Source organism: Chroicocephalus ridibundus, chromosome Z, assembly GCF_963924245.1.
Source record: "Chroicocephalus ridibundus chromosome Z, bChrRid1.1, whole genome shotgun sequence".
Lineage (NCBI taxonomy): Eukaryota > Metazoa > Chordata > Aves > Charadriiformes > Laridae > Chroicocephalus > Chroicocephalus ridibundus.
The window spans coordinates 55,750,438-55,973,396 of record NC_086316.1 but is presented as its reverse complement, the minus strand read 5'-3'; the positions used below and the strand labels follow the sequence as shown (position 1 = coordinate 55,973,396).

General features: G+C 39.8%; 8 protein-coding genes and 1 long non-coding RNA gene across 25 annotated transcripts; 5 read left to right on the top strand and 4 right to left on the bottom strand.

Annotated features, from left to right (window-relative positions):
• Nucleotides 1-5,901: 5,901 nt before the first annotated feature.
• Nucleotides 5,902-10,061, bottom strand: LOC134508949 (relaxin-3-like). The gene is made up of 2 exons (XM_063321179.1): nucleotides 9,768-10,061; nucleotides 5,902-7,426 (listed from the first exon to the last, which is right to left on the bottom strand). Exons 1-2 carry the CDS (start codon nucleotides 10,003-10,005, stop codon nucleotides 7,059-7,061), a joined length of 606 nt encoding a protein of 201 aa, XP_063177249.1. The 5' UTR covers nucleotides 10,006-10,061; the 3' UTR covers nucleotides 5,902-7,058.
• A 2,223-nt stretch (nucleotides 10,062-12,284) lies between these two features.
• PLGRKT (plasminogen receptor with a C-terminal lysine) lies at nucleotides 12,285-45,559 on the bottom strand. Its single transcript, XM_063321180.1, has 4 exons — nucleotides 45,208-45,559; nucleotides 23,012-23,142; nucleotides 21,933-22,042; nucleotides 12,285-17,194 (listed from the first exon to the last, which is right to left on the bottom strand). The coding sequence occupies exons 1-4, from the start codon at nucleotides 45,286-45,288 to the stop codon at nucleotides 17,073-17,075; spliced, it is 444 nt and encodes a 147-aa protein (XP_063177250.1). The 5' UTR covers nucleotides 45,289-45,559; the 3' UTR covers nucleotides 12,285-17,072.
• Nucleotides 45,560-48,897: 3,338 nt separating this feature from the next.
• Nucleotides 48,898-105,220, bottom strand: LOC134508951 (uncharacterized). Of its 5 annotated transcripts, none has more exons than XR_010069187.1 (4): nucleotides 104,960-105,220; nucleotides 96,160-96,280; nucleotides 83,965-84,221; nucleotides 48,898-49,451 (listed from the first exon to the last, which is right to left on the bottom strand). It is a non-coding gene; the product is annotated as an uncharacterized LOC134508951 (long non-coding RNA). The 5 variants fall into 5 exon arrangements; XR_010069188.1 differs by lacking the exon at nucleotides 48,898-49,451 and adding an exon at nucleotides 60,880-61,808; XR_010069186.1 differs by lacking the exon at nucleotides 48,898-49,451 and adding an exon at nucleotides 70,833-71,056.
• LOC134508947 (programmed cell death 1 ligand 1-like) lies at nucleotides 49,670-67,882 on the top strand. 8 transcript variants are annotated; one of them, XM_063321178.1, is made up of 9 exons: nucleotides 49,670-55,825; nucleotides 56,902-56,951; nucleotides 59,018-59,086; nucleotides 59,750-60,103; nucleotides 60,590-60,871; nucleotides 62,171-62,281; nucleotides 64,789-64,839; nucleotides 65,809-65,874; nucleotides 66,865-67,882. In XM_063321178.1, exons 1-9 carry the CDS (start codon nucleotides 55,713-55,715, stop codon nucleotides 66,885-66,887), a joined length of 1,119 nt encoding a protein of 372 aa, XP_063177248.1. In that variant the 5' UTR covers nucleotides 49,670-55,712; the 3' UTR covers nucleotides 66,888-67,882. The 8 variants fall into 8 exon arrangements, with proteins under 8 accessions (XP_063177248.1, XP_063177243.1, XP_063177245.1 ...); XM_063321173.1 differs by having other exon boundaries at nucleotides 49,672-50,400; nucleotides 51,436-57,455; XM_063321175.1 differs by having other exon boundaries at nucleotides 49,672-54,801; nucleotides 55,720-57,455.
• LOC134508946 (programmed cell death 1 ligand 2-like) lies at nucleotides 72,129-87,068 on the top strand. Of its 2 annotated transcripts, XM_063321169.1 has the most exons (7): nucleotides 72,129-72,295; nucleotides 78,290-78,358; nucleotides 79,606-79,968; nucleotides 81,038-81,322; nucleotides 81,885-82,025; nucleotides 82,766-82,807; nucleotides 84,950-87,068. In XM_063321169.1, the coding sequence occupies exons 2-7, from the start codon at nucleotides 78,304-78,306 to the stop codon at nucleotides 85,030-85,032; spliced, it is 969 nt and encodes a 322-aa protein (XP_063177239.1). In that variant the 5' UTR covers nucleotides 72,129-72,295; nucleotides 78,290-78,303; the 3' UTR covers nucleotides 85,033-87,068. The 2 variants fall into 2 exon arrangements, with proteins under 2 accessions (XP_063177239.1, XP_063177240.1); XM_063321170.1 differs by lacking the exon at nucleotides 72,129-72,295 and having other exon boundaries at nucleotides 78,048-78,358.
• A 765-nt stretch (nucleotides 105,221-105,985) lies between the features above and the next one.
• On the top strand, nucleotides 105,986-157,302 carry RIC1 (RIC1 homolog, RAB6A GEF complex partner 1). Of its 5 annotated transcripts, none has more exons than XM_063321438.1 (26): nucleotides 105,986-106,130; nucleotides 117,917-118,024; nucleotides 122,589-122,665; nucleotides 133,880-133,987; nucleotides 135,106-135,248; nucleotides 135,490-135,623; nucleotides 136,583-136,674; nucleotides 137,743-137,831; nucleotides 138,852-138,996; nucleotides 139,504-139,552; nucleotides 140,709-140,861; nucleotides 141,203-141,406; nucleotides 142,770-142,808; nucleotides 143,404-143,514; nucleotides 144,111-144,200; nucleotides 144,668-144,828; nucleotides 145,814-145,952; nucleotides 147,837-147,953; nucleotides 148,874-149,602; nucleotides 149,921-150,079; nucleotides 150,189-150,322; nucleotides 151,352-151,638; nucleotides 152,436-152,630; nucleotides 154,513-154,702; nucleotides 154,843-155,031; nucleotides 155,409-157,302. In XM_063321438.1, the coding sequence occupies exons 1-26, from the start codon at nucleotides 105,990-105,992 to the stop codon at nucleotides 155,692-155,694; spliced, it is 4,269 nt and encodes a 1,422-aa protein (XP_063177508.1). In that variant the 5' UTR covers nucleotides 105,986-105,989; the 3' UTR covers nucleotides 155,695-157,302. The 5 variants fall into 5 exon arrangements, with proteins under 5 accessions (XP_063177508.1, XP_063177509.1, XP_063177510.1 ...); XM_063321439.1 differs by having other exon boundaries at nucleotides 135,487-135,623; nucleotides 136,586-136,674; XM_063321440.1 differs by having other exon boundaries at nucleotides 135,487-135,623; nucleotides 154,525-154,702.
• Nucleotides 157,303-161,723: 4,421 nt separating this feature from the next.
• Nucleotides 161,724-183,422, bottom strand: ERMP1 (endoplasmic reticulum metallopeptidase 1). Its single transcript, XM_063321443.1, has 15 exons — nucleotides 182,215-183,422; nucleotides 181,041-181,342; nucleotides 177,444-177,571; nucleotides 177,039-177,144; nucleotides 176,005-176,151; nucleotides 174,380-174,472; nucleotides 172,802-173,014; nucleotides 171,648-171,868; nucleotides 168,816-168,990; nucleotides 168,121-168,311; nucleotides 167,376-167,528; nucleotides 166,640-166,842; nucleotides 165,788-165,903; nucleotides 165,155-165,318; nucleotides 161,724-164,001 (listed from the first exon to the last, which is right to left on the bottom strand). Exons 1-15 carry the CDS (start codon nucleotides 182,526-182,528, stop codon nucleotides 163,837-163,839), a joined length of 2,691 nt encoding a protein of 896 aa, XP_063177513.1. The 5' UTR covers nucleotides 182,529-183,422; the 3' UTR covers nucleotides 161,724-163,836.
• A 12,573-nt stretch (nucleotides 183,423-195,995) lies between these two features.
• Nucleotides 195,996-203,828, top strand: LOC134509063 (monocarboxylate transporter 13-like). Its single transcript, XM_063321532.1, has 4 exons — nucleotides 195,996-196,197; nucleotides 199,686-199,829; nucleotides 200,956-201,762; nucleotides 203,602-203,828. The coding sequence occupies exons 1-4, from the start codon at nucleotides 195,996-195,998 to the stop codon at nucleotides 203,826-203,828; spliced, it is 1,380 nt and encodes a 459-aa protein (XP_063177602.1).
• Nucleotides 203,829-211,864: 8,036 nt separating this feature from the next.
• On the top strand, nucleotides 211,865-217,131 carry MLANA (melan-A). Its single transcript, XM_063321407.1, has 4 exons — nucleotides 211,865-211,949; nucleotides 214,498-214,594; nucleotides 216,019-216,120; nucleotides 217,063-217,131. Exons 1-4 carry the CDS (start codon nucleotides 211,882-211,884, stop codon nucleotides 217,129-217,131), a joined length of 336 nt encoding a protein of 111 aa, XP_063177477.1. The 5' UTR covers nucleotides 211,865-211,881.
• Nucleotides 217,132-222,959: the final 5,828 nt, after the last annotated feature.

Sequence of the window (222,959 nt, the reverse complement as noted above, 5' to 3'; positions counted from 1 at the left end):
CGATACATCAGGAAAATACTTCCTTCCACATCTAAGTCTTTATACTGATTGCCGTCTTGTATGTGACTCCTGGGTTCGTGTCCTTTCTGCAGCCAGTCCCGGCTGCTCTCCTGCAGGGGAAATCCCAGGGAAATGCAGGTTGGTGGGACCTCGGCAGGGCTCCTGCCCCATACCCTGCCCACAGCGGGCTCAGCTGTGGGGTCAGACCAGGCTCCTCCAGGCATTACCCAGACAAGGCTTGAAAACTGCCCCAGGCTGGAGGCAGCACCAACTCTCTGCATCCTGGCCCCACTGCGGCCGTCCCCATGGGCAAAAGGCTCCTTCTTACTTTGCGCCTGAGCCTCTGGTGTTCGGCTTTATCACCAGCGTCTCTCATCCTCTCGTCACGTACTGCTGGGAAAAGCTTGGCTCCTTGATGACCTCTTCATAGACAGCAGGGGGCCAATAACCTATTCAGGTCAACCAATTTAGTTTAGCTATAATCTAAGTTTATGGTTAAATTTAGGCTCAAAAAAAATAAAAAAGATATTATTGGATGCTGCAAGCCTGAAAGCCAGAATAGTTAAGCCAAGTTAGGAACACCAGTAAAAGTTCACTTACACACACTTCCATGCAAAAGGATTATGCTACAAGCAGCACGGGTGCTTTTTTTGAAGCCCAAGTTACTGTGATTTAACGAGGCTTGAATTTAGGTACACAGCTCTGACCATCGCTGCAGTCTATTTTTAATAGGCTCTCTCCTCATTGATAACGATTTTTAGCTTCCAATATGTCCTTTCTGTGTGGCCTGCGACCCTATGCAAGCTCAAAACCAGCGCACTGGCAAATTTTGAGATGGGTGCTTCTTCCTGAGTAAAGTTTTGGACAAGCTTGGACCCACACTAAGAGAAAAAGCTTGTGCGTGCTTGAAGGTGGATTGACAAAGCTGTAATTACTGAGGGTGTGACAAAAGGAGAGTGTGAGGGGGACAGCAGAAAAATTGGAAGGCCTGCTTCATCATATAAATTTTGGAAAGATTCCCAGGAATTGCAGGGTAGTCTAAAAATCCGGAAAAGGGACATGTGAACCTTGAAGGGTGAGGTTCCAATGAATAAAAAGTCCTCTCTGAGATGGGGGTATCTCTTTGAAGACACCTGCACTCTGCGTCTCTAAGAGGCACTGCAGACAAACAGCTGAGGGGACAGACAGACGGTTTGGTGCATCTACACCAGCGCCAGGCTGGAAGTCATCTAAGTTTCTAAAAGCAAAGCTGAGAATCCTTCTCTTACAGGCGGATGAGTCTGCAAAGTCAAACCAAGGTTAAAAGTTAAATAAAATTTAGACTCACATCTGACTGGTTGCTGGACAGCTGGAACGATGAAGAAGACTATGCCTTCTTCCATGACCTATTCACTTTCTGATTTAGATACATACACATGCACTCGTGTCTCTCTCTCATGCAGCACTCAATGAGAGCGGAAAAGACCCAAAAGACCTAGTGCTGAGAGACTTAGGATGAATGTTGGTAATGTAGGAAGTCTGACAAGGTGTAAAAAGTACCAGCCTTTCCTCTGAAGTGGAAGTGCAGCAATACTGCTGTAAACCTTAGGAGGTTCTTAAAAGTTACCCAGTTGTTCAGGTAACTCGGCCCACATTGTTCCTTGTATCAGAGCTGGAGGGATCTGCAGGGCGGATCTTCTCACCCCACATTGCAAGGTGTCTAGGTTGTTACCAGCCCGTTGTAGACACGTTGTAACACGTACCAACACGTTGTAGCCACATGTAACTGAAAGACTCCAAGACCTCACACTTCAGCAGGACAGGAATGTTGGCCTGCCTACTGAAGGCTCTGCCTCTCAGGAGCCCTGCACGGAGGGAACAAGACTGCTGGGATCAAGGTGGCACCGCACTGGGGCGCTCAGCCCAGTGTTGTGAGCTCAAATGAAAAAAGGGCAGGAGGAAAAAGCATATCGTCACACTGGGTTGCTGCATGGGAAACACCTCAGGAGATTCCATCTCTTGGCACAGGGGCTGAAAGATGCAAAACTACAGAGACAGAGAAGCACTTCAACAGTGGCCTTTGGCGCTGAGACTAGTTGCTGCTGAGCTCGATAACTTCTGCAGTGCCAGAAGCATATAGTCACACGTTGCTGACACAGGGAACAACTTCACGCTAGCACTCAATAAGCTACTGAAGAATGATACCAGGAGAGCTGACTCTGGCTTGGTGAGGCCGCACCTGGAGTACTGTGTCCAGTTCTGGGCTCCCCGGTTCAAGAGGGACAGGGAACTGCTGGAGAGGGTGCAGCAAAGGGCTACCAGGAGGATTAGGGGACTGGAGCACCTCTCTTATGAGGAAAGGCTGAGGGATTTGGGTCTCTTCAGTCTGCAAAAAAGACGGCTGAGCAGGGACCTTATCAACACTTCTAAATACTTCAAGGGTGGGTGTCAGGAGGATGGGGCCAGGCTCTTTTCAGTGGTGCCCAGCGGCAGGACAAGAGGCAATGGGCACAAACTTGACCATAGGAAGTTCCACCGAAACGTGAGGAGGAACTTCTTTACCCCGAGGGTGGCAAAGCACAGGAACAGGCTGCCCAGGGAGGCGGTGGAGTCTCCATCTCTGGAGACATTCAAAACCCACCTGGACGTGATCCTGTGCAACCTGCTGTAGGTGACCCTGCTCTGGTAGGGGGGTTGGACTAGATGATCTCCAGAGGTCCCTTCCAGCCCCTACCATTCTGTGATTCTGTGAAACCAGGGTAACCCAGTTCTGATGCAGAGGCAGAAAGTGTGATCTTAGTGCACTTCGTTTTCAGTTTGTTTGGACAAAACAGCTCCTGAAGAGGCACTTCTCAGCGCCAGAAGGGATGCAACACTTGCTGGCTGAGATGTCACAGGAACTGCAAGGACCTGAGTCTCAGGTCACACAGTGTAATCCAGAGAATTCAGAGGCACATCTTGCTGGGGCCTGTTTCGCGAGCCTGCTTGGAAGGGCAGCACCCAGAAGGTTTCAAAGCACCAAGGCTGGAAGCCAGGTTTTGGTTCTCATCTGAGTTTCTGTATGTGAGCGATAAGGCTGCCTCCCTCGGCTGTGTTAACAACGGCGTGCTCTTCAAGAGTCATACATCTGGCTTTACACACTTGAAGGTTAAAACATGAGAGTAGGCTGCAGCTGAGGAACTTTTAGCATTGCAAATCAAGCATAGGAAACTTCCAGGAAAAATGTAGCTAGCAGGGAGGTCAGGTGGAGGAAAAGAGGGTGATGCACCGCCGTGGTTTGGCCCCAGCTGGCAGCAAAGAACCACGTGGTCTTTCACTCACTGTCCCCACAGATGCGGTATTTGATACCAAGACCTGACCTCAAATGGGGTGGCACAAAGCAGTCAGAGTAACAGGCACATAACTGTTTGAGCTAAAATTCCAGGGAAAGGAGACAACAGCTTGGGTGTTTGTTCCCAAGAAACAGAAAAGCTGTGTGATGAAAAAAATTAATTTCACGTGTGATGGCAAGGTGACACAAATGAGGAAAGGACCCTTATTCAGCCACTCGCTGATACCAGTGAGTGACTGCAGGGTGGCAGATGGGACACAAATCTGTCCAGGTTCTCTTCTGCTGAGTAGGCAAGCAGCTTGCGATTTCTGTTGGGTCTCTGCTGCCTGCTGGGCAGGAAAGATAGCAGTCTCAGAAAGTCTTCCAAAAACTCTGAGTGCTGACTCTAGGCCTGTCCCTGGCTTTGCCAGAATTTAGAAATAAAGGTTAACTTTTTCCTAGCAGCAGAGGTAAAAGAAAAAAAAAAAAAAGAGGATAGTACATCTACTCCAGTAACTCAGAAATACAGTTTTTTTCCTGTATAGTTTTAAGAACTGGCAAATTAATCAACTGATGGAATAGGATGAGGCAGAGAAAGGAGCCGTGTCCTCTAGGTTGCTGGGGTTTGTCAGACGGTTGCAGGCAGCACTTTTAGCATTCTGCGTATGGTGAAACTTCCACCTTATCATCGCTGGAGGTACTTGGCTGTAGCCATATCACACCCTCCGCATTGCTTAATGCTTTACATGAAGAGCTCGCTCAGGTTTAAATAAGGCAATGGCAGGGAACAGAGATAGAAAACCTGTTGCACATGCTGCTGTGGATTCTTCCCATGTCTTTGAGCATGGTTCCAGGAGTTCACAGTCAGACGTGAATCAGACTACACACGCAGTGCAAAAAAAATCCCCAAACCACCCAGAATAATAAACCTTCGCAGACGCAAATAGCAGTGATAATATGGGAATGTGCTAATGTATCATTTTGTATTCACAAACTCAAAATTACTGTTCAGAAGATGGCTCACACATCTTAATAGATACCCCAGAAAATGTATGCTTCCAGGAGGTTAAGACTACATCAGTGGGACTGCAATTTCTGTAAGTAGCAAGTTACTAAAACAAGACTTTTCTCAATAGTTAACTGCTCTGTGAGTGACATGAGTGAAAAAAAGCTTTTTTCTCATGAAGCGTGTTTCTGAACAGTTGTGATGGTAAGCGCAGTACGTTGCATCGAGCAGCTGTGCTCATGTTTATGCTGCTGTCTACGTAGAGCCATACTGCCAGAGCAGCTTTCAGCAGGGACAATGTCCTCCCAGGCAGATATTTGGATCAATATGCCTACTCAGTAATTATTTCACATTTTGAGCTATCTGCTACAAAACCTGTTTGCTTCCCTCATGTAACTAGTCAGACACCTCATTTTACGTAAAAGGTTTGCTTCTGGTCTTAAAAAAAGGTGTGTTTGGACACTGAGTCATGTGAGCAGGAGCAGATTGCATCCTCTAGATCTGTTGCAATCGAGTGACACATAATTGTCACCTTTGGTTCCATTGCAAAGAAACCATTATAAAATATGGCCTACCCACACTGAAAACCTTAGTGGGCTTTGAAAATTCAATTTGCTTTAAAACAAAGAACACCTTTGCACACTCTGGTGCATACACTGAGTCAAATACTTCCTTACTCTAAAATACAGGTTGAATTTCAGTCTGTGCCATGTATTTGTGTCATGGATGACCTGCTAAAGCTGTTAACAGGCTATAACAAAGCCTATTAAGAAACCAGATGAAAACACAAATTTTAGCCTTTTTCTGCGTTACACATGCAGACGTATCTTGACTCATACCTCTGAAAAATGCCTGTTTATGTCAGATAAAGACCAATTTTTCTATTTATAATTCTGTCCCAGCGTGAAATAGTTCATCTTGAACACTAATTTCCACTTAAACTATTTATAGTTTTACCAATGTGTTACATCTGACAAGTTAAACTCCAGATTGTTCAGTTAAAGACTTCAGCTCACAAATTTAAGGTTTTAACTACAACTTTGTTTCACTCAGGATATCAGAAAGCCTGCTCACTATATATGCAAGCTGTGCACCTGGACAGACCGGTGCTACTGGAGCGAGCAAGCAAGCAGAATAAACACCATATTCGCCTTTCACAATATTTCTTATTGAAAGTTTTCTAAAAAAATCCAAACAATGCATACCAGCTAATTTTCAATTTCATGAAGGACAGCGTTTTCACATTTTCCCTTTTCTTAGCAATTCTACGTACCATTTACTCCCAAAGCCTACCATTCTCCTACAAAATCCTGATCTAAACTAGGAGTCTCCAAACCCAAAACTATTTGTGAGGTGAAGTTGCTGGAAGCTCAGCTATAGAAGTTTAGCCAGCCTGTTGCAAAGAAAACCATAGCAGAACCTTACAGAGCTTCCCTCACCCAGAGTGACAGAAAGCCACTACAACAACAGTGAAGGAGAAGATAACTCATTTCTTGCTAAACATTGTTGTTACAATGATGGAAGAGATGGGCTTTACAGCTGGAAGATAACAGCATTGATAGTGAATGCCCATTCTGCCCAGTCTCTACTGAATAAAATAGACATGGTTTAAAAGAATAAAAAGGATTGATATCTGCCTAATTCCTGGAATAACAATGATATTTTAGGAAAAGGGATAAAGAAGTGATGCAATAACTTCACTAAGCGGTAGTTCAATCAAAGGACACCTTTCAAAAGACAATGTGAAGAACAAAGCACCATCAGCCAAGGGAAACAACTGTGCAGTCTAAGCTCTAAGTATATTCTGAGTCAACTGCTGCTACAAAGCTAAATGAAGTTACCATAAAGGCCAATAACTTCATAAAGGTCAGAAAAAAACAAAACCCCCAAGCTATCAAAAACATAGCTAGAAATAAAAATTGTTACAGCTGAGAAAAACAGCCAGGAAGGCAAAAAGCTTAGAAACTACAAAGATTAAATTAGCTATTTACAAATACAGCAGCAATTAGCAACTTAGAAATACAGACAAAGTAGTGTAAACCAGCATACCATAAGAACACACAGGAAGATGTCTGAGTGTCTGTAGAATAAGTGATTTGAAGCAAACCCAATGCTCTCACTTAGCAGCAGTAGGGAAAAAAAAATGAGGAAGTAAGGTAAACAAGGAATAGTTAAAGTGTTAATATTTTACCCAGTAATAAGTCCACCCATGAATACGAAGACAAATTTAGGCTGCAAGTGTTGTATTGTGGTAAAGTTTTTAGAAAGACAATATCCATAAAACAATTCTGCAGTTATAAGGAAATGGAAAAAGTGTGTCCAAAATAATCAGCAAGCTGAGTCAGTGTTGAGTGGAGCTTTCTGTACGGCTTTGTACCATGAATCTCATTTCAAGAACATCGCTGGATGTTCTTCCCGTCAACAGAGAAAGAACAATTCAGTAACACTTAGTATAATTACACTTTAATGAAACATTGAAGTTCTTCCTAAAGTGTTACAAAGATATAATACATTTGTAATAGAAGTGTAAAGGCTCAAAATTAAAAGAAAAGACTTAGTAAAAAATATAGGCTAAAAGTTACTGCAGCAAAACAAAGTCATTACAGTTACACTTGTGCATTTTTTTTTTTTTAAAAGAAAACCAGTAGTACTGACTGGTACAGAGACAAAATAAAATACAGTTAAGTTTTCTTTCTCCATACAGTATTCAATCAAGTAGCACTGCAATGAACATTAATTTCATGCATGAGTTCAGAGAGAATTTTAAACTCTGCATATAGTACTTATTTCAGCTTTTGTACATCCCCATTTGCAACACATTCCTGCCAAACCCAGAGATTCCCGTTTTCTTCTGGGATACCTGGCCGAAAGATAACTGTTTGATCCCAGGGGGTTTGCAATTCCTGTTCCTCCCCTGTCCTTCTGAACAGCTTCCTCTACCTGGCGAACAAGTTCTTTGAAGTCATCCGCCACAGGTACATATTCATTATAGTCATTTAAACTATACAAGTCCTTGAACATCTCCCATCCAAGAAATGGGCTGCTTCTCTGCAGCTGCTCCACTTCAGGACCCAAAATTGATTGCAGCTTGAAGTTTCCCAGTAGGCTGTTACTTGCTGTTTGTGCAGAATCTGTTTAAAGAGAAGATTTTTTTTAAGTTCAGACTGTAGGAGTATCAAAAGCAGCACGTAGCTCTAAGCAGCAGCAATAAAAACCATTCAGTTAGTAATAAGCAAAGCACTGTTTTCTAGGAGGACTGTCAGTACTGCAGTGTCTCCACTCCGTGATTTACTTGTAACTTACTTTTAGGGGAATCTTTGTGTTTTAAAGGCTACACTCTCTGATAGACATGGAGAGTACACGGCTACAACCATGACTGAGGTGTAGACATCCTATCACAACTGCTGCAGTGTGCTACTGACACAGAAGTCTCAATATTTCTATAAAAACAAAAATTTGTTGTAAAGACACGTACCCAGAAACCACATAGAGTTATGCCATGTGGCTCATGAATTAGATAAGACGACTACTCTCCCATGCACCACCACACAAACTAGCATCATATGAAGATGAAATGTAGGGATGAAATACTGTATGTAAACTTCTTATACATTTTTCTATTGCTATTTTCAGTTGATGCTTTGCACTCATTTCTTTCATTTCTCAAGGCATAGCAGAGGCTTGCAGAATTTACTTAGAAACACACTTTGTCTCACTGACTGGAGTGTTCTCAAAAAAATCCAGCTCTACTTCCTTTCCCCTCAAACCGTTTCTCTTGGTTTTACTTCTGTAAGGGAAGTGGCGCTGCTTACTTCAGCTAATGTGAACAAAAACGGCTCCTTCAGTTCTCAAGTTAAAAAAAAAAAAAATCCCAATTAAGTGTTTGTCTTGTGGTCTTAATGCTGCTAATATGTTATTTTGTTTCAGAAAGCTGAAAGAACACAAGAACATCCAGTGAATGTTATATTTACTTTAGTATGGCTAATGAATGTAGAGAAGCTACTTTTCAGATAGAACAGCTGCCTGAATATGTACAAAAATAAAAGTGGTTGTAGCTACTTTACCAATTAGACAGTAACTGCTATTTAGTAGTCTTTTGGGGCAGTGAAGACTTAGTTACACAGCACAGTCTGGGGACCTCAGTGACTGATGCTCTCAGAAGCTACTGTTCATAAAAAGGAAACCAAAGTTTGCTGGGAAAGAACACAATCCCAGCAGAGGCTGTACACATGTCATTTGTTATAATTACAAAGGTAACTTAACTACTACTCAACATACTGGGAAAAAACAAACAAGAAAAAACTCCCAAGAAACCCAAAATACCGCTTCATTAACTGACTGAGGTCCAATGTTATTTCATTAACAGTATGTTTAAGGAGGAAAAAAAAGATGTTCTTCTATTGCACATTTTAGCCACAATTCCAACTTTTGTCCTTGTTAGAAAATGTGGGGTTTTTTTCCACTATTCAAACTATCAACATAAGCGAGAATCATTACTTAAAATTACTCTGCTACATTACTGTAGTTTGAGAACACAGCCAAAAAACCATCTGCTTACACTTTCCCAATACATTGAACTTGGAACCCACAGCAGTAAAATTCTGAGGAGTACTTTACCCCTTGACTGTTTCACCAAAGATGCCTAAAGCAGTTCTTGCTGTTTAAAGCATAACCTGAAGCACCAGAAAAGTCCCATCCATCCTCCAACGCGCCTACTCGTTTGCGCAGAGCAGCACAAGCGAGCGATAAAAACCCCAAAACCCCACACCCAATAACGCCCCTAGCACAGAGCCCAGACAGACGAGGAGCACAGCTTTAAAGCTCCTGGCAGAGAGGGAAAATTGAGCCGGGTCTTCCCAGCCGGCAGAGCCACCGAGTTTGGATGGGGAGCAAAGCCATAGCGAGAGGCATTCCCGACCGCTTCCGAGGGAGCATCACACCTCCCTGCATGGCCAGGAAGGGGGAAAAAAAAAAAAAAAAAAAAAAAAAAAAAAGAAAAAAGGTGTGATTTATTCTTCGTGAGTTTGTTGGGGTTTTTTTTGTTTTTTTTTTTTTTTTTTAAAAGAGTTCAGGGAGCCTCGGCCGCCGGCAGGGCTGCTCAGCCCTGTGCGGAGCAATGTCTCCGAGCACACCGAAAACTTTGCAGCTTGCCCCGGCGACAGCCGGGTCTTTTTCTCCGAACGCGCGGGCTTCCCTTCGGAAGTCAGGCGAGACGCCGACCCGCGCGGGGAACGAGAGGGGAAGACGGGGACGTCGACGCTCCCATCGCCGCTCGGGGCGGGAGGAACGAGCCCGTCCCCACTCCCTCACTTTTCCCCGCCATTTCTCTTCACGGGACCTCTCCCGAGCGAGGCGAGGCGCCCGGAGAGTCCCCTCCGCCCCCGGGGTCGGCTGGGCAGCGCCGCCGCCCCAGAGCCGCCCGCGACAGGGCAGCCCGCTCCGGCGCGCCTCGCCCGTCCCCCGGACACTCACCGGCCGCGGGCGCGGGCTCCATCGCCAGCAGGGAGAGCCGCTTCCAGCGGGACCCACCGCAGGTGAAGATGACGGCGCGGATGAACTCCCGGCCGCACAGCTTTACCCCGTACCCGTCCCCTTCGCCCGCGGGGAGCGCGGCCGCCACCGCCGCTCCCCGGCCGCCGGGCTGCCCCGGCGGGGCCGTCGCGCAGATCAGCGCCGCCGCGGCGCAGAGGAGTTGCAGCTTGGCCCCCATGGCACTGCCCGCCCCGGACTCGTCCCGGTCCCGTCCCTGTCCCCGCGGCGGACCCACCGTCCCCCCACCCGCCGGCACTCGCGGCCCTCGAACCCAAGCGCCACCGCCCCGCGTGCCGCGCGCGCTGCCGCCGCCTGCCCGCCCTCCCGCCTTTTATGCGCTGAGGGCGGCGCTGAGTCACCGCCCCGGCCCCGGCGTCCGGGCCGCCTCGGGCAGCGCTCCGTCGTCCCTCTGCCCCCTTGGCTGCCGCCGCCGCTCCTCACGCCGCGGTGAGGGTGCACCCCGCCTTCCGCCTCCCCTCAGGCCAGCCGCCGGCTCCCCGCCGACCCGCAGCCATGCGGCAGGCCCTCCGCCCGGCTCTCCCTCCCCGTCCCTGCTTTGCCAGCCTGTGGTCAAGTACCAGTTGCCGATGCCCCCTCGAGTGGCTCCTAAAATGTGGAAGACTTCTGCTGTTTTTTCCCTCGCAGGTCTAGAATCTGCGTACCTACTCCTGCATCCTAAAAATGTCGAGTGAAGCAAAAGGACAGGAGCAAGTGAAGCAAAATAAGAGCACTGCCACAGAACTACTTAAGCTGTGGACACTGGAGGTGGGATTTGAAAGCCTGAATTTCTCTCAGGTTCAAGTTTGTTGTTCTGGACGCCCACGTTCAGTGGCAGCCGCCAGCACCCAAGCGTCAGAGAGGCCTCAGCTCCGACATGCCTGCCCTGGGGATGCGGAGCTCCATGCTGGCGTGTTTCACCAGCAGCCTTCAGCTGGCTCTGGCCAACAAGGGTGGCATTCTTCACACTTACCAAGCGGAACTATGCACCCTGTGAAAATAAATTTTGCTTTTGGGGTTGGTTTGGTTGCTTTTTTGAGCACAATAGGACAAGAAGTGGCTGCTGTATCTTTTTATAAACAGTCCTACTGTGGAAAACCAAAAAATTTAATCTCTCTAAAAATACAATGAAGCTTTGTCTACAGATCCCTTTGCATGAGGCCTGTGCTTTCTATCCATTGGGTACTGTTAACGTATAAAGAAAAACCCTCAAAACTCAATCTAGGAGAACAGAAAGAAGACATGCATCCACAGCCTAGTGTACAAAGGTGAATGATTCATTTGTGTGGGCAGAGGAGATGCAGACTCCAATCACCTGTTCAAGGAAGGCTTGGGTGTTTTATGCTGACCGGGATCTAGAAGGAGGCCATGGAGGGCTAGAGTAATGGGCAACCTCCAAAGTTGTCTTTACGTGGACTTTCTTTTTGCTTCAGTCTTAAACGTTTTGGATAGCGGTCCCACTTCAACAGAAGACACTAACTATAACCCAGGCTGTTACTAGGATGCAATCCACAGAGAGGGAGGCTGCCAGTCCAAAATTCCTGAAGAACAAAACCTCAATCTCTTTCTCCGTCAGTTGAAGTCTTAACTGCTATTCTGTTACAGACAAGTTGTGCTGGGATAATCACAACTTCCATTTTTAAAGAGAGAAGCAGCTTGACCTTGTTGGTGTTGTGGACTTTTTCTGAAAATACCCATCACATCAGCTGAACTTACTCCTGGACTGTAAGTAGTATGCTAGGCAAGGGAATTGTTTTCAGTGACTGGAAAGCTGTAGTCATGTGCACAAGCATTACCAGGACTTTCAGGGCAACAAGGAAGGTGCCTCCCCAATACTGGACACAGTCTTTAAAAGCAACAAAATATTGGATATGTCTTTCTCAGAGTTTTTCACCAGGTAGTTTTGAGAGAGGTCCCCACATAGCAGGCTGATTCGTCAATCTACACAACAATTTGTGTCTCCCCACAATTGCATCACAATTCGTGACTCTCCACACGCTTTAGTTTCAAATTTAACTGGACCATCAGTTACTGTGGCACCACATCTAACTCTCCCTAAGCAAAGGCAGGCATTATGATGGCTACCTTTAGGGTTTTTTGTAAGAACCTCATTTTTTTCAACTGTCTGAAGTATGGCACCTCGGACTACAGGTGCTTAATACAAGAGCTCAAACTGGAAAACAAACAGTTCAAACCAGTTTTTCTGACCTCACCTGCTTCTTCATCAGGGCTACTGAACGTGAGAGACAATACTTTCTGTGCTTTCCGTCGTGCTTGTTGGTAGGTGATAGAGCACAAGTTGTCAAAGAGGCCTTGGAGAGAATGTCTTTTCAAGACATTCATAATTCCTCAGGGGAGCCCACACTGCAGCACTCTTCATCACTCTTCTTGTTGAAAAGCATAGGCTACGCATGCTGTCTTGCTAGGATTAAAGACTGCAGCAACAGGCAGCAAGTTAATGAGTTTTATTAAGGATCATATCTGAATGAGCTGGCAGTAGCTTGACATTGCTTAATGTTACTATGCTCAATGCAGTTTTACTAGTAGGGTGTACACTGAGTATTTTTCCTCCAGACATTTTAGCAGTATTGCCTTTTGACTACTTCTGCTGTGATATGAATGGTAGGTTATAAAGAAACCTACTATGTTAGTCATATAACTTTAAATCATACAGGACTTCATACAGAAAAGCCTAACTGTCAACGTCTTAGTAATCTGGCATGAATTTAAATCAGGTCAGAGGCAAGGTTTGTTTATCTGTTCATCATAGTTAGAAAAACTACTTCTATTCAAAACAATACATACAGAAGAAAATAAATAATTTAAGTACAATCAATCTGAAGTAACTATTCACCTTCTTACTGTTTGTATAATAAAGAAGAACAGACAACAGCAAAAGAAATAAAATTCCATTTGTGATCTGTAGGCTCTTGCAAAATAGGTATATCCAGTGTACTTGTCTCAATGCAAGTATTTTGTATTTTTTAGTTTCTGAAAATAAGGTAAAGATGATTGTACCGTTTCCCTCCCTTGCAATAAATTTTGGTTCTGTTGGCCAATAGCAATCAAAGTTTATAGAAGGCAGAGGAGGTTTAACGAAAACAGGTGGCTAAATAAAGACGACAGCTTTTAACATTACCTTGATAGCCTTGAATACCTTGAATGAAAGGCTTATTCACATGATAAATGTCAGACAATCTGCTCAGAAGATCAGAAGTAGGACGGAAATACACAGGCTTCATTAGTTTTTTTTCAGAGACTTCATTTCAAATTCATGCAATTCACTGCTGCAAGAACTACTTAGTCTTTGAAAGTTGCCCAAATGTGAATTTAAAATATTTCTTAAGTTTCCTTATTAGTAGACAGGGTTCTGCAAGAAATGTGGAATACCACTGCATGCATGTGATTGGTGAATAAGTACCACTGGTATCCAGCTACCTCACGTAGGGCTTCATCAGAAGATGATCATGAGTTTTAGAAAGCCAATAGTTAAAATAGTTAAAAAATGAAGAAATCCAAGCATTTTTATATTCTCAGCCTGAGAAGAGAAGGCTCCACGGAGACCTTATAATGTCCTTCCAGTACCTAAACGGGGCTACAGGAAGGATGGGGAGGGACTCTTCATCAAGGAGCGTAATGATAGGACACAGGGTGACGGCCTCAGACTGAAAGGGGGTAGATTTAGATTGGATATCAGGAAGAAATTCTTTACTGTGAGGGTGGTGAGGCACTGGAACAGGTTGCCCAGGGAAGCTGTCGATGCCTCATCCCTGGAAGTGTTCAAGACCAGACTGTATGGCGCTTTGAGCAGCCTGGTCTAGTGGAAGATGTCCCTGCCCAGGGCAGGGGGGTTGGAACTAGATGATCTTTAAGGTCCCTTCCAACCCAAACCATTCTATGATTCTATGATATAATTAATTCCAAGACTGATAAAGCAATTAAATAATAATGCAGAAACTATCTCGTTTGGGCATGTCCACATAAGTGGACCCTCCCCTTCTTCTTTTAAAAGCAGTGATATGGAGTCATAAAATAACTTCAAAACATTTAGGAAAGGGCTGTCAAGAATTAACTTTCCCTACCATGAAAAAGGTTAAGAAGAGCTAAATCATTCATCCAAGGAACAAAGGAAAAGGCCCAAACTGTCTGCCCTGCCCCCCCAAAGTAACTTCACTTGTTTCTCAACAATACTCATGTATCCTCTCAAAACCTGATTAACAAGAGAAGTGTGGGGCAGTCATGGCTCGCAATCTGCGTGCACTTCCTTGGATTCTAAAGACGACATATCCATAATGAGAACACAAAGAGTTTAATTTTGACATCCTAATCATGACTGACTTCTCACTTTCCCGGAAGAATCCTGTTCTGAGTGACACTGATTCAGGATGCATGACTATCAGACCTTATGACCAGAAAAAACCAACAGGATTAAGGTGGCAAGAATAGTGCCCTCAGGTCAGAACAAGCTCCCCCTGCAGTTATTCTCCTTCTCTTCCCCAGTGATTCATGAAAAACAAAGACAGTTACTGTAATATATTAAAGTAAGTCTTACAGCTGAAGCCAGCTGAGCGCCAATGACAGAAGAGAGCAGGATATTTTAGGTGTTTTATTTATTTATTTCTATGAGTACAACGGGTATGATGATTACGGGCAACTTGTGCTGTAAACATCTATTTCCCTGAAGTAGACCCTGTCAAAGGTAAGCTTTCCTGCTTTCTTTCATTGCTCTCAGAAGGAAATAATACAGTTCAACTGCTCTGTAGCTGCATATCTATGTGACAGATATGACCAGGCTTGGCACATGCAAGAATTTTGATTAACGCACTGGCAGTAGAGTAAATAATCCATAACAAAGAATGAGCGTCTTCAAAACAGAAGTATATATTTATCACAAAAAAAGCAAAGCCAATAGTAAAAAAATAAAGGCAGTAAAGGTGACTAACCCTTAACTTCTTGACAATCTTTGGCACATTCTATGTTGCCCATTTAAATAAATTTCTGGGTTTGGCATTAGACTGTCCTGCTTAGAGCCTGTCGCTTTTCCCTTATAAATTTGGTAATTTTCAACAATTACTTGGTGAAATTTACTCACTTTGTAACACTGAATCATACTTGCCCCGCTGTTGTCACTTTTTAGCGTGGGGTCTTTAGTGTGGATTAACATTATTGATCTAAGCTTAACCTTTGGGAGAAAAAAAAAATTCAAATCTAGCTAGGATGAAGCAATAAATTGCTATCCTATTATCTTCTAAAACTGCTGTTAGGGTCATTATTTTGCTTAGCCTGCTTGCTTGCTTTAACACCGCCTTTTGATCCAGCACCATAACCAGCAATCTATTGCAAACACACAGATATTCATTCCTAATTAACAGTGGACAGGATTAGGGTATTTCCTAATTTTCTAGGATTTGTAAGTAAAACTGCTCACTTGCCAAAATGGCTTTCATATTTTTAAAAGGTGGGTTAAAAGGCACAGGTGGAGACACACAAATGCCAAAACAAGCTGGTTTAATTGTTTTTCTTTCTCAGAAGAAAGAGGATGAATATATGACAGAGGTCAAAACATAAAAAGCTATTATAACTTCTTCAAAATTAAAGCAAGGTGGACTTCAGAACTTAGAGGAAAGGGAGCAGATGAATAACAGATGACCTGTTACTCAAAGCAAAACAGGTAAGCAGGGATATATATGTCCTAAGTGTAGTACATAATATAGCAGCAAGTGGTGAGGGATTCCGTTACAGGACAGGCAGAAAATATGAGGTGGTCTTGGGCTGCATTTTGTGAGCTCACAGAATATGGGTAGCACCATAGGCTGAGTTGAGGCACGCCTTCCAAGCCAATTAAAATCAATGCCTTAAATCCTAAACAGCCAAAGTGTAAACCAAGCTATTATAACCTATTTTATCACTCTGCACATTAAAATGCATACCATTTGACATCCGTTATAGATTGTATTCATCATTAACACACAATGACAGAACCAATTATAGAAGTGATTGAATGCGGAAGTGAATGCACTTTCAGAAATCAGTCTTACACAGCTATGGAAACTGTGCTATTAATTTATTCTACATTGAGAAGCTTTTGTTTTATTACATATTCACTTGTCTTACTGTAACAATATTCTGATTTTAGTCAAGTCGTCTTCAAAAACAGATTCAGGGCATTATCTCCAGCCAGAACTTAATTTTTAAATCAACAAATTGTCAATACAGACTTAGGCTTAATTCATTACTGGATGCTTTTTGAGCATTTGTTTTTCATTCTGCAATTAGGCTAATGCTAGAAGACTTTCCATCCAAAACACAAAATAATCTTGTTCTAAACAAGATTTCCAATACAGAAAGATGCATTTTTTTGCCAAGTGTAACATCAGAATACTAAAACATACTAAAATTATATTCTCAGTATATAACATGCAAGAGTAAAGGCATGCAAAAAATCCCTCAGTTTTTCAGTACTTGCAAGGCCCCTTGGATCTACCAATTACAAAAACATACATTAATAATTTTACTTGCTGTTAGCCTAAGTTAATATTCATCTTAGTAGTGAAACTCTGATTTCATGTAAACAAATTATCCTGAGTTTCAGAATGTCAAACAAGCATGAAAAAGATTCAGGAAATAGCTACATAATTTGTTTTCTCTTTTTGAGAAATTATCTCTGCTCATACTTTAATACAGTTTTTCTTAAGAGTAAAACACACAGTTAGCAAGTGACGTGTTTGCTTCTGAACCTACTTCTGATAAAAGCTGTTTATTCCAGAATTTGAAGCAGAGATGGTGAGTTTACTGCCTAAAGAACAGCAAATTAAAAGTGTCTTATTTTTCGAAGTTGACTGTCTATTCCTGCCTTCAAATTGAGCTGTGCATCCTTAAATATATTTGAAAATTATGACCATATTTATACAAATCTGTAACTACCAATTAACTTATTTTTGTTGATTATAGTAAGTTTGGTCAGTACCAGACATTTTTACTACAGGTGAAAGTTATTTTCAGACTCTAAATAAACAGTGTAAATTCAATATTTAATTCTAAACAAGAAAATATACTACAGCAACAATGGGTGTTGTCAAGAGATATACACAATATAAAAATCATTGCTTTAGAAAGTTTTGGTTTTTTTTATGAACTGTATTTCGATTTTATAAAAGCTCATATTTTTCTCAAAATTTTAATGATTCATTTATGTCTGAAACCACTATTAAAATCACATTTCAGATGTTAAGCTTTAATCCCATCTTCCTATTTTTCTATGAAGATCTTGCTCTGAGATCTTCTGATTTTCTCCAGCTCTTCATAAGTGAGTGGTCCTTTCGGCAATTCTAGCAAAGTGCTCTGTGTGTCCAAAATGTTCTCTGCTTCACCTTAAAAAATAAAAAAATTTGAATAAATTTCCTCCTCACCCTTACTGTGAGAAAGCAAAGAAAGTAAAAAAAAAAAAAAAAAAAAAAGAAACTGACTAAGCTATTCTTGTTTGGGCCACAGCAACAAAATACCAGGTCACAGTTATGTATTTTACAAACAAGCCAATGCCAATGTAGCATTAAAGTTGTCTAAAGTACTAGTGGGATACCTGCACGCAGAAGTGTTTGGTCCGAACTGAATATCTGCCTCAGACTGCATTTGTTTGAACGAACTTCAGCCATAACAATTAATTGTGCTGCTGTTGCCGTTTCTTAGCCCCTTTCTCCTAAAAACTACACTGATTTATAGTAATGTTTCATGTAGAGATTTACTACACACATGCTTTGAATTGGAGGCATGAGATACTGCAAGGACTTGGCATCACCGTGTACTTTTTACCAACCCCATACTGCGTTTGACCAATTAGGAATCTGACACGAGGGTAGATCAGACACAGACATAAAAGCATACGTAAGCTTCAACAAGTAAATTCCCTGTGCACAGTATTCTACACGCACTATATTTGGGCACAATTTTTCTTCTTGTCTCAGGCCTAGGCTAAAAGATGTCAGGCTACAGGCAGAAAGAGGGTAGCACAAGCCTTGAAGAAGCGTTGGTGAAAGCATATTGCTCACAAAAAGATTTGCTAAGACAGTTACCTAAACACGCAGTCTTAACAGCACAGCAGGGAAAAGCTGCAGGGTGCAGAATGGTCTGGGTAAGGCTGGAATGAAAACATCTAGGACAGAGAATCCAGAAAACAAAGATACAGACTGAACATCATACGTAAATTGTGGTGGTCTAATTGTGATATAAGAAAAGATGAAGATTAGGCAAAGAATGTGTTTGTTTTGGCTGATTCCATTTGGTACAGTGCCAACAATCTCATTTACCTATGCCTTAACTCCTAGCTTGATGATTGTTAAGGCAGGGATTTGAAGCTGTATTTACATGCCATAAACCTGACTGAATATTGTAATGTAGTCAAGATTGGGTCAATCTTTAAAACGAGTCCGAATGCTGAAATCTCCAACTGCAATTTTGGTAGTATTACAGTGCTTGGGATCTCCACACATCAGCAGTACCCATCAGGATGACACTGTTTATCACTCCCAGTAACTGGTAATAACACGTCAGTCAGTTGCATATAGCATCTGATTATGGAATATCAAGAGATCTTAGGTGACAGAGAGATGTTACAGACAGTCAACTCTCTATGCCTGTCACTCAGATGCACTAGAGCAGATTTCCCAGTCACCATCCTTCTCACATGTCTCAGGATACAAGCAGTGAGCTATGTAAATCTTGGAAAAGGTAGCCAGTTTGATTGCTTAGTGGACAAGTTTTGTGCAGTTGGAAGTTGTCTATATAATCCCTCCCCTCCTCTAATAATTTGTCTGAAAAACACCAGCAATATGTACCTGGACTAAGAGGAAAAGCAGAACAGCAAGGCCAAGAACACAGATAGCAGGTTCATGACTGATTCTTAGTGTCCTCAGTCATTCAGAAAAGATCGTGCACCTGAGGGCTGTTCTGTAACCCTGCCATCGCCAAAAGATTCAGTTCTATTCCATGGCTCTGGCACACTAACGGCTTTTCAGCAGCACAAGCAGAACTCAAAACAGGTATCTCCCCCTTTGTCCTCAGTTTTTGCTTTAATTAGCCCAACCTATAAAGCAGGAAAAAAATCCCTCCGATGTCTATGTGGGAGAATAAGCAAGTAATAAGAAAATATTTGGACAAGCGGGCTAGAGACAGAAGAAAAAATTAACTGTAAGCAAGATCAGAGACAAAATGCCTAGTGAAAGAGGAATAGAGAAACCTCCAGGGGTATAAACTGATTCCAAAGAATGAAGAACGGCAGATGCAAGGCTATTTGATCAAGTGCTTCAGATGCAAGGAAGATTATGCAGCATGGAAGTAATTGCAAATTAACTTAGGAGAGGGAATTGGCTATGAGGCTGAAGATAGGCATACCCTGGAGGGAAGAGAGCGGTTAAGAGGGAACAATAAAGGGAATGGTGTATACATTCATTATTACACTACAGAGACAAAGCATGGCATCCACCAACAGAATACATGGGCAAGCAGAGAAGTGATTAAGAAAGTAGTATGGAAGTGGTCACAGGGACCAGCTGAGTAGTAAGAACAAGTATTATGGCTGTGGGTCAATTGTGTCATAAAACCTTCTCTTCAAGCACTTAATTTTATTCTTAAAATAAAAATGAACTCCTGAATCTGATTTCCACATAATTACAAACCTCCTTCTTATTTCTAGCCCAGATTAATTCAGGCTAGTCCACTTCCTTTTATTCTAGTGCTGATATTAGTAATTAGTTTAATTTCCTTCTCTTATGTTCCTTTATCCTATCCTGTAAGTAAGATCTGTAGACCGAAATCTCTCACATCTTTTCACAAGGCTAAACAAACTAATGACTTTGTTTTCTCTCACAAGGCAGCTTGGCATCCCCTGACAATTTTAACTCTTCAGTAATTCTAGACTCCTTGTACAGAAGTGATCTAAATTATGCAAAATTTCCAAGGAAGGTATTACTGTTCTGCTGCATCATACCTTCCCATCTGTAACCTCCATTTGTACTAAGGTTGTGGAATATCCATTCCTGGAGATATTCAAAAGCCATCAGGACTTTTTTTCTGGGCAATTGGCTCTAGGTGATCCAGCTTGAGCAGAGTGATTGGATCAGACAACCTCCAGAGGTCCCATTCAACCATGCTGTGATACTAGGAAACCTCACTTGAGTTTTCTAGATTTCACTTGACTTTCATAATTTCATCACACTGGATTATACTCATTCTGTGATCACCTAATACATTCAGGTTTTTCTCTTTTTCTATCACTTACAGCTGGTGAGCTCTGATGGTAGGAATCCCTATTAGTCTCTAGCTTCCCTATCATTCTGTGATTCTCTGATTCTTGCTGACCTTCTTATGAAATTGAATCCTATTTTATTATCTCAGTTCTTCAGGTCATCAGTTCTTCTTGTACTACTGTTTATTTCATCTCTGTTGATGACACCAATCAAGTTTGTCATCCACAGATTTGATTAGTATAACCCACTTGTAATTTCAAATACAAAATAAAAGCAGATCCAGACCAAATCTTAAGGAATATTGCTAATAACCCTGCCAAAGCCTAGCCTTCCTCTTTAAGCACAAATCTGTGACACATTCTCTTCACTCCAGTGCTTACCTGTCTACTAATTTCCATGTCCTTCATGCTAACTTAAACTTCATGTGATACCACACTAAATGCTTTCATGAGTTTATAGTAGATCTACCACGTTTCTTTTGGAAAAGAGAAATGATAGTCCTGAAAAAGACAGCGTTAGCTTGGCATATTTCATTTTATCTTACTGTGCATTTTGCTCCATAGCTTCTTTTCTCCAAAACCTTTTCACAAATATTGCATACTGCTGAAGTTGCCCTAGTGGATCTGAAGTTACATACACAACTTTTCCTATTTGGAAAGCAATATGATACTACATTGCCCCTCTTCAACCTATACAGGACCACACGGTCGTGAGTAAACACATTACATACTCTTGCTATGGGGTGTGTATTATGATATACTCACTCTTCCAAAATTCTGGAATGAACATGAGGTCATTATTTTTTTTTAAATAAATTAACAAACCCTAAATTACAAGTGTTCCTTCTGCACTATATGTACTAATCTCCTTTTCAACACTTGGATTTCCAAGAGCTACTCAGTGTTTCTCCCTGTGCTCAGCTGCCTCTTCGTATTAAAATCCAAAGAAATGTATTTAGTGGGGTTTAGAAAATGTTCAGAGATATACATTACTGCATCACCTGAATATATTTGCACCTGTGTGCAGCAGGAAATATGTCAGAGTTTGCCTAATTTATCTATCATTATTTTCAATGAAGTACACAGAGTTAGGAAACCTACCTCTTAGTTCTGGAGGCTGATCTCTTGGCAGACCAAGAGCTGAAACAAATTTTTATTTTGTTTCAGTATGTTTGTGTCAGTAGCAGACAGGAAAATCAAGCTAGTTAACTAAGACGATTTGTGAAGGTAACAAGCCATAGACCAATGCCGTTTTCACTTTCAGTGAACACTCTCTTAGCATGTCTCCTTCACTAGGAATCAGAGCTAACATATAAACGTACCTCCATAATCCTCAACACCCATCACTTGATCAGATCTGCCACTGGCAACTACGAGGCAAGACACCACTTTCTGTGACTCACCTTTATTTTTCCGTCTTAGCAGGGCACACTGGCAAGATGATAATCTGACAATTTTGTTTGGTTATGAAAGTATAAGGGTATGATTCCTGTCTGTATCCCTTCATCTGCTCTTATGATCTCTACCGCTTGCCAAACAGCAGCATCAGAGTGGAATAAGGAAGCATATCACTAGATCTGTCATTTCTCACAAATATGCAGTGCTTACTTGAGGTGTATTTATAGCCTTGGAATTCACATTTTTTAAAACAAGAGAGGAGGAATTAACAGTCAGTCTTAACTGGAGGGAAAAGCCATAAAACTGGGGTGATTACTTTTGACTGGAGAAGTATCCGATTGTAACAGAGAAGAAAAGAAATGAATGAGTAAGATTTTGTCCAGAAAAAAGAGAAAATCTATTGCAAGTTTTCTCACAGCCGTATTAAGGTTGGGTTTATGTGTAAACCAGGCAGACTTATATACACATACCTTTTATTCTTTGCAACAGTGTCCCATAGCCCATATCATATTGATAGGCAAATATAAAGCTTAAGGGAACTATTGGCAGTAAAACTCCTGGGTTCTTCTTTTTTATTGCTCTGTTTAGGAAAAAAAAAAAAAAAAAGAAAAAAAAAGAAGGAAAAAATAAGATTATTTAGGACATTCAGCACACTCTTACTTTAGATTGACCTTGACCGTCTAGGACTTGTGTATCCTTCTACATTCTAATCAAAGAAGAGCAAGTCTTAATTTCTTCAGAAGCATTAATCTTCTGGTTGCCTTCTTGCTTAACTGTCAAACCAAGGGTATTAAAAAAATGCTTCAAGTGACTTTTGAGTATATCTAACAAAAATGGGATAATCTAACTCAGGTAGCATGCACGTGCACGTGCACATATCCATCCAGCTACATGCAACATGTAGCAATCAAAATATTATGTTCAGTTCCAAATGCATCTGAGTCCACAGAGAACACATAATGCATAAGATGCATTTAATCTATACTATGTACACAAACCCACAAATACTTCCTACACTCCCTGTAATCGTGCTATAGCACGAGAAAAACATGTTAACAAACAGAAGTCCTATAAGGCAAGTTTTTCCCTATGGAATACAGCTTTATTAGCCAGGGTTTTTTCCCCATTTGGGTGAGTTTCTTGATTCCAATTTTAAGTGAACAGATTTCAGAGTATGTCCACTTGTTCACTGACATATTGAAAAATCCAGATGGTGGAGGATTTTTTTCTCATTAATAGTTCATTAAAACACAATATAGACAAGAAAATAGAATGGCTTTTAAACAATCCCCCCTGTTCCACACACAGCTTTTATTTTACATGGAACTTTTTGTACCTCAGCTGTATCATTGTATTGTCAGTTCAGTACAGGCATAACCAAAACACGTCTGGAAGCAGACAGAAATCAGAGTCATTTTGTCATCTGATCAACCTTTGAGCAGTTACTGGATAAAAATAACTCTCTGTTATAATGCAAAAGGAAGATCCAGCATCATAGAAATACAAATGCAATATAGTAATATTTTCTGTTAGGAAATAGACTTCATACCCAGCTGTTAAACCTACAGCAGCAAGTCCAAAAAACGTCCCAAAATATTTGAGAAATTCCCGAGTCCAAGCAATCTGCATGGCTGTTTGTCTCTCTCTCATCTGGTTCTGCATCAGTAATTGCCTTTCCAGCTAAAAAAGGAAGAGAGGTTAAACAAAATTTAGTTATCCATTTATTTAAAAAACTAAGACAATTTCTCATTGGTCTAGAGAGGGGTCTAGAGCACAAGTCTTATGAGGAGCAACTGAGGGAACTGGGGTTGTTCAGCCTGGAGAAAAGGAGGTTGAAGAGCGACCTTATCACTCTCTACAACTACCTGAAAGGAGGATGTAGCCAGGTGGGGATCAGTCTCTTCTCCCAAGTAACATGCAACAAGATGAGAGGAAATGGCCTCAAATTGCACCAGGGGAAGTTTAGTTTGGATATTGGGAAAAATTTCTTCACTGAAAGGGCTATTAAGCATTGGAACAGGGTGTCCAGGGAAGTGGTGGAGTCACCATTTGTAGAGGTATTTAAAAGACGCATAGTGCTGAGGGACATGGTTTAGTAGTAACGTGGCAGTGTTATGTTAACACTTGGACTTGACTTAAGGGTCTTTTCCAACCAAAACATTTCTATTCTATAAATCCAAAACACTTACTGAAAAGGGTTTTTTTATTCTTTTATTTCAGTCATTTATACCTTTTGATTGAGATTGAATAATAACTCAGAATAGTTTATACCAAGAAAGCATTTAGGTCAGTTAGCAAATGCATTAATGCAGAATCTTTCTAATGCTACTTTCTCAAGGTCAAGAAAACCAAAATATTGGTGTTAGGTTTTGAGAGTTCCCCAAGTCTCAGCAGCACTGTGTAAATTAAGGTTCTCTGACCTTTGCATTTCCATGGTGTTCCAAAGGGTACCATCCAGCTACTTTACAATTTATTCTGCTTGGTTTTAATTTAGCTGATAGTATCTTTAGAGTCAATCTTGACACCTCTTTGTCTCTTCTTAGTGATGCATCATAAAGCTCTTAACTCTTGAAACACCATAGTTTATGAATACAGAAAACGCAATGTGAACATACCAGATCTTTTAAAGAAACTGGAATACATATCAAAAGCCCATGAGAAAACACTTCTGTAACTAAAATTAAAAACAATAATGCAAAAAGTACAATCTAGACAGTACATTCCCACATCAAAGTAGAACTTTCTATGGTACATAAGAATAAAAGAGAGAGTATTAGATTTATTATTTTTTAATTACATGCCCCATCTAAACATACTGGTACATTTCTATTAAATAAAGGTAAATTTAGTATTTCTTAAGAGTTCCTCCCTACTGTACAGAACACCCAAAAGAACAATGGTCTTTCCTGCTTAGGCTGATGCAAAAAATCAGAATTGTGACAAAAATAAGCAGTCTGAAACCTGAGTACACAAGTTAACAAACACAATAAGAAGTCATTGTCTTCTTGTTAATGCTTGTAACTCATTTTTTGGGAAAAAAAAGAGTACCTAGTCTGGCCTAGCTAACAGAGTTGCATAAAAAGTCCAACAAGGTACAGGAAACAGAAAACCAGCTGCCTAAAAAACTGTATTCTAGAAAAGAAAGAACAAAGAGAGAATTCAGAAAGTTCTCTTCCCATGCATCTATAAAAGTAATTAAATCTGTTCTTTTCTCCTGCTTTCTAATTCAAGAATAATTTAAAGGATATGTAATTACTTAAGGTTTCCACCCATTTATTCATCTCCATTACTATTGATTTAGCCTGAGCAGAACAATTTCTGTTAAATTGTTACTAATTATTTCTTCAGACTATGTTGATCTTGCTATCTTATTTACAAGCTCATTCAGTACCTAGATAGGTAGAATTAATTTTTTAGACAGCATAATAAAAAAAGGACAGATCTAATTACATATAATTGTACACAGTAGGAAAAACAACATTTACTGTAGTCTCACAATACTGTTTCATCTATTTCTCTTTCCTCAAGACTTACATTGCAATTGTTGTTCTCACAAAAAATATCAACAGGCTCTACCTTCCCAATATCCATAATTTTCAGATTGCTTTTTTTCAGAAGTAGTAATTATATAATGTCTGACAAACCACTTAATAAAATATCAAAATAATTAGATTTTATTTTGTCACCTATGAGACACTTGGAAATTCTAAAGTAAACAAGCACGCTGGCCCTTGATTAGGCTCATTGTGTTCCCCAATATCCTAAGCCTGGTAAATTGCTGAGGGTTGACGTGACAAGATAAAATAATGACATGTAATATCAATTTAATGATCTCTATTTTCCCCTTCAATTTGATTTTGTGTGTACATGTGTGAAAAGTATTAAGGGATGCTTTGTTTGCCTGTCAGCACAGATAAGGAACCTACGATTCCAAGATGCACAGTATTACCCTAAATGAGCTTCAATTTTAAGAAGTACATGGGGAGGAAGTGGGACAAGGATATGCTGATGAAATATAGGTCTTGCTAATAGGAAATGTAATGGAGAAGAAAAAAACACAGTTTAATATGCACAGGGCACAGAAAGAAGTAAGCACGGAATCAAAAGAAAGCTGTAAGTTTAAATAAAGGATCTAAATTCCAAGTTTAAACTAAAGGATCCTAACAACAAACAAACAAAACCAAAAAAACCCCACCCTCACAAGTTATACTTTGATAGCTCTTTAAAATCCAAGTACTGAAAGAAAAAGCTAATTATTAAGTCGCAGACACTAAGGTCAAACAAACACCTTTCTGTAGGAGCCTGTCATATCAAATTTCAGAAGCCCAAGGACACTCTCATGTGTATCTACAAGTAATTTATATAAGTAACTTAGTATAAATGAAACCAACTTGTTTTGTATATTATAAACAGCAGACACATAACATAATCAAACACATTTTCATATTATTTTCTAAACAGAAAGGTCTTTTTTTCACTTAAAAAACCCCCTAATCCTCAACTTTCTACGTGGTACCCAATCAAAAAATAAAGGGGGGAAAAACGCATAGAAAAATGCTCTTAATTCCCTCGCTTTGAGCAAACTTCTTCAATGTGGGTGTAAAATCTTACCTAGATGAAACATAATCCTGTATTTAAATTAATTTCTTAAAAGAAGATGTGCTGGAGGGAAGCTTTAGACTGATGAATCTCAGAGATGAGTATTTTATGTCTACATCACAAAATGCGACACAGCCAAGAAGAAAAGGTTTCAGAGGAATCTTAATGCACAGAAGGCAATAAAAAGTAGATCTAGTGACATTTAGCTAAATTAATAATTTAATTCTTGCTATTACTGAAGTTGCATGATGTTACAATGAACAGTTTACTACAGAAGATCTATTTTTTCCATAAACTTACAACGTAGGACCAAGAAAGCACTGAGATGTTTTTAGGGATGCTAAGTAATCTGCAGTACTGCTGCAGAGGTTTGGTTTTAAATCTATTTTTATTAGTTATAAGTTATACGGAGAAAATGTAATAACAATGCACAAACACCACTAAATGTGCTCCAAAATCTCTCTGAATTTATGCAATCTTATGTCAAACCCAGGAATACCTCTCTCCAACACCAGAAATGCCCTTTTTTCTGTCCTCCTTTATTCTGAAAAAATCTTCAATCTTGCTTTCCAAGATCAGTTTTGTCACTTGGCATAGTTTCATCTTGCCAAAACAAAAGACTATAGTGCTGTAGCTGTTGGACTGCAATGGCAATCTGCATAATGAAGGGATTTAGTCAAAGCATTCCAGGGAAATTCCACACTGACTTCACTGGGTTTCAAGCTTTCCTTAAGTAAAAGGAAAGGGAAAACTGAGCAACAACTGCGGCTAAAGTTGTCCCAGAACATACTGTTTCATTGCACAACTTAAACTTACTGGAATAATTGTAGAAAAAACAGCCTGGAGTATGCCTGAGCTCTTTTTAGAGAGCATCTTAGCCACTGCGCTGCTGAATGACGTGGGTCAATGCTGCCACCACATTCCACGCATGGGCTCCTGCAAGTTGTGCTCAGCACAGCAGGGAACACCCCGCTGGCAGCCTCTGAGCGAGCAGACAGAAAGCAGGGCACACACCTACCCCGTGTCACCACAGACCGCTTTAACATGGCCCGACCCGACATCTGAGCAGCTAAACAGGTTTATGAGCAATGTTTGACGCTAAAAGAGTATATGCTTTTAAACGAATTTTGCATACTCTAAATTGCAAAATTAAGCACCTACCTGGGCACTCAGGCAACTTCTATGTTCCTCAATCATTCAAAACTTAGAACAATTCAGGGGCAACGTCCTTGTGCTTACCCACTTAACATGCTGATCTGAACTGAGCATCTTGAGCTCTGACACTTTTGAATGACCAGGATAGCCTGATATGCTGACTTTACACTGAACAAGTATTGGCACATCATAAGGCGAAACTATTAAGATTACATTAACCTTAAGCAAGTCAGGATTTGAAAGCAGATCCCTGTAGGGAAGGATTCTGGAGTCCACCCCAAAAGATGACTCCAAATTAGATGAAAGACAGAAAACCAAATCATGTTTGACTGCAGTTCAAATCAATATCCCATTTTCAGCTGTTAATTTCTTAGTAATTGTGTCTTATTTTACTCCACATGTGTTCTATTGAAAATGCCAGCCACACTGGGGAAGTGAAGGGGTGGAGAAGACTTTTGTGTTTATTAACATGCAGATTTTATGACAAAGGCCAAGTCCTACACCCTTAGGACTTATTTTGCAATGATATTTAAGATGACTTCTTTTCCCATTATGGCAGATCAGAAGCAAGAATTAAGAACAGTAGGTATTAATTTTACTGCAAACCATAACTCCACACATAGAACTTTATAGGTGATAAGATAAAAAAATGTGTATTATTCAAACGTAGCAGAGGCATGCTGTAGCATATTTAGAATAATCTCACTGGCAGGAGAAGCTGATTATTGAGGAAGCAAGCCACGGGTGCACATCATACACACCAGCTGAACAACAATTCACCATCCAAGTGCCATGTCTTAGGGAATAAATTCTATTTCATTTTAAATTCAAAAGCCTCCCATCTATATAGACTTAAAAACTTCAATAGGGACTATTTACTTACAGTTTTTATGCAACCATAGTCATGTAAAGAGTCTCAGGATCAGATTAACCATGGGAGAAAGGCAGATGCTGTAATTTTCCCAGCCAAGTTGCTGTGCATGGCACAAGACAGCTGAAGTTGTAATGTTGATGCATGGGTACACATCCAAGCGTGCTTTTCTATTACTGTTAAGAAATCATATCCTACAACAATCAGACCATGTTTTAGAGATACCTATACAAGTACAGTTAATATCATAATAAAAAAAAAACCCTACATAAATTTCTGTGAGTTTAATTCCATAATTAACAGATTTTTCTTAAATGACAGTAGCAACTTCTTTACTGGTCATAAATACTGATCACCTAATTTTAAAATTTAAGTTTAGCAATTTCAAAATAAAATGGGTAATAGTAGCAAGTAACATTTTATATTTTATAACACTCTGAGGAGGACCTGATTAGAAATAACTTTCCTGTTTTTCTTTAAATACAGCTAGTAGTTTCTCAACACCGTGTGAGAAACTGTAAGGGCTGATTAGCATTTGAAGTCTGCCACATACCAGCTGTTATAGTAAAAGGAAATCAATCTGACAAAATGAAACATGACAGATGAAGAGAAGTGAGGCGGAGAGGGAAAAGGTCAGTCGCTGTGAAACTGATAATGCTAATAAACTAGTCAGTGGTAACCAACCTTATCATTTCTATTGATTATTCTTCAGACTGTCACAATGATGTCAAACCATAGAAAAGAGCATTTATACCATCATTTCATTGATTAAAATCCAGTGGGGGAAAATTCTCATCTGAAATAATTTAATCAACTTCGCCAACTTGCAAAAAAATAGAGTCCTCTCTGGATTACAAGCCACATCAGCACTGGTAGATAAATTGGAAATTTCTGATACTTTAGACTCTTAGCTTGTTTTCTCTCTTTCTTTCTGCCTTTCTGTTTCATGTTCAGATGCTGTAGGAAGGAACAGACGCTACTTTGGTTTTTGTATTAAGGTGACGCACAAAGCAAAACAAATGGGATGCAGGGTGGTGTACAAAGGCTCAACAGAAATGGCAAGCAGATTCAGTGCAAAATGCTTTCTCTTCACTGTCCATGTGTATTACATATGATTTCTTTGATGTATTTTATGCAGGTGAATATTTATCTGGAGAGAGGAAGATATAGTAACCACCCCTGGGTGAAGCCTCTGTTTGCACCCTGATGTATTTAATGGCTGTCCTGGCAGATAACGCTATTTTCATCAATCCCTCTAAAATATTGGGCAGGACAAACTCTTGGCTTGAGCGTCGTTGTGGCAGTAAGCCTATTTAGGGAACTGTATTTCATGTCACCATCATTAAGACATAATTATGCTGACAGCCTGGTAAACAGATATTCAGACAGAAAACGAATTAATCTACCTTAGAAGGAATTACCAGCCACACAAATATATACCATCTCTGCTTAAGTTCTGAAACTCACTGTCTAAATCTAAGAAAAGAGAAACATGGAGAAACTGTTGGAATAGCCTTACACTCATGCTAAAAGGACCTCCAGTTCTGTCACAGGCTAATCTCTTGCACACCTGCTATAGGCCATGGCTACTGTGCCTATAATAAAAGGTTATTTTCACTCACAGTTTTTCAATGATCAGAGACTCTGACAGCGTTCTTTAAACAACTAGTAACTTCTAACTTTTGAGTACTCAGAGGCACAATGAAAATAAGGCTTAATTTTTCAAAAATATGAGAGTCACAGATAGAAAAATCTGCAAATCACTTACCAAACACATATAAAAGTTGGTGTGCAGGTACTATAGCTAAGTAACTGCACAAACCCCTTGCAGTAGCAGTACACCTGGTATTTCATAAGCAGATGAAAGATTAAAGCCTTACGTGACTCGTCCTAGGTGTTGTCCTCTGCAATCAATGTGCAAAACCAGAAGTTGCCGCAACTGGTTGTTTAGCAAAAATAAATGGAAAACAGAATAGTGATACCTATGTTTACACCTCCATTGTAAGCCACCAGAGTGCAATACAGAGATGATAACTTGTAATAATTTCACAGTGTCTGCTTGGTTCTATGACCAGCATGCACACAGAAGTGTCAGGAAATGGGCCTCTAGATCAAACAGTTAAAATAAATCAGACTTAAATGTTTTATCCTGCAGCTTCAAAGCTTGTTTGCAAATATTTTTCACATCAAGTACACAGAGCAATTAAAATTATTGGCACTGCAAGAAACTACACTCCCTGAAAATTCAAATTTTAAAGCTTCCAAGTGTAAAGACACATTACAAAAAATTTATGAGCTAAGATCTACCATAAAAAGAAAGGTGACTAACAAAATTAGCCTAACGTCAGAAAGTAAACTGCACTAAAATAACCCCTTTGTATTCCTGTTGTTGTCAGTGAGTTACTGGAATTACATGCCTTGTAAAAAGAAAATAACATCAAAGGCACCTAAATCCATTTGACGTTTTAAGCTGTGCAATGGAGAGGCTCAATCCAATGGACTGTAGTATGAAAGTAAGATTTCTTGGCAATAACCTAGCATTTCCATGCTTCTGCCGTGTAGCCTTTGAGCAATGAGCATGCAACAGAGTCAAGAAGGGTGTCCTCCACCTGCATTTAATAATCTTATTTACAGAGCAAGCAAAATTTTAAGGTACTGTTATCAGTGTTTAGAATTCTCAGGAGTTTTTTTACAAGCTCTATAAAGACAAACCAAAGTTATTGGATAGTCAGTGATGTAAAAAACATGCATGCATGCTGTAGGAATAGTAAAATAGATTGAGCAGTATAAGAAAGAGAGTTAACATTACAATATCAAGTCATTTGATATTGTAAATGTCAGTAAATCTGGCTAATAAGTGAATAAGTAAGAATTATGCAATTCGTTATTTCCACCCCCCAGTAATGCCTCTAGGTACACTCCTGGTGTGCCTTATAAACCTGTTTTTTAAAAATGCAATAAGCACCGAGAGCATTGAATTGAAAATGATAACCAGAAGAAATGGCTGTAAAATGATACTGCAGCATGAAAGGGTGTTATAATACCAACAAAACCTGCAAATATGATGTTTCTTCCTATCCATTTCAGATTCTGACTTGCAAAATTAATGTGGCTCTCTTTACACCATTATGGTCATGGAATTAAAACAGGTATAAGATCTATTTACTTAGCCATTGTACCTCCTGGGCTCTTACAAGTTCTGCTCAATACAGGGCTCTCCTTCCCCGCCCCACGCACACTTTTTTTTTTAAAAACTTAGCATTCAAGAAATAGTATTTCATAGAAAAACAAGTAAATGTACAGATTTGACTGCAGTGGACTTAACAGCAGAAGACTACAGTGGTAGGTTTGCTCTACTAAGAAGGAAGGAACTACGGAAAATTCATAGTGTTGAAGTAGGCAGCTTCAGAAGGCATTTCTTCTTTGAAATCAGTTAAATCCCCCCAATAAACTAAGCCTACATGTGTAAGGGTTAGCTGCAGTACACCTCCAATCAAGAGAAAAGTTTTACCTAAGCAAGCTGCATTCACAATGATATGTAACAGTCACAGATATTCCCCAGCAAAAAGACTGGTAGAACTCGAGCAATCTGTCTGTTTTGCATTGTTTGCTGGTAGCTGGCGCTTGCATGTTGGAAATAGCTATTAAAACCTGCTCTTTGTAAACCATTATGTTTATTTCTTTACAGTGATCAGGCAGAGCGTACAATCTCCCAGATAATACCAACCAAACTGGCTTTTTCCCTGTGAGATCGATTGTTCTAATCTTTCTCAGCACAGATATCATTCATCTTGTTCTGTTCCATTTGATGCACAGAGACTAATAAGGATATAGAATTGTTACCAGAGAGCATTTATTTCCTGAATTAAGCCCAGATCACCTAAGGGGCAAGACAATTTTTCTAATGCTTTAAGACAAATGCATTACAGATGCCATAAGCGCTACCAGTATCTTGTCAATAGAAAACAAATCTAGTGATTTCCCACTCCAAAGGGAAAAGGATGGTAGTAGTCAGGAAAGGGAAAGCTTGCTTACATTTTACATCACACGGAAGAAAGGGAACAATTATTTTCATTGTAATAGAACTTAAAAAAAAATCATTTTGACTAATTCTCAGTGAAAACTTTAGAGAGGAAAAAGTTACGGACTTACAAAAACCTTGCAGAAAATTACTCAGTACCCTAAGACATTAGGAAAAATTAAACTTTTCAGGTATCATCATGGACGTGGCTGATCTTTTACCAACACAGATAAGTTGGCAAATCTGTAGATGGAAAGAATGTCATCACACAAAGTGTTATTAGGCACAGGAAGGACTCTAAAGAAAGCAGCCTATGCATGTGTCAGTTCTCTTTCTTTTTTAATGAATGAAAGTGATAAAGCATGAAAAGAAGTTTTATTGTTCAGAAACTCATTGGCATTTTAATATTAGCCATTCTTTTTCCTGCCAAGAGTCAAATCATAGCATGCGTATGCCTTTCAACAGCCACCTATCAACTGATAACTCATCAACAGTATGTTGACTGAGTAATGGGTTAATTGAATTTATTAAGAAAAATCCCAACAGAATGCCACACCACTACTTGCAAATATACTTCATCTTCAAATAAAACAGAGACCATCTCCCCCTGCCCTTACTCATACTTTCTTATACTCTCTTTTCCATTCCTACTTTTAGCTCATTACTGAAAAAGCATCCTAGGATAAGGGCAGGAACATGTAAAAGAGACAGGTCCCTACCAAGAACAAAATGATAGGCTTATTAGGTCAATTCATTTCACATGTCTAAGATAGAGTACTCTTAGTTTACTACATATTGAACAAACATTAATATTTTCCCATTTCAAAAGTTTTGTTTTCTTCTCCTCTGGTTTTCATTAACATTTTGAATTTCTATCTAAGTTGAATTACTAAAATGGTATGTGGCCTAATGTCTAGTTTGTCATAATTTCTGGCTCACGTTTTGAACCAGCAATGTGCCTTTGTGGCCAAGAAGGCCAATGGCATCCTGGGGTGCATCAAGAAGAGTATGGCCAGCAGGTGGAGGGAGGTCATCCTCCCCCTCTACTCTGCCTTGGTGAGGCCGCACCTGGAGTACTGTGTCCAGTTCGGGGCTCCCCGGTTCAAGAGGGACAGGGAACTGCTGGAGAGGGTGCAGCAAAGGGCTACCAGGAGGATTAGGGGACTGGAGCACCTCTCTTATGAGGAAAGGCTGAGGGATTTGGGTCTCTTCAGTCTGCAAAAAAGACGGCTGAGCAGGGACCTTATCAACACTTCTAAATACTTCAAGGGTGGGTGTCAGGAGGATGGGGCCAGGCTCTTTTCAGTGGTGCCCAGCGGCAGGACAAGAGGTCACGGGCACAAACTTGACCATAGGAAGTTCCACCGAAACATGAGGAGGAACTTCTTTACTTCGAGGGTGGCAGAGCACTGGAACAGGCTGCCCAGGGAGGCGGTGGAGTCTCCATCTCTGGAGACATTCAAAACTCACCTGGACACGATCCTGGGCAACCTGCTCTAAGACGACCCTGCTCTGGCAGGCGGGTGGGACCTGATGATCTCCAGAGGTCCCTTCCAGCCCCTACCATTCTGTGATAAGATAAAGCTCCTAGTGACCTAGTGATCTTGTAAGAGCATCTTTACATTCTTAACACATTTTTACTATAACTTAAATAAAAAATATGCATATAAAACCTTCCCCTCAAACACAAATTCTTTCCCAGTTAGGGCAGAGGAGATCACTGAGCTTCCTGATAAATAAGTCAGGTTTTCCTCATTTTTCCCTCATAAAATTCTCAGTATCTCCAGTACTAAAGGAAGTTCATCAAAGTGTTATGTATTAATGTATCCTAAGGACAGTAGAACCCATTATTCAATTCAAATATCACAAAAACAATAACTTAAGGAAGGTGTACATATTTGTATAAAAAACATTTAGTAACTACGCAGGTACAAATACTGCCTGTACTTTATCTATACTAAATGAGTAATCTCATTTTTCACTTGAACAAATGTTTAAAATGCTTCAGCTGTCTCTTTCACTATATACTGTTGCATACGTTACCACAGAAACTTCTATTTTGAAAAAGTAAGAACTTCAAAACCCTAGAAGGATAACTAGATTATCAGATACTTTGCAATAAAAAAAACAAACCAAACAAACCAACCAAACAAACAAAAAAACCCCACCACCATCACCACCAACAACAAAAAAACCAACCAACCAACCAAAAAAAACCCCAAACCAAACCAAAACCTTAACGCTCCTATTGAAAAGTTTAAATTTATTTCTTACCGGGCATATATAAATCTTACAATTGTTGTGTACGTTTTCAAAAAGCTATTGAGATGAAAACCAAACACCAGGAACAAACAGCTGTATAATTGAAGTAGCAACATCTTGTAATCTTTGCTAGATAAAAACCTCACTAGTAACATAACATTAAACATAACTCACACAAAAAATCAGTGTTAAGTCCTGAAAAACAGGTATTTTCTGTATTAAGAAAAATAAATAAATATCACATTTACTTATGTGTTTGAGCTGGTTAGAAATTATAAAGCTGGAAAAGAGATGTTGCTAAGGAAGAAACACTATTAAGTGCAAAATAAATTTTGAAGAAAGAATTGTTACATATTAGCCAGCCCTGGGTTAAGGGGACCTGCATTCTGTTCAGGTACTGCACCTTCTGTGTTTGCACAGTCACGAGGACACGGCGAGAAAGCACATTCACAGGTCCTTTAAAGTTAGCCTGAATGCAGGGAGCTGAAATAAACATTTGTTTATCCCAGCCAAGACCACCAGCGACAGATTTCACTGCCTTTCTTAGTAACTCGTATAATGACAGTTCAGGACTCAAAGACTCACAATATTTATCCCGATTCTTGCTTGCTTGCTTTTGCAACGGAAAAGACTCAGTATCTCTAGAAGGACGCATGAGAAAAATGAGTGGATTAAAAAACCACCACCATCACACACAAACTTAAAATTCATAACAGAAGTGTTTATAGCATGAGACAAATAACGATTTTGTCATCCTTTCCTCATAGGTTCTAATGCCTTTATTATTCTTACTACCATATTCTGAACTTTCCACAGCTTCTCAGCTCATTAAAAGAAGTATCAAAAGCTTTTTCCCATCAAAGTCATCAGTAGTGCAAATTGAGTAATTCAATTTGGTTGATTAAAATTGGAAAAAAGTTGGTTAATAAATCCACAATTATATTGGCTTTTTACAAGAATCTGTGCTGTTGATTCAACTTATATGTCAGCGTATAAAAATATATGTTTATTTATGCACAAGTATATAAAACCTAGGTCTTTTTTAAGCTCCTGAAGTCTAATCACCACTACCAGGTTAATCTATTTAACCTTTCCTTCTTGGATATAATGCTCTGGACTGGTTATTTATTCTATTACCTATTATACCATTGCCCATTATTTCAGGCATTTTCCAATTCATCAAGACAATCAGAATACTAAACTAATCCCTCAATCTAAAATTTTACACAAACAACATCTCACTGAATTATGGCCAGATTTTATTTTGAGAAACTGCTGAGTGTCTGGATATAAATTGAAATGTTCTGGTCCTTTTTTATCACTTATAATATGTCTGACTTTATTTTTTTACTATTATTATTACTTTAGTGCAGAAAAAAAATCCAATATAGTTTGGTCATAAAACATGGTCTGTTAAGAAGCTTGCTACGTGGTACTTCTATACTTTCATTTCAGATTTAAGAACAAATTGTTGAAGATGAAAACTTGTTCCTTGCCACTCAATGCAAACCTCTTAAGGCAATACAGCCCTGGCAGGAAAGTAATGCAATCATGCTCTATGTTCTGCCTCTAACCAAGTGCTGACAGTGTAGAGGAAAGAAAAAATATTATATTAAGCTGCATTTAGCTATGCTTTCACTGAGTTTTTGATATAATTTTTCCAAATACAAATGCTTTTGTCACACATCTTTTGTAAAGTCAAATTACAGTCTAATGAAATGCATGTTTACACTGAAATTAACGTTACAATGAAATAATGTTCCAAATCATCTTCTTAGGAGACCAAGACCTTAGAGCCATTTGCAAACATGGAAAACATTCAACAGCAGTTTCACTTCAAGCTGGATCACGAATGCACGTGCCATAGCTCATACATAGAGCGTAAAATGCATACATCTTTCTCCATACGCAAGAGCTGAAGAACAGATGAAAGCTCAGAATGCTGAGGAGTCATTTTCACAAGTAGAAATCTTGTGATTTATAATTTGAATTAATTAAGTTATTTCTATAGGTACAGACTCTGCAGAAGTCAAATATGTTTTTGGCATTTCTGTGCTGTGTCCAAAAGGGTGTTTCATTTACAGAGAAACCGCTATATTCTTTTTCATCTTTAAAAAGTCAGACTATGCATCATTGCACTGGAAGATGAGTTTCCCTAACGACGTTTTATACCATCTTACCAGCTATTCAACTTAACAATTTTTACTAATCAGGGGGAAAAAATGCCTTTTAAAAATTTCCCTTATTATTTTGCATCACTCCCAAAGCTTCAAAAGGAACTGTTAAAACAAAGAAGGAAAAAAACCCACCAAAACACAAACCTAAACAAAACCACCACCAAGCGGGGGCGGATGGGGCGTTGGGAAGACAGAAAGAGAGAAAGGAGCATAAATGTATCCAGTTAGGTACAGAACTGCAGAGGAGCTTCAATACCACTGACTGTCCCTCATCAGAATATGATAGTGTAGTCTTCCTGTGGCTCAAAACAAACCTATATGACATTGGGGATCCCAAAAGAGGGAAAAGATTTGAAAAAACAAGGAGAGGCTGGCACAGGTTTTCAGAAAAGAGGATGTAAGTGCACGGCACTGTTAAAATAGAAAAATCTGTCCCTTACTGTTCCAGCTTTATTTGATATTGGCATTTTTTTTTCACGAAGGAGTATGGAACCTTTCCCATGCCTACACAGGCAGCATACAGAGAGCAAGTCTATAAACTCCCAAAGACTAACTGCTATGAGAGCAGATCTATGGCTGTTTCCTGGCTATCCAATATTACCTGGGGAGAAGAATGCACTTTACAGTCTGACATAATAAAATAGGGAGAGAGAAGGGATGGCAGGAGAACAGGAATGAGACTATCCAGAGATTCATATGGCAGACAGGAGGTTATAATAAAACATTTTTATTACGGGTAAATACAAGATTTGTCAGAAGTATATTATTTTCCTAGCCTGTTTATTTTCTCAAAGGTTATGTGACTGCCATCAAAGATTAATTTGGAGGACTATCTCTGACTCCTGAATGCAATTATGCTTTCCCACAGAGAAGATTATCCTTTTGTCTGATAAGACATTCTCTTGCTGGGGAAAAAACCCCAAAATTCAACTGAACAAAACTCCAAATCACTCTGAACCGCTATCCCAAAACAAGAACAAAGTCTTTTAGCCACAGAAACAACAATATGCCCTGAGCACTAACTAGTCTCTTTTCTTTCCAGCTCTTTCAGTGATTTTTCTTTCCTCCTGTATTATTTTCTCCTAAAACCTAAATTTTTCAAGAATTCCAGTCCTCCAGGTCTTCTACTTTTATGAGTCTGATCTGTCCCTGAAGGTCTGGCAGAGCCAACCTGCTGTAACCTGAAAGCAAGACTTTTTAAACAAGATTTGCGTAAATAATGATTATAGCTTTTTACTGAAATTGCTCATTTTAACCAACTTATGTATATGCGACTGCTGAATATGCAGTATTAAGCAGCGTTGTGGAAACTTTACCTGTGAATACAGCAATGATTGTACAATTCTGTTTCAAGTAAATTACTCCCACAGACAACCAGATTTTTGTTTAGTTTTTGCAATCTGACATGCAGGGCACACTGAGGCTTTAATTCTGAATCCTCTTCCTTGCGATGTTACTTCTGTATCAGTATCACACATACCTAAAATCTATCTAACAACTGTCAGTTGGCAGTTGGACCAAGTCACGGCTTGTCTCAGCAGATTGCTGCTGTGCGTATGCAGCATGCACAGGAGTGCAGACATCAAGCTGTAACTCATCACAATTCTCAGCCTGGGAAGAAGCAGATGTGAGGAAATCCTGCCTCATAGGACCCACAAAATAAAGTGGGCCCACAGTCTGTGCCTGCTTCCATGGCGGTCAGAGCACCACAGAGTAACTCAGGTTGGACAGGACCTCAGCAGGTCCTGCTCAGAACAGGGTCAGCTATGTGATTAGACCAGGTTGCTCAGGGCTTTATCCAGTCGGGTCTTGAAAACCTTGAAGGATGGAGGCAGCTTCACTGCACCTCTGCTGAGTTGTCCTTGTGGGGGGAAAAGGTTTCTCCTTATATTCAGTCAGAACTGCTCCCCCCATCCTGTTTCAACACCCACTGTCTCTCACCCTCCTGCAATCCACCACTGTGAACACCCTGGCTCTGCTTTCTTGATAACCTCACAGTTGCTGGGAGTCTGCTGTTGGTCCTGCACCTCAGAAGGCGTGAATAAGGCTCTGACTAAGTCCAGGCTGCACAAGTCCAGCTTACTTGGCCTCCTCTCAAGAAGTGATCAAGCCCTGCTGCTAAACCTGCTCCTTTTCATCTACATTTTTCTTGCATGGGGGGAGAAGAAGGGGGGCAAAACCAGGATGCAGTATCTAAATGCTTTTAACAAAGCACTGAACAGAAGGCAACAGACATTTTCCTCAACCTACTGGCTGTACTACTGCTTATGAAGCCCTCCTTGTTGGTCCTTTTGACTCTCTGCTGCCAGGGCAAACTGCTGGCATATGCTCTGGTTGCTGTCTTCCAGTGTCCCCTCCATCTCTACAAAGTTGCTCCCCAGTTTTCATCCCCCAGCCTGTGCTGTTGCCAGGTACACTAGGACAAGTATGTCCTTAAACACATCAGCTTTCTTGAACTCCTTTATCCTCCAGAGCTGCCTCCTATGGCATCTCACCTACCAGTTCCCTGAATAAGGGAACAACTTCTTCCAATGTGCAGGGTCTGCACTATCACAGAATCATAGGGGTTGGAAGGGACCTTTCCCTTCCCAGATGATAGAAGATAATCTATCTAGTCCAACTCCCCTGCCAAAGCAGGCAGATTTTGAGTATCTCCAGACGACACTCCACCACCTCTCTGTGCAGCCTGTTCCAGTGCTCTGTCGCCCTCAAACTAAAGAATTTTTCCTCACGTTGAGATGGAATTTCCCGTGTTCTATCTTGTGCCTGTTGCCCCTTGTCCCCCTGTGTCCTACCTTGTCCTGCACTATGCTATGTGCCTTCCTCAGTACCCTCAGGACCCTGATCTCGCCACCACAACCAAGACTGCCTTTGGTATTACATCCCCAAGTCAGTTCTTCCCTATTTGTGAGTAACAAATCCAGCTGTGCATGAGCCCTGGATGGCCCATCCAGTACCTACCTGTATCAGTTATCCCTCACATTTTCCAGAAATGTACTCAATTGCTTATGTCCTGCTTTATGGCCCTTCCAGGAGATGTTAGGGAGACTGAAGTCTCCTGAGAACCAGAGTCAGTAAACCAGAGGCTTTCTTAAGTTGTTTAAAGTACATGAAGTACTTCGTCACCCTGATCGGTGGTCTGCAGCACACTCCCACCACTGTCATGTTTTGTGGCCTCTCCTCTTACATGAACCCACAAGCTACTCCTTCACATCATGAGCAGCTCTTCTCCTTGACTTCCCTACCTGTCTTTCCTGAAGAGCTTGTATCTGTCCATTACTTCCAGTTGCATAAGCTGTCCTACCACATCTCAGTTATTACCACGATGTTGCAGTGTTGGGACCAGAAACAGCTCTTGTTCTTCCTGCTTGTTTCTCAGGCTGTGTATGTGTGTACTTGTGCATGTACAGGCCTCCCTTCTCCAGAGCCATCAACTCTGCGGGAACTCCAGCACATTATCAATTATAAGAGTTTCTGCAAGGAACAGGTATGTTCTAGGTTTATTTACTTAACATCTGCTGTGACAGCAAAATACTCCCATTGTGCTGCTATACTAGGAACAATTTTTTTAGGATGGGATAATATGATTTTTTGTTTCATTTGGAGAAAACGCAGGGGTTTTTCATTTTCTGAGTTTTTTTTTGTTTTTTTGGGTTGTCTTTTTTAACAGAATAAAAATGCTCTGTGATGATTTAGAGAATTCCTTGTGCTCTAAATTATTGGAAAAATAGGTTCATTGTTTAGAACCTGATCACTATCACATTTAGCAATTCAACAAAGTAGGAATTAATCTTTTCCACATGGCCTAAACTCCAGCTACATAATTCTTGCTTTTTCAGTTGACCTGCCCTCATTTACTTCACTTCACCAGGCAGTCTGCTATACAACAGATTTTTCTCTTCCATTCTCTGATCAAAATCAGTGTTTCTCTTTCTCTTCATTGTTTTTTATCTAGTTTTCCCACAGCAGTAACTATGTGAAAACTTCAATAGCTAGACAGCACGAAGAGAGTGCTTAATCCCTTAGGTACGATTATTATACATAAAGATATCACAAACAAATCAGTCAGACACTGTCTTCCCATTTTGGTAATCTCATATTAGAAAAAAAAAAAAAAAAAAGAAGAGTGATATAACAAAACTGTAAACTAGTCATCAATTCAGATCCAATTATTAATGATTTGCAAGCTAATAATACGAAAGAGTAAAAAGGCTAGTCATTGAAGGACTCGGTATACCACCAATGTTTTGTGGAGTTTCAATGAAAAATTTATTCTCATTAAGTAAGAAAACACTTTATACATTGAGATATAATTGAAAACAGTTACCAAAGATTTCAAATGCTACAAGGACTTAAATTTTTTAATTTCACAGACTAGAAACCACTGTTTACCATCCACTATTATTCTCACACACAGCAAGATATCTTCATGTCATTTAACTCTGATAATACCACAGGAAAAATAACCCAAAAAACCCTTATAAAACAAAATCTCAGCCTCCTCCTCTGAAGAGTTACCTTTTGTGTAGTTCACTGGCTACTTACAGACAGACAGACTATATACAGGAAACCTCTGAATTGACTTGGCTTCCCCTGCGTAGAGTTTCCCAAGCAACGCAAGGAAAAGCAACTTTTTAGAGCCAAAAGTGGTATTACTGCTATAGAAATAACACAGAGCATAAACTAAAATCTAACCAGGGAGAGGCCAGGGGGTGGTGGTGGGGTAGTGGAGGAGGGCAAGGAGGGAGTGGCATGGTACTGAGTTGATGGGGTTCCATTCAAAACAAAAAAGCATTTTTGATTCCTCTATATGCATGAGAAAGCCTGGCAAAAATTTCACAGGAGAATTTAGGCTTTTTTATGTCTATACCCTAAAGTAAAAGTCTTTCAATTAGAATGTCTTTTACACATCAGCACAGAAATATTCTTCTGTAGTGCAAAGTTAATTTAGTAAGCTTTGCTGTATGTAGTCCTAGAATCGAATTCACTAAGAAATTAAATTTAAAATTTTAATCTGTACCATGCCATGACCTTCTACCATGATTTTGCTTCTTATCACTCTAAATAACACTAGATATGGAGTATACAAGGTTGTTTTAATGTTTTTTTAATTATTTCAAGACAATGTACTTGTAATTATGCACTAATGCTTAAGCCTGTCTTAGCCCTATAAAGTCTTTAGCGAGCTTCAAAGTATGTGAATTTAGCCAGTTTCATAAAATAAAGTGTTCTGATCCATACTGAAGAATGAACTATCAGCCACAAATATTGCTGCATTCTTAGTTGCCATTTTCAAAATGTGTATCTTTTTCCAGGTTGCCTTGTACATCTGAAAATGGCTTTCTTAGTAAACAGTTACTGAAATAGCTTTTTCAAGGTATACATTTGGGTTATTGAAGAAAAAGGCAAAGAATAGAAGTCTAACCAGAACAGAAAGTACAGAACATAGCACTTCAACAGATAATATACATTAAATTCATGCTTTTAATTGTGTTAAGAGCACCCACATAGCTCATGAAAATAAATACTATGCTATAAATGCTCTGAAACCTCCTCTTACCCATTCAGCCACGCTAAAAACACTTAGCAAGGCCATATGCTAGGCTTTGAGCTGTAGATCTGGTACACTGCTTGGAAAGAATTTTGCAAGTTACACTTTAAGAAGCACTCATGATAAAAACGAAGCCTCAACAAACTTTTACCATAAACAGTCTCCACTTGATACAGACTGGTATTTCATTCTGGATCCAGACCAAGACAATACAAACAACCGGCAAGTCCTTCAATATCAAGGCAAACTGATGGTTGAGGTTTTACTATTCTTCCAAAGAGCATTAAGATACAATTTACAAGGCCACAATCCTTTCTTTTCAGAGTTATCCCAAGAAGAGTATAAAAAAATAAAATAAAATGCACACAACTTTACAACATCTTTTAACATTCTCTTATTCTGAAGTAGTCGAGCTGGTTTGGGTGTCATCACGCATCAGACCAACTGTAAAAGTGACTGATCTTTAGCATGCACCAAGCCTTGGGATTTGGAGGGGTCTTTATCAACTTCTGTCCTGTTACTCGTCTTCCTATTTTTGCAACAGTCTCCTTCCAACCTACAATCCTCCACAGAGGATAAGTCAATGACTGAACAGCTTTGTATCTTCTCTATACAGAGGAGAACATACACATGGGGGTTTTGCCCCTTTTTTTAAAAAAAAAAAAAAAAAGTGTTCTGTCATGGAAACTGATAGCACAAAAATCCTGTTCCAAACAATTTACAGCAACTTTATGACTCCTCCTCACCTACAAGGAAGAGGAGAAGCCTCCACAGCTTCTGACTGTGACACCAACACCTGCTGTGTTTTGCTCCAGGTCAACCCAAAGACTTACTAGTTCATTTCTGAGCATTGTCACACCATCATTGCCAGTAGGGAGGCATTCCAGGAGAAACGATTTTGATGACTTCTTGATCCACACCAATTGGCCTGGAGTAATAACAGTACTCTATTCCCTCAACATTGTAATCATGGGGCACTCCAAAGTACATTCAGAAATTATGCAAAGCTACAAGAGGTTTCAATCCCACGTGTTGTTTTGGGATAGATTTACGTTTAAAACAAATGAGTATTTTTTAATCTGTCATAGCAAATACATCATATTGCTTGAAGTGGAAACTTCATATTAACATATTAATAAATATGATGGTTTTCAGAGCGACATGGGAGAACTGACAGCATCCAAATCCTAGTATTTTACCATAAGACAATATCTAATGCTTTTAGTTAAGCTATTTCATTCTGGTCCTAGTATGGCCTAATTTCTCCAGGTTATTTATCGTTACAATTTCTGTCTAAAAGCAAATAAATCAGGCTATACTATTTTCCACAAATAGCCTGAAAGTAGTTTGTCTAACACTAGACTCCAGACACATGGCAGGTTTTACTCACATACGGAAATGCCTACTGGCAGTCTTTTTCTCTTCCCTACACTCTCCCCAAGCTCAGAGCAGAGCCATTTTCTTCCATCCCCTTAAGACACAAAATTTAGTCCTCCCCTTGTCCCCACTGTATGTTTCGCACCTGACATAACCGCGTACTTTATGCATTTTTAAAAGATGCAGGTATTCTAACACAGCTGGTATGTCTGCAAACATAGCACAAATCAGATACGATCAGGCATTTGTAGTGTTAGAAAGAAATCTACTATGTTGACTATTACTATCGTCAAAAAGAAGAAATACAACAAAGGGAGGGTTCCTAAAGAGCAACTTGCATGAATTTTGTAGGCAATCTTGAAAGGGCTTTTTTGTAACTGTCCTCAAAGAAGTTTATTTTTATGTTAGCCTGAGCATTTGGGCTAGAACTAGAGTTGTTAGGTGTCTGGGGTCAAGAGGCCAAAGACCACTTGCCATTCAAAACCTGCAGCGCCCTGCAAATGCTAGGCAGAATTCAAGCTGTTTCCTCAACTCTTTCATTCTGCACAGCAGAGAAGCAGATCATGAAGGAAGCCTCCACTTTAATTTCATCATCATTCTCCCAAACTGAAAATGTTCCTACCGTTTGGATTTCCAAAAACTTTTGGGGTGGGAGGAACCCCTTTGTATATGGAAAAAAATAAATATAAGTTGTACACAAAACTTGTGAGAAACATATAACCCAGCACAGAGAGAAAATTATGTTTACAAACCTTCCAAAACGTTGATTTTCTTTAAACGGTTAAGAACTATCCGGTATTTTATTATATCATCTTTCCTATGCTATCTTTCTCCCTCCCAGCCACGCTTCCAGGGCCGCCTCGAGTTCAGTTTACATGTGACTCTACAAAACGTACTATCTGCAGCTGCTTTGAAAACTAGAATGTGCCATCTACTGGCAACCTAATAAATTGGAAGTTCATCCATCACTACTTCAAACATTGTAAATTTACCTGTATTCAATTTAAACACAAAACTAAAGGGACAAACTCTAGCTAAGTTCTTCCGATTGCACTCTAGCATTTAGTATGTAAACAAGTTACAGATCATAAGGTACCTAACAAGGAATTAGAAAGCTATAACTAGTGCTACAGGGTAAGTTCTGTTCAGCACAACTTTCTGAACCTTAGTCCAACTTGTTTTCCTTCTTTTTCTCTGCTGCAATTTTATTATTTTATGAGAGGGAATACACAATACCCTATGTCCTATTTAGTCTGACGTTTCTAGGATAATGAGCAGCTGTGTAGTGGCTTCCTAGAAATGTGGAGTAACCGCAGTTACCTGACTGAACCTAAGGAAAGAGCTGTTTGAAAGATTTGGTATAGTGAAAGAGTTGAAACATATTTAACTCATATTTTAAGAGAACGGTATCCAGGTTTTAGTCACCGTGCTGTGATTGACTTTAACAGGCTGCTTAACACCGGAGGAGCCCAGCTGTGATTCAGGGGACTGTTTTAGGTAAGTTTTCAAAACTGTATTTTCAGGGTCCGGCTCCCATAAGGACAGTTTCCGCCCCTCCGAGCTGTAAACACGGCACGCCCAGGGCGCCGTTAGACGCAGCCGAGGGGCGCTTTACGCACGGGAGCCTGCGGCGGCCGGCGCGGGGCGGGCGAACGCAGCCCCTGGGACCCTGGGGGCAGGGCAAACCTCGGCGGGCCCAGCTCGGGCCGCCTTCCTCCACAACACGCGTTACCTGAAGCCGCGAGTTCATCGCCATAAACTCCTGCTGAGCCCTCAGGCTGTCGTTCATGGACTTGGAGAGGACGAACCCCATCGTGCCCCGGAGTGCAAAAGAGACGAGGCGGCTCAGGTGGCAAACGCGGGCGGCTCTTCTGAGCCTGGCCCGCCCCGCCCCCGGGGCGGGGGCGGCGGGTAGGCCGCGGGGGTAGCGCGGGGCGCGGCTCGTACCGCCCCGCAGGGGACCGGCAGCCTCCGCGGGCCCTCGGCGCCCGCCTCGCCTACGGGGACCGCCCCGTGGCGCTGGCGGGGCCTAACCCTGTCCCGCTCCGGGCCCGGCACCGCCTCCTCTCACCTCCAGGAAGGGCGCCGGTGGGCCGCGGGCAGAGGGCAACAGGCCGCGGCAGGGCCCCGCCCGCGCTGCCCGCGATTGGCGGGCGCCGGCGGAGCCGGGAGGGGTTCCAGGGGCCGGCGGCGGGCTGGCTGGCCGGGCCCAGCGCCTCACGGCCTGTCGTTCCGCCGCCTGCTGAGGCGCCCGGCGGGACCCGGTGCGGCCCCCGGCGCTCCCGGAGGGAGAGCGGCGGCCGGGCCGGCGTTTGGAACGGCTGCGGGGGAGCGGACCGGCAGCGCGGGTGACTGCCGGGGCCGCTGGCTTCTGCGGTAACCAGCTTACGCTCGGCCTTTCCTTACTGTCTTGTCAAGCCGATTTCGAGTAAACGCCCTAAATCCTCCAGCAGCCTGGAAAAAACGCGGTTCCGTTCGAGCGCAGCTGGTACGGGGTGTGTTTTTAGCCGAGGGACATCGCGGTTGTGGGTGAAATATCGTCAGAGGTTTCGGGCAACGGCACAACTAACCGTGTGAGGAAGCGATGGGTCTCACCCTGGCTCTTGCAGCTCGGGTGGGTATTAAAAATGTGCTGGAGGGAAAGCGCCAGCCCCGCGGTGGACAGCGTGTCATTTTCCTGCTCTTTATTTTATCTTTTATTTACTTATGTATTTATTTGTCTATAGAACCTGTCCCGAGAAGCTTCCAGGAACTCATCTCTGTGTTAAACATGCACACGGGCCCCTGGCAGGTTCTCAGCTCTGGCATGATGCAACCAGGTAACTAAGTATCAGTTGGTGAGGAAGGGAATGAAATGGCTTCGACACTTAGGCTTCCTGTCTTACTCCGCCTTTCATCTTGTGTCAGAATGTTTTCATGGCATCATCATCCATAATTAAAGGCTGACTTTGAAATCCAAAGAAATTAAATTTTCATTATTTAAAAAAGTGTTGAGACAAAGTTTGTGCTCGGTCAGTTGGCTGTTTAAGCAGTGATAGAAATTTTGGATAGGATTCCCAGGATTCTTCTGGCACTATTAATGAGTATCTCATTAAAGTTTCCAACAGGAGTCCATGAGAATATACAGCACCTCAAACACCACCTCATAGTGAAATGTGACATCTCACCTTACAATGAGAATTAATCATCCTTTTTCCAGAAAGAGTCTTCTAGTTCAAGATTTGGGTGTCGTGAGTGTCAAACACCTACACCTGCTAATGTCCTCACCAGCCAGTGACTCTTGTTGTTAGTATTAATTCATGTTCTAAATGCAAACATTTTTGCAAAGCTTATTTTTCTGAAAAAAGTGACTGAGAAGACAGCTATCTTCCCATATTTTCTACTTCCCCTTTTGTTAACAGCACAGCAAAAATACTAGAAAAGGAAAAAACTTTTTTTTTTTCTGTTGTGGAAAATTGCTTGACATTTTTACGTAAAGTCTTTCCAAGAACTTGATTTTTTTTGTGATATTTTGAAAATGCCTGTGACTTTTAAAAGTATTTAATCTTTGACCACGCATAGTTTTAGTACATAAGGAGATACAAACTTTTAAAAACGTGATGGTAGGATGTATTTTCAGCTCCAGAGGTTTGACAGACTAGTCCATGTCAAACTTTGACTGCCAATTTACAGTGTAGAGTGGATTTAACAGCTTATAGATGTAAGCACTTGCAAGGATGAAGGCATCTGGCCCGAGATTCTGCATACACCTTTAAAAGTGAAGTTTTTGGCCACAGTTAATGGTTTTACTGAAGGTATTATATTGCTTCCTGAATAAAAATCCCTGCATAAATCTTGGCCTATCTAAAATAACTAGCTGCCAATCACAGAAAAGGAACATTTGAAAAGCCCTGTTGTGGCAAACAGCTCTGGGGTTTAATATGTGCATAAGATTGTATATAGAATCAAAATGCTCTCTGTCATAAAGATACAGTGAATGATGACAGCAACAGCCAACGGAAGGGGAAACAGGAAAGTTGACTCACAAAATGACAATCCTGTGCAGAGAACCAGAGGATGTGTTGGACTAATTCTACTTAATTCTAATTGCCTGCAATCCAAAAAGGCAGTAACGTTTTGTGGAAGGATACATGGAAGTCTGTTAGATACATGAATGACATGGTGGTTCTGTGAAATGTTATGAAAAATGGAGGTTAGCATAATCATGTGAAGGAACTGAAAAAATAAATCAATAGTGGCATACTGAGAAGGAGGGAGAGAGAAATGCTGTAAGAAAGGATCAGAGAGTGAGAAGGCAGAGGAGGACATAAAAAATTAGAACTAATAGATGAAATTATGTGCTGCTGATAATAGACTTGTCCATCCATGAGCAGAAGAATCCATCCTCCAAGTGTGTCGGAGTGGTGGCTTGTGTGATGAACATGAAGCTGGCACCCAGCTCCCTGGGGTCTTGCCTGCTTCTGGAGGAGATCCAGGGAAAAGATTCCTGCTATACTTTATCTTCGCGCAAGATGGCAGTACTGCACTGGCAGCCACTGACAGGTCTTTAATTAGGCTTCATTAGAGAAAATTGTGTTTGATGGGTCTCTCACTGCTGAATTTGAGAGAATGTAATTTTTCCTCAAAGCAGGTTACCAAAGATACCATCCACCCATCTGCAGGCAAGCAGACTGTTTCGGTCTGTCCAAATTTCTTCTTTTCTTGAGCAGGAAAGTATTTCAGAGTGCAGCAGACTTCTGTATTGCAGACGTCTGGTTTCTTTGGAGGGGTTAACGTGATGGGGCACCGTATTTCAATAATCATAGAATCTTCATGCTTGGAAAGGACCTTTGAGATCATCGAGTCCAACCATACACACACAACCCCCTACAATCTCTGTCACTAGAGCATGCCCTGAAAGCAACAATACAAGAATAGAGAACAGGAGGAGAAACTGTGGGTGATTGCTAAGGAAATGGGGATAGTTTCTGAAGAAAAGATTAAGGATTTAAGAAGTAGCAGAGAGAATGCAGGCTGGTTTCGCATAGGGCATAAAGAGCCGCTGTGGTTCATGTGTGTGGAGAGGAGGCAGGTTTGAGCTACACCAGACTGCAGGCACTGGGGAGGAGCCCATCTGCGACAGGGGTGGCAGCTCTTGCCTCTCCTTGCTGATAGCTGCTTGCTGCTCCAGACATGAGCTGAACAGTAGGATTTCACTCATAACTGTGAATGTTCTTGGCACCAGAGAGGGCACATTGCCTGCCCTATGCCAGTTCCCAAACTCCCAGCCACGTTGCCGCTCTTCATTTGAGTGCCGGTCACAGGAAATCAGAAACACCTCTGAAGAGCCACAGTGAAATGCAGAATCTCTGATGCCTGTCTTACCCCTCCATCAGTGGCTTGCTACCACTGTGCTTCAGATACATCATGAAAAACAAGAGCTGCGTTAAGCGGTGCTGCCAAGTCTCCTTCGGTGCAGTGCCTTATGCATGATGTGCTGGCACACCATTGTCTGGGAACCATTGTCCTGTGGAGTACAGCAGTATAAAGTGACATGACTATCCAGTCAGTCATGTCTGCTTTGTTCCTGTCATCTTTTCTCAAAGGTTTAAATGATAAGATGTATTCTCTCCACAAATAGTTGGTCCAAAAATAATTAAATCTTAGAAATTTTGTTTGTGGTACTCATCTGAAAAAAATTAAGTAACGTAAAAATGGAAATAACTGTAACTTGTGCCAATGCAGATGTTTATTGGATTAATTAAATGTGATTTTTATGTTACAAGAAGGAAAAAGGAACATAGAAGAATAACCAGAATAAATCTTTGGAAGCAAGCAAGCGTTCTTTCTCTTATCTTTATATGTAGTGCAGTTTGATGAATCAGTTTGAATTTTACCATACTGTGTGTAAATTTATCAATGGGTGTAAAACTGTTCATTATCTGCTTCAGTTTGATGATCCAGAATAAGAAGGAAGCAAATCATGCTAGGGATACCCTGCAGAAAGAAGGTTACATCTTTATCCGTCTGCCTGATTGATTCCATCCAACTGGAAAGATTGTCTACAAAATTAAACTCAAAAATACATCGACATTCTCCAAAATGGAACAGCAAATGCTTATTTAATACCTTATAACTTTAAAGATGCTGGATCAAAATAATTAAATAGTTTGGAAAAGATAAATCAATAAAGATATAAAATAAATAGATAAAAGAAAAAAATCAATGCCCTAAATTCATGGTGTTTAGCAAACCCATTTCCTGGTTTTGCCACTGTGTATCTGTTTGAGTAAGCTGCCTGTACTGACTGTAAACACAAGTGACCGGAAGACTTTTTTTAACCTCACGATAATTCTTTAACTTGTGACAATTGCTTAATTTTGTTTGGGAGTGAGTGTTCAGCAAAAACCCCAAATTTCTGCTGTCTTATGTTAAAGACAAAAAATGATTACATCCTTGAAGATTTTGGGGTTTTGTTTTCCTCTTACTATTCGACTTTTGAAAAAAGGAAGTGTGTGAATATATGTAGATAGGTGAACTTTGAAAATCCAAGCACGTACACAGAACGAGTATAAACTTTTAGCTTTGACACAGCATTTTTTGTTAGTAGTAAGGGAAGTCCCAATGTTATCTAATCCTCTTAGTTAACCAAAGCATTTATTGGCTTAGTGAAGTTGCTCTTAAACTGGAAGCTTCCTCTTCATTCTGGGAATGTTTTTGTCATTTGTTCTTACTGGAAGGGGATTTGTTTCAGCCTGTGACTTCAAAGTGAAGAAGCGACTAAAGAGATATGCTGCTGCTTAATAATTCCCAGGGATAATGATTGCTCAACTCACATTTGCTCATTCTGGTTTTCTCTTTGGAAAAGGATTCATACAGCACAAGTGCTGTAAATGCTAACCAGGCAGTACCCCCTCCCGCGATCTGATTCTCCTCTTCCTTTCTGGTGAGATTTGATGTAGTGTTTACTAGAAAGCATTTTCTTCACTATAAAAAAACCTGAAGAATAGTGTTTAACGTTTCATTTTTTTTTGTTTGTACTGCCCTTCTCATGTTGCCACATTTTCTCAGTCTAACAGGGCCCTTCAGTATCTGATCATGCCTGATACCGTTAGAGAGGTTCCCTAACTCTTCTGGATTGTCTGTGCAGAGTTTGTAGACGTTGCTGTCCTCTCTGCTACGGTACGTGCAGAGGTCACAGGCACTGTTGCGGGTATCACAGTGGGCTCTGGTTACTCTCTACAGCAGCCCCTGTGGATGTTAGAAGAAATTCCAGAGAACCAGATGTGCTCTGAGGCATGGTTTGGTCTGGATCAGTTGGCTACACCTTTTAGCCCTTCTGGTGATGAAGGCAGCTTTGTAAAGCTGGGTGTTAACTTCAGTCACTGATCTTGGGTTTCACCTGCAGTCTTTAGAGCCACAAAATAGTTTTACGCGTGTAGCACTGCGTATTAAATACCAAATGTGACCAATACACAAACTACATATGCTAGGTATGCTACAATACACTGTAACTACTACAGCTAATCCTTGCAGTCCCAGGGAACTGCTGTTACCCTGTAGGCCTGTGTTACTCTATCTCCATTCCTAACAGTAGGCCATAAGCTTTGTACTGAGTCTGCCAGGCCTCAGGGATGAGGTTGGCCAGGCCTGCTCTGTCTAAACTTTTCTTGGCCTGCCTGCACCTCGGTGTTATTTGGCTTGTCTCTGGCAGCAATTTTGCTGACTGATCAGTTTTCTATAGCTAATTTGTTTTATTTTGGTTATCTTTGCATGGTACCACCATGATTTTATGACTGGCATAATGGTGTAATGCAGACAAATGCAGGCTTGGTATAATAGCAAAAGATTCTTAGTTTTATATATAAGCTCTGCTTCCTGCTTGTCCATAAAAAATACTTTAAGTGTACCTGTCATTAAGATTAGTCTAACCTGTATTCTTCCTTCAGCATGCTGAAGGTAAATGCACCTTTTTTTACAGTTCCATGAAGATGTGTGTTTGAAAACAGGGGAGACGTGCAGCAAACCCAAATATGGCTATCCTCAGGAAGGATGCAGTTGTACTGTGCATGAGATGCTCTTTGTTCCCAGTATGGAAAATGTTTCCATATTTTGTTTCCAAATTCCATTTCCATTTACAGGTGTAAATTTGGCGGTAAATTTGTAGGTCAGTGCGTAAATGCTGTTCAGAGCATACACCAGAATACAGTAAAGCATTCCAGCTGTTGTGTTCCAAATCCAGCTCTTTTTGTCTTTGTGTTTTGAAAGGTATCCAGCACGCAGAGGACAGTAACACAGGGCATGGCGCTGTGATTCTGGCTGAAAGGAACAGTTCCGCATGTCAGGGGAACTGGGCAGATCTGGCAGCCCAAGAGAGGTGAGGCTGCCTCAGCCCCATGTCCACAGGTCCAACCAGCGTGAGCTGAGCGTGTATTCCCGGTATGGACATGCACACAGAACTCACATATACACCCCATTGCATACATACATACACACACGGCCAGCCACACGGGTAGAATCATAGAATCGTCTAGGTTGGAAGGAACCTTTAAGACCATCAAGTCCAGCCATTAACCTATCACTGCCAAAACCACCACTAAACCATGTCCCTAAGCACCTACCCGTCTTTTACATGCCTCCAGGGATAGTGACTCAGCTGCTTCCTTGGAATGACACAGACCCACGGACCACCCACAGGAACAGCATCAACAGCTTCATCCTGTTCCTCTCTCTGACAGAGTTCTGCTGGCGGGAATATGTATACATATGTACAGGGTGGATTCCTCCCGTAGCTGTGCTCATTCAGTCTGCCCTCTGGCTGACCCTGGATCCCAGTCTCCCAGTCTAGCATCTAGGCACATGAGCCAGGAGGCGTGCAGCCCTTCTCCAGTTACTGCTACTGACATAAACCCCAGTCCCCCCCGCACGCCTCCACCCAGGGCTGGCCAGGACTCCCGTGATCCCACAGCACCGAGCCCCAAGGTCTCTCCCTTAGAGACATACACACCCCAACGCCTCTAAGCGGGTCTGTCCCATAGAGAGTCCCCAGACGCCGTGGTCTCTCCAGCAGCTGCCTAGGACTCCCTTGGTCCCCCTGATAGGGTCCCAGCTCCTCCTGTGATCTTTCCTTCAAAGACCCCCACCCCCTGCCTCCCTGGGCATTGCGCATATGCACTGGCTCATCCGGCTGGGTCTTTTCTCACACACTCACACACCCTCTTGCTCTGGCTCCCAGGGAACATCGGCCTTTGATCCCCTGTCTCATCCCAGGGACTGGCATTTGGTGTCACTCACATCTCCCCAGCTGCCGGCACCCAGGCACCGGGGCCCTCTGCCCCATGGTCCCAGTCTAGCTGCTGGCACTCAGACCTGCGCCTGCTCCAGCTGCTGCTGCCACAGATGTGGGGGCAGCTACGGCCGAGGTCTTGGTGCAGGTGCTGGCACTGAAGTCCACTCCGGTGTCTAATTGCTGCATCATGGACATGAGTCCTCTGATCCATGGTATGACTCCAGTTGCTGGCACTCAGACCCCCATATACGTACATTCCCCCCGCCATCACCCCCCGAATAAAGAGTCCCACACGCGTGAAAAGAGTCAGAAAGCAATTTAACGAGAGGACAGACTGCACTAACTGGGCACAGGGCATGGCCAGACAAGTGCATCAACTAGCAACTGTTTTTTATATGCAAGCAGTCCTTTTTATTCCCTTATGCCTCTGTTGTCTCACACTTGTTCCTTCCAAAGTCACTTAGATCTATCCCTTTTCCCACCTTTGGTTCCTCCCTTAAGCATCTCATAGCAAGCCCTGTGCAATGCCACAGTGCTCTTCCCCTGCATCCCGTAATGTGTCCCACAGCACACCACCAGCTCCCTCAGTCTGAAAGGTGCTGTGGTGCTGGCTCATCCTGCTGGGCTTCAGACCTGGAGCTGAGGCTGTCCTGGGAGGGGCCCAGGCAGGCTGTCCCTTCCTCTGAGTCTCTTATTTGGCTTCCCACCCGCCCTGGGGCCTCTGTGCTCCTCTGTGCTTGCTGGGGTGGGTCTCTGATGGGCTGGTAACTCCTGTGATGTGCCTGGGAGCAGTAGGGTGTTATTTGGGTTCCCCACCTGCCATTGCCTCTCTGTGGGGGTGTGGAGGAGCTTTTATCGGAGAACCTGATGTTCCACATCCTCCTTTCTGAGAGGCTCACATTATATAATTTCGGAAGATTTGGACCCAAGTCAGTGAATGAAACCCATCTTTGTCAAGCACCTCCCCAGCAATGTGCCAAAAAACTGGATAGCTTCCACGTAGGCTTCTCAACCACCTGCTGGTTTATGGCCCATAGAAATGTTAACTACGTATTACAGACGGCAGTACCTGATAATTCCGGCATAGAGAGCACAAGGGTGTGGCTGTCCTTGCCCTCCTTCAGTACACGTCTGTGCCACGTACATGGTGCCACGGGTTACAGCTTTGAATTTGTTCTATATGCCACTCTGTAAACGTACTCGCTAGTAAACTGTTATCACAATGGCTCCTCGGTTCTGTGGTAGATTAATGTCCTGATTAATATTCTCATTTTGGGGTTTCTTTCTTTTGGGGAAGTTGCGGCAGAGATCTTGTTAGGGTTATGTTTCACAACATAACAAACATTTTCACAGCAAAGAAACCGTGTGCCACACTGTGTTATCAAATTGTATTGTCAGGTTATTGAACTGGAGTTCTATCCCTCTGCAAGATCTTTAAGTGGCAGAGAACAGAGTTATTTAAGTAAAGTCGGACTGCCTCTTTCTCTCTGGAGAAGCAGCAAATAGCTCCTGGATTTCACAGACATCCCGGATGCTGCGTAGTCATCCAAAAATCCAGCCCTTTGACATCAGTCTTCCTCCACCTCAACAGGTGTCACCAGGCAAGCCATCCGTTTGGGGAGCGAAGGACGTGATTTCACGATGACACAGCGGCGGTGCCCGCTTTCGGTTTTGTTTCCCGAGAGCCTGTGGCTTTCAGGAATGGACGAGTCTCCCGGGAGGGCTCCCCGGGGCTGGGGCGCTGAGCAGCGCGGGGCTGTCAGCCGGGCGACGGGGCTTTTCGGGACGCCTTTCCGCGGAGAAGCGCCGACCGGAGGGTTTCCCGGGGCGGCCTCCGACCACCGAGGCGCAGCGGGGGCGGCCGGCTAAGGCCTGGGCCGGGGTCTAACGCAGCGGGGCCGACCCGTGAGGGAGGGCCGGGCCGGGCCGGGCCGGGCCGGGCAGGGCTGGGCTGGGCTGGGCTGGGCTGAGCCCCGCTCCGCGCCGCGCCGCAGAGCCACAGCCGCCGGGGGCGGCCGCCGGGGGAGGCGTCCCGCAGCGCCCCGAGGGCCCGCGGAGGTAAGGGGGGAGCCGGGCCGGGGGTCGGCCGGGAGGGTCTCTGCCTGCCCGGGCGGGAGCGGGTGTTTGTCCGCCCCCCCGCCCCACCTCCGGCACCTCCGGCTGGCCCCGGAGCTCAGCCCGGCCGGGGGCTGCCGGCAGCGGGTGTCCCGGGGTGGATCCGCAGGGACCCCCGTCCTGCCCTGCCGCGACCCTGGCTTCCCGGGGGCTTTCTCCCTAAAGGCTATGGCGGTCACAGGCTTTGCTTAGGAGTACCCAGTGACAGGCAAGACAGATATTTGGGAAATCTGGGAAACCTGTTGCAGAACAGAGGTCAAACAAGCAAACGAACAAACAGCAACAGCGGTATATAACCGTGCTGTTAAACGTGTGTGTGTATACATATATATATATGTATATATACACACACACATGTATATATACATATTAAAAAAAAACCCCACCAAACCAAAGCAAAACCCCAAACCAAAAAAACTTGTTCTGGTCTTTTGTTTGCTACTAAATACTCAAATGGGAAAAGCAACCCTGCGACCTCAAGGCAAGCAACGGGAAAGAGGAAACTAAATTTCTGACATTGAAAGCTAGCGACATCAATGGCTTCTGTGGTCTCACAGTATTTTACAAATTTGTTTCCGTTTCTTTTGGTTGCACCTTTTTTTTTTTTTTTCCTTTTTCTATGAGAAAATGTCATTAAACCTGTTTTTAAGCACAGAAGAAATCAGTGGAAATTAACCTCCATCGGTCTCACCTATTGCGGAAATCCACCCCCTCAACCTCCTAAGGTAGTTTCAGGTTGTCAGAACGCAAATGTTACATTCAGCTATTTCATATACCACTGTCTCCACGTTCCTCCCACACATCAAGTAAAAAGGTTAACTCTTACCAGTTTTCTGTATTATGTTTTTGCTTCCATGACAGATACTGTGAGTGGGCTGTCAAGTGGAACGAAGAAAATACTTCCTGAAAACTTTGAAGGGGTCATTTCACAGCAGTTTAACTCTTCTGAGAATCTCAACCCTTTTTTGAGATATGCAAAGACAACATAAGTGTGTGAACTTACACTGAAACATACGTTTAAAATTGTATTTTGTGCTGTTGACCAAGTTATCCCACTACGGTCTGCAAGTTAACGTGAGTACGTCCTTTGGCTTCTAATACTTGGGTTTGGGCTTGGGTTTTTTTCTGTACTGACTGACTTCTACAATCAAGAAAAAGAAAAAGACAGCGCTCTTCGTTTTTTGCTAAGCTAATGCATTGGCTTGACAACTCTTCTTGCACTACACAGTGGCAAGGCACGGGGCCTTCATTGTGTTCAAATCTTAAACAGACAATATCTGTTCTTACCAGCAACAGGTAGGCAATGCTCTTCCCATTATTCCTACTTACAACCTTTGCAGACATGAGTAAGTTGTGTAGCATTTTCCAGTCATTGTTATCAGCTGTTTGGCACCACTTGGGATTAGTACAGTAAGGACCCCCAGTTTGTGTAGACGGATGACTTCTTGCTATTGGTACTCCAAGGACTTGCTCACATACAGCTTTGATCAGATGACACGTTTCTCAAAATGCCTGTGGCATTTTATGTACTCATTTTCCCAACATTTCTGTCTCTGGTTACAGTGAACCACTATTAGCAATAGAGAATTTTCCCTAGTGGGGAATTTTCAAATAGTGGGGAAGTTTCCTGAAGAAGTAGGTGGAGTTACATCAACATTTAAGTTCTGTCACAAGAAGTCTTTGGGCAAATAGTTCTGCTTTTCCTGTCTTCTTCATTTGATTGGGAGGGAAACATAAAGCAGCAATACTGAAGAGCATTTTGCACAGCGAATATCTTTTTGCTTTTATAAAACTGTGTTTGCCATAGATGTCAGAAGCCAGCAGGAGGAGAGAAGAAGCATTGTGATAGGTTCTGTGAGAAAAATTGTAAGAAGATTGCAGCTTTGGTAAAAAACTTCAACTGGCATCCAGCTGCTTCAACCAACCCAGCCAGAGGTTCCTTCTGCTCAAGGTGAAACTGGATAAGGGTCTGTCATGGTTATTGCAGCAGGTTTTTGCATGTGCTTCTGGATTTGATGTGCACCTACTTTTTTTTCTCTCTGAAAGTGAAAAATTGAGTACAGCAGCAGACTTTCTCAGTCTTGAGGAATTTTGTAAGTAATAGTCATACTTCTTTTGTGTGTAGTAAGGCTTGTTTTCTTCTACAGTGGGAGAAAACATGCAAATTAAAGGTCAGCAATTGCAGGATACAACCGTGGGTCTTGGAACCATAAAAGCTTACTTCTTGTCATCCGTCTTCCAGGAGTTAATCCAAACACCTCTCCTGGAGTTCATACCAACATTGACGTTTCCTGACAAAAAAGTGGGTATGGGTTGCATGCATGGGTAGGGATATCTTTCTGTGGCTGTAGTATATGTGCTATTATTTGTTCTGAGCAGTCTCTCAGCTACTTTAGCAAAAAAAAGTAGAAAGTGTTTTGTGGCTGAGTGTGCTACAAGTCAGCATCTCGCTCTTCTGCAGGCTTGCCTCTAGAGTAAGCCTGGTCAGAGCAGCCTGGTGAGATCGGTGTGCCTCTGCCTTGTTTGAGAAGCTTTGCTCTGGAGCTCAGTTGGTGCGCTGGACTGTTTGTCACTCAGGCAGTGGCATCGTGATGGAGGTACTCTCGTGCGCGCACATCACTCTTAGGTACACACAGGATTAGGCAGCGGTTTGTGAGTTATTTTTAGAGCATCATGAATTGGGTACCTAACCACATTAAGAAGCTTGGGATTTATTTACCAATGAAACAGATCTTTCACCCTGGGGATCGGACTTGTATTTTCCTGTCCCTGTTGGCAATACATCCTTTTGTAATTCCTCGTGTCTGCCTAACAATGTATTAGATTGACTCTCTTTCTCAGCTCCATCTGTGTTGCCTTCTGCAGACCCGCTATTGGGTTTCCAGCAGCAATCTGAGGGAAAAAGGAGCTTGAATCAAATTCTTATGAGGAGTCTAATTCCGTTAAGCCACAACACTGAAAAGGCACATGTATCTTAAGATTCAGGGCAAAATTGTTATTTTATTATCATCGTAAATTTGGCAATCAGAGAAAGAAAGACAAAACATCTTACCAAAAATGGTAAGAGTTGCAGTCCAGATAGGATTTCATCAGTTAGGAAGAGTGACGGGTAGTACAGTTGCCTAATTTCTTATGCAAACACTGGAGTTACCACTAGAAAGCAACTGAAGGCAATCTTTCTTTATTTTTGTGGCTGTTTGGGTATCCAAAAGGAAGACTTCATATAGATATCCAAAATGAAGACTTCATGTAGATAAAATTCTACAGTTCTCTGTACTCAAGAAAGACTTCCATTACAGTGAATTTGAATTTTTCTTGAGAGGAATTTGAAAAATTATGGCAATGCTTGGTACGACTATTGCTCTGACTTAATTGCACATTTAGTAAGTGCAGTGGGTGTGTGATGATTAAGTGTATGAATTGACATTAATGAGTGTTTTATAATGTTAAAGTGTTGTGTAGGAGTATAAAAGCTTTGTCAATAAAGAGGGGAAAAACTTCTGTCAGATAATTGAAATAATTTACATGTTCAGAGGTAACGCAGCAGTAATTCAAGAAACAGATTTTGTTTGTAGGCTGACTGGTTTTGTCACTGTTTTACAAAGGCGCTATTGTGTAAATACTCATTAAGTGATTAATTACGGCACAAATTCCGTTCACATTATATGTAACTTCATGAGCCCCATGTTAAGTACTGTGAGACCAGGTGTTACAAAGCAGGGTATGTGCACAGTGTGTTAAAGTAAGGCACACAGGTGGGGAAGAACTGAGTTCTATTTCTTCCACTGGACGCCTACAGAAAACTCCTCCCTTCTTCTCCAGGCAGGAGCAACACTCCCTGCTACAATTTAGGGGAACAGTTGGGTATTGGGGAGTATTTATTTACTAATTGACAGACATATAAAGCATATATTTTGCTGTAACCAAGGACAAGTATTTAAAGCAAATACAATTAGATGTTCTTCCCGCATCCGTGCAGGAAGCTTTCTGCACGATCATCCAAGGTAGTTAATGGTGCAGTTTTGTTACGTTTTCGTCTATAGTGGAATTTGGTGCCTTCTGTCCAGTTCTTTGTGTGGAATGACTACAAAATGTATTTCACAGTGCAAGTTAGAAAATGAGCAGATAGTTATATTTGTCTATTATTTTATCTTTTTAGGTTCTATCTACATCATGGAAAAGTCTTTGCTTTTGTATACATTTTTATTCTACTGGCATTTCCTAAATGGTAAGAAGCTGAGTTGTAAGAAGCGGTAGAACTGTTTGTTTCCTTTCAACGTATAAGCACAGAAATGTTAATTCCTGTTTTCATTCAGTGCTAGCGTTTGGGGTTTTTTCCCTTAGTGCTTTAAATAAAAAGGTCTTAGCTTTCACACTAAACTAGATACGCGTGCTTTGATGTGGGGCCAGGTTAAAATCCCTGTCAGTGTTTCAGCACAGACACCGTTTCAGACAAGGTACCATTTGTATTGTGCAAAAAGTTTCACTGGGGCTGTCAAACCTGGGAATTGTCATGTATTCTTTAACATTGTCTGCAAAAACTGTTGACATTTTTATAAACAGAACTTCCCCATCCAAGGCACTAACAATTGCCTGTTACCATGGCAGTGTTCTGAAAGCAGCAGCTGAGGGGCCGTGCACACACATTCGCCTATTTTTAGGACAGCGTCACACTGCGTATGTGCACAAAGCAGGTGTCTGCAGGTTTAAATAGCCCAGTTTGTCCCAAACTTGGGCAAGTGCATGCAAAAATGTTTAACTTTTCTGAACAGGGCAGATAGATAGATACTTTTGGTCCTTAAACATCCCATGTATATGGTAAGACATGACTTCGAAGATTAGGCTTATAATTGGAATTATATTATATTTTCTTCCAAATTTTGTTTTTCAGCTTTGTTCACAGTTGAAGCTCCCCGGACACTCTACACTGTGGAACACGGGAACAACGTGACCATGGAATGCACATTTCCAGTGAATGGGAAATTAAAGTTTAGAGATTTAAGTGTCAGCTGGGAAAAGAAAGATGAGTTAAAGAAGCAGGTTTATGTGCTTCTCAAAGGAAAGGAAGACTTCAAAAGCCAGCACAGTGACTTTAGGGGAAGAATAAAATTGTTGAAAGAGAATCTGAACTTGGGACAGTCTCTCCTTCAGATCACTGATGTGAAGCTCAGAGATGCAGGGTTTTACCGCTGCCTTATTGGCTATGGGGGAGCCGACTACAAGACGATCAATCTGAAAGTTAAGGGTGAGTGTGCTACTGCAGGAGGTTCAGTGCTATCTGATACTGTTAAAAGATTTCAGAGAAGCCCCTGTAGCGAGCTATGTCTGGGCTAGCATTTAAAGAAACCTCTCCACAGACAGGAGCCACCTCATGGACCTTGCATGGCTGTATAACTTTATGTTTCTGTCTAGGTTGAATCCATGTTCTGTCCTTTATTTCCCATAATGACATATGAGAAATGGTGTTGCAAAACCATTTAGACAGGACAAAGACCAGAAAGCTAACGCAGTTTTCTAAGTAGCGTGAAAATTGTAATAAATCGTGTACCTCCAGTTACTATGGAGAGACACCATAGCAATATTTATTTTCCCTGTCGAGAGCATGTTTTACAAAATCCAAGCTGATGTACAGAAACTTGACACAGGGGTTGGGGATAAAGAAAAGGTGTCTTGCTAATATATACTCTTCTTCTAGCTTCCTATTAGTGATAATTTTCTTCCGTTTGTTTAGCTCCTTATAGAACTATAACCCAAGGAGTGGTGAGCATAGGAGACAACAATTGGAAGTTGACGTGTCAGTCAGAAGGATACCCACAAGCTGAAGTGATATGGCAAAACAGAGAATATGAAGATTTGACTGATAAGGCAAACACAAGTTATGAAACTGGAAGTGACCAGCTATATCGTGTGACAAGTACCCTTACAATCAAAAGCAGGACTGATGAGGTTTTCTACTGTACATTCTGGAATAAAGAGCTGCAAGAAAATACATCTGCCATTTTACGCATAGCAGGTAACATTTCTACATTTCACTTATGGTAACACACTTCAAGGTACTATGTCATTTTGTTCCAGTTGAATCAGCCACGATTTGTTTCTCTTTCCTATCTAATTTTGAAAAGGCTAAAAAGAAATACCTGCGCGGTTAAGTTTCGCTATTAGCGTGTGCTTCCACCATACTAACTTGTTCATCACGCATGTGTGGACAGAATTCAAGGATAGTAATTTTGCATGACCTACAGTTAAGTGAAAATTGAGTCTGAGGGTTAAAAAAAGTTCCATTACCCGAAAAGCGTATAGCTCGGAGCCTAGGAAGGAAAACCTCCCATATAAATTAGACACACCTTCCAAGAATGTTCTGTTTTGCTGATGATAACTGTCAAATAAATTTGAAGAATATGGTCTTCTCCTACCACTACAGCCTTTGCTTTGAGCATATTTAAATTTAACAAATGATACACAGATTGTTTTTCTCATAAAGTCTGGACTGAAGGAAGATGCGTGAATGGCGAAACTAATACAATTTCTCATTGGACCTTTTAACTGGGCACCACCTCTACGCCTTTTGCTTTTGGTTACTCTCTTAATTTCTGGGTTGCACTGAGATATGTTTGCACAAGCTTTCAACCAGACTGGGGACCTGATCCAACTCGAAAATAATATTTCTGTTTATCAGGCAGTTACTTGGTCAGGTCATTCCCCTGGTCCTGTTCACCATGCAGTTTTAAAAATGCCTCTGCTGGCACACTTTCTGGGACTGACAGGGGGTGGAAACAGGCAGCTGGGAGTGAGACAGCCAAGTCATCCTTTCAACGAGTGGTGACCGGGCAAGTTTGGTTTTAACGAGAAGTGCCTCTGGGATTCAAGGAGGTCACTCACCCTTTGCATTCAGAGCTTTTCCAGATGAAAGGGACTCTCTTCTCTTTCTCAATCAGCTCCTTCCTGTAGTCCTGACGGGAAAGGAATCTAGATGTCACACTTTGTACCCTGGTGACAAGCAGGATTTGTGACTGGAATCAAAGGCACTATCGCATGGAATGCAGGAAGCAAAGATAAATATGAATGAAATATGAATCATAGAATCGCCTAGGTTGGAAGGGACCTGTATGTTCTATCTTTTTTTTCCCCCCTTTATTGGGATAATGAGATACGGTAAAGAGCACCATCAGCACCTGACCTTAGGCAAAATCTAAAATGCTGTTATCATGTCTGAACTGCTGATAGCAGAAATAACACGATGCAAATGAAAGGAAAAGGGAGAAGCTTAAGCAATTATGTAATGTCTTTCCCCACCCACTTGTTTTTCTCGAAGATTCAGCTGATGGTGTTCTGTGGACTGAGAGCAGACGCTTTGTTGGAGCAATTCTCATTGTGACTGCTTTGTTTGGATCTGTGCTTCTATGTACGCTCTGCATAAAAAAAGGTATTCAAATTATTTATTTCAGTGTATCATCTCAGTTACGATCAGTCTGTTCTGTTAATTCATCCTCACAGAGGTGGAATGAGATAATAAAAGTCTGCCTTAGACCTTTCATCCTGAAACCACTAAATTTTTTGCCCCATTGTTTATTTCTTTTTCTTTCTCCAACTTAGTTAAATACTATCAAGTTAGCAGAATGGAACAGGTTGTCAGCTCCCCACAAACCAGTTACCAAGCATCTCTATTAATTTTTCTTATAGGTAGTGATGTAGAGCAGTAAGATTAGTGTCGAGTCTATTCAAACATCAAAGCATAGCTTATGCACCCACTGCAAATTCAACTGTCCTATTCTGTGTCCTCCCTTTTGATTGGGAACCAGAATGTTAGGAGCAGACAGGACACAAGAGGGTTTTTAGAGTTTTTTTTCCTGCATTTGCTGAAAAATTTCACTGAACTGTGACAGCATGTTTTTTTAAGTGATCTAATTGTTATGAATTCTACGTGTATTTTTATTCTGGTTAAAACACCATAAGAACGGTGGATTACATATGAAATGATATGGTTTTGAGTCTGAAAGACTCCCCTGTGGCTTCATACCACTTGATTAATTTCCTTTTTAAGTTTTGAGCTTTTTCAGTTCACTTCAATGACTTGAACTGGACATTTTCAGCATCACATTATGCTGAAGAGCTAAAGCGTTGGTGGTAATTTGTTTTCACTTGCTAACCAAAGAAAAAACTTAGAGAAATTTTTAGGTTATCTAAGGATGAAAAGAATACAGTTTGCCCTCAAATTAAAGCAAAAATGTTTGAAATGTGTTGCTTAACTTGAAATAAGTACTGTTACTTTTTTTTCTTTGGTTGGTTGGTTGTATTTTTTTTTTCCTTGTAGAGAAGGTAAGTGTGTTTGAGGATTCTATATTCAGAAATTCTATATTCAGGATTCTATATTTTCTCTCTCTCTCTCTCTCTCTCATATATATTCTCTATTCAGAATCTATATAGAGGTTCTATATTCTATATTCACTCTTCATTTTAACAGATGCAATAAAGTCATGTAGATCTCAGAACATCCATAGGAGTCATTAGAAAATGTTGAAAGGAAAAGTGTTTTTGCTGAACATTCTAGTTTTGGCCAGAAGCCTTCCTCTGTATAACAAATTTGTGTGGTTTTTTAGCTGAAGCATAGTTACTTCTTGTTTTCCAAATAACTTTTTGAGTTTTTGGGGGGTCAAGTTGTCTGCAGAGAAAAAGTACAGGAGGCATTGAAGCTGATACAGCTTTATCATATTATACTGGTATGACTCTGTAAATTATTACCAGAAATGCTCCCAAAACCTGAACATGATAGTGGACTAAATGCACCTGTCAAAATTCTTGCATTTGATAGGAGGTGTAAATGTGTGTACCTAACATGAAACTCATCCGGAACTAATGCAAAGGCTAGTTGTACTGTCTTTCCAAGTGGTATCTCAAAAGCTTCCACGCTAAGAGAGATGTACTTTCGGAGGGGGTATAGCAGAACTGTTGGTTTTCCTGTCTCCCAGCTCTCTTTTCCTCAGTGAAAACCAGAAACAGCCCTAATTTCTGCCTGGAAATTACATCTATAAGCAAATTCTATACTGAGCATTCATGTTCAAGTTCCACAAAATAAATACAAGATAGAACTAAATGTGGATTTTCAGTGTTTTGGTCACAAATGCATCTCCTGGATTACAGGAGCTTAACAGGCTTGCAGGTGATGCTAGCAGACTGCAGAAGGCAGGGTTAGGGTAGATAACGCTGCATGTGTGAGAATATACTTGTCCTAAGAACGTGATAGGAATAGGAGCAGAACATGAAAGTGGAAGAAGGGACAGCAAACTCCTTGACTTCTCAAAAGATTCCCTTCTGGGGATTTCAGTGAAGGTCAGAAGTTTCCTGGGTTGCTTGAGTAATATTTATTGTTTGTGTTTATACATGATAATGTATATACATGTCACAATGTATGTGATTTTCATGATTATGTTATTTATATGTGTGTGAGTGTAATAAACTACAAGTTGATTCAGAAGCTAAAGTAGTAGCAACAAGTTTTTCCTTCACAACAGAAGCTGCCCTACGTGACCAGACAAGTGATTCTTTCAGAATGGAACCTTTCTGGAATATGGGCTTTTTTCCCCTCAAAAAGCATCAAGAAGGTGATCCCCTTCTTGTTCCCTGTTGCCCAATATATTCAAATTCTAGGTGAAAATATACAATGGAAAACCATTTGAACAAGTATTTTTCAGTGATATTAGTGTATAGTATCGATGGAGTTCTGACTTAGAAGTGAGGAAAGGAAATTGGAAAGGAAACTGACAGACTGGGAGCACTGAAGAATATATTTTAAAGTCTTTGAAGAAATGGAGTGTTTTGAGAACCAATGATTACACTGTGCTAAGTGTGCCTTTACCACCACTGTGCTTAAGCACCCATTAGATCTCAAGTATTTTGTTTTCTTTTTGATTTTTCTCTCTTGTTTTCTTTCAGCTAGAGCAAATAAGAACAACAGAACACCTGTGGCTAGTTCATCAATAGCAAGTACGTACATACGGCATAAATCTAGCTCTGTGTGATTCTTGTGGAAATAATTGCTCGAGAGTTTACTTTGTAACGGTGACAAGAAAATGCAGATTTACATCCAACTTTCGTTTTGCTTTCTACTTTTCACTTATGCAACAACTATAAATTACAATCAAAGAGTAATTTTTCATTACTGTGTCACCTTCTTGAAAGGAAAACATGGAAGAAAAAGCATACTTGTTCCAGGAGCACGTCCAGAAAAGAACAGAGTGGTGTGCTGTGTTTTGGAAAGTCTGTGATAGGATGGGACATGCTCCCTGGAACACCTGCCTCAGGGTGGCCTCACACGGTGGCGTGAGGCTCTGTGCTGCAATTTGAGCCATGCTGGCATGATCCTGTGTTTTCCCTGATACGATAGTGTGCATTTGAGGGTCTTTGTCACAACATTGAGGACAGACGGTTTGGCCCTGTTGAGAGAAACACGGGAAGAAGCTTTAATGTCCCTAACAGTTTCTGTTTCCTCCTGTTGAGATAGTTGATGCTGTTTGCTATGAGCAAATCTCAGTGAATGGCCGGTACCACCATGACAGTCAGAAATGGAGGAAAGAGTGGAGAGAGTTAATATTTACTGTGTGAGAGAAGAGATTAAAATCCTTTAGTCATGATGGCTCATGGCTGGGTTTATTTTGGTTTTGTGTTTTTGTTTTTTAATTTGTTGTGGGGTTTTCTTTGGACACCACTTCAAATTAAACTGCTGCCTGAAAGTTAGTTCATACCGGCAGTTGGGGTTTTTCCTATGAAAACCTCTCTTGAGAATAATTACCCCAAATGGACAAAACATTTGGTTTTAATCTCTTCTCCTGATCTGCATTTAAGTCACGTTGTTCCTGGATGGCCTGAGATAGCAGCTTTTAGCAAAGATTTATCACTATATGAAAAGTTTAAGCTATGCTGATTGTTATCTGTATGTATGTCGTTTTTTTAAAGAGTTGTCAAAAGATAAGGATACACATGACTGCAGAGATGCTGCTTTTGAAGACGAAGAGCTGAAATGTAAGTATAAATGATAAAGGGAATAATAGTAGCAAATTGCACACAGCATCAATCATTTGTGGTCATCGGAGCCTTGATTCACGGCTGGTTTATTTAGTCCCTTGTTTCAACAGACAGAGCCTTCAAGAGAAGTGGAGCCTCCCGTTCTCTGTCTTACAAACTCACCATCATAACTCATTGTGTACTGGAAGTTATATCAAATAATTAATCTGGTTTTAAACATGAAAATAAAAGCCATGCTAAGGAAAATGGGATGTGGAGATACATAACAACCCAAATTAGTATTTTGCTTAGCTCACACTTCTGCTACAGAAAGAGTTGTGCAAGCACACCTGAAGGAGTGGGATGGCAATAGGTAGAGAGACCTTAACCCATCAGGGCCACTCAAGCAACTCTCAAGCCGTGAGATTCTGTCTCAGCAAAGCAAGAAAATAAATGACCGAATCTCTGTAGACTCTGAAACATACTGTGGTATGGAACAGGAGGGTGAATTTTTTCTTTCATGTTCTCGCTGACTTCTGAAGCACTACATTAATTACATCCCGAATCCCTCCCTGCTACACTTTACTGGTATAAACATAAACAAAGGTAAGCCTGCTGGTCTTGCAGGTATAGATCTCCCAGTTAAAAAGTCAGGGCCTGGGGATACGCTGCTAGGGATGCCAACAGATAGAGCACTGAATGTATCTGAAAGACTTTAAAAGAAGATTTTAAAAGAATGGGGGACCTAAGCCACAGCAATTTCACCGTACTTGCTAAAGAGCACTTCCCACCTGTGTGTTTGAACTACCGCTTTATTTCCTCCCATGACGATCTTCTTTTTCCATTTGACCTTTTAATTAATTTCATTTCAGATCTTTAATTTTGACAATGAAGGAAATTTTTTGGGTACCTCCAAACTCTAGGAAAGAGTCCCAAAGCCATTAAATGTTCTGTGACATCATCATTTCGTAATTTGATATTTTTTTCATATAATTCTTTCTTTTACAGATATGCAAATTGAGAAGACCTAGAGAAAGCACGGGAAGCTTTTTTTCCTCTGCGGTGAAGTTTTGACAGCTCAGATGTTCTGTGTTCTGTCTGTTAAGGGGGATATTAAGTTTTTGTTTTTGTTGTGTGATGGCAATCTTCTTCCATATCACGTTAAGTCAGGAAAAACTGCAATGAAGTTAATAGAATTATTATTCCATAAAAAGTCCTTGGATTCAGGCTTCTGTACATGTGACTAGGTTTGGAGGTATTTATTTAAATATCCAGGTTTCTGCTTTCTCAAGTTCATGCACTTTCAAAGACACATTTCATTAAAAATATCTTTAAGGTTGAGCACTTTAGGTCTATGACCGTCATGAATTTCATGGCCAGTTCTTGAATAGACCATCTTCTGGCTTTTTTTTTTTTTACCACTTGAGCTCTTGGTTCCCTGTAGAGATTTTGTATTCCAGCTTTTGGAGGATTTTTTCAATACTTTGATCCTCATAAAAGATAAAGGTGCAACAAGACGGGATGCCATACAGACAGGGCGTTTTCTGTCCTTAGTGTAGATCTTAAAATACAAGATACTCACAGCTAACCCTGAAAAAGCTGCTGTAACCCTCTTGGCAACTATGGCTTGGAAATTATTAGATAACACTGAACTTCTTGATCTCTTTCTCTGAAATGTGTTTTGGGGATTTAATTTCCTCGTGATATAGCTGGCACTACTTGGTTACTGCTCATTACTCTTCAGATTTGCCATTTGGGGATAAGACAACTCTTCAGACATTCAGGAAGAACCGCTCTTCATTTGGACTTCCTTTTTGTTCATCGTGGGCGTAGAAGGAGAACCTTCTCACTTCTAGCACATGAAGTACATGCTCTTGTGATTCCTTAAGAAATGCTGAGGGAACATTCCATTTCTTAAGCTATTGCTGTGTTATATTTTGCTAGTTGCATAGCTTTTTGGGGGGGTCACACACAGGTGGAAAATATTTATTACAAGGCTATTCACAGTTATATTTTTTTAATAAAATATGTTTTGTTTTTCGTGTGTTTTTTCCGTGTCTCTCTGACTTGTCAATAAGTAGTGTTAGCACTGCTTGTGTTTTTTCTGGGAAATTCAGGTGTCTAAGATTTGGGTACAGAACAGTGTCTATGCCCATGTTATCCCTCTAATGGCTCCCACAAAGAAGAGACAGAGGAGATCTGGAATCTCACTGGACTGAGAGTTTGGTTTTCTTTCAGTTTAAAACAAACGAGTCTGTTGTGCAGTCCTAAGGATGTGAATGCAGCCCTCATCCAAAGGCTTCGATCTAGCTAATGTAAAGTTGTGTTTAATACATCTCAGAAAGCTACCCTATATACTAGGACAGAGAAATGTGTTTCATAACCATAACTGAGACCTCAGTCTCAGTCTACCTCTGAGGTCGGTAGACCTCAGTTAAGTAAAATAGTTACTGTAAAGTGATTTCCCTAATTCACTGTAGAGCTTACATATTCTGATACTGATTTTTGACATTTGATTCTTCAAGGACTCTCTGTGAACTTGAACATCTCCTCCTGCTTCCCAACATGCTTTCTGAGGCCACAGTCTGGGCATCACTGAAGGTGATGACCAGTTTTTAATCATTCCCGCAGTGCAAGAATGGCTTTGGAAATATTAGGGCCATTTGTAGAAAAAGCACTGACTCTCCTCAACACTCAAGTGGAGTTTCATATCACCACATAAATCATTCCCCTTCCAGACAACCTCTTCATTTTCTACTTCCTCTTTGAGACTGCAACAGCTGTTTGCATATTAAAGTAAAAAGTCTACTCCTTTTAGTTCTTATCAGCCTTTGCACGACAGTGCTGTTAGTGCATGCTTAGTATCACAAAACTGAAGTCGATGTCTTTATCGAGCTCCACCAGACAGCAGGAACTGTTACATTTATCTTTTCCCAGCAGGAGAAAAGGTAAGTTACTGTTGACAGTGCTGTATATCAGATGAATAATGAAGATAATGAAGATAATGAAATGAGGTGTTATAAATATATTTTTAAATTCTGTAGCTGAACCCTGCCATCCAAAATGCCAGTGCTTGAATTCCTGAGTGGTTGATAGGAAGCTTGAAATTTTGCTACTTCATTAGACAAACAGGATGTGTGGTGGATAACAGATGATGTGAAAAGACCTGTCCTTACTAAATAACCTCTACTTTGTATTTCTCTGACATCCAAATCAGAACTTGTCTAATCTAATTTTAGAAATTTTACAAATTAGGCTTTTAGGATAAGCTAAGTCTCTCTGCTTCCTTTTTATGGATACAGGGAGACAGGCCCACATGCTTATTCTCCAATGCCATGAGTTGTCTTGGCACAGTTACTTTCCACTTGTGACAGAAGGAGAATAAGCACCTAAATGAAGAGATGACACATTTAGGTCATGAGAACAAGGTGAGAGGAAATCCTGCCTATCCCAACACAAAAAATGTACTTAAATACCATATTTGTAATAATCTTGTTTCCTTCAGTTAGCGATTTTTGCATCCTACTTTGGTGTTTTTGGATATCTGGAAAATGAAATCAGCAAGAAGCTAGAGCAGACTCAGCTTCAGTAAGCTGCATTTTGCTTCCTAATGGCCAAGCATTGTTAGATGCCTAGAAGTGCTCAGAAAAGCCTGGTTCATGTGCACAAACTAAATTGGCTTATTAGTATTTGAGTTCAGGACTCATTCTTTTGAAAAATATTTTGTGATGTGACATTTAATTTTGTAGAATATGAATGCTATTACTAATAACAATTACATTAAAGAATAACTAGTAGTAAGAAAAATAGAATCATTGATATTGACCTGCAGGGCTTTTCATGGAGCTGCATGAAGGATGTGTGTCCCTTTTCCCTTTTGGCCAAAAAAGTAACTCAAATGTCCTTGAGTGATATGTACCAATGGTGCATCATTCAAGTGTGGGCTAACCAGCAAAATGGCAGAGATGTTAACAGTGGAACTTCTGCTTTTGCAGATGTTACCAATGGGACTTCTGCTTTTGCAGCATCTTCTCCCCAGTTCCACGTCTCCCTCTCCATATTTCTCTGGTCCTGCAGTTGAGGTGATTGTCCCAGCAGTGTCCCTGCCAGGTACTGCTGGGCTCATGAGATGCCCAAGGCAGGTCTCTGATTCTTGGGCAATTGCACTGAGCTTTCTGTCTCCCTGTCCCAACACAGGAACGCATGAAGGAAACCAATTGTAGCCAGAGCTGGCTCAGAATGAGTAGAAGGTGATGATGGTGACTGTGAAGTAACTTTGGGGTACCTTTTCTGTCAGGTGGGAAGAGAAAAAGAAACACTTTTCTTTTCCTTCCAAAAGAAGTCTTAATACCTGCAGGGAAACTAGACATGTAGATGCCGGGGAGTTAGAGATTCCTCAAGAAACTGGCAAGGAAGTTGTGGATAGGGTAGGCAAGCAGAGGGCTAATCAGACGAGAAGGAACATAGCAATCAACAAAACAAGGCTTCCTCGAGGACTTTATGCAGGTAGAGAGTCTCCCTTGGTAGGACACTGGTATTCTGCAAAGGCATTTGCTGGAAATCACCATGGCTCCAGCTGGGACACCCATGTTTTACAGTCTGTCTGGCAGAGGGTTATCTCCTGCCTTTCCCACCTCAAAATGCCTATGGGTTCTACATGACTTGCACATCATTCATACTTTCCTGCCTTTTTCCTTATTCACCATTAATAAATCCTTTAAAAGATGTTATTAATTGCAAGGTGCGTTTGCAAAAATACTTCTCCCAAAATAGGGTATTTGTCTTAGAGTGGAAGGCCACAAAGGAAACAAGGCCTTTGAGAGTTGGTGGCAGGTGGAGGGTAAAGATGGAGTTACGAGAAATAGTAGGCATAAGCATCATTCAGGAAGAAGTGCCTTAGGAAGAGTCAATTCCCCCACTCTCACATACTTGCAAAAAGAACACAGACATCAGTTTGCTGTCATCTTTTCCCCTTTGCTTTTACTTAAAGTGTTAGAACGTCAGGCAAACTTGACTTTAATTTTAATTCGTAGCTCAAGCTCAACTCTGGCCCTGTGGACTTTTCTGTCTCCTTCAAGTGTAAAATCATCCAAGCCATTGACTTCTTCCAGTTGCCCAAGAGCTCAGTGGAGTTTTTCTGGAAAAAGGTCAGGCTACCCAGCAATTACTTTATGTGATAGGGCTACGCAGGATAAGTTTACTGAAAAACAAACAAACAAACAAACAAACAAACAGTAGTTGTTTTGTTGAGATGGATTGGTCTGCTCCAGACAGCAGGAGACATGATTTCACAATCTGAGTCAGACTGGAACAATGAGGCCAGACATCATCATACATTGTCCCAAACCAGCCAGGATTCACGGGACCAAAGCCACAGCCATTATTGTGTGGAGCTACAGCACAATTCTCCCAAGTGATGAGGCATTAACGGGAGACAAAAGAGTATGTATGTCCCACCTGTAGCACTAATTCATCCAAGAAACCTGGTAAGAGACCACTGTGCCCTCTTTTATGTCTCCCACCCATTATGTCGTCATAAATTAAAAGATAGAGTGATAAACTGCAGTATGTAAGTAAATAGTACCTAGTAACAGTAAAACGCACAGACACATCCATTGATAAAGTTTTTTAAGAAAACAGAATACTTTATGTTGGAAAGGAGCTCTGGCAGTCACCAAGTCCAACCTTCCACTCAAAGCAGGGCCAACTTAAATCCAATTGTCCAAGCTTTGTCCTCTCAACTTTGCTATATTTGCAGGATGGAGACTCACAACTTTGCTGGGCAACAGTATTTGACTACCCTCATTTTGATTTTTCTTTTTTTTTTTTTTTTTGCTAATAATATGGATATAGATGAAAATGATCAGGAAATGTATTCTGCAAATGTGTTCTGCAAATGTTAGGTAATCTCTTGAGGACTTATTGTAAAATTAATATAATGAAAATTAAGAAAAAGTAACTTGATAGTTTGGTGAATGCAGAACAGTTCTAGTAGATGCAAGTTCAGATGCCAAGGCTCTATACTGCTCTAAACAGCTATAATATAAATTCAGCAAAAAATTATGAGTGTAATTAAAAGCAGAATTTGAGCATATGAATTGTACAGAATGCTTTGAATAAATTTGTTTGAATGCATGTTCTCAGCAAGACAGAGTGCTGAACTCAGAGTACATTCATCATGAAACACCAAAATGAAACTGGAACTGCTCACAAATTCATAAGAAACTTGGTGGTTTCCTTTTAACACAGTCACTTGTTTTGTGACATAAAGCCTGAAGATCAGCCTATAAGCTGTGCTATTGGTGCATGTTTTAAACCGATCACGAGAGGTGGATAGTTGCTGCTATCATGCCAATAGGATAGAGCTACTTTGTAAAACTTGGAAAATCTTAGCTGTTATATGAACCTGATTCTTCCAATGACTGCATAAAGATCTGATGTGAGTATAATTGCTGCTAAAATGCAAATCAATATTTACTGTATTTCTGACTGAGGGATTGCAGATTTTTTTTCTTACATTCTTAAGATTTGCTTAAATTAGGTTTATTTTCAAATGATTTGTAGGGAGTGGACTCTGATTTTGAACCAGGGGTTGTATAAGTCCCAGATCCTAAAACACAGGTCCATATAAATTCAAATCCTGGGGAATGAAGAGTTTCAGAAGCTGAACCTGTCTCGCAACTCTATCTTCTGTCATAGGTGAAGGCAGAAGAGTGGTGATAGTGAGACTCTTCAGCTTATGCATTTGGCTGCTGCTGTTTGTAAATCTTTTATTCTGAATTTCAGGGAAGAGTTTTAAGGAGAAAAAAATAAATATGTATATATTTGTATCTGTATGTTCCTGCTTTCTTTTCGTTGTTATTAAGCCCCTGCCTGCAGATGGTAGGTTGTTTTGCTTGTACAGCAAATCTGGGGACTTTCACCTTCTGCATTCCCAGGAGGAGCACAGGCTAGAAGTGGGGAATTTCTTGTGCTTCTCTGAAAAGTGTTTCTTTCTGTTGAAGTTGGAGATATGCAGAGTATTGCACCAAAATGTTACCCTGTATTGTTCAGTGCCACTGCTACGACCTGAAAAGGCGTGTGTTCTGTAGAATACATAGCTGCATTTTAAATGTAGTTAACGACATTCTCTGTAACAAAATTTAAACGCAATCTTATCCTAACATCTATGGGAAAAAAATACTTATTTGAGATTGTATTAGAATTATTGTTTTTAACGTTGAACAAAAAAAGTGACAGTGAAAAAGATACAACAGGTGACAGTTAAACAAGGCAGGGAAAGTGAAAATTCACAGCGAGGGTGCGCAAAGAAGGAAGTGAGAAATGGTATCTCTTCACCTGAAAGCCGAAGTGAGACGGAGAGCAGACTGAAAGAATGCAAATAGGCTGTCACAGGTGATGTGAACATCAGATATAAAACAATGGACCCAAAAGTAGATTGACCACATAGTGAGGTGGACAACAAGGCGCTGCAGTGAGGGTGCAACAGCAGAGAAGGGGTGTGTGGGTGTGGGGTGGGTTGGAGAGACTGAGAGCTGAAGACTACGTCCACAAGACATACTGAGGCAGGCCTGAGAAACGGACTTTGAACAAATGTTAATATGCATTGCTAGTTTTTTTTACAAAATCCCTGAAATGGCAACAAAATACCTTCTTTGTGACGGTGAATTATAGAACAGATGTAGTTTGTATGAGGATCTAGTGCTCCTCTTTTTGTTGTTTGTTTTCTGACCTAGGATTTTAAACTTTTTTTTAAAAAAAAAAACCTGGATCCTTCACTGAAGGGAAAATCAGTTTAGTCATTTCATGAGGAGGCTGAAGATTCTATTTTTTTGCACACGTGAGAGTGTTGGAAGGAAGCTTTTGAAACCGCAAGACGCAGAGAAGACAAAGGAGTTTCAGTAACAGAGAAAGACAAAGAAAGCAGTGGCTGGGACCCCTCAATCTTTTGCAGTGTACATATGTGTATGAGAACTTTGTAAGAATGCCTGTGTTACACCTGCTAAAACTGAGCATGATCTCATCGTAAGTGCTGTCAGTGTGCTAACTTGGTCTGAAGGGAAATAAAATACAAACAAGGGTCTGTATGCCATACCTACTTAACTTTAAAAGGACTAACTACTCTTTCCTTAGTCCTTTAATCCTTTAATATTTATGGCTGAAGTCTGAGTGATTATTGTAACCTTCTATGTATGTTTGAGATCTGCTTTAAACCTGGAGAAAAGACGATGTTCTTGGAAGCTTGTTTAGATTTTTCCAACAGTTCTGATTATTCTAGTGGAAGATATGCCCTTGGTCTATGAAACTTTCCTTGTTTACTGCTGCTAAGTGTCATTATTTAAATGCTAAATGTGTTTACTATTCTTAATCATCCATTCACTGGAATACAAACATTTTAATAGCTGAAATGGTGTTTCCAGGAAAGGGTTATGCATGATTTGTTAGACTATAAGGTCCCTGAATCAGTGACTGTGCCTCTGGTTGTGTTGGTTTAGTGGACAGCATAAAGAAGATTCATGCTGCACAGGATCCTTTGTTCTTCTTGTGTTGGCAGCAATCAGAGAATCAGAGAATGGTTTGGGTTGGAAGGGACCCTTTAAGGTCACCTAGTGCAACAACCCTGCAATGAGCAGGGACAATTACAGCAAGACTACTAAACAAAGGTGGTGCCAGAGGGTCTTGTACTAAGGTCTTACACTAAGACGCCCCTTTTATCTAAGAAAAGCATTACTATCTTCCAGATACATGGATGAAAGGAATAGAATTTAATTCACGGTTCACGTTATTCAGATGTGGGTTTCAGTCTGTGATTTCCATGTTCCTTTGCTTACAAAGCTTCTTGCAAACTCTTCAATATTGTCAGCATTGTGGGAGCTGTCACTAAGTGAGGTCAAATCAGTCCTAGAATCAGAACAGACTGCTGCCATCCTCCCTCATCAACTCACTGTGATTCACAACCTGAGTGTTCCCTGAAAATAAGATCCAGCAGGCATAACAATAAACACGTGCCAAAGAGATCTACTCAAAGCACAGCTACTTAAAAGAACTATCCCAGCTTTTGCTCAAGAGCTCCATGGTTTAAGCACACACCAGAGTTTGACGTTGCCCTTTTTCCACCACTGTTACCTCCGGAGACCATCTTTATAACATACAGCTCTGTTAGGACAAGCACCTCTTCAGGTCTGTCTGTAGAATTGAATTAAGTCTATGCTTTATGTTGAAAATTGAATAATATGTTGAAAACAATATTATGGCCTGGAGCATACAGCTTATGCTGTATGCCAATGGGAATGCCAAGTCTAAATTTTCTGAGGGAACAAGAAACATCTTTCTCACTCCTTACCAGGAAAATTTTGGTGAACCACTTGAAATTTTATGTGAACTGCTGCATTTTGTTGGTCAAAAAATACTTTTTTTTTTGAGATGAGCGTTACAATCCCTGTCGGCATGTGAGCTGGAGACAGGACTAAAGTCATAGACATGATCAACTGAATCAAAAGTAGGAAAACTATACACAGTGTAATTTTGACATTTGGTGGAACTTTAGCAATTTATTATCATTTCCCTCTAGATTTCTCTCAGCATTCACTAAGAAAACTTATCAGAATACGCTCCTTTGAGCCAAAGAGAGTCAAGTATGGGTTTCAATTTAGTACTTACAGTAAAATATAAAAGCTGTATAAAAAGTGAAGATTATATTCCCCCCTTTTCCCATTCATATTGTAATGCCTTTGTTTTCATTGTTCCGATTCAACTTTTTAGTCTTGGGCCCTACATCCTCATTGGAACTATTACAACTCATAAAAAGCCACAACGGTTTTTACACGTCTGATGCTATGAACCCTCATCACCTCAACCCTCAAAGGTTTATTTAGCTTCATTTTCGTAATCACACAGCACTGTGTGAAAACTTGCTTTTTCTTCTGCAGGTTGGTCTGGGAAACCAACTTACTGACAGGATCCGAATTGCTGTTGAAATGTCATACAACTTCCTCATGTTCTCAGATGTGGATTTCAATTCCTGACTTTGCTTCCAGAACCACTAACTGCTGAGTTTTATGGTTCCTTTCTTATATCCCTACGAAGTTGTAACAGACAGATGAAGAATATGCTTTAGAAATGGCCTTTTGCTTAAAGGAAAAAAAAGACAGTGCTGTGACAAAGTTGTTGGGATTGTTGTGTACACGGGCTACTGCACAGCAGGGCATGGCATATGTTTTACAAAAGACAGGGAGAAAATTAGGGCTATTCTGTAACAGCATGAGTGGTTGGTACTGCAAGCTCAGAAGAAATCACCTTGCAGATGCTCATGCAGGCCTTCTTTATGGAAATATGTCAGGATGCCTGGCAGAGCCAGATGATTAGGTTGCGTGGGTAGACTGCACCGAGGTTGCGCGACGGGCTGATGTCCACTAGTGCGAGCACGGAAATAATTTCTAATGCAGTTTCTAATACAGATCCTTGCTGATAGTTCCTTGACCCTTCTAATACAGACCCTTACTGATCTCCACAAGCATTCCATGAGCCTGCTTTCAGTACCACAAGTAAAAATGTTTCCCTGTTTGGTTCTTCTACCTATTTATGGTATATGTCGTGTTCTTCTCACACTAATCCATCTGGTCAGGCAAGATTTGCTCTTACTTGATATTTAATAATTATGATTGTTTTATGCTGCGGATTTGATTATGTATCCCCTTATTTTTGTTCTATCCTTTTACTCTCAGTAATATGTATATTATAAAAAGCCCCTTCCCCTACGTTATGCCAGATACATACTCTGCATTCTCAATGTATCCCGAGCTGTAAAAACAGAGCAGATGACCCCAAATGTCCCACATGAGGCTAATCCAGGAATCTAAATATCTGTAGGAAATACTGTTAAATTCCTCATTCAGTTCTTCCCTGTATGTCCACCTGTTTCTAGGTAGGCTGTGTGGAGAAGTGAGTATAGCAGGAGACTGAGGACAGTAAATTTCTTTATAGTATTAACTGTGACACATTGTGGTGGCTACGTAATGAGTGAAATTTAACCTGCCTGTCAGGGCAACATTTGTTTCTGCTTGCAAGAAATGGAGATATCGATGCTGATGTTGTTTATTAGCTCATTTCTCATACAGCTAAAATACTTACCCATTTATCACACATTAAGTAGTGGCATTTCAGTCCGTCCTCTGATAAAGGTAATTAGCTTTCATTTACATGTAATAAGTCTGCTTACTGTAGTTTGCATATCCACCTTTATGGTAACATAAAAGTCACCTTCAGCGGTGACATCAAAAGATTAAGGTCTAAATTTTTAGGAAAAGTCCTCTAATTTTGGCTGCTAACTTTGATAAAGCTTGAGCCTGACTTTCTGAGGTACTGAGACCTCAAAGGTGGAAGCAATCAGAAAAATGCAGCACCTAAGAAAATCACAGCCAAAATGTTTCAGGCTGAGGCACAAATGAATGAGGAAGTAAAATTAAAAGCCTTCTCCAGTAAGTCTAGCTCTGGGGAAGTCTAAAATTGTTCCTTCTTTTCTTTACTTCCTTATGTTTATTTCTGGATCTCCTCTAATCTTTCAGATTATACTGTATGTTAGCATGCCTTATTCAAAGTAATTCTTTCTTCTGATCTGTTATCTCATTAGTTTTTTTACGACTGTTGTCCCTGGGTTGTGGAGTTTTTTTGCTTTTTAGGTAGGCTGATCTGTATACAGAAGCACAAACAACAGTTCTCTTGTTACTAGAACAGGAAAATACTCACTCTAAAACAACTTTCTGCTTTTGCATTATTTCAGGGCTGTTGGTTTACTGTCAGCAATACAAGGTACTTTGTACATGGCAGGCATGGCCACCTGCAAAGGGAAAGAATTAGCAGCAGACTTGAAACCTAATCCATTCTGAAGCAGACTTTAATTTACCTACCCCAAGATTTCCAATACCTCACATGGAGCTCCCGGTATCTGCTGGTCCTGAGGTTAAAGAACTCACACAATAAGTACCCTCAAAAAAGTATACAAAGCAGAGTTGAAACAAAATCAGGGTTAGTGATCTTGTAAACGACATAGGTGTTAGTGCAGGCAGTTACAAAGTCTGCTTGTGCACGTCTATGAAGCTCTCACAGTTTCAGTGTGAAGCTGTTGAAAAGCGCTGCTCTGTCAGACTATTTAAGACTCCCTGCAAGGTACGGATCCTGAAAGCCTCACGGACGAAGTTGTGGCAATATTTTCTTTCCCTTCATTGACATAGGTCAGTGGTTCATATTCTGTGTGTGTGCATGGATCGTTTGAATCAGGATTTTCCTTATTTCTAGTGGTAGTCTAGTGTTTGTTTTTATTTTTGATGATTTTTAGCTGTGATAGGCTTTTAAGGCTAGTATGGCTCTAATCCATCTCAGCAGAAGACAGTTGTTGCAAGTGATGCAATCTGATGCAATCCTACTTTTGTTTCAGATCCACCTGAGAAAATGTTCCAGATCCTCACAATGCTGTTGGTGGAAACACAGCTCTATGTGGTTTCAGGTGAGAGAGAAACTGCCTTTCAATTCCACCAGCAGAACCAATGCAGAGACCGCTACGCCCTCAGCACATGGGCTTCAGCATCTCCAGCGACACTTGGATGAATAGCCAGTGATGTCTTGAGGCTCTGCTTTACAGAACGCACTGTGTACTAATTGAGTGCAGGACAGATGTCCATTGCTTTCCACAACTGGGCTTCTTTAAAGCATGCTGTATGGACAGGCATAGCTGTGAGAGGGAGGATGACCAAACCCACCTAAGGCAACTGTAAATTAAACAACCTCAGTGTGAGGCCGAGTGAGGTAAAACCACGTGTATTTATTCCCCTGTCGGTGCCTGTAGCGGGAGCAGCTTGGCTGAAGCCCAAAAGGGGCTTGGCACGTCTTCATATTATTTTTACCCTCACTACAGTTGTATTAAAGTGAATAAACAAACATTGCTAAGAGGAATTGAAGCTTTCCCTCTAAGTTTTTCACAAACAGTTGCATGAACTTCTCTTTTGAATGTTACTATCAATATTTCCAAGTGCTTTTGAAATAAGTCTACCAATACAGGGTACATCCAATATAGAAAGTAGTAACAAGGTATATTGAATGATGTATCATAAATAACTCTCCTTTATCAGTACACTTTAAAATGGTAAAATATTCATAAAAATATGAATTTCAGATTTTCTGAGTGGCTAAGAAGATTATTTTTATATACTTTCTGTAATACTGTTGCATATATCTGAGAAGACACATAGCATCAAATGATACTCACATGGCCCCAGGCTTATGGAACTCTAATTGCTACATAGCAATTCTTCCAAGTTACACATGCTTATCCAGTTTCACAGGAGTTACACTGGATTTTCTCTTTGTAAAGGATAATGAAATTAGGTATACTACTTTCAAAATTAACTGTTTCCTTACTAGAATCCTAGGACATATAAGATACAATCATAGTTTCACAGAAGTTCTCCCTGTGTAATCACTTACTCAGCCTTAAGTTATTTCTAAAATGTGAAAATTGCTCATTTTGTCCTTGTCTTTCAGACTTTGTAATCAATACAGAACATAGATGATTTGCTATAAATACTACTGACATGGTAAAAATATTAGTCTGAACAGGGACAAAAAAAGGCTTAAAACTTTTAGTCAAACCAGTAACCATATGCTTGACTACATGACACCTTTTTGCCCAAGTTTAAAGAAAATCAGAACATATTTGAATAGAACAAACGAAACTGTTTTCTTTTCCTGCTCTAGCTTTGTTTACAGTTGAAGTTCCTCAACAGCTGTATGTTGTGGAGTATGGGAGCAACGTGACCATGGAATGCAGATTCCCCGTGAACGGCTCATTAAACCTAGGGCTCCTGACTGTTGTTTGGGAGCAAAAAAAGCAGGGCCAGCCGAAATCAAAAGAGGTGTACACACTCCACAATGGGAAGGCGTTTGCTCCATCCCAACATCACGATTACATAGGAAGAGCAGCACTTCTGCACAGCGAACTGAAATTTGGACGAGCTATCCTTCAGATCACCGGCGTGAAGATCATAGATGCAGGATCATACCTTTGTGTCATTGACTACCAGGGCGTGGACTACAAGTACATTACTTTGGAAGTAAAAGGTTAGTGGCTGAATTGAATGGAAGTATATAGTCATCGAGAGGCCCCTACTAAATTCCTACAGGTTTGTAGAAATGGATTAATTTGGAGGAATTTGTTGCTAATTCTCTCACCAAAAGCCTGTGCTCAGGCCCCAGGGGAACCGAAGCAGTTGTCTTAGTGCTGGCTAGTCTTTAGTTCAATGGTCAGCTGAGCTTCTCTAGGAGCAGCTCGTGCCCTAGAGGAGGAGTGACTGCCTCCTCGTTCATCCCTCCTCCTTCTTCCCGCACCCTCTTCTCCAGTCCCCCTACACCCTGCCTCTAATTTGACACCCGGCCCTGTTAGGCCGCCTCTGGCCATTCCCAGAAGTCTCTCAGAGGGGCCTTAATTTACTTACGAGCCCTGCTGCAGCTACCCAAGTGGCTGGGAATTCCCCAAGTGACTGCAGCTCCCAGAGCACGGACGTGTGATTTTCAGTTTGTCAAAGCCAAATGGACATTAGTAATAAAGGCGCATGTTACTGGATAGCACGATAGACCAGTCCTTTGAAAAGACTCTGGTGTTTCCCACTAACTGCTGTATGTCTGTGTGATACAAGGCAGCATTCATTTCCCACCCAGGCATTTAAATAACAAGCTTTGCCATGCGCAAAAACGCATACAGCCATTTTTAAGACCCACATTGCTTCCTCTGAACTATCTTCAGAGAAATTCTAAGTTCATTTTGTTCTAATAAGATGAAAATACCGCACTTGTCTGCAAGCTATGGTAAAACAAACATTAAAACCAGCCTTTAAATGGCATATTCAAAAAGTGAAAATAGAGTCCCAAGAGATTTCACTCGTTTCCTCTGTATTGATAAATTATAAATTGTCAACTGCTGCCCTGTATAAAGTAGTCATCTAAGCTCTGTGACTGTAGGCATGAGAAGGATTGAATAACAAATATTGAATTGTTCTACAAAACATCCTTCATCATTTCAAATAAGTACCACAGATACCACCATAGAAAAAATAAAGGGAAGGGGGTGAAGTGAAGTGGGAAAATTACTATTGTTGCATAAAGTAATTTCACTCTACTACTTCTTATGCAGCACCTTACAGGAGGATAAACACTCAAGTAACGAGAAAACCAGGTGAAGACAAGTTTGTTTTTATGTGCCAGTCAGAAGGCTTTCCTCTGGCAGAGGTTTTCTGGCAAAATGAGAAGAAGTTCAATCTCAGCGGATCTGCAAATACCACCTATACGCTGACTGCAGATGGCCTCTACAATGTCACCAGCATCCTGACGTTCAAACCAAATATGAGTGAGAACTACAGCTGTGTGTTCTGGAATAAAGACCTGAATGGAGAAACTTCAGCTCACATTTCCACTTCAGGTTCGTATCACCTTGAACTTGTATGAGACAGAGAGTGTTTGAACATAAATCGTGTCCTATGAGCCAACACTGGAATTTGGTTCTAGAAGAGAGTGTAATATTGATGCTCTGGAAAAAAAAACAAGTCAGTATTATTTACGTCTTTGAAGCCTCAGCTAGCTCACAGTCCAACAAGCCAGCCTGTCATTTTTCAGTATATTTTAATTTTAGGGTAGCTCCCATTATTTGATAGCCAGGACAGAGGGAATTCTTTAATCTGCATGGGTGTCTTCCCTGACCTAGACTCCTAATTAATTGTTCTTCAAATATGATACAGATGAACTGCAGTAGTGCTCACTCAAGTGCCATAGAAATAAGAGATTTGATTCATTTATTGTAAAGCTTCTTATAGTAATATTGCAGAAAAAAGTATTCATAAAATGAGTGTAAAACACTACGTTGATAAATTTTAAGAATCTTTTGCTCAGCCAGAGCAAGACTTTGGAAAATCAGAACTGATAACTTCATAAATGATGCCTGTTTTGTAAATTATAAATTTACTTCCTTTTCATGTTTTTGACAGCTTTAATAAGTACACAGTATAGCGGACAAAAATCCCTGATCTTATTTATCGTCCCCATGTGTGTGATGGTAGCTGTCCTTTCCTCTGCACTAATATACTTTCAAAAGAGAAAATCATGCAAGAATGGGCAACCCAAAAAAGGTACATTTTACTTCAGACAGTGGATCTTTTAACTTATTTTTTATTTTCCCTGTGAATGGTCTTTTGGAAATTTTAGTAAGTCTAGGCATGCTTGTGTGAATTTGGTCCTATTTAATTTCTAGATGCGCCCTGTTCTAAAATGAATCTTGGATCATTTGAGTTAGGTTCTATTTTCCTCGCCTTGCTACTTACCTGAGACAAGGTATACAGGAAGATATTTTTTAATCTGACCAGCTACTATTCTGTAAAGAACATAAACAAGCTTTGGCTTGGGTAAGATGGGCTGTAAAAACATAGTCTGAATGGTGGTTTTATTCATGGCTACAAAGACATTGTAGCTACAGCATATGATACAGAACTTTTATTTTTGACATTAAGGCTGTATAGCTGAAACAGTATGCTGTACAGAACTACTATGAATAGTGTTTCTTCCCTTGTTTGCAGGTGCAACAGTGGAAAAGTAATAAAGCAAACAAGCTATTATTCTAGTCTTTTCTTGAATATGAATAGACTCCAATAAACTCAGACAAACGTACTTACTGTCGTGAAATGAAAGTCTTGCTGTTATGGACTTCAGAATTTGGTTAAAAATTTGTAGAGAAGTTTATGTATTTGGTATGAGTTAATAATAAACCTAAAAGTGCTTAAAGCTCAGATTAATCTAAAAGTTTGTTGAATTGTATTTTTTCTTTCAAGTCTAGAAATGTTTAAGCTAAATTTTTATGTATCTACTTTAACAGACAGGAAAAGAAAACTGAAGCCTAACCTGAAAGATGAGAAGAGTAAGTCATAGGGTTTTTTATATTTGTGCTTAAGGCTTTTTCTTCTTACAGCTAAAACCTTTATAAATCTGTAGATGGTAATTTAAATAATGTTACATCATAATAGAGGCTACTTTTGCATTTAAATACAACTTTTCTTCAGTTTTCTGAAAATGCAGTATCTAAGGTTATGACTTTCTCACAGGCGATGTAAAAATTTATAAATGTTTGCTCCCTTTCGCTGAGGTACAGATAGCTTGCATAGATAGCTCGGTATATACCTCTGTATACTCAGTGCAGTTCTAGTAGCCTCAGCTGAGTAGGGTACACACAGAAAGCTGGTTGTTTTGTAAGGCATCAAGACTTTTGTGGTAACAGTCTGTTATACTTCTGACTTAGGCCACAGGTCTTAACAACAAATAATGATACCTCTTTTATCTGGAATATTAGATCATCTGCTGAGCCACTTCTCATCTTATGAGTATGTGACTTTCCTAGAAATCTAGGAATTTTTACACTGGAGAGGGAAGGTAATGCCTAAGAAAGTATCAGGATGCATATAACTGTCCTGTACTAAAATTGAACTGAAAAAAGAAACCACCGTAGAAAACTAAAAAGCAATATGATATGCAAGATCTTAAAATACCTACTTATATAAATCAGCTTTGTTACGTACAAATAAGTCTGAAAGGTTAACATATTGTCAGGAGGAAGGCTGCGGCCAATGTTAGGAACAGCGGTATTGGGTTCAGCTGTCCAAGCAGCTCCTGACACAGCCTACTGAGGCCAGACCTGAGGCTGCCTAATGTGTTCCAGGAATATGAATGATTCTCTCCCAAGGAGCAAAATCGGAGCAAAACTGCAATGCAGCTGACCAAGCAGCCTGAAGAAACTATATGTAGCAGTTTCTGGACACGTAGGGAGTTTGGGCTTTTCCGAGGACACAATTTACCTGAGAAGCCACCCGTGTTTCTCACCGCTAAAAAAAAATACACAAAGAAGTCACCACCTTGAAAAATGACTTCTGTAGGTGAAATGAAAACTAGGGATTGGATGGAGGGGGTATGAATTCACTGATTCTCATATAACCTCAGCTTGCATCTTAACCATATCTGTCCAATCCACTGCCATCAGTAGATATTACAGTCAAAATGACACTTTCAAAAAAACACTCTCACCTTTCAGAAATTGGCACTTGCTGGAGTCAAAGGCCCTTTCTTACTTTTCACATGATGGTGTGAAACTTCAGTGGAATTATGCCCTGTGCAAATGAACAAAAGCTCGATGCAAGCGTCAATCTGGGGGACAGCGTTGGTGCGTGTCCAGGCGTAATCCCAGTGCAGGTTGTCTGAGCACAGCATGTCTTCCCATGGCTTTTTGTATTACTGTTGTAGAATTTTCCACTTTGTAGGCCCCAGCCTCCTCTGTGCACTTACTGAAATGAAGAAATTGAAGGAGAGGTTACTGCTTTCTGTGGTTTTGTTTTACTTCTTCATTTTAATGACCGAAAATCTTTATGCAACATGCAGTAAGTCATATGACAAACATTTATATTTCTCAGCATCACATATTTTTAAAAAACACTGGAAAGAACCTTTTTTCCATGATGAGTAGGTAGTTGAAACATAAAAGCCACAGATACTTTACCAGAGAGCCTTGGAAATGACCCACATGGCCCTGGTTACAGGAACAAGGATTGTTCGTGTTATCATTTTAACTTACAGCTCAAGCTGTATCAGCACTGAAGATGTAGGACATTTGACCTCATCACTGAAGTCCCAGTTCTGCAAACTTTTATTCAGATGCACAGATTTTACTGACAAGCATTCCCGTGGATGCTATCTAACCAGATTTCAGTTTTGTTATTTCATTTATATGTCTGATAGTCAGTGATAGCTTTGACATAATAGAAAATACAGAATTTGGACCACAGGTAAAACAGAGAAAGAAATTTCTTCCCTTTGAAAAGATTGCAACACGATGTCTTTGTAATTAATGGCAGCTTTAAGGAGCCATTGTAACTTCAGCATGGCCCAGAAAAGCTTGCATACAATGAAGACAGAGATTTCACTCTTTACCATTCAGTTGTTAAAATCAGGATATTTATTTGCTTAAATTATTGCCGCTTTAAAAAATAATGCTATTCCATTTTCTTTCTTTAAGGAGACGATTTTAACTCTCAAACTGAGGCTTTATACTTGTCAACTATCACGGCTTCGAGAGACAGCGGGAGTGTGGGTCTGTAAAAACTCTTCTTCTCACATGCCATAATTTGCACTTTTTGTATCTGTTTTTGGGGACTTCAAAGTAAAGTTACAGCACTTTAGCTTTGGGACGAACAATGAACTCATGGGGATTTATTGGCACTGCAGCAATGGAAAGATATGCCTCTTCAGAGACTATATCTTGAAGTTACTGAGAATTATGCTGTCATGAAATGTGGTTTACCATTGTGAAGAGGTTATCTGAGTGCCTTTTATACACTTCACTTTTGGACTTACTGTTGCTCAAGGAATTTTTGTTTAGGAATGCCTTTATTAACTGTTCCAGTCTCAGGAATGGTGCTTGGATTCAAACATCTTGTGGGAATTTGAATAAAAGCTATACACGCTATCTTAAGCCTGAACAGTCGACTTTCAGGTGGAGACATCATTACATGCCTGTCTCTCATTTCCAAACTTTCCAAAACATTAAACTGGAAATTACCACCAGTACCCACCAGCACCCACCAGCATGGCAATATACGGAAGATATTTCATATCACAAAAGCAATAAAAGGTTGAAGTTAAATCAAAGGACAGACAAAAAAAATACCTACACCAACAGTAAATCAACATTATGTCACAGAAGAGAATTTTAATGCACAGCCTGTGTAAAACCCCGTCAATAAGTCAAGTAAAAAACGTGAACTGTGATGCTATGCTACATGTCAGTAAGAAGTTTTACATTTGAAATGATTACTCAACAGAATTTTCTTTAGGAGGAATTTGGAAGCAAAAGTGAAAATGAAGCTCAGCCAGATTCTCCACTGATTATTTTTAGACAGTAATTTTAACTTTTCTCGGAGGAAAATATGAGTTTTCCATGCCAGGCACTTACCTGTTTTACTTCCTATTACTGGAATGCCTAAAAATGCCTCATTCAACTGCGAATACACCATGTGCTGGGCACAGCTTCTACAGTGCCAGGTTTGAAAAAACATCCAACAGGAAACAATTCTGCATCTTGGATAATCATCAGATACTGAAGCAAGGGCACAGGGTAGGATTTGTCATATTATTTTCAAAGAGCACTGGCTCTGGTGAGCTGCGTTTTCTCCTAAGACAGACCTAACAAGGTTGAATAAAGGTGTTCACATGGGAATTACTTTTGTCATTATCTCATTCTTGGAAGAGTGCTATCTGTTCCACAAAAAATATCATATCAGTAATGTTACGGTTTTCTTCATAGCACTTGCTCTGGATTAGATGGGAGCTGCTTCTCCAGTGTCACGTTGCAGCTATTTACTCCAACACAAAGTGGACCTACAGTGCTGCCATGAGACCAGAGAGACCCTCACCCTCTTCTGTTTCACCAGATGTCTAATTTTAAATAGCAGGGCTGCTGCTGATTTTACTTGTGGAAGAGAAAAAAACAATCTCTGTCATCACCTCTACTTTAATATCTATGTATTGTACCTTTAAATACTCATTTGTAGCCATTGGATTCAGCTGAGACAAATCCACACCAGGCTTGCTATGTCCTCGCTGACATGGCAGATCAGGTAGATGTTGGAGAATCAGAGGCAGCTTCTTGAAGCATTGCTTAGCTTCAGAAGCAATAGCAGCTTGGGAACTGCCCTGGCTTGCACCATCTAGCAATACTTAAGGGTCAGTGCATAAGGTCAAGCCATTTTCTCCCTGTGCCAGATTTGTATTCTGCTGGGAACCATGAGGCCCTTCTGTCAGCTGCGGTGAAAAATCTAACCCACTGTGTTCCTGGAAGGACTTCATTTTGCATTTTTCTATTTCCTTTTTCCTCATAAGCACAAAATGGAGGTAATTAAAACTGAATTTATGTGCATGAACATAAACAGTACCTCACACCCTTTGAAATTAGATTATGCTGATTATCGTTGTTCCTTACTGAAATGGAAGTCACCCTGACATTATCTTATGCTGCTGAGTAAATGTTGGCTTGGCGTGGGCAGGGAAGAACAGGTGTGGGCAGCGCTTCCTATCCATTTAGCAGGCATAGCAAACACTACCCTGCTTTCCCTCTTAATGGTCTGTACATTGAAAGGTTTCACCTGGCATCTCTAGTGAGAGGCAGCTCAGCTTTGCACAACAATCCTTTGCTCTATCCACTCCATTACATATGAGAGGAGCGATAATACTATTTACTGTAATAACCATAAGAATACCTGGAAATGTATCTTGGTTTACGAGTCTCTATTTTTACCAGCTCTGACTGGATACTTATGAACTGCAATAAAAATGAATCAAGATGATTGCCACATCTTAGTATGTGAAAGCTAGCTTGTCAGCAGCTTGACCAGTCTGTATGTGTCTATGAATTCACGCATGAGTTATTTTTTACTGTAAACCATTGAGCATATGATATGTGTGTGATACGATGAGTCTCTGTTCTTTCTGCTTCAGCTACTGCTTACACGCTGTTATCTTGAAACAGCTGAAGTAAGAGTTTTCAGATCCAGAGAAACTGCCTGCAAAATGTTTGAAGGGCTTGGGTTTGGGTGTTTTTTGGATAGTTTTGAAGTTTACAGTGAGCTGGTATTATTAGACCATAATATGTTAGATATTTTTAGATGTAATATAAAGATTAGTTTGTAGGGATTGATTTTAAAACTTACTTGTACTCTGAACTGGCATTTTAGAGTGGCATAGTGGATACCTTGCATAGGAAGCTTCTGTTATCTTTTATGATATTTACCTCTTCTATTAATGTCCTTACATTTGTCCCAACTAGGAGAATGTCATGAGCAATAGTATGTTAGTATACTGTGTAAAGGTATGGATTCAGTTAAAGCTGGTGGAATGTTTGTATGAAAAGATAAGCAAAGAATCTACCCACTGGTTTATAGTCATAAAAAGCATAGTTCCCTGAATTTTAATGATGACCATTTTTCACAAGCCAGAAAAAAAAAAAAAAGGCTTTAAGTAGTGAATTCTTCTTGTCTGGCTAAGGAACACTACTTTTGCAATCCTCTGGCCTGCTTTACTATGAGTGAGATATTTGCCATTTTAGCACAGGGATGACTGGCAAATTGTTTGATTAGTGTTCCTGCTCGTTCCTCACCTCTGCTATTTACGGTAGATTTTAAGGGCCTGCAGTAGGTTCACCTGGGCCTTTCCACCACAGCAACATTTTCAGTATCTGTGAGCTGCAGCTTGCTCTGTGATTAGGAGCACAGAGGAGAGTAAGATTAGCTCTGTTTTGTACCACATTTTCATACCGGCAACAGCCTAAACCCACTCCATTTCCTTGATTTCCATTGGCACAGACATGGTGGAAAGCAACAGTTAACATCAAGAATGTTGTTAGTATCTTTGGGAAAAGATTGAAATGGAAAAAGGATTTCTAGTGGCCAGTTCTTATGAGACCTACATCTGCATGCCAGAAAACTAGCAGATAATTCTGACCATGGCTTTACTGTGAGCAGATGGAAATGCCTTTTAGAGGTTTGGATTGCCAATGAACAAAACCCTATGTCTTTCTTAAGAAATGATGCAGTCATCTTTTCTTACAGAATTTCTTCCTTCACCTGACAGAAACATGCTGCTTGCCACCAAAACCAGTAACTTCCTACTTCACAAAATAGCAAAGGAGAAAGGTTTTACAAACCATCTCTATACTGTAAAGAATCACTGTTACTGGAACAGATCTAACTTCAAAGTTGGCTTTACTTTCTGTGGGGTTGGGGGTCAACTAAGTGATCTCCAGAAGTCCCTTCTAACCAAAAGTGACTGCTGACTGTAAATTTTTGTTCATTTAGCTTCCATATCCTGTAATTATCTGATTTTTATTATACTCTGATAAAAGTGTGGCCTGAAAGTATAGCCCCAGATCAATGACTGTCATCCGGTTTGACAAGACATCCTATTTTTCCTCAGCATGTTGTCAAGTGTGCTCTGCAATACTATTTTATAGCCAGCGCACTATAATATTTCACTCAACTGCAATATGCAGCCATATGGTAAAAAGTAGCTGACACAGGTAAGTGCACCATGCAAACATTGTTAAAAGCCGACTTGAAAGAAACATTAATCAATTTCAGATGTATTTGCTTTTGGTTTTGATGTTTACTGCCCATTTTCTGCAGCTGAGGTTTGTTTACTCACAAGCCTCTTTCCTTAATGGGCTTTTCCGAGTGAGAAGTGAAACGTCTTTCATGTAAAGTCTGTGTTAGAAACCACATTACATAAGGAAATAAAACAAACCATATGCAGTAGAAATTTGAAGGGTGGGTTTAAGTGCATTCGTTATACACACGTGTTTTTCAAGCAGTGGGGCAAGATGATTACATGAATCTCAGCTGCCCAAGGCAGGGTTTTCTGTGGTGAGGTGGGGAATCTATCTAGTCAGAAATTTAGAGTTCTAATTGCAATGGAAATATTATTCGCAATAAGATTGTTGTACTACTGGATGACTGCATATGTGTATGAGATCCACCTTTTGTCAGGTAAGATGATGAACATACTTTTCCAGATCTAAAACAGACAATTGTCAATCTTAATAATGCTCCAGCTTGGCAACAGTTATACCTAAATGCTAAGCTGACAAACTGAAATAACTCTTTCCACCTTGTATTCATGGAGCAGGAAAGTAAAGCCTGGCAGAACAAAGAGGTCAGGTATTGGTGAAGAGACATATAAACCGGAGAATGTCACTGAGAAAGGAGAAGCTTTTGGTGGGAAAGGGGAACAGAAGAAGGCCAACAATTTTTCTTTTTAAAAGGGACTCAGAATTTTTGTGAGAATAGTAAAGTCAGATGAAGCACTGTAAGCTCAAAGAATTTCCTGGTTCTTACAAGAAGCCATGAACTGTTGAGGAATGCTTCTGTAAATCCCCAAAATATTGTGACCCTACTCCACAGAGCTGTCTCAGCCTGGTGAGAAAACTGAGGCAGCAAGAAAGCTGCAAATTTATTGAGCAAAAGCAACATATGCAAAGTCTTTGATTTTCTGTATGTTTGCCATGAACATATCTCATGGTCCTAAAGAGTTGTGAAGTAAAAGGTAAACCACAGAATGCAGACCTTTCTGAGATATTGCAGAAGATGTCAGCGGTAGAGCCTGCTTCTGGACTAGTTAAATGCTCAAAGCCAGGAGTAGAATCTTACTCAGCAAATTTAGAGATGGAGAATCTGGTGAATTCCCAGCTAAGAAGCTTACTTACAAGAAATCTAGAGTCAAATTTCGCAGAACTGGATGAAGATTAGTATATGCTGTGAATGGGAACTATTTCCACTTTCCCATACATTCTGCTGTTGAACAGATTTGCAGTTTAACTTCAGAAAAGACTGCTGGGCCAGTTGTTTTAATTGCCCCTATGTCACATTTATGAAGGATTGTTCAGATTCTTTATAACAAGCCTCAAACTTCACCTCCACCAAGTTGTTCAGCTTTCCAAAACTAAAAATGTGTATGACAATTGCTGCAAGACAACAGAAGATCAGAGCCCCAGTCGCCTCTAGTGGGAGGAAGTTGGTTGGGTTATGTATTCCCAGGATTTCCACAATACTGAGTTATACAATTGTACCCCACATTGGAGAGAGGAAGGTGGAAAAAGCCCAAGGGTGTGAAAAATTTTCTTGCATCAGTGAAGACAGTCTTGGACAAGACGTACTCCAGAACACATTTCAAGGCATGTGCCAACTTTGCTCAGTTAGCCATTGCTGACCTTGCCCCATGTCTGATACTTCAGACAAGGGCACCATTATTTTGGAAGCCAAACTGTGCACTGGGATAACTTAATGTTCCTGGTGCTTCCAGGTGAGTGGCTACAGTCTGAAATATGGAGATTTAGGTGAGCATCTTGCCTGACGGGCAAACTGCTAATGGGCAGAAGCTGAAAGGTTCTTGACTCAAATAGGGAATGCTATGAAGACTTGTAGGAAGTGATTAGCAAAATTAACTAGCAGATGGTCTCACAGTCCCATGTAGCGAAGGCCAAGGATTTTCTCAAGTCAAAGGTCACCAACCTACACATCTTCTCTGTGATGAGTCTTGATATAAATCATGCATCCTTTGTTGATCTGCATATTTTCAGTTTCGTTCTTTAATTGATTTGCCTCAGATACCCTGTCAGTTATGGCAGCACAACTGCATGTAAAACTTAGCTCCAGTTCTGTGCTATATATATGACTTACTCCTTGACATGTTATTTCAAAAAAAGATCACAACTGAGATAATTAAGTTTCTTGTTTCCATCCTGCATAGTTGTCCTTTTTGTCATTGCCCTTTGTAGTACTCAAGTACTCCTTGGATTTTCCCTGCCTGGTTGAGAGGGAAGACAGAATTGCAGTTAAGAAAGATATCTCATTTAGGTTATTGAAGGAATAGTCCACCAGGATGGAAAGGAGCTGTTTAAAAGTCAACAGTGGCATAGAAACAAAGGTATAAAGTGGCTCTGTGCTAAATGCAGTGTAACAATTAAACTTCTTCAGCATTTTATAGTAGGGAAGCTCAGAAGATGCTTTTCAGTGAAAATGGTAGAGCAAAACCCAAACTTGTTTACAGCTAGCGCTCAGTAAGTTTATGGAAGGGATTGTATGGCTTGGGTCTTGTGACATTGGTGTCCTGGACATGGTAATCATGAGACCTTCTGTGCTCCTGTCTTAAAGATCACACAAAGCCTTTTTACCACAGGCTGAGGTCTATACGTGTGAGGACAGCAGCGTTCCTACAGTTATAACTTTCGAGGCATTGTTTCCCTCACAGTAAGTGTTGCCTGTATTAATTTTCCTTCCTAACCCTCTTTAATAAACAAAAGTAACAAGCTGCAGTTATCCACTACTGAGTTCCTACTCAGAGACTCTGACTGCTTAGGCCTATGAACAAAAAAAATGTCTGTTTTAATAAAAAAGTTTTGCCCTTGGTGTCTGGCCAGACACTTGTTCAAATCTGGGTTTTTCCCAGGAGAAAAAGAACATGTGCACTGCTTTGATATGTATTGAAACCTTACTTGTCATGGGAAACGGCCCTCATCTTGCAGTGTCATAAAGTATACGCTCCAGTAAAGGGACCTGCTGCTGGTTTAGAAACCAGTTAGGTGCAGCCAGCCAGGCTTGGAAAGAGGGCAATCGACAGCACAGATGGGCCCACGGTCCAGCCAGGAAAAGCAGTAAGTCAGGATTGCGGGGGACAGGCTGGGCATAGACCTACCTGCAGCTCAGCTCAGGCAAGGCTTGGGTGCCTGGGCACGAGCCTAAAGGGGGCTCCTGGGCCCATGGGCAGAGGGTGCACCGGCGGGGGTCATCGATGAGGCTGTCCAGGACAGCTAAAGCCTACTGTTAGACGTAGCCCCCTAGTAATGAGGAGTCCATTGCCTTCTGTAATACATCCCATGTTCATTATTACTAGTTTTAATAGCAATCATCTTTTTACAAGAGTAGGACATCTCCTGTGACTCCATTCTTAGAGCAGCCAATTCTGCAGTAACTATGCTCCTTCTGCTTTAACTGTCATATTTAACTACATGTTGCTATTTTTAAATGCAATAGGGAAGTACTGATGCATAGAGCTATTATATTCATACTCAAATATAACTGTTAACAAAAACTAAAAGTCAATTAATTTCCAGTTGCTCTTCATTGCACAGCAGCACTATTTTTTCCTTAGAAAAGCAGGAACAGCCCGAGTTCCAAGTGGAGATTTGGAAAAGTCTGAGCAGAAATATGGCCAACTTGATCCCTGTACCTGCTCCAATGGACTTTTTTCCCTGATAATATGAAAGTAACAAAGAAACAAAAGTTGTTCCAGTTTCTCTATAGTTAAGCTCCGCTGAGCTGACCACAATGCTGCTAACAGATCTTATCTCAAATTAGGCAGATTGGTTACATGCTTTAGTGACCTATTCACTTCTCTCTTTTTCAAAGCAAACTTGGTTAACTTTAACAAGATGCCACCTCAGGGCAGCTTCCCACATCTACATGGCATGACTTTGCAACTTTGCTACTTCTCACAAGGCAGCAGACCAGAAGATGGGTGGGGCTGATAACACAATACCAAGTGGTAGAGACCTTCCTTGCACTAGTTCCACCTTTACTGAACAGCCATGCTCAGCCAAGGCCTTTTAACTTAAAGAGAGCATTACACAAGGTATCATGGCATGGATCCAAGTGATCTTCAGTTGAATAAATCATCAGCTCAAGTACTACAGAAAGACCTAATAGCAGAGTAATGGAGAATTACAAAAAAGATCCCATAATAAGATCCCATCACATGTAGAAAAAAACATGGCAAAATGCAAGAACAAAGCAAGTACTATTAAAAAAAGACAAAGCCAGATGGTAGCTATGATACTTCCTCCCCTGCAAAACAGGGAAAAGGCAGCAGCATGTTTTACTAAGCAGCCCTGAGGATGTGAAAACAAAATAGTTTCATAGCTGAGCAAATTCTGTTGCTGTTCAGTTATTTAACCGCTGCCCTGGCTGTTGGGCACATAACCCTGGAATACTGTGTCTCAAACAGTAACAGGATTTTGCTGGTGTTTCTAATCAGGAATTTGTTAGCAAATTACTAAAGGTTTCTTTGTGTGCCAGACTAACGGCTTTCGGTCCTATTTTCTGTCTGATTCCTCTCCTCTTCCCCTGCCCTCCTCTGCATATTTCATATTTCAAATTTCCTTGAGCAGACACAGAAAAAGCAAAAATAAAATGACCACACATTTGTTAACATTTTTACCTATATTACTAACACCAACTGAGTCAGAGTACAACTCTCTGGCTGATGTCTCCAGTAATCCGTTTCTGCTGGTGAGTCTCTAAAGGCTTTATTCTACAAATATAGAGATTTGAATATTTTATGCTATTAGACTAAGGTGCCATTTCAAGTCAAACTCTATGAATACAATCAGCAAGCTGTCTGATGCCTAAGCACTGTCCAAGGATGCTGTGGGTGTGTGACGGCTGTTTTGAATGCCATGAGAACAACTGCACAAGTTGCTTCTCGTAGGAAACATTGAGGGAAAACAATAACATCGCTGCAAGATCTGGTTTTTGTTCTTTTTTAAAAAATTGTTTGCTGTACACTAGCAACATGTGTGAATTTTGTAACAGAGAGACTCGTAATCTGTCTCTGGTGTTCTTAGAGTTTTAATGACACCTAGCCCTTGTCAAGCAGGCATAAAAGTGGTACCTTCCATTGCTATTGGTATGAGAGAGGCTTGTATTTTGCCTGTCATTCACATGTTGAAACACCAGATTGCTAAGTGGTTCCACCTGTTTCGTCAATAATGAAATTATAATGTCCTGATTCTGGTGCAAAATCCTGTATTTCTGCACCTCTTCTATTCTTCTACTGGTAGAAGTTCAGTTTTCAGCTCCTTAATTCAGATTTTCACATCGCATTTGGAAGCTTCTCATCAGACCTTTCAGCCGCATCTGTAATGTAGCACAGGACTCTGCCTGTAACATGGGCATTTTTTTTTTGCTATCTCAGCAAAAGGCATATTATTTTGAAATCCAGTTCATAGTGGGAGTAGGAAGGAAGAAAGGATGAAATGTCAATATTAAAAGGATTGTCATAAAACTTGGAGAAGAGGATCACAAGACCAAGAATGTCACATGACACAAGACAGCATGTGCTCATGAACAAGTGCTTTTTTTAAATCTTGTTTTTTCTCCAAATTTTGCTGAGCAATGGCGTATCTTTTTTTCCCATATATAGATAGAGCTACATCCTGCGGGGCACCAAGGTCTTGCAAGTCCCTTTATGTTCAATGTAAGCTGCAAAAACTGAACAGTTTCAAGGACTGGATCTATATACCTAATTTTTCTACTGACTGCAGTTATGCATGTTATGCTTGTTTACAAGCCTTGCAAGCTTGTAATTTTTTCCAGCTGAAAAAGCAAAGGTTGCAGGAACAGTTTTGCCTGTGTGCCTTCCCATAAGCTCTCAGGTATCTATCAGAGGAATTAAATAGCAAACAAAATTTTGCAAATCCATCTATAAAAAATTAATTTGTAATTGGCTAGTCACTAAGGTTCCCTTTTTCATTTCAGTAGAGATTAACTAGAATTCTATCTATTTGTACATGGTTTTTCGATAAAATGGACACTCTGTCAAAGAACACAAACACGGCATTTTGAAATGTGTTGCCTGAGTAAAAGTTGAAGGAGGATCACGGGATACTGTGGATGAAGCATGAGAGTTTTGCCTCGTTTAATGTTGGGGACTGCTCATGAACTATGTACGATGCATCCCAAACAGAGAACACAGAAATGACAGGGATTTTGATTCTGGGCGTTATGGTTTTTATCCTTTATGTAAACTTCTTCAAGCTCTTCAAGGAACAATACATACTGGCTGATCCATTACTTTCAGAAAAAATCATAAAATGGGAAGAAAACATGTCTGCAACATAAAAGCCTGCTCAAGAAGTGGACCCACTGACTTCCTCCTCCTGTTTATTCAGTGCCTATCCAAAGGCAAGCTTCATTGGATACTCTCTAAGTCTTAGACTGGAGGGGCCAGTGAACACCAGATCCTTATTCATACCGTCGAGTTTGATAGATTTTGCAATGTTTCCTCCTCATCTCTTCCTTCCATGATTCCCATGTAAACACAAACCACATTCACATAAGCATGGAGATGCAGGTGGCCTCATCCAGGTCCTCCTCCCTGGCTGATCAGTCCCGAAGGTCAATAGTGAAACACTCACTCACACATCTTACACATACATCCACATTTGCAGTCCTTTTCAGGTCATGTACAATAATTTTCCACATCCTGTTCACTGAACTTAGCCCTGGGTCAGATCCTAGCCACGAGCCTGCAGTCCTGAGGCCTTTTTGATCATTCTTGTTGCCCTTGGTACGCCTTTTTGATGTGAAAGGGTGAGAACAGCCAACAGTGTTCAAGTGACAAGACCACCTTGAATTATGCACTGATAAAATAACCTTCTCATTTCTATCAGTAAAGTACTATTGAGTTGGCATTTGTTAGGGCAAAACGTCAATGATTTTAAAAGTGTTTAAGAGTTGATACTGTAGCCCTGGTTTAGGAGTACATTAAAAACATGCTAATTTTCAATGTGTGAATAAAAACCTCTCATCTTTACAGTAAGTCACACTGAAAGTACTAAAGTGTTTAACGTATTTAACTACCACTGCAGCAAATGGGAGTCACAGAGGCACTTAAAGCACATACTTGCTAAACTGGAGTCTTCTGACTAAACACCTTGCTGCATCTGTCCTCACTCAGGCACGTGCATTTTCAGTCACAGAGATTACTTCAACATATTCGGGTCTGTCCAGCAATTTTCACTGGCCTACATAAGCAAAACAGAAAAATAACTCTTAATATGGAAGTATAGTATTCTTAATACAACGTAGTAATTATTCTTAATTAGACTGTAAACACGCCAGTCACTCTGAGACCTGTGTTTCCCAGGACTGTTTAAGAACAATTGGTGCTGTTTCATCATATGATTCCAAAACAAGAGTAATAGAAACATTTCTGCCTGAGCATGCCCTTATTTTGCATTCATTGTCACGTGTTTACTATAAGTATTAAGCCAAGTCATAAAGCAGTATCTGAGCTGGAAAAATGGCATCCAAGGATATATAACTTGCTTAACAAAACAAGTAAGCATTGATGTGCAGAACTGTATTTTGTTCTGCCAGTATTCCAACCAGTTTGCTTCCCACTCAATAGTTTTGTGGGTATGGTCTACAAAAGCTGAAACGCTTCTCTCTTTTTTTAACTAAGATTGTATCACTGAAACAAATGCTTTGATTACATTTAGGAAAATGTCTATTTAACTCTATCAAGGAACAGCTAAAAGGTTGTCATGGTTCAGTGACTGAAAAAATGTGACTACTGGGGTGTAGCCTAAAAGCAGAAGTTCATAAAGCACTTCCCCTTCTAATCTAATTTACATCTCCAGAAGAACAAGCTCTATAGCTCCACACAGTGTTTATTTACGAATGTCAAATCTCTAAGCAGGTGACAGGATAGTTAGTTAGAGATTTTTCTAAATGTGGATAAAGTCAACTAACTCTCTATAATTTTTCTAATGCATTCTTCTTTAATGTGTTTATTTTTCTGATAGGTTATTTAGTATTTGTGAGGTCCATCTAAGAATATAACTGACAGTATTCACACTTTTTGTGTGCGTGTATATTACCAGCTAGTCCTGATGTTGCATCTTTTGCCCCTTCAGATCTTCAGCTGAAGTACATGCTTCTGCTTGACAAAAAACTTGAAATCTGTCTCCTTAACTAATTTACATACATAACAATTTGGTGAGGCTCATATTATTAGCAAGATTTTAGCAACAGAGGCTTAGGTGACTTCCTAGAGACCACACAGGTGTCCCTGCATGGTCTCAGACCAGAAGTCAGAACTCTTTGGATACTATTGTCCTCACTGCTCTGAGACTCCTGACTGGAAAACATATTTTGGCTTGATGTGCACGGAATAGGCATGAAGAGCAATTTACCCATAAATACAGAAAAGAAGAGGCTCTGCTTTATGCTGATGATAATTCTTGCATTGAATGGGTTACCGTTACCATTTAATCAATGATGATTTGGGATGAGCAATCAGTTTTCATGTAATTTATCAAGAGAGAAATGATTTCCCAGTTTTGTCCTGCAACTGGAAGATATTCTAAGTCTGCAACAGATCACCAACAAACAGGAAAAAACATCATGAGTTCAAACACCATTTATTTTACATTGCACGTGAACAGGAAAGAGTTAAAAAATATGATGCCTTCTCTGACAGTGACAATTTCAGTTGTACTTGCAGCTGCATTTTAGGGATATTGGGACAGCTCTACCTCAGTATCGACTTGGCTGAGTCTGACACAAGGGCCTTACAAAAAAGCTGATTTATTTTCATTGTAGTCACCGATCACAAAGAAGTAAAAACTGAATTGATCGCCTGTTTCTTTCAGACACAACCACGTCAGTATAGACAGGGATGAGCTCCTAAGGGGAAGAGAGATGGGAACTGGAATTCCTGTCGTTCAGGATGCTGCATGGCTGTAACACACAAACTGAGAGTAAACCGGGCTCTTGAAACAAGTGGTTCGCGTAACATTTTGTGCATGTTTACTTACAGCACTCTGTGTTTGTTTCCAAGCAGCTTGGGAATAAAATTCCAAAGTTCAGATGATGAACTGCTAGCAAAATATTTAAAAAGAACTAGCTCAACCAGTATAAATACGTAATCAAAATAAAGTGGATTTGCTACAGCTGTCTTTGCTTACCAAATACAAGCCTGCAGAGGGCAGTGACAATGCTATAGGCACTTTAATACAGTGTCAGAGGTTATTTAATATGCATCTCAGTCAAATGCCTACAATGAAGAGACACAGAAGACAAAATTAAGGTAAATATTAACTAATCACATACAAGAAAATCCCTCTATTGTATTTTTTTCTTTTTTCATTTTATTTTTTTACTTTGTCCCTTGTATCTGCTCAAGAAAATACTTGCAAATGTGTTTTGCATCTTGACACCTGTAAGTCATGATTCTACTTCTTGGATAGAGGCAGTGTCCCATGCTGCAGATGATGTCCAACAGCCTACCAGATCAGACTCCCGCCTCCAACATGTATGTTCTTTACTGTTCAAGGCATGATCTATTACAGATAACACTGTATCCATAACACAAGTTTATGGGTAACTTGTATCAATATAATATGTAGACCAATATAATTCAAGTGCACTTTTGTGAGTTTCAGATGATACAATGCAGCAAATGTTCACAAAATTCCAGAAGCACCTAGTAAAGTCAATGATTTAAATGTATAAAATACAACAAGTCTAGGTCATCCTACCTACCAAAGCTTCCATATCCAAGAACTATCTCTCTAACCATTTTGCCCACGATTCCGTAATGTATATGTATATTACATGTAATGTATAGTAACCGTACTGTGCACCCCGTACTTCAGATAGAGTGTGCTACCTGGTAAAAACTTGCAGCCGTCACCCCAAAAAACCTTAATTCATTTCTTTCCACACATGGCAGTTTGCATGGTGCTTTGGTCAGTTTGTTCATGATGTTGGTGCTTTCCTTAAGAGGCTGCATTGAATGCCCCAGAATCTAAAAGAATAAACGTACTTCCTAAAGCCAAGACTTTAAAAATTATCTGTGATTCTGGATGTTCTGGCTTCCTTGTATCAAATATCAAACGTCTTCAATGAATGCAATTCTCTAGACATATTCAGGAACCACAATGGCTTTTGGCAAAGCAACTGTGCGGACAAAGCAAATACTTCAGTGGTAGGCTGCTCTTGAAACTAAGAGCATATTCATCAGTCACTGAAACCCAGATAATAAAGTCTGAAAGAAGATAATGTATTTCTAAGGATATTTTTACTGAGGAGGAATTTTTTTTAAAAATAATGTCCTACTGAATTTATAGCACTTATGAAACCAAGTCCTCTGGATTCTTTCTATAAGGATTTTGTTCCAAAGAACCCAAATCTTCCACAAATGTTGTGGTAGCAATGTTAAATCTGACAGCCCATGATTTTGGCACATATATTTATTGACACTGACAATAATTAATCCATTAAGTAATAAGAGTTGCTTTCAGAGCTTTCAAATATTTTTCTACCTTTACCTTCATGTGTGGTTTTATATATCATGTATCACTGTTAATGTATGGGTAAGAGCTCTGCTTTGATTTCCCTTTCTATTTTGTCGGAGACGAGTAAACATAAAGTATTTTGGGCCCAAATTTATTTGATTCCATAACTACAACTTTATTGCAATATTTATATCCACTCCAAAATTCACTAGCAAATTTACTAACTTACTTGCAAATTTTAGGTTTGGGTTCTTGAATGCTTGAGGAAAGCTACTTCTGCCAGCTACTAGCGATTTTGTGACCATTTGTGAATAATTGAGTACTGGGAAAAACAGGTGGAGGGTATCCAATTAATTTTATAACTTGCACTTCCTTTGCTCAGAATTACCTTTTTACTCTATTTAACCTTAGCTTAGGGTATAAAAATAAAAAAATAATTTGACTTAAAGTGAGTAGAACTATAATGATTAATCCAAAAGAACTGTACTGGTCTATTCCAGAATGATTGTTTTGTATGGTAAAATGATGGAGTCTAGCTATTGTAAATGAGCATTGTCCCAGTATTTCAGGTCATATACCATATATAAGCACAGATTGCTGAATTTGATTTTGCAGTAACAATAGAATATACTGTTCTTCCCCTTCTTTCTAACAGTCTCTTCACAGGAATACTCCTGACTTGTTTGTTTCATAACCAATTTTAAGATGACAAGATGACTGAATAAAGATATTTTGATATACACAACACAGATGCTCATGCATTGTCACACACCTTCTATGGTTTATATGATGTAATACCTGCATTTTAAAGCAGCCTGGCAAAAACTTCATGCCATTGACTATGACCATGCGTCACTAAAAGTCCTTCTGTAAGTTTTTTTGCCTTTGAGCTATGTTGCTGGCAGTAATAATAGTCAGGGGAAGGGTCTTTTTTAAAAATAACTGTTCATGCAACAGCTGCAGACATAAGATTAGGTGAGAGCTAGCTGCATAATCTAAATGACAATACATGGCAATAGCTGCAAAGCAATGCCAGGAGTCTAACAGTGGCAACTGTGCGAAATACCTACCCTTCTGGATCTACTTTTGCCACCAGCAGTGTCCCCTCCTTCCTCTCACGAGCCTGCTAGTATCGAGACTTAAGGATCTAGGCTTGTATATTTTAATGTGCATGGATGCTCCCACAGATCTGCAGGAGCTCTTCGTTTTCAGGACACAGCTATCTCAAGAGTGCAGTTTCTAAAACAATAGGACTGTCACTGAGTAGGCAGCTGCAAGCAAGTCTTATCTTCAACTAGGTGAACTTGATGACAACTGACAACCGGACCTTTGTGCATAAAAGGCTTTCACAACTCTGTCGAGCTTTGTTATCATAGTCTCACTGCTATATCCTGTAATTGTGCCTTGGTAGCCACTGCCAGATCTGTTCAAGAAATTCCGTGAGCTTAGTCCCCTCTGTGCATTTCATTTCCACACAACTTTTGCGTCCCAGGGTATTAGGAGTTACACTCCCATACCACAACACTGAAAAATGTGCTTGTGTTTTTGTACCCAAGTACAAACAGCCTACGTTTGTCTATTAAAAGTCCGTTATTACCAAATTGCCAATCTAGGCATCTAAATATGTTCTTGATACAGACCACAGAATTGTACCAAAAGTGACATAGTTTAGATCATATTCATATCACTGATTTGAGGATTTTGATAGTCACATTTTTAACGAAACACTGCACCACCATTATTTCTCATTTCAATTGTGTGCCTCGTGTCTCTCCACAGAGAAAGTAACAATAGCAACCATACAAACATTGCAAAGACTTCAGTCTCTTTACTTTTTGCACAATGTACAGTTACAAAAAAAACCCTACAGTGTAGTTGCTATTAACAGCAATAGTCGTTTCCTTCATGAATGCTGCTCTCAGCATACAACCTCGCATTGTTCCACAGGAACAAGAAGAGCTGGAAGCATGTTTGCCTCTTCTGCGTTCACGTGTGTTAGGATGCTGTAGCACTAACTAAAGAAGCTACAAGAAGTATGAAAGACATGCAGGTCCCTTACTTATTGTTTCATGGACTTTCTTTGAGAAATTTCTCTGTACTTTCATCAAGTAAGGTGCACTTGGCAAAATGTAATTAATCCAGAAGAAGGATCATTATAAAAGTCATACCTATTCTTCAAGATGTATTTTGTATCATTCATTTCCTAATATGAGGAATAGAAGGGGAGTTAGTAAGTGAGATGCTGCTACACTCCTGAATATTATTTCCATTTCCTAGTTTAGAATTCTAGCTATCAAAAAAGCAGGCCAAAAAGAGTTCAGAGAAGAGACTATAGCAAGAAGGGTGCTTGTAGTGATTGGCACTGATTGGCATCTATCTGACAGCAGGGAATTTGATGACAACACATTTTCCAGTTGCATACTTAAAAGTCTAGGGTATGAAATATCTTGTTATTCTGCTCCTTTACGATAATTTTTTTCAAGTTATATTACAGTTTTGTCTGAATTCCAATATATACATCCTTGTAATTCACTTCTCTTCCTGTGTTTGTGTTCAGACAGAAATATTTCAGCTGGAACGTGGTATTTCGTATGGTAACAACAACAATTTATTATCAGAAAGATGCTAGGAGAGAGCAGGCCTTAGGTGAGGGGACAGACCACGTTCTTTGAAGGGAACTGGGTAATCAGCATGCAGTGAGACCTGTTTCAAGACAGCTCAGCCAGAGAAACTCCTCTAGCAAGTAGTGCTGGGCGACTGGTTCAGTAAACTTCCCTGGTTATTTCTACTGGTAGATATTTCTTTCCAACACAGGCACTGCCTTTGGAATAGTGTGGACATCTACCTTTAGTTCTCTTCCATCTCCTTGTATTTTCTAATTACAAGAGGAGACTAACAAGCCCCATTCACTACATCTAAAGCTATAGCTTTAGTTTCTACTCTTCATCCTTCACACTACATGCTCCTGTGCTCTTAACTCTCACAGGAGTTTGCAGTCCTAAGGTATGTGGGTCAGGCGAAGAGTGAAATCAGGACCCTGAATTTTGGGAAAGCAAACTTCCAGCTCTGCAAGGAGTTAGTCAATGGGAAACTGCCCTCAGGGACAAGGCAGCAGAACAGAGCTGGCAGATCTTTAAGGACACTTTCAATAAAGGGCAAGAGCTCTTGATCCCCAGGTGTAAGAAATCGGGAGAGGAAGGCAAGAGAGACCATCATGGATGAGTCAAGACCTGCTGGTCAAACTAAAGGGCAAGAAGGAAATGCACAGGCAGCGGAAGCAGGGACAGGTATCCTGGGAAGAGTACAGGCACCTGCCCCGTTGTGTACGGATGGGCTCAGGAAGGCCAAAGTGTAACTGGAGCTGAACTTGGCAAGGGATACAATGAATAATAAGAAGGGCCTCTACAGGTGTGTCAGCCGGAAAAGGAAGGTCAAAGAAAGAGTACCCCCCCTAATAAGCAAGACTGGCAAACTGGTAAAAATGGACAAGAAGTCTGAGGTACACAAAAACATTTTTGCCTCAGTCTTCACTGGCAACCTCTCTTCCCACACCCCTCGAGTTGATGGACCAGAAGATGGGGACTGGGGGAGCAAAGTCCCCCGCACTGTAAGAGAAGATCAGGTTCCAGACCACCTGAGGAACCTGAACATAAATAAGCTTATGGAACCTGACAAGATGCATCCAAGTCCTGAGGAAACTAGCTGACGCATTTGCCAAGCCACTCTCCATGATATTTGAAAAGTCATGGCAGTCAGATGAGGACCTCGGCGACTGGAAAAAGGGAAACATCACACTCATTTTTAAAAAGGGTAGACAGGAGGACCCTGGGAACTACCGACCTGTCAGCCTCACCTCTGTGCCTGGGAAGATTATGGACCAGATATTCCTAGAAGCCATGCTAAGGCACATGGATGACAGGGAGGTGATTTGAGACAGCCAGCATGGCTTCAATAAGGACAAGTCTTGCTTGACCAACCTAGTGGCCTTCTATGATGGAGTGACTACATCAGTGGACAAGAGAAGAGCTATGGATATCATCTATCTGGACTTCTCTAAGGCCTTTGACACGGTCCCCACAATATCCTTCTCTCTAAACTGGAGAGATATGGATTTGATGGGTGGACTGTTCAGTGGATGAGGAGTTGGCTGGATGGCCGCATCCAGAGGGTAGTGCTCAATGGCTCGCTGTCTAGATGGAGACCAGTGACAAGCGGTGTCCCTCAGGAGTCCATATTGGGACCAGTACTGTTCAGTATCTTCATCAATTAAATTGCACGATTGAGAGCACTCTCAGTAACTTTGCAGATGACACCAAGCTGAGCAGTGAGGCTGACACTCCTGAGGGATGGGATGCCACCCAGAGGGACCTGGACAGGCTCGAGAAGTGGGCCCATGTGAACCACATGAGCTTCAACAAGGCCCACTGCAGTGTTCTGCACCTGGGTCAGGGCAACCTCCCCGTACCAATGCAGGCTGGGGGATGAAGGGATTGAGAGCAGCCCTGCTGAGAAGGACTTGGGGGTACTGCTGGACATGAGCCAACAGCACAGCCCAGAAAGCCAACTGTACCCTGGGCTACATCAAAAGAAGTGCATCCAGCAGGTTGAGGGGGGTGATTCTCCCCCTCTACTCTGCTCGTGTTGAGACCCCACCTGGAGTACTGCGTCCAGCTCTGGAGTCCTCAGCACAGGAAAGACATAGACCTGTTGGGAGTTAGTCCAGAGGAGGGCCACAAAAATAATCATATAGATGGAACACCTCTCCTATGAGGAAAGCCTGAGAGTTGGAGTTGTTCGGTGTAGAGAAGGCTCCAGGAAGACCTTATTGCAACCTTTCAGTACTTAAAGGGGGCCTATAGGAAAGATGGGAACAGCGTTTTTAGCAGGGCCTGTTGTGATAAGGGGTAATGTCTTTATACTAAAAGAGGGAAGATTTAAACTACATATAAGGAAGAAATTTTTTACAATGAAGGTGGTGAAATACTGGAACAGGTTGCCCATGAAGTGGTAGATGCATCATCCCTGGAAACATTCAACGTCAGGTTGGACTGGGCTCTGTGCAACATGATCTAGTTGAAGGTGTCCCTGCTCACTGGAGGGGAGGCTGGACTAGATGACTTTGATTCAAAGTCCCCTCCAACCCAAACTATTCCATGATTAATACGTGAATAAAAGCACCTGGGCAGCCTTGGAAAGAAGATTAAGGCACAGGCCTTGGCTGAGATATAACCCAGCAGGAAAAAAAAAAGACTTTTTTTTTTTTTTCAGATGAATCAGATTCTTGATGCAACTCATCACTTGGGAGAAATGTTTGTGCCAGCACCTGGCAGAAGCTTGACACCAAACCCATGACGATGCACACACAGTGCATGAGCAACTGTTCCCTGCACCTGCGCTCACCTTGTCTGCAAAACACAGCCTTAATGGCAATGTCCATGCTGGTGACTCACAGGTCTTCCTCAGCCAGACTTGTCTTCGTCGCCTACAGCGGCCCACCGTGGCATCCCTCCGCCACTTCATCAACCTCTTCGTGTCCTAAGCCGCAGGCGGGGTGCCAGAGGGACCTACTTTGTGCAAAGGCTCCGACACCACCAAACCCCGACGCAGGCCGGGCCCTCGCGGCGCTCTGAGTCCCCAGCAGCCCAACCGGCGCCCTTGCGCGCCTGCGCAGACCCCCCACCCCCCCCCGCGCATGCTTCGCCCCGAACCTTGACACGGAGGTTCTCGGGGCGGGAACCTCGGACGCCTCTGACGTCACTTCCACGAGGCCCCCGCCGCCCTGGCCAATAGGCGCCTCCGTGCCTGGCCCCGCCCCGCCCCCGCCCCGCCCCGCCCTCCGCCGCGGGGCTCAGACGCCGTCGAGGGCGGGGAGGAGGGAGATGGCGGCGGCGGCCTCGGTGGCGACGACGAGGACGGCGGTGGTGGCAGCAGCAGAGACACGGAGAGCGGGCGGGCGAGGCACCCGCAGGAGACAGGAGCCGCTGCTGCAGCAGGAGCAGCTCCCGTGGGCCCGGTCGGAGCAGTGACCGGCCACCTCCCCCGCCGCCGCCTCCTCCTCCTTCAGGCCGCGGCCCGCTTTGGCTCTCTCCCCTCCCGGGACTCGCTTCCTCCGCTCCTGCCCTCGGTGTCTCCGGCGCTCCCCGCGTTCCTCCCCCCTACACGAGAGCAGCAGCGGCGGTTGGGGGCGACGGGCCCCATCGGCGGGGAGACCTGGGCCGCCCCGCTGAGTCGAGGGGTCCCGTCGCTTTGCTGGTGATTATGCGTGGTTGGCTCCGGGCCGGTGGTCAGAGCCCGTCGTGTGGAAGCCGTCGAGCGGACAGCGAGCCCTCCTGCGTCTCCCCTTCGGCTGATGTCCCCGCCGTGCCCCCTCATAGGCTAGAGTAAGCTGGGAGCCCCGCGTCTCTCCCCGGGGAGAGGGAAATCTACAGCCATGTATTTCCTCAGCGGCTGGCCCAAGAGGCTGTTGTGTCCCCTGGAGTCCCTGGAGCAACCTCTTCACATCCAGACGGATCCCCAGAGAGCTTTCTTCGCAGTGTTATCCCCATCTCAGCTAAGCATCTGGTACTGCAGAGTGAGTATCCATGCCCATCTGCCCGCAGACTTTGCTCTCCCAGCTGAAAAGCCCTCTCATATGTAAAATGTGTGGGTTTTTTTCTTTTTTGTTCCTGTCAGGAAGGGTTGAAAAATTTGGGACTAAAGCCTGCAAAATACATCGTTATTTAAGTGAATCTGAGCATTTAAGCACGGTGTTTACTGATAGCAATGTAGCATTAAGAAAATATGTAAGATCAACCTACTTGGAGTTAACACCTGTTATTCCTGAAAATGAGACTTCTGACCAACTTTTTTTTTTTCACTTTGACTTTAAGTAGCACATAAGCTTAATATAAGGCATATTTGTAGCAATGCCTTTTTTGCAAGCATGCTACATGTCTTCTGCCTTCATATGTTCTCTGTTTTATGTAAAAGAATGTATGAATCTAAGAGATATGGAATATGTTTTTGAAACACAGACAGACTATAACATTCTGTGTAATGATATAACACAGAAGTTCACAAACTTTTCTTATGAAAACGAAAAGTTTTGCAGCCCTAAACAGAAGAATTGTCATGGGTTTTGAATGGAAGTTGCTGCTCTAGCAATATCCAGTTTGAGACTACGTGAATAATTGTCATTAAATGCCTTCCTTTTAATTCACTTTGAATTAGTGTGGCAACAAAAATGCTGTTTGTCAGTTTGATTTGATGCACTTAATGAGACATTGGTATTGACTTTAAATTTTGATGATGGATCCTTTTAAATACTGCCTAGATTAGATCCTAAATCTGTCTATAAATACCTCGATCTCCAGGTAATTTATAGAGTTCATCTCGGATTACAGGAGAAAACCAACAATCCAGTTTTAGAAAGCTATTGCTGAAAGGTATCAAATGGCAGTCATAGCCTTAAAATCTTGTTTTAAGTTATGCTGAGATTTCATCACTTTAGCTTGTGTTATGCTCTGTGTGTGGTATTCATTAGTTCCTGGGTGGAGTGCTGATACTGTTTTTTAACCTATGCAAGTATCGAATTAGGGCATATCTGCCCGGTAACTACGCTGTGTGAATATCATCGTGTGGCCTCTGTTTTCTTATGTTTGTGGCACATAGCTTTGATAAAGTGTATGGTCTTCTGGCATTTGCCAGTTGTTAAACCTATAGTTGTAGTCTATCAACAGAGCACAACTGATCTTATTTTCCAGGAAGATACATTAAAAAAGAACAGGCTTGTAGAGTGCTTCTCAAGATGTGCCATTGTCTAGAATGTAGTTTACTTTATATATGTTCCTGAGGACAACATTAATTAACTTACGTGCTTGGACTTGTTTTGAAATGTTGTATAACTGGCTACAGACAGAGCACTGAAAGAATTCACTCGATGCAGAAAAGTTGAGCAAACTTACAGGTCATTAAAAATTATTAAATACATTTTAATTCAGTATGTAATGGCTGCTTTTGAGGAGGGTGCTGACTTTGCCAGGCTTGATCACTGACTGATCTTAGACTAAAAAGTATGTTACAATCTCACCACCTCTGTGGACATCCAGCTGTTAGCAAAATCCTGTAAGACAAAGGTTTCTGTTAAGGGCATTTTTTAAGAGAATTTCTTGCATTATTTTTATGCACATGGGTGGGGATTTTTTGTTTGTTTTGTTGGATTTTGGGTTTGGTTGGTTTGTTTTTGAAGGTGATGCTTAAAATCATGTGTTGGATTTTTGTAAAACAAAGTAAAGTTATTGCACTCTATCAAATGTTTTAATTTGTCAGAAGTACCTTTTTTGGAGCAAGGCTAAGTTCTGGTCAGGTTGAACTAATTCAATTTCTTGAAGTAGAAAAGCCTTCAGCCTTATGTTCTTGTTATGACTTATTACTGTCTCAACTATATATGAAATGTTTCATGTAAGAATGAGGTGATGAGGCTGGTGAAGTTCTGTTTTGAATTTTTCAGGAACAGTGAGCCCTTTGAAGTAGTTTCAGACGTGTGAATTTACATTCAGTATACATATTCTTTCAAGTGAGGTGGTAATGTTTAAAGCTTCTTTTCACCTACCATGTGCTAAGAACTAATGGAACTAAGGAAAGTTTATCCCAAAGTGTGTATTGTTTTCTGGTTTGGAAACAGTGTAGGTATTAAGATTAGAAACTGGGGTAAATGGTGTGGGTAAAAACAGATGGAATTCTGTTAGTGGTTTTGGGCCAAAAAGTCGGTGACTATTTTACGTGTTATTTTGTAGGGAAAGATTGGATTGTGGATAGAAAGACCCCTGATCAGTGGTGAACGTTTTTGCTTATGCACCAGTATTGGTGAAAGATTTTTGATCTCGCACCCCTGATATGTGTACATTTATTTATTTATGAACTACATGCCTGTGCTACCGTGCTAGTATGCGCATTATCAAGCATACACAACATAGAAATTAAAAAATAGAATAAAGTATTTCAATTGGATGGGACCTACAACAATCACCTTGTCCAAATGCCTCTTAAACACTGACAGGCTAGGGGCATTGACAGCTTCTCTAGGAGGCTTGCTACAGTGTTTGAAAAGGAGAAAAAACTAGAATACAGTTAGCTGAAATAAACACATTTTTAAATTTTTACTTTATTTATTAACGGTACAAAACATATTTTCTTCTTGCACTCCAATGGATTGTACTAAATGTATCCCACTGAAGACTGCTGTTTCAAGTATTTTTCTTAAATCAGAAGTTGTTTGTGGCCTAGGAGCTTCAAAAGATTCCTTGACACTAAGAGCCAGTGAAACTGTTTTCACCGACAGCATTAGGAAGTTTATCAATGTTTTTATTCTGGAAATGTTATGTACTTGGATGCTTGAAATGAGAAACTTTCTAAAATGCTAAAATGAGGTAAATGCTGTTTAATAGATTGACTTGGGAAGTAAAGGTGAGGTTTCATGAGGCAGATGTGCAGTCCTAAGTGTTGTGATCATTCCTGCTTGCACCTGTGTTTTAGTGGCCCTTCTGGTGGACTAGTGGTGGCTTTTACGGGGCTGTTGAGCTTGCTGAACAAAGAGATGCCTGGGTTTTTTTCAGCTCATGAAGGGATCAAAGGAGCATTGTAGTTGGCTCGTTGAAAGTATTACTCCTTTAACAGTAGTGGCTTTTAATTTTAAAATGGTTTGGTTATCTCATGAAATAAGAGCTTGAGGCGGTACAGGGAATTCTAGGTATTCGCCCACAGGGCTGTAGGTGTTAAGGGAAGATGTATGCAACCGAGGAAAGAGGTGTGATAGATGAGTGGAGTTCCCGCCCCCGCTTCCTCGCCCCCCCCCACCCCCCACCCAGTGTTGAAGAGTGAATTGTTTGCCACAAGAATAGTCTGATGATGTAAGTTATATGGATAAATATAGTTCAGCATTTCCTTTATTTGATCTTAACAAACTTGTGGCAATGACAGGAATAAGTACTAGCCTTGAATATTTAATGAAAACTACTGGAGGGTGTTGGGCTATCTGCTGTGACTCTGCCAGTTAAAACCAGTTTCGTAAGCTCTTTGAAGCCAAGTAGCTTGCCCCAACCAGTCATTTTGAGGAGCATTTTTTAATTACCTAGGTGCTTATCAGCTTTTGATTTACATTTACCCTTGTTTTTAAACTTTCCTGGTTTTTTTTTTTATGATGGTCTGATGTTGGATCAGATTATCCGTATGAGCTATAAGTTTATGGGAAAGCATGCATGTCAGAATCTTAGATTGTCAAATAATTTCTATTCATTCTAAATGCTGAATAAGTCTATATAAGTCTATATATATATTCTCATAACTCACTCTTACAAGCTTTTCAGTCCCTAGTTGTTGCAGTATTAGAACTGAGCTTGATACGTGCTTTAAATCTAAGTATACGCATTATTTAAACAAATACAACAGAAGAGGGGACTATGCTTCTGTTCGAGAAGTGGTCTCTATAACCTGGAATTTTGGCATGCTATGAAAGGAATTACTTGTGACAACAGTGCTTATAGTTCATATGATGTATGAATAAATATCTTAAAAAAATGTGCAGTTGTTCATGTAATCTTTTTTATTATAGGTGGCCATTAAAAGAAAATAAAATGTTTGCAGCACGCTTTCAGGATTATGCTTTCAACTCAGAACTGTAAGCAGAATAACTTACTGAATTGTTGTATGTGGCCTTTTCTTAGATAGGATTAGAAACAATCTCTGTTGTGTTTTCATCTGAAATTTGATTGCAAAATGGACAACAGACGTCTTTATAATGATTGGGATTGTGTTTTGTGAACAATATGACACAGCATCAGTGCAAACTAAGATGTCTTGCCTCTTCTGCTGTGTTTTTTCCTTAGTAATTAAGCCCTGAGATGCTAACCTCTTACTCATAGCCATCAGGTATTTGCTTGAGAAGGCCCTTTCTTTTTATATGTCGATAACCATAACAGTTGTGCTGTTGCTTCTATTATAAAGAAGTATTTGTGATTACAGAATTAATGAAAAGAGAAGTACCTGTTGGACTGATGGATTTATCATGTGAAATGTAAAATTGTCATGCACATATTCAGCAGGCCTTACCAAGTTTTCAGTGTCTCCTGTATTAATGTAATGACCCCTGAAAGACATCTCAGAGTTACCTGCATGAAGAGAAAAGCGTCCTCAGGTTATGGGGTTTTACTGTTAGTTGCACATAACAGAGTTGTTCACCAGTATAAGATCAGAGATGAGTTTAGAGAGTCTGTTATCCATGACACACAATTCCATTTAATCCAGATTTAAGCACTTGGCAATTCATGGGGCTGAGGAGCAGGGAAGATCTATAGAATATGGCCTTTCTTACTGGCAACAGTTTTGAGCTATAGGTTAACTTTCATTTGTAAGATGTAGCGATTGACAGTTCTGCTGCACTTCGTTTTTTTGAAATCTCTCACAGTAGCTTACATGAAGCACAGTATTGGGGGCTGTGTCTGCTATGTTTGTTGGATAGATACTCTGCTGATTCTAAGCTTTCCAGTTGCGGAATTAAGGAGTTATGTTTTTATAATTAACCGTGCTTTTAGAAATTATTTTGTCACCACCTTATATCTCTGTGACTGGCAAAATGGCTTTTTGTGGTGGTTTGGTTTTTTTGGTCCTTACTAATGAATTTTCTTCTTCCTTATGCATGCATTCATGCTTTTCTTTTCTCAGTCTTACCTTTCTGATTTATTAGTTTATAAGCCTACAAAGCTTCAGCCTTTAAAGTGGAGCACAGACAATCTAATGACAAAATAAAGTCCACAGTGTCACCAGGCCTTTGTTTTGTTTTCGCCAAGCCTTTTCTTTGTCACTTAGATTGGAAGCTCATCAGAACAGGGTGGTTTTGATTTTTGTCTTGTGCCTATAGCCTAATGAAGTGTGGAAGCATTTGTCTAACAGAACATTTGTGTGTTTGAAATAAATTGCCTCTTGATTCTAAATGAGGTTAATTTTTGATGTCTAGAAGACTAAATTGTTAGGGCATGAGAATATCAGGATTTTAACAGTTGTCTACGGCCGTGCAGGCTCCTGTATTGATGTTCCATTACAAAACCTAAACCCATACATAATACCATGTTGTCAGCTGCTACTACTGTTGCGTGTTCTCAGCAAATACAAGAATCTTCTTGGTAGACATAACAGTTGTGAAAAGGCTGTTAGCCTTCCAGATATTCAGTGTCTGAAAGCTATAATTAAATATAAAAAATTCTTTGGAAAGTAAATTAGTAATAGTGAACTAGTGGCATTAAGGATGAGAATCTTTAAAGAGAGAAGGACACATTAAGGATTGTGAAATTTACTTGGGTTTAAAATTCAAGTTACTTTGGATTTATAGCTACAATAAATAAAAGCAAAATAAAAAATGGAGTTCAGAGCTGAATGTGTTGGCTGTGGATAGGCTAGACAAAACATTCAGAACTTCCCAGTGTTCTTGGGTATTATTTGGGCAGAAATAGTTGGATTCAGTGCAACTTTATCAGTGTTTTAAAGAAGTCCTTTAACTTTTTGCGTGCATAAGAACTTGAGTACGACTATATCAACTAGTTGATGCAACATTCTTAGAAATTAGGCAAAGATACAATTTTGCTATTCATATTTAATACGGATATAATAACTACTTCTTTGTTTTGCATAAAAATTATGGGAGTGATGGTGTCTTACAGGAACATCCACAGGCCTGGGCAAGAGTATTACTTCATATTTTTACTGATTTTTTTGCATGACTATAGGTGGCAGTGTTCCTGTCTTGCTCTCTTTCCTTCTGGGTTCAAGTGAATTAATGGTAAGAGAGCAACTAAACATGAAGGAACACTAAGAAGTTTCAGTGTCTGAATGCATAGATGCTGTTAGGTGTTTACTTCTCAAACTTAGTCCAGTAGTTTTCCGTTGTATTTGCTGACCTGATTAACTTGTTAAATCCACTGTATGCACAGTTTGTCATTAACCTGCAGCAGTCAAACCATGCAATCCAAATTAAGGAAAACTAATTTTTTCATTCTTTTATATTCTGTCAAACGAGCAATGTTTGTACCTCTCTCCAATTGGTTAACGTGTCATTTACTTCAAAGCCGTTTGAGCATGTTAATTAGGACGGACACTTGTTTCTGTGAGGGCTGCTGTTCAAGTCTGTACTACTTGTCTGATTTAAAGTTGGCCTGCTCAGAGCAACATTCAAGTTTTAGTTTAGGGTTTAAATGTCTGCTTGATTTGCATTTACATCAAATGCGGTAGAATGTTTGTGTTTAGAGGGGTAATATCCCATGTCTAAGCTTCCTTCAGGATTTGTGTATCTTGATAGATTTCTTCATAGGAACCACTTTATGTGGTTCAGTGTTCTGAGACTACTTGTGCAGCTCAGAGTTATTGCTTAAAAAAGGAAATGCGAAAGATGGTCTATTTGGTCAGGTAGAATTAAGTAAAATAATAACAATTTTAAATTATTTCACCATGAGTTTGATTTGTTTTGTGTTGGTTTTTTAAATTGTTTGCTTAGGTATTTTGTCCTGCTGTTGATGCAGAGCTCATCTTTCTTAGTGGAAAGTCCAAAGGAATTGTTATTGCACAACAACAATTAATAATGAAACAAAAGTGAGTTTTAAAGTAGTTTGAGTTAGGTGTCTTTGCTCACAAAGCTGGCTTGCTACCTTACTGTTTTATAAATACTGCAATTCCTCTATTTCAGTATTGCTCATCCAAAACACATTTGCTTTCAGCTGTCTCTTGTGAATATTGTCATAATCTGATATCTGCAAAACAGGCGTGTTTTGTGCTAGAAAGGCATTGTTAAGAAGCGCAAAGATTTCAGAGTGAGAGCTTCTGCGAAAGGTGCTGTTCTGAAAGGGTAGCCAAGGTGTAGCTGAGTGGTGCATAGGAAGGGAAGGCGATAAAGTAGATTTAACTGTGGGAGCAAGATATTCTCTTTCTCTCTTTTCAGTAGCATTAACTAGAGCACTGGAGAATTTGTTTACTCTTTGGTAATGATACTACTATATTCTTTTTAAGGTTCTCCTTCCTTTTTTACCCTCTTTTTTTTTTTCTTCTTTTCACCACTTTGGTTTTCCTGTGAGCATTCACCTCCACTGTTCTGTTTGTGAGTGGCAGCTTGTGTTTTGCCTGAGCTTACATTCCTCCTGGAAGGCAAAAGGTACTATATCAAAATGCTACGTTTTCTCTGCAGCACACTGTGAAATGCCAGATATGCTTCTTAACTGTTTTGGGAAGCTTTTGCTAGCTTTAAGTTGCAATTTGAGTAAAGAATTACTTACTCGGTTCTTTCTTCCTTAGTCTCCTTTCATCCTTAGTCTCCTTTCTTCCTTAAAAACAGAAGGTGTTTACTTCTGTAGACAAATTTTGTTTGTTTTCTAAACAACTCTTTGTTAGGTCACTTGCCATGGTTCTGGAACTACCAGTTCCTCCAAAAACAGTGGCTCTACCATTAATATGTACAGCAGTCAGATTTTAAGCAGCATGAAGAAGGAGGATGAATATCTTAGCACGTTCAAGGCAGCGTGCATGTTTCATTAGTTGTTTTTAACTCAATTTCTATATAATTTTAGTAGCTGCATGTAGAGGTGTGAAGAGGAAAAAAATAGGGAGTTTTCTTGAAGCTGACATGGAGAGTTGGTTTTTCCAACAGAAACAAATGTAAAGATTTAGAGGAAGTTCTGTGTAATAGATTCTAAATCCCTAGTATTTCTGTACAGGCTGTGAGTTAAATATCTAAAACTAACCAGATGAAAGTATTGTGCTTGCTAGGCCCTTATTTTTGTTAAAATGGGTGTTTAGTGGCTTGCTCTGCTTGGGTCTACTAACTAAAATTAGGCTGATACACTCCTGTTTATAGAACATACAACTGTGCCAGTATACATCTTTGAACACTTCACGTGTAATAAATGACTTCAGATATAAAACGACCATTTATCTTTCTCCTGCATCAGCAGAGCAGGATGCAAGAAGCTGTCCTTCTAGCTTTGTTAATGTTGTAGCAGTTCACACTTTTGTGGGAAGCTTGTAAACAGGGGGATAGAGTTGGTATGTTAGAGTTTTCCTCACATATTCAATAACACTTTTGGGTTGCGGAGTATGTGGAAAGAAATAGCATCAGTGAAATGTTTATCATAGAATGGTTCGGGTTGGAAGGGACCTTAAAGATCACCTAGTTCCAACCCCCCTGCCATGGGACACCAACTACTAGACCAGGCTGCTCAAAGCCTCATCCAGCCTGGCCTTGAACGCTTCCAGGGAAGGGACATCCACAACTTCTCTGGGCATCCTGTTCCACTGCCTCACCACCTTCATAGTAAAGAATTTCTTCCTAATATTTAATCTAAATCTGCCCTCTTTCAGTTTAAAACTGTTACTCCTCACCCTGTCATTACACTCCCTGATAAAGAGAACCATTAGCTAGGTAGCCTTTGTGAATATTAAAATAGAAGTGGGCTTGCTTTCTAATAAGAAAAGAAGCTACTTAAACTGCAAAAAGATAAATGTGATTGCTTGCACTCTTAATGTTAACTCCTTTTGTCCTCATCTGTAAGGCACAAAATGAGATCAGTCTAGAAATCAATTTGTAGGAATTTTATAGCTGCTGTGCATGCAGACTGTTATTCCAGGTTCTAAGGTGTAATAGCAGCATTCTCGTGAATAAATGTCACAAGAGTGTTATAGTATAAATACTGTCATTATGTTCTGTGAAAGCAATATAGAAAGAAAATTGTGCATTAATGAGCTTCTAAAACGTTTTTTAGCCTGCTGCTAAAATGCTTGAGGCACACAAGTGCTTTAAGATTGGTCTCCAAATCTGCATTAATGGTGCAGATTACCAGGATTGTACTGTCACAAGACACTTCTTCTCTGTTTGTCTAAGGTAGTTAAGATGGGCCTAAGCCAAGCAGCAAAAGACTGTGTAGTTCATGAGAACAATCAATAAGATTCTGCAAGGCTTTTTAGTTATCTGTTTGATGTTAGATAATTTTATTTGCCAATATCTGGGTAGAACTGATGTTTTTAGATTTGTTGTACCAGCTTCTACCATTTGAGCAAGTAAGCTAAGAACAACAGTAAGTTGCCATCAATTGTAGTCCTAGTGGTGGATGACAAGCTTTGCCAAGTGATTTCGTGATTATTTTCAGCCAAAAGAGAGATTACGCTTTTGCCTTTTGGTTCCCTTCCAGGGACTGGAGAAGCGTGCTCTTTTTGGTACAGAGTTTGCTGCTACAACTCTGAAGAAAAATTGGCATTGGTAAAGTCAGGGAGAGCATCTGTTAGGAAAGTAAGCGGAAACTTTTACAAAAAGAAAAGTGTGGCTTGTTCAATTTAACTGAAGGCTGAAGAATTACAGTTGTCATCTAACTGATTTGTATGCACATATTTCTCTGTCCTCACCTCCCAGTGGTGGAGAGTATCAGAAGCGGGAATTTTTATCTAAGCTGAAAGCTATTATTGGTTCGAGAGCAAGAAGGTACAAACTGTCCTTAAATATATTTAGGTAGGAATAGTGTTTCTGAACACTGGAGCAAGGAAGGGTAACTTTCCATTAGGTTTTTGTGTCACAGCTCTCAACTACTTTCATGAAAGGAAATGAAGACTTGGTGCCTCTGACATCTTCATCTGGATTTCATGACCCCAGGGCTTTTCTCCATTCCCAGGAGGAGAGATGCTAATGGGTACATCTCATCTTATCATAGAATCATAGGGTTGGAAGTGACCTCTGGAGGTCAACTAGTCCAACCCCCCTGCCAGACCAGGGTCACCTTAGAGCAGGTTACACAGGATTGTGTCCAGGCGGGTTTTGAATGTCTCCAGAGATGGAGACTCCACCGCCTCCCTGAGCAGCCTGTTCCAGTGCTCTGCCACTCTCAGGGTAAAGAAGTTCCTCCTCATGTTTCGGTGGAACTTCCTATGGTCAAGTTTGTGCCCGTGACCTCTTGTCCTGTCACTGGGCACCACTGAAAACAGCCTGGCCCCATCCTCCTGATACCCACCCTTTGAGTATTTATAAGTGTTGATAAGATTCCCCCTCAGTTATCTTTTTTCCAGACTGAAGAGACCCAAATCCCTCAGCCTTTCTTCATAAGAGAGGTGCTCCAGTCCCCTAATCATCTTGGTAGCCCTTTGCTGCACCCTCTCCAGCAGTTCCCTGTCCCTCTTGAACCGGGGAGCCCAGAACTGGACACAGTACTCCAGGTGCGGCCTCACCAGGGCAGAGTAGCGGGGGAGGATGATCTCCCGCCACCTGCTTGCCACACTCTTCTTGGTGCACCCCAGGATGCCATTGGCCTTTTTGGCCACAAGGGCACATTGCTGCCTCAAGGTCATCCTGTTGTCCACCAGGACTCCCAGGTCTCTTTCCACAGAGCTGCTCTCCAGCAGGTCAGCCCCCAACCTGGACTGGTGCATGGGGTTATTCCTCCCCAGGTGCAGCACCCTACGCTTGCCCTTGTTGAATTTCATAAGGTTCCTCTTTGCCCTGATTTCCAACCTGTCCAGGTCTCGCTGTATGGTGGCACAGCCTTCCGGTGTGTCAGCCACCCCCCCAGCTTTGTGTCATTGGCGATCTAGCTGAGGGTGCACTCTGTCCCCTCATCCAGGTCATTGATGAATATGTTGAAGAGGACTGGACCCAGTACTGAGCCCTGGGGAGCACCACTCGTCACTGACCTCCAACTAGACTCTGTGCCCCTAATCACAACCCTCTGAGCTCTGTCTTTCAACCAGTTGTCTATCCACCTTACTGTCCATTCATCAAGCCCACTCTTCCTAAGCTTCCCTATGCAAAATCTTTTCAGCAAACTCTAGAGGTGGATTTTCTGCACAATTTCTGGCAACTTTTTCTTGAGGAGATATAAAATAGATTTCCTGATTATCGTTGTTTTAATACAATGTCCATGCATTCAGTAGAAACTAAGCAAATGGATTGTACCAAATACTCTGTATAGAATATTTCATCCTAGTTAATTTGACATTGTAGGAGCCTGCTTGAGATACTTTTTTTCATCTTAAGCATCAGTCACCATTTGACTGACTTGAAACTACTTCTCTATTCTGTAATGACTCCTTTCTGGGCAAATGAAGTATTTTATTTAAATGTCCTGGGTTTGAAAGAGTGAGATTACGAATGACAGAGTGGCAGGGGTTCTGCATAAACTCCCTTTAAAAGCACCATTGTGTAATGCATTGTCAAATATGGACTAATTTTTGAACCTCCCTCTTCAAGGGAAACATGTTGTTGCTCTTAAGGAAATGTAGTTATTCACAGATATGTCACAATATAACAAACATTCCTTCTAGCAATGAGATGTAATTTCTTTTTTTTTTTTTCTTTGTCTCCAGCCCAGTGTGTTAATTGTAAGCTACAAGGAGCTATCAAAAGCAGCTTCTCAGTTTGGACCTTATAAACAAGCAGAATGGCGGCCGGACAGCACCATGATTGCTGTTTCAGTAAGTAGGGTTTTTTCTTCTTACTATGGTTAAACTATTTTATGTTACCAATTTCTCTGCTTATACAAACTTGGAGATTGTATATACATTTAATTGCTATTTATCTTGTGAAAATATATAATAGTACCAAGGTTTTTTTGGAGGATAGAAGCTTCCTTTAGTGGTTTTCATTATTACTTTTTTCCCCCTGAAGAATGAACTGCAGTTCTTTGTATTAAAATAATGTTTGGGTATATTTTGTAGGGCTGATCCAGCATCTTATTACTTTAGTAATCTGGTCCCAAAGAATAAGGGAATTTAAAGACATGTGAATGAAAGAAATAATTGAGGAGTTAGGTGACATAAGCATATTTAGCTTGATAAATGGGATTTATAGATGTTTCTGAAAGGTGGGTCTTAACAAGATGAAACTGTGGCTTTATTAAGGTGCAGTGTCTTTTGGTGTTTAAAAAAAATTGCACGACGCTGGTAACACAGAAACAAGGGCAGTGATAGGTGATACACAGACCCTTAAGAGTCTTAAAGATAAAGATGAGATCTTGTCTCACATGGAAATAAAATCTTGTTTCACAGCTGGTGCTGTGCTCACAGCAGTAAAGTAGACTATTTCAGCAGCAGCATTTAAAAATTACTGTGCACATTTAGTAGAGTGGAGTTTACAGGAGTTAGAATACGTGATGATACTCTTGGTGACCTTAGGTCAGGCCTTACGTTAGGACCAGGTCTTAAATTGGGGAAGTTTCTCTTTCTAACTTCTAAAATCAGGGCTATTGTATTTAAAATGTTTTTGTGAGGAGGTGCTGAAGAAAAGAAAGAAATCATGAAACTTTCCCATTAGAAGTTCATTATGTGGAATTACAAACTGAATGACAGCTGCTGTATTTGTTGGTACACTGACTTCATCTCCTAATATAAACCATCTTTTGTGCTTAAAATGATGCCTGTAATGCTTTGTAGTTTTTAAACCAAGCAGATACTGTTATCTTAGTGGAAAATACCAGATGGTTTATGGAATAGTTCCTGTCTGTATCAATATCATTGTGACTCTAAATCAGCTAAACTTCCTGTGCTCCCATTTTCTTGTGTGTAATGCAGGGGTAGACTTTTCTGAGAAGTTGGTTTAGCATGTTTAAATCACCTAAAAGGATTTCATGGAATTAATGCAGTAAAGTATTTCTGTTAGTGTCAGATTATATTTTCAGTTAACAAATGCAAATAGTTACCAGCAAAGGCAGGAAGGAGAGTTCTGTAACATTTACTAAGAATAAAAAAGAATTCTTCAATTTTATAATACAGCATATAATTACAAGTAAACTATCCAAACACATTCTAATTATATCTTTATGCAGTAGTTCAAAAGAGATTTAGATTGTTATATTGGATTACTTTGCATATTATGTTTTTTCTGTGATGTTAGGATCCATTTGCTCAAGAGACCTTATGGTTTAGCTGACAGTGAGGCTGGCTTTAATTTCTGCCACTTCAGTTACTGTACTTTCAAGTTTTTCTGCAGCTAAATGGATAGTGTTCCTTTTGGCAAATAATGTCATAATCCAAATGCCCATAAAGTCTCAGTTTGTAAACTTAAGTTTTACAAATAAAAAGTCAAAATGGTCAAACAGTTTATAAAATGAGTGTAATGAGATTTCTAGTAGTCTTTGTCTCTTATGCTTGTATTGTGTCTCCTAGGTGTATATATACAAATAATATGGTCAAGCATGTTTGTTATGCTGGTTTTAACACCAGTTCTGTTTTGCAAGCTTTTTAGTAAGCTTTTGGAATATATATGAAGTTTAATTTGAAACAGTTAAGGAGTCCTACTGAAAGACCACATTTACAAATATTGGTCTTTTTGTTATAGAGAGAGAGGGTGGAAAGGCAGCTTTGGGGGTGGTTAATGAAGAAGGTGTTCCTGCTGATGCATGATACTTTTATGCCCAAGTAAAACTGTGAACTTCTTTCCAAGAGAATGAACATTTTCTCCCTTCTTTGTGCCTTTTTCTTAAGAAACGAAATAACAAGTACAAGTGAAGGAGCAATAATAGCAAAGCCAGTTATTAATTAAGAAAATAGTAGTTTGTACTACTAGTTTTGGTGAACTGAATTAACTTCTGAAGTCCCGCACAATAGCTAAAAATACTAGTTTGAAAGCTGAGTTAAGTTTCTCACCTGTTACTACCTGTGCTCTTGAGTTTCTTGATTGTAGTAGTTTTATGCAATAATAAAATTATGTTGCACTTTTTTTTAAGAAGGCGAGCAAAAGACTTAGTATGCACTTATTAGTCAAGTGGTACATTCACTTTCTTTTGTGTTTTTTTTTAAAACTGATATAATGATGGGGAGGGTAGTGTGGATTTAATGTCCACTAGAGTAGTGTTATATAGTGTTTTTTGTTTCTGACTCACAGAGTGTTCAGAGCATATCTATGAAAACAAATCACTTTGCAGCACATGCTTTGAGTTAATTATTACTTCTACGGAAGGCAAACTTTTGTCTGGCATATAAGGTTTTATAAAATACCTCAAATAGATTTAATGGTATGCAGTTAAACGAATTTAAGCAGTTCTCACACTGTCATCATTCTCACCAATTCTAACTTCTTTTTCTACTGGTATCTTCTATTGCTAGACAGCAAAAGTTGGCACATTTTTCTAAACTGATCTTTTTTCCCTGATATTTTGTAGTTTCTTCTCTTCATTGCTGCATTTGTAATTTTTCCAGTATTATTGGGAAATATATTGTTGTCTGGATTAGGGCACACACCCAAGGTAGTTAAACAAACCCCTGAATTGGGTCAAGATGTTTCAATACAGAGAAATATACAAGGCATTTCAGTCCTTCCTCTGCTACGGGCAGTCCTCTGATATAGACTGCTCTTCAATGTACATTCCCATAGCTAATGCAGCGCTTTATTAAACCTCGTAGTATATGAGAAACTGTGTAGTGAAGTCCCTTGTAAGGTACTGCATGTTTATACTTTTGACTGACAGACATGAGAATGATCAGGGAAGGGTGACAGTGATGGTTCCTTTACTAAGTTTCATTGCAACACAGGCATTTCTAAAGCAATGTAGAAACCTATGTGAAAGAATATGATCAATTTGCAGGAAACGAACGGTTGAATGCTTCTGTGTTTCATCCAGCTCTTCATGGAATTTGAGGTTCTATTTAGAAATGAACCTGTAACAATAGCAACTTTCTGCTATGAATAGTGCTTAGTAGGGCCCTTTGTACCTTAATATCAGTATAAAGATACTTCACAGTATTGTTTTACTTTTCCTTCCAGGATAAGATAACTTAAGGTTAAATATTTAATGATGTAATGGAAAGAACCTGTAAAGATGGTAGAAATGAGCACGTTTCCTTACCACATAATACCTGAACATGATATTACTGCACATAGAAGAGCTTCCATTTGTTTTCAGCCTGCCTCAAGTTCACTGTTATGGTTTGAATTTTATTCTTGCATGAGAAAGATACTCTCTTTGAATAAGAATAAATGTATTTCCTGGACTTTGAAGCCGAAACACAAATTTCTTTCATGATAAAGGAAAATGATTGGGGAAAAACGTGGCATCTGTGAACTGATGAATTAAGCTAACAAGAGTGTTACTTTTTCCTTTATTCAAAGAAAAGGAAGCCAGCCTTGCAAAGCAACTTGAAACCATTCATTTCAGTGCTTCTTGTCTCCGGTAATAAAGCTTTGGGTACATGCCCAGCCCATATTAAAATGTTTGGATGGAAACGCTGTTTAACCAAACTATGTTTGCTGATTTGCCTGAAGGATAAATTTGTGCTTTAAACAAATCATACTACTTTGGACAACTAACCTTATTGGTTGTCTGCCTCTCCTGTGCTTATATCAACGCTAGGTCAGCTTCTAGTCATGACTGGAACATGTGGTAACTAAAAGACTTGTATTTGTTCTCTCAGTAGCATCATAGTTTGAAGTCAGTCTCCCAGGATGACAGAATATGAGTAGAGATTGAATTGTGGTAGAGTTTTTTTCAGATACCAGAAGATTTTGAAAAGATGTTGTGGTATCTAAAGATACTGTGTGACAGGAGGATTTTTTGAAAGCTACCTGGATGACCAACACTAAGAGGCAGTGCTTAGCTTCTTTGCATTCCATAGCGTCCATATGTGTTCAAACACACGGAGGTCTTGCTCTGAAGGCTTGCTACCTTCTACTCCTTACCTGATGCTTTCTGCATTAATTCTCTTTGTTGGTAGGAATTAGGTGCCCAGGTTCTAAATATCTGATGTAGCTGTCTGGTTTAATGTATTTATATGAATTGGAGGAAAATTTCTGCTGGACACATAGATCAACAGTGGTGTTTTTCCATTTTTCTACCTACAGAGTGATCTATTTAGTGGGCTTTAAGGGCTAGTATGAATTTTATCTGGAATTAATTTCAATGCACAGTTTTTTGATATATCTAGAACTTGGTATGAGTGTATGTTTGTGCTCAATACATGAGACATAGGTAGAAATCACAAGAGTCTGTATAGATTTTGCTCATGCAGAGGCTAGATGTATATCTTACCAGCGTTTCTCTTTCAGACTGCAAATGGATACATCTTATTTTTTGAAATCCCATCAGCAAGAGACAAGTATCTTTATGAGCCAATGTATCCCAAGTAAGTATTTTAAACTTTCTTTGCATTCCCAGTGTGGAAAAATAAGTCCTAAGCAGATTTTAAGATAAAAAGTATTTCTTTCCAAAGTATGTTTTAAAACTTAGTGAGTATATGAAGCACCATTCCTAAGAGTTACAGTCAGTTCAGAGGAGAAGTTGGTCTAATTCGTTTGCTGTGTGCTGGTAAGGTTCCTTAGGTCCATCTTGTAAACTCTCAAAATCTTACATATCAGGATTACAGTTGCCTAATTTTATAATTTGAGGTAATCTGTTGAATTCATGGTACGTAACAAGCTTTAATAATCCCTTTTGAGTAACTCAGTTGAGTAAGTCATGTTCCTTAGGAACTGTTAGGGTGTAATTTTTAATAGATCCCTCTCCGCCCCCCAAATTTGTAATAACTTCAAGATTTTTGAAACAAATGGGGAATAAGTTATCAATGTTTTTTGAAAGAATATGAACCATTTTTAGTAAGAATATACATGTATTTTAGTCGCAGTGTGTTATGTTGTCATTATCATTCTGTTATTCACAATAAGGAATATAAGATATGTTTTATGTGTTAAAATATTACTGTATGTTGTGTGTATTTCTGGTTGACTCAGTTGACTTCTAATAGGATTTGTCAAAATTGGCAAATTGTTTAGGGCAAATTAAAACCTCAAGGTCTGTACTTTTATGTGTCCGTGTGTGTTTAGATATGCAGAATCTGTAATCATTGATCGGATCCAGTTAGTCCAAAGAAATAATTGATTTCTCATTGGCTAGAAACTCCTTTTTTTAATATATCTTTCTATATAAACTCATCATATGATAGTGCCAGTCAACTTAATTTTATTTTTTTTCATTATTCATAAAATGAGTTAAACTTGATTGGTAGGTGTCTCCAAATGGAGATCTGTCAGAAGTATTGGATAGGCTATGACATCATGTAAGAGGAAAACATTTTGATGTTTTTAAACCATCACTGTTTAACCATGAACATTAAAAAAAAAAATAAAAATCAGGTCTTCACAAGCATTTAAATTTTAAATCTCTGTTCCTTTACAAATGCTTATAGGAAGAAATGACTTGGCAAGTAGTAGATGATTTCAAAGTGAATTCTTGCTTCACTGAGTGGAAAATTTTGTGTGTGTTACTACTATAATGCATCTTTTGGCCTCTGAAATAGCCCTCAAAGGTCTGGAATTAAATGGGATTTATTATTGCAACTTGTCTATTTTTCAAAAACTTAAGAGTAATGTAGACAAGTTATATTACTTGCCTTTTATGAGACCTGAGTGGCATTTTTCAAACTGACTTTTCACATCTGACTTACTGTCATCAGGAAAAAAAAAAAAAAGAAGCAGGCGACCTGTTGAAATAAATAGAGGGGTAGTATATCTTCAGCTGCACATAAAACAAAAGACTAAATAGTAGTTTATGATATGTTGTTCTATTTGGAAAGTTCTTTTTTTTAATTGTCAAAATCTGAAAATATGTAGAAATAGGTAAAAATATGCAGTAAGAGCTAAAAAAGAAGCTTTGAAAAGTTTATTTAGACATGCCACATGTAGGAGGGCATGAAAATATATGTTAAGCAGTCAATGACTAACCACTCCTACATTATATAAATAATTGGTAATTGATTTGTGTTGTCAACCTGAAAGTGTGTGTTTTTGTGAAAAAGTCTTTCCATTAGCTGTGTGTCGAATGGTCAGGATTTCAAGACATATTTGTATAGCCCAAAAGGGAATAATGGTGATTCTGTGTATGAATAAGACAAGGTGTTTGTCCTTAGAGTGTTTATGCACAATCTCCTAAGACTAATGCCTGTGCTTAATGTTAAGAAGATGAATGATCTCACTGAATTTACTGGGATTACTAGTTTGTCTATATCTAGCCCTCAGTTTTGAAAACCTACATAAAATTACTCCTGTTCTGGTTGTATTAGATCAAAAGAAAGACACAAGCATTTGTGTGTGAATTATGCCTGCTGTGATTCACGACAAATTATTCTATAAGCTATTATAATAGGATGAGCTGGCAATGTGTGCTCACAGCCCAGAAAGCCAACTGTATCCTCAGCTACATCAGAAGAAGTGTGGCCAGCAGGTTGAGGGAGGTGATTCTGCCCCTCTACTCTGCTCTGGTGAGACCCCACCTGGAGTACTGCATCGAGCTCTGGGGCCCTCAGCGGGAAAGACCTGGACCTGTTGGAGTGAGTCCAGAGGAGGCCACGAAGATGGTCAGAGGGCTGGAGCATCTCTGCTATGAGGACAGGCTGAGAGAGTTGGGGTTGGTCAGCCTGGAGAAGAGAAGGCTCCAGAGGGACCTTATAGCAGCCTTCCAGTAGCTAAAGGGGGCCTACAGGAAGGATGGGGAGGGACTCTTTATCAGGGAGTGTAGCAATAGGACAAGGGGTAACAGTTTTAAACTGAAAGAGGTAGGTTTAGGTTAGATATTAGGAAGAAATTCTTCACTATGATGGTGGTGAGACACTGGAACAGGTTGCCTATAGAGGCTGTGGATGCCCCATCCCTGGAAGTGTTCAAGGCCAGGCTGGATGGGGCTTTGAGCAGCCTGGTCTAGTGGTTGGTGTCCCTGCCCATGGCAGGGGGCTTGGAACTAGATGATCTTCAAGGTCCCTTCCAACTCCAGCTGTTCTGTGTTTCTATGAATATTTTTTGCTGCAGATAGAGTGCACTGTCTGTAGGCAGTTTCACTAATTTCCTTTATAGATTAAATACTAAAAAAACCCAACCAAACAAAAAAAACCTTAACCCAAAATGAACAAACAGACAAACTCAACCAGAACCCTAGAATTGAAACTTTTAACTTTCTTCTAGCATACATACATTTTCCAAATGCATTATTTTACTGAAATGCTTGAATCTCATTTCTACTGGACTGAACAATACCAAATTAATTTTGTTAACTCTAAAGCCATTAAAAATTGGTGAAAGGCCTCATATGTGACTTGCCTTGCTTGAAAGGGAAAGTCTTACTGTTTTCCCCCACTATAACAGTGTGTTCTTGGCTCTTTCCTCTGTATTGGCAGCAGTGATTATGCAGCTGTGCCTTAAGTAAAGTCGGCTTGCTGACCTGATGGGGAAACTAAACCAGCCCATCTCCCTTCTTTACCCCTCCCCATTCCCTTCCCCGGCTTCCAGTAGCTGAGCTTGCAAGTTGGCATATAATAAAAGGCTGGCATTAGAAGATGGTGACCTTGAAGTAGCACTGAGTAGCAGCACTGGGAAGTTCAGAAACATGGAGTAATTGCTCCATGATACTTGTATGATAATTCTCATATTCATGATAAAGCAATTGCTTGTAACATTTTAACTCTCATGCGAATATTAATTACGACTTGTCCAGCTCTGTCTTAGGTGGTTATTTGCCCATGTTAGGTAAACTGAATGGGAGGGTTGTGATTTTTTGCAGAGAGTATAAAGATGTAAGTCTGTCCTTCTATTAGTGGTGTGATAGAACAGCTGCTGGATACAAGGCAGTAAAAACAGTGAAGTGGATGGAGAACAGGTTCAAGTGTAGGTCTCCACACTTTTCATAGTTGAAGTAAAGGTTTTTTTGTGTACCACTCTTCTCTTTGGACGCCTCCACAACATCCAGAAAGTTAGGAGGTATTGTAGAATATCATCAGTTGTGGTTTTGATCTGTTTGGGGTTTTTTGAGCCAGTGAGCACCTTTCTGTCAGCACTCCGAAAAGTTCAGTCTTATTCTACTTTTTAAAATTATGAATAATTCTTAGTGTTGAGGAACTGCCTATATCTACAAACTTTTTGTAAGCAGAATGGACGTGTTCTCTAGTATCCTTCCTTTAAATAATAATGGCCAGTTCTAACAAACATAAAATTTCAATGTAGTCACTACAAAAATAAAGGAAAACTCTCTTAATACAACTTCAGTTTGAACAGAATTCTTAAGCAGCGCAGGTCAGCATAATGAGTTGGATGTGCACTGGCAGAATACACCAGTAACATCCTCAGCTGCGCCAAAATCCTGGTGCAAGATTTTCTAGTTTAGTTAATATCCTGAAGCTGAACTTGTGGCTATGTGTGATCCCATACAAGTGAAAACATTGAGAAAGGCTGTGTTTAAATTCTCCTGTCAGCTTAGCTCTCATTTAAATGAAATGTGTGTATTTTACCATAAGTGAAAAAACAAAATCAGAAAAGTGGGTGATAGTTATATGATAGACAGCTACTTTCTTGACCTTAGTTGTTTTTGCAGTCTTCCAGATCGGGATACTGGTAGCTGCAGTAGTTTCAGCTTTGTGTGGTGGTGGTGTTATTTAAATAACGGCTTTAAGATTTGCTTGATAATGGTTTAGCCTTTTTTGAAGAAAAGGACTAAAAAAAGCTGCTGAAAATGAAAATCACTCCTCACTCATCCGTATGGGAGAGAGTTCTTTGTGCAGAAAAGTACAGTTTGTAGCTGTTATTACGCAGAGTTTTTACTATATATGGCTGTTGAGCAAGATGATCCAGAAGAGTTTGCCTGCATTTGATCTGTTAACAGAACTATCCTAGCATACAGTTATTGTGCAAACTGTAATTACACTTGCAACAGTTTTTTGCTGGTACAGGTTGAATGAAATGCCTCAAGGTTAAAAAAAAAAAAAACCAAACCAAAAAAACCCCACAACAAACCCAACAAACCAACCAACCAAAACTGCATGGGAAGTGACAGAAACACTTTTGCTGTTTATAACTCAATAAGCATTGCAGTATATCTAATCACAGTACAGTTGGGTTTTTTTAGGGCCAAGTCTCTCTCTTCTCTCCCAATCTAATCAACACAGGTTTAGTAGAAGAGCTAAAGTGTGAGCTGAGGCTGGGCTCTCAACATGTTTGAATGCAAAAGTCTCTGCTTCCCCTTATGTTTTAGTAGTGTTAAATAACCAGATTTTGGAAAGCAAGGTTGAGCGAACTCCCCCTTCCTGCTGCTATTGTTTCTTTAAAAACAGACGGAATCAGAGTCTAGGAAAATTGATGTCCTGTTTAAAAATGCCCATTTGGCATGACTTCCTCCTTTTCATACCAACCTGCTGTAATGGTCTTTATATTCTGAAATTCAGCGTTTTAATGAAAGTGCTGGAATTCAAGATTATCAATGCTTGTGGCTGGAGCCCACAAAACCTTTTAAGTTTGCTCTATCAATGTCTGAGGGCATAGCTCTTACAAAATTGAGAATATATGAATACTTTAAAATGGTTGAGTGGGAATTTTTTTTTAACACTGGATATTTTACATCTTCAGAGGCTTAATCAGTTTAAAATATGCTTATGCAGATATGGTAAGGGTTAAGGAACTAACCTGTTCAGCATTATGCACTTGTTATGTAAAATCTATTATTAGATTAATGTGATAAAACAAGTGCACATATCATAAGCGCAGCATTCTGTAATGAATTCTGAGTATATTTTTATATAAAAAAGGAAGCATTTAAAATTTTTGCTGAGTCAATTGATAGTTTTTTGTCAAATCGTAATATTTGAGCAATGTTATCAATTGCAGTCGTTCTATAGAAGGAAATATTTCTGTCTCTTGGTATTTGGCTAGGAATTGCTAGTCTGTTCTTGGAGTGAACAGGCATTCATGCTCAATGAAAAGCTAAAGTATCCTACTTAATTTGTTTGACTAAAACAGGAAAAAAAGCAGTAATTGTGTGGAGTTTTTTGGTGTTTTGTTTTGTTGTTGTTGTGGATTTTGTGGGGTTTTTTTTATTGTGTTTTGTCTTGTTTTGTTTTAAATTGAGCCAGAATAGTCTGCAGCTTCATTCCAGCTCTTAGAGACTTTGCTCCAGTTCAGAGCAGACTTGGAAGAGAATCAGCATTGGCCATTAGCCCAAATTCTGGGATACTTTCCTACAGTGAACAAAAGTACAAAGTCCCGCGTCGGTTCATTCGGTCTAATTTTACCACCGTATTATGGAAGTCATTACAAGATAAAACATGAAAAAATGAATGTATGGTAAGATAATAGAATGGTAAAATAAAATTAATCTCCACCTGCGTTACATTTAAGAAAGGTGGCCGTGCATACAAGCAGATTTGTTACTTTGTAAGCTGTGGCAAGGTGCAGTAATTTATTTTTTTTTGGAGGAGTTCCCAAAGGAATTTGTACAGATATACCTTTGTTTCACAGTGAGGAGATGTGTAACACCATCACAATAGAGGCTTCCCTGTACTGAACTGTTAGTTTATTTCTATTCAGAGTTTTGGCAAGGAGAGTGACAATATTTGTTGCTTGAAGAGACAATGTGCAGTGACTTAATGCTGAGGATATTTTTGCCTTTAAAAAAACCAAAACCTAAAAAACTTTACATGGCAAATAAACTAAACATGGTAATTGGAGACTCTTTTGCCTCAAATTTCTTCATGCCCTCAAGTGGAGCCTGCATTGGGAGGTGCAAAGAGCAGGGCCAGTAGTATGAATGTTGTGTAAATTTAGAATGAGACCTCAGTGCTGTAGATTTTTAAGTATCTGAAAATGCTTTAAGAATTTACGTTGTTTTCTAAGCAATATGAGCATGTGAACAGGCTAGCATTTATATCCTGGTTTACAATGCTGTATTGTTGCTTATACATCTCTGGATATTTGCTGTATTCGTGTGTCAGTCTTTCTGGCACTTTTCAAAGCTTTTGCCTTTTCTATAGAAAGATGGTTTATAGGTGCCATAAATTACCTCATCAATGGGGATTTTTTTCCGGATTCAGCGGATTTAAGATTAGTGTGTACAAAGGTTTTGAACTCTAAACTCTGCAAGGGTAACTGATGAGATGTATAGTTAATTAACTTACTAAATAATTTCTGTTTGGAATTAAGCTTGTCCTAAACTTTAATGGTGTGGTTTTTCCCTGTAAATTGTTTTTGGCATTGGTTGGAAAATGTATTTTTAAAACTGGATTAGTTGTAGAATTTTTATTAACCATTGTGGCACTTGCTAGCCCTTGATGTGGTTCAGGAGGTTTAAAATGTTCATCAAGAAACCTTTGCAACTGCAATAATAATACGGTAAACCATTTAGCTTTTTTACATGATTAGTTGATTAATATACTATCTAGTTATTTCTCTTCTCAAACTACAGAAACCTGTTATTACTCAATTGAGTAGAAAAGGCTGTACTAAGAATTACTTTTCTGAACCCGTATTCATTCTTTGTAGTTGTTTCTGTAGACCCTTCCTAAATTCTTGTTTGTCCAGCTCTTGCCATTCTGTGTGTGTGTAGCTCTGTATCCAGCCAGACATATTTCATGTTCATCTGGGGGCTGCCTGCAGTGTGTGGTGGAGAGATGCAGGTTTAGGGGTAAGAAGATGCTAGTTCTATGGAAATCAAAGCTCACAGTGTAACTTGCTTTACTTGTTTGAGAACTGTTCCTAAAAAGCATGGTGGGCAGTGAATTGTTAGTGAAGAATCACACATTTAGAGGTGATGATGCAGGCTCTTTGAATCAGGTATAAAAAAAATTAATTCCTCAGCTGTACAGACAATTTGCTAACAGATGTCTTCACAAGAAAAATTTAAAAACAGTTAATAAACATTATGTAATTGTGCTAATGCAACAACGATAGCTGTTAGTTTTTTTGCTTTTGTGCCTTCAAGGAGAGCAACTCAGTTCTTGGGGATGTAAATTCATTTAGAAACATTGTTTGCCCTGTTTTTCCCACATGTCTAATGCTCTTAATAGGTGAAACATAAAGGTGTTGTGCTTTCGTTGTTGGGGTTTTTTTTTTCCCAAAAAGTACTGCTGAAGAAACTGTTTTCTTAGCAACAATTAAAATTATCATCACCCCAAAGCAGAATAAAAATATTTTACCTTGTTTGTATCAATTATTTGTTCTAAAGATATTTACTGATGAACAAGTCTGGAATCTTTATTATTTTTTTCAGTAAAATGTCTCCATTACTTCCCAAGCAGCTATGATTTGACTGGTGGGAATGCATGCTATTGACTTGTTCACTGTTTGTTTTTTTTTTTTTTTTAATTGATGCACCATCTGCCATTAGCCACACTAATTTATTTTTTGAAGCATAATGTTTGTTGACTGTGAGAGCATCTCTGAACGTTTCTAAACTATTATCTAGCCATAACAGCTACCTATACTACTATGATTACCCCAGATCATAAGGTGGAAACTTAAACTATAATCTAATGCTGTTTCTACCTCTGAAATAGAATTCTCCAGTAATAAGCAGAAAACAGTGAACATTATTTTGTAAAACTGGAGACTTACTTGGAACAGAGAAAAAAGATGATGTGTTACACCTTAATTGCAAATAATAAAGAAGTCCTTAGGTACATCCTTTCAGATTCTGCAGTAATTAACTTCCTAAATATTTCTTAGTTACTTCTGCTAGCAGTGACTGAGTCTGGTAATGATATTTCTGAGTGAGTTTCATCCATGGACCATGCTGTATCACTTAACTGCTCTTCATGTAGTGGAGGACATAAGAGCAGCAGTGTGCTGCTGGAGAAGTAGGTGTTTGGTGTCCTGTTTCCTGCCTGAACCTCCCCCCAACCCAGATAACAAACTCAAGTTCATCCTCCTGGGTCAGGGGAGACTAGCTGACTATGCTTTTGCATGGTGCTGCCTCTTCTTGAATTTAGGATGCTTAAGCTTTGTTCTTTTGTTGGGCTTTTTTTTGCAGGGGGGAGGGTTTAAATACACTTCTCCATTTTCTCATTGTTGCATCTTGCATCATAGTTTGAGCTTACAGTTTTTTCTTCTAACAGAACCAAAGTGTTACTTCTAGAGCCAGTTCTTCCCCTGTGAGAAGACCAAATGAATACAAAAACTTACGATTTCATGCTAAGAATTTCAGCAATTCACTTATTTATAGGCTTCTCTTTCATTTTGGGGAAGTCAGGTTAGAACTGAACAGCATAATGTTAAAGTAAGGAAAGTTTAGAGAATAGGAGTTTGGAGAAAGAGGGCAAGCCCTTAAGGTAGACTTGTATTCACCGTTCCTTTTTACCCTTATTTAAAAGGTTATTAATGAGATACAGTTACAGTGGCTTTCAACATCTGACAGACATTTTGGTACACTGTATAGTGCTCTTTTTTCTGTGAACAAGCATATAATTGATGACATGCTAAATAGGGAACAGAGAATGAACCTGGTGATTTAAAAAATACACCTTGATCTTCAGTTCAAGACTGAAACTTCCCCATAAACCTTGTGTTGTACCTCTAAAAAAAAGCAGATAGGCATTCCTAATCTTTCCATGTTTGGGATTTTCTTGGATTGCAGATGTAGTTGGAGATTTTTCTCAGTTCTGAGTGTTAAGAGACTTTAGTCACAGGCTTAGTTACATTAACAAATACTGTGTGAATAGAAGAGGTTATATTTGTTTTGAAATGTAGCTGGTTGGTCACTGGAATGTGTCCATTTCTCTCAGTTCTTGTGCAAAACTGAGTTACTTAAACTTGGATACAACGGGTAGCAGATGCTGATGTGGCAACCCAGACCAAACATTCTTTCCTGCTTCCGTCAGCAGTGCACATTCTTCGTTTAAAGGTCAAAGTAGCTTAACTAGGAAGGCTGACTCATGCAGATGTGGACTATATGAACGCAGTGTACTTTCGATTGTGCCCCCTTTGCACCTCTAGTAAAGGTTTCTTTTGAATCGATGAATTTGATGTAATCACAGGCAATGAATTAAAATACTGGCATTTTGAAGTTTCAGTCATGATGATAGTGTCTCAGTGGAAAAACATATACTCTGCAGATGATAACCAATTTGCCGAAACTAGCTCGTGAAACTGAAAATATTCAAATATTATTGCAAACTGTTTTATCAAAAGTGTTTAAAGAAAAAGAAGCCAGCCCATATGGAGACTTGAAATTTCTCTCCCAGCAAAAGATGTGTTTTAAACCATATTTTTCCCATTTTGGCTTAATAGTTTGTGCTGTGCAGAAACAGTGTTTATGCTTGGTTATGTACCTCAGTCGGTTACAACAGGAATGGTATATAGGTTTGTAACAGTAACGTTTATGCATTACACAACCCTTTTCTCTCGATTTCAGTTGACTGCTTTCAAGATTCAGTTGTAGCTCTGATTCTTGATGACTAAGAATCATTTTATCTTGCTTGGGAGTATGCTATCTGGACCTGTATGTCCACATGGGGTGAAAAGCATGTCTCCAAATGCCTGGGATTTCGTAACTGTTTCTCCAATTCCAAGGATGCTGCACTGCAGACAGCAATATAGAGATTTGAAGGAATTAATCCTGTATGATATATATATATATATTTTTTTTTATCTGTGAAATCCCTGACTCTAAAACATACCAGGCCAAATCAGGTGGATTTGGCTTCGTGAACTTAAAGAAATGCAGTCTCATTTACTGTTCAAAAAAAACCCATAACAACCCCACAATGCTAGTATTAACTAGTTGCCTCTTTTTTTTTTTTTTTAATTTTATTTCAGGCTTCCTGTATGTCCATGATTGCTAGCTTACATGAAGAGTTATTCTCTCCCAAGACAGCTGTATTTTGTAATTAATTTTAATTTGAAGTGTGAAACAAACATTTTAATGATTTAATGTTTATACAAGTTACCATCTGTGGGTGGGAGATTAGCTGACCTTACAGGAATTTTTCTCATTTTTCACTATAATCCTTCATGGTCACTATGGTTTTGTTTTGGAAAGATGTTCCTACTTCCTTCTGCTAACTCCAGAATGTCAAAGGTTGCCTTGGTCTTACCTCAGCCAGCATGTGTCTTTGTCCGTGCTGCATAAGAAAAGGCATAATATCCATCAAAGAACTACAGATACGAATTTGTATTTTGCTATAAAATGATAATGGAATTAAAGCACTTGATATCAGCTGAGATAGGCAGGAAAGATTAAGACAGGCTACACGGCTATTGTAATGTTCATTCTCTGTTCTTTGTCTTATTTTGCTTACACATCTAGGGTGATATGACTGACTAACCTTTTTGCAGTGAAATTGTGTCCTAGATATTAATTGCTTCTTGTGGCAGGTTGCATGTGACTGTACCTGGTACGCATATGTGTGCGCGCGTGTGTGTGTGTGTGTATATATATACACACACACACATGTATGTGTGTATATATATAAAAAAAAAAAAATATATATATATATATATGGGGAGGAAGAAAGCCCGTGGTAATATAAATCAGTAACTCTTACCTCTTTTGAGGGACAGCTTGTTTCAATTGTAGTATTTCTCTTCTACTTTAGAGGAAGCCCGCATCTGAAGGGAACTCCACATTATAAGGAAGAACAATGTGCTCCTTCATTAAATCTAGAAATGAAGAAAGTGCTGGACCTGCAAGCCTCTATCACAAGGTATGCTCACTAATCATGTGGTAAGTATTTTTCTGTATATAGCAGTTACTTTTTAAAAAGTAAAGGGGAAACTACGTGGAAAAAAACCTTCTAGTAAGTTTTTAGACTTATTAATAGTGAGGACTAATAGTAATAGTAAGTCTAAGGAGATGAAAAAAATAAATTGCTGTTTCAGAATTCTTTCTGTGCTTGGCTATATTGATGTTTTTAGCATGTAGAAGTATATAGCATATGTATGTTCAGTATTACATTATATTACTATAAATGTGTTTGTCCTTGGGCTCAAAGTATGGATTAGAGATTTCATGGAGATACAGGTACATAACAGCAAAACTATACGTAGCATTTCAACATTTCTCCAGCAGCCCACAGATGGCCCCTATTTGTCCTGGAAAAACTTTTTGTTTATCTCTTCCTTTTTTTTTGTGGTGATTGGCTTCCCTATAAATAAGCTTTGAACATGCTAAATGAGCGTACATGAAAAGTTGGTGAAACTGTATAGCGTTGGGGTGTGGTGGAAAAGTAAAAAAGTGCAATTTGGGAAGAGGCCCCATAGGAGAAAATAGATATAGGAAGAAATCCAGTATATAACTGCAAAAAGCTTCTCTGGGAAGCTGCAGATTGTTATCTGCATGGAAATAGATTAACAGTTTTCAGAATTTTGGAGATGTTTGGGGAAGGATTTAGGAGAAGTCCTAATTTCTGCTGAGACCATGGGTTAGAAAATGTTGTGGATTATTTAACAGTGTAGGTAATATTGATAGTTTTCTAGGATAGATGAATAATTTATTTTTGTCAGGAATGTCTTATGTTTAGTCAAAAACATTAAAATAACCATCAGCAGTTCATATACAAGTTAAATAATTACTCTAACAATACAGACCTGTTCATGAACTCTCATTCCTGGAAGAAAAATAGACATCTAACATATTTTGTCAGCTTGGTACCTTTACTGTCTAGAAGATTTAGGCACTCTACTTTGTAACTTATTTGATGTAACTTCTCAACCTAGTTGCTTATACAAGAGGCAGTAATACAGTGCTTGTTACATTAATTGATTTTTCTGTGACGTTTATTTGAGATGCAGTTTTTTGGAGAATGACAAATATGTTTTTTAGTTTGCAGTCCATGTTAGAGGATCTACTTGTTGCTACTGCTGATGGATTTCTCCATCTTGTTCACTGGGATGGTATGACCAATGGAAGGAAGGCCATCAACCTGTGTACAGTTCCATTTTCTGTGGACCTGCAGTCTTCTCGAGGTAGATTTTGTATTATTTTATTGCTTATGATAGTTAACTATTGGCAAAATACCATCTAATATAAAATATTATGTCTGTTCTCAAGCAGAGATGAGAAAAATGTGCCTCTTGTAAATGTGAACAAAATAGCCTGTTTAAATTAGTTTTTTCTGTGAAGTAATAAGTAAACAACTGGAAAGTTGGCTGGCTTGCAATATCACTGTGGTGACATATTTTCAAATTACTGGTATTTTCTCAGCAGGTTCATTTTTGGGCTTTGAAGATGTTTACATCAGAGATATGGAATACTGTGCCACACTTGATGGTTTTGCTGTTGTTTTTAATGATGGCAGAGTTGGTTTCATTACACCAATGTCAAGTAGATTCACTGCTGAGGTATATTTCCTTTAGTATTTCTAGCATCCACTGTACAATAAATGTGTTTTCCTTGGTCTCTGCGTTTCAGTGAGCTTTCTACTTTAAATTCTGTTTAGCTGTGAAGAAATTAAAATTTAGCAACTGCTTAAGAGATAACATAAGAACAAGCTGTATTTTGTACCATAATTTGAACTAGGTTGTTTTAGGGCTGGTACCTGTCTGTGGGAGAGCATAATTGACAGTAGATTTAATTTTTGTTAATTGCTTCAAAGTGTCGTTATAGTTTTGAGTTGCTCTTACTGGCTCTGTGACTAACTTCCTGTTGCTAATTATAATTGGTTTATAAGAAGTAGTTTCTCCTATGGCAAAGTATCATAGGCCCTATTTCTAGCTTTCAGCCATAATCAAGTCTAATTCTTCTCGTAGTGACAAGCATACTTCAGAATTTGTTTTAAAGGAATCTTTTCCAAGTTAGGTGTTTCCTTACCTGTAATTCAGCCTACAAACTGTGCTGCATTTTGTCGTTAGATCTCTTTATTTTAATTACAGAAAACACAGAAGGATTTGTGTAGTCTGTTCCATACTCCTTCACACACTTACAATGATTGTGATTTCAGCTGTTGCAGATGGGTTTTGTCTTCATCCTTCGTACCATCTACTGATTTTTATGCAGTATCAGGGATATTCTTGCCTTATAGGTACTGATTTGCTTTGGTTATTCAGGGTTCTGATAAACAGTTTCCTTACATACTGGAATCTTTCTGTCACTTTTATTATGAACAATGAAACCAGTTTTACATATGCGTGATTTTGTTTATCTGAGCCATATTAGTTAATCTTGACATTTCCAATAGAAATTTCATGAGGTGGTGAAGGCCAACTGGCAGATCTGTAATATAGTATACATGGGTAGAAGCTGACTATCATGAATAAAAGCAATGTTTAATCAAAAACTCTGTGAATTCCTTTCTTTACAGCAGCTCCATGGTGTTTGGGCACAAGATGTGATTGATGGAACTTGTGTGGCAGTAAATAACAAATACAGGCTAATGGCATTTGGATGTGCCAAGTAAGTTTTGTATGGCTGGTTCAATGAGGCGGGGAAGTTATTTCATTATAAAGCTTAAATACTAGTTTCTTCTTAGCGAGTTGTGTTGCAAGAGCTGTAAAGATGAAAATGGTCAGTCTTCATAGAGATGGTATAATCTGCATTATCAAGAAGGTGGGAGGGAAGAGGAAAGAAATGGTTGCCTGCTTGAACTGCCGTTGAAACTGATGCTCGCTGTTTAGCTCTGGAAAAAAATTAAAAGCCTGGACCAGCAGCAGGGATTGGAAAGTGGTGCTGTCCCGGTTAATCTCAAAGCAAGATTATAAAGTCAGTTTTAAGCAGCTAATTGTAATGTTATTGGACAAGAATCAGCACTTTGCACCCAACTGAGAAAACGCTCTGTGAAGTGTTGATTTGGTCAGGAGAAATGTTGCCTGTTCCAGTAACTGTGAATCTTTATAAATTAAATTAAATGTTGCAAAAGTGCTTTTAGTTGTGGTGTTTTGCTTACTACTCCTTTAAGACAGTTCCTCCTGTATAATACTGCTCTAGCTGGTCTAGAATGCAGCATTTTTTTTCATTATTATTATATTTTATTTGTTATTTAGAGCATTTCAAAAGATCTGGGTGGACTGTCTTCTTAAGAAATAGTATTTTTGGTTGTAGTTACAATGCAGTGTGTAGGTGTTTGTCTCTGAAACAGGAATAGTTACTATAATTCATTGATCTTGGCATGCATTACTACACTCCTGATGAAACTTCAGTACTGAGTGAAAACTGATTTTCCTCATGGATTGTCTTGCAGTTCAAAGCCATAAATATATGTGGATTGTGTGTGCATGTGTATTTTCAGAAAACTAAATAGTCTTAGTACATTGGTTATTATAGGGCTAGTGTTTTGGGTCCTCTGCTGTCTTCTGAAGAGTACCTTATAGATTGTTTCATAAAATTCTTTGAGTGTTACTTGACACAATGTTTCCGTTCTAGATAAATTTGGTATTGGTGAGAAAAAAGCAGCTTTATTAACCTCTCGAAACTGATGAGGAATCTAAATGATCTGTAATCTAAAGCATGTGTAATCTCTTACAGCGGCTCCGTTCAGGTTTATACCATAGATACCACCACTGGCGCCATGCAGTTTTCTCATAAATTGGAACTGACACCAAAACAATATCCTGGTGAGCTACTTTTATTGCTAGAATTTTCCAGCTGTTTTTAGGGTATTAAAGAATATTTTTATCCTTGGCTAGTTAACGCTGTTTGTTGTTTGCATTGTCAGTGATGTGATTAGTATTTACTCTTGTATGTTTGTAGTGATTTACTCTTGGTTATTTGCTCTTTATCTGTGTGCTTTTTAACTGACTTTTGGCTGTGTTTCATACATGAGAGTTTTTGGTGTGTGTTTGTGAGTATTTTGGGGGGTTTTTTGTTAGCTAAAACTGAATCTGAATTAGCAGTTAACAGACAGTGCTGCTTCTGGTTGTTCCTTTTTAAATGCTGCAGATCTTGGTAGTTCCCATGTGTATTCTTGAGGTTAGTTTTCCATTACTCACCTAAGAAAATGAGAGATTATTGTCAAAACTGATAATGAATATAAAAGAGGTATAAATAAACTTGAAACACCTGACGTGTAGGGTACAGAAAAAAACTAAGTAATCCAGCACCCTGCCTCAACTGCAGTGAACAAAACCCTGGTGAAATTCTTCATGTAGTAGTGGTGAGTATTATGGGCTTGAGAGTGAGGAATATACAAAGTGGGTAAATTGCATCCTCAACTGAAAAGTGTGTGCCTATTAGGTTTCAACAGAAAAAACAAATCTGTAAATAAGAGTTTTACAGTTGTGCGGTGTGCCAAAGGAAGATGTTTCAAGCATGACTATAAAATCTTCTTTTGTCCTAAAAATCATTTAGCCAGAATTGCAGTTCTATGGTTGCGTCATAGCACAGTGTATTTCTGTCCTGTTTTTATGTATTCTTAGTTTCCTATGAAACTAAACATGTATTGGAAAGAAAACATGAATTCTTCATTTGCTGCTTACTCATTTTGATATGGTTACTTTGATGAATGCAGCAAAGAAGATTTAATTGAAAAATCAAATATTTATTTCCATGTATTTTTGTTTCTACTCTTACAGTGAAAACAGTTGAAGGACATTCGATGTTTTTCACATGGTATTTTATTGTCTGTTTTAAAACAGATATTTGGAATAAAACAGGACCTGTTAAACTAATCAGATGGTCACCTGATAGCTGTGTTGTGATGGTGACCTGGGAATGTGGAGGCTTGTCGTTATGGAGTGTTTTTGGTGCTCAACTAATCTGTACTTTAGGAGGTGATTTTGCGTGAGTATCTTTAATGAAAATGTGAAATGTTTTGCTAGAAACTTATTTTTCTAATTAACAGCATTCAATTAGAAACTAATTCACTGAATTAGCTTTTTAAAATCTTTTTTCGTTATAATTCCTTAAATATTGGAATCATTGAGTAATATTTAGGAGGGAATACTTGAATATAAATGAAAATCTATTACTTTATTTTTGTAATGGTCTTTTTGGCCATTAAAGCAAATTATCATAAGGGCAGGCTTTTGCAGGCAAATATTAAAATTCCCTCAGTGCCAGTATATATTAGCTGAAAATATGCTAACATCCAGAAATCACAATTCAAACAGTTTATGCTAGATATCTGACAATTGCATTGCCTTTTATGCAGTGTCATGGATCAAAGAGGCTTTATAGTTTGAGTTGAAGTTCAATATAGAACCATGTGACAATGCAAAGATAGGAAGATAATTCCTTATTTTGATGAAGTTGTTTCCAAACTCAAACTTGTTCTGTTCTGTTTTTAAGGTATCAGTCTGATGGTGCCAAAAAGGACCCTCTAAAGATCAATTCTATGGTAAATACGCATGTAAAAATACTGTAATAGGAAGGCTGTTAATTTTTTAAATTATTTTTAGTAAAACAGCTTTTCAGAAAATGAGACTGGCTTTCTTTAGATTTATTACTTTTAAAGAGTAAGGTGCCTTTGCCACACTTAACACCAGTGTTGTATTTAAAGAGGAGGGAAAAAGGGACAGCTTATGATTATTTTTTTTTCTGCCATGTATATGCCTGATCATGAAGCATGCATGACATGCCTTTTCTTGGCTTTGCTTTTAATATGAAGAATGAACACTTTTGGGTTTCCTGAATGTCTGTCTCTCTCTCTCTTTTTTTTTTTTTTTTTTTTTTTTTTTTAAATCTGGCACTTTATTTCAGAGAACAATGTGAAAATCAAAACAACACTAATTGTAAACTTAATTATTTCCCTAAAATTACTAGCTTACCTTTGGCTGTTGGAGTAGCTTAACTCAGAGTATGAACTCAAGAGAAACATAACCGATGTTTTAATACAAACAAATGAACACAAAATCCTTCTAGTCTGTCAAATCAGTAGGTGTTGATAAATGCCAAACGCAGTCTTCAAGGCCTGTTGTACAAACCATGATGACTTTTGTACAATACTCCTAAAACATTTGATTTTATTTATGTATAGCCTAGTTGCTGTGAAGATTGACAGCTGTAAACGTGCATCCCAAGTGGATGTGCATATATGCAAGGACAGTACAATGTCCTTTTAAAAAAAACCCAAAGACTGAAATTCTGATACCATTGAATTTAATGAACAATTAGTATAATTTTGGGGATCGGGATTTTGTCATACCTGATTATGTTTGTGGATTCTTTGTTAGTTGCTTTAAACTGCAAATCAAGCAGTCTTCATTACATGTATGATATCTTGCGTAGTTACTTTTTATTTAATCAACATTTTTTATGTAAAAAAGGAAAGAATTTAAGCTAGATTCTTATTATTCCTTGTGGATTTTACTGCTATGGGTTACTGTGGTTTCTATGATAATATGTTTTGGAACACCAAACTGTGGTTTGGTTTTTTTTTTACCAGGCTTAAGTCTATCATAAGATCAGTTACAGTAAGTTTATGTGATTCGTGTTTTCTGTGAATATATAGTGTTGGATTTGGGTTTTTATTATTACTATTCTTTTACATTCAGACCTGGGGATCAGAAGGGTATCACCTGTGGGTTATTGATGGGAATTCTTCTTCAAACGTGAAGTCTGAAAGAGATGCAAATAACGAAGCTCGCCAATTTGGTATTCTGCAGTTTCATTTCATCAAGAGTGCGCTCACTGTTAATCCTTGTATGGTAAGTATTTTTGTTGATAAATATATCCTTATTTTAGGCCATATTTCCAGTTTTCAGGTGACCTCTGAATTATTCTCCTAACAGGTTTTAAGTCTGTTTTGCAGCCATTAGATTGCTCTTCCTTTTTTATCATAGAGCCTTTAAACTTTGAAAATATTGGTATGCGTTACTGTAACATAAAACCTACATAGTGATACAAAAACCAAGAACAGCCTTAATGCTTATTTTTCATATTGTTTACGTAGAACCTGTTAATATATTGATCATGTGATTTCCTTTGTTTTCTGTACATGGAGTTCAAAATTCCTTTTGTTTTTTTTGTTGTTTCATTTTTAATGTAGAGTAACCAGGAACAAGTCCTCCTTCAAGGAGAAGATCGCTTGTATTTGAACTGTGGAGATGCGACACAGGCTCAGAATCCCAGAAATACTTCAGCACACTCTGAACATAAGCTTACCAGGGAAAGAGGCCCATTTTCAGATGGCGGTTTAGATTCTCAGGGTTTAAGCACTTTACTAGGACACAGGCATTGGCATGTTGTACAGGTAATTGTCGCTGGTTGCCCATATGTGCTCTGTGCTTGGCAAGAGTTTGTAGGACTGGAATTTGCAGCTGATCTCATCACTCTGTGCCATACCCTTTTCCTCTAGTATGAGATCATTGCCTTTTAATTGCTTCTTGGGTTTCCTTTGGTACAGCTTTTTTTTTATTGCCAAATGGTAAAGGAATGTTGTCCATCTCAGCCTTGTGGCTGCGAATTTGCATCCTAGCCAATAAAAAAGTAGAAATGTCTTTTTGACTTCAGGAAAGAGTACTTAAATTACTTTCCTATGCTTCGAAAGGAACAATAAGTGCAACACCCAAGAAATCCTTTAGACATTTTTATTTATGCAAATTTCTTTAAGCATATTCAGCTGATGAATACAGCCTTCAGACTTTGGCTGTATTTTCAAGCAGTCTTAGATGGCATCTATTTAAGTACGTAATTAAAAATTCATGGTATCAAGCCTGTGATTATTTCCAGGGCTAGTAATGGCGCAGATTCTATTTTCTCTGTAATACAGAGGAGAAATTCGATAGCTTTTAATCTATAACTGTAGTGCCTGTTCTTCCATGCTTGAATTGGTAGATATTTTTCTAAATAAAAGTTTTTAGAAGGTCCACAAGATTTTGTTTTTCACATAGTACATGAATGGGTGTTATTAAACAGTATTGGACTCCAGGCACATATGTCAGGTTCTAGATACTGTTGAATTTCCACTTTAGCTGTCCAGGTAGCTCTTCTGTCTTCTGAAACTGGCATAGGAGGCGGAGGTCAGTGGTTGGGTAATGAGGGCACTTACTGCCTTGTGTCATGCCAAGGACTGGAGTTTGAACCTGGATTTGTATCATCCCATGTGATGTGAAGAATCCAGGATCAAGAATAATTTGACATATCTCAGTCAAACGCTCTCCTAAAGAGGCTTTTCGAAGTGCTGGTGTGCGTTTCTGATGGGATTAAAAAATTTAATCCTTATATTGAAAGTCCTTCCTGAATGCTGTGTTTATCAAAACTTTTATGCTCCCATGAAAGTTCTGATGGAGAAGAAGTACCTAGGGGGGAAACAGAGCAAATTTTGACTATCAATCTGTAATAGAGTATTAGCTGTTGTGTGTTGTTAACACATTTCTATATTTCTTATATTAAAAGCAGGCTGATGTTTAGGCTTCAGTAACTTTTGGGAATGGCGGGGGGAAGTAACTGCATTTAAAAAAGAAAACCCAGCATTAAAAACCTGTAAGCCAGTTTTTTGGGAAAGCACGGACATTGTACATATTCCTTTAGAACATTATAATTAATCACTACTTTAATGGTGCTTGGTATAGTTACATGGTTTTCGTTTTCTCCTTGTTTTTTTTTTTTTTTAGATTCATAGTACGTATCTAGAGAGCAACTGGCCTATAAGGGTGAGTTATTTTAAGAATATGTTATAGAATCATAGAATGGTTCGGGTTGGAAGGGACCTTAAAGATCAGGTCCCTGCCCTGGGCAGGGACACCAACTACTAGACCAGGCCGCTCAAAGCCCCATCCAGCCTGGCCTTGAACACCTCCAGGGATGGGGCAGCCACAACCTCCCTGGGCAACCTGTTCCACTGCCTCACCACCCACATAGTGAAGAATTTCTTCCTAATATCCAATCTAAATCTATCCTCCTTCAGTTTGAAACTGTTACCCCTCATCCTATCATTACACTCCCCATCCTTCCTGTAGGCCCCTTTTAGGTACTGGAAGGCTGCTATAAGGTCTCTTTGTGTTCTTGCTTCTTTAAAAATATTGGGTTTTTATAACTGCCCTTTAGGGTTGGATGAGCTCTGGAAGCTGAAATCATTGTTTTATATTGCAGAAAGAATATGTGTTGGGCAGTAAAGTAGAAAACATGAAGATACTTTACAAGTTCTGAATCTGACATTATATTGCCTTATAGTGATGTACTTGGGTAGGATATATCATTAAAATAAGTTCCCATCTGAAGTTCTGAAGTTTTTTTCTCTTTGAACAGTTTTCAGCTATTGACAAGCTTGGACAGAATGTAGCTGTTGTTGGCAAGTTTGGTTTTGCACATTATTCTTTACTCACCAAAAAATGGAAGCTCTTTGGAAACATTACACAGGTGAGAGGTTATGGTACTTTATTCAAGTGTGCTGGGGAAATTGTATTTCTTGGAGTGTGAGTCTTGGAGAAAATAAAAAAAATATCTTTTTCAAATAAAGAACCTGTAGTCACACCTGGGATTAGGGACGTTGCTTTTGCATTTGCTTTTCATAAAATGGCTGAACCACTTATCTTACGGGCTTGGCACAAAATTTGTTCTGATCATTAGAAGGTTTCCAAATCTGAGTGCGTATAGTCAGACACTTACTCCCATATGGCTTATCTGAGAGATTGTGTGAGCTGTAGCTTTGGATGCCAAGCTCGTAAGTTCTGGCCAGAAACAGAAGGTTAATTTAAGAGAGTTCAGGGATGCCTCTAGCATAAGGAACTGTGGAGCTGTGTTTTGTCAGATGATGATTGTCCTTCACGTATCATTCCTTAGTACTTTGGTTTTTTTAAACAACAAAAACTTCATATAGATAGGTTTTCTTGCCATTATCATAAGGCTTATAAAGATCATGTATGGCTTTCAGAAATTATTCATAGAATGTGTGTGTGTATAAGTATATAAAAATAGGCACATGTATGTCATTTGCTTGCTTTTTTTCTTTTCAGGAGCAAAATATGGTGGTAACAGGTGGCTTAGCGTGGTGGAATGACTTCATTGTTCTTGCATGTTATAATTTAAATGATCATCAGGAAGAGGTGAGGTATTTTTCTTCAACGTAAATAAATCATGTTTAGAATACCGGACCTGTTCTACAGTAGTAGTATAAATATGAAAAGCTTGATACATAGGTGGCTTTTGGTCATGTTCAGAAATTCTGTATTAATACGAAGTATTCTGAATATGAAGTATTTTGCGACACTTTTATAAGGTTTTAAATTAGATAGGCAGAAAAGCTTTACTTACTCTTTGCTTTTTAACACTAATGAATAAAACTCCTTCTTCTCTTGTTCAGTACTTCAGATTTGGCTGTACTGTTCTTTACCCACTTTGGATGCAATAATATAATGCAATATAACATTTGATGAAACAAAAACCCAGTAATGTGTCTTGCTAGAAATCCTCGACACCATTCCACAAAAAAGAAGAAAGTAATTGAACATGGAATTACTATTAGTTTGTTGGTAAACAGAACCTGTATTCAAACTACTCCTTTTCCTTGTAGCTGAGAATCTACCTGCGAACGTCTAATCTTGACAATGCATTTGCACATATCACCAAAGTGCAAGCAGACACGTTACTACTGAGTGTCTTCCGGGACATTGTAATATTGTTCAGAGCAGATTGTTCCATTTGCCTTTACAGTATTGAGAGAAGGCCTGAAGGGTGAGTATCAGTATTTAAATGCTTTTTCAGTAATGTACTTGTAAGTAAATCTGTTCTCAGTCTGAGTAAATTCTTACGATAATATAAAGTTGTTTGATAACTTGTGGAGTCAGATTTTTAAAATGCAGAGGGGTAAGTGTTATCTATATGCACAAGTGATAGTTCATGAGTGCTGTCGCTTGTGCGCATGCAGATAACACCCATTAGGTGTGGAGGTAGTGACTGAGTATGCGCGTTTCCAGCTGTCTGTACAAACACATTCTAGCCAATAGGAACTTGAAAACTGAATGTAAATAGAAGGAAAAGGTACTGAAAGCACCCACATGTTTGCATGTTTTAATAAAAAATGTTTCTAACATTAGAAGTAGGAATTGGTGAAAGCAATAGCGGAGTAGCGAAGATGAAGAGAGGAAAGGTTTGGTCTGTGGTGTGGTTGTGGGGAGCTATTTTCATGCAAAAGAAGTAGCAACATAAGAGCCAGATACTTTCAGATGGTTAAGATTAGTGAACCTAAGAAGGAGATAGATTCCCATATCGTTTTGAAGTGCCTAAGCAGGTGATTTTTCTTAAAGCTAAGGTATCTTGGTTTCGGCAAGAAGGGACTTTTTTTTTTTTTTTAAGCAGAGAGCAAGCTGTTGATCCACTTTAGTGGAAAATATTTTCAATGCTTTTCAAAGAAAACTCCCAACAAAATCTAAACACTGGAATTATCTTATTGAAGCATGTATAGAGTCTTACTCTGAAGTATCTGATGTTGTGTTCTATTCACTCATAGCTGTATTCCCCAGAACTATCAAGATAAAGCAGCCCAGGTTAGGTTTATTTAGTAATTTTATGTAGCGTTCCTTGTTAAAGGAAAGTCATTTTGGCCTGTAGAGTAAACTGTTTGCTGAGGTTGCTTATTTCCATTAGGTTTACTTCAAGATATTAATCTTACATTAAATACTATTTTAAAATTGCTAAACGTAGTCATCTTTCCTTTCAGTCTTAACCCTACTGCCAGTATCCAGGTTCTTCAAGAAGTGTCGATGTCTCGGTACATTCCTCATCCTTTTCTTGTAGTGTCTGTTACATTGACATCAGTGAGGACAGAGACTGGCATCACCTTGAAGATGCCTCAGCAGGTAACAGGTCTATAGTGCTCAAAATTTAAAAGACTCAGTGCCTGGATTTTTTAGATTAGTCCTCAAAGGTTACCTGGCTAATAAATGAATCGTAAATCAATGGCGGTTCTATGTGGTAAAATGCCAAACGTGTTTTTTCTGATGCTTGTTATATAGATATTTTGTGTGTGAACTGGGGGCAGGGATAATGGAAATAAAATACAAACTCTTAACTTCTGTTTCATAGCTTCTCTTGTCACCTTGTAAAGTTTGGTGCCAAATCTTGGAGGACAAATTAAACTTAACTATGTCAAGGGTATGTTTCTCTATTGTGTATTAGAAGTTGAATACCAAAGCAATCCATGGCAATAGGAAGTGCCGTTTGTGCAGCATTGGGTCCATTACTCAGAGAATAAACAGAAAAAAGGAAAAGATGGCATATGAATCTATCGGGTTACTTGTAGTCAATTTCCTACTATGCTAAAATAAAGTAAGATAATCTCTGACATTAGTTATGTCAGGGGATAGGTCAACAGCCAAACAATGACTAAGATGTGAAGCCTTGTTTTAACTCTAGGAGTTTATTCAGGCCCCTGAAAGCGCAGTGCAAAGAGAACTTCGATTTTTGTTGTCTGTGGTGTAAACAAATTAAGCTTAACTGTTTGAGTAGCTGCAGTACGAAGCACATTTTCTCATCAGAGCAGCTGCCTTAAGATAGTTTGGAAGTTGTGTGGCCTGTGGGGCAGGACCCAGACATATGAAGGTGCGTATTTTTCTCTACATACCAGTGCCACTACCAGATACGAAAGCAACAGCACAGATGTAAAATCTGGAGGTTTGCACTTGCTTTCTTCAGTTCATTCTAATTTAGTGTCCCGCAACGCTGAATGTGTCGTGAGACTTTGACATGATCTTAGACAAAGGCATAAAAGGCAACGTGCATGTGGTTTTCTAGTCCATCGTGTTGTGAGTCAGCATTCTTATTCCTCAACTACCTGACCTATGGTGTTTCCTAATTTTGAAAAAAACCTACTGAAACTTTTTAGAGCACTAGTAATATTTTAAACTTAGTTTCAGACTGAACAAATATTACCCTTTTTCTTTCTAAAAGCCCATATCTTCAAACTTTGTCAATCCTCCTGACCAAAAGAAACTTACTAATGTTAGCACTGAATGTGACACTGCACTGCAGACAAAACAATGTGTCTGACTTAGCAGAGTGTATCAGGCTTTTCAGTGCTGTTACCTATTAGTGACTTTAACCCCTGATGCTGCAACTCTACCATACATCTACCCATGTATTTTAAAACTAAACTTCATGCACAGCATGGTATTAGCTCCAGCAACTTTGTTTAAAATTAATGTGAAGCAGTTCTGAAATAAATTGCTATAGAAGGTCTATTTTGCTTTCTTGATATACCTAACTAGAAAGATTTTTCTCTAACTGTAGCTTCCAGAAGTTCAAGATGCTGTACCAACGTAGCTCAGCTCTTTTTGGCTCGACTCTTTTTGGCTTATGTACCAGTGTTAGTCTTTGCAGTCAGATACTGGCAATCATAACGGTGATACTGATAAGAATACAGAGCTTTATTTTTCTTAAAATACTGGTGGCTTGCCCATGCTAACAGATATAGTTGGAAAAAACCCATATCAAATAAACACATGGAATGAGTCTAGTGAACAAGAAACCTTACAGCATTTACTCCTTTGCACAAGAATCTGCCTGCAGGTACTCAGTTCTACTTCATTTTTCTGAGTCCTTCTGCAGTGAATTTGGTTATTAGTCACCTCTGTACAGCAGCACAGCTACTTTATTCTTTTTATTCTGGGTTTGTATCATGGTTATGGGTAAAATCATGCATTCAAAAAGCTTAAATAGTTTACATAATACTCTTTTATCCTTAGGCTTGTGAGGCTGAAAGTATTATGCTAAACTTAGCAGGACAACTCATCATGTTGCAAAGGGATCGATCTGGACCACAGATACGAGATAAGGATAATAATCCTAATCAAAGGAAGCATGTGAGTAAATATATGTGGAATATTGTATATGACTTGAAAGATGATGTTAGTGACTGAAGAAGTTGTGTCAGGAATGGTTCAGGCATAAAGAAAAGAGGCCTATCATGCAAGGCAGTTTCTACACTTAGAAGCTGAATTGTAGCTGGAAGTAAATCACTACTGTGATTTCTGTCCCCCCCAAGAATCTGTGAAACATTACCACTTAATTGTGTGAATGTCTAACTAAAGTATTTATTACTTCTGTTTACTCTTTGTGATGCAGTGGAAGATATGAGTCTTAAGCATAAAGGTCCTGTGCAAAACTTGTTGTGCACTGATGACAGAAAATGTCCAGTCTATCTAAAACTGTTCTGTATGTTTATGGACTGTTAGGGTTTTTTGTGGAGCATATTTACAAAGTTCCTAAAAAACTACAGTAATAGAAATCAGTGACTGAACTTTCCAATTTTTCTGTGCTGATGAAAAACACTTCATGGAACAAGTACTTTGGGAAAGTGAAATCTAAAAAGTTTAGATGAAGAGTTGTTTGCAGCTCAATGAAACACTAGCAAATTTGGTGTTTGTAGTAATGTTGTCAGTTCTAGGTTGGACTCGGGCTAATTGAAGAGACAGACCAGGTTTTTATTTTCCTCCCTTACTCTCGCACCTCTGGCTTCTTGACTAAGTGTGAGGAGGTTAAAAAAAAAAAAAAGTGAAAGAAATGTCTTTTGAGTTAAAATAAATAATAAGTGATGTTTTCCCAGGTGCTAGGGTGGTTAAGGGATAAGCAGATTTATTTCTTTGTTAGAAGAATAACATGTTCTGAAGTGAGTAGTCCTTAGGTGAAAAAAGAGTTCATGTGAAGAGGGTAAAAAAAAAAAAAAAAGGAATAATGAATTCTGATTTTTTTTTTTTTTTTTTTTTTTTTTTTTAAAAAACAGCTGCCTTTTTGTGCTCCAGTTGTCCTAGCCCAGTCTGTTGAAAATGTATGGACTACTTGCAGGATCAATAAACAGAAACGCCACTTACTGGAGGCTCTGTGGCTCAGCTGTGGTGGGGCAGGTATGAAAGTCTGGCTTCCACTGTTTCCCAGAGATCATCGAAAACCACATTCCTTTCTGTCAAGACGGATCATGCTGCCTTTCCACATCAACATATACCCATTGGCTGTTTTGTTTGAAGATGCCTTGGTTCTTGGTGCTGTTAATGACACTGTGCTCTATGACTGTTTATACACTCAAACCAGTGCTAGAGAACATTTAGAGGTTCTCTTTCCTTTCTCCATTGTTGAGAGAACCTCTCAGATCTACCTCCATCACATTTTACGCCAGCTCTTGGTTAGGAACCTCGGTGAACAAGCCTTGCTTTTGGCCCACTCCTGTGCCACATTACCATACTTTCCTCACGTACTAGAACTGATGCTTCATGAAGTGCTGGAAGAAGAAGCTACCTCGCGGGAACCCATTCCCGACCCTCTGCTTCCCACTGTGGCGAAGTTCATTACAGAGTTCCCCCTCTTCCTGCAGACAGTTGTTCATTGTGCTAGGAAGACAGAATATGCCCTGTGGAATTACCTTTTTGCTGCTGTTGGAAACCCGAAGGACTTATTTGAAGAGTGCTTAATGGCCCAGGACTTGGACACAGCTGCCTCTTACCTTATTATCCTCCAGGTAATGGTACCTCATATATTGCAAGAGAGGTGATATTTGCTAATTTGTAGTACTTAAAAAATATTCTCATACCAAAGTTACACATATTAAACAAATTTTCAATTTAACAGTTTGCTGTTGATATTATGTCAGTTATGAAGAGGGGGAATATCACACAATGTAAGCAGTTTACTGTTATAAAAAGGAAAATAATAGCATGAAATTTGCTTCTTCTAACCTCTGGTATACGTGAATGTGACATGATGTGGCTTGACTTAATAGGACTTTTGTTGCTCAACGGCAAAAACAAATGACTTAATTATGCTTTGTTACTTTCAGAATATGGAAGTTCCAGCAGTGAGCAGGCAACATGCTACTCTCCTATTTAATACTGCCTTAGAGCAGGGAAAGTGGGATCTTTGTCGTCATATGATCAGATTTCTTAAAGCCATTGGCTCTGGAGAAACAGAGACACCTCCAGCTACACCAACAACTCAGGTTTGTGATGAAAATAGTAAATACTGTGCATCGAACCCTGTATGATTAATCTTGCTATTACACAGTGTGTTTGCTCTTTGACTGTATGTTTCGATTTTCTTGTCTTTAGGAACCTAGTTCAAGTAGTGGCTTTGAGTTCTTCAGACACCGCAGCATTAGTTTATCCCAATCAGCAGAGAATCTCCATAGCAAATTTAACTTGACAAAAACACTGAGTATGCCCTCTGGGCCATCTGGAAAAAGGTAATTGGTAGTAATGTCATCTCCTTCCCCACTTTAAGTATTGTATTAACTCTCTTACCAATTTAAGTTATAGAAGTAGATTATATGATAGAGTTAGATTTGTCATAGTCTCCCTCCACATCCTTTTGCGTTTGTCTTTTCCTGACTTTTCATAATATCCATGCCTCTCTCTTACGTTCTTGGGAGACTGTATTCTCACGCATGTAAGTGTGTGTTTGTGTGCATATATTTATGCACATTTACATGGATTTTGCTGACCAAAAGCCTCTGAATCCACCGGATGGATATGTAGTAATTTCAATAGCTAGTGAGACCGCGTACCTTATATTTCAAAGATCTGTTTTGCTGAAAGATACATCTTGAACAGCTCACAGTACTGCAGCATGATAGTATACATTGCACTGCGATACTGTGTACATCTTGATCTAGTAGCGTGTTGCCAAGCCATAAATAGAGCCTTTTACACCTTGGGGTCAATCCCTCTTAAACTGCTGTATACCGAATTCATACTGATTGGTATTAATGTTTCAGAAGCACCACTGAGCTCAGATTCATCATTATCTTGGTTTTGGCTTTTTTTCTGACCATACGACCTTCAAAGCAATCTTAATATAAGTTAAAATGCTTTTATTTAGTAATTTTCCATGGAGAGTACTATCTTAAGAGTTTTGATAGGAAGGGTCCTAGACTGATAGCTGACTTGTTCTCTAAACCTGCTTCTCAGAACTCATTTTGCAATGGCATCTACCTTCTAACTCTTCTCCTTTACTTTTTTTCTGCATTGCTAATAGTTTAATACTCTTATCAACATTGCTGCTGCTGTTATTACCTTCTCTTATTTCACTTACTGTTGAGGCAGTGGGATCTTATAGAGAACATAAATAGCAAGGACTGGTGGAAACTGCTTTTGTTGGTTTATAGAAAGCTCCAGCTATTACTGTGATCACTCAGTGTACTGTGGCTGTGGCCGACAAACAGCCTTTATGACTCCATTTTAACTAACGTCACTGTTCTGTGGTCTGTCCATAGGTGGAGTAAAGACAGTGACTGTGCCGAGAACATGTACATTGACATGATGCTCTGGCGGCACGCTCGGCGTCTGCTAGAAGAAATCAAGCTGAAAGACCTGGGCTGCTTTGCTGCACAGTTAGGGTTTGAGCTGATTGGGTGGCTGTGCAAGGAGCGAACCAGAGCTGCCCGCGTGGAGGATTTTGTGTTTGCTTTGAAGAAGCTACACAAGGATTTCCTGTGGCCATTTCCAGTCATACCGGCTTCGTCCGTTAATTCGCCGTTCAAGAATGGAAAGTACAAGACAGGTGCTGTAACATCTGAGTTGATTTGGACTAGGTTTCTCTCCTGCAATCCTACACCCATCGGTCTCAATCTCTTTCCTCAGCTCAGCCAAGCAAAGAGCAGGCTGAGGCTTGCCACCCACACAGCTTTCTCACACCGGGTGTGTTTTCTGAAGGAATTCTATTGAGCACAGACGACATCTGTTGTGTAGTCTGATGACATTACTGTTCCTGTTGAGGTTTCTTGCTTTCTCGGGTGCACTGAACTGGCTGTCACCTGTGCAGATGTTGAGTTGAACGTGGATATTGCTCTTCGACGTGAATTCTGCTACAGAAAATTACTAAAGTCAACATTTTTATCTAGTCTTTAGATAAGGATTTGAATAACTTTTTTATATTTAAAAATGAATGTTCCTAATATTTAAAATTTGATTTGTGTCAAAGGGTAAGAATTTTGCGAACTTGTGGTAAACCTCCTTTGTAGTATTAATCTCTTGGTTCGCTAGTTTACATTCTTAGGGCAAAGTTGATACTAGATGCTAAGTCTTCCTCTTTTTGATAGTAGGAGCGCTGTTACTTAGTTATTGATGCTAACACTTTATCAGCTGATACTTCTTTTACACCAGTGCTGCCCTAAAAAGCTGATCAGAAATTCTTGAAATACCTAAACTTGATGCATCCCCTTGCTTTTGGTGATCCCTCAGCAAACTAATTGAATATTGACTTAGATACAAGTTTTAGCTTCTTGTAATGCCTGGACTTTCCAAATTGCCTTTTTGATGGTTACATGACCTGTCCTTTGGTGGGTTCTTTTTTTTTAGCCGTGGGGGAGCAGCTGCTAAAATCTCAGTCTGCAGACACCTTTGTAAACATGGAAATGGACACAGGGGTTTCAAACACACCTCGGAGTCGCAGCTGGCTTGGCACTATCGGCTCTTCTCAGAGAGAGCTTGACACAGTTTCATCCCATGGACCACACATGCAAGATGCGTTCCTTTCTCCTTTGCTAAGTAAAGGTTAGTCACTCTTCCTTCTGTCTGCTTATTGGAAAAACGCACCTGGAAGTACGTACTTGTATTTTGATATTTGCATGCTACTGCTGTATTATTGCTTCCCAACTGCTGATAACCATAATTCAGAGGAGAAAAAAAAAAAGAGGATTTGTTGAAAAGTGAACTGAAATTTTTTCAAGAGAAGGGTAATGCCCGTGTCATACATCTTTAAGTACTTGAAGTAGAACATGAAATTGATATTTGCAGAAGTTCCTGTTCGGTGGTGGTAACTTGAAATTTAGTATTTTTATGGTCTGTCTAGGAAGACTGTTGTAACTTCTTTGTCTCTTGCACGGGTTGGCATCTTGCACAGGTTGGCACTGTTTTAATGCATGAGCTTTGTGCTTTTGGATTTCTTTGGAAAGGTATTAGATACATTCTTTATTGAGGACGTTTAGGAAATTATAGTCCCATGTAGTTTTCTTTTTTCCTATGGCTTTGTTTAAATCGCTTTTTAAAAGCTCAAGCGGATGGTCAGCTTACGAAAATACAAAGGGGAGTTTTATTCTCTGTGCATCTTTTCTGACCGCAGTCAGGTCCAGGAAATGTTTGTCTGACCATTCATTTCTTTTTATTAGTCCCTCTTGTCCTCAAGCTTAGAGCAACATTTTCAACGGTGTCTACATCATGTGATTTCCACTTTGTTAGGGGAAAGGTCTATGTAGCTCAGTGTGAATTACAGTCTCCCCAAGATGCTAGGGTCTCCTGTGAGAGTCAGAGCACTTGGAACTACTCTTCAAAAAGTTGACGGGCTTCAAAAAATGAAGAAAGAGTGAGATTCTCTCCCTGTGCTTGGGCATTGCCTTGTTCTATTTTCACTCCTGCTGCTCTTGTTTATTACTTTTGGAGAGTGCAAGAATGCATTAGGTTTAAGTAAGTTTGTTAAAAAGTTCTACAGAAAAAGCATAATTTAAATGGGGAAAATTTCTTTTTTTATTGCACTATCTTTTACTGCTGTCCGCCACCACCACTGTTTAAACAAGTATATCCTATTTTTCTGGGCTGGATTAAGACCTTTGAGTTCAATGGAATTCAGTACAAGTTTTGAAGCAGTTTATTTCTAAAGTGAAACTAAATTAATAGTTTTTACAATGTTGTAAGCTGAATTCTAATAATAATAACTTAACAAATAACTAATCCAGCAGTGGTATTTATGGGCCAGAAGCTAATAAAATAACTTTCTGACTTTCTAAACATTCTCCACAAAAAAGATGCATCTACTTCAATATGGAAACTGTTCTGGAGGTTGGGTGCCTTCCTCACTCACCACTATGATGGTTTTAGCTTTGCTGTTACTGTTCCTGTGAAAACTCTGTTGCTACATCTACTCTTCATCTACTCTTGATATTTTTATTGGAAACACTTAACTTTTTGTAGTTAGTGCAGGCAATTACTTGCATTACCAAGGGTTCATAATTTTCAGGGTTCTGTATGAAGAAGAGAACTTGCTATTGCATCTTCATTTTTAACAAAGTTGAAGTTTAAGAAAGCAGTATCTTTAGACAGACTGCAGCCCTTCCTACAGACTTAATTCTAGGATTATAGTATGTAAGAGGCTGTCACTGTGTTCTTACAACGATTGCCAACACATCTTTAGGATCCCTTATTGATACTACTCTGCAGGATTATTTTTATTTGATAGAAAAACTACTGCATTCCAGCAATAACAGTTCTACCATTTGGTGTGAGAAGAAGAATGCTGAAGTGGGTTGGCCTGAAGCAACTTCTTAGCAGTGTGATACACTCCAGAGCATTACTGTGTAATTTGTCAGTTTCTGTAGGAAGTATTTCAGAAATTCTGAGTCTTACTAAAGTAAGTAGTTTCTTTTTTCCTTATGTTTCTGAGTGTTTTTGATAGGTGACGAATGCAGCATAGGTTCAGCAACAGACCTGACTGAAACAAGTTCTATGGTGGATGGCGACTGGACCATGGTGGATGAAAACTTCTCCAGTCTAAGTTTAACTCAGTCAGAGCTTGAACATATCTCTCTAGAACTGGCTAGTAAAGGGCCGCACAAATCACAGGTCCAGCTGCGGTAAGTAATGTAATCTTTGCATCTGAAACTTAAACTGAGTAGTATGCAGCATTAGTAGAAAGAAACACTGTCTACAGAATCACACTGGGATGTTGTATTCAGAGTGAAAAAAGAAATAAGCAGACTGTTTTTCCGTTTAGGTACTTGCTACATATCTTCATGGAAGCAGGATGTCTGGATTGGTGTATTATCATAGGCCTTATCCTTAGAGAATCTTCAGTGATCAACCAGGTTTTCAGTATAATGCAATCCTCTGATATTGATAGAGAAATCTGTCAGAATATCAAGACTGGCCTATATGCTGTTGACAAATGGGCTTCTACAGATTGGTAAGCGTTACTTTCCACCTTCATTTTCATTCCAGTTGTAGATAATTGGTTACCTAAAAAGTAACTTTGAGTTATGTCAGCCATAGCTGAAACAATTATTTAAAAGCACTTTTGCAGAAAGTTTCAGCACAGGCATTTAATACAGTTGTGATCAAACTGGAAGAAAAACAACCCAAAATAACCAACCTCCCAACTTTTACTGTTTGATTATGGTTGCCTTTTCTCCTCTATTTAAAAAATAAAGCTTCTGTACAGGAAGGATTACAGAAAATACTCATTTATGTTAAACATCTCCCAAGAAATGCTGCTTTTCAGGCATATGACAGAAGTACTATTTTTTAATTCACTCATGGTGTTCTGTATCCTTGTTTTTGTAGCCCTGGGTACAAGCCATTTTTAAATATCATCAAACCACAGATCCAGAAACTAAGTGAAATAGCAGAAGAGCAAGTACAGCCTGAAGCTTTTCAGCCAGTGAATCCTTCTAAGGTTACCGAGCAAGCGAGCCCCAGAGCTGAGGAAAGCAGGACTTCATCTAGCCATGGCAGCAACCCTCAGAGCGATGCTGGTAGCAGCAGTGCCGGCAGGCATGAAGAGGACAAGTCTAAGACAGAGGATGAGGATTCATTCCAAGAAGGCAGTTATGACTGTATTGTGTCTTAAATGGAAGACGAACAACTTCCCAACAAGCATCAGGTGTGAAAGGAAGCAGACCAGCTCTTGAGACATGCTTCCATGTTTTGCTCGTGAACTTTTTTTTTTTAAATATTTCAATCTTTGAAATCTTTAGTGGGGATAATTAAGCAGCAGTTTCATCTAATAATTTCAAAAGGAGGCGAGATTTTTTTTTTAATGCTATCTTCAGACTGCAGCTTTAGGTTCTGATACTTAAGAGCGTTGAGAGACAGTGAATACATACAGAGACTGGTTCAGCTAATGTTCATCAGTACCTTTACATCACCAAGACGTGTTCTGAAGAAACTGCTTATCTTTTGCTTGACTTTAAAAGGTGAAGAGGGGATTAAATTTAAAAACTGTTATCCTACGCAGCTTGCCTGCCTAAGAAATGTCTGATCAATGCAGTTCAGATTGGTTTGATACCATATTTTGTATTAAAGGACTGTAAAATATATATTGTATGTTTTTGTGAATACTCTTGTACAAATACTCAAGGTTGTACCGTATTTGAAGGTACCTGTATGTATTGTGCATGTTTCTAGATGACTAGTAAAGTTAAAGCAGAGTTGCACTTCTTTCTGGATGAGGCATACTTCACTGACCTAACACTGACACAAGGTGGCTTTACCTGATTTTTTACTGCCACTTACAGATCTTGTAGTTGGGTTTAAGGGATTGCTGAAGGTTATTTATTTCATTGTAAATTCTTTTCTGAAAAATGAATTTTTTAAATGTAAATAATCATCATATACTCTTGCTATGGAAGATTAGTTTAACAGCTCATACCTAAACATTTTTCAAACATTTTATAATATGCATACTTGTAACTAAGACATATTTAACTTTCATACAATGTTATGGAAAGCTGGCTGCAGAAGTCTGTTGCTTGGAGGTACTTATTTTTTCTAGCTGCTGTCCCTATGTAATAACTACCTGTAACAGTATTAATTTAGATATTAGCTTGTTTGTACTGTGCAATCTGAACAAAAATGCAACATTACTCATTTTATACAAAATAAACTAGTTTATTTTTTATAACATCATTCGATTACTGACATGGACCAAACTTGTCATCATAGGGTAGTTACAGCATCTTCTGCTTTTCTAGAGTAGTTTCTAAATGCGCATCCATTTAAACTCTGAAAATTAAGAATATTCACAATTAAGTTGAAATAAATTGTGATTTTTATCATCTTTATTTCCTTTGTAGATAAGATCAAGTGCTTTAAAATGTACAAATATTAAACTGTTGCTTTAGAATGGCTTTACTAAGCCAATACAACCAGTACAAGTGCAATAATTGCGAGTATTACTTGGAAAGCTGGAGATTTTAGTGAATGCAGCTTGAATTTCCATTTAAGAGTTGCAACTAATGTTGAACTTCCAGGAAAGAAATCTGGTTCAAGAGTCCCAGCGTTAAGCTTAGTCTGTATTGTAGCTACTGGTTACAGATAATGTCTATCATACCTACAAGCCTGTTGTGATCTGACGTCAAAATCCATTATTGTTATAAGGGGATACTTAAAGTTTTTTTTATGATAAAAAACCCGCGTAATCTATGTTAAAAGAAATAAAAACTGTGCTTCAAGTTAATATTTTTCTGTGATTCTGTGGTAATGATGTAAGCCAAGCCCATCCTGACCAACTTTCTGCTGTTCAGGTTTTGGATCTGTACAAGTAAATGCATACATTAACTGATATACTAACATTCTTAATATTAGTATCTTACTACTGTGCTACTGTTGTTTAGCAGTTAAATCTTTTTAGTTGTGAAATTTTAGAAGTTTGTACTACTTTAGTAGTAATTATCTCTATGCAAATCTTATGTGCTAATTTTGTATTTCAATTTCACTGCTGTTATACCTGTAATTAAAAGACAAATGTATTCAACTTTACTTGAAGTTACTCCTGTGGAAAATAACTATTTCTGACTTCAAGCCACTGACTGTAAATTACCAGAATTCAAGCAGGTTGTCTCAGAGAAGCAAAGCTGTCAAAGAAACCACCCAATGAAGACTGTTTTAGTTGGCCACATCACACCCCTATGCCCTGTGTTACAGGATGAAGGCAGCAAGCTGCTAAGTTAAAAATTACCTCATTAGTGCATCTCTGAAGTTACATCCACCCATTGTTTTGAGGAGAGGTGTATGGGGTGTAGTAGCAAGGGGGACTGCGGCGGTGGCCCCTGTCAGACACCCCATGGATGATGGCTGAGCCCATCAGCCAAGCTGGTGCCCCCTCTCTGGTATTTAACAAGGGGTAAACTGTGCTGTGCAGCAGCTGTGGGAGAGATGTGTGATGAAAAGAAATGTGAGGAGGAGGAGGTGCTCCAGGCATGAGCAGAGATCCCTGGAGCCTGTGGATCTGTACAAGTAAACACATACATTAACCAATACACTAACATTCTTGTATTCGTATCTTACTGCTGTGCTACTCTCCTTCAGCAGTTGCATCATTTTAGACCATGGTGAACCGGGCTGTCCTCCTGCAACCCATCGAGCACGTCAGAGCAGGTATCCAGGCTGCAGCCTGGGGAGGAGCCCACACCACAGCAGCTGGATGAGCCCTGAAGGAGGCAGCAGCCCATGGAGAGCCCACACCGGAGCAGGTTTCCCAGCAGAACTGTGGCCCATGGGGGAACGTGTGATGCAATAGTCCGCTCCTGAAGGACTACCCCAGCGAGAGGAAGATCCACTTTGGAGCAGTTTATGAACGACTGGATCCCATGGGAAGGACCCCATGCTGGAGCATGGGGAACAGTGTGAGGAGGAAGGAGCAGCAAAGAGGAACTGTTACGGCCTGACCATGACCTGACCCTTGACTGTCCCTGATCCCTCTGCACCATTGTGGAAGAAAAGGTAGAAGAGTGAAGTTGAAGCAGAGAAGCCGGCAGAAGGTGTTTTAATTTTTCTCTTTGTTTGTTGCTATCCCACTTTTATTTTTAATTGGCAATAACTTAAATTAATTTTCCCCAAGGCCAGTTTGTTTTGCTTGTTACGGTAACCAGTGAGTAGTCTTCCTGTCTCAACCCATGAGCTTTTTCATCTTATTTTCTCCTTCTGGCCTGCTGAGGAGAGGGCATAAGAGAGCAGCTTGGGCTCCTAGCACCCAGCCAAGGTTAACCCACCACAAAAGGTTTGTTTGTCTACAAATAAGCACTATGACCTCAACCTACACGTAGGAAAAATGGGGCGTTTAGCCAGCTGAGGGTGAACATTTTCTGTGCAATTCCAACTCACTGTTCTCCTCTCACTTTACTTATCCAGCTCACATAAAACTGGCTGTCCTGGTTCTTCCCAGCCTGGTGTACTTAAGCATTTAATGGCATAGAAAGATGTCTGATTTCCTTCTTTACCAGCATTTGCATATCATCAAGTTTTTTTGATCTGTTTCTCAACCTGTACAAAACTAATTGTCTCTGAAAAACAGTCGCTTGCTTGTTACCCATTTGGAAAATCCTCTCACATAGTGTATACCTGCAAAACTGCTTGGTGAAGTCACATTTCTGGGCATAATTTTCACCATCACTTTTGTCAACCAAAAAGTAAGCTCATTTTTCACTAGTATGTTTTACTCAAAGGAACCATTTTGAACAGTTTTAGAGCTAAAGTGTCTGTAAGCTACAAGTTGAGCTCCACTGCTCAGTAGAGAGACATACGCGAACGCATGATCTAGCCAGAACCTGTACAAAAGATGTCCCTTCTTTGCATTATAAACTGAGGGGAGAAGTTGTCTACAGCTACAGTGATATTATAAGAGATGATGGGCGACTTGTTGAGGTTGGTAAGCTGGCCTCAACTGAAACGAGAGCCCCCCAAGAAAAAAAAATAAGGCCACAGACCAACTGACTGTCTCATCATAGTTTCCTGTCCTAGGGCTGAAGACTGTTGAGATATTCTAGTGGGCAGCGAGACGAATGCCAACTTAAGGCAAGTGGCAAAAGTAGTCCCAGTGCTTAAACACAGAAAAGGGAGGAGCCTTCTCATACCACTCAGAATGAAAGATACAGCTTGCTCTTTCTATTTACCCTGTACCACCTGAAAGAAGTAAACTCAAAGAGGTTCCTACCAGAGAGCATGCTAAGACTCTTCACAAAAGCCCTCAACTGGAGGTTGAAGCTAGCTAAACAGGTCAGGCATAAGGCACCTAACCCCTCTTTCATAACTTTTTTCAAATTACTGTTTCCTATCAAAAAAAATAACCACCCCATCACCCACAGAAAAGCAACATCCCTGCGTAAGCCTTGCATGTGTGGCTTCATGAGACAGTTACTTAAATTCACCTGTACCTATTGGCTTTGAAGCTTGTACGTGTTCCAGAGTCTCAGCCAAGACTTGCACAATTACTCCTTTCTGGACAAACTACTTCTAACTAACTTTCAAGACTGATTCTTACAGCTTTCTGAAATTTAAAAACTGTTTTGTTAATGGCCAGTGATACTTTGCAGGCTGCTTGAAATATAGGTGGCAGTGACTACATCTCCCTAAATCAGCTGATACATTTTGCTCAAGTCTCAGCTTTATCCTTGGCATGTTCTCAAGCTGCATCTGCAGCTTTGAGAGAACCATAAAATGTTGTAGCGCAACAGAGCCTCTTCTGCAGTGAATGGGGAAGCACGACTAATTTCTAGGACTAATTTATCCTCCAAGACTGGAACAGATTTTCATGAAGACCTACAATCCAATCTTCTATCTTCAAAACAGATGTCACGCTTACGCAACTTCACGTTGTCTAGCCACCGAGTTTTGTGACAGCACTTAAGGTTACTGATCTTGCATGGCTTTTTAACCACCCTTTAGTAAGATCACATACCAAGTTCTAAGACGGCTCGTCCTGCAGGCTCCGTCCAGATTATCACCAAGAACTGGATTAGGGTTAGCCCCCAAGGAAAAAAGCACCGAACAGCATTACCACGCAGGCAAACCCTTCAGCAGCTCTGTCCCATATGCTACAGTTAGCTCTGCATAGACTTGTTAGATCTTGTCTATTTGATTAGTGTTTTTCCAGCAGGCTTGCAACCCAGCCTAGATTGGAGAGACATCAAAAACAGGTCTTGCTAACACAGAACAGCTCCACTCAGCTCAACAGTCTGTCAGTTTGTGTACAACAGCTGGAATTCTCCTGTTCATTGCACTTATCTCAACGCTGTTTCTTCAAATGCATACGTCTACTTGACAGGCAATCTGCAGGTACAGTGATGCACTCTAATGCTGCATTAGATTGCATAACCACAACATGTACCGGCCTCCTTCACAAACACATGCTTAAGTTGTTAAAGTACTTATTTCTGAATCTTTTTTACCTACAGACATGTAATAGAGTACTATGTATGTTAATAGAGAACGTAATAGAATCTCAAAGACATCAAAAGTCACAGAAGAATTACAGCATTAAGGAAAGGTAAAGCAATTTAGAAAAGGCTGTGTATGTAAATTGTTTCAGATGAAAATACGGGAATTCCAATCAACTAGCTGCTTAATGCCCCCACAAAGAATAAAGACCTTTTCTATTCCCATGCCCTTCCAGCCTTAAAATTACCAGATGCTTGCTTTTTTGTGTATTTCACAGAATAAGACACACAATATTTTTTATGAGAAATAATAAGCCACAGTAGCAGAAGACTAATCTGCTCATACTGAACAAGGAAGCAGAGGGACACTGAAACATTTAGAAAAATTTTCCATCCAGTTTTTCTACCTGCGATCAACAACAAATTTGCTCTCAACTATTAGTTATGCAAAAAACACTCTGCTTTGCTACCAGTGTCTCTTCCATACCACATCTTGTTTAAAGAAGAACGTTCCTCTCCAGGCAACCAGCCAGGGCCCTCATTTTAACATTTCTCAGCTCTGAAAATTTTTACATTAATGGCCATGCATTTCTTACACATAGCTCTAACTGTAGCTGCTAACTCCAGTATCAGTTAGCAGTATTTCTACTTCAAGCTCAAATAAAACATTAGTACAACAAATAAAAACAACTCAAATACGCCTTTAATCATGACAAAAATCAGGTTTCACTGATTAGGTTTCACTTTTATTTACAAAGATAGAAATTTACAGCAAACTAGACATCCCCCATAATTAAATTATTTAATAAAGGTTAAAACCTGAGTTAGCAAAAGTTATTGCTTCATTGAAGTTGCAGAAATTGCTGACAGGCATTTTTATATTTTTGTCTCCCAGTAAAAATTCTTCACACGGCACTTTTTCAAAGCTTTAAATCAGAGGCAAAACACATGATAAAAATCAAAACTGAGGAAGATGGGATATATCAGTGCAGCTTCAGTTCACGAGCTGGGCATCAGCTAGAGTACAGTACGAAACATTTGTTGAGATTCAAGACATAAGAGTTATAAAATAAAACTTTTTCAAATCATTAATAGCACTTTTTAAAAAAATAAATGCATAATACAGGGATTGTAGTTTCAAATCAGATACATTTTCAAATCAGATACAATCAAGTGAGTGATGATTAATGCACATGTTAATGTAGAAAGACTGCTGGTTTTAAGATACTAATGGCCAGTTCATTATGATTACAGTAATTAAACCTCCTTCCCTAGTCCATTAATTGGTTGGCAATCTTCATGAATGTATGTTGCAACAAGTGAAACTGGTTCTTGCCACTGTTGTACACAACTACAGAACCATTTGAAGGAAGAATACCTGACCAGGGAGCCGTGTCCATCACAGCTCACACAAATTAAAGTCTCATAAAGTTTTCTTTCACATGCCCTGTAAACTTCCCAGTACTAGCATGTTTTTACTCGAAATGATGATGCATGCACAAAATCTGCTTTGCATGCGATTTGGCAATAGTCATGAGACGAGCAAAATACTAATTTGTACAGTCTGTAGCGTGGTATTGATGTCACAGAATGCTTTATATATAGTCTGGAAAAACCCGAGAAGTTGTTTCCTCAGGTACACAGAGTTCTTCGAATTTCAGAAACTAACATTAAGCATTACACTGCACTGAGAAAAACCTGGGAGTATAAAAACACCAAAGAGGTCAGTGGCTTCTGAACTCCAAGCTTGGCAATTAAAACTGGAAAATATTCTAAGTCACTCACAGTCACTCATAAAACCCACCCTGTGGAAATAAGAGCAATCCAGCGATATTAGACATCTTTTTAAAGATGACTCTTCTTGGTATTTTTCCTTATGGAAAGCAAACCGTATTTTAAGAAACAGTTAAATGTATTAGCAAAGTGCAATACCGTCACATTACCGAAAGTCTCTCCAGAGGAGATACCAAAAATTAGCCAATTCTAATAAATTAGAAGATAACTTGAAATTTAGAGTAGATTCACTATAAGACATCTACATAAAGGAGTGAGGACTTAGCACTCTTACGTACAAGAGAGCAAGTGACATGCTTATATGCTGATAGCGAGAGATCCCAACAGGAACAAAACCACAAGATGACAGGTCAAACGTACCCACTCAAGTTGTAACACTGAAGAGACAGGCAAAAGGGTAGGAACTAAGTTTTTAACAGAGACGTATTATCTGGAGAAGATAACCTAGATAAATAATTACCACATTCCATCATAATACCAGTTTTTCAGCATTGTGCATTTGCCAAGGACTGCGAATGCAACCTGCACAAGCATCCTAGCTTTCAGTGACTTCATCCAGTGACAAAAGTAATGTTTACAACTCTGTGAGCTCTGCCCCCCCACCACGTGAACAAGCATCTTTTAGCTGAAGGTCTGTCTTTAACAGGACGGATAGGATTGGTAGGCAATAGTCCGCACGTGTGCGTGAAGTATGGTTCTATTTTACATAATAGAAAAATAATTTCATGAGGCCCTTTCATTACAATTGCCATAACATTATGCCAACGATAGCTCCTCAAACGCAGTTTTAATTTTAAGAAAGCCACTAGTCAAACTGCCATTTCAGCGGAAGAACCAAGGTGAACTGCATTCACATTGACATGAAGTATCACTATATCCCCAAGAAAGCAGTAGGCTTTAAATAGTCAAACTGCCAAAGAAACACCATGTGTCGCCAAAGTACTTTAAGTTCTTGTGAAAGTCTCTGGCACCCTGTTAGAATGCGTTTGCTGGAACAGCATTCTGCGTCAGGTGACCCTACTAGCACTGCATTACTGTCAACATTAAAAGACAAAAAGGTCATAAGTGCAGGACCAACCAGAAGAAAACGTCCAGCTTGGAAACCTTTCCAGTAAGGCAGAGAGCTGAGGTGACTTTTGATCTTCCCCAAAAAAGTAATGTGCTGCTATGGCGAGGGAGACCATTCCATCAGAATGCTTTGCTGGGGCCTGAAAGTGAGAAAAAGGGAACACAGTCTTTATGATTGTTTATGGCTTTTAAATGTAAGATCAATCCAGATGTACTTTTGTACAGACTTAGTATCTATGGAACAAACTTCATCCTGCAGCTCTTTGTCCTATATGTTAAAACATTTCCTATCTTCAAACGTAACATTCAGATTACATGCTGAGCTCAATTTGAACTGAACTTGCAACGAGGTATTTAGGTTGCAGTGCCTCCGACATATTAAATAGCTTGCACATGCTCTAACCTCAGTGCTTTTATCTGTCAGTTTTGCTGACAAATCAGGACATGGACTCCAGCATAGCATTTATGCTGATCCTTCTATTGTGAATCCTTAGGATGAAAATCCTTTTCTGACTAGCTTTGCCGCTATCAACCTTGCAAAGCTTGTCACACTGCCGACTCCTGTTCGCCTTTATCAAGTACCCTCAGAGGATTATTTGGTTAAGCGTGCACACTGCCTGATCCAGGATGGAACAAGGGACTTTCTGAACTTTCAGAGGTTCTTGTAATATTTACTCAAAGAATAAGACACTGTTAAACCTAAAAGGAAAATGTACAGGTCTGCAAAAAGTTCTTCATCGGTAAGTTAACGGGTGCAGGGATCATAAATCCCACTGGAACAGCAATGCTGGAAGCCTTGCTTCCAACTGAAAATAATGTGAAAGAAAATTTAGAAAACAAAGTTTTACAACTCTCTTCAAGACAGGTACGTTTCCCACCAAGGACTCCCTGTAATTTCCCCAAAACCAAGCAAACCAAATACACGAAAGGGAAACTACTCACAAAAGGAAAGAGAACTCTGAAATAATACTAATAGAGATAAAACTTCAAGAACTATGATGTTAAGAAGAGAGAAATCCAAACTTACACCCTAAGACCATAAAGGCAAGGAAAATACACTCCCTTTGTCCGTTCGACAAGTTAGTGGACTATGCATCAAAAATATATGTTTTGCTGATACATAAAGCTGAGGGACAATTTAAAAAAAGAGGGATGCTTGAATTAGGATCTATCAAATAAAGCAAAGCTTAAGAAAGTTAAAAGTTACAATGACATTTTTCCACAGAAGAATGCAGAAATGGCGACAAGAGAGCAGACCAAGGCACGGCCGGGTTTCCAGAAGGGCATACTCACCGTCAGCTCTACCCAGAAGTGCCACGGTGCAGCCTGCAGCCCGTGCGAGTAGAACACGAAGTAGTCTCCTCCTAAGCTAGCAACCGGCGTACCATCCCCAAGGGACCAGGTGGACAGAGCTGACCCTTCATGTGGCCGAACATACAGAGACATGTGACTTGGACCTGCAGAGACAAGGATACGTATCTGGATGTATCAACCAGTGGAGGAAGAACAACCACCTATTTTCCTATCCAGTAGCACGTTCCCTGGGTGTTACTCTTCCTGTCTTCTAAAATATGATACAACCGTCTTCTCCACAGAAGAAGCTTCAGTTATTTCTAAGCGGCGAGATAAATGAGATGATGATGTAGGAGAAGGACAGAGCTATAATACGGACTTTAAGAAAGGACTTGCTATAAAGAAGATCAAGGCTTACTCGAAATAGACAAGTTTATCAGTCCCCCAAATAACAACTGCAACACAACACCCACAGCTTCTGGTGTGTTATGAAACTGAATTAATTCATGCTAATCCCACAAAGCTCGCCATCTTGGGAATGGCACTAGAACCTGCAGTACTGGAGTCAACACCTGATTTATTATGGGCATAAAAATAAACACAAATCACAAACCAGAAGCTTCAGTCACTCACCAGATACTTCAAAGCTTAACCTCACATTGTTCCAGGGCATCAGCTCCTTGGACAGAACTTTAAAGTGAATAGGGCTTCTTGGAAAAATTTCTGGAGCAGGAAGATACCAGTTTTTCCTGGAGGGGAGGGGAGGGGGGGAAAGTTTTAACTTATTCTCAATGCAACACTCAGAGGTATTAAGTATGAGAAGCCAAGAAGAGTTTTTTGTATAGAATAGCTGACTGCGTTGTTACTAAATGAAATATTCAACAGCTAGTGATTCTAGCAGAAGGCAGATAAAATTAGCAGCTTGTGGCCAGAGAAATATTTAAAGGGCACATTAATAGAAAAATAGTCACCGGTGTGTTCATTCATTACCTTCATGTGCCTTAATTTAAAAAACAATAAAATAAGTAAGAATATTTCCATGTTCAAACTGCTATGCTTCCGCTCACAGGACTCTTGGGGCATGAGAAATAATCACAGCAGGTAGATTTCTTCTGTGGAGATGAGCTACGCTAGACTTCCTCTGCTGTCAGCTGGGGTGAGGGGGAAGAAGGGAAGAGACATCCATACTCCAAATCTGAACTGCCCTTTAGAAGGCCCCCCCTTCACCACCACCTCCACTGGCGCTAACATTGATTTTCCACAAATCAACTTCTGCTGATGGGTCTGCTGCAGGAGCAGTCTCTTGCAGAGATTCTGGCAGAAGACACTGCACCTAGGCAGAAGTTCAAATGCCTTCTAAAGTGAAAGGATTATTTACTTTTAGACCAACATTACCCTTACTTTTTCCCTTACATAAGCGAGATCGCGTAAGTGACAAATGTGCTTTATCAGTAAGTGCTCAAGTGGAGCCGTGTTCACACCAACCGGAACATGAAATGCACTGGCAGAATCCAAGGAAGGCCACAGAAAGGAGCCTGCTCCTCGCATGGAGTTCTAATGCTGTCATTGATTTCAGGCACATGGGGAGTTATGTGAGATACTCCATTATAATCAAATCCATTAATCCATATACCAGAGTCACTTTTAACCACATTTCCATCTAGATCATGAAATCTCCTGCTTGTGTGCTAGAAGAAAAAAAAAAAAGAAAAAAGAAACACAGAAAGATGATGGACCTTACGCAGTTCACATGATTCAGAAGTGATTCAGAAATATCCTCCATTTCAATCTCTAAGGTCTACTGTACTTGCAGCATGCACTGAACACACATCCGAGTATTTGTGAATATATAGAGAAAATTACTCAGCTAAAAGAAACATACCATAAAAACACCCACATTCAGAAGATGACTGTGCCTGTAAGTTATTTGCTCATCTCCTATGACATTCACTTTTTAAATTATCATTGCTTACTCACAACTCCCCCACTTAAAACCCCCTAAAAAACGCTGCTTTTCTGACACAGATGAACTGTGTCAGAGACTGAACAAAGGAAACATTAGCAATTCTTTCAGATCCAGAAATAATCATTAGAGCTTTTAAATCAAGCAAGAAAGGAAAAGTTACTCTTTTTTGGGGGGTCGGGGAGGATGTTAAGGTTTGGAAAAAAACCCAAACACTGCTGCAACCAGAGGCATTAAAATACACAGGGCTTTTCTTACCTGGAGAAAGACTCGTTTAGGCTTTGGATTAGCTGCATCAGAACTGTAAGGAAAGAATATTCCACTACAAACGAGAATCAGAGTGACTACAAACACAGTAGTTAAAGTTATTAGCGTCGTTTTTGTACTTTTGACAAGGTAAATGAAGTTAATCTAGAGAACAAAAAGACATCCCAGTTATAAAACTGCAAGACTTAGAAATAAAACACTATTCGTATAACTATAAAATCCAATTACGGAACTGAAAGTACATTAAAAAGAGATCATTGCAAGTACTACCAGACACAAGACACTTCTTTGTAATCCCAGTATTTAAACCCAAAAGGAATAAAGTGAATACTTCTCGGAGTTTCAAAAATTTGCTAATCTGCCAACAGAAACGTAGAACCTTTGAAGCAAGGGGGCAGAAAAGAAAACCCTAAGGATTTGTTTTTTAGCATAGTACACATACTGTTCAGCCACATACTTCACCTAAAATGAATACCTGTTCAAATTCCAGCATTAAATTGCTTATTTTACACCAATCTTTACTACATCATCATAGAACAGATGTATTTTTATAAGCCCTGCTTCAGTGACTTTTCTTTGCCTAACATAAAACACAGAATCCTTGACATGTTTCCTAGAACTTTCTTACAATTTAGTACTGTCAAAACATTAACTTCAAGTATTAATTTAGAAAAACATTGATTTTTAAACTCTAGAGAAAGTTTAAATGTTTTAAACATTTACAAATTCTACTTACAAAATAGGATGACAGTATCATAGTGATGACTACAATAAATCCTGCCAACACCACATCAGGTAGAATTTCTGAACCACTTCGTCCCATGATAGGGGTAAACATCTCAAATACAGTCCAACTAAGATACATCATATACAGATAGGGAACAAACATTCCCAGCATGTACATCATGACAAACTTCACTGTGGCACCTAAAAGGGACAGAAAAAAAGAAAGTTAAGACAAAAAACCTAGAAAAGCTCAAATGGACATGAACACACAGCTTTACTAACATATCCATAAACTGCTGCAAGGCCCAACACACAACACTCATCCTCACCCCCGACATGGATATGGAAAGGGGATCTCATTTTGCATGGCCAGTGACAATATAACTCTTTCAAAAACACCACAAAACCCTTCTTGTGTTACCATAAAAAAAATAAAATTAAACATGTTCTGTCCCAAAAACTATTTAAATTTCACAGTATTTTTAACAACCTTTACTATCCCATCAAAGTGCACAATCACTTACTAATAAACCCACACAGAATTGTTCTTTTTAGCCTGCACTTTTTTAAAGAGCTTCTCCATACTTTCAAACTGTCTTTAGTTCAAGAACACTTATTCTTATGACAAAAATGTCACATGTATACTTTGACTATTCAAAATTCAAAGAGTGGAAACACCCCCCCCCTCCCCCCCCAAACTTATACCTTTTTGGCTGAATTCTTTATGGATCATCAGCTTAGTGAGTAAAGGAAATGCTACCCATAATGTACAAATGAACGCAGAACAAAGGCCCATCTGAGTAATCACAGCCAATGCTATAGACCATACCATCAACGAGGCATCAAAAAAAATATCCCCCAGGTACAGCTCATTCACATTCTGTAACAAAAAAGCAAGTACAGTCATAACTGAGCATATTCCATGTATCACATCTCATGAGAACACACAGAAAACATATATAATTGTTTTCTTTGCCAAAACAATTCTGTAAGCATCACCGCACCATTCTCTTACCGTTTAGAGCTATCCATGACAGCATACTTTATTTATTTATTTTTTAAATCTGCTCTGACATAGCTTGAAGAAGAGATTACATTGGCTGGGGCATAGGGAGGAAGGGAATGTACAAACGACAATGCCAAGAAGGTGGAAGGCTAATGTTTTAGGAACACAGGCGAATAGGGCCCTTTTATATAAAGCACTGGTATTTGTGAAGCCTATAAAATAGCCACTACTTACGTGTGAAAAAATTATCTATATCTCCTGAGATTCTAAGCCTTTTTTTTGAACAGCAGCTGTTAATACACTTCTTACACAAGCACGGTTATTAGTGCACAAATATTACACTAGTGCCTTTATATGTCATGCCACAGCTGTCACTTCAGAAGTGTGCTTTTTTTAAAGTGTATCATTTGTTTTGAAGAAAAGACATGTATGGGTCAGATAATAAGAGATAACACTTTCAAAAAGAAAGAAGTTTAACTATCAAAAATGTGGTTTGCTTTTTTTTTCTTGTAAGTTACATTGGCAACGCTGCAGTGTTTGTAGTGCAAGACTCTAATTGTGAATCCTGCTAGTAGCAAGAAGGACCGCTTGCGTGAACAATGGCTGTCAGAAAGCACCCAGTTCAGTTTTGGGCTGAGAAGAAAAAAAAAAAAAAAAAAAAAAGGATAAACACGAATTGCCAAACCTATTTCAAAACAAAAAGCTTATTAATTCACAAGTTCTTGAGCTACTAACAGAAAACACCCAGGCATTGCCTGTGACAGCCAAGTAAGAGATTAGGTTCCAAAAATCTTTATGCAACTCTCAGTACAATATAAGTTACAGAGGCAGCATAAACCGTATGGTGTACTGCAAGCTCCAGCATGCAAGAAAATTAAGAGACTCATGATATCAAGTTGGCTGATCTGCTGATCAAGACAATCAGCAGGCAAGAAGTAGATCCAGAGCCTGGAACAGCTGAACAGTTCGTGCAAGTACGCCCTCCCCTCAGCTTGTCTGAAAGACTAGACAACGGTAACATCACGTCTATTTTGTATATGGCTCATCTTTTCCACAAAAGGACACCACCACATAGATATATTTAACATACATATACCAGTTAACACGCCCCCTCCCCAAACAATTAAAAAACCCACTTCCAGATAAAGACATGATGCATTCACCCAGAACTTTCCATACAATCGAGTTTCAGTTAATTCTTCAAACACTTGGATGAAGCTGGATTCGGCTGACAACTTAGGTTTCCTAAATTCCCTTGCCCAAAGCTTGTACAAATAGCCAAGAAGATAAGTAACAGCAAGCTGAGTAACTAAATACCACTGTGCCTAGGACCTAAACCTAACAGGCTCAAGTAGTCGACTTCTGCCCTGGAAGAGCATCATCTGTCATACCTCACAGCACCACCTCAAGGCCCTATTTGTTTTTGATACAGAGCCATTAAACTACCATCTAAACATAAGGGGATTATTAGGAGCTATAATTATGACATTATTATGCAAGTTAAATTGTGCTGGTTAGTCCATAAGAAAGAATTATAAGCAAAAGAGGCAGATAGACAGTAATCATGACAAATGACACCAATGGAAAGGTAACAAACACCAAATCCTCACCAAGCCCTGCAGGGGCCTATATGACCTTTATCTATTGCAGAAAAGAACATGGACTATCAAGAGCTCTATTCCAACTCCAGCTGTGGTAAAAACAACTATCAATCAGAATAATCATAGGGGGAAGGGTGACTACTCAAATTTTTATAAGAGCTTCATTTAGAAAGTCCTGCACAGCACAGATTACTGTATTAGAAGAGGGCATGACAGAACTAGAAACTATGATAAACGTAAGGAAAAAGCTCTCAGATGAAGCATCTGACAAAAAGTCGTATTATTTGCTTAGAAGGTTATGAATACAAACGACATCACCAAAACAATATGCATAATAAAAGGACAGAATAAAACAGAGAGAACCGGAATTCCGAGTTTCACAACAAAGTGTAAATGATGAATTAGATTAAACAACGAATAAAAATATTAAAGATACATAAGGAGATACTGTACCAAAATTAATTATTAAATTTAAGGAACCCGTCATACAAGTACATTCAGAGGAGAGAATCTGGTAGGATTCAAAGAACACTGGAGTATATATGTAGATTCCGTAATTATCAAGAACATTCAAAGGTATCAAAAAACCCTAAATTCTCCAGTTGTTGCTCTGATCTCGTATCAATGAAGTGATGGCAAGAAAGGAAGGTGCAGACAGGGAAAGAAACAGCACTAGTATTCTACTAGGCTATTGCCGTTTTTCTGAAGCAGCTCCTTAAGGTCATTAGAAAGAGTTAAATCACAAAGCTCTTAACTCTCTGATTTAGTAGAGTAACCCCTATGCTTAGATGAAGCAGTTTTTACAGCAACATTTTAAATACTTCTGTCCAATACAGAAAACTTTTTGCATCTTTTCAATCAACTCAAGAATTAAGTCTGCCTCAGATTAAACACATTAGCCTTCATCACTGGCAACAAAGTCAAGCTTACCTTGTAGAAGAATTTCTTGGCTAGTGTATGCACAAGAATAAGCTTAGCTGCAGCTGCAGTGCCATAGAGAAACACTGAAACATAGAAATGAGTGTACCAAGAAAGAGACCGTCCAATGAGAGAGACGAAGGCTGCCACTATAAGGACTGCCACCAGCGTGCAGATCCAACTTAACAGTGTTAAGCCAAATGCAGTAAAGAATTTCTTCAGGTTATGGACAGCTGTGAAGAAGAAAAAAGAAGTTTAATTCAACAAGTCATGTATACTACTACAGACTACCATCAAGATTGTAATTACCCCACAGTATAATTCAGTTAATGACCAAAATAAAAAAGCATGAGTCATCCACTCTGAAGACTTCTTAACGGTGTGGTCTAAACCATTTAGCCTATTTCTTTGCAAGTCTTTTTGCAGTCTTCTCACTGCAAGGTTTATTCCCAGAGTACTAGTGTATTATTCTGCAGATTGCCATGTTCCTGACAGTTAAAAATTTCTCCAGGGAACCAGTGGAGTCACTCAACCATCTATAAAGTCTCAAAACAAAAACAAAAAAAAAGCAACACAAATTTGAGTTGGTTTTCTTGTAACTTTTTCTTACTCCAAAAATGTTTGCTGAATTTGAGGGTGGGTCTGTTTGGTTTGATTTTTTTTTTTAAACAGGTATGTTCTTACACATACCTGAAAAGGTCTAACTAGAAGATTTAAGTTGCTTTACACCCTTTATTAAGCTTTGTAATGTTTTTCTCCATTTGTTGTTTTATTTGCTCCTGCCTACAGGCAGGTGTTCAGGAAACATGATTCTGAAGCCCTACCTGTGCTAACAGAACAGAGTTTACATAGATATTAAGCAAATTTTTTTTTCCATTTTCAGATCTTTAAAGGATTTGATTTTAACCTTCATGAAAGGATAAGAGGCATAATCGTGATTCATAAATGCTAGACATCTAGGCCTATCATATTCTTTCTTCATCATAATCAAAGTTGAGATATTTAAACACAAAGTAACTCCTATGGCATGCTGCACACCTAGAATTTATTTCTGACATTTATCTAAAAAGATGCCTTAGTCACCTGAACACTTCATCTACTAATTGGTATTCCATAAAGAGTACTGTGATTGATTTTTTTTTTTTTTTTTTAAGAACTAGACTTACCTCTGGTTTTGGCCTGTAATACTCTCTTGCTTAAGTAAAGAAAAGCAATTGCTGCTGTAATATAGTTCATGATGGTGCCAACACGGGCAGGATAAGCCAGGACAAATAAACCAAGTACATCAAAGAACACAACATTTCCATGTCGATACTCAAAAGATTTAGCCAGCTTATCTGACGTTGCTAGGTATTTTAGGACAGATAGAATATTGTCACCTATTAAAAAAAGCAGACACACAATGTAACTACATCAAGGTTGATGAATTAGTACACAGCATTCTTTCAAGTGTTCTTAAAAATAAAGCTGTATTGAAATATCCTCAAGAAAGATGTGAATATACAACTGATTATTCTGAAATAGGTATTTGATAGTATGCACAGCATAGTACTTTCATGAGTTAATCTAGACAGCTGTCACTAAAATAAGTATACATGGTAAGCTTCATGTTTTTAAATGCTGTTGCAATGAAGGGAGTAGTCAAGCTTTCAGCCCATCTTCAGGTCTGATATTAAAGCATTGGACTTCAAGGCTAACCCATAGAAGAGTTTAGAATTTCCTAATCTTCCTTCTCTTCTCCTTTCCAGTAGTAACCTCTCCATGTTTCAGTGACTGTGAATTACCTGCCTTTCTTTCCCTAGATGACTGTAAGGTAAACTTCCTTTGTAGCCTACAGGTACTGACCACTTCTTTTCTTTCACACAGTGCAGCCAAAAACAATTGTTCTGAACTTTCATTTTGCTTTTACTTGACCTGTAAAAGTGCTTACTGGCTGAAAAGTTTTGTCTTTATTTTTATTTTTAGCTGTGATACATTTAACGAGAGACCTTGTACATAACCACCATGACCAGTAAAATCACCTCTCCAACAGGAATTTATAGGTGTTACTTTCTGTCTTGCAACTGCACTGGTGCAAGAAAGTGTTTAAAACTTATTCATGCTGGTCATCTAAGCTGGCTTCTGTACAAGCTTAAAGAGGGAAATGGTCAAAATCCTGGAGATGTTTAGAATCATGTTAGTTTTTCCTGGTAAACTAAAGGTCTTATTGTAATTTTCCTTACTGCAGCCTGTCAAATAGCCTGCTCTGAGCAGAAACTGTTAGTAGAAAATAAATCCTGTTTATCCACAGCCTGTGTGCTACCATGTAAGTTTGAGTGGGATCCATTCTGAAAGAAAAGCCTCTGTTGGCAGACCAGTCTCTGTGCCACCAACCTAACCATAAGCTTCTCATGATGCACACTAATCAGTAAGAGGGCTTACTGAGAGAAAAGGAACCCAGAATGCTGAACGATCATGTATAAATGGCTAGATTATAACCTTAATTGGATTCCACAGTTACTTTCAAATCAACATCACTGGATAGTGATAAAGTTTATCTTCCCAAGTTAACCAAACATATTTCCTTTGTATTTCAAAGACATGCATTCAGTCAATTCTTTGTTCTTTAGAACATGTCTAGCATGTTCTAAATTTGTACTTAAAATGATGAATTTCTTGCAATGGCAGTCTTAACAGCAAAATAAAAAGCAGCTACAACACTTTAGCAAATCTTTCGTAAATAACTGAATTCTTGAAACACCAACCTGCTCTCTGAATGGAATCTGTTAAAATTCTGTCTGATGTGTCGTATTTTGTATGATAAATGTAGCCATTTTCAATGAAAGCCAAATCTATTCCTAGAGAGAGAAAAAGCATGTTTGAAATTATGTAAACCTAAAACCTCAAAACAAACATGTGAAAGCCTCAGATATACATCACGCAAAAGTTTGTTCTTCTTTATAGCCCACTCATCATCCTTAAAGATGAACAAAATAGCCTGCTTTGTAGATGGAAGGCTGACATTCCGTGTGTATTTAAAAAAAAGAACACTTTTAAAACATTTTAAAATAACCGTCTTTTCTAATGTATTGATTTGCATGACATCTGTAAACAAACCAATCTCTACTGGAGAAATACATGAAAATTCTTAATAGTCTCAGCTTCAGAAAAGATGTACAAGGTGCTTTCCAAACACTTACTATTAAAACATCCGTAGAGATCCATGCTGAAAAGTAATAAAAAGCACCACTGTGGAACTACAGAAACAGCCTCTCAAAATACCAGGTGTGTTCTTTTTACTTCCAATTTATGAACAGCTTTTCAAAGAGCCAATTTGAAAACTCTTAATTTAATAGCCCAAATAATTTGTAAAAATAAAGAAAAAATATTTACAAACAAAAAAAGGTTTTCTGCAAAATCAATTACACATTCGGTGTATCCCTAACACCTCACCCCCCCAGCTGTATATGCAAAAAGCTGCTGTCTGCAATCTGAATCCTCACAATTTTGCAGAGGTTTCACAAATCAGACCTCAATTCTACCAGTTGACAAAGAGGAACAAACTAGTTCTTTAACTCAATTACTTCATTTCTATTCGTTTAGAAAAACAGAGGTCAGTGAGAATTTATTTACCATTTATGATCCAGGTACGATTCTGAACAAAGAAAGAACACATTGTACAAAATCAGCTACTTTATTTTCAGGCCAGAAGCATACTTTAGAACAGTTCAGAATATGCCAACACCTTTTGCTCTAGGCATCAATTCAGAAAGATCATTTGTCTTGAAAGCGATTCCAATGACAACCTCTGCCAGACAGCAACGATTTTACAGAAGTTTAGATTCCCTTGAGTTGTGTTTGCATTGTGTGTTCCACATTTTTTCCTCAGTGGTCATTCTCTGCAGAATGGACAGCAAACTGTAAACAGATTAGCAAAACCAAAACCTGCTGTCTTGTGCTTGATTATGGAAAAAAAAGAAGTAATAAAAATGCATTAATTACTATGTCACAATCTTAAAAAAGATTCTTTTGGTTTACCCATTAGGTGCAGAGATTTAACCCCTGCAACCAGGTTGTTAGCATGATTACCAAAATGTTTCAAACCAAAATATTTCATTTTGGAGTGTCTTCCTGATTTCCAGGAAACTTTTCTACCATTTAGTTTCTTCCTGGAAAACAGAAGTCTCCAAAAAACTTCCCTAATGACCTATACGACAAACCAAATCTAAAGGCTCTTGCCTTAGAAAAAAAGCAGGAAAACTTGCTCCCAAACTGAAAGACAAACCAAATTTGAGGACCCTCACATAGTCAACTGCAGAACAGTCTCCTTGTTACAAACTTAATACAAATGATTCCATAATGTGCATTGGCACGTCATCTGGTAACATACCTGGAACATTGCCAAAGTCCCTGTATATTCGGAAGTCTGTATCTGCTGGGATAATACCACTCTGAAATATTTCCTGCGCCACCACAGAGGCAAAGGGATGTTGGGCTGCAACTACATATGCTTGTACCAACCAAGGATTCTCAGGTCCTAATAAAAGATGAGCAGAAAGTTCACAAAAAATACTTTTTGAACTTCAGTGAGGATATGTACCTTTATCATAACAAATAAATACGCAAAGGAACTCACTAGAGTTTTAACGCTGTTGCCCCACAGGGTATATACTAAGTGCATCTGTGTTGGCTGAATGACTCACACTTGAGAGAACGAATTAGTTACACTTGGGGGAAAAAAAACCCCAACACTGATGTCTTGAGTGTTCAGTGGCAGAGTAGATAAGCCACCTCCCAAAAAAGACCCAGCACTACTGAAGAAGTCACAACCTTTAGCAGAATTTCCAATTTATCATCTATGTATCACACCTCAAAATTGTTGTTTAGATAAAAGTCTCTCCACTAAAAGCATTTGATGCAAGCAAACAATTACACAGCTCCATCAGTAGAAGGAATTCTGCAGTCCAACTAGGATGGAGCAGAAGTTTAACGGTAGTCTACAAAGCACAGAAGTTTTGCTGCTTCCTGAGCAGCACACGGAGTTCTAATGCCACCATCTCCCTGCAAAGAGTTTGAAAGAACTGCTGTGAAAATTAACTCAAGCATATGAAAGTATGAGTATGCAAGGTATACAAGATCTCCAAATCTGGTTTTCTCCTTATTACCTTGACGTAAAAGGGAAATGCAACTTCTGTAATCCTGTTCTAGACAGGCTTCCCACCTATGAGGCAACTTCTATGGCAGTGCTTTAGCCTCCATGTATCTAAAGATGGAGAGCAACTTATTTGCTGCACAGGGTTGGGAAAGAGACATAGAGGTTCTCCTGTCTTTTGCATACGAGTCACGTTGAATACTCCTTTGAGTCTACATTGTTTATTATCAAATTATCCAAGAGTAGAAACTGGACACAGTGCAAGCTCATACCTGTTTGAAAAACAAGTTCTTTTCCTCCTACACCTGCTGCCTCCAGGTTAATAAAAGCTCTAATTGACTTGGCCCACTCATGTTGTGTAATGAAGCCGTGACTAGCCTTGATGGGAAAACAACAAAAAAAAAATAGGTCATAACTCAAGATTGGACAAGGCAGCCAAATCACTTAGAACACAAACAGATGCAGAAAATCCAAGTCTTCTAATTAAATTAATATGGACAGTATTCTTAATCTAAACATATTTTTCCCTTTGAAATCTAATACATTTTACTCAGAATGCTAAGACTGGCTTTCACTAATACTTCAACAGATTAAATACAAGCCATATATGCAGTTACTCTTTGTAAGTCTTAATACACAGCTTTGATGTATATTTTATAATTCTGGCACATTCTCACCTGCAAAATATTTTCTTCTGCACCATTAAATAAGAATATGACAGCATGATGCAGGGGCTCCGATGATTTTGAAAGTGTGTTAAGTATTTCAAGCATCACTGCACAGCTAACAGCATCATCACTGGCACCTTAAAATAATCAGCAGAATAGCATGACTTAACAACAAACACACAGAATTGCAACAAAGACCAGAGAAGAAAAAGCTTTATGCTACCTCAGCCACTTAATCTAACTGAAGTACAACTATGTCAGGCTTTAGTATATTTTCTGCTACAGCTTGTACCCTGTGTCTATACTAGTTAAAAGAAACATCAGAAAGAAAAATAATGTTCAGAAGTTGAGCATGTGAAGTACAAGGTACCAGATCCAATACTACCATTCGAGAAAAGTAGACTAACCAGCTTACTAAGCAAGCAAAGTGATCATTGCCTATTTTTCTAAGAACAATACAAATAAACAAGGACATAATTTTCACTTACATCTTACTCAAATTTTTAAAAATAAACATTCCCACATAAGTCACCCTGTTACAATGCATTTGAGTAAGTGGATAAAAGCTCCAAGTAACATAAGGTCAGATTGCAAAATAAAGCAAAGGAAGCACCACAATTCACACCTTTAAAACATTTTTAAAATGAAAGTATACATTATAATACAGAATTTTCATGATCAGATGCTTTCCACCACCCTTCTTTCTTCACAGAAAACCCGTTTTGCTCTGAGCTCAGTAGAGTGTTCTCTGAGATCCTTATCCAGCACTGTTCTAGACTTACTCTCACTTCCTCACATCTCCTTCTACGCCCTGCCAGTTTTCTATCTGGATTAAGCCTCCACCTTTTAGCCAAGGTCTCCCATTGCCCCATTTCCCCCACTTTGGTGCAAGCTGCAGCACCTCCCTACCCCACGCTAATCAATAAAATTTGGGAGCAGAGAAATTTAACCTCATTTCTTTAGGCCTGGGTTGCATATATGATGCCAACATGCACTGAGATGACAGCAATAGTGTGCTCGGCCTTGGTGTGCTATTAGGGCAGACTCATTAGCTCTTAACACTGTTTAATTTACACATAAAAAAGCAGCTTTTCCAAAGCTTGTAACTTGGCAAAATTTAAACTTACCTGCTCCATCCATGAAAAGGGCACATTCCTGATACAAACACAAATCTCAGCCTAAATTTTAACCTTAGCTTATTGTATGGAAGTACTTCAGAACCACAGAATAGTTTGGGTTGGCAGGGACCTTTAAAGGTCATCTAGTCCAACCTCCACTGCAATGGGAATAAATAAATAAAACTAAAATCTTTCCAGTACACTCTTCTGTAACGTATTTCTCAAAAATTAATGCCTTGTTCTGTCAAAAGCTTCCCCAAAAGCCCCCCAAAACTATTCAGTTCAAAGCCCTGACTATATTGCTACCCAAATTTACCAGTAGTCTACTCTTCACCCCACTGAATTATTTTATCTAACCTGTGCTGTGTTGAAAACTCAGCAATGATTACAGCTTTCAGCAGGATTAATCACTTATCTGCCTCACTGTGAAGCTAAGAAAAATAGAAGTTATTGATTTCAACAGACATGCAGATTTATATCTGATTAAAGCAGCCGTGTAGCCATAGACTATGACAGAAGCTCACAGAGAAAGTACCATCCTCAAATACTTCATATACAACAAAACTGACGGTAGGTTAAAAGCTTTTATGGCAAATACCAGTAACCTAAGAAAGCTGTGTTATCAGCTGCATCTGTGATGATCATTTCAAGGATGTTTCTGCCTTCAAGTTGATTAGAAAAGAATCAAATAGGCCATATAAACTGAAAACTAGTACTGTTAGAACAAGACGCATGTTTTAGGAGTTCACAGCTTGTGTTCTTCCTTCACACGGAACTCAAGCTTTCTAATGTTGAAGCTGTAATGGTTTACTGAGTTTTGCTTTACTCATCCTGTAGGCATAAGCATCAACAGCAGATTATGTTTTACTATCTAATTTTCAAATATATTACTCATTGATCACTGAGTTCTGCTGATTCTGGTTAAATAACACCTTTTGGGAAATGAAAAAAAGCTGTAAGCAAGTAAGTTGCAGAAATACAGGAGAACAGAAAAGAAAAGGTTCTTGCTTAGGTTTTGGGCAAGTTTCACACAAAGACAAGACAGAGCAGTTTCTCACTGCTGCAGTAAAGGGCTAGGCTGCTTTGTGATTAAGGGCAAGCATACAGGCCGACTTCTAGCTCCTCCACAGATTTCTGTACAATCCTACACAAATCACTAATATTTGCTGGCACCTCTATGCAAGGTTGGTGAAATATTTTACTGTCTGAGTAACTGTAAATAAAGTAATTGATGCAGACACAATCCTGCATTACAGTCCATAGAAGCAAACATACAATTTACACAGGGCATTAATTTAAAGACGGTTTTCCATAATCATTGTATTATGCTTGTGAAGTATTCTTTCTAAGTCTAGGCAGCCATATTTAGAATATACAGTAATTAGCATCTCTGCAGCTCCTAAATCACAAAGCATGTATAATAATCCTGCAGTTATTAAGCTTAATTTGGAAACTCATCTTGCCTAAGTATGATTAAGGAGAAAGAGAAGTTCTGTATACTATTTGTCTACAGAAAAAAGGCACAGAGTATGGCAAGTGCTTTGTTTCTCCAGCTAATACTCAACTGTTTTCTCAATAATGAAGACTATTTGCGTGTGCTGAAGAACTCAAGGTTTACTCCCTAAAATAAGCTATTGTGTGGGGTGTAAATGAAGAAATTTCAGTAAAAGCTGCGCTGTTGGTAACTGAAGTCTGTAGGTATTTTTCAACTGCAGTAAAAGGCACACACCTGTGGCTGAGTGTTACAACAGATGTTTTCATGTGCTTTTCAGTTCCCTACCTTCTTGGCACTGTTAAAACCATGTATTTACGTAGCTGTTTACACCCCTGCTGCAATAATAATTTTAAATTATTAGATTTATAAAAATGCAGAGGGACAAGAACAAAAGAGTATGCAATAATGACAGTGAAAGTAGCAGCAAGAGAGATGTACACACTACCAATGTAGCAGTACCTTAATCTTTGACAGCTACAGTCTTTTGAGACAGAAGATTTGAATGCAGAAAAAAAATAATATTGGCATAGCTTAAGGATATCACCCTAAAAACTTGAAATAAAGTACAATACCAGCAAAGGGAAGGGAAAACACAGGCTGATTGGGGGGGTGGGAACAGTCTCTAGCACAAAGCATCCCGAGAAAGAAAAGTACAGAAGTACGGAAAGACCTGAACAACAGGTAGAAGCAGCACATGAACTACATGCATAAGCAGCAAATTACAAGAAAGGCAGATATAACCACACTTTCTAGAAATCTAAATATAGTATCTGCAATTTGCTGCCTACCAGAAAGCGAGAGTGAAATCCTGACTTTAACAGGACCAACCTGTCACTCTAAATACTGAATCTCACTGAAATCAAGCAGACTAGTTGACACATACAGTATTCTAGCATGTGGCTGGCTATAAGGATGTTTGGTGTGAGAAGACAGCAAGCCAAGTTCTGTGACCCATGTAATAAATAGAAACGCAGAACGAACATGTGGACCTACCCGGGGTATTTGGTACGGAATCAAAGTGACAATTGGATAACACTGCATGCTCAGCTCCATTTCGGGGTTCCAGCTTCACTATGACATTGGTTATGTTTGCATAGTAACTAGTAAAGCCTCCTAAAAAGTCAATGCTGAAGGAGCCTGTGGGCCTCTGTATGTCTACAGATAACTTGTGAGCATCTGTGCTTTCTCTTTCTATCGCCCTAATTTGTTCTAGAAGGTAGTTAACTGCAAGAACTTCATTTTCTGGACTTCCAACTGTTCTGGGCCCAATTGCTGTTATGTTGTCAAGATAGCCCCTGTAAGAGATAAATTACACATTCAGCATCAACACGTTTAACATTTAGTATGTAACTTATCCAGAACTGTAACGTTTTTGTACATTGTTCTATTTCGAAACTTACGTTAAGTGGAAGAGACAAAAGCCAATTAGACAGTAACTACAGTCAAGATGACAAAGACTATTACGGTAATGGGTATATAGTACTGATCTTTACTCAGGGCTCCTCCTCCTATCTAGCAAGATATTAAACCAAACTACTGTTTCTCTGTTTTGAACATATCAATTCAAAATGAAATGAAAGCGCGGAGAAGCTGAAGATTTTACCTTTAGCAAGGTCCTCCATACGCACACACGCTCTTCCCTGAATGTCTGAATAAGGACGCTCTTAGCAAGATTTACACCAATTAAAAAATTCTCTAAGAAATTTTCCCGGACACTTTACAATACTACGAGAATTAAACTGTGGAGAGTGCAGCGCTTCATCAGCCCAAACCAGCACCTTTAAGAGGTGGCGAATACGAGAGCGGGAGCCCTGACAGTGATTTCACCCACTTCCTGCAGCCGCCGGCGCCAGCTCTGAGCTCCTGCCGGGGCAGGGGAGGACACCAGCGTTCCGCAAAGGACAGTAACCCGACGACTGACGGCAGCGGCCTCCTCGTCCTCTGGCCGGCCGGCGGGACCCCCAGGGCGCACTCCCGCTGCGCCCACACGGCCTGCGGGGCCCGGCCGCCGCTGCGCCGCCAGCACCCCCCCCACCCCCCCCCGGCGGAAAGCCAAGGGCAGCCGGGGTAACGCCGGACGGACTCTGGCCCCGACACGGGGAAGTCCCACGGCTCCCCACCGCCCGCCCCGGCGAGGAGGGGCAGCCCCCAGCCCGCCCCGCTGTACCTGGCGCGGGGGGCGCTGAAGTCACGGGGCCCGGCGGGGGAGGGCCGGCTGAGCAGCTGCCGGTGCGAGAGCTCCACCAGCGCCCGCAGCCCCAGCAGGTACAGCAGCACCAGCGGCGCCCCCCGGCCCTCGGACAGCGGCAGCACCGGCCGCCGCCGCCGCCGCGGCCCGCCACGCTTCTTGCCGCCCGTGTCGCCGCCGCCATCGTCCTCCTCCCCCTCCTCCTCCCGCGGCGGCGGGTGGTCCCGGTCGCGGTGGCCGCCGGTGGCGCGGAGCCGCCACACAGGTGGCGCCGCCGCCGCGCTCCGCTCCATGGGCCGGGCTGCCAGCACGAGCTCCGCCGTGCAGAGGCGCGATACGGCAACGGACGAGGGTCAAAAAGCGGCGCCGCCCGGACCGACACGACCCGGCTCCCTCCGCGGCGGGGGGTGCGGCCACGGGGAGTCACGTGGGAAGGGGGCGGGGTCCCGCCCCCGCCCGCCCCGGCCGTTGGGGACGGTTGGGGTCCGTTACTGGTGCTGGGCGCAGGTGGCGGTGGCTTTTCGCGTTGCAGGCCTCGGGCGTGCGCTCGGCCTCAAAAGCGATGCCGGGAAGCGGTGGGCGGCGGTTTGCCGGTGGAGGGCACCGGCCCGGTGGCGGTGGAGGCCCCTGTCCCGCCGCGGCGGCCGGGCGAGCGACGGCCTGACCCTGCGCCCGACCGGAGGTCGCCCCGCGCTTTGTGGGCGGTGTCGCCTCGCTGAGAGAGGCGTTCGCATCACTGAAATGTGATGACTGTGCTCTGCGCACAGCTCGGCTGCTTCAGTAAATTTCTGTATTTTGGCTTAGTGAGTTTTCCCATTTGTTTCACTGCACCCTCAGTACAGACAAGATTATTGCTTACAATTTATGACTTGCAACTCCAGATAATGCCGGTACATTTAAGACCCAGTAACATAGTTCTAGGCTGAGAGGTTTGTTTTATTCTGTTTCGTTAATTTTTCTTCCTGCCTGCTTTTGTTCCACTTAGACCTGTGTTACCTCCCTCTTCACAAATAGACAAAAATACCCCCAGATTCGGTTCTCAGAAGTAAATTTTACATTAGAAACAGCTCTATTATGAAAAATTTGAATGTAAATGTTTTCTTAAAAATACCAGTCCAGTGGACTGCGTGCAACACATATAACCAAAGCTAGTTAAATGCAAGCCCCCCAAAATGTCATGGAATGGAAGCTGCCCTTTGAAATTGTCATATTAGTGATCTGTATGATAGTAAGGTAGTACTACTACTATACATGTGAAATGTATATTAGACAATGTAGTTTTAAATAAAGATGCGGCGAAATACTCAGTGTAGATTTGCATTTCTCCTTTGAAATTCCTAAGTAGGTCTTAAAGTTGTATAAAGAAGCTAAACAAGAAATCAAGTATGGATTTTCATATTTTATTTTGATTTCATGTCTAATATCATCATTGCTAAAGTACTGGGGGCCACCACTCTGGAAAAACTCACCTAAGCAGCAGTTCCTCTCCAGCAACACATTTTGCTGCATTTCAATTCAACTATGTCAGAACAGCCCTACATTATTGATCTAGAGTGTAATATACAATTTGAGAAAATAGGTGCTACACATCATTCATTTATTTTGGCTCTATGCTTACTTGAGAATTAGAACTGTGAAAGAAATTCATTCTTTTCTTAATGACCTTTTTTCGTTCATTCTTTGGGCAACATTTGAACACTAAAAGCCTCTTAGTTAAGAAACAGACATGACTATACTGATTTTCGTGACAGTCATGCGCTACAGGTCGGAACAATTTTTAATGTTTTGTCAATTCAAAATTCAGAAGTAATTTTCTGCTTTAGATCAGAAAGACTTCTGATGTTTGGAATACCGACAGCCCTTTTATCATCTGTTCTGAGCACTGCATTTGGGAGGGTACTGTGCAATGTGAATTAAGGTGGAAGTATAGTGCATACGTGTTTTGACATGACTGGAACATCAACAAATACAGTGCCCTTTACTGCTCTGTTAGTCTGGAATGACCAATTTAGGATAATTGGATTTAATTTCCAAACAAATGATTCAGCATAGATTCAGTTTGACTTTATGTCAAGAAGGGTGATGCTTAACCTACTATCTTGTAATCCACGCTACTTCACAACAGAGGGAAATCCCTTGTTCCGTGAGCATGAACTATACTTGTAAACTATGTTTTAAGCAGAAAAAATGAAAATCCAGTCTCTCATCCACAGGGACTATGGGTCTGCTTTGTTTTCTAATTTAGTAGCAAAACCAAGGTAAATTATAGCAGGACAGCATGCTTGTTTAACAAACAGATACAAATATGAACCTTTTGCAGGTTAAGGCCACTATCTATTTAGGGTAAGAGAACTAGAACACCATCTTCAGAAAATCATTTAGTTTTGATTAAAAATAAACCATGATGAAGAATCCATCAAATTGTAAATTGTTCCATAGGCATCTTTCCCATTCAAATGTGACTTATTTGTGGTACTAATTTCTTAGCTTCAGTTTTCCGTTTGTTGGATCCTCTTACATCATTGACTGATAAACTGAAAATCCCTTTGTTACAAGATTTCTGGTCCGCTGTAGGTATTAATACATCATGATCAAGACTCCTCTGACATTCATCTTCAAGCTTGAGCCTTATAAGCTGCTACTTTTCTCATCCCTTCATCCTCCTCCTAAATGAGCTCTGGTGATTTCCAGTTTTTCAGTAACTATTCTGCATTGCTGAACCAAAAGAAGTAGTATTCCAATGCCTACACCAGTGCCAAATACAAAGGTAAAATAATTGCTACGCTGCATGGAGGCAGAGCTGTTTGTTTGCTTTAACATAAGCACGATGCCACAGTTTTGAAGTGTCAGTTCTGTTGAACTGTTCTGGGAGTCTGTTTCTGTCACGACAGCATGTTCCAGCCATCCACTCAGTGTCGCACAGCTTCTCTGGCAGGCAGAATCTTCTGTACCAGCTTTCAGTGAAGCTGGGACTCAGCAGGAAGCAGAAAACCCTGTGAGAAGGAGAAACGAGATTTTGTGTCCTGAGTTTCCAGGGCCTATTATGTCAGCCTTTCCTAGTGACACTTGTGGGTTTGGAAAAATCTTGGTACCCTGCACTGAAGCCAGTGTTGGACCATTGAGCACCTGAGCCCTCCTGCTGCAATGGAGCTAGATCTTCACTCCTCCCTCAGGCATTGGATGATAGCCCTGTCGGTCACCTCACTCCTATAGCCACAATGCTGTAACTGGAAGCTCATATGGAATCAATTTTCTAACCTGTCCTCAAGGGTTTTTTTTTGGTCATTAGTACCCACAGTCCAGTCCCCATCCCTTAACTTTGGCCCACCTCTGGTTCTGTGTACTGCACCAGAGGTGGGCCACATGAAAATGTTTGCCTTGCAAACTTGTTAAGCATTCGGTATTGCTCTGAATCAACAAGTGTTCTTCATTATCTGTAGCTACGCTAGTCTTGAAAACGAAACCAGGAAGAATGGTGTAAGAACTCAGGGCAAGAATCCATCCTTGTGAAAATACAGGGCAGTCTTGTGTAGACTGTATTCAATTCAGATATAAGCAGCTGTTCACTTTGAGAAATTCTATGCAGGCACACTTCATGCTGTTAAGGAAGTTTGCATTTTTTCGTCTTGGTCTTTATTGCCTCACTTTATCACATAACTCCACAATCCAGCATCTAGCCATGGATGGCATTGTGTACTGCAGTCTAGTTTAAGAAAATGGCACAGGGAGTCTAATGAGTTTATATCCCTCTATGTCTGTGCTCTCAGCTGAATCCTTGCAAAAATATTTCCCAGACATGAACCAGAAGACATTTAGGGCTCATTTAGCCAAACGTGTCCATTTCTTTCCCAAGACATAAGGACAGAAGATGCCTTATCAACACTCCAGACGTACCTAAGAATTGGACATTTCGGCCATCATCCTATAATTAAAGCAGAATGATTAAACCCTGGTCACTCGTTTCAGAACTGGAAGAACCACCCACAGTCTGTAGATTGATAGGGCACCGGTAGACTGTTGTTTGCATCAGCACTGTACTTAACTATTTTGTTTTGATAAGCTTAAGCAGTGCTTTCTCCTCTTCCCTGTTTAGCAGTACTCATTTTCTGTGCTCTCTCTCCTTCTTACCCTGTTATTTTGTAATGGGAGCTGTAATCACAACCAGTAATTACATAGAGAAAATGAACTGATTATTGCTTGTCAAAAAACAAAACAAACAACCTTTCCTCAGATAGGCATACCCTCCCTTCGTAGCCAGTTCAAGCTCTATGTCACCCCCTTTCCTGTGGATTCTCTGCCCTCTTTTCCATGCAGGCTCAGCATTCCCTTTGTTATTAAGGTGAGGCCAGGGCTTGATGTTATTCTGGAGAGAGGGGAGGGGAGTAGTCAGCACCCTCTGCTGTGATTTCAGGACAGAAGGCTTTTTCTTCTGCTGCTCACAGCCTGGAAAGGTTCAGTCAATCTTAAACTAATAATAATTTGCTACGCTGATAATAGGATAACTGGAACACAGTCCAAATATAAGCCATTTATTCTTCATTTAGCTATTAAATATCTCACCTCGTACAGTCTGACAGCTTCTGCCAAACCCTAATCACTCAGTTGCTTGATTACTACCTCTTTCTGCTCTTTAGCCCCTGCGATATCTGCCAGCTATCACTGCCAGCTATCCCATCTCCACAGAACACAAGCACAGAAATCAACTCCTTCATCAGCCTAACAACATTATGCAACTGAACTGCCTCCCTGGTTCTTCTTCTCTAATCACAGCAAGATTAATCTCTTTTTTTCCTTCAAGACCTCAACTCTCCCCGCATTCACGTACATTTCTTACCCATTTTGGTTTAGCATCCCACGTCAGCTGTTTTGACAGTAATGTCAGCCTGTTTATTTCTTCCATAGTAGTTTCCCAATTCTTTCCTGTGCTGACATCTCTCATACACACAGTCCTCAAACAATTCATGTTCAGGCTACCCATATTTCATCAGCCATCATTTAACACCACAAACCAAAGATAGAGCTATTTTGATTCAGTCATTTTGATAAATATTCTCTTAGTTGAGAAGTCACGTGACCTGCCAATATTTTATCTTGGCTTACTATCTGTTTACATAATGCTCCCAGAAAGCTTTGGTCAGTAAAAAAAGGGTGTGTATGTGATAAGAGCTGGTATGTCCAGGTAGGAGGACAAGCATGATCACCACCAAGGACTGATGAATGCAGGAGGAATGGTTTCATAAGCTGTTTGTCCTTCCACTTGAGCACAGCTGACTACTAGGAGATTTTGCCAGGCTCTGCGTGCATTTGTGGCAGGCTCGCCTTTTACATTTGTGAAGTGTATTTAAATGAGAACTACACTCCAGAGACCTGTTTCTTATATGTACTGCATCTTATACATACTACAATAATACTCAACAGCCAATAGATAGACATAGTGTATCTTCTTCAAAAGCAGGCCTGTTTCAATTGAGAAATCAGTGAAGAAGTTCTCTGGTGGTGAAAGGTGAAATAACTTTGAAATCAATGGAGCTGAAACCATTTACAGCAGCAGAGAACACAGTCACTAATTTCAGTTTTGAGATCATTGAGAAAAAGGCATTTCAAAAAGCGTGTATAGCCAGCTTCTGTCTAAACCATTGCCAATTTTGTTCTACAAGCCCAACAGTAAAAGCCAAGACACAGCTAACTCCTGAATGTTTAAATAATTCTTTATTACTTGATTGGACCGAATTTAAGCATAATCTCTTCCTAATTATGAATCACTGTTACTCTCATAAGTACAGATGTTCCAGGCAGATTCTCATTTCACTTCACACCTAATATTTCTTGTAGCAGTCTACCTATGAACATATTTTGTGCTTACTCAAGCACTTAAAGTGGAAGCTAGCCCTTGGACATAGCAAAAGCTGAGCTGACAAACAAGATCTGAGCCGAAGTGACTCTTCTTGATGCCTGTTTTCTCCAATGTATGCATGGAAACCTGAAAGCTCTCTTCAGAGTATTCTAAAATGCTTAAATGCAAAACAAGAAATAATGTAAGTAGTATTTATGGAAGTGCAGTCTACATTTTTTTTTATGTCTTAAGGAGAAATGAGAGGGGCTTAGATTTAGTTTTGAAATGTAAAATGTGGAGAAAAACAATAGATGATTAGAGAGAAGTACTGTACAAAGCTGCAGGTATAGCATAAAGATTCCAAACATTGACAGAAAGTTGTGAAAATAATATTTTAGCCTCATCAGATGAGCAAAAGCTGCTATGGTAGTAATTCATAATAGTAGTTCTGGATAACCCAAACTAAATGATATGACTAAAAAGTAAATGTATGTAGTAGGAAGGATTGTAGAAAGTGAACATTCAGTGTACTATCAATAAGACAATTCTGGTTTTAAGTCACAGTCACGACAGGCCATGACAATATTCCTTTGCACATAATCTCTAATTTTGGTGAATATAATATTAAAAAATAATCTGATGGTTTTACTGATGAACTGTTACAAAGATTATTATTTTTGTTATTGACTTGAACTTCCATGACTAAAAAATCACACAGCACTGCAATAATGAATATTCTTCATGAATAACAAACTTGAAATTGCAAGGAAGTCTTTCCAAGACTCTTTACTACAGAGAATCCTGTTCTTATCTCATATATTTTACCAGATACAAGAAAAACCTTCGAGGTTGTTAATCTTTAAAGGCTGCTTCTTATCTGACTGCTGGCTTTACCGTCTGATTCCTAAGTACTAACACATCTCTTGCATTTAAAATGGATACCAAACACTCTGTGGGCCTGCAGTGGACATATAAAGAATTGTCTTTAGGTTTCCATTGAGTGGCACAGGAAAAGGACACAAGGCCAAAGTCATAAGGTACAGTGAGGAAAATTCAAATTAGATATTAAGGGGGAAAAATCACAAGAGTGGTACAACACTGGCACAGGTTGTCCAGAGAAGCTTCATCTCTGCTATGATCAACAAAATCTGTGTGGATTGCTGTTTCTCTCCATCTGTGTTACAGCTCTAACTATGTAAGAAATGTAGTCTTGTTTGGCTTGGTCACTGTCATAGGCATATCTGGCTGGACAATATAGCCTAGTATCATCCATTTATGCACACAGAATTGCTATACAGTTTGTATTTTCCACAGTGAGGCTCCAGAAAGTAATGCAGGCCTACAGAATTGGGAGGGAAAATAAGCCTGTGAAAGAACCAGACATACCTATCCAGTCTATATAAATCAGAGTATAAGAAAGTGCAGCATGAAGACATCTTTCAGCTCACAGATTCCCAGGCTTCTTAGACAGAAGCTGTGCTGCAACATAGCACATAACTCATTCCAGGGTGGGGAGGAAGGAAGAAGGAAGATGTGACCAGTGTCACTGCTGACAAGTTACTCTGAAAAGTTGTCTTTAAGTCCACAATTCACTTGTCGTTCCTCATTGGCACTACTGAAGTCACCTTCCTTTACCTTGTCTATAAGGCAGAGTTTCTAGGCTCACAGCTTTATGGGGCATGTGAATATACTAATTGTGCTACAATTGCCATGTGAATTTCTCCTCTGGATTAAGCATCCCCATCTGCCAAGTTTAATTTCTGGCCGCTTTTTTCTGCCTTCTGCATTGTGAAGGCACACATGAATGAATTTCTTTAAATTGGAGGACTGCCCCTGCGTAGTGTTTTGCCCAGCTGGGTCAGTTCACTAGTCTGGTTCACTGCATAAAAGCCCTGCATGGTAGCAGGAAGCTGAAGAAGGGATGGCAGGAATTTTTCTGTCAGCAGTGCACACTGAAATACACTTCAAAAACTACCCCATAATTTTTCTTTGCCATGCTTTTGACTTCTCCAGCCCTACAAAACAGTTCTAGGGAGTCCTCCCAGGGAAAAAAATCACAATGTCACCACACTTCAAAAACGTCCCACTTCAAAAATGCCAAAAAATACAAAATATCTTCTGTTTCTTAGTTATGCAAGTCAAATGACCAGTCCGTACATTCATACTTTCCCTTAGCACACACAAGCTACACAGATTGCTGATCAAGTCACAAGGTAAGCACACAAGCATGTAAATGAAAGGACTACAAAAAGTGACAAGCTACTGCAACAACCCACCCACTGCCCCCAGCCATTACAATAGCAGGCTCTACCCACCATGAGCTTAGCGCAAGGCAAATTGTTAGGAAACACAGAATCAGTTACAATAAACAGGCAGTGAAAGCTAGGAGACAAAAGCTTTACGAGATCCAGCAGTATATGAAGAATTTGGGTGCCTTAAGAAAAACCAAATTACGCAAAAAAGGGACCGCTCTGATATGGTGAAAGGTTCTGACCATCCATGTTGCAGGCTTGGGACCTGGAGAGCATATTCAAGCTTCTTGTCATTTCTGTAGTTGCTGAGGCTGTCTGATGCTCAGCTGTAGCAACATCTGCCCAACAGCACACTCATAGAGAAGCCACATATGAATTTCATATTTGAACAAACATTGGCAGTAACTGCTCCAGAACACTGAGGAGTTTGATGTCGGCTGATGCTTCTGGACTTTCTGGTTGGCCCAATAGTTGAGTTCAATAAAAACTGTGGACAGCAGTCCAAGTCTAGCACAAGGACAGTGCAGGTATCTCATAAAATTTGCCAGCCTTCTCTCATTCCCTCCACCCACCCCTGATTTTGCTTTCTCTGATCTCTAATCAGGACAGAACTTTGTTTTTCTGAGTGTAGGTGGAGTCAAACAACTTTTGAGGAGGGGAGGAGGGTATTCTTATAAAATCTGACGGCTTACACATCCTGGAAGAGACAGATTGGTTTGCTCAGATAGACTGTGCATACAAGGAACAATGATTAAGATGACCTGGTGGTTTGCAGCACAACTCAAGAACTTACATGCAACTGGAAGGTGAAGAAAGAGCTTCAAATCCCATACAAGCCTGGGTTACCTGAATAAGGTAATTTCTTTATGTTATACTTTATTTTTGTTACTTGAAATGGGCTGCTTGGAGCATTCAGCCCCTTTTCTCCATGCTGATATGCTTTGTCAGTAAATTGTGTTATAGATCATATTCATTAGACTGGCTCTTACTAAAATGATGTTAATGAAGTTAGAAAGCAGAATTTTATTAAGAGGTCCTCTTGAATTTGTGTCTGAAGAGCAGCAACCAGCACAGCTCTGTTGTATTTGTGGCAGCAAATGCTGAAGCTGTGGCAGCATGAGAGCATGAGCAGAGCCAGTCTGAGTGCTAGATGAAGGCCAGAAGGTGTCTGAGTGTGACAAACAGAGGAAGTACTTGTCCCCTGGCTGTGTGCAAAGTTTCATCGTAAATTACAATTTATTTCCATTTTTTCTTTCCATCTTTCTTTTAATACAACAATTAAAACAGGATATTAGTTAATCTGTTTATTTTTAGGAGTAGTTGTTGTAGTAGTAGTAGTAGTAGTAGTTAATCTGTTTAGTTTTATGTAGTTGATTTTGCTGAAGAGTTCCTACTTCAAGGTAGTCTAGTTGGTGGTCCTGTCCCAATATCAGCCTTTGGTAAAAGTAGTTTTGCCTTTGTGTACATCAAGTGTGTTTTTCTTCTTTTTCTTTTTTTTTTTTTGGTAAGTCCAAATCCAAGGTAAAGTACCATGCTTGTACTGGAAACTCAAACCAAAACCCCACCAACAAGTCACATTTCTTCATCTAAGCATGCAAAAACTTAATACTTGCCTTTTTTGTCTCCTTGGGGAACCTGTTTCTGCAAAGTGCTAAGTATCACCAACTCACAGGGAGTCCACCCAGCCTCTAAGAGAGAGAGAATACAGTTATATGGGGAGCTTTTTGTATGAGTTGCATGAAAACAAGAAGACTAGAATTCATGACAACGACAGTCTTCTCTTGATTCCACCACCAAGTTGTTCTGCAATGTGCAGCAAATATATTAAACACATTTTCTCTTCTGTAAAAAGCAAATTAGAACATGGAACACAAGATAACCAAGTAACGCAAGTATCAGTCTTCATAAGTTTATATGGCACCCTAAAATGCAAGCAGTCAGGCGAGCTTTATGTAATTTATTTTTATTATTGTCTGATAAACCTTAATTATTGACATGAATAAAAGCAGAAATAGCTTGGAGAACTTGTAGAGCGTGAATGGAGTAACACCCCCAGTGCCACAGAAAGTGCCTTTGTAGCTACCCAGCTGCAAAGATAAGGGTTGCACTTCTGCCTGCATGTTCTTGCTGGCAAACTTTGCCATGAGGGGAATGATACTACCTGCAGAGCTGTCTGCTCTTGTGATGCACACACCGAGCACAGACGTCAGCAGTGTCTTTCCTAATTGAAGCCCCTGCCTCACAAGGTGTCCATTCCAGCTGCCATGGGAAAGCCTGGATGTATGAGTCAGTGGGATACTAGGCAGAACGCTAATGCTTCCAGGCATGGCTTTCCATTCTTTGAGGGATCTTACGTGTGGCCAAGCGCAACAGAAAAGTGCAGTTCCCCTACAGGTTTTTCCTCCTTTCTTTTAAAAGGTTAGTTTCAGGGACAAGAGGAGGAAATTAAGACATTAAAACCTTACCATTTACTCTTACTTAATAGCTAAGAGCAAGAAAAGATCCTCTGTGGTTTTTCAGCTTAGTTTTTTCTCAACTACATGCTTGTAGTAAACTTTCACTTGCAAGTGAAGGAGAGAAGAAAGCAGAGCATGGACTCAGAAACAACATGCCCACCCATTGCAACATCTACGCTTTCTTCTACTCTGTTCAGGCATTCTAGCAATTCCCTACAGTAGGTAGCTGCACTGCTTTCAAATCTGTAGGGCTCCTGGAAGATAGCTACCTCATTAGTTACTCATGCAACTGAAATAGTAATGTCATTTTAGAGTTGCATGTAACACTGTGATCATTAAAAGAGACTGGAGGCTGAATTCTGTGCTACGACATAAAAGATGTGTTTGCATTCAGGAAAAAGACTATTCACTTGAGTCTTGTGAGCATAAGGGCCTGATTTATACTCGTCCTAAGGCAGAGTTTGCCTAATGAAGGTGAAGGGTGCTGGGTGGTGTCAGGAAGCAGTAGATTTTATCATGCCTGTTTTAGTCTGGGTGCTGCCTGGTAAGTAGCAGGATTTCGCCTATCTGTCTTGCGGCAGAAATCATAATCCCTTGCCCAGGCATGTCCATGCAGAGTGCAGTAATATCAGTATCACTCTGCCTAGGCAGGCTTATTTAGCCTGACTGTTGCATCCTTTTTTATGTTCTTCAGTGCCTCAAAACAAATTATGACCATCCCACTTGATCCCAGCAATATAAGATGACATTGCTACGGCTTGATCTAGTTCCTGTATTTTCTGTGTGTGAGCACTAATACGAGTATTAACGTTTTCACAAAATTCATGACATTTGAAAGTACTCGCTGCATTTGACAACTGTGAAAACAGAGGCACAGCAAGATCAAGCAACTTGCTCGAGGTCACCCGGAAACTGTGGGAATGAAAAACAGGTTCCTTCAATATAGACCTCAACCACAAGGCAACCACAAACTTCCCTCTCTTTTGGCTGAGTTTTAAGATTTTCAGCATGTTGACTGAGACCTTGTGCAACTGATTAATCTGTCTGGCTATGTCTGTCATGCAAATGTGCCCAGTGGCACATGTTAGTCCAAAGTTTGAGCCAGACACATGGCAGCAGAATGATTTTGCTCATGATTCCTACAAGGCTCTGATGGCTTCTTTCCCCAACCCTGCTGCAGTGTTTTAGGTCCTCCTGAGATCACGTACCTCAGGTGGGGCAAATCACAGGACTAGTGACGGCTGCTTTGTACAGGATGGCTTCTAGTGGTATGGATTCTCTTAACCCTCATCTTTCCCAGCTGCACACAGGGAAGATAAATGTAAATATAGTACATCTTTAGCCATCTTTAGCTCATGTTCTCCCTCTTAGCTGCTGCCTCTGCCATGTCTTTTTTGGTGTCCTGCATTTTGTACAACATACCCACTCAGAATTTAGTGTCCGTGAAGTAACAAGAAGAAAGTAGGAATGTTTCCCTCTCTCAGGCAGATCCTGTGTCCTCCGTGTACTGCGTGATTACTCCGGGTTTGTCACAAAACTTCCAAGGGGAAATATCCTTTTTCAGTTATGCTTTTAATAAGATGTGCTTGCCTTTTAATAAGATGCTTTCACAAGGAAGCATGTGCCCCATTTTGGCAGAAATGCTTTGAGGTGCTGGAGCCATGAGTGTTCGTCAATGCTCAAATATTGAGGACCCTAGAATTCTTACACAGTGTTCCTTGCAAGTTACTCACACTCTAAAAACAGCTATATTGATTCAGGATGTTTAAGATTAAGAACAGACCAAGCATAAAGTCATACCTCCCAGTTTCTGACTACTTGCAGCTTGGAGACTTCCTGAGCCAGGGACCATTTTTAAGCATTTGGTAATCCTCCATAGTTTTGTACGGCACAGCTTTATATAATATTTCCATGTAAAGTTTTAGTATCCATAGTATTACATGGCAGAGAGCTCCCAAGTTTCACAGTGTGCAAGTAGTGTTCAGACGTCCCGTACCATGCCTCGGAGACCAGAGTAACACCCAGGTACATGCTGAATACCATTTTCAAGATTACACGCATCCTGTTTACACAGGGAGACCTGTTGCCACTGGAATTACTAAGAAATCATTGTCATGGTTCTGAATTAGAGCATTGCTGAGAACAACAACAAGACCTAGTATTAAGTTCATACATTCCCACTCTTTAGTCAAAGTTGCAACTTCACATGGGATTTTAGAGACAAAGCACCAACAGAAAAAACAGGTTTGCAGTATTCCTGGATCTTATGCAAGGATTAAATAGACAATCTCAATGTTGAGAGGATCTCATAGTCAATACCTTCACCTTTAATATTTTTGTTTTTAAATGTCATTTTGGTATTTGCCAAATGGAAGGTGAAATCTTTCTTTGAGAGGCTGCCATTTCAGGAATGGGAAATCCACTAGGTTCAGACTTCCAGATAAGTGAAATACCTTCCGTTTAGTTCCATTTATGTCGATACACAGAAGATTGAAACTGACAGATTTCCTGCCTTTTAAGGTTAGAAATCTTTTTTTTCTACTTCTTATTCTGGCACATTAGTGGTACCACTCATAGGTGCAACTTAGCAAATATAATTATGCTTTATATGCCAATATAATTATGCTACACGCAGTCATGACAAGAGGCTGGTGGGTACAAACAGCTGCCTTGATGCTTTTGAAGTTCATGAAGTTTATTGCAGTGCCCAGAGAATGTTAGAAAATATGGTATCCTGTCAGGCATTTAATTTTCTAATTATTTACTATAATGTATTTGTTTGGAAAGCGTGTGGGATACGGTTCTTGAAGTTACTAGAATGGGTAGGATCCTGGGCCTGTCATTGAAAATCTTAGTGTCTGCGTCATCTCTTTTCCCATCATTTTCTCTCCTATTTCCACATCCGCATGCTTCTTTTTTCTACCCTTGTTACCTGAATATTTTTCTTTTCTTCATTTTTTTACTTTCTTTGTTTTACGTTGTACTCTGCCTTCTGTCTCCTGGGGCATCTGTTTCCCAGGTAATATTTTCAATCAAACCACTGAAATGCATATTATATTTTCACTTGGTAATTACTTGCATAAGCTATTCCTAGAATCTTTTAATTAATTTCATTAACACTGGGCCTTCTACTAATTTGCAGATCTGTTAAAAATCCTCACCACCATCACTACCAGCCCAGAAAAAAACAATTGAGAGAAGACCTGAGAATTAGAAAAGATGCGGGCCAAAGACAGCAATCCACCAGATGGTGGCTATGGATGGGTTGTAGTGGTGTCAGCCTTCATGGTGATGGGCCTCACTGCTGCCGTCCTCAAGACTTTTGGTCTGTTCTTTGTCGAAATCCAGCAGCACTTTGATGAACTTGCAAGCACCACTTCCTGGATCACATCAGTAACTATTGCCACCTTTCATTTAGGAGGTAGGTGAAAGTGTTTCTCTATCACTTTATTTTAATGTCTTAACTACTCAAGAAATTTTGAAGAGCTTCTTAAAAAAACCCACTTCCTTCTTCTGTCTCTACAGAAAATTGGCATTTGTTTCCTCTCATAAAAATGTATCCATCCCTCAGACATGGAATGGGTTAATGAGAACTCTGTGTATACACAGGAATCTGATTGCCTTAAAGAACTTCATGTACCTAGATTCCTGATTCAGTTTTCCTACAGGCTTTGAATCAAACTCGTTGGAGATAATCCTAAGAACTGCAGAGCTCGTTGGATCAAGCTCTTAAACCAGTTTCTGCAAGTTCACTGATCTCAGAGTGACTGTCTCTTTTTCAAAGTACTTTAAGACATAAGGACTGTGATCCTGCCTATCAGATAAGCTATGTGCTACCAAAATGGTGACTCTCAGTCTGCTTTCCCCCCATTTCTCCTTTTTGTCTTCACCAAGATCCCCCTTCCTTCCATGTATTGACAGTTCTGTCTCTCCTTTTTGCCCCTTAGAATGATTCCAAATCATTGGTCTAACAGAAAACTCACCTAGTTTAAACAAAAAATCCATTCACTCCTAGAGAGCATAAGGAAGACACGGCCACACGAGCAGAGAGTAAGGAAAGAGAGAGTGAACTATCCCAGTCAAAGGCAATGAGCTGTGGGATCAGGTCAAATACCACATCTCACCAAATAAAGGAGGGAAAAATATCAAACATACTGCATTTGACTCTTAACTTAGTTGTTCACAGAATCCTTTTTGCTCTTGTAAACTGGATGATCCTTCACCATTTGGTGAGGATTCCAAGCATGTGCAGGCAGGAACTGTACAGAATTTGTGAAGTCTGCTCTGCGTATTCTCATATAGATATATAGTTGCAATAGGTAAGTATCCTTACGTAATAAATGCTATCATAATTTTGTTTGTGAACACACCTCATTGCATAGACATTATATAATTATATGCATCCTACTCAGTCCACACCTGAGTATTACTGCTTGTAACTGCAGTACTTCCAAAGATCACGAGCAATTGATCATTCTTTGAAAAATGTGTTCAGAGGAACAAAACAGTAATTCAACGTCAAAGGAAAAAGATAAAGCAAGTCATGAGTTGAAAAGATATAATCAGTTCCATAAACTGCTATCCTTGATGCTTGATTTGCAGTACTAGAGCTTGTTTCATTCTGACAGAAATAATTAATTGAAAAATCAATGAACAACTTGCTTTTACGACTACTTCATAGACTACAGAAATGAATAAATGGGAATCTATCAATTTGGTTTACAAATTAGACTTATCACTGACCTGTTGTGATACCATTTTGTCATTCAGGCATATGAACTTAATGAGAAAAAATAGCCAATGTAGGAGGATAAAAGAACTCAAAGTCCTGTGTTAGGGTTTTTTTGGGGAGTTTTTAGTTTGTTTTTTTTTTTAATGTTTTGGGTTTTTTTACCATATATTTAGATTATATAGGACTGTATCAAGGTTGGAACATATTACATAATAATACCAAGTATAAACCAGCAAACCTGTATTTGTCTAGCCAGGTGTGAGGCTAGTGTACTTCAAAGAAGGCAGCTATAATTTTCAGCGATAATTTTTTTTTTCATCCTTTGAAATCCTATGAAAATAATCCTTTTTCAGTGAATACAGCTTGATGGCCAAATGTTCCAAACTCGTTCTGTATAGCAGGTCATAATGTCTCAGGTCACTAGGTAATTTTCCTTATCTTCTCCTGCCTTTGCTTCATTTATAGGGACCAGAAGACTTTCTGTTGAAGATCAGCTGAGCCTCCAGTTCTTTGAGCATCTTTGTGGCCTGGCTTAGTCTTTCTTAATACGTTCCTCTGGGAAACCTTCAGTGTCATTTGGCTCAGCATGAAGGATGATCAGTGAATTATTAATTTTTCCCATTTGGATCCTTTCAGCAGCAGCTCTGCGTATTGTGTGGAAGGACAGCACGTGCTTCTACTTCTGTGGTTTGCACCTCCAACAGGCTATTCAATTTACCACAGCAAGGATTCTCCCCATCACACACATAGGCCTTCTCTTGGTACTGATGTACATCTCTCATCACCTTTCGGTTTGCGCTATGATGACCATCCCTTTCCATTGTTTGTAATTTTTCTGTGTATTTCCCTTTATCCTTTTGGACTCTGGACCTTAGTTATCTTCTCCATTTGTAGTTCTGTGGCTAGCTTCCCTCTTTTTCCTGCTACCCCATGTTCAGTTTCTTCCTATTTCTTCTCCTCCTTCTATTAAAAAAAAATAAAAATATAATATTTGCTTTTTTGTAGTATTTCTGCTCCAACTGCAGATCTTTCTCTTGTCTTTAGGCACTTCCATGGATCTCTCTTGTTATCCTGAGTCTACCTCCAACTGCATATGTTTTACCCAGTTTCATCCTTTCACTATATCTTACAGACCGTGACCATGCGCACGGTCCTTGATAACCGAATTTCATTTTATCTCTGAACTCCAATTTCCAGAATATTAATAAATTGTAGGGAGCTGACTCCCTGTTTGCACTACGAAACGCCGCTGAGAACTGATGGTGTCAGATGTTACTTGGGAACCCTCTAGTGGCCATGGTTATTTAAAAAAAAAGCTATAAAACTATCCATCCCCACAGAACAGAGAGCGCCTTTCCGTAATAGGTCTTGTTCCTAACTCTGTGATGCTGATAGAAAAACAGCCAGGCAGTGTAACCAATCCTTAATTAAGCAAAAATGTCCCTAACATTTCAGGTGCTTCCACACAGTGACTAGAGACCAGTGGTTTGTTTTTGGAATTGCTGTACCAAGTCAGATCTGTACCTGGTACAATTTTGCCCTCATGTGTTGAAGAGATCCTGCAGTATGCTGAGAAAAACTGTACTACTGAAATAAAAATTTAAGAAATGAACTGAAAATTTCCTGGAAAAATACTACCTCAAAATAAACCTCAATTTTTTTTCCTTTATAAAGCATTTGCAATTCCACGAACATGATTTTGCAAAGCTCTGGAAGATAAAGATTAATTTTCTCCAGAAAGTTTTCATGCCAGCCATATCAATAATATATTGTCAATAATACAATTTTATAGATTAACCTAGAGATTCTATGGCTGGGATTTCACTTTCCGCTACAATGCCACGTGGATTTGTGTCATATCTCTGGTGTATCCTTACATGAAACTCAGTAGAAGTATTCTGCTAGGAAGGCTCTGAAATGCTTTCTCCCTTTAAAAAAGTCCACGTATTTTGAATATACTTTAAAATCTGTGCCCCAGGGACAGTCTTTTCCCTATCAGCAAGGGTCTAGTTTTAAAATCTTGATTGACCCCCCCCGTCCACCAGAATTTCAGGCTGTTTGAGACAAGCATTACAAGGGTATTTCTCCTCCAAGTGCTTTATTTGATTGTTCAGTCCCGTCGATCAGCTTAATGTTCCTAACGTATTTATCTTTCTCCTATTTTGCTGCTGATCCAGCTCCTGTTGCCAGCTCACTATGTGTACGATACACCCATCGGGCCGTTGTGATCACGGGAGGACTCCTGGCCTTTTCAGGAATGGCACTAGGATTTCTTGGACTCAACATGGTCTGGATGTATGCAACGACTGGCTTCCTGCAGGGTATGACTTTCTGGCTTTATGGATTTCGTTCACCAGCAACTCAGAGTCCTTATTTGAGGGTGCTAGCAGTAGAGTTTTAAAATCTTATTTCTGTTTTGTTTTTATAAGCAACTAGAACCAACAACCCTCTTTAAAGGTCATTTCCTTCATGTCCCACTCTGGAAGTAAGAATTTGTGCTAGAAATCTGCAATGACAAAGAAGGCGAATAATTAGATGCTAGTAATTTTCACCTGGAAAATTTATGCAACCAGAAAATGAAAAGCGTTCTAATTTTTACTCAGAGCCTAGACATCTGGGAAGGTTTAAAGAACCTAAAGAGTGCTGAAGTACAAGGACATAGAGATCCCAAATTTTGTACTTTCTATCAAATAATCTTATGTTTTGAACACAAGCCCAGGCTTTCAGTTGATTCCAATCCTTTCCTTTACTCCAGGTGAAAACAGGCCAGAAAGTTGTCTCCAACAGCTAGCAGATTTTCCTGGAACAGGAAGCGAAGCTGGCAGGGAATAAAATAAACCATTCCCAGTTCCATGCTGGATGCCTGAGAAAATGTCTGGAATTTGAGCCCTTTGGCAGTCCTGGGCTCCCAAATAGTTTCTAGGGAGCCATTAAAATCACTGTAAGTTAGAGCAGGTTTGAAGCCTGCTCAAAGCAGTTGTGCAAGAAAATGAAGAGCAAATAGAGGTAATACACCAGCTTCCTTCACGTCCTCCCTCACTTTCTATCCTGAACACAGCTCAACTTAACCTGGCAATCTGGTCTAGTACCAGCCTTAATTAGGACAGCAAGGACACTCTGAGATCTGTCTAGTTTCAACCACATGGCCATGTGGTTTCTCACCCAGTGGCAAACTTGTCAAACCAACTTTTTTTTTTACTTCACAGTGAGAATATAATAGTGTATACTTTATTGCTTGAACATACAGCTTATTCTTACAGAATATATGTCACAAATATACTCTTACTTGTAATACACCTGAACTCATGCTTCTGCTAGGAACAAAAGAGTTTTTCTTTTACCAGTTTTTAACTTTGCAAATGTAGGAGCAGTGACTGCTTTAATTTCCACCTCCACAAAATACCTCAATAGTGTCTAACTGGTGCTATTTGTATTGGTGTTTTTCAGGACTTGGAATTTCCTTTTCGTGGACACCAGCCATTAGCATTGTTAGCCATTATTTCTCCAAGAAAAGAGCTTTGGCCAATGCTATTGCCAGTGCCGGAGAATGTGCCTTTGCATTCACGTTTGGACCATTTTTCCAGTGGTTGATTAGTCAATATGGATGGAAAGGTGCTCTCTTGATCATAGGTGGCATCCAACTCAATATTTGTGTCTGTGGAATATTGATGCGACCCCTGGCAAGCAGCTGCCTCCTTGAGGCGAGCCATTCTGAAATTGAGACACCACGTGGCAGTGGTGCATCTAGGATAGACGAAGAAGATAAGCCTCCCATCACACATAAAACCTTCAACTGGATGCTTGTGAGGCAACCGGAGTTTGTACTTTATGCCATTTTTGGCATATTAGCTGCTATGAGTTTTTTTGTTCCTCCATTATTTTTAGTTCCACTTAGCTACAGCCTGGGAATAGATGAATCGTGGACTGCATCCCTCCTGTCCATTTTGGCTATGGTGGACTTTGCAGGAAGACTGCTATGTGGCTGGTATGCCAATCTCCACGTTACCAAAACTGTTCATTTGCTGACAATGACAATTACGCTCATCAGTACTTCCCTGATGCTGTTGCCACTGGCTAACAATTACCTGTCCTTGGCAATATTCACTGGCTTCTATGGATTCTTCTTTGGTACAACAGTCGCCGTTCACATTACAGTGCTAGCAGATGTTGTAGGCATGCCAGATTTTGACAGTGCTCTAGGGCTTTTCATGCTCATTCGAAGCACGGGAGGTTTTGTGGGGCCTCCTCTTGCTGGTAAGTTAAGACAATACCCTGCAAAATACAGTTTACAAGAAGAAAGGGGAATGGTAACCCACACTGAAAAAGTCTGCATCTGGACCCATATTTCCCTCTTTTTTCGCTCAGGGGTGTCTGGTCCAAGAAGTATATAAAAACAGTCAGTTTAATTCCTCTCCAAAATATCTTGCTGTCTCTCTTCTCTGTGGTTTTAGAGGTACCTGTTCAACAGGAGAGAGGGGAAGACTGGCAGGGTTCATATGCCTGAAAACCATAGAATCCCACTTGATGGACTCCCACAGTCTTGCTGTGAAAGGGTACCTTTGGGACAAGCAGCAGATCCATACTTTCAGAGAAGAAACTGAAATTTGAGACTAGTGATGTTGCGTAAATGCTGGTATTGTTGGGAGGGTTTCCACAGAAGGTCAAACCAAACAGCTTGAAGCGTTAGGCTATGTGAACCTCAAGGAGATATTCACAGAGATGCCTGCTGTTTTCAGACAGCATTTGAGCTAAACAATATAATAAATGGGAGAGGCAGCCCATAAAAACAGTGGGATCAGGGAGCAGACAATGAGACAGCACATGGATTTATGGGCTGGCAATGAGACAAAGTCATCTTGGAAAAATGCAAGACAAACAAGCTGCAAGCTGTAGGGACTTTACAAAGGGATATGGCAGAAAAAATGACCAATGTGACTTGTGAAGTGTGTATCTGAGTCCTCATCCAAAGACCGCTGCTCATGCAGTGCAGTGACTTTTGTGATAATAACACCGCTAATATGTTGCAAATGGGTCAGAACGAACACTGGAATATCTTAATTCATTTTTGAAAATTATAGGAACCAGGAAGATTTATAGAGAATTTGAGACAGAACAGTATCAAAAGTATGTTGGGAAGATCTGAGTAAAATACAAAGATAACAAGACATTTACATAGCAGCTGGCCAGTAGTACTGATTACTGGGGGACCAGTTCGACCCCTTTGTGTATATATGGTAAGCTAAAAAGAAGGTATAGAAGAGGAGGGAAGCCGAAGTGCTGCTTGAGCTCTCCTCTCCTGCGTTAAGAGAAAAATCTAAAAGATTTGGATTCAGAGTTCCTTTGTCTAACAGTACTGATATTGGAACAAAGGCTAGGGAGTACACTAAACGTGGACAAACTTTCCAGTGGGAGAACAAGCAAACAGCCTTCATCAGCGCACAAACGAGCCTGCCATTGTACCCACGGAGCAGCTGGTGCTACCACATATACTGCTGCAGGACCGCTGCTATACTGCGGTTTTCCCAGTGTGGTACACAATGGCATTAGGTATTTCGGTTGGCTTAAAGCTACCTAAAAGACAGCGTCTTTTTGTTAACGTCTGTGACGCTTTGTAAAATGATGAACAGGAAAGCCCATAATACTGCAGGCAACCTCTCCAACTGTGTCTCCAGCAGAGGCTTCTCCTTTCCTTCTTCAGACTCTCTCATGCTGTACCGTTATGGTCCAAATTGTAGCAACTGATGACAGCTACACTGCAGAACATGGGGCTACTCAGATACATAGCTGCACAATTTGTGTTTTTTCCGCCATTACCTTCATTGTCTGCCATGTTTTAGGTTGGAAAGTGCTTCAAACTGTATTGCGTTTTCTTTTACTAGCAATTCACATGTGATAAGTAAATGACACAACTTGTGTTTCAAATTTTAAAATGCTGTAATGGGGAGATGTTCCATGCACTTATGATGTAGAAAGCTGCAAGAGAGGTATGTCGCCAGCAGACTCCCTTTGTGAGAGGATATGTTCACACTGCTGAGCTAATTCACAGTATCCTGCTTTCTATCAATCACATTGCTGTCATTTGTTTCTCTACAGGTCTGATCGTGGACATGGCTGGAGATTACAGAGCAGGCTTCTACATGGCAGGAGCCACTCTTGTCCTGTCAGCTGGATTTTTAGTTACTTTAGATCAGCTCCAACAGAGAAAAGGAAGAGGAAGCCAGACTAATACTAAACCAGAAAAGTCAACATTACCCTACCCTTCCCTCCATCTCCTGAAACTTCAAAACAGAAGGTATCAAGAACACGATGTAGTGGTGTGACTACAGTGGACATCTTACAACATTTCAGGACATATGGAAGTGTTTTTATTTTCTCCAAACTCAATATTAGTAGGATTTATAAAATGATGGAAGCTTTGGATAAGAATGTTTGAAATTGAGGAAGAAAGTCATTAGTTTACAAGGAAAGCACACCAGTAACCATTACCATAGTATTTTGATGTTGAAATTGCGTTTTGACTATCCAAGTCTTCATCACAGTGCCATGGGGCGGCGGTAAGCAAAGTAGGGAAACTATGGTCTAAATGAAATTACCATGAAGCATGTATGCAGCAGATAGATGGAAACCAGTCCAGACTGCAGCCTTCACTATGGAATAGGAAGAGGCATCAGCTCACAGATGTTTAGCTTAGGAAAGTAGTGCTCAGTATTTTCAGTAAACAAGCTGGATGTGAAAGCAAGAGTACATGAATATAGTTTTGAGCTAAAGGGTTTGCAGGTACTCTACAGAGCAGGACTGGAATCTGATAAATAAATAAACCTGATAAATGGGGAAAGTTACATGAATAATAGAATTCATTAGAGAGAAAGGCAGTTCTAAATGTCAGAAGTAAAAAGCAAAATACACACACATAAAATGGAGAGATTGGTGAATAACAGAGGAAAATACAAAGCTGCAGTGGACTTCAAACCGAGCAAAAATCCCAAGTGCAACTCTACATTAAAAATAGTAAATGTCTTTCTGTGCTATGGTAAAATAGAGAAGATAATTGTGCTTGCAAGGCTTTAACTGGAAGGGGTACATAAGTTGGAAAGAATTAAGTGGAACAAGAATGAGAAAGGTTAAGAAAACACAGCCTAAAGAAAAAGTGTGAGAAATAAAGTTTGGTTTAGAAGAGAAAAGGTTGTACAGAGCTTGAGAACAGCCTTCAAAACCGTAATAGGTTGAGATAATGAAGACACCATTAATTCCTTTCCCTGTTAAGGCAATTAGTAATTGATATAATTTGCAGCCAGGCAGAGTTATGTAATGAGGAAGAACTTCATTGTAGCCTGTTATGCATAAAAAACAGACTATAGGGAGAATATGAATACATAGAGACATCAGAGAATAGCTAAGACATGAGACAGGATCCAAACAGATTCAATTGTGCTTCAGAACAGTGGGGTGGACTAGATGACTTCCTGAGGTCCTATTTAGTCCCACGTTGTAACTATCCTCAGGCTGCTTGAGCAAATAATTCAATTTATGAGAATAAAAGGAGTCTGTATCCAAATCACTTTTTTTGGTCATCTTATTTTATCAGGGAGAAGAGAGAATGCAAAAGAAGGGAGGAGGGGCTGGATCACATTTAAAAAGAAACAGTAAAAGGAAAAACATAGTACTTAAAAGCTTTTAAACTATTACAAATGTCATAGCTGCCCTAGTTATGAACTTCAGAAATTTTTACCATTGAAACACTTTATTTGTGAAGCCAAATTTAACATAAATCACTCATCTAAAATACTTATTTATTGCCTCATGGGAATAAAAATTACTTCAAAAATTTAATTTAACTTACAGGAAATTAGCTGAGCCACTAATAAATCAACTATCTGTGAGGGCTTGATTGCAGAATACACACTGGAAGGCACACAACTGTGTGGGCAAAGTCTTATAGCAAGGCCCTGAAATTTCTGACAAAATGTTTTTCAATCATGTCAATGGAAAAACTTAGATTTTTCTAGAAAGTATTATTCTTCAGTCTTCTGCACTGTTCCAATGTTTAAAATAACTCTTCATTTCATAAAATGAAAGGAAGGGGAATTGGTGGGGGGCGGATGTGAGAAATGGAGAGATGTTTAATAGATGCAGTTTCCACCACTGACTTTCTGTTAAAATTCTGTATTTCACTTACAAACCCTGTCACGAATTTCTGCATGTCCTGATACCTGACAGGGGCAGTAAAGAAAGCTAGTGGCATCCTGGGCTGCGTGAATAGGGGCACAGATCAAGGGAGGTGATTATTCCCATCTGCTTTGCAGTTGTGCATCCATTTTAGGGCACCAAGTAGAGGAAAGAAGTTTGGCATCCGACTCCGGATGACGGAGTTCAGCAGAGGCCACTGAGAGGCTGCAGGACCGGGGCTGGTTCAGCCAGGAGGAGGGGCGGCTTCAGGGGCACCCGACAGCATCCCTGGCCACCGATGGGAGAGACGGGGGAGACCCAGCTGGGCTCTTCCCAGCAGCGTGTGGCAGGAGGGCAAGAGGCAGCAGCACAAGCTGAAACACAAGAGGCTCAGGCTGGAACCACGAGGACAAGCCAGCAGTGGGGCTGGAGCCCAGGGAGGCTGGGTCATCTCCATCCTTGGGGTTTCATGCCCCAAATGGGTGAAGCCCTGAGCAGCCCAGTCTGAGCCCAGAACTGGCTCTGCTGTGGGCAGGAGCTGGGGCTGGAGACCTCCCCAGGTCTCCACAAGCCTGAACAGGAACCTATGACCCTGTGGAGCGAGAAATGAAAAGTCGTTCTTCTGCTTTTTTTGCTAAATGCACTGAATAGTATTAGTCACCTGGACACTGTCAGCTGATGACTACGTATCTGTTTAGTGGCACAGAAAAAGTAATGAGTGTTTGTATTCATTTTGGGACTGCTTTTACTTCAGCTGTAGCAGCAATATTCCAAGTTAAGTGTCACTGGGCTATTATGGGAGGGATGACTTGCAAAGGACTGTTTTGTTCCAAGCCGCTAATGATGTAGTCAGTGTTGCCTATATTCACTTTCTTCAAAGTTTCTGAGATGGCCTCAGAGACCTAAAACCGCAGCTCACCAGCAAGGTTTTTCTCACGCCAAACCAGTTGGCCACTCACTGGTAGAAACAGGACTGTGAAGCTTTAGAAAGCACCACTCTTCTCTTGAATCCACGTATGGCCTCCTGAAATTACATGCAAGGAAAGCCCCCTGGGCTCAGAACCTCCAGTCATCACGGACAAAGTAGCAGCAAAGAAAAACACTGCCAGAAAGCTATCCAATCTTTTTTATTTGGAAAAACAAGGTGGAGGAACAGAGGCACCCCTGCATTCGTGGCATCCTCTTGGCATAGCTGCTACAGGATTAAGGCTACCACTCCTTCTTTACTGTACATTATTCAGAGATGGAGCAGAGGGAGATGGGTCTGACACTAAGGGCCATGGTTTTACTTGGAAATTAGCTGCAGTGGAATTAATTTTCATGAACCAGGCTTTCAGGATGACAACATATTAATGGTGTCTGTGCAAAGCAGTCTACAGGACAACATGTTGCTTCCTGGAGGTGCCTGCAGTTGAGGTAGCAGCAATTCGCGGAATAGCTTCTTTTCAAAAAGCTCCAAATCAGGCCCGTAGAGGGACTGTTCAGCCCTGGAAGCCAGATAATACCTACTTCAAAGGAAATACCCAAACCACGGAGAGATGAGGATCCTCAGCACCAGCTGAGAGGGGTATAATCTCCTTATTCACTCTTACTGTACTGTGTTACTGTTAATGTAGATTTAGCACTGACATACTTGAGAGTTTCCACTGAAATTCACATAAAACTCAAAACTAAAGCCTTTACTAAACCAGGTGTCAAGGTACTTATGTTTCTTTGCTCTATCTGCTATAGGAAGCCTCAAATACCAGAGAAAAATAAAGATTATAAATTAAGGGAAAGAAGTTAATAAAAATCCCAAGATCTTGTCCTAGAAAGATAGAATCACACTGTCAACAGCATAAAACCAACTGCTATTCTTTTTAAAAGGTCAAGGATGTTATTTTCAGTTACATTAGAAGCATTCATTTCATACCTATCATCAAGACTCATCAGAGTGTGCTAGGCTTGCCACAGATTGCTGGCTATCACAAAAGGCCTGGGTTGCTTTGGGGTTTCTCCTAAATATTCCTCCTCTTCCATCCTCTTCTCCCCCTGAAATGTTATCTTTAAAAAGGTAACACCTGTGGAACCCTTACGTCAATTCCAGTGGCTTTACACTGTCAGAGTTAGCAGCACTACCTCAGAGAAATAAGATTTTATAAAAAGCCCTGAGATCAGAAGTAGGGCATGGTGCTTCACCTTTGTGGAATAATTACTAAATTGGCCAAGAATACAAAAATACAGCATTGTTCACACATTAAGGAAAGTCATAAAATCAAGAGGCTTCTGAGGCAGAATACAGCCGCAGCTGGCACACGAAGAATGCAACATCTGTGATTCCCTGTACAAGGTTGTTTGCGAAACTACACGAGGGATGGAACGGAACGCGCTTGTTCCGTGGCCTTCCCTTGTGACGAATAGCAGATATGGGGACGAGATGGTACTACGGAACTGATAAGCGGCCTACACGCTACCCGAGCCAACATTTCGTCGAATGTTGATGAAATGCTGTCCTTTTGTGCGAACTTTGCTCACCACAATGTACCAAAACACACCTCCATCCCGGAGGCTATCCGCCCCCGAGGTGTGAACACTCTTCCTTGAATACATTAATCATAATAAAAGTACATATGACTAAAGTCACTCAAACTCCACTTTGAAGATAAAAAAATAATATAAAAATAGCCCAAGAGAGAGGGGATGTCAGGGAAGACACCATCGCGAAGAATTCCACCGCTGATTTCCGGGATCAGTCGACGGGCTGAGCCTCTCTTCCCCCCCATAGGGACGCCTTTGGGTAAGACTTCGATTACACCGAGCGCTTTCTCGGGGACTTAGAAATTTCTCTAGAGAATCTCTCTCCTACATTTATAGCCAGGCTGTATCATTTATAATTTTGTTGCGCGTTTGTATACTTAGCAATATCTTTATTTGCACGTGCTTTGCAGACAGTGTATTTATCACCGGCAATCCTAAGAACCTGTATATCTGTTGTTTAAATAAACTGCACTGTTTAAGTAGCTAGTCGTTTCGCTTTCTCACTGAACGCGACCAAAACTACAGAGAGGCCGTGCTAGTTCAGGAGCACGACTAGACTGAAGGTGCAGTCCACTATTAGTGTATCCAAATCGTAGTAGTTTAATACATATTAAACGCGATTGGACTGATAGTGCTGAATTGGGCATCACTCAGAATTTAAACCTAGCCGCACCTAGCCTCCCACCTCGGTGAGGAGTGCTAGAACGCAAGGGGGTTTATCTTCTGCCAAAACCGCTTGGCCCCGTTTCACGCAACAACCTTCTCATCCATCCAATTTCTCAATAGCAGGACTGTGTATTTACATACCAGACGGCACCACAGATCCGTGACAAAGCTGGTTTTTTTCCCTTCCTTGTTGTACTATTAACAAGAGATTAATTCAGAACAGAAAATATTCAATCAGTTGGCATTTTGCCCTCCGCACTGCTTCAGGCAAGGAGGAGGCAGAGACTGGTTTTGGTATCACATGGATTTCCTGTATGTCTCAGTTTTGATTCTGACAAGAACAAACAGTACCCTTCAGTTATCATCCTCTCCCAGAAGAGAAGATTTTCTTGAGCAAAACACATGATTTGATAATCAGCTCCACAACATTTTGGGAGTACTGCACAAGGGCTGGCACATTGCTTGGGAGCTTGATAGGCTGAGATAATGTACGCTTACTGTTTTACATGTATGGGTATCTACAGAAACCTTCCCTGCATCTCTTTCACCTTTGAAACTCCCACTGAGTTCGTCTGGGATAATATGAGACACACTGAACCATTTGGCCAAATGAGCAAGTTTATGCTCCTCATTCTTCTTCCACCCTTTGTTTTGCCCTCCGCAAAAAATGTGTTGTTCCAAACATTACTGGGTCTAGCGAAAACAAATAGATCCCTCTGGTGTTAATCACAGAATGGTTGAGCTTGGAAGGGACCTCTGGACGTCATAAGCTCCAACGACCCACTCTGCTCCAGCAGGGCCATCTAGAGATGGTTGCCCAGGACCATGCCCAGATGGCTTTTGAATATCTCCAAGGATGGAAACTCCAGCACCCCTCTGGGCAACCTGTGCCAGTACTCAGTCACCCTCACAGGAAAAAAATGTTTCCTGATGTTCAGCTGGAGCCTCCTGTGTTTCAGTCTGTGCCCATGGCCTCTGGTCCTGTCACTGGGCACCGCCACAGAAAAATGTCTGAAGAAAGATCAGATTTTTACCATTATTAGGCGAAACACACAAGCAGAAAAATGGTCTGGCTCTTCCTGGACCTGCATTAGCTAAGAATATCGATGTTAAGACTTTTCATCTGATTTCGTGAGGAAATGGATGTGGTCTCTCACACTATTTGGTTTTTCCTCTTCAGTTTTGAGTCTGTCAGCCATTTTCAACCACATTTACAGCCAGGTTCACAGCTTCAAAGATGAGCAAAAATGTCGAAGTTTTAAGTTTGAGTCCTTCCAACTTAAAAAAAAAAATAAAAAATCTGTGGGAAGATAGACAGCCCCAAATTAATGACTCATTGGGAAAAATTACACGGTTCTTATTTATTTATTTATTTATTTATTTATTTATTTATTTATTTATTTATGACTGACACTGCTGGTCCATCACAGTACCCAGACCTCCGAATTAATCACAGACTGCCAATTCGTGCCTGGTGTTGTAAATTGCTGCTGCATAAGCACAGGCAATTCACACAAATCCATAGGAAACCAGGCTTTGTTAGTTCTGCAGCCCACAGGGCAGACTCTCTTTTTGTTCCAGCATTTGCTTACCAGTACAGAATTAAACTCTAAGTGCCCTAATCTAAGACACTTCCATCACGGTATAGCAGCATATTGATCTATGAGGTTTGCTCCAACTATACCAGTTTCCACAGTGTTACAATGGCACAAAAAGTGTGCATAAACAAAGCTATAGTTGAACTCGTGTGAAAGCAGCAGCCCTCTGTCCCAAAGCAATCAGCCCTAAATCCAAACATATTTGAATTTAGAAGTATTCTGCCCGCTCTAGGAGGTTGTACTGATTAGGCAGGTAAAATCGTGTTGGGCCAGTTCTCAGAAGATATGTAATAACTGAAGAAATAACAGATTTTTGAGCTGCTTATTAGGAGGGAAGGATACGGACTGTAAGAAGAAAAGGAAAAATTGTCTCCTTGCCTCTTTCATGCTAATTACTGCATTCAGAAGCTGTACTGAAAGGAATTTAAACTCGTGATAGTCATAAGAGCACAGATCAAAGAAGAAAAAAACAGACCAAGTCAAGGAAAAGAAAGCTGTATGTGCCTTTCAGTTAACAGACAGAGTACCGGTCTGAAGGAGGTAAGATTTGTATTTTTTTATTCCACCCAAAATTTTCTGTGTTGCTTCGAAATTAAGTTTCAGAAGGGGCTTGACTGTCTCTAAGTAAACTCTGAAAATGCTTTGTTTCCTTGGCTAGAATTCTCTTCAGTAAAGTCACTGGGTTTTATATTTTACCTGGGTAAGGTAGGCAGACTAGCTGGATACTAGCAAGTAGGATCTATTGTTGTGCTGCTTACATGACAAAAACATGATTACGTGTGGATTTCTTCTTCACTCTATTTGATCAATTAGATTTTTAACTGTTCAGACTGCTTTTAGGTGGGGGATTATTCCCTTAAAACTGGAAATTAAGATTATAGTATAAATTCCCTGCACATCTACGTACAGATTGTCAGCAGACATAAATTAGTATAACCATCTGAAAATCAACAGATCTCTGGGAGCTTATACTAATTGAAAACCTAGCACTTGAGCGTTTACAGGGAATAACAGAAATCAAGAAACAACTACTTGTAAGGACAATATTAGTTTTTCTTGTCCAGGCAAATTGCCTTTCCTTCTATATTCCTGCAAGATTTTACTTCAGAAGTCTGCCATCACTTAGTACCTAAAGAGACCGTGTCAAATTCTTCTCTGTTGGACTCAGGTGCAAATATTTTGGTGCCACTGGAGCTATTCAAATGTAGATTATAGTTATGGTCTTGAGTTTTGCCTTAAACTGGGACAGTTGCATGTGTATATGGATCTACTTGATTCTGAAGATACCAGATTGTTCTGCCTCCCTAAAATGCTCCCGTTAAAACAAAAAAGTTGATAATATTATGCTTTAAAGATAAAAAATTATTTATTGCACTAAGGCACTGTATTTCTATCCTGTAGGTGTGAGCAGGACCAAGCTCACAAAATGCCCAGAAATCACAGAAATGGCAACCTTTTCAGAGGGAAAGGACACAGCTACCTTGCAGCAGAAGAGTAAGCATAAAGCAAAACCTATGTTAGTGTGTAAGCTGGTTTTACACTGAAAGAAATGTACAAAATAGTATCAGGAAAAGTCACTGTTGTATATAGGCGCAGTGCATTTTAGATATCCTGTAGTTGTCTCTAAAGTTTGTCATTGCAGAATCATAAAGAACCCTCAACAGTTAAGAAAAATCAGAATTGCAGAATTCAAGAATCTAGAGTTTGATCATATGATCACAAGTCATTAACCTTCATAATAAAATTACCGGGTTTATTCAGGCTTATTTAGAATTTTCTTTTCAGGCTGTTGCAAGTTTTATCTCCAGATCCACATAGCTCTCTTCAGAACCTCAAAGGGACGTTGTCTCGCCCTAAAGAATAATGTAAGTGAAAACTCCAGAGAAATGGTAAAATACCATCAAAAAGCAGACGGAGACATCAATGCCATACAAATGTGACTCTCAGTAAATTGTTTCTGGGTGAGACTCCACTTAAGCAGAACTAATTGAAGCTAATACTTTGTTAGTTTTGGTTTACAATGAAATATGTTGGGTTTTGGATTACTGGAGACGTGTTACTACTTTAGACAAATATTTCCAATTTGCTTGGGATATCTGGATGTGGAATCCACTTCTGGTTCTGGTTTACTGTCCCCTGAACTTGGTGACTTGTTCCCTCCCCCGACACGTACTGCAAGGTATTTGTTTCTCCGTGTTTGTCCCTCGGCACAGAGAATAAACAAAGGGGAAGGGTCTCTCGTAGTCTTTCCAAAGCAGCTCAGTTCTCCAAAAGAAGAAGAGAAGAAGCTGGCTAGTCATGTCTTAGCACTTGAAACTAAGCACCCTCACCTCTAACTGCCATGAGTTCCAGTGGCTGCAATCGTAAGCAGATTTTCTAGATAACACGAGGGAAAAGTGACGCTCTCCTTCCAGTACCAGAAGAAGCATTCAAGACACAAGCACAGATTCCTAATAGCACAGCTGCAACTTTGACTGGAATTGCAAGAAATTGCACACATGCTTTTCATGCTAGCTTCCGAACTGGTAGGGAAGGAGTTGGATGGCAAATACGCAATTAAAATCACCAGCTCCGGAAATTACATACAATCTGTGGGGGATACAAGCTAGTGGATGGCTAAAACTACAGAGCACATGAAAAGCAGAAAGCAGTCTCAAAATGTAGAAAAGGCAGCAGTTGCTTCTAGAAGCAGCCTCTCCAAATTGTAACTCTGTTGGGGCCAGTAACAAAACCACTGGAGCCATCTCCTAAACTTGGAAGATCAGCTGCAACACGGCTGCACCAGGAAGCATGCGAATGGCGTGAGCTGTATTCTTGGGTTGAACAGGTCTCCAGCTGACACAAAGCCTTCAAGGGCAGGAGCAACTTGCAAGGTTCAGATGCCTGTGAAAAAGAAAATCCCTTTGGCTCCAAGGGGCTTCGTGCTCCAAAGAGCACACGGGCAGTTCAGACAAGACAGCCTGTTCTGCCACACGAATCGGCTTGCCTCTTCCTTCAGGCTCCTCACCTCATGAGGAAACACTCCTTCATGAGACCATGAGTCAGTGGAAATGATACCAAATTGATATAAAAGGTCTCTGATAAGTCACACAGCCCTCTCCTCACTCCTAATGGAAAAGCCGGGTGGCAATTACTGCAGGGCAACCAGATGTAAGATATATAAAAGTATGTTAGAATGGGTTTATCCTGACTCGTGGTCATTTTTTTTTTCCTGTCTTCTTTTCCCTTTAAGCATTTTGTAGACTCTTCTGTTCCTGAACACACAAAGAACAAAAAAATGGGGGGTGAATTCCGTATGTCTTAACAGGGAGGATGTTAGCACAGTAGGAAGGGTTTTGTGACCGGGAAACTTGCAATTACTTTCAGCTGCAATTGCTGTAAGCTTGCTTTCTGAACTGTGCTACTTCTCCCAAGCCCCTGTAGGCAGTGGGAAGGATGTCTTACAGCACAGTTTGCAAAGCCGACGTTCCCTAAAATGACCAGTGACACCAATACTGTGCCCAGTATGTCACAGAACAAGAACTAAAGAATTATAGAGCTCTTCATGAATAATTTAAAGTTTCTTACTCGGTTTTTGAGGTTGTGTAGTGTGTTACGTACTCAAGAAATCCTTCTGTCACCAGCAGTTGTTGCAATGCGATGCAATTAGGATACATTTCGCAAAAAATAAACACGAGCTGTGCCTCTGCAGGTGGGGCATTTAGTTTGTTTCACATTCTCTTCCAATAGCACAATGCTGTTTGTTGGATTTACAGGCAGGGATTTTTTTAGAAGCAGTAGTCAGTGGTAGGTTATTATCTTAGAAGCAATATAGTCCTCATTTTTAAAATACTTAAGAACTTGGCAAAGAATTTAGCTAACTGCTTAATGGACAGAGACTGGCTGAAGTTATTGATACTTTTTCTGTTCTCTGAGGTAAATCCTGCTCCACGCATCCCTCTGATAAAAAGATGCTGATACAAGCTTTTGTTCTAATCATTCTTGCTCCCAAAAAAATGCATCTAGTTCTGGTGGTAATTATTTTATTTTGCTTCCCCAACAGAGCTCTGGGTATTGGACTCTTCATTTTGGTGCTGGCCATTTTGCTTATCTTTGGCTGCTGGTATTACAAAAGACGTAGCGGCTACAAGAGTCTGCGGGTAAGCATGGCAGCTCACTTTCTCGGATGCTAATATTTTTACAATTTATAATCGTTAGTTGCATTACCTTAATGCAGGGAACATTGAATCTGTAATAGGACATCATTATCTCAGGCAATATACGCACCGACATATACACAGGTGAAAGCACACAATATGAAACACGCCTTGCCCTGAAGAACCTGCAAGTCAGGCAAAGGAGTAAGAGGAAGCTGAGGCACAGGGAGATGAAGCCAGCTGCCCAACCTTCACAATACATCAGTGGAAAAAACAATCTCTAGGAAGCGTTATATCTAATATTTACACAAAACCAAGATGTGTTCTGTGTATTTACATTTAAATAAAAAACCCATATTTGCTACTCATAAGACTTATCCCTAAATAAGGACAGATATGATTAGAGTAAATATAGGAAGCAGAGAAGAAAAATAACTGTTACAAGTAACTAAGTAAATATTATGTTCGTGTACGAGTGATGCATGATTTATTTGTATAAAAGTTGACTTGCAGTTTTTAGATTTACGAAGAAGCAGGACAGGTTTGAGGTTTGCTTTCTAAACACTACTTCTGAAAAATTCTACTTTGGGTATCTTAAAAAATTATTAAAAAAAAGTGCAATCCTTCTTGTAACATTTGTTGTTAAAAGTCTCAAAGCTTTATATTTGAAGTTCTGCTCTGTCCTATGAAAGGGAGGCCACTTTTAATCGTTTAAAGTGAAAGTATTTATTATCCAATTATATGTTTTACAGTAAATATCTTTTAGTTATCCTAATATTTCAAAAAACATGTGACCGTTTGGAATTAAAAAACATACCTGCCATCTAAGTCAGCAAATCCATTTCCTTGCTGTTTCCAGCAACTTTGTCCTGTTACCTTTCCAGTGATCTCTCCAATACATATATCAACTGGTGAATAATTTCACGCCTGCTCTCTACATCATGGCAAAAAGCACAATTTTTTAAAATTTGTTCTCATTGCGGATTGCTGCTTTCTGGTTTTGAAAATCAAATTTTTGCTAGGCTTTTTGGCTAGGGGAGGACTGGTACAGAACGTATACAAAAGAAATGGTGGAAAATGGAAAAGAAAAAGGTTGGAGATGAAAGAAAGAAGTGGGTGGGATGAAAAGGAGGAAGCATTCAGGTGGGTGAGAAGGTGTCAGTTCCTGCAGCAGTCCTCGACCTAAAAGATGTGATACTCATTTTTCTGGCAATGTAACTAGATAATACAGGAGAGAGAGTATGTCTCAGCAGAGACAGCAAAAAGTGGTAGGTAGATTACCTCTCCAACTTGTGTCTGGCCCTAATCCCAGATTCTAAGACCTGTTGTAAATGTGCTGCCAAATATTAAATGATGCATAATTTGTTCCAACTTCGCATTCTCTTCTCCCTTTCATCTTCCCCATATTTCTTTATGAACTGCCACAGAGCAAAAGCTCTAGTGTGGGCACAATAGGAACCGTAGTAGGTGAGGGGACAATACTGGACTGCAAAATGGCTCTGCAGGAGTACAGAAACTTTAATTCTGTGGTAAGTTGCAACTCAAGGTTTCGTTTATTTACAACATAGTAAGACAATCTTGGTAAACAGTCACTTCTTGATGATTTCTTTCCTGGGGTGTGCTTCTAGATTGAGTCTTCAATACCTCTACATTAACTTAAAAAGTAGTATTTTGCACAATTTTTACTGCGGAAAGCTTTTTTTAAGACTACTATTAAGAATTTGTCTTTTAAAAAATTCTCTTCTTTCACCTACCTTCATTCTTAAGTTGTATGATCATTATGCAATGTATTAGAATGATGTAACACCTGAATGCTGAAACATACTGAATAAACAAAGAGCTCCCTGATAGATATTCCGCCATTCTGACAAAGAACAAATGGACTGTGTCTGGTATACTATACTCTGACAAGGATTGTCAGGGAACATTATAAAACTTCAAGGTTTTAGCTTCTCTAATCATTATGAAAAGATGAACATTCAAACCTATAATCTTAAAAAAGTTGAAATAACTTAATCGATAAATGTGTATGTCAAGTTATGGGTGTGCTTAAATAGTTTTAGAATAGGGAAAAGGCTAATTTACGACCGATTTTAAATAAGCTGCCCAAATTGTTGGCATTGGAAATAAGACAATGTACCGCATCAAGACTGTTAAAGAAAAGTTTCAATATTAGTCTGAATTCTCAATATTAAAAAAATGTCCTTTTTAAAAAAAATTCTGTCCTGGAATTGTAAAATCCTCTTTTTGGATGAATGATACAAACAAAATTAATTTAATCTGATGCAAAATCAAAAAACATATTAGCAAAAACTAACCTTAAAAAAAAGAAACTACATAATGAATGAGGTCAGGTATTTTAAGCTGTAATATCATATCTGATATGAAGGTAAATAGCTCACTGCATCTTTAATGTCATTTTTTGTCGCAGTTGTTTCTTCAGTCTTTCACGTGCATTTTCCTTACCGTAGGTACCTGATGCTCCACCAGCTTATGAGAAAATTGCTGCAGATCAGTCACCACCACCTTATTCACCATGATAACATGAAATCTTAAACTCTAAACATACCAATTCAGTTTCTTCATGCTTCTCAACTTCCTGTACATGCTTAACTTTCTTAAAGCTAAAATCATAAAAAACACATATATCACATGCTTTCATTAGCAGTTGCTGAAAATTATTCCTGCTTAGTTTACAGAACTGGTTCTTGAAATGCCTCAATAAATCTGAATGCGCTCCTGTTTTAAGTTTTTCATTTCCTGTGCTCAGGTCCTGTGCTCAGATTGATACGCTGTACTCAAGTCTGGGCATCCTGCACCCTTCATAGATCTACCAAGAATAAGTACATACTATTGAGTATCAACCAATGAGTAGAAAGTGTTGGCACCTTTGTTTTCATCTTCCCCACTTACTATCCCTTTCTTTAAAAAAGAAATAAAAAAACTATTCCCTGGAACGCACTGTACAAGAATTTGTCATAAAATGGACAAACCCATTTGACTGCATGCCCTGTTACAAAGACTAACCATTTTCCCTACCAGCAGTTCTAAAATTAACCTCCAAAAGTGACTATGTTTTACAATGGGCTTTTACTTCACATCACCTGTTGATGTACCTGTAATGAAATAATTCCTCATAACACACAATCCAGGTAACCTAGGAATTTCTGTTTAGAGCCCATATTATTTCACACCTGTCAATGGCTATAATGATCATCGCCTTTAGTTTCCTTCTGGCAGTCTTGTGAGAAAGCAAAAGAACTTGGTAGATAGAGGGCTTTACGCATCGTCTCTTTCTAACATGATGAAACAATATGAGAAAATGCGCGAAGCCCATGTTCCTCAAAGAATATAGACGATAGGAGACTCCAGGATGTTAATTTTTGCAGGTTGCCAGAACACTAGCAGTAACAGAAAACAAAGAGTTGTGATACACATAAATTAGGCTACATACAATTGGCAGTTACTGTTTACCTAGCCTTTTTTGTTACTATTTACTTGCCAGATTGTTCCTTAAGATCATACCCAGATCAACAAGTTTATACACAAGGCCTGATATCTCACAGCAGGAGGCAGCTAGAACTGTACAACACTGTTAAGGTGAAAAGTAGTTACAGAAGAAAACTATTTTCATGAAACAATTATTAACTGCTATTAGTAAAGAATCCAGTTCTTTGTCATAGAGTGCGCAAACACAAACACCTTAAAACAAAAACAGGTTTTAAATACAAGGCAGATTTACTTGCCTAACATAAACTCCATATATGGCGATAAATAATAGGTTTTTAGAAATGTTTCTTTTGTAATAAAAATGTTTATATAAATTAATAAAATTAGATACTTGTTAGAAGGTAATAAGTATCTGTAATTGCTGTGAAAGGTTACAATCAATATGTCTGTTCTTATAAATTTAGATGATATTTGTATTTAGAAATTACTTTAACCTAAAAAGCTGCTTACATGTGCGTTTTCCAATATACACCTTTGAGGAGAAAATTCTGTGAAATTCTTTAGTGACAAGAATAGACAGGATAACACACAAAATGCCAGGTTATAGCTAGTAAGCGTCAGAGATGTAGAACACAATGGCTGACTAAATTTCTGGCAGAACTGGTAAGCTAAAGCTTGAGGCTAATGATCTTTAGCAACTCTGTCCTCTGCAACTCTCTACCCTGGGGCAACATCCTTTCAAAAGACTGTGTGTTGCTACAGTTGAATGGAACTGACATACACATTCCTGGCTCAGAAAAAAAAAGTAATTTCTATAAAGATTAATTGCTACAAAGAAGTGAAGTGCTTAGAATTCAAAAAGCTTTACTTGATCCCACACATTTTTCAGTAGTGTCAGCGTTCCATAGGTTACTAGCCATTTCAAAAGCTCACGAGGAAGGTAACCTTGACTAAGTAGAAACATGAAATTATTTCCAGAACTACAGAAGGCCAAATTGTTGGAACTGCTCAGCAGCCAGAACTGTAACTACTGAACTTTGACACTAATTTACAGATACTTAAAGGATAGATAATCCCTCTTGGAAACCTATCCTTACTTTTTAGAAAGTCCTCCCATTTTTCCTCCCTGTGAAAGCAGTATTCTTTCTTTATAGACACGGTTAGACAGTGGTCTCAGATTTTAATTAGTGCATGAAAATAAAAGCAAGAAATAGAGGTTCACCTGTATTATATAGGTGGAATCTTCATCACTCATGCTAAACACCCTCACAAATTCAATTTGTCAAGTCTGGCTCTATACCCAACTGGAGAAGCTGGCTGATCTATTAAAAAACAGCAATACAGGACAGGTCAGAACTTGCGAACAAGAGGCCTGTAATTGCCAGAGTTGCATGCTACAAGAACCGGCTATGTTATGCACTATCTGTATTAAGCTCAATCACGCTGCACTTGACCAAAGACAAGTTAAAACTTCCTAGGATGTCTGCCCGCTAAAAAAGAAAGAGAAATGCATAGAAACTTCTCAACTACAACATGGAGAACGTGGTATAGAGTTTTCCAATTTCCAGGAAAGGCTTTCATATTAGACAGTCATATGACCCCAGAGTAACAAATGGTCACCAAAATTTGGATTTATAATTTCTCTGGTATGGTCAGGTATGTACAGGGAGGGTGTAAAAGTCAAAGATCTGCTCTGCCTATTTTGCCCTCCTTGCAATCAAGCAGCAATCAGATGCCTTGTATTACAATTCTCAACCAATATGATCTTTGCACTTTATTTTCTCCCACCAAATAAGCAAATGAGGGAAGACATGGGCAATTTGGGTTCTCCCCCAGGATGCCAATGAAGAGAGGCGGCTGGTCATAGCTGGAGAATGAAGCTCGGCTTGCTACCGGTCTGCCTTAACCTGCTTCCATCAGAGAAGCAGACACACTGTTACTAAAATTTATCTGTACACAAGGATTTTAGCAACACCTCTATAGCTATGCATGCCACCTTTGCGTAGATACAATGAACAACTTGAAAACCAGGCCTTTCATTAATATAGCTTGTTTTGGTCAGATTGGTAAAATATAATGGCAGTAGCAGTTGCATTGTCTGTGTTCAGATTCCTGGTATGATCCTGCTGGATCATCTACTTCCTATTGAGGTTACAAGCCTCAATGTTGCCTCAAAAGACCCCAGAATATTAGTAACTCATCCCAGCCATTGCACAAAGGTGAAATGCAGCAGGTCCTGGCAAGTGCAATCTTCCTGGCATGCTGAACCGCTTAGCAAAACAATCGCTGGGCCGAGAGCCATAGGGTACATACCACATACGCCAGAGAGCTATCATAAAATAAAATACCAAGGGATTTCTGCAGGAAGCACTTGTTTTTTTAGAGTCTCACCAGCCCTGTGTAACAGGACTGGCATATGCAGCTGGTTGCCAGGACAATCCCGTGACGTTTTCCTCAGCAATCTCTGTTGCCTTAACACCTGCTGCAGCTAGGGATGTAGATAGATTATCTTGGCATCAAGAACTGCATTAGTATTAACCATATTGCTTGTAATTTTTCAGTTATTTTTCAGCATATTTTGATTAATGTTTATGTCTAATACTGGTAAATTAAGCATCACTTTGTTGGTGTAAGTCCATGTATTTATGTGGCATAAGGGTACCTTCTCTTGCCTTTAAAAGCAAACTTATTTTCACTTCTTATGCAAAGGAGAAGGTTAATGAGTTCCTCTGTGCTTTGGAGAAGTGGCATTTATTCATTTGTACTTTTCTGTTGACTGCATATTAAACTATGCAACAAAACTGAAAGACTCTTGTGTGTTCACCCCATTTCATTAAACGTATTTTGTTGCCCATTAGATCTGAAAAGTGCTTGCAAGTTTCCAGAGTTGTATTTTGGTCACATGTCTGCACTGAGCTTTACATATAGTACCAAAGGTAAACTAGCAGCAGTATAAAGTTAAAAAAGCTATCTACAGCTACTATCTACACATCCATTACATGCTGACAGCTAAAAAACAGCCCTTGTGCACTTTTTGGAATTGACTCTCCATATTCTGCACCCTTACACAATCCTCCGATTTTCACTTTACTTCCTTTCCCCAGAAAATCCTTGTCTCAAGGGAAGCTTGGTTTCTAATAAACAGAAAGAAATATTACTTCCCTTGCTGCAAAAACCTAGCTCTTCAAGATGTTTTGTCCACAGGTTCTATTCTTGGGCCAATGCAAAAGACCACATTTTGGGGGGTAGCAGTGTTCCTAAATGCCTTGTGCTCATGGGAATATGAAGAACAGACCCTCGTCCATCTCATCCTCATCCACCCTGAACCATCTCTCAAATTTACTCATCAAAAGAGAACGAGAGACTACTGGGCTCTATTTCACCAGGAAAAAAAGAGCAGAATGTAGAAGCCACTGTGACAACACTATTGACACCTAAGCTACACGCCAGAGTTATTGCCTTCTCCAGTTCCCCCAGAAAACTCTTGCCATGTGATAGTGGTAAACTCCACTCTTGCTGGACTCACATGGGCCAAGACCTGAACAGTGCTCGAGCAGAAGATGTGCCTTTGCATTTCCAAACCATTTTACTATAGCCCCAGATACGTTTGGACCGCATGCCTTATTTGCTCCTTCCCTGAGAGGTACGCCGCATGAGTCGCGTGCAAACCAGTACAAGACAAAGAGTGATAGCCTAATAGAACTACTCTAGTCTTTCAATACTAATTTTGTAAGGTATTTTCAACTCTGTTAGCTGCCATTTCTGGATGGGAGAAACAGACTGCTCTGCTGCACATTCACTACATTCTCTGCTTACGCAGAAAAGCAGCCTTCCTTCTTCCCAGTTCTTTTTTGAATTTACCTCATCATCAGCTGCATTCTTGTAGCTATTAGGAAAAAGAACTGACTCGTTTGTTGTTGAAGAGTATTTTCTAAGAGAAACATCTAATCTTTCAATCTCTATCAGTTTGTCCTTTCCCATTTGCCTTGGCAGAAGTGATTGATTTCTGTTTCTGCATACCGTCACTTACACCCCAAGTGACTCCTTACCGACACTCAGGAGCAGAACAGGAGCTGCCCCTCTCAGACACCGCTCGGTGCTGGGTTTGCTGTCTGCAGTTGTTTGCAGGAGCAACTTCAGGCTTGTCATCTGGTAACCACATTCAGAAAAGTCTTGGAGCTGCTTCAGAATTTGCAGTAAAACAACAAAATCATATGGTAAGTGTCAATATTCCCTGAAAATTAATCTCCTGTAGAGGCATGCAAGGATTAAAAGGTATCAGATGCCTACCTTGCAATAAATTACTCCTATTTCCATACCTCCAGAAATCTCTTTCTGGACATTTTTGGTGTCAACACAGATTTAAGTCACCTGTCTTTGTTGTATTTGTAATTGCTCGGATATGCAGCCGCATGCTCTACACCATGAAAGAAAACAACAACAGTATTTCAGTCAATTCCTCATTCAAAACTTCTGCTTTTTAGCAGGACTCATGCACCTCCCCTACTGGTTCTTAAACTGGAGAAGCAATTTTATGCTTTTATGTCTATTGTTTTCTCTGCTCTGCTTCTCTGAATTACTGCTCACCTTTTTCCAGTACCTAATTCTCTGGCTGCAAATTCTGTTCTTTCATGTCACAGACAAGTCCAGGCCGAGTTCATACTATTGTCCTGGAATTACTGTTGGAGGCTGTGTACACATACTGGGGAAAATTAACTCATACTTGATCCATTTCTTGTTCTTTCGACTAAGCATTCCCTACTGGCCGCTACAGTGAGACAAATGCCCAGCCCAAGGTGCAGCTCATACAAGGACCAGACTGCTGTACCAGCCGTATCACTTGCATTCCATGTGCCAAAATAAGAAACTCACTTTCAAATATGGGCTGTTTTTTAACAAAAGCTTATGGTTTTGCATC

What these genes read in the sequence shown, in the direction of transcription:
- LOC134508949 (XM_063321179.1), bottom strand. Translation starts at nt 10,005, where the DNA reads ATGGGGGCCAAGCTGCAACTCCTCTGCGCCGCGGCGGCGCTGATCTGC. An exon ending in GGAGCCCGCGCCCGCGGCCG is followed by an intron (nt 7,427 to 9,767) that starts GTGAGTGTCCGG and finishes CTCTTTAAACAG; the next exon opens with ATTCTGCACAAACAGCAAGT.
- PLGRKT (XM_063321180.1), bottom strand. Translation starts at nt 45,288, where the DNA reads ATGGGGTTCGTCCTCTCCAAGTCCATGAACGACAGCCTGAGGGCTCAG. An exon ending in CGATGAACTCGCGGCTTCAG is followed by an intron (nt 23,143 to 45,207) that starts GTAACGCGTGTT and finishes TTCCTTTTTTAG; the next exon opens with CTGGAAAGGCAATTACTGAT. An exon ending in ACTGTTGCAAAGAATAAAAG is followed by an intron (nt 17,195 to 21,932) that starts GTATGTGTATAT and finishes TTATTTTTTAAG; the next exon opens with GTGAAGCAGAGAACATTTTG.
- LOC134508947 (XM_063321178.1), top strand. Translation starts at nt 55,713, where the DNA reads ATGACAGATACTGTGAGTGGGCTGTCAAGTGGAACGAAGAAAATACTT. An exon ending in GATCAATCTGAAAGTTAAGG is followed by an intron (nt 60,104 to 60,589) that starts GTGAGTGTGCTA and finishes CCGTTTGTTTAG; the next exon opens with CTCCTTATAGAACTATAACC. An exon ending in TGCCATTTTACGCATAGCAG is followed by an intron (nt 60,872 to 62,170) that starts GTAACATTTCTA and finishes TTTTTCTCGAAG; the next exon opens with ATTCAGCTGATGGTGTTCTG.
- LOC134508946 (XM_063321169.1), top strand. Translation starts at nt 78,304, where the DNA reads ATGTTCCAGATCCTCACAATGCTGTTGGTGGAAACACAGCTCTATGTG. An exon ending in ACAGCTCTATGTGGTTTCAG is followed by an intron (nt 78,359 to 79,605) that starts GTGAGAGAGAAA and finishes TTCCTGCTCTAG; the next exon opens with CTTTGTTTACAGTTGAAGTT. An exon ending in GAATGGGCAACCCAAAAAAG is followed by an intron (nt 82,026 to 82,765) that starts GTACATTTTACT and finishes CTACTTTAACAG; the next exon opens with ACAGGAAAAGAAAACTGAAG.
- RIC1 (XM_063321437.1), top strand. Translation starts at nt 105,990, where the DNA reads ATGTATTTCCTCAGCGGCTGGCCCAAGAGGCTGTTGTGTCCCCTGGAG. An exon ending in CAAGTAGATTCACTGCTGAG is followed by an intron (nt 135,624 to 136,582) that starts GTATATTTCCTT and finishes CTTTCTTTACAG; the next exon opens with CAGCTCCATGGTGTTTGGGC. An exon ending in TTCTCCTTTGCTAAGTAAAG is followed by an intron (nt 152,631 to 154,512) that starts GTTAGTCACTCT and finishes TATGTTTCTGAG; the next exon opens with TGTTTTTGATAGGTGACGAA.
- ERMP1 (XM_063321443.1), bottom strand. Translation starts at nt 182,528, where the DNA reads ATGGAGCGGAGCGCGGCGGCGGCGCCACCTGTGTGGCGGCTCCGCGCC. An exon ending in CCAGTGCATTTCATGTTCCG is followed by an intron (nt 165,904 to 166,639) that starts GTTGGTGTGAAC and finishes CCTCCCCTCCAG; the next exon opens with GAAAAACTGGTATCTTCCTG. An exon ending in ACTTCTGGGTAGAGCTGACG is followed by an intron (nt 164,002 to 165,154) that starts GTGAGTATGCCC and finishes TCTCACTTTCAG; the next exon opens with GCCCCAGCAAAGCATTCTGA.
- LOC134509063 (XM_063321532.1), top strand. Translation starts at nt 195,996, where the DNA reads ATGCGGGCCAAAGACAGCAATCCACCAGATGGTGGCTATGGATGGGTT. An exon ending in TGCCACCTTTCATTTAGGAG is followed by an intron (nt 196,198 to 199,685) that starts GTAGGTGAAAGT and finishes CTGCTGATCCAG; the next exon opens with CTCCTGTTGCCAGCTCACTA. An exon ending in AACGACTGGCTTCCTGCAGG is followed by an intron (nt 199,830 to 200,955) that starts GTATGACTTTCT and finishes GGTGTTTTTCAG; the next exon opens with GACTTGGAATTTCCTTTTCG.
- MLANA (XM_063321407.1), top strand. Translation starts at nt 211,882, where the DNA reads ATGCCCAGAAATCACAGAAATGGCAACCTTTTCAGAGGGAAAGGACAC. An exon ending in GCGGCTACAAGAGTCTGCGG is followed by an intron (nt 214,595 to 216,018) that starts GTAAGCATGGCA and finishes GAACTGCCACAG; the next exon opens with AGCAAAAGCTCTAGTGTGGG. An exon ending in ACAGAAACTTTAATTCTGTG is followed by an intron (nt 216,121 to 217,062) that starts GTAAGTTGCAAC and finishes TCCTTACCGTAG; the next exon opens with GTACCTGATGCTCCACCAGC.